General features: G+C 42.6%; 4 protein-coding genes, 2 long non-coding RNA genes and 1 pseudogene across 16 annotated transcripts; 2 read left to right on the forward strand and 5 right to left on the reverse strand.

The window, feature by feature from the left end:
- Window positions 1-1,564: 1,564 nt before the first annotated feature.
- On the forward strand, window positions 1,565-28,602 carry SLC26A4 (solute carrier family 26 member 4; the record flags this gene model as incomplete). Its single annotated transcript, XM_079993427.1, has 20 exons — window positions 1,565-1,716; window positions 1,882-2,021; window positions 2,651-2,761; window positions 4,355-4,539; window positions 5,826-5,990; window positions 7,369-7,521; window positions 8,048-8,130; window positions 9,390-9,537; window positions 12,821-12,934; window positions 14,041-14,118; window positions 14,321-14,416; window positions 16,304-16,410; window positions 18,928-18,997; window positions 20,142-20,234; window positions 21,208-21,303; window positions 23,945-24,175; window positions 24,884-24,938; window positions 26,623-26,768; window positions 27,825-27,905; window positions 28,473-28,602. The coding sequence occupies 20 exons, from the start codon at window positions 1,565-1,567 to the stop codon at window positions 28,494-28,496; spliced, it is 2,328 nt and encodes a 775-aa protein (XP_079849553.1). The 3' UTR covers window positions 28,497-28,602.
- Window positions 28,603-39,292: 10,690 nt separating this feature from the next.
- COG5 (component of oligomeric golgi complex 5) lies at window positions 39,293-216,666 on the forward strand. Of its 3 annotated transcripts, none has more exons than XM_079993619.1 (23): window positions 39,293-39,419; window positions 40,713-40,852; window positions 43,354-43,411; window positions 50,156-50,210; window positions 50,297-50,366; window positions 56,764-56,884; window positions 122,733-122,863; window positions 150,045-150,210; window positions 152,291-152,403; window positions 152,506-152,583; window positions 162,022-162,103; window positions 167,704-167,908; window positions 169,981-170,142; window positions 171,619-171,718; window positions 190,934-191,044; window positions 192,574-192,636; window positions 193,647-193,750; window positions 196,944-197,181; window positions 200,427-200,503; window positions 201,323-201,449; window positions 202,039-202,118; window positions 206,509-206,638; window positions 216,528-216,666. In XM_079993619.1, exons 1-22 carry the CDS (start codon window positions 39,341-39,343, stop codon window positions 206,621-206,623), a joined length of 2,475 nt encoding a protein of 824 aa, XP_079849745.1. In that variant the 5' UTR covers window positions 39,293-39,340; the 3' UTR covers window positions 206,624-206,638; window positions 216,528-216,666. The 3 variants fall into 3 exon arrangements, with proteins under 3 accessions (XP_079849745.1, XP_079849746.1, XP_079849747.1); XM_079993620.1 differs by lacking the exon at window positions 216,528-216,666 and adding an exon at window positions 212,222-212,394; XM_079993621.1 differs by lacking the exon at window positions 216,528-216,666 and adding an exon at window positions 206,851-207,972.
- On the reverse strand, window positions 64,410-69,916 carry LOC307225538. The gene is made up of 2 exons (XR_013843058.1): window positions 69,566-69,916; window positions 64,410-64,882 (listed from the first exon to the last, which is right to left on the reverse strand). It is a non-coding gene; the product is annotated as an uncharacterized lncRNA (long non-coding RNA).
- Window positions 76,029-82,119, reverse strand: GPR22 (G protein-coupled receptor 22). Of its 6 annotated transcripts, XM_079993700.1 has the most exons (4): window positions 81,498-82,118; window positions 80,251-80,507; window positions 79,470-79,624; window positions 76,029-77,715 (listed from the first exon to the last, which is right to left on the reverse strand). In XM_079993700.1, exon 4 carries the CDS (start codon window positions 77,688-77,690, stop codon window positions 76,389-76,391), a length of 1,302 nt encoding a protein of 433 aa, XP_079849826.1. In that variant the 5' UTR covers window positions 77,691-77,715; window positions 79,470-79,624; window positions 80,251-80,507; window positions 81,498-82,118; the 3' UTR covers window positions 76,029-76,388. The 6 variants fall into 6 exon arrangements, with proteins under 6 accessions (XP_079849826.1, XP_079849829.1, XP_079849827.1 ...); XM_079993703.1 differs by lacking the exon at window positions 79,470-79,624 and having other exon boundaries at window positions 76,029-77,668; window positions 81,498-82,119; XM_079993701.1 differs by lacking the exon at window positions 79,470-79,624 and having other exon boundaries at window positions 81,498-82,119.
- Window positions 139,833-140,638, reverse strand: LOC307225529 (myosin light polypeptide 6 pseudogene; annotated as a pseudogene). Its single transcript has one exon. The product of its transcript is annotated as a myosin light polypeptide 6 pseudogene (transcript).
- Window positions 158,727-194,236, reverse strand: LOC307225698. Its single transcript, XR_013843141.1, has 3 exons — window positions 194,211-194,236; window positions 192,900-193,012; window positions 158,727-158,931 (listed from the first exon to the last, which is right to left on the reverse strand). It is a non-coding gene; the product is annotated as an uncharacterized lncRNA (long non-coding RNA).
- HBP1 (HMG-box transcription factor 1) lies at window positions 206,824-227,939 on the reverse strand. 3 transcript variants are annotated; one of them, XR_013843108.1, is made up of 12 exons: window positions 227,820-227,904; window positions 221,218-221,406; window positions 219,854-220,088; window positions 218,609-218,741; window positions 217,410-217,521; window positions 217,211-217,323; window positions 216,511-216,667; window positions 214,466-214,610; window positions 212,452-212,778; window positions 210,380-210,521; window positions 207,100-208,279; window positions 206,824-207,064 (listed from the first exon to the last, which is right to left on the reverse strand). XR_013843108.1 is itself a non-coding variant. In XM_079993673.1 (11 exons), exons 2-11 carry the CDS (start codon window positions 221,384-221,386, stop codon window positions 208,268-208,270), a joined length of 1,545 nt encoding a protein of 514 aa, XP_079849799.1. In that variant the 5' UTR covers window positions 221,387-221,406; window positions 227,824-227,939; the 3' UTR covers window positions 206,824-208,267. The 3 variants fall into 3 exon arrangements, 2 of the variants coding, with proteins under 2 accessions (XP_079849799.1, XP_079849798.1); XM_079993673.1 differs by having other exon boundaries at window positions 206,824-208,279; window positions 227,824-227,939; XM_079993672.1 differs by having other exon boundaries at window positions 206,824-208,279.
- Between the last annotated feature and the right edge of the window lie 3,670 nt (window positions 227,940-231,609).

Genomic DNA, 231,609 nt, shown 5'->3' on the forward strand with positions numbered 1-231,609 from the left:
TGATTTTACGCTGTTTGCTGCCTTGGTTTTTTTTAAAACTTGGTGGCACAGCTTTTTTATTTTTGCAAATGAATGAAGGAAGGAATGAATGAATGATAGGGGCCAGCCCAGAGCTTAACTTTGGAACGCATCAGGGGCAGAAAAACTCCTTCAGCTCCGCTTCAAAGGTTCATGGGGTTGAGAATGGGAAACAGGTAACGGGAGGCAGGGAGGCGGCAACCTGTCACATCGGCTCTGTTTGCCTGTAAATAAAGGCTAAAGCGGCTGAGGCTGGGCTGGCTGTATAAATGCTGCGGGCGGGTCAAAGCTGGGGCTCTGGGGGCGAGCGCAGGTGAGGAGAAGGAGGTGCGCTCGAAGAAGAAGAAGAAGAAGAAGAAGAAGAAGAAGAAGAAGAAGAAGAAGAAGTTGTTGTTTTGAGGTTCTTCGGCGCTTCAGGACCCGGACAGCGGCGCTGCCTTGGCGCGCAAGAGCGGGCTGAGGCGAAGAGGCAGCGACCTGTGGCGAGCGGTGGGAACGGAGCGCGCGGGAGCAGCTGACACGCTTAGCGCGGATTTGGCGGGACGCGAAGGGGAGCGAGTGGGAGCGCGCGGGGCGGAGGCCGAGGTGGTCTGCGGTTGGACTACAACTCCCGTCATACCCAGCTAGCGAAAGCAGCGCTCAGGGATGATGGGAACTGTAGTCCCAAAGCAGCTGGAGACTCCAGTTAGGGGGAGACGGGTCTCGGCTAGAGCCAGTGTTTCCCAACCTTGGGTCCCCAGTTGTTTTTCAAACTACAACTCCCATCATCCCTACCTAGCAAGACCAGTGGCCAGGGATGATGGGAATTGTAGTCCAAAAAACAGCTAGGGAATCATGATTGGGAAACACTGGGCTAGACTGTGGCGCAAGGAGGGGGGGGGGGAGAGGCTAGCGCAGGTTGACACGCAAGAAAGGGACTGCGGAGATGAAAGAGAGAAAGTGAGATAGATAGATAAAAAGAAAGAAAGAAAGAAAGAAAGAAAGAAAGAAAGAAAGGGGTCGGGGAGCTTATATCCTAAGTAGACAAAACAGAATTTGCTTTCCCCCCCCCCGGCCCTTTCCTTAAAGGAAGAGGCGCCAGAATATCGTCAGAATGGCACACCCGTGTCTCTCCATGTGGGGAAGTTGCTCAGGCTGTTCTCCCCCCCCCCCAATGTGCAGAATGTTCTGGCTTTTTAGGAAAGAAAATAAAAAGAAGCGGAGGCCTTAGTGATCAGATTGAGGAGGGGTTTTTTTGGGGGGGTGTCTTTTTGGGGGAGTGGGTATCAGAAGGCATTCAGAGCAAAATAATGGGGCTCCCTTGGCCAGAAGGGGGGAGAAGCTGGCTGGAGGGTCCCTGAAGAGGAGCAGGAGCCGGCCGTCTGGGAAGCTCCATCCCCTGGGAAGATGCTTGTGTTGCCAGAGGCCGGCTTCACCTGGCTCTGCCAGGTGTGGGCGAAGTTCGCAGGGCATGCTGTCCTTGATGGCTGGCTGCCTCTGGAGACCGTGTGCTTAGGGGACGCTGTCCTTCTCCTTCATTGTTTCCACCTGTAGACAGGGCAGGGACATGGCCGCAGGTGGAGGCGATGGAGCCCTCCCGGATCTCAGTCGCTATGTGGTGTCCCGGCCGGTGTACAATGAGCCTACATTTCAAGAGGAGAACGAGAGGAAATTGTTGGTGCCCAAAACACTCCGGGAACGAGTCCAGAAAACTTGCAGGTGACTGACCGGCTGCCATACATCACGGTTTGGTGGCGGGGGGGCAGGGGCAGGTGACACCTAAGAAATTAAAAAATCCTGGATCGAAGGAGGGTGGGCCATGGCAGGGGAGCGGAGTGCATTTCACAGTGCGACTCGAGCAATTTAACATTTTGTCCTTGGCAGCTGTTCAAGAAGAAAAGCCATTCAGGTAACCAAGACCTTGTTCCCTATTTTGGAATGGCTGCCTAAGTACAGAGTGAAGGAATGGCTCATCAGCGATATAATTTCCGGTGTCAGTACTGGACTTGTGGCTACTTTACAAGGTAAGAGAGATCCAATCTTTCTCCTACTATTATTATGGGGTGGGGTGGTGGGGATTAGAATGTAATGAAGTTGCCTAAACTCTGTCTTGCAGTTGTGGGTCACTGCCCTGATTTACTTAACCATTTTTTAAAAGACTCGTCAGCAATCTGGAAAAGTTCAGGGCTGCATCTTCATTTGGAGCAAAATAAGTTAGGATCCAGCTGAAAATCTGGCTAACTTGCAAATTTCAAACATGAATAGCTCCTATTTGTACATGGAACTTTGTTTAAGATGTGGAATACAGACGTCAATAATACCTGTGTAGAAAGGTACTACTTGGTGTAGATATCAAAAGAGTCTATTGTAAGATTAGTCAATACAGTGGTACCTCGGGTTAAGTACTTAATTCGTTCCGGAGGTCCGTTCTTAACCTGAAACTGTTCTTAACTTGAAGCACCACTTTAGCTAATGGGGCCTCCTCCTGCTGCTGCGCTGCCGGAGCACGATTTCTGTTCTCATCCCGAAGCAAAGTTCTTAACCTGAAGCACTATTTCTGGGTTAGCAGAGTCTGTAACCTGAAGCGTATGTAACCTGAAGCGTATGTAACCCGAGGTACCACTGTACAATACTTTATTTTCTATCATTTCAGGCTTGGCATATGCACTACTGGTTGCAGTTCCCGTTGGATATGGTCTCTACTCTGCTTTTTTCCCCATCCTGACATACTTCTTCTTGGGAACATCAAGACACATCTCAGTTGGTAATTATATATTTCTCATGTTACTATCGGCCAACTATTAATTACAGAATGTCAAACTTATTCAAAGGTATTGGAATATCTCAGACAGTAGTTTTAGTGGAACCAGTTTACTAATATACTTTTATGGTGGCATCTTCCTATTGTGTTTGAGTAGACCTTTATACTTATCCATATTTTTCCACAAAGTGTAGAATTGTAGAATTGCAAGGGACCACACGGGTCATCTAGTCCAACCCGCAAAATGCAGAAATATTTTTGCCCAATGTGGGGCTCGAACCTACCAACCTGAGATTAAGAGCCTCATGCCCTACCAACTGAGCTAACTTTCTGCCATGACTACTGGAAATAGCTTTGATGCCTACATTATATGTATGTAATCTTTTATTTTGCTAGTACTGCTCCTTAGCAGAGCTCTTTACAAGACATCAGGTTCAATGCCAGTTTTGATTCACTTAGGCTCACACAGGTCCAAATGTAATAGTTAAGCACTTTAAACTCAGCATGATGACTTCAGTGTATTAACTGCTAATTCTATATGACAGACAGCTGTGACAATAATGCAGAAAATATACACTCTCGAGGGCTCTAGTTTATGATGTGTATGACAATCTGGATCTTAAATCGTTTTTTTTTTCTGTGGTAGCTTTGGGTGATAGACAATGTTAGCCATTCTCTGAGTAATAATAATAATAATAATAATAATAATAATTTATTATTTGTACCCCACCCATCTGGCTGGGTTTCCCCAGCCACTCTGGGCGGCTTCCAACAAAGATTAGAAATACATTAAAATGTCACACATTAAAAACTTCCCTGAACAGGACTGCCTTCAGATGTCTTCTGAATGTCAGGTAGTTGTTTATCTCTTTGACATCTGATGGGAGGGCATTCAACAGGGTGGGCACCACTACCGAGAAGGCCCTCTGCCTGGTTCCCTGTAGCTTTGCTTCTCGCAGTGAGGGAACTGCCAGAAGGGCCTCGGCGCTGGACCTCAGCGTCCAGGCAGAACGAAGGGGATGGAGACACTCCTTCAGGTATACTGAGTAGACCCATTGAAATCAATTGACAACTCGAGTCCATTAATTTCAAGGGGTCTGCACTGTGTATGGCTAACACTGAGCAGCACCCTGATTGTTTAAACTGACAAAACATCATCATCATCATTTATTTCTACCCTGCCCATCTGGCTGGGTTTCCGCAGCCATTCTGCACGGCTCCCAATCGAACATTAAAAACGCATACAGCATTAAACATTTAAACACTTCCCTAAACAGGGCTGCCTTCAGATGTCTTTTAAAAGTAGGATAGTTGCTTATTTCCTTGGCATCTGATGGGAGGGCGTTCCACAGGGCAGGTGCCACTACTGAGAAGGCCCTCTGCCTGGCTCCCTGCAACTTAACATCTCACAGTGAGGGAACTGCCAGAAGGCGCTCGTATCTGCATATCATGAAACATTGGTTTTATTATTCCTTTGGATGTTTAGTATAATTTAGTGCTTCTACATTTTAAGCTAATTTTGTTGTTTTATTGTTAGCCGTTTGAAGCACACTGTTAAGAAATGCCATGTAAAATATATAAAATTATTCCCAACAGGACCTTTCCCAGTCGTCAGTTTGATGGTGGGCTCAGTAGTACTGAGCATGGCGCCTGATGAAAAATTCCACATGGTCAGCAGCAACATGACAGGGCTGAACCAAACAGTTATAGACATCGCATCAAGAGATGCCGAGAGAGTGATTATTGCCAGCACCATCACTTTTTTGGTTGGCATTCTCCAGGTAAGGGGATTGGATAAAACTGTCTCAAATGCTTTTATACTTTATGAAAGAACTGATGAATAGAAGAAACAGCTTCATGCTAAACACTCACTATTTTCCTCAACTAGAGCCAAAATGTACTCAAATAATAAAGTAGAATGCAAGTTTGCTTGCCTCACATTTATTGTTCTGCACAGTTTGGGAATACCAAGCATTTTTATCCTTTTATGTCATGGGATTCGCGGTTGGCGCTATGGGTTAAACCACAGAGCCTAGGACTTGCCAATCAGAAGGTTGGCGGTTCGAATCCCCGCGACGGGGTGAGCTTCCATTGCTCGGTCCCTGCTCCTGCCAACCTAGCAGTTTGAAAGCACGTCAAAGTGCAAGGAGATAAATAGGTACCGCTCCGGCGGGAAGGTAAACGGCGTTTCCGTGCGCTGCTCTGGTTCGCCAGTCATGCTGGCCACATGACTCGGAAGCTGTACGCCGGCTCCCTCAGCCAATAAATCGAGATGAGCGCCGCAAACCCAGAGTCGGTCACAACTGGACCTAATGGTCAGGGGTCCCTTTACCTTAACCTATGTCATGGGATTAAAGCCTTTCATTTTGTATCTTGTTTCCTGCAGCCAGTAAAAAATGGCTTTTTAGTCTTCTTGCATTTCAGTACAATCATTTTAAAGGTGGGAAAGCCAGACCATTAAAAGAGAAAAGAACTATTGAAAATCTATCTAAAAACAACAAGCAAGGCCTTCATGTAAATCCATACAGCCGGCCATCCTGGTACTTACTCTTAAGTCCTACACAAGTTGAGACTAGGATACATGGAGGAATCTTTTCACCAGCTTGCCCATGTACTGAGATGATAATTGGAGGCTCTCCTCTGGGTGAACCAATGGGCAGAGGTGAGGTGGGTTAAAACTGGGAGCAGGGCCTTCTCAGTTGTGGCACCCCATTTTGGGGAGTCTTTCTGCCTGGCACCCACTTGATTGTCTTGGGTGCCACGTGAAAACCTTTATATTTTCCTAGACTTTCAATTTTTAAATGGTGAGAACATTCCATGCTGCTAGTTTTATTTAATGTTTTAATTTTTTTGCTGTTTATTTAGTGCTCGTTCTTACTTTTTTATACAACAGAATTCAAATAAATAAATGAATTGCATAAATTGGAGCTAAGAGATTAAAACAGACAAAAGGAGTCTTGATCACTCTGTGTTAGGTGGCTAAATCCTGAATTTTGTTAAAATCATGGGCTATTCTAATGCTTTCTAACTGTTCATAAAACTATTCCGTGCTTCTTCTTTTTTCCAGCTAGTGTTTGGATTTCTTCAGATTGGTTTTATCGTGAGATATCTTGCTGATCCACTGGTCGGGGGTTTTACAACAGCTGCAGCATTTCAAGTGTTCGTGTCACAGCTGAAGATAGTCTTAAACGTCCCAACCCAAAACTACAATGGGGTCCTTTCCATAATCTATGTAAGTGTGTCTTGCTGAGCTGGGGGTTGTGCTTGGCCTGATGGAATGGCTGCTATAGATGACAGTTGAGGGAGGAGACTGTTGGAGCTAGTGTTTCAGCCAAGTGGATGTTAATTTAGCTATTAGATCACTGTATGCATTTATATACAAGTGGGGCCGGCAACAAAATGCTGCAGCGTGGAGTTATTCAGCCAGCCATATCTTCTTTCAGGGTGCTCCACTACATTCCCCCTCCCTCCCGTTTTCAGTGCCTCCTGCAACAGTTAGTCATCATTCTGTGGCCAGTGAACATACTCATTCCCCATTGGCTGTTTTGGGTTTAGTTTTGGTTTTGCTCCCTTGAGCTTTCCCTTGAATATTTTTTCTTCTACTTCAGACTTTAGGATTTCCCAAACATGTTGATATGTTTTCGGCTAAACAGCCATTTGTTTTTTTGGACCTCAGTTTGCTGCTCCCTGATACAAGTGGGACCTGCAGCACAATGTTGCATTTTGGAGTGCTTATCTTTGGGATTCTGGTCAACCTGCCATGCCCACTTTGCCCCCTGCCAGCTGAGCATGCTCAGTTCTCATTGAACAGTTTTATGGGGTTCTCTGTCTTACATTCCCCCCCCTCCCAATTTTCTTTTGTACTTCTGCAAGCCTTGGTCAGCTGAAGCACCACTTTAGCTAATGGGGCCTCCTGTTGCCGCCGCGCCGCCGGAGCCCAATTTCTGTTCTTATCCTGAAGCAAAGTTCTTAACCTGAAGCACTATTTCTGGCTTAGTGGAGTGTGTAACCTGAAGCGTATGTAACCTGAAGCATATGTAACCCGAGATACCACTGTACTGTGATACCACTTGTTTGTGCTTTGGTCTCACCCATACACAAAGAATGAGTTTGCTACTCCTATATAAGGTGATAAACACACCCATACAAAGACAAGAGATTCACAGCACAATCACATACTTTTCTTCTAAGAAGTACGTCTAACTGAGTTCAAGGAGTCTTACTCCCAGGTATAGGGTTGCAGCCTTGACTCTTGTTTTCTGTTAGTATTTGCAGCTGTAGATATTAGTAGCTGGCACATATTAGTTTCTGAGCTTTCCTGAACTTGTAATTGTTATTGTGTCTTGGGTCCCATCTGCACTATTTCATTTAGGGTGGTATAATACCACAGTCATGGTTTCCCTTAAAAAAATATTGGGGGCCCTAGTTTGTTCAGGATACTGAGAATTGTTAGGAGGTCACAGAGTGGTTTGACAACCAATCACTCTTCCCAGTGAAGTCATAATTGGTAATATACAGCTTTAAGTGAATAGTGCAGATGGGACCTTAGATGAGAATGTGGTTTATTCAAACTGAATGGTAGCATTTCACATTGTCTTTTTTATTTTTAGACCCTCATTGATATATTTAAAAATATTGGACAAACCAACATTGCCGATCTCATTGCTGGCCTGCTGACCATCGTTATTTGTATGGTAGTCAAGGAAATAAACGATCGATTCAGACACAAGATCCCTGTTCCTATTCCTATAGAAGTGATTGTGGTAAGACAACTACTTTAAGCTCAAGGGATTCGATTGACAGGAGAACAATATCTGTTTTCTCTGTTCGTAGTGTCGCAAGCAGTGCAAGATTCCAAGGGTTCCAAGTGCTTACCCAGGGTTTGTGTTTCCTTCGGGAATGAGGCACAGTGGAGACTGTGGTGTCTTTATGATATATGGTTTATTTGCACATTAACACCCCAAAAGGGTCTTGGTTCTCCCATAGCTGCAGTCTTGGATTCAAAGAGAAATCAGACATTGTTCTCAAACGTTTCTCTGACTCTCTCTCCAGCTCACGGAGGGGGCCCCACCCATTTGCCATCTCGCACCGAGCACCGTAATCCCCTTAATCCACTGTAATGGCTCATCACCCAGGCTATTGCCTTGTCAGGAAGCTAGCTAGGCTATTCCAGGAATTAGAAGCTTTGATTAACACTTGCTGGATCCAGGGATGAGAGGGGTCTGGCAGTCAGTGTAACACCCTGAACTCATAACAGCAACAACATGATGTTATTTCTTTTTATTCTAGACAATAGTCGCCGCTGGCATTTCGTATGGTGTTGATCTGGAGAAAAAGTACAATGCAGGCATTGTTAAATCTATTCCTAGTGGGTGAGTGCAAATTGTTCATTCAGTGGGCAGCTACATTTCAAGGACACACTAATGGCTAAGCTTTTAATAGAAACTGTTTAGCCACTTCATACATAATTTTTTATCTACATAGAATCATGGAATTGTAGAGTTGGAAGGGACTCTGAGGATCATCTAGCCCAGGTACCCCCAAACTCAACCCTCCAGATGTTTTGGGACTACAATTCCCACCATCCCTGACCACAGGTCCTGTTAGCTAGGGATGATGGGTGTTGTAGTCCCAAAATATCTGGAGGGCCGAGTTGGGGGGTGCCTGATCTAGCCCTTGCAACTCAGGAACATGCAGCTGTCCCAGACAGGGATCAAACCTGCAACCTTGGCATTATTAGCACCACACTCAAACCAGCTGACATAGATGTACTCGAATGTAGGGGGGGGGGAACAGCTCAGTCATGTATCACAGTGTTCCCCAACCTTGGGCCTCCAGCTGTTTTTGGACTACAACTCCCATCATCCTTGACCACTGGTCTTGCTAGCGAGGGATGATGGGAGTTGTAGTCCAAAAACAGCTGGAGGCCCAAGGTTGGGGAACACTGATGTATCAAGTGAAAGTGGAGTCAATTTGACTACATCATGTACATGTGCTAAACTCCAGCTGGTAGAATTGCACAATGAATATATACATATGGTGAAACAAAACCAGGTCCAATCTTCACATCCCCTCCCCTGCTCTGTGTATGGTTAAATATTAGAAGTAGCTGTAACAGAAAACACAGAGACTGGGGTGTTGGGGCGGGAAAAAGGAGCAGCTTGGCAAATAAATTGTTAAGGTTCCAACCAACGTGAATCCAAGACGGAGTGAATAACATTATTAGGTATACACTATACACAGGTGCATACAATTCAGTCAGGAGGGTAAACACATGGAGGCATGGCTGTGGGACAGACGAGTCCCATGGCTGCAAGCACATTTCCTATGAACAGTTGGTAATGCATTTTATCCGAAGGACTTTCATGTTACAAGTGGCTTTTGTCTTTTGGGGCTCTCCAACTAAATGACGAATATACAACGTATTTTGCAACAAATAATTTTGCAAGTGAATCTTGTCTGTTTACTCCAGGGAGAAGCACCAGTGGGTTACACACCCGCATCCCCAAATTGTTTCATTATAGAGTCGAAAAATGCCATCATAATAATTTGTTAGTCATAGTTGTCATAGTATTTGTAGAAAAAACACAAATGCGCACACATATATATTTTCCTCCTTTTTTATATATAGGTTTTTGCCTCCCGAAGCTCCAGCGGTCAGCATGTTTGGAGACATGATAGCATCTGCCTTTTCCATTGCCATTGTTGCTTATGCAATTGCTGTGTCCGTGGGCAAAGTCTATGCAACCAAATATGATTATGCTATTGATGGAAATCAGGTATGTGAAACCAAAGCACTTTTTATAAACTGTGAAGCGAAAGCTGAATCTTATTTATGGAGAGGAGCACGCTTATTTTTCAGCCATTGTGGGGGTGATTATAGGTGAAGTTACTTAGTGGTTATATTAGGAAAATAAGTAATTCAGTTGTCAGATTTAAATGAGTAATAGACTATTTCTCATAAGGCGTGCCGGATTCTGCCTCACTTTGTGGGTGCCCGGCGCACACCTATGACATCACGTGCATGGCATGTGTGTGATGTCATGCAGCAGGAAGAGGCCTAATGGGACCCAAAGCAGCCTCTGGAAGGTCCAGTGGGACCCATTGCAGCTTCAGGAAGGTCCCAACAAAATTTTGTGTATGCCCAGGCACCCAGGACTCCCACACAGATGGCACCAGTGTTTCTCATCTTTTTTTTTTTATTATAATATTTATTAAATTTTAGTTTAACAATAAAATACATAGATAATAACACAGTCTTTTTCAATATCCACATTTCATATTCATCTTTGGACTTCCTCACACCCCTTGATCCTGCTTTCTAAACTCATAAATTTTACCAGCAAATTATTAACTTGGTTTAATTCATATAATATAATTTTCCAATATTTAATATCTCAAATTTTGGGATTTAACATACTCTTATTGAAGCTTGATCATAAAATATTACTTATCCACAATTTATCTTTTCATCTTCCAATTAAATTTAAATTTATATTCTTTATACCTAGTTTGTTGAAGCCATGTTTTTGCTAATCTTACATCTTTCTTAACATTCATACAATTTACAATGTTTTTGTAGATAGTCCTTGAATTTCTTCCAGTCTTCCTCCACCAGTTCTTCTCCCAGGTCTTGGATTCTGCCAGTCATCTCCGCCAATTCCATATAGTCTATCAGTTGCATCTGCCATTCTTCCAGTGTGGGTAATTCTTGAGTTTTCCAGCTTTTAGCGATGAGTATCCTTGCTGCTGTTGTAGCGTACATGAAAAAGGTTCGATCCTTCTTTTGCACACTCTGACCAACAATGCCCAAGAGAATGGCCTCTGGTTTCTTAGGGAAGGTATACTTAAATACCTTTTTCAGTTCATTATAAATCATTTCCCAGAAAACCTTCACTCTAGGGCAAGTCCACCAGAGGTGAAAGAATGTTCCTTCAGCTTCTTTACACTTCCAACATTTATTATCAGACACATGGTATATCTTTGCAAGCTTGACTGGAGTCATGTACCACCTGTATATCATTTTCATAATGTTTTCTTTCAAGGCATTACATGCCGTAAATCTCAGACCTGTGGTCCATAACTTTTCCCAGTCAGCAAACATGATGTTGTACCCTATGTCCTGTGCCCATTTTATCATGGCTGATTTGACCGTTTCATCCTGTGTATTCCATTTTAACAGCAAGTTATACATTCTTGAAAGTATCTTAGAGCTGGGTTCTAACAGTTCTGTCTCTAACTTTGATTTTTCCACCTGGAATCCTATCTTTTTATCTAACTTAAAAACTTCTTTAATCTGAGCATAATGTAGCCAATCTTGCACTTTATCTTTTATTTTCTCCATACTCTGCAACCTCCAGTTATCTCCATCTTTTTCTATTATTTCCCAATATTTCGGCCAGGCACCAGTGTTTCTCATCAAGGGTGGAACTAGATCTGACGGCAACATGGAATTGGTACCAATAACAGACTCACGTTGAGCCCTCCCTCAACTCTGTATTATTTGTCTAATCTTCTTTAGAAGTTAGCCAAGTCCGTGACCATCTCTGCCTCTTGTGGGAGAGAGTTCCACAGTATAACTATTTGCTGCATGATGAAGTACATTATTTTGCCTGCCCCCAAATCTTCCAACATTCAGCTTTATTCAATATCCATGAATTCTAGTGCCATGAAGGAGGGACAACCTTTTCTTCTATCCACTTTCCCATGCCATGTGTAACTTCATAAACTTCAGTTATGTCACCTTTTAGTCTTATTTTCTCTAAACTAAAAACAAAAACAAAAAACACTGCATCGTTTCCTCACAGGGGAATTGCTCCACCCATTGATTATTTTGGTTGCCCTGTCATTTTATGCAATTCACTTTCACATTAGCTGCTAGGAAGAAGTATTTCCTTCTCCATTTTTTTTTTTTAGATGAGTCTGTTTGAACCAGATTTCTAATGGAGCATTTATCTTTGCTATCATTTTTTTAAGTAGTACGTAAGAATGCATATCTGAGATGGTATGAAGGCTATTTCTATGGCAATATTCAATATATTGTATCTGGAACTAGGGCAAGAACAAATTAAACAATTGGAATTGCCAAGCATTTTTTTTTCTTAAGGCAATTAGGGTTGTTTGTTTTATTCTTCTTCCCATTGTTTCTTCTTTAACAGCTGTGTCTTTACATTTATATGTCTGTTTCCAGGAACAGCTATGCATAAGCCTACAGAGCTCTGCCGTTGGTCAAGTCCTAAAAAGGAACTTGTTCCATAATTCCACACTATTTTATTTTACAGTGGTGCCTCGCAAGACGAAAAGAATCCGTTCCGCGATTCTCTTTGTCTAGCGGTTTTTTCGTCTTGCGAAGCAAGCCCATTGACGGCTTAGCGGATTAGCGCTATTAGCGGCTTAGCGGCTTTTAGCGGCTTTTAGAGGCTTATCGGCTTAGCGGATCAGCTGATAAGCGGCTTAGCCGCTTAGAAAAAGGGGGGGGAGAGAATAAAACCCTCAGGAACTCGCAAGACAAAGGGGTGGGGGAGATGGGGGGGTGGGGTCGGGTGGCAATGTTTCTATTTTACTTACTATATGTACGTTTTGGTGTCAGCATTGCTTGTGCAGGTTTTCTGTTGTTCACTTGTGTTCCTTTGGTGGTGAGAGAGGTTGGGGTTGGCCTAGGGTGTGGTTGTTCATTTGTGGTTGGCTGTGGTGGTCTTAGTTTTCATGTGTGAGTGGGGTGGGTCGGTGTTTTGGATCAGGTTAGCCATATTGATTTATATGCTGTTGGATAATTCCACACTATTAAGAAAAAATACTGCACCTCGAATGTACAGCTACAACCTCATTTGATTCAGTTTTGAAATTGGATCTAGTCCTTCCCAATTTACAGTTCAAAATAATATTTATGTGCAGGAGCACTGGCAGAGGAAGAGGAGTGCAGGGGGAGCACACCACCCCGCCTGTTCTCTGCCCCCCCCCCGGTGCCAAACCATGAAGCTCTGCCACTGTGTAGGAGAAAGCTCTTTTTTTTTTTTTAATGAAGAAAAATTGCCTTAACACCAAGCTCTTCTAACCTTCTAGGAATTTATTGCCTTTGGGATCAGCAATATTTTTTCAGGGGCCTTCTCTTGCTTCGTTGCCACCACTGCTCTTTCCCGCACAGCAGTCCAAGAAAGCACTGGTGGGAAAACCCAGGTAATTCCGCTTGATCAGAATAAACAATAAAGACAATTCTAATCCGTGTATTGCTTAGCGCACAGTGATTCTTCGAAATCTCACTGTTACCGATTTTGTGGGTGGCGTTTCTGAACGGAAAGCCAAACGTTTCATTGATTTCCTGGACACCAGGTTCCCTGACATAAAACAAAGGGAGCACATTAAGAGAAGACTATAGCACCTGAATGGTATTACCTTAACTCGCATGCAATAGGAAAGATAAATAAATAAATATCCCTGAGCCCAGATTAAATACAGTGATGTCGCGGTGGGGCGGGGTGGGCAGTCATCTGAATGCTTCATTGATCACTCAGGTGTGAGTATGTAGCTTAAGGGGGTTTCAAATGGAAGTTTGCAGGGCCCATCCCAAGTAGGAACCTGGTTTTTTTGGAGGCGTAATCAGATGACCGCAAGTTCACATTCACAGTCAGTCAGTAGTACTTTAAAAAGAAAGTAGCTGCAGCTAGGAAGGACATTGAGATGAATACAAGACTCTGCTGTGTGCATTTGGCATATCCCTATTGAAATATACTCAGAGTTGAGAGTGGATTTCATGCTCTTTATTCAGCTCATAGTGGTGAGGAAGAATGAAAGTTCCCTCAAAGTATCTGCTTTATATACATTATTTACACAGTGGGCTGCACATGATTGGCTAATTCCGGAATTCTCCTGTAGGCCAATCAGGTTGTGGATTCACTTCCGTCTGGAGCCGGATTGGGTGGCTCCTGCAGACCAATCATACTGCTGCATTGTTCTAGGACCAATCAGACTTCTGCATTCTGAATCCTATTGTTCTAGGACCAATCAGACTGCTGCATTTTGGATCCTATTCAACTCAGTACATAACACCTATGAAAGAAAATTTTAAAACATCCAATTTTTTTTTTTTAAATTACCACTGTACTACTTAGGCAAAAACTTGTTTATGGTAACTGAATTGCTTTTGAACTTGTCCCTGTGCTCCCCCACCAAACAACAACAATCCACAATCCATAATAAGAATAAATAGCCTACAAAAGTCTGTTATACAAAAAGCATACATTATAGAAACTCTATTTCCTTATTATCTAAAACATCTTTTTCAGATTGCTGGAATAATCTCAGCTGGAATCGTACTGATTGCCATTGTAGCCTTGGGGAAACTGCTTGAACCTTTGCAGAAGGTATGTTATTATTGCACTTGTCATCGCACCGTTTTTGGGTGCATAAACTTAAGTAATGTTTTAGTCTGCTTCCTGATAAACAGAAAGCATTCCCCTGTTATCTTCCTGTTCCTGCTCACACACAAAGACTAACATGTAAATACACATACTGCCTGTGTTTTCCTTGAACAATACAGGTTAATATGTCTTTCTTTCGTTGCAGTCTGTGTTGGCAGCTGTGGTCATTGCCAACTTGAAAGGGATGTTCATGCAAATATTTGATGTACCCCGTCTGTGGAGGCAGAGCAAGGCAGATGCTGTGAGTTCTTTAACGTGTGAACCGTCAACTCATATTTTGAATTAAATGCTTACCCTTTGCTTTTCATTTTAATTCACAATAAATAAATAATTGAGAATCTCAAGTCATTGTGGGGTGGGGGTGGGAATAATGTTCTGCATAGAACAAATGCACCAATGTACAGTGCTGGATTCCCTGGTTACTATGTCAGGTTTCCAAATCATTGAGGGTTCAGGAGACAAACAATTTCCTGTGGCTTCTTCTTCTGATGTTTGTACATAGACCTAGTTCTCACTGGTGTGGTACAGCAGTACTTGAGCTGCATCCACCTCAGGAAGCAGCAGTGGGGCGTTCTGCCTCAGGTGTCAAAATACCTTGGACCATCTGCAGTGTGTAGGCCCCAATCCACTGAAGCAAAGGCCTCCCCTATGAGATTGCCAAGACAATGGTAGGATAAGCCAAGGACACAGTGCCAAATGGCTGTACACATGCCATGCATTTAAAGCACTTCCCTCTCCTGCAAAGAATGATGGGAACTGTAGTTCATCTCTCAAAGAGCTACAATTCCCAATTATCCTTAACAAAATACAGTTCACAGGATTATTTGGTGGGGGAAGTGCTGTGCTTTAAATGTATGGTGTGTAAACAGCTAAAGACAAAACCAGCGTTAGGGACAAGCAATCGGTTTGAGTAAAACAAAACTCATCCAGTGTAGACAAGGTAAGTTTCAGCAACTGGTGTTGCTCTAGCAACTGGGAAGCTCAATGTACAGGCTGATATAGCCTGGTCTCCCACTGCTGCTGGGGCTTAAGGGTGTTCTGAAATCTGTTCCTCTTAGAGAGCACCCTTCTTCATAAGGAGACCTTAGCTGCACAGTGACTTTTGACAGTGGCTTGAATGCTTGGATTTCTGTGCTCTAAAGCAGTGTTTCCCAACCTTGTGCCTCCAGCTGTTTTTTGGACTACAATTCCCATCATCCCTTGCCACTGGTCTTGCTAGTCAGGGATGATGGGAGTTGTAGTTCAAAAACAGCTGGAGGCACAAGGTTGGGAAACACTGCTCTAAAGGGTTGTGAGGGGTGGCTTGACCTCTCCCTCAGACCCCACCGGGGACATTTTTGCACTTGGGTAGGACTGCCATAAGTCCAGAATTTCCTGGACATAGCTGGGGTTCATCTGCCCAAAACAGTGCCCTGGAGGAATTTTAAAAAAAAACAACTAAAATGTCCAGGAAACCCCGGGTGTATGGCAGTCCATATTGGAAGTGTTAATTTTTTGGCGATTTTCCTAAAAAAATAGGGGGGAGGTTTTGCAAAAAAAAAAAAATCTGACAAAGTGAGGGTGCATTACCGGATTGTCACTATTTGAAATATGGCAACCCTACACTTGGGTTGGAATCCATCCTGAGGGTCTGTCAAGAAGATCCTTTAAAGGAAGTTCTGGACAGATTCCTTCAGGACTGGTGATGGCAGACTGTTAGATCCCTCAAGTATTCAGTCAATTGAAGGTCAAATTTATCCTCCAATGAGTCACTGTCTGGCTACAAGTCAAGGCTGGGCATGGCACTGGGAGATTCACATGACTCACATAAAACAAAATTCACTATACACAGAAAAACAACCAATTAGTAAGAAGGCTAGAATCCTTTCTGCTAACATGGTTGATTTCTGTATGGAGGAGTATATTATTATTATAATTATATGAAGAAGCATGGTTTGCATGTTTCCTCTGAAATAACACTCACTGCCATGCCTGTGGGATTTCCTCCCATGTCAGTTAGGCAGCCCCAGCTGCTTCCTTGCATCTTCTCATTTCTCTGCTCTACAAAAGTCTGCTTTCGGTGGTTGGCTGGAATCACCCTGTCTACAAATGGGATATGGTCTGACTTTTCTTGTGTTTTCTTTTCCAGATGATCTGGGTTTTCACATGTATAGCGTCCATCATTCTGGGACTAGATTTGGGGTTACTTGCTGGTCTGGTGTTTGCACTGCTGACGGTTGTCCTGAGAGTTCAATTGTAAGTAACTATTGTATAGGCAGGGGCAGTTTCTGCCACTGCACTCCCAAGAAGACAAGTAAATAAATGAATACAAAAGAAGAAGAGTGACACAAGTTACTATTGTTCTGCTATTGCAAACAAACAGTGTCACTAGTTTTAAAATTGGAAAAGGAAAATGAAATACAAATCACGCTGCACACAGCTGAAATTACTTCCCCATAGCCCGTTACGAATGAGAAAATAGAAAATGCATAAATAGATATGATAATTTGGAATAGTGCAGACAGAACTAGGCCAACAGGCTGTAAATAGTTTGAGTCAAAACCACAGTAAGCTCCTGAAAGAAAGCATAGACAGTTCTGTTCTGTTCTGGTACTGCTGTTGACATTTGGTCTTCTTTGAAGTGCTCCTAGAGGCTACAATGATAATCGTAGAGAAAAACGCTCAAGAAGAACTTTTACATTCTGAAGAGATGGCCCACTGTGATGCAATAACAGATTCATTTTAGTATCAGAAATCTTTGTATCAGGGCAAGGCAGTGTGGTTGGGGCAGCACAGCTGCATTGGCAAAGCCAGTTCAGAACTCCAGTGGTGCTGCACAGCTCTGTCCTTGCGGCCACCCTGCCTCATCTTGGTAGTTGGTGATGCTACTGCTGTTGAGAGGGCTGCAGCCCTGCAGTGTTCCATCGCATTGGCTTGTTTTAAGAATTCCTGTTGTGGTATCCTTCGTTTTCCTGAACCTTGTCAGACGCTTGATGTGTAAACAGCCTCCCTTTTCTTACATTTCTAGCTAAGTATTATTTTTATCAGTGTCATAACTTTTTCTCACATGCATCTGTTGCACACTGATACATGGAGGAAAAGATAGCATATGGTGCAGATAAGGAATCTGGGGGGGGGGGGGAAGGAAACCTAGCTGATTAGCTAAGAAGGAAATCATTGTTAACATATTCTGCTTATGACGTAGAGCAGGTGTTGTGGCTCAAACTCCTATCACCCCTCATTGTTGACTATGTGGCCTGGAAACTCGAGTCCAGCAACACCTGTTAGGACCACATGTTCCCCATCTCCAATGTAAATGAATGAAGATTAGGTGGAGTATTTGGGGGAGTGAACTGAATTTAAATCAGTTTGTGCGTAGGCTAGCTCAAAGAAAGTTCAGGGGGTGTCAAAGGAATGGAAGTCAACAAATAGTTCAATTGCTTTGACACACACTTTAGAAACTTGAAGTGGCTCTATTGTTGTGGAGGGTGCCGGGGAAAGTATTATTCGAGATAAAAACTGAGAATTATGGTAAAATTAATAGTTAATTGTTAAAGGATGCTGAACTTGTCTGAGTTGTCAGTGTGGATTGTGTTGGATCCCACCACAGAGCTCAGGAAGGCACACTTCCTTCATGGCAAAAATTATACTGCCCGGTTAATTGATAACTTCTTCTTATGTAAATACCAGTGGTTTAATATTCTCCTAAGGAGCACAGAAACATGACACTACTTCTCATTTTAGAATTACAAGTTGTATATTCTTCAGCCAGGCAGATGGCTGTAATGGATGCTTTAAATCAAGCTTCTCAATGTAGAGTCTTCCAGGTACTGTTGGACTACAACTCCCATCATCCCAGACCATTGGCTTGCACTGGTTTGGACTGGGCAGGTTGGAGTTCAAGCTGGAGGGTACCAGGTTGTGGGGAATTGTTTTGAAGAAACTCTGAGCTGTGTAAATAAAGCAAAGTATTAGGGCACAGTTTATGCATTTTGCAGAATCAAAGTCACCTTTCTGTATCTTTGGGAAGATTTTTCTCAGTTTTTCTACTTTTAGATGATGGTGAGGAGTTTTTTTTTTTAAAAAAAAAAAATACTTCTCTACTGCAACAAATTGCATTTTAAGCTGTTTCAAACTGTTTTAATATTGACTTTTATTTGTTGCAACCTGACCTGGGATCTTGGGGTGAATAATTTGTAAAAATAATAACAACAAAGAAAAGGGTATAAATCCTGTTTTTTATGGGTTAGCATTCAAACACCTATCCAAAGTGGAAGAATCTAGGGAAAGTGTTACCACTTGATTTCACTGGAGGTGTAAACTGGGGCAAAAAAAAAAAGACTCAAGAAACATGGGTGCTGCTCTATGTGTTTTGTGCAAACAAATTGGATCACAGAAGATCACAGAAGATCAATGATTACAGAAGATCAATGTCCTGGTTGAGCTTTAATTCTAAAGTGTTTCATGATCCTCCCTCATAGCTGGCTGTAAAGTAAGACAACATGGTAGTCCACAAACAACAAGGAAGCCAGAATAGTTGTCCTTATAAAATCAGGTTTAAGAACCATTCCACTACTAAAATAAGTAAGTCCTTGTCAATTCACATGTAAGGAGTTTTTTAAAGATACTTTCCATGTCTTGCTATCTAGCTTACAGATTAAGTAATTAATATCAGTTCAGCCAATGTTTACTTGCAACAAACTGTTCTGTATAATACATTAATTTAACATTAGATTATGTACTTTGATCAATGTTTTGTTTTGTTTTTGTCAGTCCTTCCTGGGGTAGCCTTGGCAGCATTCCTGGCACAGACCTATATAAGAACATCAAAGAATACAAAAACGTAAGACTTTCTAACAAGTTAATATTTCATCAGATTATTTTTTTTTTTTTAGAGTTGCTTGGGGGTTTACTAGTCTTTATCCTGCAGTGATAGGATGGCAATTGTTCAATTGTTCAAGTATTATAGTGAGGAAGGGAAGTCTTGCTGGGTGGGGTAGGAATTCAGTCATCCATCTAGCGAGCTGAAGTAAGGGCATTGTTGGAAAAGATGAAGTGGTATTGCTTGCATCAACTTTTTTTTTGCACCATGATTTGTGATTTGAGTGGAGAAACGTCTAGATTCCCTGCATAAAGAGTTGCGGGATGTAGGGATATCGCGGAGTGGACAGTGAGGTCCGGAGGGAGCACACTTCCCCACGAGCAGGCAGCCACAGTCTGCCTGCACGTGTGACCCTGGGGTGCAGGAAACGCCCCCCTCAGACAAGCCACAGCTGTCGGAACATCGTTCCCTCTGTCTGACCTTTTGCGGTCTCAGCAGTCTGCGGTGCCCTGTCTGTAACCTTTGTCCCTGAGACCTTTTGTCTCCTTCGTCATACACTGTGCAAGGGGAAAATGACGCTGTGGAAACAGGTGCCAAAATAACTTTGTACCACCCCACGATCTCGGGACGGAAGATGTGTAAAGGTCACAGCCCAAAAATGTATCTGCCTAGCTTGCACATTTGTCTCAATAAAAGGAGGCTCCACAGGAATGGTGGTAGCTCGCTTCAGCGCACCTGTGCGCAGCTCACCTGATGATCAACACCTGTCTTGGGCCTTCACTTCAGCGGGGGGTGCCCTCATTCTTTAAATATTTAGAATCCTTCTTCTGCAATAAAGTACACTTTTTTGTACGAGCAACTGTGATGGAATGGCCAACCCATTCCCTAAATGGACCCATCCCCTAAGTTTCTGGTAACCTTTCAGTGGTTAAAACTGCACCTGATGACTTTGCAACAGACCTCGGAGAAGAGATCTGTGGTATTCCAGGAGCCCACGTAGACAGAAGTGAAAGGTAGGCTGTCAGGGAAGTAATAATGTTAACAGAGTGGTTAAAAGGGATCAAAAGGGGAAAGGAGTCAATTTAGCAGCCCGGCACTAGCAGAGTGGCAGAAAAACCCACACAAATCCATGCTCATTTCAACTGAAAAATGGTTTCTGTAACAGGTTGTTGAACCAGAAGGAGTGAAGATTCTCAAATTTTCAAGTCCAATCTTTTATGCTAACATTGATGGCTTGAGAAGCAGCATCAAATCCACTGTGAGTAGCCTGTGATATTTCTGAACACTTCCTATGTGCAGCAGCCACAATCCAAGTATGGATGGAGGAGAATTTCATTTGGCCTGCATCTTAAGCAAAATGACCTAATTCACACATCTCAGACTAATGTAGCGATTAACACTTAATTATCCTTCAGACTTTCACACATCTGTGAATTTATATGATATAGTTCTCAGCTCAAAGATGTACCAAAATGCATATTTTAGAACAAAGTCATACATACATAGAGATAAAATACACATTTTTTGTGTATTTTGTTATAAAATATATATTTACCGTATTTTTCTGTGTATAAGACGTCCCCATGTATAATACAACCCTTATTTTTTATTGAGCTTTTTTGGGGGGGCAATTGCCCCATGTATAAGATGACTCCTTGTATTTATTATTTATTGTTGGTTTTTTGTATCTTTACCATAGATCTCATTGTGACTATCTTTGTTAATGTATGTATGTATGTATGTATAAGACAACCCCCATTTTTTATCCAAAAAATATAATTTCTTACTCATTTTTTACATGGAAAAATATGGTGTGTATTATTTAAATATGAACATCCATACAGATTTCTTTAAAAACATATCCACAGATTAATGTGGAAGTGGAACTGAATTGACTTTTGAAAAACTACTTGCAAAACTGACACAGACCAGAAATAGTGATTTGTCCATCTCTAAAAACAAGACAGGGCAGAATCGCCAGGGACAGTCTGAAGAAACAGGATGTGTTAAATTTGCTAAAGCTAAGCAGGTCTGATCTAGTCAGTGTCTCAATTATGCATACTGCTTTGAATTCCATAATGGAAGAAATGTGGGATAGCAGTGGAATTTTTTTAAGGACAATGCACTTAAGCCCATTGATTTCAATGGATTGTGGCCAGTGTTTTTCCCCCCTCTCAGCTTACCATTAACACAAATAATAGAATATATTTGTTCAATTCTGCTTTCTGCAGGTGGGATTTGATGCCATGCGGGTATATAACAAGAGGCTAAAGGCTCTGAGGAAGATACAGAAGCTAATCAAGAAGGGAAAATTGAAAGCGACCAAAGTAAAGTATCATTATTCCCTCTTTACTCCATGGTTCAAACATAAACAACGGGCCTGAAATATAAGCGCTGGTTTTGTATCTGCCTCCCTATTTTGTTTATGCAGCAAGAATGCAGCAAGAAATTACTATTTGTAACAGGAAGCAGGAAATCTAAATGGGAGATGAGGGATCAGAAATTTGATCTTGCCAGGAAAATGCTCTGTGACTAGCATAACCTATGCTAGTGTTTTCTGTTGGTACAAAAATGGAGTGTCGTCTGAGAGAGACCAACTCTGTTACCAAATACATTTTCTGGACAACATCTACTGCATCTATCACTGCGCTTTTCTTGAGCAGAAAAACAGGGAGTTCTGGCGGAATGAACAGAGACAGAGGGGCAGACAGACAGACAGAGAGCATTGCTACAGTGCTACACGAGCTGGAGCAAGCAAGTCAGGCAACCAGGTTAAATTAGAGATCCTAGGATCAGAGCTAGAAGGTAACTCGGCCTATGCATGTCTGCTCCCAGATATGTGAGCATAGGATAACAGTGTTTTGTTTTGTTTTAATAATATTTATTCAAATTTTAAAGGTTACAAAGAGTAAAAAGAAAAAAAGAAAAATACAAACAGTTAAAAAAAAAACAAATCAAACCTTTACATAACTTTCTTTCCTTTGCTTATTTCCTTGACTTCCTCACACCTCCCTTTTTTGTATTCTAGTTCAATTAGATATTTCAGCAAATCCTTTCCCGCTTTGTTTTTATCCTAATAATTTATCTTAATATACTGTAATTTTACATTCTCATCTTTCACCAATTAACAATCCATTTTTTCTTAATCCTTTATATCATTTCTGCTAAAGCCACATTACTTCATTCCAACATCCTTCTAACATTCCTTAATTTTACAATGTTTCTGTAGATAAACTTTAAATTTCTTCCAATCTTCTTTCACCAACTCTTCACCTTGGTCTCGGATTCTGCCAGTCATTTCCGCCAGTTCCATATAGTCCATCACCTTCATCTGCCATTCTTCCCGGGTGGGTAGCTCTTGTGTCTTCCAGTACTTTGCAATAAGTATTCTTGCTGCTGTTGTACATAGGATAACAGTGTTAGACACATATGTAGGTAGCCTGGATCCTCAAGACCCAACTAACTGAGCTGTGGATAAAGTTCAAATAGAAGAGCAGGTCCCTTTTCTAACCTGGCAAGTGAGAGGATCAGCAACCTCAACTTTACTGGCTGGTTCAAGAGTGGAATCTGGTCAATAAATAAAAATAAACAAATAAACCTTTATTGTCACTACACCACCTGTGTACAGTGAAATTAAACGAGCCCCCCCCCCATACAATGCAATGGGTCTGTAGTCATTTAGGCAGTTAATTACTGTTTTCTTTGGAACTGGGACAATGGAGGCTGCTTTCAAACATGATGGTACACAAGCAGTCTGCAGGGAGATGTTAAAAATCTTGTCAGGAGCCCTGTTAATTGATCATTGCAGTTTTTTATCACTATCCCCAGCACCCCACCTGCACCAGTAGCTTTACTGGGATTCAGCGCCCGCAATGCAGCTTTCACTTGATGGTCATATAGAATAAATGGCTGAGAGTTTATCGGCTGGCAGGCAGGAGCCGTGATACTTGATCTTTCTACCTCATAGTGGGCGAAGATGTTCAGCTCCTCCGCTAACACATCATCAGCCTTAACCGTGTTCCCTGTATTGCCCTCGTAGTTGGTTAGGTGCTGCATTCCCTGCCACACTTGTTTTGTGTTGTAATCGGCTAGGCAATTCTCCACTTTAAGCTTATATTGTTGTTTTGCCGCCTTAATGCCTTTCCTAGCTTTGTTCTTGCCTCTCTGTACTGTACATGTTCAATGACAATTCGTTAACTGATGAAATAGAGTCAGGATTGTGCCAGTGTGGTGTAGTGGTTAAGAGCGGTAGTCTCCTAATCTGGGGAACCGGGTTCGATTCTCCACTCCTCCACATGCAGCTGCTGGGTGACCTTGGGCCAGTCACACTTCTGTGAAGTCTCTCAGCTCCACTCACCTCACAGAGTGTTTGTTGTGGGGGAGGAAGGGAAAGGAGAATGTTAGCCGCTTTGAGACTCCTTAAAGGGAGTGAAAGGCGGGATATCAAATCCAAACTCCTCCTCTTCTTCTTCTTCTTCTTCATCTACCTGTGCATAGTGGAGACTGGAATACAGTGAAGGATCTCCGTTCCTGAGAATTTCAACGTTTATATCTCCATATTTTTTTTCTGGGCGCAGAATTTGATGTTTGCTTGTTTGTGTAAATAACAGGTTGTTTCTGACTATGTCATGCTTAGAGGGGGCTCACTGGAATCAATGAATTTAAGTCAATGAAGACTAACTTATGTTGGAAACAGCCCAATGATTTGTTTTCCTTTTTTTCTGGCATGCAGTATAGCAAATGTAATTCTTTTATGCAATTGTGTGTATGATGTGTGCCTATACGCATAAACACAATATGACAGTTAAATAATTGTGGCTTCAATATTGAGTCCCAATGCCCATTCGGGTCATATATAAAGAAAACCTGAAAGATGGTTTAAAATATTTTATTAGGGTGGGGGGAGTCTACAGTTTTGTTTGTTAATCAGAATTTTGCTGAATATACTATGATTTTATTTTTTATCAGAATGGTATCATCAGCGATTCTGGTAGGACTAATGAAGCATTTGAATTTGATGAGGACCCAGAAGATCCTGAAGACCTTGATGTTCCAACTAGAGAAGTAGAAATCCAGGTGGACTGGAATGCAGAACTCCCCGTCAAAGTCAATGTTCCCAAAGTGTCTCTTCACAGTTTGATTTTCGACTTTGGAGCTGTATCTTTCATGGATGTAGTAGCAGTGAGAGTTATGAAAACAGTAAGAATATTTTATCACCTTACTAAAAAAAAAAAAAAAAGTTTTAAAGAACATAATAATTTGAATTTATGGGATTGCTAGACCATTCTGTGATTCATGTGCAATATGTGGGTTTTTCTGGCTGAAATGGTTAGTGCTCCTGTTGACCTGTGGAATGGTGAGATGCGCTAATAGCGCAATTGCTCCTGAGTGCCCTTTCTGCTGCTGTGGAGTATTTAGTTGCCTTAATCCCTGCATGAGATGAAACTGATAGTGGTGGTGATGGTGTCAAAGAAAGCAATCATACATTTTATAAAAATTGTAAATAGCAGGTGTGTGGGGACTGAACCTCAATTTGTAACTATGAGAAGGAGTGAGGGGCTTAAACTCTTTGTTCCCCACTCTAAAGTTGATCCACAGTAACAGTCTCCTTCCACCTGCAATTTGCAATGGAGAAAAAGCTCTCCTTTCCAGTTGAGGTATGGTCCCCACACCTGCTGTTTACTTTTTAAAAGACCATCCATACAGTTGTCGATTGGGCACACAATTGAACAAGTCCTAATTGCCTGCATGGCCCTAATAGACACCACTGTGTATTAAGGAGAGCCATATTTTGTTCTACGCTAACTGTGGGCTGAAATGTGGTGTCAATCAGTTCCAGAAACAGGCTACTTACAGAAAATGTCCTTGAGAATACATTTAAGATAACCCCGACCTTTTTCTTTTCAGATTGTCAAAGAATTTGAAAGGATTGATGTGAGAGTGTACATCGCATCACATTTAGGTAAACAGATATCAATCCATTTGCTAATAATAGACTGCCTTCATTCAGAGTAGCGAGCAAAGTGCAGAGGCTGCATAGCAGAGTGCATGCTTTGCAGGCACCATCATTGGCCTAGCAACTCCTGGTAGAAAGGACTGGTTTAGACAGGACTCATATGGCAAGGCTGGGAAGGTTCTCTGCCTGAGACCACTGAGTACTTCTGACAGTTGGAGTAAGTAGGGAACCAGTTGGACCAACAGCTTGACATGGTATAAGGCAGATTCAGATTCATATAATAGGGAGGTGTGGGTATCCTCATGATTCTGCATACCATATTTTTCTGTTTATAAGACACCCCCATGTATAATATGCCCTATTTTTACCGCAACAACCAACCGCCAGTCCACCCTCGGCACTATCTGTGTATAAGACGGACCCTAATTTTTGACATTATTTTTTAGGGAAAAACCCTAGTCTTACACACGAAAAAATACGGCAATTACTGAGTATCTTGCAGACCTATTTGGAGTGCACAGCATTTTAATGATAAACCAACAGAAGGGAAACAAAGAGACAGCCTCTACTTGGGACTGGTGCAATGCTAGCTTGGAAAGGGATATTTTTGCTCTCAGAACCAAATTAGACATGAAGTCTGGACATCTGTGACTGGACCTCCTGTTGTTTTGAAAAGATTGCTAGCAGCCACCAGTTTGTGGGGAGAGGCAGAATCCAACCAGGACCATGACAGTGAGAAATGACCAGGGATACTTCTTTCCCATCTGATGTTTTCCTGATTAAAATAATATTCAAGCTACTATTTACCAAAGGGTACCCACCATGGGACAAATAGCAGATACACTGACTGTCGCACAAGGGGATCTGCAGCCCCATGCAGATCTTGCACACAATGTCTGCAGCCTATCGTGACTGTTGGAAAGGGATCGGTGTCAGAGGCACATACATGCACCTTTGGTGGAAATGCCTGATATTAACTGAATTTTGGAACTTAATAACTAAGCTCATTGGGGAAATAACCACTAAGGAGATAGACCCTGCAATACAGATTAGGGTTTTCACCATACAGTAAGCTCTCAACTTGCATGGGAATTATGTTCCAGGGATAGCGCCTAAAGCCAAAATCACACATTGCATAGTCAAAACACATTATGTGCAATGGCAAGTGGGATTGCCAAAGTTTCCCCCCTGGGCGCCCACCCTTTAAAAAAAATTTTTTTTATTGCCAGTTGTGTAAAACTGAATGTGAACAACTTAAATGCATTTAAGTTGTGAGTGCCTGTTATTTTTCTATGGAAATATTTGTATAAGGGTCCTGTAAAGACCGACTTATTTATTAATCCGTATGTATGCTGTAGAAGAACATTTCTTTTTGGTCTTTGATTGTGGCTTTTGTGTGAGTTTAATAAAATACAGTAAAAACAGCTTGATGCATATAGGATGAGGAGACACTGAAAATACTATGAGAGCTATTATTTATAATTTTGACCGTACAGGGCTATGCTTATTTATTTATTGTTTGTTTGGTTATTTATTTATTTATTTTTGTGGGAGGAGGTTGGGTGTGAACTTATAATTTTGCTAAAAAGGGGGAAAAATTGAATAGGTTCTGCACACAGTGATGTTGGGGTAGATCTGAGTATGCGATTTGCTTTTTATTTGGTTGTTGTTGCTGTTTTCAACTCTTCAGAGCACATTATCAAAACACTGGACCACTGTGCATTTTTTGATGATGCCATTCAAAAGGATATGTTTTTCATGACTGTCCATGATGCCGTACTCCACATACAGAATCTGAGCATGCAGAGAGACATCCAGGATCCTATATTTGAAAAGGTAACATAACTTTGTTTTCATTAATTCATGTGTACTGGCTTGTAGCCTAACTTTTGTGAGTAGAGAGCTCCATTCATAGAACAAAACTTTCTTATCTCCTCCTTGTATTGGAGCCCCACCCCACCCCAATGCCCCTCTAAACCTTGTCCTTTGAATCGGAGGACACTTCAGGGCAGCAAAGGGTCTGGCCAGGACTCCCACCTTGCATGAGTACAAATGTCTTTTTATTCATACCTTTGAATCCAAGCCACTTTAAATAAACCTTGTTTTATAGGAAAGGCCAAAATTCACAAGGAACTAGGCTTGTTCAACAAAGAAAACATTAGTTATTATTTATTTTTAAAACCTATACCTGGCTTACCTAAAAATGTGCAAAGTGTTTGTATGATAAATGTGTGCTTTGTATAAGAATGTCATAAAACTTATCTATCTACTCCAGATGGTACGTTGCAAACATTTATGAGGAATCCTTCCTCATTCTGTAATATTTTCTTCTAGTTGGCCTCTAAGGACCAGTTCAATTACAATCTTGATAGTATTGTCATCGCAAGCTACATCAATATTGTTTGTTATTGCTGTCTCCAAAACCTTGGATTCAATATGGGGTTTTTTTTTTTTAAATAAATGAATTCCTTAGACTTCACCCATAGCTCACCGATATTTTTAGAAATCATGAAAATGGATCCAGCATTTGGCATTATTGATTTTGTGCAAACTTAACCAGGTCAGCAAAGCCATATTTAGGGAATAAAAAGATATGACGTCAGAGCTCCTAATAGCTTCATCTGAAGGCTTCAGTGATTGCTTTTTATTCTTTTTCTTTGGATGAACCCTTTCACTATTTTATATTTGTATTGTTTTACTGAAATTCTTCTGTATTTTGTGTTTTTCTTGCAAATCATTCAGGATGCCTCTGGATTTGTGATGCAATATATTCATATGATTAAATAACTAACGAAAAGTATATCAGAGATTTATATTTAGTCCCTTAATCAACTGCATTGTAGTACATTTCCTGTCTACACATTCATAACAACTCTTAACATTTTGGTCCAGATTTCACTAATGCAGGAGTCAAAGGAACCGATAGAATTTACAGAAACAAACCAGAATGAAGAGCTTGATGTTCAGGAAGAGGTATGTTTTACTTTAGTACAAAGCATTATGTATCCCCCCCCCTTTTTTTTTTTTTACATAAAATGATGATAAAACATACAGGGCCTGTTTAGTAAACACACCAGATACCTGTGTACCAAGGGAATGCTAGCTGGTTGCAATATTGCCTTGGTCATACATGATGACCTTGAGGTTTAATTTTGTCAACTGGGCAGGAAAAATGGCTCTGGCTTTATAGCTTGTCTAAAATAGCTCATTCATCTCAGAGGCCATGATCTTCCAGGAGCTTCTACATATCTTCTGTTCACTTCTATGGAGCTGCTCACAGGGATGTTTCTGGAGATTGTTATTACATTCATAGAATAATTAAAGGCTAATGTACACCACAAACTTAAGCAGGTTTAATAGGAATATCTAACAGAGACCTTTTACGGGATTCTTTGGGGGAAATCATATATTTGTATGTTTGTAATATAGTACAAGTATACAATATAGTATGAGTATGTAATATTGTAAGAGTTTTGAAAATCAGAAGGTCATTTTGGAAATAATGTTTCTCTCATTCTTTTTTAAAACAATTCTCACCAGGCTATGCGCAGGCTTGCTTCATGAAGGAAGGATATCGAATTTATCGTATCTGTGAACTCTGGCAAATGGGAAGCAATTTTAAAAGCATATTTATCATTGAAACAATTAACTTTGCACTAGAAGAAAATATTTATCTTATGCTACAGGTGTCTCGGACTCTAATTTGTCTTTTTACATAGTATTCTTGATTAACATTATTTGGTAAATTTGTATCCAAATTACTTGGGAAATGGAAAGATTATAGATAAAGCAAAACTGGCTCCCAGCTTCTAAGTGAGGAGGACACACACAGAACTGTATTTGTGTCCTAATTTTATTCCAATGTACGTAACCGAAAACAAGAAGCAAAGAAAGAAAGAAAGAAGAAAGAAAGAAAGAAGAAAGAAAACAACTTGATATGAATTTGGAAGACATCATCATCATAGACTTTTATTGTGCTAGCCATAGGCCATGGCATTATTCAGAAAAATAACAGAAGGAAAAACAGCAATAACCATAAAAATCATCAGGCACCACACATACAAAATAAACCTCGGTCACAACTATTAAGATTGTTTGCTGCATAAAATAGAATAGCAGAAGATTCTCTAGTAAAATGTGCCAAATTAAATATCTGAATCCCCTTTGCAGTTGACCACTATTTTATCTAGTTCTTTCCTCCTGATCTTCTTAGCTGCCAATGCATAGAGTGCTACTTTATAAGTTACAAAGTCATCAGTATCGCTCAGCAGCCATTTCACCCTTTCTACCCTATTCAGGTGAGTTCCATTTGGAAAGAGGGGTTTTATGAATTGGTCTCTTGGGTCTATATATAACGGGCACTGCAATAAATATTGGCACAGGTCCTCCACACAGGGTTGCCCACACAGACAAAGTCTCTCTTCATTATGTACTTTGCTGTAGAATCAATCCAACACCGCAGAGGGCATCGATTGGAATCGCAAGTGGGAACTTTGGCAGGTAACTGGCCCTGGTATGCTCCGTTTTAATAAGTGGGAACCATGGCAAACTCTTGGTAGAAGCCATCATAGTTAGATCCCTTTCTCTTGACCTAAAGAGACAATCTCTTAAGTGCCTCTTGTCCATCTTCATAGGATTTGGAAGACAATTATGGCTGCAATCCTAAACTTATTTACATGAGAGTAAGCATCACTGAGTGCAATGGGACTCCTTCTGAGCACACATTTGTTTAGGATTACGTTCTAAGGTTCTGTTTGTAGAATACAATGCAGACTGTGATGTCTCTCTTTCTCAGGGCTACCTTTAGGTGCTACTGCCATAAAGGCAACACTATTTATGACAAATAAATAATGCAATAATAAGCACTAGGGACCTTTTTCCTGGAGAGCAACAGTGGGCTCTAAGTTGCTAACACAAAAGTATGCATAAAAATGCTTGGGATACACCAATCATTTATTTCCGAGCTGGTGATCTGATGCCTTTAACTCATTAGTTCAGGATATGCCTTGCAGTCTGAAATCATTGATTTTCTTGGATGGTTTAAACCAGCAGTGGCGAATCTTTTTGGAAAGTGTGTTCTAAGTCAAATCTAAATTATAAGGCAGTTCCATTTCTAGTTTGTACTGTTATGGTACACACCTAGTGTTCCCATTGTGCTGCTCCATGCGTTGGTGTATTTTTGCCCCTTGTGTACCGAATCATGGAGGGCAATTGCACAGATTTGGAAGGACAGGCTTGGAAGCCCAGGTTTTGCTCTGTGCCATACTAGACTCAATGCCTTTATTTACTTGCTCAGGTGTGCCACAAACTCTTGGTTCCTGTGGCACCTGTGGCACATATGCTGCAGTGTGGCTACCCGTAACTTCAGTCTTGTAATCAGCCCTGCCTCTTTTAACCATTAATCAATACAATATTCCAGCAAATAACAAATATTTGTTCTGCTATTTAAAAAAAAAACCATTTATCATATATCTGGAATGAAATACTACTTTCCTGCATGTCCCTAAATGTAGCTGCATGAGCAAATAAGCATTTAGGGTGAAGTCTGTTGTAAAGGGCATATAATGACGGTGTTATATTAGTTCTCGGTACAATTATGTCAACATAAAATGTCAGATTAAAATCTTGATTTTTTATTTAAAAAATGTACAGCTAGTACTATAATAATAACTGGAGATAAACAAAAGAGCAACGAATCACCAAAGCATTCTAACAGCATGTACTTTGTGTTAGTGAATAGTGTTGGTTTCTTTTAATGTGGTTTGAGGATCAAAATCCAAGATTTCCCAGGCCACCTATCACATGTGTATCTAAAAAAAGCGCCACTCTTACAAGTGCCTTATTATGTGAAAACAAATTCCAATTAACGGTTCTGCTGAATTCATTTAACAGCATGAAGGAAGAAAGCTTTTGTCAGTATATTTCTCAACAGCTATACAAGACCACCATTTCATTCATAAATATGCATAATGTATATGTCTATATTAAAAATAATAAAAGTTTTACACAATATATTTCTGAGTTCCTCTTTTTTACTCTTCCCACTCCCAAGCAATGAAACATGAAACATAGCAGGGAATTGGAAAAAATTATAGAATGAAAAAATACACTTATAGATGTTCCATTTATAAATAAATAAATATAAATGTTTCAACATGATATGCTCAAGCAAGTAAAAGCTATAGTAAAGTGCAAAAACATATTTAAGCCTCAGCGCCTAGGGCTTGCCGATCGAAAGGTCGGCGGTTCGAATCCCTGCGGCTGGGTGCGCTCCCGCTGCTCGGTCCCAGCGCCTGCCAACCTAGCAGTTCGAAAGCACCTCCGGGTGCAAGTAGATAAATAGGGACCGCTTACCAGTGGGAAGGTAAACGGCGTTTCCGTGTGCGGCTCTGGCTCTGGCTCTGGCCAGAGCAGCAATGTCACGCTGGCCACGTGACCCGGAAGTGTCTCCGGACAGCGCTGGCCCCTGGCCTCTTAAGTGAGATGGGCGCACAACCCCAGAGTCTGTCAAGACTGGCCCGTACGGGCAGGGGTACCTTTACCTTTACCTTTTTACTATCGTGTTTTCATTTTATTGGAAACTGTTTATTAGGAAAGTGGGATCTGCCTACGTGTCACTAAAATGGAGTTAACTTGGAAATAACTTATTTGGCTAGACGAGGTTGTCCTTTTTCACCTTTGCTATTTGCTTTATCCATATAGCCCTTAGCTAAGCTGTAAGAACTACCAGAATACTAGAAGTTGTTAAAGTAGGAAGGTGTCTAAATTCAATTTATATGTAGATGATGCAGCCTGGGTTATACATAATAGCACTAATTCTTATGAAACTTTGACCAACGATTACTAGTAAGGCTTCAGGTTATAAAATCAATTTTATAAAATATGGATGGTTTAGCATTAATAAGAATAATTCTATGCAAACAAAGATAACCAAACATTATAAATTCCATGGATAAACACACAATCAGATATTGGGTATATGGGTAATGCAAAATTTATAAACATTATCAGAATATAATCATAATGAATGAATGACTTAAAATTATATAAGATCTCAGTTGATGAAACAAACTGAAAATATTATGGATGGGAAGGATGTCAGTGTTAAAAATTAGAATACTCCCCAAAATCCTATTTTTGTTTTTAAAAATACCATTACAGGTCCTACCAAAGGCACTGAACAATGAGCAAAAAATGTTTAAAATTTTTGCCTGGGACAAAAAAAGCCAAGGGTTACTAAGAAAATGTTGATTAAACCTATGTATAAAATTCCATTCATAAAAGATTTTTATGAAGTAGCCATGATATTACAATTACAGCATTTCAACAGGAGCAATGTATTTCCACAAACTTGAAAAACATCCTTTAGCATTCTAGCAGATTTGATAAAGATATAATTAAGGCAAAGTCCAATATTATCTCCACTCACTTCAATTTTTTATAATGAGGAACTAGAAGATGAAGCCTGATTAAGGAATCTCTCTGTGAAAACTGTGGGCTAATTGAACTGGGCAAACTTATTAGAGATAAGAATCTCAAAATGGTTGATGAGGTAAGAAATGTAATACAACAGCTCAACCCTTGAGATATTTGAAGATGGCTATCCTATCTCCTCTCAGTCTCCTCTTTTCCAGGCTAAACATACCCAGCTCCTTCAACCGTTCCTCATAAGGATAATCTTGATCAGCCCCTTGATCATCTTGGTTGCCCTCATCTGCAAACATTCCAGATTGTCAACATCCTTCTTAAGTTGCGTTGCCCAGAATTGGACACAGTCTTCAAAACATCAAAATACAGAACACATCAGTAAATTCCAAAAAGGACAAAAACCAACAATTTGGCAAACACGGAATAAATTCAATATTGCAAAAACAAACCACAATCTAGGCTTAAGTACATAAATATTTAGGAAAACAAGAGTTGGCTGACAAAGAAGTATCTGGTACTGCTCTTGCTGCACTCCGAGCAGTCTGGTTCAGTTCAGAGAAGAGGTGCAGATGGACATACAGCTGGTGCCCATATCCTTACACCAGAAGAGGCTGACAGCAGCAAAATCAAATGTCAGAGAAGGCAATGGTGGCAAGTCTCTCCCCCAGCCTCCTGGATGTACCAACTGCCGATGCAGCTCTGATTGCATTTACTGGAAAAATATCGATGGACCTCAGGCACCAGGCAGGCTCACGAACATCCCTGCCTGTTATTTCCCCTCTGCTTCATAAAGCGATACTGGAAGCCCAGATGCCGAGAGAGGAATGTTTCCACAGTGTTATAGAAAAAAGGGGGGGTTGGCTTTTGCTGCCCAACTTCCCAAGAGACTGTCTCCCCTAAGTCCATGATCGGTCAGAGATGAATGGATGGAGGCAAGATCCATCGAAAGCAAGGGAGATCTTTATTTTTCTGTTGCAACAGAGTTCCCTCCCCCTCCTTGCAAGGAGGTTGGAGATACCCAGAACAAGGGTGCAAGCCCCTACAAAGACTTTTGAAATTGCCCACCCTTTAACCAAGCAGAAATTTTAAGGGACGTTGGGATTGTCTCCCTTTTAGAAATGGGGCTGAATGAAGAATGATCTGATATAAAAACATGAACTCCTAAAAAGAAGATCAGCAGGTGCTTCAAAGTTCTGAAGAAACATTGGGGGGGGGGCAAGTTTGGCCCAGGGTCCAGGTGGGGGGTTGCCATGGGAACAATGACCTGCCCTCCTTTGTGACATCTCCTGCTTCTCTCTTAAAAGCCACCAACTACAGGTGTCCATTGTGGGTTTGTGAGGAGAGATAGAGAGAGAGGTGGGAGTGCAGAAGGAGATTTCGGAGAGGTTTTGGTTTTTGAGGGAGGCAGGAACTGTTTTAATAGAAGGCGGAGGTAGCAGCAACATTGCGGTCAATTCTAGAGACTCAGGAGGAAGGCAGGATCAGCGGACTTGTCCTTCGCGGGACAGAATGGTAAGTTTGTGGGGCCCCATTCTATTCTTTGCCCCTTCTCCCGAGAACGATTCCCATAGGTTCATTATCACGTGGTGCTGATAATGCCAAGGTTGCAGGCTCAGTCCCTGCATGGGACAGCTGCACTGCCCGCAGAATCCTTGAGTCTATCTTCCCTAAATGGGGGGGGGGGCTGAAGTGGTGACACCCCCGTGGTGGTGATTCCAGGGTCCCCTCTTAAAGGGGTTTGTATATGGGAGTTACTGGCCATACACTGAAAGGTTGTCAGTGAAGCTTTTTACAAGGTAAAACAATGTATGTTGACAAGGCCTCGCTCCTGTCAGCACTCACGCTGCAGCATCCTGCACTAACTGCAACTTCCAAGCACAAGGGAAGCCCCACGTACAGTGCATGGCAGTAATCCAGTCTTGAAGCAATCAGGGCCTGAACTATGGTAGGCAGGCTCTCTCGGTCCTGGAATGGCAGGAGCTGGTACCTCTTTTCTCTCCAAGCCCTGAATGCTCTTGGCTGCCTCTCTGAAGCTGTCATGAAGTCCTACAGCTCCTTCAACTGCAGAAAGAGGGAAGGAATTGGGAGGGATGTGCTGGCAACTCTCTATTAGGCTAAACGTATTTCTGTTCTGCGTCACCTCTTCTAGGCTCAGGCGAATGAGAAGCTTCATGCAGCTCAAAAAGAGCAATAAAGTGGCCCCACTGCAGAACAAGGAGCCTCCTGTGACACCAGGTGAGGAAGTACCCCCCCCCCCACAGACACCATTTTGGGAAGGGCAGGGCAGGAATAGGCTAGGGGGCAACTCAGGGTATAGGATAGGATTTGGGGGGGTAGGGGAAGCTGGTAAGAAAAAAACCAAAAGAGCCAGACTGCTGGCTCTGACTCACGGCTAGAGGGCCACATTCTCTTGTGAGCCGCATTCGGGGAGCTGCAGGCCAAGACTGGCCCCCAAGGCCTGGGGTTTGCCACCCCTGTAGTAGGAGTGTAGAAGCAGGGAAATCAAGGAGAAGATTATTGCAACAATCTTGGAAGCTGCAAAGGGACGAACTAACCTGTCCCCATGTCCTTCTCTTGTTGCAGTTGTGCCCAAACTCTTTGAAACTCTTCCGAAGCCTGAGGTTAGTACTGGGGGAAACAAAAGAGGAGGGACTGGATCCCCCAGACCCTCTGCCCGCTGACTGTGGTCTTTGCCCCCAATTCTGCAGTGGCATGGGTTCTTGGGGTGTCAGGATGATGCCAGAGGCATGACCTGCCCTCTTCCCTGGTGCTGTCCGTCCACCTCTGCCCAGGAGGCTGCAGGGCCCATGGAGGTCCTCTGGGGCAAGGGATTGGGCCCAAGCCTGAGGGAGGCCAGTCTTTCCTGTCTTGGACCTCCTTGTGGGCTCCCTTGCACCCGTCAATGGTGGGTTTTGTAGTGTCACAAAATGCATGTGATCCAGCTTTTTCTTTCCTCTGCAGAAGACAATAGCCCAACGACACCGGTCCCGTATTCAGCCAGCACCTGAGGAAGGTAAACGAATCTCCACACCTTGGGGACTTTTCACTTATGGTGTTATGGTTCATGCCTGAGAAAGACCTCCCAGGCCTTCTTGCTGTATTTGCTGTGCCTTGCAGGCCTTTTTCACTTCGCCTCAGTAGGCAGGGCCCTGACTGACTCCAGCTACAAAAGTTGAGGTGGCTGAACCCTTGGATTTGGGCAATGTTTAGAGGGCTTTCTTGAGAGAGGCTGTTAATTCAGTTTCTCATTTGCGTTCTCTTCCAGAGGACATCATTATTGAAGATCTGTAGGGCTTCCGGTTCTGGTCTCTGCCATGGCAACGTCTCTCCCTTCTGGGACCAGACTCAGACGGAGGGCAGGGGGTTACCTGAGGTTGTAAAACCCTCTAAAAACCCCTGGAGGCAGTCGGAGGACAAGGCACCTGTGGACGTCTTTGTGCCTGCTCCTGCTGGTCTCAAGCCCTGCGCCGCTGAGGCAGGCTCCACGGCTGCCATTGCAAGAGGCAAAGCTCCTTCACCTCTTGAGATATTGGATCAAAATTAAAGGCGCCTCCAGAGGAAATGTGGACAGTCAGCTGCAATCTGAATGAGACTATCGAGATGGAGGGATGAAATTTGAATGTCCTGCCGTGATTAAAAATGGAGAGAAGAGGGGAGGGGAACTTCTTCTTATTATTATTAATTTTATTTTTATTATTTAAAGTCTGCAAGGACTTAACACTTACCCCATCTGGTTTAAAGAAATAAAAGGATCACAAATGGACGTGTGTGGCAGCTATCAGCTTTCCTGTGCGCCAGCTACACCGCGATTGAGGCGAACAGAAGCGCGCCCCCTTCGTCGCCTTGACTGGGCTGTGGGCAGGGAGCGATGGCTGACGCCCATTTTACGCCCCCCCCCCCGCCTGTGCCCCTGGCAGGGGCCCACCTCACCACCCCTTAGCTACAGCCCCGGTTGTTGATATTTTCTTTTTCTTTTTATTTCATTAATTTTTTATTAGAAATTTAAATAAAAAATATTATCCAAAAGCATGTCATCCTTAGTTTTGACAGGTGCATCCCTTGCAACTGTCAATTGTGGGTTTTGTAGTCTCACAAAAGGCATCTCATCCAGCTTTCTCTTTCCTCTGCAGAAGGCAATATCCCAACGACACCAGTCCCGTGTTCGTCCAGCACCTGAGGAAGGTAAACGAATCTCCACACCTTGGGGACTTTTCACTTAGTAGCCTTATGGTTCATTCCCGAGAAAGACCTCCCAGGCCTTCTTGCTGTATTTGCTGTGCCTTGCTGGCCCCTTTCACTTCGCCTCAGTAGGCAGAGCCCTGACTGACTCCAGCTACAAAAGCTGAAGTGGTTGGACCCTTGGGTTTGGGTATTGTTTGGCAGGCGTTGTTGAGAGAGGCTGTGAATTCAATCTCTCTTTTTCATTCTCTTCCAGAGGACATAATTATAGAAGACCTTGAATGAGGGTGGAAAAAAATCTGTTGAAGAAAGACAGCACCCAGATTTTGGGAGGCATGTAAGTGGAGCAAGCAGGAGAACTCTCTCAGTATTTTGAGGGGGAAATCCCCAAAGCAGAAGAGATTATTGGACAGCTTCAGAACCAGCCTCAGTGCCACCAGCTTACCTGCCTAGAAAGACTTAAGGACTGGAACTCCAGCATATTTGGGACTTAACTTTCAAACCATTTGGATTACAAAAACTAAGAAGCCGAAATAGGGACTTTGGAACTATTCTCAATTACCACTGTATGGAGAAGACAAGTATAATTTTGTTTTACAGAAATAAAGTTTCATCTGCATTTTTATTTCTCTCTGTGTGTTTTTCCCCTCTCTCTTCTTTTTGCTGTGGTTGTAACAAAATTTAATTCTGAATTTTACTTGAGTTATTTTTGAAGTTTCTTATTTGTTTATTTGTTTTCTTTTTCCTTTTAATTTTTTGTTAGTGTACTTTGATTTGCTATATGGGGGAAGGGGAAGGTTGATGAAAGGGAAAGGGAAATTGGATGCTCATTCTGGGAGAAAGGAAATAGTCCCACTCGGGCTGAGCTGAGAATTGCAGGTGTGACCTTGAACAATTTTAAAATAGTTCTGGGAAGCCGCTAAAGTAGAGATGGCGAGTAAACAGGAAGGAGCAATTACCAGGAAAGCAGGTAATTACCAGGTTTTAAGCAGAGGTTGGGTGGCCATCTCTCATGAATGATCTAGTTGAGATTCCTGCATTGGAGGAGGCTGCACTAGATGGCCCTTGGGGGTCTCTTACAACTCTATAAACCTCAGAATATATCCTAAGTTGGTATCATAGTGGCTTTGTGATGTGAAGAGGGTCTTAATACCTCACTGCCTAATTTCACCCACCATATAAACAAGCAGGGAAGGAATCTGCAGTCCAGAGATAGCACGACACCTCTTCTTCTTTGGCGATCACTCGTAGCCGAGTAATATTGTCTTCCATAAACACGGTTTTAACAATGAGTCCGTAAGTGATGGTGGGGGCCAATTCTGGACCCACATGTCCTTCCACAGTGGGGACATTGGTTCCCAGGCAGGAGCTGATCACGGTGTGGATTTGCCAAGCGTGCCTTCCTCTTAGCACGTTTCTCCCTTGTGTCCTGAGTTTGAGTGTCTTCAAAGCCCATGACACCTTCGGTAAAGGCTGTTCTCCAGTTGGAGCGCTCGCAGGCCAGTGTTTCCAAATTGTCGGTGTTTATACTACGGAGCCTATAGGGACGCAGGTGGCGCTGTGGGTTAAAGCCTCAGCGCCTAGGACTTGCCGATCGAAAGGTCGGCGGTTCGAATCCCTGCGGCGGGGTGCGCTCCCGCTGCTCGGTCCCAGCGCCTGCCAACCTAGCAGTTCGAAAGCACCTCCGGGTGCAAGTAGATAAATAGGGACCGCTTACCAGCGGGAAGGTAAACGGCGTTTCCGTGTGCGGCTCTGGCTCGCCAGAGCAGCGATGTCACGCTGGCCACGTGACCCGGAAGTGTCTCCGGACAGCGCTGGCCCCTGGCCTCTTAAGTGAGATGGGCGCACAACCCCAGAGTCTGTCAAGACTGGCCCGTACGGGCAGGGGTACCTTTACCTTTACCTTTTATACTACGGAGCCTAGGACTTGCCGATCAGAAGGTTGGTGGTTCGAATCCCTGCCACAGGGTGAGCTCCTGTTGCTCGGTCCCTGCTCCTGCCAACCTAGCAGTTCGAAAGCACGTCAAAGTTCAAGTAGATAAATAGGTACGCTCTGGCGGGAAGGTAAACGGCGTTTCCGTGCGCTGCTCTGGTTTGCCAGAAGCGGCTTAGTCATGCCGGCCACATGACCTGGAAGCTGTACGCCGGCTCCCTCGGCCAGTAAAGCAAGATGAGCGTCGCAACCCCAGAGTCGGCCACGACTGGACCTAATGGTCAGGGGTCCCTTTACCTTTATACTACATTTTTAAAGATTTGCCTTGAGACAGTCTTTAAACCTCTTTTGTTGACCACCAGGCTTTCCCTTTTTGAGTTTGGAATAGAGTAGTTGCTTTGGAAGACGATCATCAGGCATCCGCTCAGCATGACCAGTCCAACGAAGCTGATGTTGAAGAATCATTGCTTCAACACTGGTGATCTTTAGGGATGACCCATAACGGCGATAACTGAAATCAGGCCGGCGTGAGCCCTCAAACTCCGCGCGCTTGAGGGTGGCATCGCTCTATACTTTAGCACCTCTATGTTGACAATCCCATACAGTTCGCATTGGAGACTGAGGCGTTCGATTACAGGCCGGAGAAGCCCGATGCAGAGACTCCCCCGCTGCTCCCGGCGCCTCTTTGCTCTTCCCACTCGCCCACCTGCGGCGGAAGGGGGAAAGAGGCCGCGTGAGAGATGCCGGGAGAGAGGGCTTGGTTCCGCCTCTAGCCCTTTCCTATCTCTAGGGTTGCCCCGTCAGGGCGGCCGAAGGCCGTCGCGGCTTGAGTGCGTCACGGCGGAGACGCTCACCCACCTGTGCCAGCATGGAAGGGAAGAGAGGCGCCGCTGAGGCGACGGCGGCTGAAGCCCCGCAACCGGCGGCCGGGGAGTTGCTAGGAGACGGTGAGGGGGCAAGTTGGGCGAGAGGAGGGAGGAGGCGGCGGCGGCGGCGGCGGCCGGGGCGGAGGGAGACCCCCGTTGGCCTCGCGCGGGGTTCGGGGGGGAGAACTTCCTGCTGCGCCTTGCGCTTTAGGATGGCGACCAGCGCGCGTTGCGCGGCTCTGCGCCCAGTCCCTGGCGCTGCTCTCTGCGAGCTTTGCCTCCTTTCCTGCCCTGAAGGGATGCCGTCGAGAAAAGCAGCCCTTGACTCTGGACAAATAAGGGGTCAGGGTCTTCAGGGTGTTTTTCTAGGGCTCCTTTTTAGGTGGGGACCTGAGTTCCTGGCAACTTTGCAAAAAGTTAACAGAGTGCAGCTGATGGACTGGGCAGAAAGGACGCGCCCCCCCCCCCCCCCAACTACTTGATTATTATTGTCGGTCTGCCATAGTCAAAACAAAATAAAAAAATTCCTTCCAGTAGCACCTTAAAGACTAACTAAGTTAGTTCTTGGTTCCAGTTACAGATAGGTAGCCGTGTTGGTCTGCCATAGTCAAAACAAAATAAAAAAATTCCTTCCAGTAGCACCTTAAAGACCAACTAAGTTAGTTCTAGGTATGAGCTTTCGTGTGCATGCACACTTCTTCAGATACACTGAAACAGAAGTCACCAGACCCTTCTATATAGTGAGAAGGTGGGGAGGGGTATTACTCAGAAGGGTGGTGGGATTGGGTGATTGGCAGATAGCTGTGATGAGCCTGTTGACGACTCTTAACGACTGCAATAGGCCTTACAGGAAAAGTTTCGAGAAGCTGCTGAATTGCAACTTATTACCAAACTTAAAACCATGGAGAGACCTGGTCTGAACAAAGACATTGGATTCTTATCTCATTATACATGACAAAGCTATTTTTCACCTTCTCACCCCTTGCTTTTTCCTGTAAGACCTATTGCAGTCGTTAAGAGTCGTCAACAGGCTCATCACAGCTATCTGCCAATCACCCATTCCCACCACCCTTGTGAGTAATACCCCTCCCCACCTTCTCACTATATAGAAGGGTCTGGTGACTTCTGTTTCAGTGTATCTGAAGAAGTGTGCATGCACACGAAAGCTCATACCTAGAACTAACTTAGTTGGTCTTTAAGGTGCTACTGGAAGGAATTTTTTTATTTTGTTTTGATTATTACTGTGTTTTTCTTTTTCGGTGGAGGTTTCTGCCTGCTCAAGAGCGAAATGATAATAAAAAAGAGCGTGGACAATTTGTGAGGAAAAGAAGATGCCAAGCCTCCCCCCCCTCTCTCCTCTTGCGTCTCTTTCAGAATGCTATGCGGACTTCTTGAAGGAAGATTTTGATGTGAAGGCGTACACCTCGCAATCGATTCATCAAGCTGTGATAGCCGAACAGTTAGCGAAACTTGCTCAAGGGATTAGTCAGCTGGATAAAGAGCTGCACTTGCAAGTAAGTGCCACGCGTATCACCCAAATCTATACATAAAGGCAGCTGAGATTCTGAAATGGCATTGAATTGTTTGTTCGACTCTACAGCTTTTAGACCTGCCCAACAAGGAATGTCATACTTAACTAATTGAAGAGGCTTTCTGTCAATGAATGTATATATGGGAAAGTGATGGTTAAATTTTGCCTCCTACAGAAAGTAGTCAAATAAACATTAATATGGTTGTCTCATAGCCAGTGTTATTATGATAATTGTCAGTGTGTAAGCTCTCCAAAATGGCTGTAACTATTCTAAGTGTATAGTAATGTATATCTATACATTTTTGTGTGTTGGTAATGGAGAAATAAATGCAAAGTTAAGCTGTGAATGTAAGAAGCCCAACCACACAATGTGAATAGTGATAATTGGTTTGCCTTATATACATTGGGATGATCCAAGTGATTCATTCAGCCTTAAAGAGAGGCTTCAGAGCTCACTTAACTTTATTGGGCACACAAAACATTTCCAAGATATGCAGTTATATTTGTACTTGCTACATAAACTCCTGAGCCTTTCTGGGATCTTCCTTGAGCACAGAGCGGGGAGCCTGTGCCAGTGCTGGAAAACAGAATTTCTTCTTATGACCCAGTATGCAACCCACAAGACCAACTGTATTTGCTTATTAGTATTCTTTTTATAAGAATGTGGTTTGTCCTCTTACATGTAAATTAATTCTTGGAATGTTGTTAACAAAATCCCCAAGTCCGGATGTAAGAGTTGTGCAATGCAATTTGGAATAGGAGAAATACGCTTTGTGATGGTAGAACATGTGATTTAATTGTGGCTATTATTTGAACTGAGAAGAGAGGAGAGTTCAGGATTAGTTAGAATTACCTTTATAGGCAAAATATGGTTATCCTTGTTACAATATTTGCCAGCATTTTAACAAGTAAACATGAGTAGATTCTGTTGAGGAAATTCTGTATTGAATGGGAGAATTGAACTTCACTTTGGTATTCACACTTAATTAATCAACCAGTCAATCAATAGATTTTTATTGTTTATAGCCAATAGCCATCACAATACAATATAAGCACAAATCACACAACTAACAGAAATTGAATCGCATAGGTTAAATTTTTGGGTTAACAGTTTATTGCTGGTGACTAGAAACTTATAGTAGGCAATAATCACTCTTTGATTTTGATATAAAATCAGTTTATAACAACTGCCAGAGGTTATCCTTTAACCAATGTGCAGGTACATTTCTCATAACTGAATATATTTATTCTGAGTCTAGCCAAGGCAGAGTGCTTCTGGTTTAGAATGGAAGCTGTCAGTAAGCAGTGCGTTGCAATATTGATTTCCTGCCAGCTCTAACATGTGTCCTTTAAATAGTTATTACGGAAAAGGCAGGCAGTGATCCTTTGTGTGCCGCAAACCAAGTTTGTTTGCCTTTCTGTGGAGTTTGTAAGGTGGGGCTTCATTGAAAGCCACTTACTCTTATGATGCTTTTCACATGCAATATCAAACCGTACACTAGTAGTACATGCACTAGTAGCAGCCGGCCATGAATTTGGGCGCTTTCCTCCTCTTGCCCCTTGGTCATGGCAAGGAGATTCGGTGCATTTGCTTCTGTTTTACATTTTTAATCAGAATTTCTGGCTATATCTAAATTGGTGTGAGGGAACTCTGCTTATATTATTTATTCATTCCACAAAACTAAAAGGCAAACCTCAAAGCATTTTACAGAAAAGAATAAAACATGACAACCAGTTACATTATTAGTTTAAAAACCAGTTACAGACTATCTTCAGAAATAATTGAAATCAACAATAAGCTAAAAGCCAGATTAAAACATATGTTTAAACAGGCTTGCCTAAACAGAAATGTTTTTAGCAGGCACCCAAAGGCACAGTGAAGGCCTGATGTTCATAGGCAGAAAGTTTCAGAGTGTGGGTGCTGCCACCCTAAAAGCTCAATTTCTTACAAATTTGGAACAAATGATATGTGACACCTGTAATAGATTAGAGCTGCCGAGTGGCCTTATATGGGGTAAGGCAATTTTGCAGGTAAACTGTGTATTATATGATGATTTGTTCAAACAAGCCAGGGTCAAACCATGGTTTATAAGCCTCACTTGTTTAAAAAGAAATCTCTTGGTTTGTATGTAACAATAAACTCTGGTTAGTATAAAACTGGAAATGGAAGTTTCAGATTTTCTTTGCGATTGTGTTCAAGTCTGAGGCTCACTGCTGCTTGTATGTTTAATACTAGTGGTTTAGTGCTCTGCTGTTATATAATGAGTGAAATATTACCAGGGCTGCCCAAAAATTTTATGTCATGCTACTTGCATTAGAAATGCAAATTAGAAAGGCCAAGATCCAGACAACCATGCAACAAATTCAGCAAACTGAACGGCAGTTTGAACTTGCATTTCTGAGACAGCATGCTCAATGCCGCATGGCAAACCAGTGTTTTTTTGTATTATTCTTCTGCTAATAGTTGATAGTCTTATTTTATAGGTAGTTGCAAGGCATGAGGACTTGCTGGCACAAGCAACTGGCATTGAATCTCTGGAAGGTAAGCATGGTTTATTAACTTTATAATATTTACAAAGAATCTCTTATCCTAGGAGTGGGTTTCTTTTCCATTTGCGTAGGGGTGGGGCCTTGGAAGAGGAACCAAAATTATGTGGTTTGCTTCTGTTCTAATGAATCTCAAAGCTATGCCAATTTTCCAGAAACGATGGTCAGGTTTCATAACTTCTCAAAGTCCCTTATAATATATGAGCTTATTTATTAACATGCTATACCAAAACTTCCTTTGCCACTCTTCCAATGAGTTTATGTTGTTTCCAGTACTTTCTGATTACTATCTGAGTGTTTATTTAATATTTTTCTAGTTAGCTCTTGCTAGTTTTTCCTAATTGTGTTCTTAATGTAGCTTAGAAGTACAAATAAATCAGCCTACGATATCGTTTAAATTAATAATAATTTATATAGTTTACATATCTGTCAAATGCACTTAAAACTCAATTTAAGTTGATTATATCATTAATCATTGGAATTAACAGCTCTACATTTTTAGGATCTTAATGTGGATATAATACCAAAGATAAAACATTTTTGAAAAGGTTTTTTTCTTCCATTTATCCTTAATGTTTTAATCCAGGGTCTGAAATTATATAATACTAAAAGGCTGGGAATGTTTAAACACTGAACTCTGACACAGAACATAGCTAATGAGCAGAACTTAGTTGAACAATAGTTGAGGTAAATCAATATCCCTTTGTTATAATGCTGTACAACTACATTTTTAAAAAGCACAAAACTGGAAAACCTTGAAAGGCCTGAAATCATAGTATAGTGGACTTATGGAAAAAGTTTATCAAACTGTTGGAGTTTTAATTGCGTTGTTTTGTTACTAGTTGTTGTTACTGTCAGTTTCCTTTTGTCAGGTTAAAGTATACGTCCTTAATTCGTCAGCAGGTGGAGCTGTTCATATAATGCTTTCTACATTCACTTCTGGCTAAATAGAAGTGTTGTTTACATCAAAAACCATTGAGAACCTGAATGAACTGCAGATTTGGGTAATTAAGCAGCTTTTCAATTGAAAGAATTAATGGAGTAAAGAAATAGAATAAATGGAGTAAATAATAACATACACTACAAGCACACGCACACATACAGATTTTAAAAAAAATTCTATTAAAAAACTTTCTTTAAAAAATCTTTTTTTTATAAAAAAATTCAAATTTCTTAAACATCCCTTAAATAACTCTGAAGTATCTGAAATATCTGCATGCACACAAAAGCATATACCTAGAACAAACTTAGTTGGTCTCTAAGGTGCTACTGGACAACTTTTTAATTTTTTTAGAAGTATATTTTTAAGGGATATTTAAAAGAAATTTGATTTTTATAAATATTTTTTTTAAAGAAAGTTTTTTAAAAATTTTTTTAAAAAAAATATTTGTATTTATTTCGACTACGTTAGACTAACACGGCTACCCACCTGAATCTACACACACACACACACACACACACACGTTGATATTTTACCTTTTGGGAAAAAAAATATTGTACTACATCTCCTTTTATTTCAGTTACTCACATTTGCAGTTCATTTGAGTCACTGAATTCACTGAAGCTGCAAACCTAGATTCACCTTTCTGGGAGTTAGGCCCATTGAACTCAGTGAGACGTATTTGGTGTAGGATTTCACTGTGCCATCACTTGCATGTAAACAGCACTTCCATTTCCTGGGCCTTATTATGTGAATGCTTTAATGTTGATTTCCCTATGCACTGTTTTTAAAAGTGCGCTTTAGCAGGCGCTGATATTTATGGTAGTACACCGGATTGCAGATCTGTGAAAAAGATTTGCTTCTTTATGAAGAAACAGAAACGGACAGGGATAGCTTAGAAAAAGCGACTGATTAAATGTCATGTAGCATTCACTGAGTTTTGTTCTCCCTCCTCTTTTTTTTCCTCAGCTATTTATGGAAACGAGTTCTTTATGTTTGCTTGACGATGTGGAGGAATAAATGATAATATGTTTTACTATAATGTTGATTGCTTCTGTTTTTATTCTTTTTTGCCTGCTCCCCTCCCATTAACTGGAAAAACCCAAGAGATGCCAGGTTATTTATAGTTGAGCAGCTTATAGCACCATTTACAGTGGTGCCCCGCAAGACGAACGCCTCGCAAGACGGAAAAACCGCTAGACGAAAGGGTTTTCCGTTTTGGAGGCGCTTCGCAAAACGAATTTCCCTATGGGCTTGCTTCGCAAGACGAAAATGTCTTGCGAGTTCCTGCGGGTTTCCCCCCCTTTCCCCCCCTTTTCCTAACCTGCTAAGCTGCTTAACAGCTGATCGCTAAAAGCCGCTAAACCGCTAATAGCGCTAATCCGCTAAGCTGTCAATGGGCTTGCTTCACAAGACGAAAAAACCGCTATACGAAGAGCCTCACGGAACGGATTAATTTCGTCTTGCGAGGCACCACTGTATAACAAAAACTAAATTTTCAGTTTGCTGTTATAGTCTGAATAAAGGTAAAGGGACCCCTGACCGTTAGGTCCAGTCGTGGCCAACTCTGGGGTTTTGGTGCTCATCTCGCTCTATAGGCCGAGGGAGCCGGTGTACAGCTTCCAGGTCGTGGCCAGCATGACTAAGCCGCTTCTGGCGAACCAGAGCAGCGCACGGAAACGCCGTTTACCTTCCCACCGGAGCGGTACCTATTTATCTACTTGTACTTTGACGTGCTTTCGAACTGCTAGGTTGGCAGGAGCAGGGACCGAGCAATGGGAGCTCACCCCATCGCTGGGATTCGAACCGCGACCTTCTGATCGGCAAGCCCTAAGCTCTGTGGTTTAACCCACAGCGCTACCCGCGTCCCTATAGTCTGAATAAGCTACTTTTAATATACCAGATGTGATAATTTTGTAGCAAACCCAAGTTTTACAGGGAACCGGCTCACCTATGAAGAGGGTGAAGTACCTGCCTCAGGCGGTGGAATACAAGAGGTGGCTCTGCAGCTGCCTCGCTGCTTCTGCTGCCACTAGAACACCTACTTCTCCCCGGGCAGAAAAGCCAAGCGGTGTTGCTTTGCAGAACTCCCTGACTCCTGCTGAGTTTGCCGAAAGCCAGGGCATTTGGATGGTGAAAGGGGAGGGCAGCATTGGGGAGTTGGGGGTGGCCGCCTTTGGTTATGCATGATGCCTTTTATGTTCCTAAGATACAGTGGTGCCTCGCAAGACGAAATTAATTCGTTCTGCGAGTTTTTTCGTCTTGCGATTTTTTCGTCTTGCGAAGCACGGACTTTGGAAAAGCTTCAAAAACCTCAAAAAAGGCTACCACACCGCGTGCTATGAGTTGCTCCTCGAAGTGAATGCACAGTTTTAAGAAAAAGGAAACAAACTTGCAAGACAAAGGAAACAAACTTGCAAGACGTTTCCGTCTTGCGAAGCAAGCCCATAGGGAAATCCGTCTTGCGAAGCAACTCAAAAAACAAAAAACTCTTTCGTTTCGCGAGTTTTTCGTCTTTCAAGGCATTCGTTTTGCGAGGTACCACTGTAAGAAAGTGATTTTCAGTCTGTAAAAAGTGAAAAAAAATTACAGTATTGCATCCCTCCCCCTTTTTTTTTAAAATAACCCCTTTCCTTGAAAAAAACCCACAGCTTCAATATTTCTGGAAATGATTCCTCAACCACGCAAGAAAATATAGGCAAATTGTGTGGTTTTGGGCATAGAGGAGGGAGATCTGTGGTCAAATGCCAGTTTGCTGAGGGACCTTGTACCAGGTCCTTGCTTCCATCACCAGAAGAGGTTTTCTTGGAGGGAACTTGGGATAAGACCGCCTTTGTGTTCTTTCCTGAAAGAAACTAGCTCCATCCCTGATGGTTTTTAAATGGAATTTCATTTCAGGTTGCAAAATGAAAATGAAAAAGACAAGCCAAAAAAAGAAACCAGCTGTTTCAATGCCTCCAATCTGCTTTTTAATCTTCTGGATTATACAGTGGTACCTCGGGTTACATACGCTTCAGGTTACATACGCTTCAGGTTACAGACTCCGCTAACCCAGAAATAGTACCTCAGGTTAAGAACTTTGCTTCAGGATGAGAACAGGCAGCAGCAGGAGACCCCATTAGCTAAAGTGGTGCTTCAGGTTAAGAACAGTTTCAGGTTAAGAACGGACCTCCGGAACGAATTAAGTACTTAACCCTAGGTACCACTGTATCTAGTTCCTTGTTTTCAGTGCTTTTCAATGAGTATGGCTTATGCTGGATGTAAGATGTTTATTACAGCATTTTAAATGGCTCAGTGGGGCCCTAGGCAGTGTTAAATGAAGAATCTGCCATACAGTGTAGATACTGTCCGGTGTTTGACCACAAGAAAGATTGATGTGTGGATAGAAGGATGTTGGGTCATGTGTTGTTCCTCATGCTCCTTGGGGGAGAAGGTCGCTTAAAAAAATTAAATTAAAACTTTCATACTTTTTATGGACACAGCTCTTGAAGAGCTGAAGACTCCTTGAAGATTCTGAGATTCTGAGCAGAGAGCAACCCTAATTTGATTATGCCCCCTGTCTAATGAAATAATGCATAATATTTTATCTGAATCCTAACTCCTTGATGTATAGATGACTAAGCCTTGACAAATGTGTGGGATGACAAATTCTTGTTGAGACACCCTGGCATGCTGAGCCTACAGAGATACATATATAGAACTGGACTCCTACATGAGATTGAACAGATAATGTAACGTTCTGAGTTGCAGCATGTACTTTTACAACAAAAGATCAGCACTGCTTCAGATATGCCAAAATTTGGCTGTTCTGCTTGGGAGAAAATTGTGATGCCCCCTTTGATAACATAACTCCATAGGTACATAAGTGCCCTAAATATGAAAAGGATTGGTCTGCTAGGCTAAGGCTAATCCTAAGACTACTTATACTGAATTCAGTAGAACTTCCCAAGTTAAAAAAAAGGGGGGGAAAGAATCAGCTGGTAAGGTTAAAAAAACAGTTGATTTTTTGGCATATTAGCAATGTCGTCTTCTCAAAAATTCTGGGATTTCTGGAATGAGAAAATATTCTTAGTGATGTTGAATACAAATATATTGAGTCGTGGTGGTAGGGAGTTCAGTATATACTCTGTACGTCTTTAATCAGTGTTCTCAGATTTTCTCTTAGTACTTATTGTGTAATAGCCTTGATTGATTTTTCTAGGAAGTAATGAATTCTAGGCAATAATGGATTCTAAACAGATTCTAAATGTAGCACAATACTATTAGTAGCTATAGAGATGTCAAGAGAACTTGGCACTTTCGAGTAACCGGCCTCAGATTTCAGCCTGCCAAGTTTCAGCTTGGATTACTAGAGTAATTGCTAGGCTTGTTTTATAGATGATATATGAGAGTCCTGGGTTCAAATTCAGTCTTGGCCATAAAGCTCACTGGGTAGTGTTTGGTGTCTTGTCATTTGTTTACTTGACCTTCTTCACAATAGTAGTTTGAGTGATTAAGGGTGAGAGACCTTCTGTCGGTCATCAGGCAATGGCTTTTTCCACCTGCCTTGCTCCACCCTCCAGCCCTGGCAGCCTTTCCCAGACCATGACTTTAGAAACAGCAGAAGCAGCTGGAGTTCAGGGATATATATATTTTTTAAAATTGTAAGTTGTGTGTCCTTATTTCTCAATTTGATCCTTTTTCATGGTTTTGTGGTGTTTTGTGCATTGTGATTTGCTGTTATTTTTATTGATTATAGATTAGTAATTCTTTATTGTAACTGACAATAAAATTGTAACTGCTGATGTTTAATTTTACTGTTTACTATTGGATTCTAATGGATTATTGAATATTGCTTCATTTGATATGTTTATTTTAAAGTGATTGTGACTTTTATATTGGATCAGATAGTTGCTATTAATATTTGATGTTTTATTATTATTTTTATATGTGTTGGAAGCCACCCAGAGTGGCTGGGGCAACCCAGCCAGATGGGTGGGGGTATAAGTAAGAAATATTGTTGTTGCTGCCAATGCTGTTATTAAGGCTACAATCCTTAATGTACTTGGCAGAAAGTCCGTCCCATTGAGTGGTACTTGCACTTGTGTATAAATGGTAAGGATGAGGCTGTAAATGTGTTAAGAACAATACGTTTTATTTTATTTATTGTCTTCATTCGTTGCTCCCCCCCCGAAGACGAACCTCAGAGAGACTTACAAAAATGAACATTAAAAGCAAGGGTAAAAAGAAGGATAAAACAACTTAAAAATATACAAGTAATAGAAATAGAAAACAGATCCAGCTCTACCTCACCCCACTAAATTATAAATAGAAAATTGAAATCCAAAGGTCTGGGTGATTAGTATTGTTTTTACCTGGTGCCCAAGAACAGGTAGTGGACCTCCCTCAGAGATGAATAACACAGGGTCTGGGTTGGTTCATATGGAGAGAGGTGGTCCTTGAAGTATTAGGGTCAAAGTCAACTCTTTGAATTATACGCAGAAACGAATTGGTAACCAGTTTAGTTGGGCCAGAATTGGTGCTGTGTACTCAGATTACCTTGCCTCAGTGAGCAATATGTCTGCTGAATTCTGCCCTTAGTAACGCCGTTTCTAAGCCATCTTCAAAAGCGCTCCTACTCATTGCAATAATAAAGCACTTTGTACGCTGAAAACGGTATAGGAAGGATTAAAGATCAAAGTTGCCGCTACCATTTTGAGTTCCTCACTTGGTTTTAAAATGTGGTGTTTTACTGGGAAAAGGTGCATTCTCTCTGTCAGCTGTCTGCTTTTGAAATACTGCTTTTGCTCTCTTATTCAGGTGTTCTTCAAATGATGCAGACCAGAATCAGTGCATTGCAAAGTACTGTTGACAGGTATGCCATCCCTATAACAATGATTTAGTAGTTTTAAGTCCTTCTGCACTCCCGTGGTTTCTAAAACATATTTCGTTTTTCATCAGAATCAGAGCCAAAATAATCGATCCTTACAACAAAATTGTGTCCCGTACGGCACAATTAGCAAGGCTTCAGGTAAGTTTACAATCATCTTTAATCCCTTACTCTCCAGGAATAACATTTCTTTTGATTGGAGAGGGGGAAAGCAGTTCAAAGAACTATCTACTGATTCTGTCAAAAGGACGGTTTTCTTCTTGTAGACAGGAATGCAACACTGCTGAGAATAGTAGATGCGTTGTTCAGAAGCATTTGAGGCAGTGTTTCTTTGCAACTTTGCAACAATTGAGCCGATATATGAACAAGATTTAATGGTGGCCAGAGAGAACTCTGTAGTTTTTCTTCTGACTGAGTGTTGCTATGGTTACTGGTTGGAAGTGGTGGGGACGGGACTCCAAAGACAACACTCCCAGAATAAATAATTGAAACCACTGAATACGTGCACTTTATAAATCCTTGTGGAAAGGAAAAATAAGTTCTCTCAAAGCAGATTTGTGCTTGGCACCAACTTTCTTCCATATCTGTAATTGCTCATTTCAGCTGAGGTAATTTATATGGGGTTATCTCTTCTTGTGTCTCCCTGGTAGCATTCTTTGTCGAGGGTTATGTAGCTGCCTTCTCATGCCGGGAGCAGTCCTTATTTTTTTCTTTACTTGGCAACATGTTTTAAAAATTGATTGGCAAATCAGCAATGAACTTGGACGGATTCCTCAGTTGCTGCTGTTTTTCAAGTCTTGGATAGCTCAAAACAAATTTTCAAGCTTTCCCCAGCTTCATATGCTTTTCACCAAATTGTTTTTTTTTTTACCGCAACTTGTGGACATAGTTCTGACTATTTCAACCAAAGCTCTAGTTGGTGCTTTTCTGTCCCTCATGCACAAAACCATAGTTACCTTCATAGAGCAGAATGTTTCCTGTTCGCTTTAAAAAAAAAATAAAATATTACAGGCCTCTTGAACATTGAACCCAATAGATCTTGTGCTGAGTTGACATTGATAGATGCCCATTGGTGGTGCAGAGGTAGCAAAGCTTGACTATATGCTTATTTGGATTTAACAGAATAATTTGCGGCTTGTATAACAAGCATAACACACTCTCTGTTTTAATTTAGCCACTCAGCTGCAGCAGCCCCCAAATCTCTTCTCTAGACAATTGCCCTAACATTTAGGTTTTGCTTGATCTACTCTTTGACATGTTTTGGCACTTCTAGAACTCCTGAAAATTGTAATACGTATTTTCCCCTGAAATTGCAGGCGTTTTACTGTGCTCGAACTGTGTAGTGATTAAGAGCTTATGTCAGTTAACCATATTCCAGGCTGTGTCTGTAATGAGTTAAAATAACATTTTGAGTTGTGTGAAAATATATTAAAAAATCTGCACATGCCTCTTTTTTCCCCATCTTCCAGCAGCATAGATAGTGCTCTCAACAGATTACATTAACAGTCAAAATGTCGGAAGTGCATGTTATATAATATAGAACTGTTATGAAATTGAAGGGAATATTTGTCACTAGGCAACTTTAGATGAAGCACAGAGCTCAGATGTAATTTCAGGGGTGTTTTTTTTTAAAACATATGAGACTTGTGCTTTACCGAAGGTTGCCTCGTCTAGACCACAAATCCTACCAAGGCATCAGATTTCTAATCACTTGTTCTAATAGGTTGTTCACCTTTGAATGTTTTAGGACCATGATTGTACAGTGGTACCTCAGGTTATGAACTTAATTTGTTCCAGAGGTCCATTCGTAACCTGAAACCGTTCTTAACCTGAGGTACCACTTTAGCTAATGGGGTCTCCTGCTGCCGCTGCGCCACTGGTGCACGATTTCTGTTCTCATCCTGAGGTAAAGTTCTTAACCCGAGGTACTACTTCCGGGTTAGTGGAGTCTGTAACCCGAGGTATTTGTAACCCGAGGTACCACTATAGTTCGTTAAAGACTGCTGGTGTTCTTTAATTCAATGCACAAAAATACTGCATATTGTGGAATATCTAATGTAGGATCTGAAACCAGCAGAGTTTTGCTGTCATCAACACTCTGTAGGTCCAGTTGCAGACGTATCTTTCAGTATACAGTCATACCTTGGGTTGCAGCCGATTCAGGTTGCGTTTTTTTGGGTTACGGACCGTGAAACCTGGAAGTACCAGAATGGGTTACTTCCGGGTTTCGGCGGTTGCGCATGCGCAGAAGTGATAAATCGCGTGCGCAGACGTGGGTTGCAAATGCTAAGGGTTGCGAACGTGGAACCCAAGCGTCCACTGTATCAGATAGCTGAAAATACACATTAAACATCGGTAGAACATTTAAGCACTTGTGGACACTCCCACACCAAGCTTTCTGGGTGCGTCTTCTCCATAGTTCTGTCTCAAACAACTGAAGAGTGTGTGCATCCTTCCGTCATGAGGGTGGGGCAATTGCGCCAGAAGTAAGCATAGTGATTTTATAGGAAACACTCACGTAATCAACCTGGCCCACATGATTGCAGTATTCATTCATCTTCTGTGGCAGTTTGGGACAGTGTTACAGAGATGCAGTTTGTTTGTTTGTTTGTTTATTATTTATTAAATTTGCATACCACCTTTCATCCGCAGATCTCAGGGCAGTTCCCAAATGGCTCAGTGTGCTTATAAGGAGGGGGTGTTATTGGGTTGCTGTTTTTATTTTGATTATATATTTTGTGGTTTTATATTTTGATTTTGTTCTGTGAACCACCCTGAGACCTCTGGGATAGGGCGGTATATAAATTCAATAAATAAAAAATGATATAAAGGGGCCTTGGAGGAGAGAAGGGCTCTTTCCTTGTGGCTTCACACTTTTTCTCCATATATCTCTGCTGCATAGAGGCTATACATGTTTGTAGCGTGCAGAAACTCAGCTGCCAAATTAAATGTTCCCCAATTTGCAATGTGACGCAGAGTGGATTGATATAAAATAATTGGTTTAAATCGTGACTTAAATCGCCCACAAAAAAGGGTTACTTTAAATAGCTTTCCGCCGATTAGTTCATTTACCAAACAAGCATGCATAGTATTAATTGGATGCAGTAACCATTGGAATAGATGCTCTTTGAAACTAGATCTAGTCTTTATGATACTCCATTAACCAGTAGTCATGTCACTCACATATCATAGAATAGATATTGGTAGAATAGCAGTTGTGGATTTATGTTTGGTTCTCTTTCTACACATTTTAGGTCACCAAGCAACTTGCATTAATTCAGGTTTGGGGAACCTAAACCAAAAAAAATGTTGTTGCTCTCATCAGCCGCAGCCAGCTGGCTAAGGGATGATGGCTATTGTATTCTATTTTTTTTTAAAGTAATATTTATTCAGATTTTCAAAAATACAAAAAAACAACAACATATAAAGACCAAAAAAGTACATAACAGAAAAAAAAGAAAAATACAGATTCAAATTATAACCTCTCATTAACTTGTTTCTTGGACCTCCTCACACCTCCCTTTTTGTATTCTAATTTATTCATTATTTCAGCAAATTCTTCCCATACTTCTCAATTTTTATTTAAATAATTTATCTTAACAACCTGTCTCTATTTAACATTAATTTCATTAACCTTGCCTTCAAAACCATAGAATTTCAAAATTTAAACCATATTTATATTTAACTCCTTCAAACCTTTCTACTAAAGCCAATTAATTCCTTTCCAGCACATTCTGATATTTCATTAGTATTACACTAATTCCAAACATAAAAAGATATATAAAAAGAAGTTCTCTTCTAATTTTATCCAACGTCCCTTCTTCCTGGTTTCGGGTTATGTCAGTCCTTTCTACCCATTACATCATGTCCATCAATCTGGTGTTCTGATGTCCGAGGCTCTCAAGGCTCTTCTATGCCCCCTCTGCAGGTTTTCTTGTTCTTGTTTATGGTTACACACCTCCTTGTCCCTTATTGGATTCTTTCGTAGTTTCTTCCCTTTCTCCTTGGGGAGTGGGTCTCCGGGGAATTCCATGCAGTAATAAACTCCATCTTCTTTCATCAGGTTATTCCATTCCCCACAATCCCACTTCCCTATGTTAATTTTATAATCCAAAAGGTAGTTGTTCCAAAAGTAATTAACTTGTTTCGCAGTCCCACCAGAGCTAAGAACTTCCTTAACTCCAGAGACTTGCAGACACTCTCCAGATTCAATCTTCCAATGTTGCAGCTTTTGGTCATGTAAGACTTTGGATCTCTCCCTTTGTATCTTTTGAGGTACAATCACGGCCTCTCCCATCTTCATCTGCCCTTGGACTTGCCTTATTGTGTCAAATTCCTGAGTTAGTTGTTGTGGGATTTCTTTGTCTTCGTTTCCTGTCAGTTCATATTTACTGGCTACAGCAGTCATAAAATCCAACTTTCCATTCATCAAGTTCATTTTCTCGTGCAACTGCTGCAGCATAGCATTTACTTTGCCAAGGGCAGAGGGTAAAACTTCCTCCCTGCTCATTTCTGTTCAAGGTCAAGTATCCGGTCCCACGCTGATTTTCACAGCTGTTATGTCTCCCTGTGGACTGCAGCAAAGAAACTGACAAGCTCCCTCTAGGGGACACAGTTTCTATTTAACGTCCATCTTTAAAGTGTATCCAACAAAAGGAAATTCACTTTCGATTTTCAAATACTTTGTTTCCTTACGATACAAAAAAGCAGAAAGCAGCATTGAAGTTAATTTGTTTCTCTTTTATTTCTATTTGTCAAAAGTGTTCTGTTTTCAATTGATGGACATCTCCAAGAATTTCTGTCCTGACGTCCCGTCCCCAGGTTTGGGACGATGGAAACTTATATTCCTTTGCTCTCTCTCTGCAGGATTAGGCGGTCAAAGTCCCCCCCCCCTTTTCTCCTGCTATCAAGAGGGTTTTGATAGTTATAAGTGCAGGAAATTTCAATCTTAAAATCAATTTTCCAGGCTATTTAGCTTGTACGATCTTTGCTTCAGTCTATTTACAAAAAGCGGAAGGCGGACTTCCTGTTTAGACCTTCCCGCTTCGTTGCCTAATTCACAAATTTTCTTACTCAAATCTTCCGTTTTTACTCACGGGTACTTGTTTAGAGTCCAGTTGTCATCAGGAAAACGTCAGCGCTCTCCGGCGATGGCTGTGCGGCTTCCCTCCGTGGAAGTAGCAATCGGTTCGAAAAAAATGCACCGCGCTGCTCACCCCACTCCACTCTGGAGCCCCAAAAAGGGGTTTCCCCGCGAGTAGGGGAGGTGCTCTTGGTGCTCTGCCGAACCCCATGTTCCCAGGCTTCTCCGAATGGGATTTCTAGCGGGCCCCCGTCTTCGCCGCGACGGGAAGACCCAGTTTCCACAGAGCCCATTTCTCCGGTCGGAGGAACTCCGCCATTTGCCGATGGCGCTAACCCGGAAGTCCGATGGCTCTTGTATTCTAATGGCATCTGGAGAGTCATGGGTTCCCCGTCCCTGAATTAGTTCTAATTTCATTTGAACTGTGAGAAACATGTGGCCTTCTAGATATTGTTGGACTCCATTTCCCATCAGACCCAACCAGCATTAGGAACGATGGGAGTTATAATCTAATAACGTCTGGAAGCTGCCATGTTGGCTGTCCCTGGAATAAACCTAGCTGAAACTTAACATGGTTTCTGGTTTGGGGTGCAGTTGGATGTGCTGGGGAGGAGATGGGAAGCAAAAGTAAAACTAAACTATGGTTTAGCATTCCATCCAAACCAGATATAAATGTCCATGCCATTGAGTTCCCAGTTTAGGTAAAATTTATGATCTATTTTGTCATATTTATGAACTTGGATGTCAAAAGCCACATATTTATACCCCTGGTTTATTCTTATAAACCTGCGGAAAGTTGGCTATAACTCAGTATGTTTGATGGAGAAATAAGTAAATTTTGTTTTGAGAGATTTTGAGTAGGGACTTTATTAGCACTGCATTCAGATATGATTTTAAACCAGGCACTTACAATAATTGGTTTCAGGAAATAAACCAAGATTGAATTTAAATTTGATTGCTGTCATTTTAAAGTTTGTATATATGTATACTTCAGGCTCCTGCCTGAAGGATGGATAATGTGTTTGTTGTGCTGATTTGTGAAAATTTGCATGCAGAATTAGATCCCGCTCGCCAGAATTGGTTTGGGTTGGTTTTTTTTGAAGAGACACTTCCACATTTTAAGCCTTCGCCTGCTTCTTTTTGAAGTCTGTAGCAAGACTCTCCATGGCTTTAACACAACAGAATTGCAGTCTTTATCTGTAGAATTCCCTCACTGTGCATTTGTGACTAAATGCCCTTCCATCCCTGCAGAGCAGCTTGTAGTTACAGCCCTCTGTGGCGTGTTTTTATAATAGTGTATTCCAGATGATATCAAACCATGAACGGAACCATAATGTGATCATACACGCCTATTGTCAGGCCAGAAATGTGCGCTGTGTTTCCACAGCTGGTACTTAACAACTGTATAATAATGTAACATATTGAATATATTCCTAAACTTCGTTTCCTATCAAGGCTTCCTGTGACTTGCTGCGGAGAATAATGCGCATCTTGTATGTCAGCAAGAGACTTCAAGGCCAGCTACAAGGAGGAAGCAGAGAGATAACAAAAGCTGCTCAGAGCCTCAATGAGCTTGGTGAGTTGACTTGGTCATTTTTAGTGGTGTTCTATTTGCTAATGTGAAATGCTTTTTCCTTTAAAAAAAATGGTATGGGAAATGTACCATATTTTTCCGTCTATAAGATCCCTCCATGTATAAGACGTCCCCTATTTTGGGGGACTCAGATTTAAGAAAATGGGGGGAGATGTATCCATGTATAAGACGTCCCCTAATTTTTGACATTATTTTTAAGGTAAAAAATCCTAGTCTTATACACGAAGAAATACGGTAGTTTCCTTATTTCTTACAGGGGTAATGGACTATGTGGAAAACACAATTCTTAAGTTGGGTTTATTCAGCAATAATGAAAACACCTATGGTGGTGACATTCTCAGTTTTCTAGAGGTGGGAATTTGATTGATGCAGACCGGTTTCAGATATTTTGGAGCTGCCTTTATATGTTTTAAGTTCTGTTTTTATATGTTACATTCAGAGACCGTTGTCCGTAGTCAGCATGATGAGTTTTTCAATGACTGTTGCCTCAGCACGGACTAGATCATGGCTGAGGTCTGGAAAACTTCGTGTGCATGTACCTAAAGCACTTCTGTCTGCACACACAGGACTTTGCCCCCCCCCCGGCTGCAGACCAGGGGCGGAGGAAGGTGGGTGCGGTGAGAGTGGGCTGCCCCGGGTCTCACCATTGAGGGCGGTGACAAAATGGCGGGCGGCACTCACCACGGGGCCTGCAGCGTGCCCGAGCCTGGGAGTGACGCGGTAACTTGGGCACCCACAGCCTCTGCACTGCCCCAAACGGTCCGCCCGCCACCTCCCCCTCAGTTGTAGGGCAGCTGAGTAGGAGGGGCAGGCAGACTCCTTGGGGGCCCCATGGAGTGTCCTGCCCCAGCTCGCCCCGTCCTGCAGGTGGCTGGCTCCACCCCTGGGGGCAGGGAATGTGTGCCGCCCCAGGCGCCTGATCTGCTTGCTGCAGACTCCTGTATTGTGTTGGGTGCTGCCCAGTATGGGTGCTTGGGATATGGGGTGGGGGACCTACTGTGAGGAGCAGGCGCACACGGCTTTCTCGGTAACTGCTCCAAAACCATCCTTTCACTAAGATACCGTATTTTTTGCTCCATAAGACGCACCTGACCATAAGACGTACCTAGTTTTTAGAGGAGGAATGCAAGGGGGAAAAATTATTTAAAGGGAGTGCTGAGCAGAGCCTGTATGCATCCCAGGCTCTGCTCAGCGCTCCCTTTCACGAGCCGCATGGAGCATATGTGCGGTGCTTCCCCCACCTCCCGCAAAAGCCCCCAAGAGCCGCACACACGTTCTGCGAGGCTCTTTAAAGAGAGCGTGGCTCTTGGGGGCTTTTGCGGGAGGTGAGGGAAGGGACTGAGGGGCTAAGCCAGAAGCTAGAAGAGCTAGAGGGAGTGCTGCGCAGTGATCCCTCTTCCTGTTCTGGCTTCTGGGATAGCTGCGCAGCCTGCATTCGCCCCATAAGATGCACACACATCTCCCCTTACTTTTTAGGAGGGAAAAAGTGCGTCTCATAGAGCAAAAAATACGGTACATCTTGCCTCAGCGCTATACTTTTTTGAGAGGCAGTTGAAGACATACCTCTTCAGTCAGGCCTTCAGAGGTTAGGACATGGAATGGGTTGAGGTTAGTGTATGGTACCCATTTATCTTACAAAATTAAATTCAGCATAAACTTAAATAACAGAAGATAGTGTATCCGTGCTTTAGTTGGTTTTATATATATGTACTGCTGTCTTTTTAATGAGTTGCACACTGCCGTTAGGGTATGACTGCTGAACTAATCTTGGAGTTCTTTAAACCTTACCCTCTGTTTTGGATGTTTTAATTCCACAAAGTTGATCAGCGGGGGGGGGGGGGGGGGGAATAGAAGATGCTGACTTGCTTGCTTGCCTAACATAGCATCCCTCTCTGGTGTTATATCTGCTCAAATTGTGGTTTGTGCCACCTTGGTAAAGTTGTTTAGATTGCAGTGAACTGATCAACATGAAGAAGCATCTGTGGGCAATTTGTTTTTTGTCTTTAATCACCTTTATCTATTATACTCACAATGCAATAATGTGTGCTGTGTGAGTTGGATCTAAGTGAGCCTTCTGTAAAACAGAAATATACTTCTGCATGTGTAAGGTAGCCCTCTCTCCGAGTTTTTCCAGTTCTCCCAGTCCTGCTGCACCGCTTTATCACATCCCAGGTGGTACTGGAGGGTCTCTCAGTTCCGAAGAGTCGATTTTGAGGAACCACAGGGGGTTGAAATGAAGAGGAAGGCATGGTAAAGTACTTGAGTAGAACTCACTTTAATATATTTCTATCACCAAACAACCCTTTATCTCTCCAGAGCGATCATATAACTTGCCTGTATCAAGTGATGCACAAGGGTGCACTCTTGACGTAATAATCGCCTTGCTTTATTAGATGAAGGTTCAGGATTTTGTTGTTTACCACGGTCAAACCCAATGCTTTCAGAAAGTCCACACAGAAGGCATAATGCGGCTGACCACTTCTCATGGTTTTGTTTCCTGTCTTTGACAATCACAAGGTGCATTACCTCTAAACAAGCAAGTTCAATGTCTTCCTTGAAATTGGCCAATATTTGGTTCTTTTTCAGCTGTCCAATGCTGGAAAGCTCCTTCCATTCAATCTGAAAGCCCCAGGTTCACGTGATTAAAGGGATGGCGCCCCTAGTTTCTCATGGCCTCTCCAACCCTTATGTGTGGATGTGTGTAGTGGGGAAGACTATGAATGTAAACTCTTCATTATCAGGCTTCCGGGATGCCTGGAAAGCCTACATAGAAAGGCTTTGCTGAAGTCATTGTGTAGATGTTGAGTGGTGGTGGAAGTAAGTTGTGTAGCATCAGAGGCAGCAGTACAGCCCAGCTGCTCCTTAATTGCAGCAAACTCCCTTCAAGCGATTATAAAGTGTGAAGGGGGCGAATGCTTCTACTGTTCCTATGCCTCATAGGACCAATGGTTCTGACCTGCTGCACAAGTATCCTACTTAAGTTGAGCAAAAAATTAGCAGGTACGGAGTTTCTGGTGTAGCACACAGCAGGGCCAGGATCAAACCCCTTATGCATTGCTGTGCAAGAATCACAGCAGGTAGGTAAAGGGTAAAGGGACCCCTGGCCATTAGGTCCAGTCGTGACCGACTCTGAGTTTGCGGCGCTCATCTCTTTATTGGCCAAGGGAGCCGGCGTACAGCTTCCGGGTCATGTGGCCAGCATGACTAAGCCGCTTCTGGTGAACCAGAGCAGCGCACGGAAATGCCATTTACCTTCCTGCCGGAGCAGTACCTGTTTCTCTACTTGCACTTCGTGCTTTTGAACTGCTAGGTTGGCAGGAGCAGGGACCGAGCAACGGGAGCTCTCCCCGTCACAGGGATTTGAACCGCTGACCTTCTGATCGGCAAGTCCTAGGCTCTGTGGTTTAACCCACAACGCCACCCGCGTCCCTTTATCGCAGCAGGTACTAGGCAGCAAAACGGAAATCGGCTACTGGTTCTCAAGGTGCTTAACTGATTGAATTCCTTTTCCATTGGGTCAAGGTTGTACAATAACTAACATTACAATCCTAACCACGTCTACTCAGAAGTAGGCCCCAATGATTCAGTGGGGTTTATTTCATTGTAAGCGGGGATAGGATTGCAACCTCCAAGGCACTGTTTTTAAACTGTGATGTTCTGTATAAGCTGGAGATCTTTTCCATAGCACTCCATAACTTTATTTCTTTTCTTTCCTTCCCTTCTGCTCAAAATACCACATCCTTCTCGCCATTCAGATGTTTCACATTCACAAAACTCCTTAGGATGGATTGTAAACAAAAACAAGAGGGTTACTCATCTAGCTGTACAGTAAAATGTTCATTATAGTTTTGTTAGATTGTAGGAAATAACAGCAAGCATACCATGTAATTATCGCAGCGTTGTGCAAAAATTAAGCTTATGCTACTAGCTGTTCAATGAACCGAAACTACGGCGATGCCTGTAATGTGCAATGATTATCACATGAATAATATTTGCTGGCTTAGCTAGTGTATTCTTTGTGCAGCTGAATTTTGGATATGATTGGTATAATGACCCAAAGGGATTTATTGCCAATTAATGCATTTGGTGGAATGTGAGTGTTCCGTTCAGCCTAACTATAGAAAGATGTTTAACCAGAGGATGAGGGTGGGAGAACCAAGCCTGAGTTACTAAATGAATCATATTGGTGTTCTATTTCATTATCAAGCAGAATTTTGGCTTTCCTTGCAGAATTCTTATTTATTACTAATAAAATCCAGGGTTCCTGAATATTTTTGTGTGGGGGTGGGGGAGAAGGTGAGCATCTTAGTAAAAAAATAATAATCCAGCCTCTGCTTTAATCATTCAAAATCAGTATCCCTTTTCTGGATCCCAAATCAGTGATTGCATTACGTGTGTGTGCATCCGTACTTTTGCTGTTTCTCTTTGAGAGAAGGCTTTGTGGGGGGCGAACTTCAAGAAGTTAAGAACGGGCGTTCTTGGGTCTGCATTCCCACCAGTTTCCAAATGATATACATGTACCTATAAATGTTTGTGCGTTTTTAAAATTTGCCAAGGTCATTGTGTGCCGTGTTTTCCCTTTTAATTGAGAGTAATGGCGGAATGCCAATCACGTCCACTAAGAAGTAAGTTCTATTGGATTCAGTGGGGCTTACTGCCAGGTAAGAGGGGAAGTTAGGGTTGCAGTCTAAAACAGCTTATGTTCAAGAGGAAACATAAATCCTTTGTGTGATCCGTGGAGTAGTTGCTGAGCTGTCCTTAGTGTTCAGGTTAGTTGTAGCATACTTAAGGAAAGTTTTGGAACAGTGCCAAGCTTCAGGTTAACCATCTTTGGCCTCTGTGATGAGAAACTACACTGACGAGAATTGAAAGTGCATTGAGGATAAACAGTGGTCTGAGAAAATTAACAGGACAGTGCAAGCCTATGCATATCTACTCAGAAGTAAGTCCCATTGAATTTAATGAGGCTTAAAGGTAAAGGTAAAGGTACCCCTGCCCGTACGGGCCAGTCTTGCCAGACTCTAGGGTTGTGCGCTCATCTCACTCTATAGGCCGGGAGCCAGCGCTGTCCGCAGACACTTCCGGGTCACGTGGCTAGCGTGACAAGCTGCATCTGGCGAGCCAGTGCAGCACACGGAACGCCGTTTACCTTCCCACTGGTAGGCGGTCCCTAGTTATCTACTTGCACCCGGAGGTGCTTTCGAACTGCTAGGTTGGCAGGCCCTGGGACCGAACGACGGGAGCGCACCCCGCCGCGGGGATTCGAACCGCCGACCACGCGATCGGCAAGTCCTAGGCACTGAGGTTTTACCCACAGCGCCACCCACGTCCTTAATGAGGCTTACTCCTGGGTAAGTTAAATGCATTTGTAGGAGTGGGGTTATTGCCTTGTTTTTGTTTGTATTACGTATTTTGTGTTCTCATTTTGTATTTTCGTGTTGTGAACTACCCTGTGATCTTCGGATGAATTGTGGTATGCAGATTTAATAATTAACAATAAATATAATAATAAGTTGGCTGAAAATCCTATGCATGTTTTTATAAGGGTATACAGTGATACCTTGGTTCTCAAACTTAATCCGTTCCGGAGGTCCATTCCAAAACCAAAGTGTTCCAAAACCAAGGTGCACTTTTCCATAGAAAGTAACGCAAAATGGATTAATCTGTTCCAGACTTTTAAAAACAGCTCCTAAAACAGCAATTTAACATGAATTTTGCTATCTAACAAGACCATTGATCCATAGAATGAAAGCAATAAACAATGTACTGCAGTCACACAATCAATCAATCAATCAGTAGCTGAACTGGGTTCCACACAGTCACAAAAACAAAACAAAAAAACCACAAAAACAAAAATGCAGAAGAAAGAGCAAAAACAGACAAATCTCAGCGTAACACTCAAATCGGAAGTGAAACACTCAAAACGGAGCATGTTTGGCTTCCGAAAAAAGTTCGCAAACTGGAACACTTAACTTCCGGGTTTGCAGCATTCTGGTTCCAAGTTGTTCAAGTACCAAGGTGTTTGAGAACCATGGTACCACTGTATCTCATTAGACTTACTTCAGAGCAGAAATGCTTAGGATTGCCCTGTAAGACCTTCCCCCCAAAAACATAATAGTGCCCCCACATTGGGAATCTAAAAGGAAGCTAAAACTGTGTGAACTGGAGTCCAAAGTGCTTATTGACATCAGATACACTTTATAGCATGGAACGCGGGTGGCACTGTGGGTTAAATCACAGAGCCTAGGACTTGCCGATCAGAAGGTCAGCGGTTCGAATCCCCGCGACGGGGTGAGCTCCTGTTGCTCGGTCCCAGCTCCTGCCAACCTAGCAGTTCGAAAGCATGTCAAAGTGCAAGTAGATAAATAGGTACCGCTCTGGCGGGAAGGTAAATGGCATTTCTGTGCGCTGCTCTGGTTCGCCACATGACCCAGAAGCTGTACCACATGCTGGCCACATGACCCAGAAGCTGTACGCTGTCTCCCTCAGCCAATAAAGCGAGATGAGCGCCGCAACCCCAGAGTCGGCCACAACTGGACCTAATGGTCAGGGGTCCCTTTACCTTTTTACACTTTATAGCAGGGGTAGTCAACGTTCCAAATGTTGAACTACGGTTCCCCTCATCTCTGACCATTGGCTATGTTGATTGAGGCTGCAGGCAATTGGGAGTCCCAACAACATCTGGAAGGTCCCATGTTGGTTATCCCTGCTCTATTGCCTGTGCGCAACAAGGAAAGACAGATGTGGTTTCGGAGAATCTTATGTTCCAAGATTACACGTCCTTCCCCATTTGTGTATGGCCATTGCTGACCTGGGATAAAATGAATGCAAGTATGCGCCTAAGCTGTGGATTTGAGAACCATGGTAATGTCCAGGTTCCTGCAGTGAAATTGAAATTTGAAATGGAAACGGCTTCCAGCATAATGCAGTGTTAGTATTTATTAGCTAAGTGCATGTACTTGGCACTACTGTATAAGATATAAAATAAAAGGCCCACTGAGTCTAAAAATAACCCCTATAATTTAATTAAGAGAACACAAAGAAAGGAAAGGGAAAAGGGGGGGAAATCATGGAGAAGGATTTGAATAAAGTAATCAAGAGAATGCAAATTGGAGCAATTATGTGTTTGAGAAATTTCTTTAAAAATGAGGGATATATCAATTACTAGCAGGTAATGTGTTTTCAATATGTATGGCTAAAGAGGATTTTTCAACATCAATTCAAAACTTAAAAATTGTGGCTTAAAAAGAAGAGGGGAATAGGGAGGAGAGTAACAACAACAACAATTATTATTTATTATTTATTACTGTTGTTAGCACTTCTTAGTTGCTTTTCTTTTACAAAAAGTAATCCAAAGCAAGTTACAGAATAATATAAAGATTAAAACCAAAATGATTAAAAGCTAAAAACAGAACCTTACATAAAAGGCAGGTCTGATGCATGCCGCTCAAAGGATGAGGCCGCAGATATCTAAGAACTTCCAAATGAAGGGCTCAAAACACTATGGTGTGTTGTAGGATCTTCAACAATAAGTGGAGCCAAATGCATTTGGTGTATTCCTTGAATAAAATCTGGTGGCTTGCTAGTATTTGACAGGCCTGGGCATAACTTGTTTCATTCATGGTCGTCTTATTGACAGGAAGCTCTGTACCATGTGCACAGTAGCACATTGGCAGCATTGTTTAGGCATGGGCGTCTCCCCAGTTGCATGCAACCAGCACACTCCTGCTGACGCATGCGCCATTTTCCTTGCCGAAAGGGGGCAGAATGGAATGGGGGAATCCCCACTTGCTCTTGTCCCGGGAACAGAACCCCTGCGTAAGAGGGGATTCCCCTGTGTCACGGTCCGGTTCATGGGCGAATGAAGTCCTGGCTGGGGACATCGGGACCGGGGCCAAGATGGCAAGGTGGGAGCAGGAATGGGAGTCCGGAAGCTAAGAGTCCGAGAGTCAGAGAGCCGGGAGTCAAGTTGCCAAGGGTCTGAGGATTAAGAAGCAAGGAGTCGCAAAGTCAAGGGTCCGAGGATCAAGAAGCAAGGAGTCGCAAAGTCAAGGGTCCGAGGATCAAGAAGCAAGGAGTCGCAAAGTCAAGGGTCCGAGGATCAAGAAGCAAGGAGTCGCAAAGTCAAGGGTCCGAGGATCAAGAAGCAAGGAGTCGCAAAGTCAAGGGTCCGAGGATCAAGAAGCAAGGAGTCCCAAAGTCAAGGGTCCGAGGATCAAGAAGCAAGGAGTCGCAAAGACAAGGGTCCAAGGTTCAAGAAGCAAGGAGTCGCAAAGTCAAGGGTCTGAGGATCAAGAAGCAAGGAGTCACAAAGTCAAGGGTCTGAGGATCAAGAAGCAAGGGATCAAGGAGCCAAACGCAGCAAGGCAGGAAACGTGTTGCTGTGGCAAAGAGCCGAAGGGAAATACTGACCTTATATCCCTTCCCGGCTCTTGCCACCAGGTGCAGTGAGTTACCAAGTGGCCTCACCTGTGTGGCCACACCTTGCCTCTCCAGAACAAACTTAGGAAGGCCCTGCTAGTCACAGGGCCTGGCTCCTGCATGCACTCCTGACACCCTGTCTTGATGCCATGAATATAGCGCATCCCCTGAGATTCCCCCTGAGACCATTACAATGCCAGTTAACTTTGATCTTTGACTAGCCTTGATAAATCTTCTGGCGCCCTTTCAACAAGCAAGAGCAGTGTCCTCAGACCTCATCAAACTTACCTGTTTGAATACAGGACTGTGTCCTGGCACCAGACTTGCAAAGAAGCCCACAATATGTACTAGATCACAAGTGTTATGGCTAGCTCCCCTCACACTTGCCCATATCAGTCTAGTGTGCGTAGCTGTAGTGGGGGAGAAGAATGTCCAGCTATTATTACAATTCCCTGCCGGTTCATCTTAAGGTGAATTTGATTTGTTGCAAGGGGTAGGAGGTGTGATTACTAGTGAACCATACATCTTAAAGACACCACAGTCTCCACTGACCTTCATTGTAAGAAAACCGAATCCTGGGTAAGTCCTGGGACTTCTGAAGTCTCTTGCTGCTTCGACATTGGGGTATAAATGCTATATATCACCCTATGCACTAAGCAGTCAAATGTTATGGTACCATTGATTACAGATGGTGGTTTGTCTGTTTAATTATTGTACTTTTAATATGTTCTGTATTGTTTTCAAAGGGCCACCATGTTGAGGTGTTGTTGTTTTTTTAACCATCTCAAAATTCCACACATCCAGAAAACCTTTGGGATTCTATTTCTCAAAGACATGCTCAAAATAATAATAATAATAATAATAATAATTATTATTATTATTATTATTATTATTATTATTATTTATTATTTATTTCTTCACAAGTTCCAGGCAGGTTTTATTTACACCTATGTACAACCTGAGCGTAAGATGGAAGGGCTCACAGGCATTAACACTCCAATAGATCTTGGTTCCCCATCATGTTTATGGCACGTTTCCCAAAGCCATCATTTTTGGTTTCAGCACAGAGAAATCCCCAGCTCCCAGGTTGCCTCATACACAGACTAACCCAGGCTGTTGTTCTATTTGCCAGATGATGGCACCTTCAACCAGGCAAGGGACTGGGGTAATGTCTACCCACTCCTGGAGAGCATCATTGCCCTGTTGTTCCTATGGCAACATTCAAACTCTTCCCTCAGGCAGGTGGAGGTGCTTAACAGGGCCCGCCCAAAGTGAGCCCAAAGTATGATTTTCCTTAATTGGATTACCCGGATCCCTGGAAACTAAGAAGCAAATAGAAGTACCCTAAATAGTTTTCCCTGTCCCACTGACACTTTCTATCAATGATGTTATGGAAAGCTGCAGTTGTCAGATCAAAATACCTGTGCACTTATCAGTGTAGTAAAGCACCAGAAATTCATAGATCCTTTTTAGCCCTTTAAATTTTAGGTAATGGGAGAGAAAGTAGCTTCTGCGTTTTTCAGTTAGTGAATTTGGTTTAATCCAGGACTGTGCCAGTGTAGCATGTTAGTTCATTTCGAGTAAAGTAGAATAGTATTTAAGACCAAAGTCATATCACTCCAGTGTTTGTCCTTCACACAAGCTATTTATGTACATGAAATCACTCAGAATATAATCCATGGTAGAATTTTGAGGGAAGTGCCTCCTGGTGTAATTTTGTATGATATGAACTATCTAATTTTCCCTTTAATGCACAAAAAACCAAGCATTTATAACCATCACTTAAAAAAAAAAGTTGTTGAATAATGGTTCTGTGCTGGAGAGCAACTGGGGCCTGGTGTTGTGTGTGTTTACTAGATTATTTTTTTAGCTTTCATGATTGCTTCAAAATGTGTTTATTAGAATAGGGTTTATTCACTCCTCTGAAGAGCCTGTTTGAAATGGTGGAATGGAATCTTACAGGCTATTGCTCATATGCTGGAATGTCACAACTGAAGATTTTAAATTGCTCTGTGTAAGCAAACATTTTGTCTTTTTAGTGGCTTAACAATATTTAATCATTTGAAATTGCCTTGAATCCAAATGAGATGTATTACCCAAGTGTGTGTGTGTGTTGTCTCAAGCGATAGGTGCTAAAGCATATTGTATGAGACATATCTTTGCTAAGATAATTGCAAGAATAGTATTCTTTCAAATCCCTTATTCTCTCTGGGGGAACATATACTCAGCTGACTAACATGAAAGGAAACCTGTTTTTTAATTCTTCTGTCATTGCAACCCAGATGGCATACAAGATTGGTTTTGGGTTTAGTTTCATCCTTAAACCATTCCAAAACAGTTTCTGATCTGATAGTGCTTCTGTGCTTGACCGCTGGAAAGTCCATTTTCACATCAGAGAGTGTCAAAGGATTTGAAAGAAGCATCATTATAAATGTTCCCTAAGGTATGGATGCCTGTGTTTAACGACACATAGCAGCTGAATAGCTCTGTAGGGAATAGTCAAGGTGGTGTTTGAGTCAGAATGCTTTTGTTATATTTGAAGATCTGTGCAGGGTGATTTTAGCTTGTTGGCAAAATATATTGATCCTGGATAGTCACATCTTTTAAAAATTGATCTGCCCCACTTCTGTAAGGCAATCTTTGCGTGAGTCTCGAGGAGATAATCAATAGCTACCCTGAGCACTACTTTTTAATGTGCTTAAACTCAGAGGTATAGACCTAAATGGACAGGGAGCATCTTTCTGTAAGCCAGCCTTGCAGATGAACCCAACAAGATTTACTAGCTTGCACAAGAAACAACAGCTTGCACAAGCTGCCCTTCTAACATGGTGAACCTGGCTATTTAGACTGTTTGGCTTCTTAGAAAGAAGACTTTAAAAAAATGACTCCAGGGGGGCCACTAGGTGGCGCATCGGAAGATGGCTGACAATAACATCTCTCCAACCCACACGAGGTAATTTGGAGGCTATGATGGGGGTAATTAGCCTCCTTAACCCCCCCAGGATTATGGGGGGGGACGGCCCTTGCCTGCTGTGCCCTATACCACCCCCGAATTTGTGGGGGTGGGGGCACTAGGCACAAAGCCCTCCTGTGGGATTTTCGGCACTCCTCGACGCCGTCCCCGATTCGCGCCGCTGGTTGCAATGATCTTTAAAAGAAATAATTTGGACATGATTAATTGCACATACATCAAGGAAAAGGGGGAGTAAATACTGCTGACAGAAGAGATCTCTGATAACAAGACAACAATAAAATACGAGAAGAACGTCAAGATACGGTAATGACTGAGGGGGGAGGGGGGGAAAACCTGCCTCTACCTTTTTATGTGATTTAACAAGAATCCCCCTCCCCTAATGAGTCAGAAATCAAGGACTTAAGCTGTGGATTTAAGGCTGTGTGGAGATAAACTTTCGATCCAAAGCAATGTTTCAAGATGAAGCTGGAAAGCTAAGAGTTTTGGAGTGACGCAGTCAGGAAAAAATGCCGTTCGCCATTTTGTGAGGCATTGTGGGAGCTCTTGGGTCTGGGAGGAGAAAGAGAGAAATAGAGTTGTTTACATATCGTGAATCAACTCCTCGGTGGGACTTAAGAGCGACAAATGCCAAAATTTACGATGGATAAAGTGATGTTATCTACGAAGGAGATATATGGAAACCATCTGGACTTAGTGGAGGAACGGGAAATCCACACAGGATTATTACACTTGCTATCGGCTTAAGGAGACTAACAGAAGAGATTGTAAAGGAAAAAGAGAAATTATACGAACAAGATATGATGTGGCAACACCAAGATAAGACTGGATAGAATTATGAACTTTGTTTGGACTGATTGGGACTGATTTGGACATTAACGCAGTAATAAGAAGATGATCTGAATTCCCCTTTGGATCTTGAAGTATGGGTTCCCCCAACAAAATTTAAAAATTTGGCTTTGTAATTCGGAATTTATATGATGTGATTTAATTTGATGTGATTGGCCAGTTAATAAAAATTATTAAAAAAATAAAAATAAAAAAATGACTCCATTTCCCCCACCCCCCCTGCCCAGTGCAATTCCATGGTTGTTGTGGAGGAAGTTTCCTCTGTGGCTGGCATGGAAACTAAGCAAGCTGGCAGAAGAGGGGTAGAGCAGGTTGTGTCTCCTCTGCCAGCCTGCTTACATGCCTGCATGGAAGTTGCAGTTGGTTCTGGCTACCAGGCAAGTTGTTAAATGCAAGACAAACTCTCGATGTAAGAAACCCACCTTGTGTTTGGAGGATGACAGATTTGCGATCTCCATAGATTCTGCTGTGAAGGCTGATGAATCTATAGTGGACAGATCTTCTGAAGGGCATTCTTCTGAAGTTGGTGGCTCTCTGCACAGTTCGTAACCTTGACTGTGAAGGGTACAAAATGGTACAGGGATGCTCCAGAAGTTGGTGAGGCTTGTTCAGGTGGCAAACTATGGTTTTCCAAAACCCAGGAATTTGCTAGTCAAGTGAATTTGGTGGTGGGGAGTGTGCAAGCGCTGAGCTCATTCCAGAAATGCCGAACTGGTTTGGCGTTGCAGCTGAAGCAACCTGCCCTTTGGGACACTGTGTTTGGACGATCCTAATTCTGTTAAATAAGCTGAGACATGAACAAGTCTTTTGGTTACTCATGTAGCTCTTGGGGCGAACAAAGAACAAACTGAGAAATTAAGAAGTCTTCAGTTAAGTACAGTTTCCTATTTTGTTCGGATAGGGAAACTACTTCCTGATCTTCTACTTATTACAGTGGTACCTCTGGTTGCGAACGGGATCCGTTCCGGAGGCCTGTTCGCAACATGAGCAGAACGCAACCTGCGTCTGTGCACGCACGGGTTGCGATTCGCCACTTCTGCGCATGCGCGTGACGTCATTTTGCGTGTCTGCGCATGCGCAAGTGGCGAAACCCGGAAGTAATCCTTTCTGGTACTTCTGGGTCGCCGCAGGACTTACCCTGAAAGAACGTAATATGAAGCGGACGTAACATGAGGTATGACTCTATTTTGCTCCCATTGTGAAGAAAGGAGCTACCTACAAGAGCAAGATACTTGTTCATATATTTAGCTGATTAGATAAAATATGATCAGCTGAACAGTCTTATGCAACTCACAATTTGCCTTGTGCAACACACTACCTTGGAGTAAATCCTACTGAACTCAATGCAATTTACTTATTAGTAGGCATGCTGTACCCAGGCTAACATTGTTACAGCAGGCGCTTGGAACAACCCAATGCAACTCTAGAACACTTTAAAAAAATGTTGTTTGGTAGTAAAATATGGCACTATTATTGGCTGTACACTTATCGAGTTAAAACCATCTGTCAGAGGAGGACAGGAAATTTGAATTAAAGATGGTAGTCAGATAACTAAAGAGCAATCAACTATTTTCCTTCATCTGACTGATAAGAGGAACAAGGACGTGCTATCTGATATGACCATTGTTCCCTTTAACCATGAGCGATTGCAGAGTTGTTGAGGCAAAAGCAGTGCTGGCGAAAAATGATATTGCAAACACAACACATTTATCAAACATTTAAGGAGGCTGTCTGCCTAAAAATCTAGTGTTTTAGTACATACAATCTAATGTCAGATCCGGTAGCTGCCTCTTTTTAGGTGTCTGTTTCAGATTATAACCCTTGTACAGTCATACCTTGGTTTGCGAACGCCTTGCAAGTTGAACGTTTTGGCTCCTGAATGCCGCAAACCTGGAAGTGAGTGTTCCGGTTTGCTAACGTTCTTTGGAACCTGAACATCTGACACGGCTTCTGCAGGAGCTTCCTGCAGGCAATCGGAAGTCACGCTTTGGTTTCCAAATGTTTTGGAAGTTGAACGGACTTCTGGAATGGATACTGTTTGACTTCAAGGTACGACTGTACAACATTTAATTTCCTTCCACCGTAGAAATGGGAAGGGCTGTTTCAGAAAGACGTTGCTTTGCCACTGGATACATGATGATAGAATCACATGCATGATCCAAACAGTTGTTTACAGGAAGCCTAGTCTTGTTGAATTGGTATCGTTGGCTTAGACCATAAGAGGAATTAATGCAGGCGAGTTGTTGAAAGTATATATCCTGTCTCCCTTTGCACTTCCCTGTTCACCCTCAGAAGCCTCTCTGGAAGGTCCGGGATCTCCCTGAACATTGTAGGCTGGGACAGAACTGACTTTTCCTAGCCCCTCCAAGCCCAGCCCCACATTTTCACGGGGACCCATGAGAGGATTTGCCGGGGGAGGGGTTGTAGGTGGCTGTGGGGGAAGAGAAGATAGTTCCGTTTCTTTGTTGTAAAATAAAAAAAAATACAACATACAGTATACAATGGCAGTGAATGAACCCGTCACCAGAAAGGTATATTCACCAGGAAGACCTGTTTAGTTATCTGATACATGGTATGTACAGTACTGGCTAATTGTGATATAGTCCTTACCAAAACCTGCTCCGGTTCCCTATTGTCAGTATATCTAATTACACATATTGCTTCTTGACTAAATTATTGGAAAGGGGTACTAGCGAATTCTGTGAATTCTGTCCGTCGCTTTTAAAAGCTAACTTACACTTGCTTGTGTTTACAAATCTGTGTCTGTCATTGTAAGGTGGGTATTATATCTTGTGTGAGAAGCCATAGAATCGTAAGTTGGCAGTAGCTGTACCTCAGTCTCCCTTAAAGACAAGACAGGGATTACCGTGTTTTTTGCTCTCTAAGACTCACTTTTCCCCTCCTAAAAAGTAAGGGGAAATGTGTGTGCGTCTTATGGAGCGAATGCCGGCTGCACAGCTATCCCAGAAGCCAGAACAGCAAGAGGGACTGCCGCTTTCACTGCGCAGCGATCCCTCTTGCTCTTCTGGCTTCTGAGATTTAGAATATTTTTTTCCTTGTTTTCCTCCTCCAAAAACTAGGTGCGTCTTGTGTGTCTTATAGAGTGAAAAATACGGTAGATTTAAAGTGATTGAGAATATTTTGCATTGATGTGGAGCCTTGCTTTCTAGATAACTGAGAACTGGTGCTGTCTTCCTTCTGTCAGATGAAAGATTTAGAGTTGCTCCAAAGAAGGTTATGACGAATGTTTGATGAATGCTGAGCCATTGTTATTAATTTAATCTGTTTTGTTTGCCATGAGAAGAACCAGTTCTCCCTAATCTTCCTGGGGTTATAGGAGCTACCATTATGGTTGATACGTTTTAGTTAGCATTAGCATTTACCATATTTTTTGCTCTATAAGACTCACTTTTTCCTTCCTAAAAAGTAAGGGGAAATGTGTGTGCGTCTTATGGAGTGAATGCAGGCTGCTATCCCAGAAGCCAGAACAGCAAGAGGGATTGCTGCTTTCACTGCGCAGCGATCCCTCTTGCTGTTCTGGCTTCTGAGATTCAGAATATTTTTTTTCTTGTTTTCCTCCTCCAAAAACTAGGTGCATCTTGTGGTCTGGTGCGTCTTATAGAGCTTATTTAATAGTTAGTTTAGTTTAGGTTTTTGTAACACTTGAGACTCTGATACATTGATTCCTCCCACTTCTACCATCACGTCGTCTTTAATGCTAGCTTGCCTGCCAAATATTCTTAATAATAATTTCTGCTGCAATTGCTCAGTAACTGTATTGTCTTTTAAAAGACCTGCCTTTTGCTGCATAAGTAATTTTTATGCAGGGCTTTTAAAGGCCGTCTTGCGCGACTAACTTGTGGCCAAAGTGAATGCATCTTGCCAGCCATGCATGATGGCCCATCGCTGATTGACAGTTTGTAGGTAGGCAGCGAAAACAGATAGTTAAATCACTTGCTAAGCCGCAGGATGTGGCCAGTGGGTTGTGTTAGGCTTGGCAAGCAGCAGCTTGTGTGTGTGTGTGCTTTGCGTCGTGCCACCTGTTGTTCAGAACTCTTGGAACTTAGGCTTAATATTTATTCAATACACTTATGCAGTGTTTGTGTTTTGCGGGTCTCCAGACACACCACAACAGCAAAGAGTAGCAACATCTTACAAACAGATAGCTTGGTCATCTTTCCGTGTTGAAAACCTTGGGTGGATTCAGAGCAGATCCGCAGCATACATTGGAAGCACACCCAAAACACATTTAAAGCCCATAACTTAGAATCATAGAACCGTAGAGTTGGAAGGGACCATGAGGGTCATCTAGTCCAACCCGCCTGCAGTGTGGGAATTCGTCCAACATGGGGCTCGAACCCACAACCCTGAGATCAAGAGTCTCATACTCTACCTACTGAGCCGTGAATGAAATTGCTTCTGCCAAAGAATCCAGGGAAATGTCGTTGGTTAAGGCTGCTGGGAATTGTAGCTATGAAGGGGAAACTACAGTTCCCAAGATTCTTTGGGGCACGTTGTGTGCTTTAAATGTGCATTGGCTGTGCTTTATATGGATGGGGTAGATTTTCCCTCGGGTGACTTCTTAAAAACTGGCATTTGTGAAGGCTGTAATTCCATGTACGTATTGACCACCTTGTTAAATCCAGTATCCCCAACTTTCTGAAGCTGCTCGGGCAGCCAGAGAAGCAGAGCATAGCTGAAGCTGGGCTTAAGCATGGGGTTAGAGGCTACATTATACTCCTTCCCTTGTTTACAGGGGCCAAGCAAGGAACCTTTAAGAAGACTCTGCCTCTAAATGTGCCAGTACGGTGGTGAAACCATTCCATAGCATCCCCATTAAATTGAAAGTGACTGTGTGGGGGTGTTTGCAGTATGCATCTCAGTATCTTGGTTTTGCCATATACTGTATTTTTCTGTGTATAAGACTAGCCCCCCCCCAAAAAATAATGTCAAAAATTAGGGGGCGTCTTATACACGGATAGTGCCAAGGGTGGACTGGCGATTGGTTGTTGCCCCCAAAAAAGGGGGCATCTTATACATGGGGGCGTCTTATACACGAAAAAATACGGTATGTCACATCTACTACCCTGCCTTTGATAAGTCTTTTAAGACCTCTTGACTGGTCTGTACCTTTTGGGTGTCCTTTGAAAACCCGTGGCAAAGGGGGGGTAGCTTAATTTAAGGTGCTCATTGAAATTCCATCTCTTCCCCTGTTTCACAAAGCATTACGTAGGCTGGTGCTAGGCTTTAAAGTCCCTTGGTGAGATCAGAGCAGTGGCAGCTCAGGACAGATTGGTTGACAACTCGGGTCTATATCAGGACTTCTGATGCTACAGACCTAACACCAGGTAGCTGATTCACTTGCAAGATTATCTTAAGTCCACTCTAGAATCAGTGCACAAAGATCATTGGAATGAAATGGGCAGTGGGTTGGATTTTTTCCTTCCAATGTCCACATGAAGGCTGCCCTTGGCCCATGCCCAAGTTATATTTCAAATTGGTTAAGCAGAGAAAACTGTCTTATCTGGAAATGCCTGGATTCCTTACACCATCACTTGTTCAGTTTCACTCCTGCTGCCCAGGGGAAAGTATCCTAGATTGGTCACCCAATCATCTTGAGGAAGAAATATAAGAAACCCCTCTTTAAAAAAAGGCTGTGTTCACCTCTCTCCCAAAAGCATTGCTGAGCCTGATCAGAAGTTGGTCTTTATTAGCTCTGAAGGGACAAGGATCCAAATTACTGTACCCCAAGTACAGTGTCGGGTTCTATACCTCACAGTTGGTCTAAGCCATGGTTTTTCCGAAGTCACATCTCTAGCTGTTTTGGGACTGCAGTACCCCTCACCCCTGACCACTGGTCCTGCTAGCTAGGGATGGTGGGAGACCCAACAGCTGGAGACCCAAGTTTGGGAAACCCTGGCCTAAGCAGCGATGACAGCTGGATGCGCCCAGTGTTGATCAGTGAGTTAACTGGCAGAAATGTAGCAATATCACATCTGGTTTAAGATTAAGGGATCACTGCAAGTTTACCATTTCAAATGTCTGTTCTGCACAGTACTTTAAGAGTTAGAGTTAACTAGCGGTAGTAAGAACAGAATGATAAAGGATCAATGGGGGTTCCTATGCAATTCCTTTCTTTTCAGGCTGAGAGGGGGAGAGTTGGAATCATGCAGCTAGCTATGATTCTGATAGCCTTCCAAATTGCAATTACCCTGTTAGTTATTGGACAAGGTGCAGTGCTAGTTTGAGAGGTAGGAAAACGCAACATCCTGCCTTCCTTGAGGGCAGATATCTGGATCCTACAAATCAAATGAAGTAATGCTGTACTACAAATTTAATGTCTGGATGGGCTCATAATAACACTTGCGTTGCTGCCCTGTGATGCATTTGTGGAAAGTAACTGTTGGAGATTTGGCATTTTGATTGCAATGCTACACTTAGTAGAAAGTGCTGGAAGGAAGAAAATACTGTTTTAAAATCAGAATAGCATAATTAGGGCTGGTTTATGTGGCTCGTAAACATGGGAAGAACATTCCTTATTTCATCCATTTTACTTCACACTTAAGTGCATTATCATATAACCATTTCTGTAACAGATTAACATTATGTTATGAGAGAGGTTGTCTATTTTTGCTGTGAAAACTAGTTGTAAGGGCAGGTTGTTTCGGCTTTAAAGAAACTTAAAATTTAATTCCTTAGATTAGGTCAGAGATGTGGTGTGTGATGAACATGTGTGGGATGCACACAATTATAATTTCTGGCTCTGATAAAAAAAAGTTTGGTGTTCATTAATATAGTTTGATATATCAGAAGAGAGCCATCTGGAAAGATTTAAAAACCTTAATGTCACGCAAGTTATGTCAAGCCAATAAACTCTTGGTGGCAGAAAGCTTAAAAACAAAGCTTTATATATTTACAGCAACTCAAATATATATATATATGTTTAAAAGTGTACACCTTTTAAGGCTATTTTTATATAAAATATTTACGTAGATGTATATTGGAGGACAGCATATTGACAAAATATTTCCATGGTATTACTCTTAACAAACTGCCATGCAACACACACCTTGACTAATGAAGAAATAGAATATACAGGCCTTATCTATTTAGCACATGTCAAACATTTACAGTCTACCCAATTCTATCGTCCATTTTTTTTTAAAAAAAGATCCTTATTTTGGCAGTATTTACTTCAGCTTCTTCTTAACATTTCCTATTAAATTATTCAGTGAATATTGAAATCTAATCTGTGACAACCTGAGGTACTAAGCATTTTTGTCTTACTTCATGGTCTTCAAAAGTAATTGTCTTGTTCCTCTTAGGCTCTATCCACGAGTTGTGTATAACAGCATTATTTGGAATGGGGTCAGCTTCCACTATTGAAACAACGCGCTTTTTCATTTTGCTTTTCAGAACTTTCTGAAATTTCTGCCTAGTGAATGCGTATAGTAGAGGGTGGAAAATGGTAGTTCCGTATGCCATGACTAGAAAACATAACCTCAGTTTTACCAAAAGGTCACTTGGGCCCAAACATAAAATGGTCGTGTTTAAAACTGTAATTGGCGTCCAGCAGAGAAGAAAAGTTGAAATGATCAACAGTGACATCCTGAAGACTCTCTTCTGTCTTTCCCGCCTTTCGCGATGTCTCTTTACAGCCCTCCGTAGGGCAATTATAACAGAAACGGAAGTCCTCACGCCAAAGACGACGTTTCTCCCTCCGCTGCTTTGGGATACTTCAGTAGTTTCGTGTTGTGTGGACAAAGAGATGGTTTTTTTCTTCCTTGCTTTTTTCTTTTGTGCCGTGGAGAATCTTGTGCCTATTCGGATATTGAGTGCCTGGAGGATTTTGCTGTACGTAATTAACATTACTATAACGGTGAAAAAAAATATAGGAATCTGCACTAGAAGGTGGTAGTACATTCCCAGCTCTGTGTAGTATTCATTTGTGCTGACGCACAAGAGCGTCTTATTTTCCCAAGTATTGGCACTTTGAAGACTGAAGAAATTCACTTCGATGAATGGAATTAAGAAGGCGAAGAAAGAGACAATCCATATCGATGTCATGAGCGTCACAGCCCTTCCCATGGTCAAAATCCGATTTGCAGGCTTCACAGAGATATCGTATCGGTCCAAAGTGATAGCAAAGACGTTGATTGCGGTGGAAACACTTGCGAAGGAGACACAAGCCTCGTGGAAGCAGCAGATCAGTGCTGTGTTGCTCTCCAGAGAAAGCAGAAGAATAACTATAGTTAGAGGAATACATCCCACACAAATTATTACATCAAGGACGTGCAGGTTCATTGTAATAATGTTACTGACCGAGTTGATTAAGTTGGATTTCATGCAGTAAAGTACCAGTACGGTGAGGTTGCTGCCAAGTCCCAATACAATTTCTAGCATCAGAAATCCAGTAAGAGAAACTTGAAAGCTTAATGGATAAGACAGTGGTTGGTACATATTTGTGTTGATGTCGTCAATGGCATCTCGAACTGTAATGTTGGATTCAGACTGCATGTTGACTTCTAGAATGGAAGAGAAACACATTCTTTTGTTGGAAGTTTGTTTTCCCCTATAAGATGAGAGAGAACATATAAAGCTGTTTGGTTTTTGGATGCTTGTCATAATTTACACGTCTACAGAAAAGCAGGTTTTGGTTTTTATTAGCTTTTAATTAACACACGGTGACTTTGGAATTGTACTTAGCTTGCAGGAATTGAAGGCAGTAAAAAAAAGAATTTTTTTTTAAACAAGGCTGTAACATTTGCAATGCAAACTGCACGCATAGCTTTGACCTTTGTACTTGTTGGAAACTAAGCCGTATTATTTTATATGAAGCTTTTGTGGGGAAAGGGAGGTGGCTATATTTCAGAGAAACATGCATTTTGCATTTCTTCCTCTGGATGATATCTCTACCCTGAAACATTTCTTTAGATTACAGTCATGTTATTGGAATGGTGTACTGCTATCTCCTTGGAAGTGTCTTGTATCGAGTGATTGTTTTTGATGTATCAATACGTGTAAAATGTTGTGGGTGCATATAAATTGATTATGCAGTTATAAGTGAATGTTTGTACATATGCGCAAAGATTTGCAAATGTATGTAGTCTCTTGCACTGGTTTCATAAACTATTGATACATATTTTTTATGTACCCAGCATGTTCTATGCAAGGAAATTCAAGCTGCTAGCAGCGAGAGTGGCTTCATAGTGTTGAGTTGTTGAGCTGCATGAAGCAGGAGAATTTAATCACAACATCTTTGTCATCTTGTTAGACAAGAATACATATTTTGTCATGGTGGGGTTACGTAGGCAGGCTTAAGTGGGTGGTGCATTTGTGTGTGTTTTCTGCACAAAATACTGTAAAAGTCGTCTTCCATCCCATGTTGAAGATTTACGGTTTACTGAAATAGCATTAATTGTAGCAATATGACTTCTGCTATGACCACACCCTGGGTAGTTTATGATTCCAGTGTCACATATTTAATAATAATACTTTTAGATGCTTGCTAATTGACTGCTTCTGAAAGGTGAACCACTTTCTGTGCTTTAGGCCTTCTGACAGTGCTATTTACTCAAATGTAAGTCCCATTGTGGTCACTGGGGCTTACTCCTAGGTAAACCTGCATAGAGTTGCTGCGCAAGATATTTCGGCAAAAACCTATTTGTCTTGGTTGTTTCATATCCGTATTTACACCCTTGTAAAATAAACATTTTAGAAATAAAATGACAGTTATTAATCCTTTCACTCGGAAATTTCAATAATAGGTTGGGGTTTTGGTTAATTATTAGCTGGCATATTTATTGAAGAAGGGCAATGATTTTTATACTATAAGAGTTTTGGTTAGGAAATAAAGCAGAAAACCCTTTAAAAAATACTAGCTGTTACTCTATCACCAGATGCAAGTTTTGAATGACTTAGATGGCAATTTCTTCTGTTTATGAGGTCTTAGCCATAGGGACATGTTTACAGCTATTCTAAATGTATTGTAAATTATATACCCTTTGCAGTGGTTAACAAAAAACTCAGAAAGATTAGAGGTAGTTAAGCACACTGTATAACCTAGCCTGTTTTACTAGGCTAAGCTGCAGGAACATGCAAACTGAAATCTTACAAAAATGGAAAAATTCCCCATGTGCCAACTTTTAGACAGACAGATTAAACATTAGGTCTTTGTTGCACCAGTCAGTTAGATAGATGTTCATTTAAATAAAAGCAGAGATGTCAAGATGGGAAGGTAATTAAAATGAAACGCATACCCAGAGCTGTGCTCTTTTCTTCTGCAAATGTTAAACAGAGGTTGGGTGCATGCAACATCTGACCTACCTGTTTTCTGTTGCCTCAGGGGCCTTTCAGCTCACTATAGCAGCTTCTCATAAATTCATACATGGTGTCACTGACAGATTTTGACATGCGTTTTCACCTGGCAACAGAAAGATGGCTGCGATCTGTTTCCAGCCTTGCAGAATATTTTAGTTTTTCTTTTTGTTTTCAGCACATCAGCAGCAGATGAAAAAAGAAAGCACAATTGAACAAAAAGGCTTAATTATAGGTTCCTAGAGACCAGAGCCTGGTGTATATGAGTTGTCTCTCCCTTTTAAAAGCCACTGGTGGACAGCAACTCTTTTGTGAGTGATTCATAATTTCTAGCCTCTTCTCCATTGTTTGGCACCACTTTTTAATTTCATTTCTAAAAATGTAAGCTGCAGAATAGAAATTAACACTGGACTTAAAAAATGCCCTTTTGTTAGAGTTGTACAATGGCTTGTGTGGTACTTTTGTTCGTTAGTGTGGAGTCCTGGGTTTCCCACAAAAATTGCTGTGTGTTGCATTAATCCAGTTCCTGTGTGCTCATTTGCAGCTACTATAACTCGGGTCATAAACTACATCAGCTGGTTAGGATAGTTCCCTTAAACTTTAGTCACTGTACTAAGTGCTACAAATGGCGTTTTATTGTTGTATATGACATACTTGGAGCCAAATTTTAGCATGCTGGTATTTATATAGATATTCCTTCAGGGAAAATTTGTGTTACTGTTTCTTCATTCATCAGCCAAATCCACAATTCTGGTTTTATGTTATAAATCCATTTGCAAGAGATGCTCACCATTTTGCTTCAGCAATAAGCCACTGAATTAATCTTCTCTCCTTGAGTATTTGAGCAGGTGCCTTTGTTACTCCTCTGTGTCCATATATGCATCACACGCCATTTGAGGGGGAATGTAGATCCATAACTTTCTTGTAAATCCTTGGGTTTAAAAACATATATTATAATAAGCAAATCCCGATAGCTATTGTGAAGATCTGCGGGCGACTGTGTTTTTCTTGTTGTCGGTAATAAAACCGAATCAGATTATATGCTCCCTTGAAAAGGAAGATGAAACATGATAAAAGCAGAGATTCTATAATAATTTAAATACAATTATGATTGACTACATGCTTCTAGTATCATCTGATTGCACACCATGAAAGATGGCTTCTGTCAGACAGTGTGAAATTGTTTTCTGTAGGAGTATATAACATTAACAAAATTATTTAAGTACTTCCGAATATGATAGTTCTCTTCTGTTCTTCCCTATCCTGAAATACCTTTCCATTTGGATCCATTTAGACTGGATATATTTTAAGATTACATTAAAGCCAAGGATACAGTAGTAGGGGAAGAATGTTTCTACAATTAAAAAAAACAGTAATTCATAAGTACTGTGGAATGCAGCTTTAACAATAGACTAGTTTACATACTAATGTATTGGCTTCATGTGACCATGTAAAAGTCTCCACTGCTTCTTAGGAATTATAAGTAGCATTTTTATTTCCTTACTTTGTGTAAGATTATTTGCATTACGCTTCTTCAGACATACCTTCAGTAGCAAAGCATTTAACAGAAACACACACACATGCACACACACACACAATTTCCCCATAGGCAACCTGGGATTAGTCATAAAACCCATCCCCCACAAAAAAAGCATTTATGATCCTTTATGGGATATTTGAATTTGTTAGTGACATATGTGGCTGCCTAATATATTTTTTTTAAATGGCCTTGACGGAAGAAAGCATTTTAACTGCATTAAGAACTATTTAGCAGCCGAAACCTAAGCTGTGCCATCCCTTAAAGAGGTACAGACACTGTAATCTTCCAGATCGCATGAATTTACAGGCAAAACACTGTTTAAGGATTTCATCCTTTTAAATGGAAGAAAGCATATTTGAATGCTGTGCGTCCTCAAAAATAAAAGCAGGAAGCCAAATCAGAATTTTAAGCTGAACCTGTCATCTCTTTCCCCTTCACAAACATTGTTTCTTAGCTACTGCTGAGGCTCTGTATTGTAAAAAGGAATGTGCCCTTACCTCTATTGAGGATGCAATAAATTCCCGAAGCTGGTGGAACAGTTCCAGTTTGGAGGGATTCATAGTTTGCTTGTTTTTGGGTTGTTGTTGTTTTTCACTTGTTAGCAGAGTACAGGGGGAAGAGGGTGAAAAGCATCTCTCCGAAAAAGGACCTTAATGAAAATTTGCGCTTGTGCTGTGCCATTGTTTCCGCGCTGTTTGTTCACATGCACACAGCATGCAGTGCTGCTTTCAGAGCCTGCTGCAGTCTCCCGCTTCCCACCGTAGAATCAATAAGCATCTGAAAATGCATAATGAAAGTAATTTAACATACTGAAGGCTTCTTGTCTCCAGAGGCAGCGCAGGCTCAGCCGTTCGGAAGAGGAGCAGCTTTGGCTGCTTAGGAAAGCTTGTTCCGGGCAGAATGACAGCCTACCTTGTCGCTTTTCTTCACTGCAGAGAGATGCAGTGCATTCACTAATTTTGATTGGTCAGTGATGTTCGGCTTAAACTGTGCTTCATGCATATGGGAGTGAATTTTCTTTTTCTCTTTTTAGAGGAAGCTTCTGTTTAAAGGGCTATTTTTTAAAGTGATGCATTGAATATATTAAAGAATAATAGTTTTAGTATCCCCATTTTGCACAGTGTGTGTGTGTGTGTGTGTGGTGCAGAATAGTGGATGTGCTACATGAGACCACACAAGTAGGGGAAAGCAGGTATATATCATATTGCATATATTATATTTAGACGAATGTGTTGTTTGCACATGCTGTTCCTTTAGGGTCTGCTTTACATCTACCTCTCTGGTGCAAATCCATTCTCTTCAGTTAATGGCACTAAATCTTAGCCAATATTGTATATTTATGGGAAGTAGGAACTGAAAAAGTAGAGTTTGGCATGGAATCACTTGGGGTATTTAGGATATTACTAGGAAAAATGAATTTCATTTAGTTTTGATTTTATATAGTCTGTCAACTGTGGTTTCCAGAAGTTCTGGCATATTGCAGTTTGATAGATTTCACTGAGAAATGTATTGAATGTGAAAGCTGTGAATATTGTTCTTATGCATGATTCTGTTAAACTCTATTTTCTTTCGTACATCTTTCTTTTCTATAGTCTTACAGCTTCATGTTCGTTTAACTTAATATTTAATCTTTGCTCAATTATGAGTAGGAACTTGAGTAGTGGTAGCTATATGATGAGCAATTAAATCAGAGTCAGAATGTTCTGTTAGGACCATCTTGAATGAGTCAGGATGTGCTATTAAATCTAGAATGTGGATAAGACACACCTGGAAAATGCCTTTTATTAGGTTTAAGAATAGATTAGTCTAAAATTATGTTCTGTTAGTGGGTATGTAGATGTGGGTTGCAATTCATTGCAGGCATTAAAAAAACCCAGGGACCTGTTATCTGTTAATGGTTGGCTTGGTTCCTTAGGTGTAGGTACTGCAACTGGAAGAACTGCAGAGGCACAGGAATGCTTTCTTTGGATCACAGCTGTAAACTGCTGGAAAAACTGAAAAATGCACAATAGACAGCACATTTGTAAGGAGGCTAGTTTTTAAATTTTTTAAAATAAATACACTGTAAAGAGAAAAGGAGTTGCTAATGGAAGATGTCTATACATACTACAATGTATGTATAATGGAAGATGTCTTTACATACTACAGTGGTAGTTTTCTTTCAAATGGCCATCAAATTGGTGGGGCCAGGTTTTCTTGAACATCCATTTTTTCATGAAGTTGGAAAACTAGTAGTCAGCCAAAACATGTCACTGCCACATCTCTTGTCCCACCCCCAGCTACGATTGGGACATACGGCACAAATAGAGTAGGATAAGTGGCCATCCCAGATTTTGGCTTCCTGTCCAAGCTTTTGCCAGTATGTTGTTGTACTTGGCCGCCGGAGCAGACCTCTTGCTGCTTCTGAGAACCTCCAAAGCCCTAGTATGATCGCAAGGGTGAGTCCCTTCCCCTTATAAATAGGAAGCCTCCTAGGAGTCTTGTGAATTAAGATCTTTAGACATTGGCAATAGTGCATCTTGGCAGGTTTACCCAGTAAGTTACACTTGCAGAGGTCTTGAAAGTGGGGGTGTTATTCATTGTACATGCACTATCAACATAAACACAATTAACATTTCAGTGGGGACTGGCTCAGCAACAATGCATATCTATTAACACCAATGGGGATAACCTAGTAACAATGTACGTACATTTCTAATGTTTGAAGGGATTAGCTAAATAATTCTCACCACAATTAAATCACACACACAAAACATACACACATTCACTAACACCGGATAGGGCCTTTTCCATGATGGCACTCCACTTGTGGAACGTCCTTCTCATGAAGGTGCAGTTGTCTTCCATATTCAGAAGTTTCCAGCTTTCACTCAAAATACATCTTTTGCCCAAGCATTTGGGAAGTGAGTTTGTCGGTTGTGTTTCTGCCGCTTCTGAATCTCTGGTGATGTTTTCGTTTGCTGTACTGTAAGTTGCGGTAATAAATTTTAATTCCGATGTAGGTTGGGCTTTTGTATTGTGCTTTGGGATGAAGGACAATCTAAAAGTCTAATTAAATTAAGAAATTTATTTAAACTAACTAAAAGATGTAAATTCTGTTGTTTATTGCATAAGATCCTTGAATATATACTGAAGTTAGAGAGAACTTTTACATTGCCTTGTTACAATATTTGTGCTTGTTTAGTTTTCCACCTGTGGCCCTTGACTTCACCTGCCAGATTTGCCTCAAATGTTACCTATGAAGGTGTTCTAATTATACTCGTACCTCATATTTATATCAGCAAGCAAAATACTTGAGATAATACAATAAATAATTTCAGTCTTCCTCTACCTAGCCTGTGTCTCTTGTGATTTATCCACCTGATAGTTCAAAGACGGGAAAACGAATTGTCTTATGAGTTTGCTATTCCCTTCATTTTCTTTCTGATCCTCATCAGCATGTATTTCACTGTATTTGCCAGGAGATTTTTCTTTTTTGCTGGAAGTATTTTGTCTAGATTTCTACATTTGACAGGGGTAGTTCTATGGCTTAAAACAATTAAGAAATGTCCATAATCTCATACCTTTTCCCTTTATCGCTTTTAATTTAACAGATATCACTTTGTTTTAATTGTTGGATATAGTGGGATATGTGGTTATATGGACTAGAAACTTAAGTTCATTATATTATTTTCATAATATTCTTGTTACTGTTTACAGAGATCATCATTTGTATTAAGATAAATCTCTCCAACATTAGATGGGTGATGGGAGATCATTTTTGGTTATTGTCTCTTAACCAGCTTGTTCATGAAAGGTGATCGGAAACCTCCCCACAAATTTTGTTTCATCTCTGGCTAAAATGGAGCTAGTCACAGCAGTGGTGTATTTTGGGCTTTAAAATTTCAGCAGCATTCTGTGCGAAGCCAAAATTCAGTGCCTCCCCTGCACCTCTATACTCCCCTTGTTCCATCTTTGTTGTGGTGCCCCCTTGAGGCACCCTCTTGGCTCAGCACTCTGTGCAGTTGAACCTGTCACGTTCCCCTAAATCTGCCTCTGGGCACGGCTAGTCATCTTTCAAGTGCAGTCGCCCATTGAGTGAGGGTCTTGTATTTGGTCAGTGTAGGCCATGGGTAGGCAAACTAAGGCCCGGGGGCCAGATCCGGCCCAATCGCCTTCTAAATCCGGCCTGCGGATGGTCGGGGAATCAGCATGTTTTTACATGAGTAGAATGTGTCCTTTTATTTAAAATCCACCTCTGGGTTATTTGTGGGCCATAGGAATTCGTTCATTATTATTTTTTCAAAATATAGGCAGGCCCCCCCACAAGGTCTGAGGGACAGTGGACCGGCTCCCTGCTGAAAAAGTTTGCTGACCCCTGGTGTAGGCATTACATTGAACTATGGTAGTGTAGTGGACGCTCGGGTTGCGAACGTGATGCGTGCGGGAAGCACGTTCGCAACCCACAGCGCCGCGTCTGCACATGTGCGGGTTGCGATTTGGCGCTTGTGCAAAGTGCACTTTAGTGCTTCTGCGCATGCGCAAGTGCCAGAACCCAGAAATAACCCGTTCCAGTACTTCTGGGTTCGGTACGGTGCGCAGCCCGAAATCGCACAACTTGAAATGTCTGTAACCCAAGGTGTGACTGTAAATAGGTATATCACTACAGTGGTATCTTGGTTTAACGGTTAAGAATGATTTGGATTACAAACTCCACAAAACCAGAAATAGTGTCTTGGTTTGAGAACTTTACCTTGGTCTGAGAATGGAATCCGAACGGTGGAAGGTCACCGGCGGCGGGAGGCCTCATTAGCGAAAGCGCGCCTTGGTTTAAGAACGGTTTTGGTTTAAGAACGGACTTCCAGAATGGATTACGTTCGTAATATGAGGTACCACTGTATATGAACATAAAAATAATCCAACAGGCAAAGCATGAGAACAGCAGTCATCCCCAACAGCTGGAATTCATGGCAATCTGCCCCTGTACTGGGAGGCTCCAGGTAGCCATCCTTACTAATAGCCATTGATTTTCCTCTATGGTTTTGTCTAATCCTCTTTTAAAGTGCCCTTTTCAAAGAAATCTAAGATAAGACCACCACATCATACAGGGGTAAATTGCATAAAGTATATTCTTGGTGAAGTAGTACCTCATTTTGTGTGTCCTAACTCTACTACCAAAACATTTCAGAAGATTACAGTGAGTTCTACTGTTATAACAGAGACATTTCTGTCTTTTTACTTCCATAAATTTCCATGCTATTCATAATTTTTAAAACCTGTGTCATGTCCCACTTCCACTACCTTTTCTAAGCTGAACAGCCCCCCAAATTTTAGTATCGAAGGTGTTCCAGACCCTTGATCGTTTTGTTTCCTTTTCTAGCCCTGCAGTATCCTTTTTGAGATAAGTGACCAGAATTTTACAATATTCCAAGTATAGCTACACCACAGGTTTGTTTTTTTAAGAGCAGGAGGTCACTAGCAGTAATGTTTTCAACCCCAATTTCTCCCTAGTGTAGAATTTGTGTTCTTAAAACTGCTCCTGCACATTGAATTGCAGTTTCACCATGATTCCTAGGGTTGCTTGGCATCTGAATTGGTAGCAACTAACTGTCTGTGTAGATATGTAATATATGAGAAGTTGATTTTTAGAGTCTGGGTTGGCACATAGGCTAGGATAAAAACCCTTTACAGTGGTGCCTTGCAAGACGAAAAGAATCCGTTCCGCGATTCTCTTCGTCTAGCGGTTTTTTCATCTTGCGAAGCAAGCCCATTGACGGCTTAGCGGATTAGCGTTATTAGCGGCTTTTAGCGGCTTAGCGGATAAGCAGATAAGCGGCTTAGCGGCTTAGAAAAAGGGGGGGAAAGGGGAAAAAACCCGCAGGAACTCGCAAGACATTTTTGTCTTGCGAAGCAAGCCCATAGGAAATTCGTTTTGCGAAGCACCTCCAAAACGGAAAACCCTTTCGTCTAGCGAGTTTTCCGTCTTGCGAGGCATTCGTCTTGCGGGGCACCACTGTATGTGATTTTACGCTGTGAACCACCCTGAGATCTACAGGTATAAGGTGGTGTACAAATTTAATTGATAATAATAATAATTTCTATACCCATATACAAACACACACATATTAGTGCTTCTCCTCTTGACTCTGTAATCATTTTCTGGTTCAAAGTAGAGATTTTGTGGTAGGAGGGCAACTTAGCCAGGAAATTTTATGTTATTGAGTAAATCATTCAATAAAGATGAGCTCAATTGTTATGCTGGAAAAGCTGGTGGGGGTGGGGTGGGAAACCACAAGAATCACATGCATTTCAGCAAGTTTCTTCCTCTTGTCAAATTGTCACAGTTCTCCTGTTTTGCTGGTGCTTGACATACTTTATGAATTATACTGATTTTTTCAGTGTAAATTGTAGATGGATTATATGACGATGAGGTGATGTAAAGTGTTATTGAGCATTGTTCTTGAAAGAATACTCCCCCCTGAGTAAATTTGTGACCTCTCATGCAACACATAAACATTTTAGATGCATGCTATTTTACATATAATAGCCACTAGGCTATTAGTATGCATATATTTGTAGAGAGGAAGGGTGTAGTCCATGTTCCCTGTACAGTCTTATATTGAATGTTGTTCTGCTATTATTAATCACTACTGTTCTAGAAAACAGGACTCATGCAACATTGTGCTTGGGCCTTCTAGTAAACAATGTTCTCTGTGCAGAGTGCTTTTGACCTTGTGTTAAGGGCTCTACAGACTCTCCCAACAACTGTAATCTAATTAGTGTGGGTTTTCTATTAATGGTTATGAAACCAATTGGAGTGTTGGGTGGGTGCTTCAGAAATCTAAATAAAAATAAAAACAGAGCTGAAATAGTCTATTACCATGTGGTTACATGAATAGGATCCTTCACCTTACATATCAGGAAGCTTGGTGGCTGTAGTTTTGCATATTAACCACAGTCTTAAACCTCTCGAACTTTAGGTGGATTGGGGACACGGTGGTACGAAACATTTGTGTTTAGTACATGTTAAGCATGGCTATTCGTGCTGTATAAAACTGGTGCTGGCTCTAACATTATTACCCACGTGTCAGTTTTCAGAGCTCAAAAAAGTAATGATCACTTTCATTACAATATTCCCAAGTAATGTGCATTTGGGAATATGGTGCATTTGCAACACACACACATTTTATTGGTGAAAATTCAATGATAGGTGCTTGCAACGGATTTCCCAGAGGCAGTGGCAGAAGAGGTTGTTGTTGTTTAGTCGTTTAGTCATGTCCAACTCTTCGTGACCCCATGGACCAGAGCACGCCAGGTGCACCTGTCTTCCACTGCCTCCCGCAGTTTGATCAAACTCATGCTGGTAGCTTCAAGAACACTGTCCAGCCATCTCGTCCTCTGTCATCCCCTTCTCCTTGTGCCCTCCATCTTTCCCAACACCAGAGTCTTTTCCAGGGAGTCTTCTCTTCTCATGAGGTGGCCAAAGTATCAGAGCCTCAGCTTCGGGATTTGTCCTTCCAGTGCGCACTCAGGGCTGATTTCCTTAAGAATGGATAGGTTTGATCTTCTTGCAGCCCATGGGACTCTCAAGAGTCTCCTCCAGCACCATAATTCAAAAGCATCAATTCTTTGGTGACCAGCCTTCTTTATGGTCCAGCTCTCACTTCCATACATCACTACTGGGAAAAGCATAGCTTTAACTGTATGGACCTTTGTTTGCAAGGTGATGTCTCTGCATTTTAAGATGCTGTCTAGGTTTGTCATTGTGTCATTGTTTTTCTCCCAGGAAGCAATGACAAACCTAGACAGCGTCTTAAAAAGCATCTTAAGAATTGGGCTCATTATACTATTTCGGAAAAAAAATAACTCCCGCACCCACCACCCACCCCTTCCTACGCCACTGGTAGCTAGGTGAAGCAGGGGACACTGGGTGCCACACCGTGGGGACTGCAGTGTGCCTGAGCCGCACATCTCTCCTGAGGGGGAGGCGGCGGGCGGGCTGCCTACAAGCAGTGCGGGGCTTGCTTCTGCCCACTGCCTCAGCCACCCTACATCTGAGGGGGAGGCTGCAGAGATGCTCCAAGCAGCATGCCCTGCCTTGGCTCGCCCTGTCCCCCGCTGCAGGACGCGTGGGCCGCACTGGGCACCCAAGCAGCTAGCTACGCCGCTGGAAGCAGCTAAGGAAGAAGAAAGTGGAAAGAGCCTGACAGAGAGAGCTGCAGGCAAAGAAAAAGCTGGAATGAATATGGAATTGAGCCTCCGCTTGTCACCCTGTCTGCCTTCCTCCTTCTTTCCTCCTCCTTTCCACAGCGGAGAGAACCTTCCTCTTTCTGGCCCCACCACTTCCCACTCGTCTTGCAACATAGGGAGTTCCTCTGCGTGGGGCTTCCCCTGCTTTTAGCAGGCAGCTTTGGGCTATGCATGGTTTTGCATATGCGCACTGCCTCTGGAATGTGGCCCTCATATGAGATGCCATCGCACTGCATGTCATTTGGTTTCTTCTAGGAATGAAAGTATTTTGATAGAAACCTAGAGTTTCTCCACTGAAAAACGTCACACCACTCCTTCAAGTCAACACAAAGCATGCAAAACATTCTGCGAATGTTTCTTTTTTGAGAAGTACTGATCACATGTGATGGCTGCTTTCAAGCATGATAAGAAAATCTTCATATTTGAACCTTTTGTGCCAAGGGGTCATGTTTGGTGGACCCTTGTATTGGCTACTGTCATACTAAAATAATATAGAGCCACAAGCCAGCATGGGGACGCACTGTTTGTGTTTGCCTTATCCTGTCTCTTGGTCACATACTAGTGTGACCCATATAGACCACCCAGTAACTGGGGGATAACTGAGAAATTGAGAGCTCATCCTACTCAAGTGTGACATGGGGATGTTACGGAGATCTTGGGCAACAACCTTAACTGTCCACGTGGCGTTTAGGCAACAGCGTTCGCTAACATGCATGTAAAGGCCTTTAATTTGACCCAGTTTGCAAATAGTGAACCACAATCTCCAACTTCCCATCACAGTGTGTTGAAGTATAGATGGCAGAACTCATGTCTATACATCTTTCCATTTCCCCCTGGAGTATATGAGGAAAAATAAATGAAATTTAAAAGTAACTCTTAAAATGGGATTCACTGACTAACCCATGTGTCTGTCTGTGACAAATGTGTGCTTTGTTTTCCTTTAGGCAACCAAATAAAATGTATCGGTGGCAATAATTTTCTCTTGTTAACTGATGAGTAAAAGTAATTAAAACCATCCATCAGATCTTGTGTTCAGTTTCAATCTATGAGCTCGTCCATCCATATTTATTACTAGTATTCTCACACTTTGTTCCTGGAATGGCAGTAACAGAACATTTATACTGAGTGCTCTGTGTCTACTGCCTAGTTTACTTTGTTTTAATATAAAGTCAATTGTCTTCAATATACATTCTGTACAAGAAACATTATCTATGTCCATAAGGCTTTTAAGAAAAATAGATGACACTACATTTGCTGGGTGCTAGAGTCAAAACAGACGGATTTGAGGAATTAAGCAGTAATTAATCTAGTTTTGACAAATGTAACCAAGGGAAGCTGAATCTGGGGCTGCTGTTGGATCTCTCTTTGCATTTATTCACATGGTTGCATACAGGAAGAAAACATCCATTTAGTTCTAATTCTGGGTTTTTAGAAGAGCAGCAGGTCTCTGATCGTACCTGATAATTCTCCCATCAGATTCAGTGAGCATCTTACCCTTGTTGCTGTGAAACACTTGGGCTTTTATGTCAGAAACATAGCCATAACTTGAATCTCTTTGCCTTTTGGAAATACGTTCAGATGCTGTACATTAAAGGTCTTCTTTAAATCAGAATCTTGACAAATGCATTTGTTGCCTGAGTAAAGTGAAATTGCTGACAGTTTAATTGTGTGGCCATCTTGTTTGCTTTACTTGTTTATAAAGTTGGTGGTTTCCCCTTTCTTCAGCAGGCTGTTGACAAAGCAAGATAATCAATATGGCTTCTTTGGACCATGTGGCTTCATAAGTTGGTTTATGTTCTGAACTTCAGGTGCTTTCAGAAAACCAAAACCATAGAGGGCAGTCCAAAGCTGTCCTTTTATGGATCCCATGCTTTGGATGGGATATAGATTGAAGCATACACCTTGTGATCAGATAACGCTGCCCCTACAAAGGTTGCCTCTAACCAGTGGCGTAGCGTGGGTTGTCAGCACCCGGGGCAAGGCAAGTAATTTGCGCCCCCTAACCCTGGATTTGCGCCCCCTAACCCTAACCCTATCCCTAACCCTAACCCCCAGATGTTGCGCCCGGTGCGGCCAGCACCTCCTGCACCCCCCACGCTACGCCACTGCCTCTAACCGCTTGGTTTATTTGGGGCACCAAGCCTCCATGTTGCTGTGTCAGTTTGCTTCCTCTTCTGTTTCACTTTAACCCAATTTGGCAATAGGCAATAGGTGGATGGATTCAGGCATTAGCGAAGGAAAAAGGGGAGGGTGTCATCACAGTATACTCTACTTTCAGTTGCTGGTTTAAACCATACACTTCCTAGATTGCAAGTCCTTTGAGGCAGCGACTTGCCTGCTCATTCTTTGTAAAGTACCATGTACATGGCTAGAACTATGCAAACTTGGGCAGATAAACTTTTGTGCTACAATTGACAATTGTGACCCAGTCTTGGAACAATACAATGAACAAATACAAAGCTATCATGTAAGAGTTGCCACAACTGGTACTGTTACCGGTGCCACACAGTACAGTGGTGCCTCACAAGACGAAATTAATCCGTTCCGTGAGGCTCTTCGTCTAGCGGTTTTTTTGTTTTGCGAAGCAAGCCATTGACAGCTTAGCGGATTAGTGCTATTAGCGGTTTAGCGGCTTTTAGCGGATCAGCTGATAAGCGGCTTAGGGCTTAGGAAAAGGGGGGGGGAGGGAAAAACTCCCGCAGGAACTTGCAAGACATTTTCGTCTTGCGAAGCAAGCCCATAGGGAAATTCGTTTTGCGAAGCGCCTACAAAACGGAAAACCCTTTCGTCTAGCGGGTTTTCCGTCTTGCAAGGCATTCGTCTTGCGGGGCACCACTGTATCATGAAGTATTATTATTTTTTATACCTCTGCCATGCCTCCCTTTCTCACTTTTTTCTTATCTAAAAAGCCCAGACACTGTAACTTTTACCTATAAAGGTAAAGGTAAAGGTACCCCTGCCCGTACGGGCCAGTCTTGACAGACTCTGGGGTTGTGCGCCCATCTCACTTAAGAGGCCAGGGGCCAGCGCTGTCCGGAGACACTTCCGGGTCACGTGGCCAGCGTGACATCGCTGCTCTGGCGAGCCAGAGCCGCACACGGAAACGCCGTTTACCTTCCCGCTGGTAAGCGGTCCCTATTTATCTACTTGCACCTGGAGGTGCTTTCGAACTGCTAGGTTGGCAGGCGCTGGGACCGAGCAGCGGGAGCGCACCCCGCCGCAGGGATTCGAACCGCCGACCTTTCGATCGGCAAGTCCTAGGCGCTGAGGCTTTAACCCACAGCGCCACCTGCGTCCTTAACTTTTACCTATAGGGAACTTTAAAATATATATATAAATTTATTGGTTTTCATGTAAATGCAAGAACAACATATAACTGCAGTTTCATATGCAGCACACAGTACACAAACAATACATTTATTTGTGCATTTTCAAGAGCTGCAAACGACACAGACTATAGGGTAGATTCATGCCTGAGATTCTCTCTTATCTGTTGATATAAGCCAGCTATGAAATAGTGATGGTAAGCACCAGATCATCCGATCTTGTCTTTAGGATATTGTAGAACGGAGGCAAGTCCACTGGCAGGTTCTCAGCGGCAGCGCATTGATTATTTGCTCAGGAGCTTTTTGCCAATAGCTCAGCAAGCAGGAACATCAAATTTTCCTCTTAAGCCTCTGAGTCTAGAGATGGGCAGGTATATAAGGTGGCAGATATCATCTTCAGGCCAGTTTATTGATTTCTAGACACCATTCACATGTATAAAAGTAAACTGTGCTAGGGACTCCAACAGGTGTTAGGAAAACATACCTTGAATCTCTGTTGTTTGCTCATGCTTTATTGAGTACATTTTCCGCCTTTCCCCCCATGAAGATGCTCATACTCAGTGAAGTCATTTTGAGGAAGGAGGTTTCCCCTCTGTTCTGCTTTCCCTGCATCGGGAATTTTTTTATGTCTAATGTTTTGCAATTGTTTATGTGCTGTAAGCCACCCAGACCCAATCAGATGGGTGGGGAATAAATACAGTGGTGCCTCGCAAGACGAAAAGAATCCGTTCCGCGAGTCTCTTCGCCTAGCGGTTTTTTCATCTTGCGAAGCAAGCCCATTAGCGGATTAGCGCTATTAGCGGCTTTTAGCGGCTAAGTGGCTTAGCGGCTTAGAAAAAGGGGGGGAAGGGGGGGAACTCGAAAAAACTCGCAAGACATTTTCGTCTTGCGAAGCAAGCCCATAGGGAAATTCGTCTTGCGAAGCACCTCCAAAACGGAAAACCCTTTCGTCTAGCGGGTTTTTCGTCTTGCGAGGCATTCGTCTTGCGGGGCACCACTGTAATAAAATTACATTTAAAAAAAATTAATTATCCTAGAAAGTTAGTATTTCTTATTTTCTGGAGGAGCTGTAGTACCTGGGCTGTCTAGCTGTCGTTGGATTCTCTCTCCAGCATGGTCAGCCACCTGGAGGGTGTGAATTAAATATTCATCAATATTCATTTTAATTTAATTTATTTATTTAAGCAATGTATAGGTTGCTTAACTGCAATTCAGAGGTGCCCCACTTCTGCTTTGTGGTGCCAAAAGATAGTGGCCGGGGGAAGCAGGCCCTTTCCAATCCCATTCACGTGATCAAACATTTGGGAAGGAAGGAATAGCACTGGGCGATGTCTGGTTTTCAACATAACGATATATCACCAGCTAAACATCGCGATATACCGATATATCTCAATGTCTGAAATAAGAATGGAGCTATTTAGAGGCATTGGCCGGCTTCATGGTTTTTCCCAAAGTGTGGTTTTTGCATAGCGTGCGCACACATACAATGATTTGTGAACTATTGCCAGGTCAGAAATTATGAAACAAATATCACTGTATGGACTTAAAGCCGGTTTGGGGCAATATATCTCCCAGCCCTAACAGACATCATGATTCATAGTATATCGCCAGGTCAAAAATTATGAAACTGATACAACAATATGAACGTCAAACCCATTTTGGATGATACATCAATATATCACCCAGCCCTAATAGGGAATGTATATGCCCTCTTTGAATAACATGCACATTTGGCCACTTCTGGTTTGAATTGTGCATTTATAGCCAGTTCAGATACATGGATACCAGTGTGAGTGCTCCAGAAAACCCCCATCACATATAAAGAATTTTTCTTTGATTTTCTTCTTCCTGTTTCAAAGGGAAATGGTTACACTATTCCACATTCAGGAGCCAAAGTTAGATTTATAGAACAGCTAGCGGCATTTACCTATTGTTGCATAGGAATGATAAGGAGAGAAAAAAGGTGAACTTTTATAATCAATGGTTAAAATCTCTGTAGTTTTCAAAGGCCATCTTAATTCAAAGTGGCAACAGCTGAAAACCTGTTCCTTGATCTCAGGAACTGTCATGCAAAATTTTGTTTTGAAATGTCCAAATGCTTGGTGAACAACCAACTTTGCAAAATATATAATAGGTTAGTATTGTCTACTTAAAATGACAACCCAAAACATTATAATTTGTATAGGTAATGTTCTTTGTAAATTATCTCCCCCAATAACATTTCACATGAATCTAGCCAAGGAGATGAAATCTTTTCTGAAGAAGAAAAGGCTACACAGATGGAAGATGAGTACTAGTGGGTATATCACCATTGCAGCCTTCACAATATTTTATTACAAATCTGTTGGTGGAGGAGTAAGTGGGTTAGAGATAGAAAAGAATGGTGCAACTGTTTAAAGCACATCCAGTTTTCTCTTTAAATTCTCCCTTCACAATTTTCTTTTCCTCTATTTCCCCCCAGAGTTTTAAGTTTATCTTCACACTATTTCGAAATGGCGCTTAGCAGGACACAGCAGATTCATTAAACTCGGCGTGACTAATAAAAGACTGCGTATCTGGAAACATACAGAAAAATAGAGACGGACCAGCCTCTATCAGTAGAGATTGGGCAGAAGCAATGGCAGGAATAGCGGCTCAGATTGAATTCTTGCTGGCAGAACTTTGAACTGAATTTAGCAACAGGTACGCTAGGAACATAAGAAGAGTCTGCTGCTACAAGTCTGTAGCCCATCTAGTCTAGCACCCTGAACTCACAGTGGCCGACCAAATGCCTGTGGGAAGCCCGAAAGCAAGACATGATGATGATGATGATGATGATGATACAGTGGTGCCTCGCAAGACGAAATTAATCCGTTCCGTGAGTCTCTTTGTCTAGCGGTTTTTTCGTCTTTCGAAGCAAGCTCATTGACAGCTTAGCGGATTAGCGCTATTAGTGGTTTAGCGGCTTTTAGCGGATCAGCTGATAAGCGGCTTAGGGCTTAGGAAAAGGGGGAAAAACCCCCGCAGGAACTTGCAAGACATTTTCGTCTTGCGAAGCAAGCCCATAGGGAAATTCGTTTTGCGAAGCGCCTCCAAAACGGAAAACCCTTTCGTCTAGCGGGTTTTTCGTCTTGCGAGGCGTTCGTCTTGCCGGGCACCACTGTAATAATAATTTATTCATACCCCACCCATCTGGCTGGGTTTCCCAAGCCCCTCTGGGCAGCTTCCAACACAATATTAAAATACAGTAATGCATCTAACATTAAAAGCTTCCCTAAAGTGGGCTGCCTTCAGATGTCTTCTAAAAGTTTGGTAGTTGTTGTTCTCTTTGACATCTGGTGGGAGGGCATTCCACAGGGCGGGTGCCACTACCGAGAAGGCCCTCTGCCTGGTTCCCTGTAACTTGGCTTCTCGCAGTGAAGGAACCGCCAGAAGGCCCTCGGCGCTGGACCTCAGTGTCCGGGTAGAACAATGGGGGTGGAGACTCTCCTTCAGATATACTGGACTGAGGCTGTTTAGGGCTTTAAAGGTCAGCACCAACACTTTGAATTGTGCTCGGAAACGTACAACAGTATTCTGTCCATTTGTGACTGGTTTTTGGAGGCATACTGCCTCTTGACAGTAGATCCAATAATAGCCTCATTATAACAGTACCAATTTATAATACAATTATTAATATTAATCATTCAAATACTGAATTATATAATTTAGATAAATCCCACCCCGCGTGATAGAATTGATGATTTGATTTTTTGCTTTGTTTCTGTTTTCCAAAATCTTACTAATTTCCATTACACTCCGGTCATAATAATAATCCCTTATACAACAACTGCAGTATTAATAACTTCTACACATTAAATGATGTATAAACCACCAGTGGGGAACTCAAACTATATCCTTGTTCTTCCTGTGTGTGGCAATTATTCTGTCCGTGGTGTTTCTTCCTGTCCTTGTAAGATGTTATGTCTTTCTTCCACCCAGTTGTTGCTGTTATCCATCATGCCTTGGGTGGAGCGGATATCCCATTGTTGTCCCGGAAATATCTCCATCGCTCCTTCATGTGCTTCGTTGTTTTGCCACTTTAACAACAGCTGCAAAAGTCACTCTGTCTCAATAAATAACCTGTTTTCACCATTTTCCCTCAAGACATTCCTGCTAATGTCTTGAGAGAAAAAAGAAAAAAATTCCTCCACTTTCTCCATTCCATGCATATTTTTTAAAACTTCTATTATGTCACCTCTTGCTCGCCTTATTTTTCTAAACTAAAAAGGCCTAAATGCTGCAATTGTTCCTGATCATTTTGCTTTCGCTTTTCTGAACTTTTCCCAATTCCGATGGATATTGTATCCATTATGTGTTCCATTTTGTGGATTTCTTTTATTTTTTGCAGTCATCTTTCATATTCTATCCCACCCTTTCTTGGAAGAGTTTAGCAAGGTACATGTGGCTTTTCCTAAAAAACAACAACCCCAAAACAAACAAAAAACCATTCAGGCAGATTGGGCTGTGAGACAGTGACTGCCCATCCAGTGAGATTTATGCCTGAGCATGTTGAACCCTTGTTTTCCCCTTCAAAGTCTACTGTATCCTGTATTTCTTTATTTTTATTTGAGCCCCTCTAATACTCTGGAATGCAAATATTGAGTATGCTGACTTCATGATATTTCTTTCTAACATGAGCAAACTTATCTCATAAATGTTTGCTTCACATTGAAGGTTTTCAATAAATAAGTTTTTGAGTCTGCTTTATCTCCTGGAAATCTTAACCCTTAAAAATCTCTTACCATTTTACTCCACAAAACTTTGGCTGTCAGTAGGCAATAGTCAGCATCATACAGCCATTTCCCTTCCCCGGGGAAATGGAGTTGCGGGCTGGTCATGAGCCCGCCCCGTGTGTGGGGGTGGGATTGGCCCCCACATCGTAGGGAGTCCCTGGCTGCGTCACTCCTTGGGCTGACCAATCCGGCCGGCCGGGGGGTGTTGCTTACACCATGTAAGCTGCTTGTGGCAGGAACTCGCCCCTTTTGGTTCCCGCTGGCACAGTTCTCCCTCCCTCCCTCCCTCCCTCCCTCCCTCCCTCCCTATAGTTAGGCTCTTAATCCTTTGACCTTGCTATGGACCTCGGTTGGTCACCTGTTGAAGGGGCCTGATAGGAATTTTTTCCACATGGCAAATTGGCTCTCAAGAGTCTCCTCCAGCACCATAATTCAAAAGCATCAATTCTTTGGCGACCAGCCTTCTTTATGGTCCAGCTCTCACTTCCATACATCACTACTGGGAAAACCATAGCTTTAACTATACGGACCTTTGTTGCAAATCGTCACAGCTTTGTAAGGTTTGGCGGTTAGGCATTGGAGTATTCGGTTGGAGGTGAGGAGAGGTAGTGGCCATCACCTACCCCTCCGAATTCAAGGGTATTCTGTTAAAGCAGGGGCCAGCAACCTAAGGCCCATGGTCCACAAGCAGCCCATGGGGGTTGTTTAACCAGCCCATGGACCCCTGCCGCCCACCCGCTCGGTTCCCATGCGCCGCACTAAACAGGCGCGGAACAGAGCGGGGACCGCCTTCCACGACGCTGGCTGGCTTCCCATTGGCTGCAGGAAGCTCCTGCAGCCAATGGGAAGCTGTGCATGCCTCCTCTGTGCCGGAAGGAGCGCCGGAAACGGCATTTGCGCATGCATGCGTGTGCACTCCAGTCCACTGGAGGACCAGTGAACTGGCCCAAGCCACAAAAACTTTGCCGCCCCCTGTGTTAAAGGAATCCAGGGGCGTGGCCCTGCCCGAAGCCCAGGCAGGGGCTAGGGCCATGGCACGACCCCTATCGGTGACCCCGGGGGAGATCCTAGATGATGTGCATCAACAGGGCTCCCCCTACTGGTGGTTAACCCTTCAGAGACTTCCTGCACGCAGACAGGAGTCCGATATAGTCAGTTTGGTTCCAGTGGCTAAGCCAATACCACTCACATTCTGTAACCAATAAAGTTGTGGCCATTTTTAGCCCATTAACCTAAAATACTGGTGTCTAGTATGTTTATTCCAACAGTGGGGCAGGGGCGGGGCCTTGCCGCGCAACTTGCCATACCCAGACAATATGGCGAATTATATTGCTCTAGTAATTAATCAAAACTTTGCCTGCTAGTCATTCACTCAGGAGAATATGGGGGGAATCCTCTTTTAATATATGACCACAGCAAAGAGACTTCCGTGGGAATAAAGATCAATGATTTATTGTTTATTAGTATTGGAGGTCAATTTGTTATGTCTGGAAGACTACTGTTGAGCTTTATTGATAATAGGTGATTTGACCTTCATTATTTAAACAACTGGAAAAGTTTGTTTTTCTTGCCAAAAATGGGAACATAATTCATGTTTCTGAATTGGATTGTGCCAGATAAAGGAGTCTCCAACCTTCTGAGCAGCTCTGTTTGTCCTACTTTTTTTTTTTTTTTTTTTTACTTTTCTTGAAATGAAATCAAGCTGAATGGGAAAATGCCCAGAGTTGGAGAAGTAGAGGAATCTTTCTTTTTGATGGATGGGTCTCATTCTTAATCACAGATAATTATGTTTTCAGTGTACTCCATTTTAGGAGGAGGGATGTTGAATTAAATAAATTTGAACGGCCTGTGTCCCCCCCCCCCCATCATTATTTGTCCTAACAAAAATAAAATTTGTAATGTGTTCTTTTTTAAAAAAACAAACAGGAGTGTACTTCTAGAGAAGGGTGGAAACAGCAAGGGAAAAAACCCAAACTTTTCCAATCTTTTAAATAATGAAGGTCAAATCACCTAGTGGAATAACCTCTGGACCTATTTGTCTGAACTTTAGTAGGTTCCTTCCCCAGTGGAACTCTGTTTTCAAACTGATTGTCTAATACAAACCTAGAAGAGGGAACAGGTTTTCTATTTTCCTAACCAAAAATGGTGAAGTCTGCCCTTGTTAGAGACCTACAGCCTCTACCTTTCTGGAATCTAGCAGGCTTCGTTTCTTCAGACCATGCTTACAATTCACATCCAATTCTCGAAGAATTTTTCCTTCCTTTCTTTTAATTTTGTTAAGGTCCCCTGCATGAAAGCCCCATATGCCTTATTTCCTGTGGAATTCAGTTTAAAAAGCTAATTATATCTGATGTTCTCCCCTTATCAAGAACTCAGGAAAATCTGCCCCTCCTTTACCTATTTCTCTGTCTATAGCATATATACTTTGTGCCGTGCCCATGCAACATTTTGTACTGCAGGGTTTGAAACAATTTGGTAATGCAAACCGTGGCAGCATTTTATCTCTTGTTTCTGTTTACATGTCTTTATACAAGCTTCTGGTATTCCCAGCAAAAATCAAATCAAATCATTATTTGTCCCTCAATACTCTTTTTCGCCACCTGCTTTCTGAAGCATCCATTGAATGAATAAGCTCGTCCCCCACAATCAGTCATCAAAACAGCAGAATAGCTTTCATTGCCCGTGTCATACTAAAATTAGACCACAGCACTTGGAGTTGCTTATGATTTGCTCTTAAGTCTCAGTAGTACTAGTTTGATTTTGTTATTTGTACCAGATCCTTTGATATACCGTATTTTTCTGTCTATAAGACGCCCCCATGTATAAGACACCCCCTATTTTTGGAGACTCAGATTTAAGAAAATTGGGGGAGATGTATTCGTGTATAAGACACCCCCTAATTTTTGACATTATTTTTTAGGGGGGAAGCCTAGTCTTATACATGGAAAAATACAGTAATTGGAATCTTACGGCACAAAATACTGAATATTGTCCCACAAGACTTCATGGTAGTTTCCCATATAAATAGGTTTTCCAATGTTGCATTTTAAATAAATGGTCACTATTATTTATTTATTTCGCATGAATGATTCAAAACATTCCGTATTTGAGGGTATCTGAGATTGATTATGACAGTTTTCAAATCTTCTTTCCGTCAGGGAATCATTTCACGTTGATGTTCCTGTCATGGGGCCCTTCTGTGTTGCGGAGAACTGTGGGATACACTTAGATTCCACACAAAATTCGGGTCATAATGTTTATTACATCTCAGTCACCCCTACAATGGGGATGGCAGTGAAGGGTAACGAATGCTCTCCTAAAATGTTTCCTGCTTACCCCATTCACTCCCTCACCTAACTGTGTGAAATATATTTTTGAAACCTAGTCCACTTCTTTTCAATCTCATCATCTTGTTTTCCAGTGTTATCTACAAGATGTATCCCCAAATCCCTCCAACAGATTGTGCATTGTTAATTGACAATATTGCTTTTAATACCAGGAACCAGTGCTATTTTTCTAGTTGACGGGAGCAGGATAGGTTGGTAGCTTCCGGGCCTGTTGGCCGGATGACCCATAGTTTTGTGAGAGGTAGGGCTGGGTGATGTTAGGTTTTCAACATCACGATGTATCACCAGCCAAATATTGCGACCCGGCGATACATCACGATGGTGAAAGAGAGCAACAATCCCTGGCATCTTGCAGAAAGGGCTGGGAAAGATTCCTGGCTGAAACCCTGGAGAGCTATTTCCTGTCAGTCGGTCGAGGCAATGCTAAGCTTGATGGACAGGTGGGCTGACTCTGAGGCAGTTTCTGTTGCTGCAAATTCTATGCAGAATATGTTGTCCTCTTGGCGATTTTTCACTTCCATCAAGCAGATGTGAATAACACATTGGTTTCCCATTGCTGCACTTTCTTTTGCTTTTTGGAAAGCAAAAGGTTGTCCAGTTACGTCCTAAAATTTAAGTTCTTAAGAGAGATTGTCCTGTTACGTTCTAAAATTTAAGTTCTTAAGAGAGATTGTCCTGTTACGTTCTAAAATTTAAGTTCTGTTATTTAAGTCCGATTGCAGGTTATTCGTGGCTTTTATATAGTTAGAAACAATGTGACTGCATGTAAGAATATGATTTATTAGGGGAGTGATTTGATACTCTCTGTCCTCCTTTCTTCTTATCCTATCTGTACTTGGAATATATTTTATCTAACATTCAGTGGTACATAGCTACAGATGCTTTGGCTGTCAACTAGCAATCACTCCAGAGAATTATGTCTGGATGCAGTTCGTACTTTCTGTTTTTAAATTGTCGTGGCTGTACGCGGCTCAGTTTTAGGTACTGCCAAGCAGTGACTGAATAATCTTTGTGGCTCTGTATTATTTTATCATGCATTAGCAAAATGGTCATGGCTAGTTATAGTGCAGTCCTATATATGATTGGCCAGAAGTATGCACCACTCAATTAAATGAGACTTATTGCCAGGAAAATGTGTGTAGCAAGCTTAACTAGCTTCTCTTGAAGATCCTACTGACAGCTAATGATGATGGTAGAAATATACTGTGATCAACACATCTGGTACACTCATAATGAGAGATTCTGGAGGTAGAAAATGAATCCATTGTCGTCTTCTACTACTTGATTGCCTTCCGTCAGTTGTACATGTTTCTAGTAAAGCCTGTTAAAATATTAAATACTGCTTACTTTGTTTAAAAAAACATTTTAATGGGTTCTTTAGAGCAATTCTGTTTTAATTACTGTTTTAATTAAACAGTACTGAACTGGGGGAAGATGGGAGGCTTTAAATAGAAATTAAATTAGAGTAACCAAAACAAATGTGTAAATTATTACTCTCTCCACTCATTGCGTCTAAGGAAATCCTAACTGGGAGGTTTTCCTGATTTTACACAAGTGCTGTATAGTACAAATCGCAAATAATGTCCCCAAAGTTGCATTCTGTAAAACTTGCAGAGTTTTGGATCCAGCCATATGTATCTTTTGTAGAAGATTGCCTGATCAGTTTATAAATCTTGGCATGTGCATGCATCCATTCCCAATCTTTGTCTAGTTCCTGGAAAAATTGGTATTAGCCTTAAGCCAAACTGAAGCATTGGATTACACAGATTTTCATATTTTCTGTTTATAGTTTTATGGATAGATGGTACATAGCAATCTGTCTTACAGGTGTAGATAAGCCCTCTGTCTTCACTTTAATGTTTATATGAATCATTTTAGGAAGAATGCCTCTGTAGTGGAGTTGAACAAATATTTCTGCTCCATAAGGACCTTTGTTAAGTCCCGAGTAATATCTATTTGCAACCTGTAGTTTTATATAAAAGCTTTGTTGAGATGCTTAAAGCATTCTTTAGATGTTCTTCAGAAGTTTGAGTGGGAACTTAGTGGGCATGGGATATTAACAAGTAATAGAGACTGCTAGAATATCTGGAGGAGGGAATGTTTGAAGTGGAAAATGACATGTTATGTATGACTCTTGTTTGATGAGTCCAGGCTGTGCATACTCATTTTAGTTTTGTGTTATTTGATTATCTCAGCCTGTTGTTCTCTTCCTTGTTCCATTGCCCTGTCTTCCTTTTCCTTCCCATGTTTCCAAAAAGCATGTATATCTACTTTCTCAACTACCAGCTTCTCAGCTCCATTTCTTCCCTTATTATTTCCAGAATTTAATATCTGTTAGCCATCAAACAAGCATTACTTATAGCAGTGATTTATAGGGGAGCGGGTGGCGCTGAGGTCTAAACCTCTGAGCCTCTTGGGCTTGCTGATCAGAGGGTCAGCAGTTCGAATCCCTGTAACGGGGTGAGCTCCTGTTGCTCCGTCCCAGCTCCTGCCAATGTAGCATTTCGAAAGCACGCCAGTGCAAGTAGATAAATAGGTACCGCTGTGGCAGGTAGGTACATGGCGTTTCTGTGTGCTCTGACTTCCGTCATGGTGTTCTGTTGTGCCAGAAGCAGTTTAGTCATGCTGGCCACATGACCCAGAAAGCTGTCTGTAGACAAACGCTGGCTCCCTCGGCCTGAAAAGCGAGATGAGTGCCGCACCCCCATAGTTGTCTTTGACTGGACATAACCTTCCAGGGGTCCTTTACCTTTACCTTTTTACCTTATAGTCTCAAAGGATTTTCAGTTATGAGGCAGGGTGGTGGAGAGCACTCAGCGACTGATAATGTCTGGTGACAAAAGTGACTACAAGGGAGAAGGTCTTCTGGGCTGCTTGTATGTGAAACACTGTCCGCAGAGAAGCTTATCTGCCATCTACATCAATGTCTTGCTAGCAGCCAGGCAAGGATTTTAGTATTGTCTCAGTCCTTTTCACTTGCGAGGTGCTTTTGCCTCTTGTATGTATTAAATGATATGTTGCGGGTGGCATTCTTTTTATGTTGGGTTTGGATCCTGTTTTTTCAGCTGCTTTTGTGTTTTTAATCTTGTTTTATATTCAGTGTACAGTGGTGCCTCGCAAGACGAAAAGAATCCGTTCCGCGAGTCTCTTCATCTAGCGGTTTTTTCGTCTTGCGAAGCAAGCCCATTGACGGCTTAGCGGCTTAGCGCTATTAGCGGCTTAGCGGCTTTTAGCGGATAAGCGGATAAGCGGCTTAGTGCCTTAGAAAAAGGGGGGAGGGGAGGGAAAAAAAGTTGGAAAAACTCGCAAGACATTTTGTCTTGCGAAGCAAGCCCATAGGGAAATTCGTTTTGCGAAGCGCCTCCAAAACGGAAAACCCTTTCGTCTAGCGGGTTTTTCGTCTTGCGAGGCATTCGTCTTGCGGGGCACCACTGTACCTTATTTTTTAAAAAAGATACTTGTATTTTTTAGTATCAGAACTGCTCTGTAATCATAAGGAATATGCACTTTATATGGAGCATGTCACAGTAAGACTGATTGGGCTCTTGTTGGTCCATCGTGCCAAAGATCCCACACAAATCAAGTAGCTTTTGAGGTGGGGAGAGAGAGAGAGAGAAACATACTATGTCTGGCACTGTGAGAAATGATAGCTCCATGAACTTTGAAGCCCCAGCTGGCCAGAAGCGGCAATGTTTATTTTTCCTTTACCCAAACTGTAACCCGCACCCAGAAGGAAGGAAGGAATTGGGGAGTTGCAAGTAAGAGCTACTTCCCCAGGGCTCTGTCAAGCCACCTTATTGATTTAACCCATGATTCAATGTGTCATCACCTGAGAGCAGAAGTAAATTGTGATGCACCAGTTCAAACACAGGCTTCAAAAACCTGAATCTTCTAAGTACGCTAAGCTGTAAAGTGTGAAGCTATTACAGTTCCAATCAGCCCATTGTTTTTGGAAAATTCCACAGTGGATAACAGATTGGAATAAGTTCAGTAATTAGCGACTTTTATCTTATTTTAAGCCACTTTCATAATAATGGAATCGTAGCATTAGTGGTTTAGTTTGATTTTCCTTTCAGGCTAGTGGTAGCCTTGACTAGGTGGCAATTTAGACAGTCTCCATAGCCATCCTAGGGGAAATAATATGCACCCTTTTTCCTGTCACGAAAGCTCCTGCAGGGGCAGTTTGCAAGGTAGAGAGATTTCTCAAAAGCACACTAGCGGGATGAAGCCCACGGCATTGTTTAAGTAAATAAAAAAGACCAAAAACTGGGCAATATTTGGGATGTTGGTTTTGTAGCCCATTATTAGTGGGCATCAGCCAAAAGGTGTCATCATCAACAACAACAACATAAAATCACAATATAAAAACACATTATAGAAGAGCATTGGATGTCCTTCCTCTCTCATGTCTTCAACACACACTATACACTTTCTGAAGCAAAGGTGTTATTAAGGTAGGGAAGGGCATAGTACTGCATTTTGTGTACAGATCCAAAACTGCCAGGAACCCATAGCAACAATAGCTGCCCCCAAGTGAATGAACACTCTTATCCGGAAATACCCAGAATTTTGGCAACCTGTCGCTAGTAAGATCTCAGAATAATGCAGTTATCTGTTAGAAGGGGTACTGCTCATGGAAATGTAAGCTTGTGCACAATGGATTGTATCCAATGGTCCTTTTTGCGTGGTAAGATCCTGACCCCCCCCTCCAAGGTAGAAATAATGACACATGACACAACTATTAAGGTTAATGGGCTAAAAAATGCCACAACTTTATTGGTTACAGGTGATGAACAGTATTGGCTTAGGCATTGGTCCTAGCCAACTATATCTGACTCCAGCCCGTCTGCTTGAAGTCCGGGAAGGGTTAACCTCCAGTAGGGGGAGTCCTGCTGATGCAAATCAACTCCACCGGGGTCACTGATAGGGGGCGTGCCTTAGGCCCTAACCTCCCTAGGCTTCGGACAGGGCCACGCCCCCTGGAATCCTTTAGCGCAGTGTTCCCCAACCTTGGGCCTCCATCTGTTTTTGGACTACAACTCCCATCATCCCTCGCTAGCAAGACCAGTGGTCAAGGATGATGGGAATTGTAGTCCAAAAACAGCTGGAGGCCCAAGGTTGGGGGACACTGCTTTAGCGGACTACCCTTCAATATGTGGGGCAGGTGATGGCGCTACCTCCCCTCTTTCCATCTACAGAACTATTCCAATGCCTAACCGCCAATACCCAGAAAGCTGTGACGATTTGCTACGAGGTAGGTGAAAACCAAGTAGCTGGTGCCAATTTGCCAAGTGGACAAATTCCTACCAGGCCCCTCCTACCAACCAAGGTCCATAGCAAGGTCAGAGAAAGCAAACCAAAGAGGGTGGGAGGGTGGGAAAACAGGAGCAGTTGGCGGGCGGACAAAGAGGGAGATCCTCGGCTGTGTCCTGCCTTTAAGGGACAGGCCACACACCCCGAGCAATCCGGAAATCCCCAGTAGTGCAGGGGCTGGCCTCCCACCCCCTGGGCACATGGAGGGGCCATGAAGCCCGCAACCCCACCTCCTCCTTAAGGTGGAAGTGGCTTAGCAGAAAGCTTTTCCACTCAGGGGGCCCTCAGCCCACATGTGGTCCTCCAGGCCAGAGAGCCAGTGTGGTGTAGTGGTTAAGAGCAGTGGACTCGTAATCTGGGGAACCGGGTTCGTTTCCCTGCTCCTCCACATGCAGCTGCTGGGTGACCTTGGGCCAGTCACACTTCTCTGAAGTCTCTCAGCCCCACTCACCCCACAGAGTGTTTGTTGTGGGGGAGGAAGGGAAAGGAGAAGGTTAGCCGCTTTGAGACTCCTTAAAGGGAGTGAAAGGCGGGATATCAAATCCAAACTCCTCTTCTCTTGCATCCACTGATCACTCCTGCCACTTTTGCCCTTGGCGCTGCTCTCCCCTGGCCAGAAGGGAATGCCACCCTTAGACTTTAAACAGATCCCCACTTGTGTCATATCCCATTCTGTTCTGGAATAGCTTTACGGGGTGCACGGATGGCTGCAGTTGGGGGAATTGTAGAAAATTGGATGCCCTCGCCTCACACAGGCAGAAGTATTTCCTACCACTAGTTCAAAACTGAAATTTAATACAGTTTGTTGCTTGGAGATTATTTTTCAGTGTCATCTTTTTGTTTTTCACTTAACCTCCCCACCCCTTCCACTGCAGTCTTCAAAAGTGTCATTGTGCAGAATTTGAGGCTATGACTGTGATAAGTGGAAGGACAAAGTGGCAAGTTTTTTGGGGGGGTGGGGAGGGATAGTTGCCAACTCAGAAAACTGTTTTTTGCTGCACAACCTGCTGTGTGGATGTTGGTTTTAACTCCTCTGGCTAAGCCTGTTATGTAACTACCTTTTTGAAATGTTGCTTTAAAATGTGTATAGATCATTAAGCAGCAACTCCGCTGTTGGGTTTAAAAAGCTGTTTAGCGTTAGCACATCAAGAAATTTGTAATTTTAATTACCAAAATACCTTTCCCCTAAGAGACCTAAAGTCTTGTCCCTTTCCCAGACTGTAGATTATGAATGCTGCTAACTCTAGAGTTTGCTACATCTTGCTTATTTAAGCCCAGGCTTCCTCAACCTCAGCCCTCCAGATGGCCTACGACTCCCATGATCCCTAGCTAGCAGGACCAGTGCTCAGGGATGATGGGAATTGTAGTCTCAAAACATCTGGAGGGCCGAGGTTGAGGAAGCCTGCTTTAGCCTATAATAGTCATGCATGTAAAAAAGGAATGTAATGTAAATGTGAAAATGCTGTTTTCAGCAATGTAAGACATTACTTGCAGATTAGTATGATAGCATGTGAGTGTTCCTTCTGACTTTTCTCTTTCAGTCTAAGGGTTAGATCTGGTACAGTGGTGCCTCGCAAGATGAAAAGAATCCATTCCGCGAGTCTCTTCGTCTTGCGGTTTTTTCGTCTTGCGAAGCAAGCCCATTATCGGATTTGCGGATTAGCGCTATTAGCGGCTTAGGGGCTTAGCGGATCAGCTGTTAAGCGGCTTAGCGGATCAGCTGATAAGCGGCTTAGCGGCTTAGAAAAAAGGGGGGGGGAGGAAAAAAACCCCGCAGGAACTCGCAAGACATTTTCGTCTTGCGAAGCAAGCCCATAGGAAATTCGTTTTGCAAAGTACCTCCAAAATGGAAAACCCTTTCGTCTAGTGGGTTTTCCGTCTTGTGAGGCATTCGTCTTGCGGGGCACCACTGTATCTGATACAGATGCTTGACAGAAGGGTCGGAGAGTGAGGTCGGGTAGCTATCCATCTTTGCTTCTCCCTCCCCATTTCCCTTATCTTGTTGAGAGCATTATGATACTAATAGGTTGCAATGCATTGATTCTTTGGTGCCCGCTGGAACCTTCTGTGTAGAAGTAAGCAATGCTATAATAGGGGAGGATCTCAGGTGAGACTTTTCCATGAGGCCAACCTGTGTCATAGGAGAGTGAATGGGACCCTCACTTCTGGGGGTGTTTCTAGTCTGAGTTTTGTTTTAATTTTTGTTTTGTTTTTCAATCTTTGGTTTTGTACTTTCATATAAATTTAGATTTCAGGTTTCTTTTGCAGAGAATCGGAAGAGTCACTGCGTAATAAAGAATTGCACTTGGATGCATGCTACAGAATAAAATTGGATGAGTAAACCCAATATACATCCTGGGCCCATAATGTTCTGATACAGCATTTATTTTTTTAAAAAAAATAATTTTTATTCATTTTTCAAACACATAATAAAAACAAAGCACACAACAGAAAGTCAAAACACAAAACAAAAACATACAAAACATTTAAACAAATATAACTTCAAAATTGTATTTTCATACCCTTCTTTCTTTCGACTTCCCCATACCTCCCCATCCCTGCATCCTTGTTTTATGGTTCTTTAGCAACCCTTTGGTCAATTTATCCTGATTCCCTTTCATTAAATTTCCTTTAGTTTTTTAGTTACAGCTGTAATTCTCTGTTTCTTACCCCTTGACATCTTAGCATTCCTCAATTTTGCAACAGTTTTTAAGGTATATTTTAAATTTCTTCCAGTCCTCTTCCACTGTCTCCTTCCCCTGGTCACGGATTCTGCCCGTCATCTCAGCCAGTCCCATAAAGTCCATCACCTTTGTTTGCCATTCTTCCAGAGTAGGTAGTTCTTGCATCTTCCAATACTTCGCCAGTAGAATTCTTGCTGCTGTGGTAGCATACATAAAGAAAATCCTATCCTTCTTTAACACCAATTGGCCAACCATGCCCAAGAGAAAAGCCTCTGGTTTCTTAGGAAAAGTCCACTTAATGACTTTCTTAATTTCATTGTAGATCATTTCCCAGAAAGCTTTAATCTTCGGGCAGGTCCACCAAAGGTGATAAAAAGTACCTTCAGTCTCATTACATTTCCAACATTTATTATTTGGCAAATGATAGATTTTTGCAAGCTTGACTGGGGTCATGTACCACCGATAGATCATTTTCATTATGTTTTCTTTTAAAGCATTACATGCAGTAAATTTAATACCGGTAGTCCATAACTGTTCCCAGTCAGCCAACATAATATCATGACCGATGTCTTGTGCCCATTTAATCATAGCTGATTTCACCGTCTCATCCTGTGTGTTCCATTTCAACAGCAAATTATACATTCTTGATAAGTTCTTCGTATTGGGTTCTAACAATTCTGTTTCTAGTTTTGACCTCTCTTTCTGAAATCCTATTTTCCTGTCCTGTTTAAATGTCTCATTTATCTGATGATAGTGCAACCAATCTCGAACTTTGGGCTTTAATTTCTCGTAACTCTGAAGTTTAACCCTTTCACCCTCATATTCTAAAATTTCACAATATTTTGGCCATTTAGAGTCCATATTAAGCTTTTTCACTTCCTTAGCTTCCATTGGTGACACCCACCTGGGAGTTTTACTTTCCAACAAATCTTTATATCGAATCCAAACATTATACAATGCTTTCCTTACAATATGGTTTTTGAAGCCTTTATACACCTTTGCCTTGTCATACCATAAGTATGCATGCCAGCCAAAGCTATTATCATACCCTTCTAGATCCAAAATGTCTGTGTTCTCAAGAAGTAGCCAGTGTTTCAACCAGCAAAAAGCTGCCGATTCATAATAAAGTCTTAAGTCCGGCAGGGCAAACCCCCCTCTATCTTTTGCATCAGTTAAAATCTTAAATTTTATTCTGGGCTTTTTGCCCTGCCAGACAAATTTTGATATGTCTTTCTGCCACTTCTTGAAACAGTCCATCTTGTCCAAAATCTGCAACGTCTGAAATAAAAATAGCATTCTAGGCAATACGTTCATCTTAATAGTAGCAATTCGGCCTAACAAGGAAAGTTTCAACCTTGACCATATTTCTAGATCTTTCTTTACTTCTAACCAACATTTTTCATAATTATCCTTAAATAAATTCACATTCTTAGATGTTAAGTTTATCCCCAGGTATTTCACTTTTTTCATTATTTCCAAACCTGTTTCATTCTGAAATCTCTCTCTTTCCTCCATTGTTAAATTTTTTTCCAACACTTTCGTTTTTTGTTTGTTCAGTTTAAAACCTGCTACTCGACCAAATATTTCAATTAATTCTAATACTCTTTTAGTACTAGTGTCTGGCTGTTGCAGGGTCAATACTAGATCATCTGCAAATGCTCTTAGTTTGTAGTGTCTAACTCCGACCTGAATTCCTTTAACCAACTGGTCCTTTCTAATCATGTTTAACAAAACCTCCAGGACTGATATAAAAAGCAAAGGGGATATTGGGCATCCCTGCCGTGTACCTTTTTCTATGAATATTTCTTCCGTTACCACATTGTTTACAATTAACTTAGCTTTTTGTTTAGAATATATTGCACCTATGCCGTTTTCAAAACCTTGGCCTACCCCCATCCCTTGGAGATTCTTCTTCATAAAGCTCCAACAAATATTGTCAAAGGCTTTCTCCGCATCCACGAAAATCAGAACAGCCTTCCTGTTAATGTCAACTTCTAACAACTCCAAAATGTCTATAATGTTCCTCACGTTGTCTGACATATATCTCCCTGTGTTCTGATACAGCATTTAACCCTCTTGCAACATAAGAAGGCTCCCCCTTAAAAAATTAACAAGGAACGTGAAAGCTTTTTCCAGCCTACAAGCAACTACTAAGATATCCATAAAAAGAGAGTTGACATTGATTCCTTACACAAAACAAGTGCCAAAACCAAATGTAAATTGGTTGCAAAAGATTTAGGCCAAGTTTTTGGTGCCGATGTCTAGCCAAGTAAGAGAGGGTACCATACTTTCCTATAAGTATCAAAATATTACGGTCTCAAAAGAGAGATGATTAAGTTATGGATATACTCCTAAACAAAGATGTGCTGGGTAGAACCTGATCCATTATGTGGGCTATCGTGCACTTGTCCATGTGACATCTGGGCCCTTGGGTTGTCTGAGTTGCATCTTTTTGTCACAGTGCCTGGAAAACTGTCTCCAGATTCCCACTGGCAGGCAGACTCTGCAAGCATCTGTAAGGCCCATTCTAATTTCTGCCTGTGTTCTGATGCTTCTATCTGTTGACCTGGGAAGCAGTGCTGTGGAGCAAAAAAAAACCTCTGTGGCACTTCAATACATCATTGCTGCATGTCTTCATACTGTGATGTTGTGCGTTCAGGAATTTCCAGTGCTGAATGACTGATTCCCTGGCTATTACCATTGATGGCGATACATAATTTACTTTCCTTTTTCCTAGGACAAAACTAGGGCTAAAGAGCTTTTTGTATCAGAATGGAAAAATCAAAGGTGGCCTAGGTCAGGGGTAGGCAACCTAAGGCCTGTGGGCCAAATGCGGCCCAATTGTCTTCTCAACCTGGCCTGCAGACCGCGTAGAATGTGTACTTTTATTTAAACTGCATCTCTGGGTTATTTGTGGGGCATAAGAACTCGTTCATTCCCCCCCCCAATATAGTCCGGTCCACAACATGGTCTGAGGGACGGTGGACTGGCCCATGGCTGAAAAAGGTTGCTGACCCCTGGCCTAGGTGAATACCATTGACCCAAAAATGAACTGTTTCCAAGTAATTTTGCCGTAAACAAACTGACTGCAGGGCAAGCTAACGTCCTCATCATTATTATCAGCGGCTTTTATATTAGAAATTGCCTTGATAACTTTCAAGTGGCTTCCATATACAATTTTGTTAAACAAATTACAATGAAATAAAATAATGCTACAGTGGTGCCTCGCAAAACGAAAAGAATCCGTTCCGCGATTCTCTTCGTCTAGTGGTTTTTCGTCTTGCGAAGCAAGCCCATTGACGGCTTAGCGGATTAGCGCTATTAGCGGATCAGCGGCTTTTAGTGGCTTTTAGCGGCTTATCAGCTTAGCGGATAAGCAGATAAGCGGCTTAGCAGCTTAGAAAAGGGGGGGAGGGGAAAAAAGTCGGAAAAACTCGCAAGACATTTCGTCTTGCGAAGCAAGCCTATAGGGAAATTCGTTTTGCGAAGCGCCTCCAAAACGGAAAACCCTTTCGTCTAGCGGGTTTTTCGTCTTGCGAGGCATTCGTCTTGCGGGGCACCACTGTATTTTAAAAAGTATCGCAATACAACAAAATCCCTAAAAGTTCTATTATCAGTTTAAGAAGCTTCCCCCTAGGCATCCTGATCTTGCCCTTTTTCCCCACCCAGTGTTTCCTTGCAGCTAAAGCAGGCAGACCTGTTCTATGGGTCACAAAAAGGTGAAGATCTTCTGATAAAAAACTAATGATGGTCTTGGTCAGAATAGGTTGTTAATTTAGTCCGAATATTTCCCAATACTTTTTTTTTCTTGGCCCGTCGTATAAGGGACATTTCAATACATATTGAATTGAATTGCAGAATTAGACAAACTAACAGGAAGGATCCGAAACCGGCAGGACCAGAAATTTACCGAAGACTGGAGTAAATTTATGAGCTATGTGAAAAGTATTTGTGATGATCAGACGACGTTTGTAGGTTTGCAAGAAGTTCTGTGAGGAGTATTGTTGGAAAGATTGTAAAAATGGAAAAGGGGAGATGATACGTTAAGAGAGGTAAAGACAATATAAAATTAAGTAATGCATAAAAAGAGGTTAAGACGGAAGATCATCGGAGGTGCTGATGGAAGTCCAAAAAGAGTGTATTTGTAATAATGTGTGTGGTACGTTTTATAATTTGTATGCTAAAATTAATAAAAATGTATTTTTTAAAAAAGAATTGAACCTACCAAATTACAAATACAGATCTGTTGGGAAACAGGAACTCATTTTTATCCGCCGTCCAACACAGAGGAAGATGTAATCTCTAAGTATAGTTAAGGTTCTGCAGGGGAACCTTCCTAATTAAACATACCTGGCAATTGTTGTGGGAGTCTGTCAGGCACTTAGCTTATAGGTTAAAAAAACCCCCAAAACCCTGAAAATATAAATGGACTGTTTAAGCAGTTTTATTCAGACCCATACAAAGGGGACAATATCTTAAAAGAAGGGACAACAATGGATTTTCTTCCAAGGAAATTCTCCTTGTCAGTCTGAACTTTCTCATCTGTCTGAAGCGCAACGCAATTTCTTTTGAGATCTTCCTTAACACATCTAAAAATAGAACAGAGCATAAAGCTAATAGGGCTGGGAAAAACCTTGGTCCTGGTGGCTATTGTACAGAATGTAAAAAAAAAAGAAAAAGAAAAAAAAAGAAGTAATCAGAAGTCTTGCCCCTACTGCTGGGAGATTTGACAATTTCTGAGAGCCCAAGAGAATAAATGAGGCATGTATCTCTCTGCTCTGGAAACTATATGGAGGTGCAAGTTAGAGTTGAATTATCTCCTCAGTTTAGGTGTTAAGCAATTCCATGTAGCAATTTTTTTTTTTTAAGTATATGAACCACTATCATGCTGCACCCTGCTTGGGTAGGACATAGGTGTGGAGTGTCAAAGGGCAAACAGTCATAGGCTGCTTCTGAATATGACATCAGCTGCAGAGCTGTGGTTTCTCCACAGGTACCATTGCTGGGTTCGTAAAGGTAAAGGGACCCCTGACCATTAGGTCCAGTCGTGCCCAACTCTGGGGTTGCGGTGCTCATCTCGCTTTATTGGCCGAGGGAGCCGGCGTACAGCTTCCGGGTCATGTGGCCAGCATGAGTAAGCCACTTCTGGTGAACCAGAGCAGCGCATGGAAACGCCATTTACCTTCCCGCAGGAGAAGGTATTTATCTACTTGTACTTGTACCTATTTATCTACTTGTACTTTGACGTGCTTTCGAACTGCTAGGTGGGCAGGAGCAGGGACCGAGCAACGGGAGGTCACCCCGTCGTGGGGATTCGAACTGCTGACCTTCTGATCGGCAAGTCCTAGGCTCTGTAGTTTAACCCACAGCACCACCCGCGTTCCCGCTGGGTTCATAGAAGGCTTTTAATAGATTCTGTTGCGAATTCCTTCACAGATAACATCTACAGTTTTGGCTTACCAGCAGAGTGAATCCTCCCAGGTAGACCCTCCAGTCATGGCTAGAGTCTCCACACCTTCCCCAGTCAAATACATGACCAGAAAAAATTGGCAACCCATTTTTTAAAATTGCCCTTATATGCTGCTGATGCCCTCTTTTTTTCAGGAAACTTCCCCTAAATTACTGCTAGATAACTTGGAGCTTTCAGGCCGCAAAGGCCATTGGAATCAATCTCAGGCAGTGTCTTATTGGATGTGTTCCTTTAGGAATGAATTTAGATTAGATGTCCCTTTCATTAGAAAGCTGGTTGTTTTAAACATTCCTGAAAATGTTTCAAGGTCAGTTAAACTGAAGCTGGATACTTTTATTTGAGCATACCAAAATAGAATTAAACAAAAGGGGGGGGGGGCGGATCTTATTACTCAGCTTGCAGAACAAAGTGAATGTTCTACAACAAATGTAATGCCATGCCTTATTTATGTATTCAGAGAACTGCTTTTTTTCAACCGCCAGTACTACTTCTCCAGGATTGGCGAGGTGTTTTGGAAATTTTGAGGGGCACCTGAAGAGAGGCCACACACAACCTTTAGAAGTTACCTGTTGAACAGGGTATTTTTCCTTGATTCTTTTTCTGGCCTAAATGGACACATACATGATGGTCCAGGTTGGGCTTTAGAAGATGAGTAGTCTAAGATGGCTCCTGGTCTAGGCAAACCTGGAGATGCAACCGCTGATGCTCTTAAAAGGTGGCTGCCGCTAGGACCAGCACACTTACAGCATCCTGAAAGCTGTACCTTCACAGGTAGCGTCCACTAGGCAATACTGGAAATCCCTAATTCTGCAATACATATTTCTCCTGAATTCCCACCTGATTTGAACCTCAAGGAGTGTGGGATTCCAAAGTTGGGAAGAAACCATCAAGGCTGAGGCTCTATGAGTTTGTCCTTATTTTTCATACTTTGCTTTAATCTCTAGCCCTGAATATCCTTCTTATTTGTTTGCTGTAGTGCACCATAGGCCCTTCCTGTTTTAAAGACAGAACACCTTCAACAACCAAGGAGGAGAGGAGTGACATGCCAAGGCCACAGGATGAGTTGGTGGGAGGGGAGAGCTGGTATTAGAATACCCTTGTTTCCAGTGAAATGTTCAATCATGGAAACCAGAACAACTATTTCAAAAGCATTAGCTGCTTTTATTGATAATGCTTTCCTGTTCTGTGAGTATCATAAAAAGTATTTTATGATGAAGCGGCATTTGATGACCTAATGCATAAATAATAAATCATTAACTTGCTAGCTATAATTCAAATTCTCCATGTAATTAGATGCCTGTATAAACGAAAACGAGCAGGGACGCAGGTGGCGCTGTGGGTTAAAGCCTCAGCGCCTAGGGCTTGCCGATCGAAAGGTCGGCGGTTCGAATCCCTGCAGCGGGGTGCGCTCCCACTGCTCGGTCCCAGCGCCTGCCAACCTAGCAGTTCGAAAGCACCTCCGGGTGCAAGTAGATAAATAGGGACCGCTTACCAGCGGGAAGGTAAACGGCGTTTCCGTGTGCGGCTCTGGCTCGCCAGAGCAGCGATGTCACGCTGGCCACGTGACCCGGAAGTGTCTCCGGACAGCGCTGGCCCCTGGCCTCTTAAGTGAGATGGGCGCACAACCCCAGAGTCTGTCAAGACTGGCCCGTACGGGCAGGGGTACCTTTACCTTTATAAACGAAAGCTATTATGCATTCCAATCTGGTCTTCATAATACTGCTCGCATGTGCATTTGACTTTCAACATGCAGTACAGTGGTACCTCTGGTTACAAACGCTTTAGGTTACAAGCTCCGCTAACCCGGAAGTAGCTGCTCCTGGTTGCGAACTTTGCCCCAGGATGCGAATGGAAATCACACGCAGCGGGAAGCCCCATTAGCAAAGGATAAGAACGGTTTCAGCTTAAGAACGGACCTCCGGAATGAATTAAGTTCGTAACCAGAGGGACACAGGGTAGAGCAGAGCCCAGTCATAGACCCCCCTGGATCTGAAGCTGGTCCATCTCCCTGAGATGGGCCTCTTTCTTGTGCCATCCTGGAGTTCAAACATCAAAAGAACGTCTCCTCACCTAGCTAGTGCGAGCATCAGGATGGTGGCAGCTCAGTGGCTCTGTTCTGCCACTCTTAACCCTGGCCCCATTTAAACAAGTTGGTCTGTTCGTCACCTCAAACTATAAGAATATGAGACGTGTGACAATTTGTTTTTGTCAGTGAGAGATGAGAAGTTGGTTTCCTTGTACTTATGAAACAAGGAATTTGTGCCAGCAAGTTTTGTCGGAGACCAACTTCCGTCCCCGAAGTGCAAAAGAAATGTCAGTTGTCATAGTTTTAAGCTCGCACCCGTGATTTCAGTGAAAGCCAGCATTCACAAAGCAAGCCCGGCAGAATGCAAGATGGGCAGTGTGGAATCTAGTATGGGATACTTCAGTTCATTGTTTTTAGTCATTTATTTTACTTTTCTCATCTTCAGTTCATCGGAAGATTTAGCAGTGAAACCCTAAATAAACTGCAAAAAATTAAACAGACCAGGAAGTTGTTAATGTTTGGTGTTGTATTCTGTTTTTATATGTGTTTGAAACTGCCCAGAGTGGCTGGGGCAACCCAGACAGATGGGTGGGAGATAAATAATAAAACAATCATAGAATCATAGAGTTGGAAGAGACCACAAGGGCCATCGAGTCCAACCCCCTGCCAAGCAGGAAACACCATCAGAGCACTCCTGACATATGGTTGTCAAGCCTCTGCTTAAAGACCTCCAAAGAAGGAGACTCCACCACACTCCTTGGCATCAAATTCCACTGTCGAACAGCTCTTACTGTCAGGAAGTTCTTCCTAATGTTTAGGTGGAATCTTTTTTATTGTAGTTTGGAACCATTGCTCCGTGTCCGCTTCTCTGGAGCAGCAGAAAACAACCTTTCTCCCTCCTCTATGTGACATCCTTTTATGGCTATCATATCACCCCTTAACCTCCTCTTCTCCAGGCTAAACATGCCCAGCTCCCTTAGCCGTTCCTCATAAGGCATCGTTTCCAGGCCTTTGACCATTTTGGTTGCCCTCCTCTGGACACGTTCCAGTTTGTCAGTGTCCTTCTTGAACTGTGGTGCCCAGAACTGGACACAGAACGATGATGATGTCCAACATGCAGGCTTCCCACAGGCATCTGGGTGGCTGCTTTGAGACCAGAATGCTGGACTAAATGGGCCCTTGGCCTGATCCAGCAAGCTTTTCTTATGTTCCTATTAGGTCTTCAGAAAGGAGGACAGAAATCTTAAATCTTTGCTTTCTCTCTTTGCTGAGGAGTGTCTGGCAGAGGTTGCATGGCCAGGTGCTGGCCCAGGTGATGGGGCAGTGATTTATGGGGTTTTGTGCCTCTCGTGAGGCAGAAGCCAGGGCTGGAGGAAGGGGAGTAGTGTGGGCAGGAGGAGATGGGATGGGGGGCAGGACGTGGGGCAGGAGCTGAAACTGGAGGAAGGGCAAGACTTGTCAGAAGTGGAGGAGGAGGAGGCAGTGCCCAAGAAGAGTTGGGGCAGAATCCTCTCTGCCCCCCCCCATTGTCCCCCAGAATCAGGAGGGGCTTGAAGAGACAGGCACAGTGCCAACTTCTGTCATAGCTGTCAACTTTTCCCTTTTCTTGCAAGGAATCCTATTCAGAATAAGGGAATTTCCCTTAAAGGGAAACATTGACAGCTATGACTTCTGTGTAGGAGAAGTTGTACGTTGCTTGTGCAGGCCATCATCAGAGGAGGGTACTTAAGTTTGGATGGAAGCTTGGTTATACTGTTGCGTCAACAATCCAGCTTGGATCACAAGCCTGGCAAGGGGCTCCCGGCTACTTAGTCGCCAAAAGTGTCGCGCGTATTCTGTGCACCTTAGGAGCTCCCGTAAGTGTGTGCTTTGTCAATAAACCACCTTCGCCGCATCAAGCAGTTGGTCCCTTACCTTTCCCGCCCCGACTTGACCACAGTGATCCATGCGACGGTCACCTCCAGGCTTGACTACTGTAATTCGCTCTATGCGGGGCTGCCCTTGAAGCTGTCCCAGAAACTCCAGAGGGTGCAGAATGCTGCAGCGAGGCTCCTCACAGGGTCTCTGCCATGGGAGCATATTCACCCAGTGCTTTTCCAGCTGCACTGGCTCCCAGTGGAGTACAGGGTCAGATTTAAGGTCCTGGTTTTGACCTTTAAAGCCCTTCACGGCCTAGGACCCTCGTACCTACGGGACCGCCTCTCCCGGTATGCCCCACGGAGAGCCTCAAGGTCCATAAATAGCAACACCCTCGTGGTCCTGGGCCCTAAGGAAGTTAGATTAGCCTCAGCCAGAGCCAGGGCCTTTTCAACTCTGGCTCCAGCCTGGTGGAACACTCTGTCTCATGAGACCAGGGCCCTGCAGGATCTGATTTCTTTCCGCAGGGCCTGTAAGACAGAGTTGTTCCGCCTGGCCTTTGGCTTGGAATCAATTTGATTCCCTCCCCCTCTTTCTTTTTTCCTTTCTCCTCCTGTGATGAGGCTGCATTTTAATGTTTTAATGTTGTATTTTAATCTTGTTTTTTAAGTTGTATTTCAATCAACTTGTTTTTATTATTAGTTGTTAGCCGCCCTGAGCCCGGTCTTAGCCGGGGAGGGTGGGGTATAAATAAAATTTATTATTATTAATAAAGAATTAAATTATCAGCCATTTCTCCTCTTGGGGCAGGATGTACTCAGGACAAATACGCACTCACATTATACTTCCTTTAATACTGAAAATATATGGTGATTGGTGTCTAACCCACCCCCAGCAGAAGGCATTGATTGGGAGGCAGATTATGGTTTTGTTGTGGTTGTAGAGGCACACTATCTATTTGCAGAAGGTGACACAAATTTTGAAGTTTATTCCGTCTGGTGAAGTATACAGTTTTAATATTCGGGGAAGGCACAGATGGAGTGACTAATATATTTTTAATGGCATATTATGGTGTGAAGAATATTATCCGCAGTATGAAGAAATGTAGCTGTAACATGTTTCTGCAGAGAGGTGCTACTCACTGTCTTCAGTGTAAAGGCTATTTACTCATATCTTCTATGATGCACTTCAGTGCCTTCAGAGCAACAGGCAATATTCAGTTATCGTCCATTTAAGCAGTGTTGAGCAAGAGGAAATTATTTTCACGCTCCAAATGCTGGATCATAATATTTCCATCTAGAATCAAAGTGGAGAATTGGGTATGGAATTTCTCACGGTGCGTTATATTAAACTGTGGAAAGAGGTTAAGAAGGAGTTGGAGATACGGGGGAGAATGAATCTCTCCGTGTTAGGTAGAATTTCAGCCATTAAAATGAATATATTCCCCAGGATGCTGTTTTTCTTCCAATCAATCCTAGTTGTAAATAATTTAAGCTGCATCAGAGGATGGGAAAAAATATCTCTAAGTTCATTTGGCAGGTGAAAAAGCCAATAATTAAACATAAAATTATGATAGATACAAAAGAAAGAGGCTTTGCCTTGCCACATTTGCAATTATATTATGAGGCAACTTGTTTTTGTTGGTTAAAAGAATGGATTGTATTGGGCAATGCAGACATTTTAAAATTTGGATGACATGCATGTCTTTGGTAAAAGGTAAAGGTAAAGGTACCCCTGCCCGTACGGGCCAGTCTTGACAGACTCTGGGGTTGTGCGCCCATCTCACTTAAGAGGCCAGGGGCCAGCGCTGTCCGGAGACACTTCCGGGTCACGTGGCCAGCGTGACATCGCTGCTCTGGCCAGAGCCAGAGCCAGAGCCGCACACGGAAACGCCGTTTACCTTCCCGCCGGTAAGCGGTCCCTATTTATCTACTTGCACCCGGAGGTGCTTTCGAACTGCTAGGTTGGCAGGCGCTGGGACCGAGCAGCGGGAGCGCACCCCGCCGCAGGGATTCGAACCGCCGACCTTTTGATCGGCAAGCCCTAGGCGCTGAGGCTTTAACCCACAGCGCCACCTGCGTCCCTATGTCTTTGGTACTGGAAGGCTAAAACCCATAAGAGTTTTATGAACCATGTTCTTAGGAATAATCTGTATAGAGTCTGGGAGAAATATAAAAATCTGCTGGAAAGAAAAACACCAATTACAATTAAGAGAGTTCATATGGATAGACTTTGGGGACTGCTGGATTTTATGGAGTGGGGGGGGGCAGACTGAAATCAATAGAAAACTTTAGGAGTCAAGTTACAGATTGGTTGCAATATCACTAGATACACAACATGTTTAAATTAGATAGAAAGAATGGATTTCTGTACTAAAACTCACAATTTGAAAAAACTCTTACAAAATAAGGATAAACCTCTTTCTAAAATGTATTATTTTTTATTAGAATGGGAAACAAAAGACGAGCTTGTTAAAGCTTCAGTAACACATTGGGCAATAGATATAGGACACAATATGGATCTTAACCTCTGGGAGAAACTTTGGAAACGCGACCTGAAATTTACTTCATGTTATTCACTTAAAAAGAATTATTTGAAAATGATTTATAGATGGTATTTAATTCTGAGTAGGTTGGCTAAGATTTATAAAACAGAATCAGATATGTGCTGGAAGTGTAAAGAAGTAGATGGAGCCTTTTTTCACCTGTGGTGGACATGTAAAAAGGTAAAGGTATATTGAGAAATGATTTATTTATGAATTGAAAAAAATATTTAAAACTACTTTAAACAAAACACCAGGGTCTTTTTTGTTGGGAATAACCCAGACTGAAATTCCTAGGTGTCAGAAAAGGTTATTTGTGTATGCAACAACCAAGGCCCGTGTTCTGTTATCCCCCAAAGGGAAAGTGAGTGAAGTCCCAACTAAAGAGGTTTGGCAACTTAAATTGACAGAATATGCAGAACTTGCAGATTTAACACCCAGAATAAGAGAGCAAGAAGAACATATATTTAAAGAGTGGAAAACATTTATTGAATATATGGAAAATAACTGTATACAGCTGAAAACACCGGCAGCACTAAGATAAATTCAACAGATTAAATAATTTTTGATGGATGTAAAAGTGGAAAACTGATTTGAATGGTTACAGTAAAATATGCAGGAAAGTATGATATGTAAAATGAACCATGAAGGAGAAGAAGTGAGGTCACTGGATATCTTAAAGTTTGCAAAATGTTTATTTTGAAATGTAAAATTGGAAACTTGATAAAAATTATTATTATTTTTTAAAAAGAGTTTTCTCAAGGTACCACTCTGAATCTTTTTGCATTTATGGCCATTTATTTTTCTGGACAAAAGCAAGCCCTGATGCATCAAAACAAATAAAATCTTGTGGGAGCTTAGTGGACGAGGCTGTGCTGTTTTTACGAGAGACCTTTTAAAACGTGAATATGGAATTGTTTATTGAAGGAAACTTTTTTTTAAAATGGCTCTAACAAAGAAACTTGGCATGTACAAGGTGCTAGTAACATTTGCTGCATGGACATTTAAATTAAAATTGTTTTCATTTCCCATATACTGGGGCGAGGAACCTTTTCCATCCACTTTGAATTTGTGTAGGGTTTACTGCTTAGCCTTTTCTTCTCTCGAAGATGTCCCGCAAGGCCAGGCATAGGCAAACTCGGCCCTCCAGATGTTTTGGGATTACAATTCCCATCATCCCTGACCACTGGTCCTGTTAAAAATAAAGGGACGCCTGACCACTAGGTCCAGTCATGACCGACTCTGGGGTTGCGGCGCTCATCTCGCTTTATTGGCCGAGGGTACAGCTTCTGGGTCATGTGGCCAGCATGACTAAGCCGCTTCTGGCGAACCAGAGCAGCGCATGGAAACGCCATTTACCTTCCCGCCAGAGCGGTACCTATTTATCTACTTGCACTTTGACATGCTTTCGAACTGCTAGGTGGGCAGGAGCAGGGACCGAGCAACGGGAGCTCACCCCGTCGCGGGGATTCGAACTGCCGACCTTCTGATCGGCAAGTCCTAGGCTCTGTGATTTAACCCACAGTGCCACCCGTGTCCCACTGGTCCTGTTAGCTAGGGATAAAATAGCGGTCAATTGCAAAGGTGATTCGGACATTTAAGCTGGCGCATTCTACCTGAGAAGCCCTTGCTATTCTAGCGTATGCAACAAATAATTTTTAGGAGTGATCGTGGTTTATTGTATCTGCAGTGCCTGGTGTTTGTATGGTTATTGTTGCTTTCCTTTTTGCTCCCTTTGTGAATGATGCCATGGCCTTTGGCTAGTGCAATAAAGTTTATGATGATGATGTTAGCTAGGGATCATGGGACTTGTAGTCCCAAAACATCTGGAGGGCCGAGTTTGCCTATGCCTGTACAAGGCAATGGATAAAGTAGTGCGGCTGGTTAAAATATCCCTTCTGTGAATGGATCCAGCCCACTTTTACTGTACTACCATTACTTACAGTTCCTTTTCTTAGTGAAAAGCTAATAAATAAGTGCGCAATTTTTGCTGTTGGGATATTCACATACTGATGAGCGGCTTTTCTTCCATTCCATTCAGAATAAACCCTGGCAATGCATACTGATGTCAGGTTCTATGCAGGAAAATGCAACAGGAAACAATACATAGCAGATTTAATGTTTCTCATTATCGCTGCTGTTTGAATTTTCTAATAACATGTAAAAATGCTGTTGCTTTTATAGATTACCTTTCCCAAGGAGTGGATCTCTCTGGAATAGAAGTAATTGAAAACGAACTGCTTTTTATGGCAAGAGCTCGACTGGAGGTAGAAAACCAGGCTAAGCGGTTGCTGGAGCAAGGAATAGAGACTCAGGTAAAAATACATTTTGTTTTCTTTCAGAGGCAGATGAATAAAAGTTTGCTCTTTGAGTATGGTGAAATGGAACTCATTGAACAAGGGTTCACCAGTTCAGTTTGCTTGCATTAGGTTGACTATATTGAATCATAACATGGGAACTGATTATTATGCTTTCAGACTGGAAACTGTGTGCCTATTGCTGCCCCTTTGCTTCTAAGAGAATGACTGACAAGGGCTGGAGCACAGAAGCTTTTCTTAGCGCTGGTCTGATGTTTGGCATGTTGAGAGCTAGGAATTTTCTGTCTTTCCTCCACACTAGTCTTAAATCCACAGCAACATTGGTTACTTGTTGAATGGGAAAGATTGGGGCATACATGCTTGAGTCCAACCACCCTCCTGGTCTCCCTCCTAGTAGATAATTAATGTTTTAGAAAGAACCCTTTTAGAAAGACCATCTGTTGCCTATTCAGAGTGCTGTTTTTGACCTACGAAGCCTTAAACAGCTCAGGACCGCAATATTTCAAGGCCCGCCTCTTTCCATATGAACCAATCTGGACCATGCAACCAACACCAGTGTGCCTTCTTCATGAGAGGTCCGGAGGGTGGCAACACAAGAATAGGCCTTTTTTAAAATATATTTTTTTGCAGTGGCTCTCTGCTTGTGGAATACTCTCTTCCCAAGAGGGCTTGCTTGGGACCTTCATTGCATATCTTTAGGCGGCAGGCAAAAACATATCTCTTCTCCCAGGCCCTAGGCTAATTAAAACATCTTGTGGCCTTCTAAACTTTGTGTGGCGTTGTTGTTTTTGTTTATTACTATGGCGTTTTTGTTTGTTTTGGTTTGTTACTATGGCATTTTTGTATTTTTATATTGTAAACCACCCTATGGTACGAGGATGAACGGTGGTATAGAAATTAACAACAACAACAACAACAACAACAACAACAACAACAACAACAACAACAACAACAGAATCTTCCCTGTTGATTGCCTTGCCATGTGCTGCTGCTTTTATCATGGTGCCCATATAAATTCACAAGAGAACAGATTTCAACAGAAAACTTTTTCTGAGATTTATATTTTACTGCTTACTTAATTATGCTTACGTGTCAGAAAATGTCCTCTCACCCCTTGCTTTGCCTAACTTCTTCCTCAGTGAAGAGTTGTGGAGCGCTCAAAGGTTTTTCACATTTTTTGTAACGTTGGTCGGACTTGGCTTTGTTTTTGAATTAAAGCTTGAAATGCAAGCTATTGAGTACAATACTTGCAAACGGCTTTTAAAGATCCCAGATAAGGCCTTCAGATATTCTTCTATCAAATTTGTTTAATCTGCGAATGATTTCTTTATTTTTCAATAATTTTCTCTTAGCATGTGATGTTTGCTGCTTATAAGGAATAATGATATTTGTATTTTAAAAAAAATAAAAAAAATTTAATTGAACTTTCTAGCTATATAAGACATGCACTGACTGTGGCTGATGGGACTTCTAGTTCAAAACATCTGAAGCGTACCAGTCTGGCAAGGGTTTATATAAAAACAGGGTAGGACAGAAAGGAGATTGATAAAATACACCAGTAACATTTGCATTTAAGGCTTAGGTTCTGGCTAATCAAATTGATGCTATATTTTTATACTACCTTTTATTAACCTTGCAGACGTGAAATATTTTCACCTTAAAACTTCTGAAACGTGCTGTGTTTCATGGCCCGCTCATTATTCTACAATCCCGGCAAGGGGTTGTACCACAAAATGTGTGTTAAACTTGCCCTCACATCATTAGCGATCAATATAATTGGACTCAAGCTCAGTTCAGACATATAAGGGCTGAGGTGAGCCAGAATAGCACTTGGCCTATTATCAATAAAGCACTTTTCTGTCCTTACAACATTATGGCTATTATACTCCATTCCCTTTGCTGTACAATAGAAGACTCTTAATTTGGGCCCACTGCTAAGCAGCTTATTGTCCTTCTAGAGAGAATGGGACACTTAATAAAGTCTAAAAAGACTTGGACTAAAATAGGTAGCAGTGCTGAATAGAGACTCAACGTGACACTCATTAACATCCATCATTGCCACTTTCTTTATTTAAAAGATGGAGGGCTCAGAGCATTACACCTTTTAAACACCTGGTTAAGTGCCACTTAACTCCGTGACACCATCAGAAAGTTTGGTGATGGTTTGCTTGTTAAGCAGCGCTGTCTGAAACTTACTGTTATTTGCCTAACAATTCTCAATGGGATCGTTTTAATCAAATAGCTGTCTCAGTTTAGCACCAGTAGCTAGACAAATTATTTAGATAGGGCCTATCTGGCAAGAATTTATGAAGCCAGTTGTTTGAACCTGCTGGATAGGGTGCTTGTTGCAGTTTAGTCTTGCAAGCAAAGGACCGCGTTCCCTGTGATATTTTCCTTCCAGAGACTCTTCTGCGCAAGAACAAGTACCGAAAAAGCCCCATGTGAAAAAACACTGTGCTGTAAATTTTCATATCATAGGGAGCCACTTATGTGTAATTGTAGCTAACGAAATCTTCATGTATACCTTGTACTGTACATTATTATTTGTTCACTAAATGAAATGGCAGAGAAAGAGAGAAGAAAATGTGCTGCATTTGGGCTTTATTCGATTCTGAAATGGCAAAGTTCAGCTACATGTCTAACTAAGCATAGGGAGAAAAGTTTAAGTTTTAAGATTATTACTTTTAAAGTAATTTGCCTTCCTCAAATGTTTTCAGGGTGAAATAGGCAGAGCAACCCATTTTGTCCTCTGAACCCAATGAAAGAGGTGAAGCTGAGACTGCAAGTTTTATGGCTCAGCCGGCATTTGAACCCCAGTCTCCCTGATGAATATTGAGTTCTGCCCACTGCACTAAACTAATTTTACTTAGAAATGGTATTCCCACATTCCAGAAGAATGTTTAAGTTCAGTCTCTTAGTACATTGCTTCCTTTTTCAAAAAAACAACCACCAGCCACTGTGGGATAATTATTCGTGCCTTGCAATTATTCTAAATGGCATTTTGGACCTTCCTATGTCAAGGGGGGAAAGAACTGTGCAAACTTTCATTCATGAAACAGTGCTGCAGTTGTAGACAAGCTCCACTCGCTGTTTCCTTGCTTCTGGTGTCAAAAAAGAGAATAATCTGAGGAGCAGGCCTGCTCATTCCTTTCCATCAAATCAGAATCTGTATCCCTGTGGGGGGTACTGTGTATACGGCAGCAAGCATTGCACATTACAGTGCAAATGAGCTGGACTGCACACACAAACACGGATGAGCAGCTTTTGGGGAGTGTATGAACCATATCCAGAGAGTTAAGCATTCTACACATAGCTTAACTTGTATCCCAAAACATATGTGTGACCTGATCCTAGCCATATCTATTTGTAAAGCAATCTCATTGGTTTCAATTAGAATTCCTAGCAAGAAAGTATACTTTGGCCTCTGTCCGTACTCTTTGACAGAGGGATTTAATTGTGTTATTCATAGGACCTGATTAGATGTAAAATTTTGTCTGTTACTAGTTATAATCTGAAAATTGTAAAGCTCATTTTGAGGTTCCATCCTAATGAATCTGAGATGCTAAGTATGGGAGTTAAAAACCAGACTAACATTATGTACTGAAAATACATCTCTTTCCAAACCAGGGCTTAAAATAAACCACAGATTTCTCTGCAGTATAATCAGCTGATAGTGATATAACCTAGAATATCTTTTTAGTTTCCATAGGAACAGATGATAGAATGTTTGAGTCTAGGTTGAATAAATTGGGGGGGGGGGGAATCCTTGCTTATCCATGTTTCTATATTGTTGAAATCTAAAAAAAAAGTGCCCTGTTTGCAGACCAGACAGAGGTCATGAATTTTAGCTTGGGGAGAACAGAGCTTCAAAAACTACAAATCATTTTCCTTTAGAAATTGCTTTTTAGTATTAACTTAGCACACATTACTTGTAGATCATCTGTGAAGGCTGGTGTAGATTTGGCTATACTGTCACATCAGACTGCATTTGAAACTCAATAAAACGCATGGTTCTGTGATACTTTATCGGAGGAATTTAATTAATTGAACGGTCATTATTTAGGTATTTTTAGGGAGAATCAAATAGATAAGGGGTGTTTAGGAAGGCCTTTATGATTGCCCTTTCTCAGTCTCTCCACATGCCTTTTCACTATCTGTAGCTCCATGAAGATTCTAGACTAAAATCAGAGCCCATGGTCTTTTAAATAGTTTCCAGTTATTTCTGAGGGAAGGGGAGAAAATGCTCCACATGTAAACCAACCAAAGGCATGCGTTGAATGCATATGATGCAGCAAACTTGTGAAAGCCAAGCAAGTTTGGATGTGGACATTGCTTAGATGAGAATCCTCATGTGTTGCCTTGCAATTCCTGGAGGAAGGGCAGGTAACAAATTCAAGTAATACATAAAAAGTCCCCTGTTTTAACAGACCAAGAGTCTATTAAGTCCAGCATTCTACCTCCACCCCTGCCCTGCGGTAAAATTCACTCCCAAGATCCAATGGATTTCTGCAGGACTTTGGAATAATTCTTAATTTTGTTTTGGTGTGTGCAGTAATGTAACTTAAAAACACAGCAACGGGGAAAATCTACTCCAGTACTATTGAAGTAATATAACTATGAAACAGAGAATATATGATACAGGCAAAATAATAAGTTTTTTATTTTTGAGAATTTTCTGGGAATCCCAGTTCTTTTAAGTTTTTGGTACTTTCCATTTCCCATTCATTTGAATTGGATAAATTTAACCCTTGACGGCTTAGGAAGTTTAAAAAATAAAAATTGAAATGGGGGTGAGGAATGTGATGAAACAATATAGGACAACTAACTCATAATGGTTGAGAAACATATAACGTGTGAAGTGGTTTAGGTTGGCTAAGAAGTTTTATGAATATTTCAAGCAGCTGCTACAGTTGATAGCGACCACAGCTCATGAGAGTTAAAAACCTTTTAAGTATGATCAGCATTATTTTATCGTAATTAGCTATACGTTCCTGTGTGGATAATCCGTATTACAAAAAATATATATTTAACTTTTAAAACTCAGAATACCACATTTTAATATATTTATACCACTGACATTTACTGCTAGTTCTTTCTAGTACTAGCATTTAAGAAGAGCAGTGATTTCTTATGTTTCTCTATAGCCACGTGTATTAAACTGCATCATTCAGCTCTAACAACCAAATATTATCAGTGATTAAAAGACAAAATGTGTTTGGTTCCATGAGTCACAGCAGGCTTCCTTAATGTCCACCTCTGCATAATCACCAGACAAGGCTTAAAACCTTGTCTGGTTAAAATAAAATATGATCCCCTGTTAATAGCAATTGCATTACAATGAACCAGTTAAAAACCTTGTTAAATATCTGAATTATATATTCCCTAGAAGCAAATGGTGACAGGACGTTTCGGGCAGAAAAAGAGTAAGCTACCTGCAAGCATTAATAACCATGCCTTTTATTGGAAGATGCCAACCTTAACAAACATTAACCTTTGTACTCTTGAAAAATCTTTACTCACTTAAAAATTGGTTATACTTAAGGGGAAAGTAAATTGCCTACAGTAGTTATTAAATGAGACATGAGACAAGCGGGTGTTTATGGCTCTCCTTTAAGTATTGGGACTGTACTTCTTGGAAAATACGTTGTAAAAAAGCTGTGCCATAGAAGAAGAACCAAAGATAAAAATAGTTCCAGATATATATATATATATATATATATATATATATATATATATATATATTAGATTCTTTTCATTATTGCGTAGTTTAAAGACACTTTAGCCTTAGCCACACTGACTGACTCATTTGTGGGTGCCTCAACATTGTGAGGGTAACTCTGCATCACTTAGCAAACCCAACTTGTAGAAAATGGATTTTCCAAGAAATCACCACCCTGAGAATTTGTTAGCTGCCTCTGGGCTAGAAAACATACCAACTCTGAATGTGTTCTCTCAGCCATGGGGCCAGCCATTGAGCCAGGTACAGGCGGAAGGCTTTGGTGCTTATAGCGTCAGATGTGTGTGGCATGCCTGTGAAAAGACCCTTTTAAATAAATTTCCATGCAGTTGTGTCTCGAGGCTTCCTGAAGACAAATTAGGAATTATCATCATCATCATATTTATTTATTCCCCGCCTTTTCCCCTGATGGCACTCAAGGCTAAACCACTAATGATTTTAAAAATCCACCATGAAAATACAATTAAATATTGATAAGGTTATTATTATTCATTAAATTTATATACCGCCCTTCATATATAGATTTCAGGGCATAAAAGTACAAGATTAAAACACAAAATACATAATAAAAACAAAAACAAACCAATAACCCCCCCTTCCCCATACCATATACATATATGAAAATCTGTTCAAAACATACCAAAATTACAATACAGTATGGCAGCACCCTTTCATTAAAAGCTGTCAGTTTCCAAAAGCCTGTTGGAACAAGAAGGTTTTCATCTGCCTAAGGAAGGACAACAAGGAGGGAGCCAATCTAGCTTCTCCAGGAAGGGAGTTCCAGAGTTTGGGAGCAGCCACTGAGAAGGCCCTCTCCTGCGTCTCTACCAAGCATGCCTATGAGGGTGGCGTGACTAAGAGAAGATATCAAAACCCGAGCAGATTCGTTTGAGCCACTACAGTCTTTCATATAGCTTGGACCCTAAGCAGAGGATATTTTCCATTAGATGAGCTGTATTTATTTCTTGTAATGCAAAACTCTGAAAGTGTGTAGACTTTCATATCAGCTTACAGCATTGTCTAGTTCGTGGGTAGGCAAACTAAGGCCCGGGGGCTGGATCCGGCCCAATCGCCTTCTAAATCTGGCCTGTGGGTGGTCCGGGAGTCAGCATGTTTTTACATGAGTAGAATGTGTGCTTTTATTTAAAATGCATCTCTGGGTTATTTGTGAGGCATAGGAATGTGTTTTATTTTTTATTTTTTCAAAAGATAGTCCGGCCCCCCACAAGATCTGAGGGACGGACAGTGGAAAAGATTGTGACCCCTGGTCTAGCTCAACATTTTGGCATGAAAATAGGGACTTTTAGTCTAAAGTAATTCCCCCAAGACCCCCTGGGGTTGCACCCCTCGCTTTCTTCCTAGTGACAGTGATATCGTCATGCGGCAATGCAACCATTAAGTTGCCAGAACTGGTTATGTGACGGTGCCCCTGTTGCTAGGAAGAAAAGATTGATTTGAAGAGAGCAAGTGCCACTGGAACTGTGAAGAGCAGGCTGTCTGAATGACAGGTGGAGGGGCATGGGCTGTTCAGGGAGCTTCTCTCTGCAGTTGCAATGTCCACCATGGAAAAAAAAACTCAGCCTCCCTCCAGGTTGCCGAAGAGGGGAGAAAATCAATTTGAAACCTACCCTTCCCTATTTTGGCTCAGCTCTAGAGAAAACATAGTTTGAAGCACTCTTATTTCAGGAGTAACTTGTCCATACTCATTGCTAAAATTCCTGGTGAGTCAGACTCTGCCTCTGGCTATGCTGTCTGCTAAGCTTCATAGCCTTTGGTGCAAAAGATCTTTTGAGTTTCAACTGTGAACCATCTGAAAGGGAAATCCTTAAGGTGATCATCTTTGAAGATGTGAGGCTGACTTCACTTTAATTACTGAAGCTGTGAAGCATGCCAGGTGTTACTTACCAGTACCAGGCTTCTCCAGCTCAGCAGCTTAAATAAAGGTAAAGGGACCCCTGACCATTAGATAGATAGATAGATAGATAGATAGATAGATTCTTTATTGTCATTACACAAGTGCAACATTGCACAGTGCAACGAAATTGGATGTCATCCCTTAAAAAAACAACAAAAGCAAAACAGCAACAACAACCAAACAAACCACATTCCAGCCACACCCACACCCACACCCATCAAACTCCCAGGTCACACTATCGAGTTACAGCATTCAAAAAGGCCACAGCTCTTGGATAGAAACTATTTTTCAGTCTATTTGTCCTTGACTTGATGTTTCTATATCTCCTGCCAGAAGGCAGTAGTGCAAACAGACTGTATCCCGGGTGAGATGCATCCTGCAGGATGTTGTTTGCTTTCCTAAGACAACGGAAACCGTACAGTTCTTCCAAAGATGGGAGAGGATGACCAATAATCCTTTGGGCTGTGGTTATGACCTTCTGGAGCACCTTCTTCTCCCTAGCTGTACAACTGGAGAACCAAGCACAAATACAGTATGTGAGAATGCTCTCTATGGAGCCTCGGTAGAAGGACACCAGCAGTTTCTCACTCAGATTGTTCTTCTTTAAAAGTCTGAGGAAATAAATTCTCTGCTGAGCCTTCTTCACCAGAGCAGTGGTATTTGCGCTCCAAGTCATGCCCTGATCGATAGTCACTCCCAAAAACCTGAATTCCGCCACCCTCTCCACCCGTTCCCCGTTGATATACAAGGGCTGAATGACCGCCTTTTTTGTCCTGTAATCCATCACCAATTCCTTGGTCTTAGCTGTATTAAGAGCCAGATTGTTCTCTCCACACCAAACACAGAGCCGCTCCACCTCGTCCCGATAGGCGGACTCATCCCCTCCTGAAATGAGCCCCACCACCGTAGTGTCATCAGCAAACTTGATGATTTTGTTGCTGGAATAGATGGCTGTACAGTCATACGTATAGAGAGTAAAGAGCAGGGGACTCAACACACAACCCTGTGGTGAGCCGGTGTTAAGGCTAAGGGCTTTGGACATATGTGACCCTACTCTAACCCTCTGAGAACGTTCTGACAAAAAATCCAAAACCCAGAGACAGGTGGAGTTGGAGAGTCCAATCGCCTCTAGCTTGGACACCAGTCTATGGGGGAGGATAGTGTTAAAAGCAGAGCTAAAATCCACAAACAGCAGCCTCACATAACTCCCCGGCTGCTCCAGATGGGACAGAGCAGCATGGAGAGTGGTGGTGATAGCGTCTTCTGTGGATCTATTTGCCCTGTATGCAAACTGGTAGTTGTCAAAAATTGGTGGAAGACAGGAAATAATGTGACGGCGCACCAGTTTCTCAAAGCACTTCATGATGATTGGAGTCAGTGCAACTGGTCTGTAGTCATTCAAACTACTGATTGTGGGTTTTTTAGGCAGAGGAACAATAGTTGACGACTTCAGGCAGGGTGGGACAATAGACTGGTGTAAGGACTTGTTGAAGATCTTAGTAAAGACCCTCGCCAGCTGATCCGCACAGCCCTTCAACACCTTTCCAGTGATGCCATCAGGTCCAGCAGCCTTCCTCGGATTCACCATCCTCAATACCTGTCTCACCTCGTGCTCCTCTACAGTGAATGAGGGGCCCCTATGGGCTGGTGGCTGTAATACCGACGTCTCAGGTGGCTCCCTCTCGAAGCGAGCAAAGAAGAGGTTAAGCTCCTCCGCCAGCAAAGGGTCACCGTCGACAGCACCAAGGTTAGGTTTATAGTTGGTAATATGCTGAATCCCCTGCCACATCTGTCTTGTGTTGTTGCTCCTTAAATTATCCTCAATCCTCTGTCTATAATCCAGTTTCGCCCGTCGAATACCCCTCTTCAAGTTTGCTCTTGCCACACTGTAAAGCTGCACCTCGCCCGACCTGAAAGCCCTGTTTCTTTCCCGCAACAGGCATTGGACCTCTCTATTCATCCAGGGTTTCTGATTGGGGTAAAACCGGATGGATTTATTTACTGTGACAGTGTCTGTGCAGTGATTGATATAGCACAGAACTGCCGCCGTGTGCTCCTCCAGGTCTGAACGATCGAAAATATCCCAATTGGTTCTCTCAAAACAGTCCTGCAGCTGGTGAATAGCACCTTCAGGCCAGATTTTAACAGTCCTTGATATTGTGGGAGCCCGTTTCCTGAGTGGGATATATGCTGGTACCAGGAACAGAGACATATGGTCGGACTGGCCCAAATGTGGCAACTGTAAAGCCCTATAGCCGTGATTTACATTCGAATAAACTTTATCCAGTGTCTTGTCCCCTCTTGTGGGACATTTCACATGCTGATAGAGCGTTGGGAGCACTGTTTTAAGTTCAACATGGTTGAAGTCTCCCGCAATGATGTGCACAGCTTCAGGATACTTGTCTTGCTGGCTGCTGATAAGGCTCTGCAGGCATCCCAAAGCCAAGTTGGCATTAGCATCTGGTGGCACGTACACACCAGTTAGCATAACAGCTGTGAACTCCCTAGGGAGATAGGCTGGTCTACATTTAACAGCTACAAATTCCAAATCTGGTGAACAGTGACTGCCCACAGTCTTAGAATTTTGTACCAGGCTTCTCCAGCTCAGCAGCTTAAATAAAGGTAAAGGGACCCCTGACCATTAGGTCCAGTCGTGGCCGACTCTGGGGTTGCGGTGCTTATCTCACTTTATTGGCCGAGGGAGCCGGCGTACAGCTTCCAGGTCATGTGGCCAGCATGACTAAGCCGCTTCTGGCGAACCAGAGCAGCGCACAGAAACGCCGTTTACCTTCTTGCCGGAGCAGTACCTATTTATCTACTTGGACTTTGACGTGCTTTTGAACTGCTAGGTTGGCAGGAGCAGGGACTGAGCAATGGGAGCTCACCCCGTCGTGGGGATTCGAACCGCCAACCTTCTGATCGGCAAGTCCTAGAATCTGTGGTTTAACCCACAGCGCCACCCGCGTCCCTCTCAACAGCTTACCTTCTAAATAATCTTGGGTGTGAGAAATGGGTGCCCCATATATTTGGTTTTTCACAAGAGCGCCTCAGCTTCAGCTTCTTGGCACTCTGATTCTTCAGTTGCTTTTCTCTCAGCTGCTGCTGCTGCTGCTGTCCAAGTTTTGCCTTGGGCCTCTTTGAAAAATGGTAGCAAATCTTTTTGATGTTTGGGTTATAACTGGCAGCTTCCTAGCAAGATGAGGATGGTGGGAAGTCTTATTGGGCCCTGGGGGGCCATAAATGAGAAAGAGCTTTCTCCCCCTCCTTGGTTTTATTGTTTCTGTTACTTTGGAGGTATTGAGCCATGCAGGTAATGAACATGATGGGGTGGAAATGTCCCTGCCATATTGGTCATGGGGTGGGAGAGATGGAATTGGGGGGTGTAACAACCTGGGTAAGAGAAAGATTGATTATGCCTTTTGGGCCTTCATTGAGTTTCCTGCCGGTGCTAATCTTGAGTGCTTTGTTGTTGTTTAGTCATTTAGTTGTGTCTGACTCTTTGTGACCCCCTGGACCAGAGCACGCCAGGCACTCCTGTCTTCCACTGCCTCCCGCAGTTTGGTCAGACTCATGTTCATAGCTTCGAGAACACTGTCCAACCATCTCGTCCTCTGTCGTCCCCTTCTCCTTGTGCCCTTCATCTTTCCCAGCATCAGGGTCTTTTCCAGGGAGTCTTCTCTTCTCATGAGGTGGCCAAAGTCTTGGAGCCTCAGCTTCAGGATCTGTCCTTCCAGTGAGCACTCAGGGCTGTTCTTGAGTGCTAGTTCAGTTTGGATGGGTGGTATCAGGCTTTTCCAACTATGCTGTCCTGGATACCAGTCAATAATAGCATAGACTTGAGGGTCAGGGAGGAAGGGGCTGCTATGGACTACAGGAAGTCCCTCTTCAGGCTTCCTGTCCATTTGAGTCCCGGTGCTGTGCGCTAGCAGGAGTGCTGGGAAGCAAAGTTCACTCCATCGGCTCTGCTGTGAAAGGCCAGCCCCCCCCCAACTGTCATCTGGGGGCAGCTATTCCATCAGATGTAGCCCTGAGCCACCAACTGCTGATTCCTAATCCAAGATTCCAACAGTTTTCGCATTGCTGGGGGATTTTTTTAATTGATTCATGTAGCCAGAGGGGTCTGTTAATCCTAAGAGTTTTGTGAAAGGTGGCAAATGTTTCAAGATATGGTATGGAATTTACTTTACCGGGTACAGATTGCAGTGCCCGTGGCAGAACTGGCATTGGTTAACCACAGCTGCCCATATGAGGGGATTCACATTGAGCTGGTAGGCTTTTTGTGTTCCCTTACATTGGGGGAGAGAAATCACTGTTTCAGACATCGGATGCAGTAGATTGACAGCATCCTGGCACTGACTTGTCATTGCATACTGTTCTCTGCTTCCCCCCGATCTGTTCTGACTTTGCGCTTAAAAACATCTGTCAGAAGAAAAACATTATTTGGCATGGGCCCATCAACTGTTTGTCCACGTATTCCCTGGACATGAAAAATGTATTACCACTTCAGATCCCTCATTGCTATATATTCCAAGCATGTCTCCAAATCAGATAAATGCTGCCACAACTGAAATCTTAAAAATTGTGGGATTGGAGAAACTGGGCTTTCTTACAGAGGGGCTCAGAAATTATAACTCTGTGCTCTGATCAGTGGGGGGCTGGGGATTCTTTCAATTGCTGTAGGTCTGTTGTTGTTTAGTCATGTCCGACTCTTCGTGACCCCATGGACCAGAGCATGCCAGGCACTCCTGTCTTCCACTACCTCCTGCAGTTTGGTCAAACTCATGTTCGTTCCTTCGAGAACACTGTCCAACCATCTCATCCTCTGTCGTCCCCTTCTCCTTGTGCCCTCAGACTTTCCCAACATCAGGGTCTTTTCAAGGGAGTCTTCTCTTCTCATGAGGTGGCCAAAGTATTGGAGCCTCATCTTCAGGATCTGTCCTTCCAGTGAGCACTCAGGGATGATTTCCTGAAGAATGGATAGGTTTGATCTTCTTGCAGTCCATGGGACTCTCAAGAGTCTCCTCCAGCACCAAAATTCAAAAGCATCAATTCTTCGGCGATCAGCCTTCTTTATGGTCCAGCTTTGACTTCCATACATCACTACTGGGAAAACCATAGCTTATATGGACCTTTGTCAGCAAGGTGATGTCTCTGCTTTTTAAGATGCTGTCTAGGTTAGAGTCAGGTAATGGGAGGAGGGCAGATCTCATCTCCCTACTTGCTTGTTTTGTTTGTTTCATCATTTCATATACCTAACATTGTGGTTTCTAAATAAAGTACAACGATGTTGCAAAAAAATGAAAACATTAAATTAAATTAACGTAACATCATAAAAGCTTGCTCTAAATGCCTGCTAAAATAAGTGTCTTCGCTAAACACCTGAAACTCAACAGGAAGTGGGCATCTTCTGGAACAGGCCCATTAACAACCATGATGCGCCAGACAATTTTAATCAAGCCTTGGGTTCATTTCCCAGTGACTTCAGAAATTATAACCATAAGCATATTATATGATGGATGTCAGGGTATTCCATGAAATGGTCCACTATGTCGGGGTGGCCAACTCCCAAGAGACTGCGATCTACTCACAGAGTTAAAAACCAGCAGTTTTTAACCTCCCCTTTTTGGAGGTTCAGGCCAAAGTTGTTGAGTTTTTTTTTTAGGAAGGAGGAAGGCCCGTTTCTTAGGGATCCGAGCCAAAGTTGTTAGGCTTTTGTTAGGGAGGAGGAAGGTCCATTTTTTAGGGGTTCAGGTCATACTCATCGAGCTTTTTTTACGGAAGAAGGAAAGTGCTATTTTTTGTGGGGTGCAGGGCTAAAATATTGAGCTTTTTTAGGGGAGCCAAAGTTGTTGAGCTTCTTTGGGGGGAGCCAGTGATCTACCACAGACGTCCAGTGATCTACCAGTAGATCTACCTGTTGGACATGCCTACACTATGTGATACCAATTTTATTCTATGCGTCACAAAGAGAATCTTCTAAGCCGAAATCAGGTATGATGGTCTGGGAGTAGTTTCTGGTACAGAGGACGCAAACAAACCATTATTTTTCATTTGGATATAGCAGCGAATTTTGCCAAGTGCTAAACAAGAAACTAAGAAGGAGGCCACATGCACATACAAGGACAATAAAGGGATGACTGTAGCTTATTTCCAAATGATGGTTCAGAAGATTGTCTGACGTGAACATATTTACCTTAGAATTTGCACCCTTCTGTGTTCCATTACGTAAATCTCTCACTGAGTTATCAAAAGCAACAGTTTCTTGTAGCACCCTATACAGAGTAAAAATTCATAAAGTTATAAGCTGATCGATCGGTCATCCTTTTCCTATTCTCCACCATGTACACTGAAGAACATCCCAGGTAATAACCTCTAAAAACATTAAACAAAGACCTAAAACCATGGGGGGGGGAAGTGTGTGTGTGTGTGTGTGAGAGAGAGAGAGAGAGAGAGAGAGAGATATTATACAGTTAAAAACCAGTTTGTATTCTATTTAATACAACAAATACCACAGGTACTGATATAAATAAAATAAAATTGTAAGTAAGCAAAATTGAAGACTTGGTGATTTAAAAGAGAGATAAAAAGTCTATGTAGATCCAGTAGTTAAGAACAACAGCCATGTTTTGTAACTAGTGCTGTAATCTCTGGTTTTCAATCTTCTAGAACTTTGGACATTCTTCTAAGCCATGGGTAGGCAAACTAAGGCCCGGGGGCCGGATCCGGCCCAATCGCCTTCTAAATCCAGCCCGCAGACAGTCTGGGAATCAGCGTGTTTTTACATGAGTAGAATGTGCCCTTTTATTTAAAATGCTTCTCTGGGTTATTTGTGGGGCATAGGAATTATTTTTTGGTTTTTTTCCCTTTCAAAATAGAATCCGGCCCCCCAGAAGGTCTGAGGTACAGTGGACCGCCCCCTGCTGAAAAAGTTTGCTGACCCCTGTTCAAATCAATGGGGCAAATTATTAATAGAAACCGCATCTCTTTTCCTCTTTTAATCTAGTAGCCATCTAATAAAGCGAAACAAATATATCTGAGTTCCTCTACAAAGATGCACATGTTTGACGGCCAAATATTTCTGTGAGTGTTAGACTTAAATGTCCAGTTCGCACTGATTGGATTCTGAACATTGTCTTAAGTAGTGTTCTGATCATTCGCAAATGTATGAACTATTCCATATCTAGAAAGGTGAAGCCCTGGGGGGGGGGGAGGCTGGGGAATTTTCAGGTCCCACTCCGCTGCCCTTACAACCCTTCTCTATCCTCATCTATGTTAGATAGATGTCTGTCCTTATCTATCTTTAAATTACTCCAAATTCCTTTAAAGTCACAGGCTTCAGTGAATGCTTTCCTGGGTTTGCGATGTTCTACTAGAGTCTTAGGGATGCAGGTGGCGCCGTGGGTTAAACCACAGAGCCTAGGACTTGCTGATCGAAAGGTCGGCGGTTTGAATCCCCGCGACGGGGTGAGCTCCCGTCGTTCGGTCCCATCTCCAGCCCACCTAGCAGTTCGAAAGCACCTTAAAGTGTGAGTCGATAAATAGGGACCGCTCTCCAGCGGGAAGGTAAACGGGGTTTCCGTGTGCTGCGCTGGTGCTGGCTCACCAGCCGCGGCTTAGTCACGCTGGCCACGTGACCCGGAAGCTGTCTTCGGACAAGCGCCGGCTCCCAGCCTCTTGAGCGAGATGAGCGCGCAACCCCAGAGTCGGTCACGACTGGACCTGTTGGTCAGGGGTACCTTTACCTTTACCTTTACCTTTACCTTTACCTTTACCTTTACCTTTACCTTTACCTTTGCTAGAGTCTTAAAACCCATGGGGGAAATCTGGGACTTGGAAATTACTCGAGTTCTTCATAAGTTGCAATAGGAGAGGAGTGGACTGCATGTGAACAGCTCGCCCTGGCATTTTTGGAAATAATTTCCCCCTGTTTCCCTGCTGATCTTTCGGTGCTTCTGTAGCCACACGCCCCAATTAGGTTTTTCTGTTGTCGTTGCTACAAGTTACATTTTTAAAATAGAAATGGAGAAGGCGAAAGTAGCGACTGTTGCAAGCAAGTACCACAGAAACCTGTCACGACAACAGCATTTCAAAAGAAAGAGAATCATGAGCTGTTTAAAAAGTAATGTTGCATGCCAGATTTTCAGCATCTACTCTGACAGTGGAGCTAGGGGAGGAGGACTGGGATAGCAGATACTCAGTGAGTACAGTACTGGATCTCACCCCTCCCTCTTTTTCAGCATAATTAAACAAAGAATTTGGGATTCTGTTTTAAGTATGTTAAATTGTCCATATGGCATGTTACAAGTTGGACTTAAATAACTCACTCGGGGGAAACAAGTCAATGACAGCACCATAACTTGTGCCCCCGAGGGCTAGAGAGCCATGAGTTCAGTACTGGAATTAATCTTCAGTGCATTTCTGTGATCTTTCCAGTGTGTTTTACTGGCTCATATACAAAGCATAGAAAATCCAACACGTAGAAAAATTGTGTTCACAAATGTCTGAAAATGCTTTCACGCTCAGCTTCTCTCAAAGCCATAATCTCCCATATAGTCTTAAGAGCCCAGGTTGTACTATCATAATGCACAAAAGGGTTCGTGATCTAGGCATCTTACAAAAGTTATGGCATTTCCCAAACTACCAGTCTTATGAGAACTGTTGGGGTTCTTAAGGGGTGGCAGGCCACCAAAATTCCTTTCTGGAGCTAGATATTACCTCTTGGCAGTGATGGCCAAACTTGGCCTTCCAGCTGTTTTGGGATTACAATTCCCATCATCCCTGACCACTGGTCCTGTTAGCTAGGGATGATGTAGGGAGTTGTAGTCCCAAAACAGCTGGAGGGCCAAGTTTGGCCATCCTATCATAAGGTATATGAATGAAACAAAAATATCTATTGGAGCTTAGGGTGCATAATTTCCAACTACCCAATCTGGCTGACTTTGTGGGGCCTAAAACCTTTTCTGACCATCCCAGAAAAAGTGTTTAAAATGGGTCACTTAAATACATCATAAGGCATGTGGTTAAAACTGTTTCTACTTAACAGGGGCCATCTTCCTACATTTTGAGTTGTTCAATCTGACTGCTTTATGTGCGAGCAAATCCAGGGATGAGGAACCTTTGGCCTACAGACTCGTCTTGGCCAACTGGGGGGTCCGGTTTTCCCCATATCATGCTCGCCTGCCCATCAGCTCATGCAACCACACTTGGATCATGTAGCCAATGTAGCAGGATTGTAAGAGAGCTTTCTGCAGAGAACTTTGTCTCACAACAATACCCAATGCTGAGCAGGACCCCTGATTATTATTTTTTTAGTAAGACATTTTTGGGAACAGTTTATTAAAGCAACCGAGATGAAATAAGCTGAACACTACTGGAAATAAAGTGATGCAAGACCAGCCAGCAGTTTGCTACCCTTCCCTTCAGGAACACCCCCCTTCAGACAAATGCTTTTTTCTTCCTTTCCTTAGCCCTCGCCTCAAGGACTAAACCAAGAGGTTGGAGAAAGTGGGAACCAAAAGTAGTTTCAGACACAGATAAAAAGGCACAAACATTTTAAGGATAAACTGGAAGAGGTTCTTGGGAGAAGCTAGAGGTGTTCTTCAGCCACTCAGAACCATCCTCACCAACTCTTCATAGTTAATGCAGCCATTGCTGTCTTCATGGCCGGCCACAAGCATCTCTACTTCTTCCTCGGTCATCTTCTCCCCATGGGTGACAAGCACATGGCGTATCTCTGCTCCCATGACCGTCCCGTTGCCCTCCTCAAAGCAGCCTTGATCCTTGTTCTTGGCAGTGGTCTGCATCATGGACAGGAACTGCTCAAAGCTCAGTGTCTTTGCATTCATTTCATCACTCTTGGGGTTCCCCAGAACTTTCATGACTTCAGCATTGGTAGGATTCTGGCCCAGGGCTCTCATGACATCGCTACACTGTACAGGATCTTCCCATCTCCAGTTCTGTCAAAGAGCTGGAAAGCCTCCTTGAACTCAGCGGTCTGGTCTTCCGAGAAGTCACACATGATTCCGGCTGCTCTCAGTTCCTCTCGCCTGGCGTGAGCAGGACCCCTGATACGATGTGAGGGTGCTGCTGCGCAGCCTAGGTACATGTGAGAGCACTCTTGCACCTAAACCTGCTCCGTTTGGCCGCACATGTAGCAGTCAGCAGTGCACTGCTAACTAGAAGGGTATTTTTTCCTTCAGAAGGAAGAAGGAGCAGAAATGTTCTCTTTAGCAGCACCTTCCTATCTTCTACTTGCTTTGAGGTCCCAAGTAAAGGACTTCAAAGCACCAAATCTCCAAAGTCCCTGGTGGGAGATCCCATGCACCCCGGAAGGTTCCCCATCTTTGATTTATCCTCACCATTTAAGCAATCAGAAGTTTTGAAATATGTAAATACTTCAGCAAACTATTAAAATACAGCTCCTAGAATTCCTGCCAAAATAGATAAATGTAAATTTCCCACCAGAAGGCAAGCCAGGGAGCCCTCCACATGAAAGAAGGCCTAGTCCAGTTGTGGGGAACCTATGGCCCTGCAGATGTTGATGGACTCCGGCTCCTATCTTCCCCAGCCAACGGACAAGGATGAATAGCCAATGGCCAAGGATGAAGAGAATTGAAGTTTAGCAACATCTGCAGGGCTACATGTTCCCCATTCTTGCCTTAGTCCTTCATGGTGGTCAACAGAGCAGAGGTCGCCAACCTAAGGCCCATGGCCAGTTCTGTGGATTGGCGCGGGGATTCTGGGTTTTTTTTTCCGGGCGCGGGACCATTCCCCCCCCCCGTGACATTTCCCCCCCTCTCCCTCACCTCAGTGGAACCTCCTCCCTCCTCCTGGTGCAGCAAATCACCGGCCAATCGCCCTGGCCAATGGGCGAGCAGCGACTGCGCGCGGCCGAGAGGAGGAAGGGGGCTGGGCTGAGCTGGCCAAACACAGTCCAGCAACCCCTAATTGGACCAAGCTGTTTGCTGCCACTGCTCGTGCCGCCACAGTTCCTGTGCCTGCCCTTGTGGGCAGCAAAGGCTGTCATCAGCGGCAGAGGAACGAGCAGCCCGAAAGTAGCCCTTTTGGGCTGCTGTTTCTCCGCCACCACCTCTGCCACTGTCGTCGGTGGAGGAGGAGGAGGAACGAGTAGCCCCAAAGCAGCCCTTTCGGCCCACCAGGAGGTTTGTGGTGTGGTGAACCAGCCCAACCCCCAAAAAGCTTGGCAACCCCTGTGGTAGAGGGACAGGGTCCCAGGAGCTAACCTCCATGTTTACATGGACTTGTATAGGAGGAGACAGCTCTTAGGATACAGTGGTGCCCCGCAAGACGAATGCCTTGCAAGACGGAAAACCCGCTAGACGAAAGGGTTTTCCGTTTTGGAGGTGCTTCACAAAACGGAATTTCCTATGGGCTTGCTTCGCAAGACGAAAATGTCTTGCGAGTTCCTGCGGTTTTTTCCCCCTTCCCCCCTTTTTCTAAGCTGCTAAGCCGCTTATCAGCTGATCCGCTAAGCCGCTTAACAGCTGACCCGCTAAGCCGCTTATCAGCTGATCCGCTAAGCCCCTTAGCCGCTAATAGCGCTAATCCGCTAAGCCGCTAATGGGCTTGCTTCGCAAGACGAAAAAACCGCTAGACGAAGAGACTCGCGGAACGGATTCTTTTGGTCTTGCGAGGCACCACTATACTTTACAAAACCTGTAGTTCAAGCTGTATACCGTTTGTTCTATGTTTTCATCCCACCCAAATAAATAAAACAGAAATAAATAAGACCAGTTCCTACACCCCAGTTTGAGTGGGAATGTCAGCTTGTGTGGCACAGTGAATTGAGAACAATCACGCAGTCAAGTGTCGGCCTTCAGCTAAACTGTAAAAGGGCATTTTCATTTACTTTCATGACTTGATAAGGCCATTTTGCCCTATGTATGTTGGTTAGTGTAATCTAAATGAACAATGAGGATTTCATTTGTTTTCCAGTGTTTTTCATTTCTTCTCAGGCTAGTGAGATTCTCCATCCTATTACTCCCAAGCCTTTATGTCACTTTTTCAACAAAAATGGAGAGGCATGGTTTGTATGTCTGTGTAGTAGGTGTCTGTGACTCATAAATTCAAATTTAGAACTAAAGGTTTAGGGAGTGGATAATGGGGCATTTGCAAATACTGGTCTGTTCTTTTCCATGCTACTTAGCAAATACCTCTTCGTGCTTCAGTATTCATGTGTAAGAATTCATTGTTCCCAAAACTCCTTCCATTCCCCCCCACTCTACTTTTGTGATACCTTCCTTTTCTCCCCCACCTGCAAAATAGGTAAGTCTCTCTAGTTTAAGCATAACAACATTCATATGTGTTTGTGATTAAAAATAACAGACAAATCACTGGTTTTTAAAAATATTGGTTTTAACTATTTATAGTAACTTTTAAAAAACTTTTTATTCAATTTAGCAGTTGATTTTCTTGGAGAACTTGTTGGGAAATGTTTGCATATATATTCCATGTCCTAGTCTTGCCCAGATTTGCTTTCCTTTTCGCCCACCGGTTAATCTGCACTGCCCCGGGCACACTGCCTAAAAAATGTTAAGAATGAGAGAGCTTCCCTAAGAAATATTGGCTTACAGTCTGCTTTAGAGATATTGCTTTAGAGAGTATTAAAAGTAGGATCCCTTTCTGATCTAAAAGCTACACAAAGCCTTTCCTGACATGAGCAGTGTCTATTTATAGATAGATGAACAAACATATTTTTTCAGCTTATTCATGAAGGCAAGTTTGTGTAATCATCTTAGCATTACATGAAATACAAATATGCAGCTGGATGTTCAATGAAATGAGATTTTTATTAACACTCCTCACCCCAATTCCAAAGAGAAATATAATTAGTAACTCTCTTAGCATCCCACATGAGGCAAGCAGGCAGGTCTGTCTGCTGTGCTTCATGTTGATTTATCATCCTAACTAATTAATTTATACCTTGTCTCATCTCTGCAGTCAAGGTGGTATAAATATAGCAAAAACACATCGCCAAATATTATGTGCTTGGGTCTGCATGGGCATAGCTGGTTCTTTAGTGGCTGCTTTTAAGATGTGTTTCATCTCCAATCATTTAGTTACCAGCAGTGGCGTAGCGTGGGTTGTCAGCACCCAGGGCAAGGCAAGTAATTTGCTCCCCCTAACCCATGGATTTTAGCAGGGGGCAGAGAGCTGCAAGTGCAAGCACGCCCCCCCAGATGTTGCGCCCGGTGCGGATGGCCCCCCCTGCACCCCCCACGCTATGCCACTGGTTACCAGTCATAGCTTGGAATGACATTGTAGTTATGTGTTTTGGCAATGGTGTCCCTTTCTTGTATAATTGCACTAGACACTGAAACTGCTTTCAAAAGCAGCTCAGTGCTATGAGTTGTGATGTTATGCTGTAGCTACTGCTACCTAAGTTCTGACCAATGCTTCCTGACCTTGAAGCTCACCAAGATGAAGCACATCCTCAAATTCTCCCCGCATTTACATGAAATATACGCACTCCTACCAGGCATAGAGAGTAGAGCTTTGTTTGCCTCGTCCATTGATTTATATTCCTGTGTAGTTTACTCCAGTAATTTAATCTGGCAACCTCTGTATTTCTCTGGCTCATTTCAAAAATAAGGTTTATAATTGTTAAAGCTCATCCCTTCCTGATAAGATGTATTGTGTTAAATTATTTTCTCCCCCAGTCTATGTAATTCCATTTGTGTCTTGGGCCGTTGACTGTTTGATTGTTAACAGGTTCTGAAGTAATTGAATTAGGTGAGCTATGATTACATGGGCAGCATTAATAGACCACATCTGTGTACAGCAGAGTCAAAACTCTGTCAGATGACCCTTGAGGTCCCGCAAAGGGAAAATAATATAATTCTTCTTCCTTTTTCTCCTTGGGTTGATAATCTGATTTCACTTATTTATTCTACTGCATGATCCCCTTTAGACCTATACATTCTCCATCTTGTTTTCTCTCCAGGCTGCTCATTAAATTCTGAATAATTGCATATTGAGGCAGAAGTGCTCTTGGTGAAATTTATGCCACATGCACAAGATTACATCTTTGTACTCCATATTAATCTTTGCTCAAATCATTAATGTAAATGAGAACCCTAAGTTTGTCTTTCTCCCTATAAGTGTGAATAGAATTGGTTGGGAGGGGGGTGGGAATGCACCTGTATTGTTTCTTTGACTTTTTGACAAAGTAGGTAAAGAGCTTGAATGCTACTAATCAGCTGTTAGTAAACTTTTGGTTACCCATAGGGATCAATATATTAAAATTGCATATAGTGTAGATTGTAGGTGTATTGCAATCTACAAACATTTGTAAGGTTAATAACCTTTACCTATCACACTTTTAAAATGTCCTTTCATCGATAACCTGCCTTGCTGTGGAGACGTAATTGTTTTCTTGCTAGAAGTCATCAAATGATGAGAGTGGTACGTGATTAGGCCATCATGTAATAACTGCAGTTTTCTTTTTAATGGAATGTGGGATTCAAGCTTTCAAGTCACACAGGACTTTTTCCAAGGCTGGAATTTCAGGGGGAAAGGAAAGATTTTGCCAGAACAACGGTTACTCAATTTAACAAATTTAACAAATTCAATAGGATTTCAAAAGGAAGCCTGCTTGTTAGATATCATTTTTTTTAAGAAATACTTGCGATTCCGTATCAAGGGGACAGTTGCTTTTCATAGAGTGTGCCCACAGCTTGCACTTTAGTTCAGCTTAATTAGCACATAGGGGACGCAGGTGGCGCTGTGGGTTAAAGCCTCAGCGCCTAGGACTTGCCGATCGAAAGGTCGGCGGTTCGAATCCCTGCGGCGGGGTGCGCTCCCGCTGCTCGGTCCCAGCGCCTGCCAACCTAGCAGTTCGAAAGCACCTCCGGGTGCAAATAGATAAATAGGGACCGCTTACCAGCGGGAAGGTAAACGGCGTTTCCGTGTGCGGCTCTGGCTCGCCAGATGCAGCTTTGTCACGCTGGTCACGTGACCCGGAAGTGTCTCCGGACAGCGCTGGCCCCTGGCCTCTTGAGTGAGATGGGTGCACAACCCCAGAGTCTGTCAAGACTGGCCCGTACGGGCAGGGGTACCTTTACCTTTACCTAATTAGCACATGATTTAGTTCAGGTGGAGGCAACCTAAGGGGGCCGGATCCGGCCTAATCGCCTTCTCAATCTGGCCTGCAGATGGACCGGAAATCAGCTTGTTTTTACATGAGTAGAATGTGTCCTTTTATTTAAAATGCATCTCTGAGTTATTTGTGGGGCATAGGAATTTGTTCATTATTTTTTTTCAAAATATAGTCCAGCACACCACATGGTCTGAGGGACGGTGGACCAGCCCCCGGCTGAAAAAAGTTGCTGACCCCTGATTTAGTTATTGCATGTTGTGGGCCTTCTTTCGTTTCCTTGAGAACCAGGGAAATGTTTCATTTCTCTGTTTCTCAGGTGTTGGTGGTACATGTTAAACTAGCTGCGGGGAACCTTCTGTCCATGGGCCAGACCCAACCTGCCAGGCCTTTCCATCCAGCCCACCACATCTCTCCCAGTATCCCAAACCCACTTCCAGTCGCTGTCTAACATCTCACTGCTGCCCTCCTCTTTCTCCAAATTACTGCTGCCTCCTCTCATTTCTTTCCTCTTTCTCGGTGCTGCATGTGAAAGTGCTGGACTGAGGGTAACGGCCGTGGAATGCTGTTCTGGCGGTTTCAGGGCCTCGTGGCTGTTTTTGGTGATCCAAAAACTCCTGGAGGTGGCTGGAGCCACCACAGCTGCCGGTAAAGTGCTCTGCTTTTTAACGTTGATATGAAGAACCCCCTGCTCACATTTGAAGTGTGTGCGTGTTTAGTCCCTGAAAAGGTTTCTAAAATAAATAACCGAGCTCCTAGGGAAAGGAGGGCCTCTGCACAGATCATCTGAGGAGTGCATGGCAGAAGTTTGGACTATATGATCCGTTGTTGTTGTTCTTGTTTAGTCGTTTAGTCGTGTCCGACTCTTCATGACCCCATGGACCAGAGCACGCCAGGCACTCCTGTCTTCCACTGCCTCCCGCAGTTTGGTCAAACTCATGCAGGTAGCTTCGAGAACACTGTCCAACCATCTTGTCCTCTGTCGTCCCCTTCTCCTTGTGCCCTCCATCTTTCCCCACATCAGGGTCTTTCCCAGGGAGTCTTCTCATGAGGTGGCCAAAGTATTGGAGCCTCAGCTTCAGGATCTGTCCTTCCAGTGCGCATTCAGGGCTGATTTCCTTCAGAATGGATAGGTTTGATCTTCTTGCATTCCATGGGACTCTCAAGAGTCTCCTCCAGCACCATAATTCAAAAGCATCAATTCTTCAGCGATTAGCCTTCTTTATGGTCCAGCTTTGACTTCCATACATCACTACTGGGAAAACCATAGCTTTTACTATACGGATCTTTGTTGGCAAGGTGATGTCTCTACTTTTTAAGATGCTGTCTAGGTTTGTCATTGCTTTTCTCCCAATATGATCCTTTGGGTCCCTTCAAACTCTGCAGTTCTGTTATTCTAACGGGGGATGAGGAAGTCTGTATGTGATTCTTTTTCCATGCGCAAGTATGTGTGCATGTGAAATCGACTGTAGCTCTGCTCCGTTTGTGCTTTGACCCTGCTTGAGGCACTTGATGTGTGTTATTTCAGTGATCTCTTGAAAGAGGATTTTCCCCCCCTGAAACCGCTGCTGCTGCTTTTACTAAGCGACACAGGGGGCATTTTGGTTTTAGTCACAGCAGCATGATCATTAAAGCTTTTTGTCCCCAGCAAGAGATTCCAAAAAAAAGTGAGACCTGTGAAGAATTCCTGGAGAGGGTTTTGTCAGATAGAGTCAACCTTTTTGTCAGGGTGGCTGCAAATACAATGGCACCTCGGGTTAAGAACTTAATTCGTTCCGGAGGTCTGTTCTTAACCTGAAACTGTTCTTAACCTGAAGCACCACTTTAGCTAACGGGGCCTCCCGCTGCTGCCGGAGCACAATTTCTGTTCTCATCCTGAAGCAAAGTTCTTAACCCGAGGTACTATTTCTGGGTTAGCGGAATCTGTAACGTGAAGCGTATGTAACCAAAGATACCACTGTACCATATTGGCCTGAATATAAGCCTCACTTTTCCTCCCAAATTCCGACCATGAAAAGTTAAAGCGCGGCTTATATTTGCAACCTTACAGTATGCAGCCAGGAGCGCGGGGCAAACAGTGCCAGGAGCGTAGCAAAGTGGTGCCTGCCCCATGTGTAGTCCCCATCCTCTCCCCCAAGGCCAGGAACGGAGAGAGCGAGAAAGGGGAAAGTTCACTGGCAATGAATCATAGAATCATAGAATCATAGAGTTGGAAGAGACCACAAGGGCCATCGAGTCCAACCCCCTGCCAAGCAGGAAACACCATCAGAGCACTCCTGACATATGGTTGTCAAGCCTCTGCTTAAAGACCTCCAAAGAAGGAGGAGACTCCACCACACTCCTGGGCAGCAAATTCCACTGTCGAACAGCTCTTACTGTCAGGAAGTTCTTCCTAATGTTTAGGTGGAATCTTTTTTCTTGTAGTTTGGAACCATTGCTCCGTGTCCGCTTCTCTGGAGCAGCAGAAAACAACCTTTCTCCCTCCTCTATGTGACATCCTTTTATATATTTGAACATGGCTATCATATCACCCCTTAACCTCCTCTTCTCCAGGCTAAACATGCCCAGCTCCCTTAGCCGTTCCTCATAAGGCATCGTTTCCAGGCCTTTGACCATTTTGGTTGCCCTCCTCTGGACACGTTCCAGTTTGTCAGTGTCCTTCTTGAACTGTGGTGCCCAGAACTGGACACAGTACTCCAGGTGAGGTCTGACCAGAGCAGAATACAGTGGCACTATTACTTCCCTTGATCTAGATGCTATACTCCTATTGATGCAGCCCAGAATTGCATTGGCTTTTTTAGCTGCCGCGTCACACTGTTGGCTCATGTCAAGTTTGCGGTCAACTAATGCAGTGGAGCTCCCCCGCCCCCAGTATGCAGCCAGGAGCAGCGAGGAGTGGAGCGGCTTATATTTGGGTATATTCTCCTTTTTTGTCCTCCCCACCCTCCAATTTTAAAGATGCGGCTTATATTCAGGTGCAGCTTGTATTCGGGTCAATACAGTAAAAAGATTAGCTGTATTGCTCTGAGTTTTTCAGGAATGAAGACTGCCAAGGAACCCTGAGTTGTGCTGCCATGAATGCAGTACCTGTGGCGTTGTTGTGTTGACTTGTAAAGGTAAAGGTAAAGGTACCCCTGCCCGTACGGGCCAGTCTTGACAGACTCTGGGGTTGTGCGCCCATCTCACTTAAGAGGCCAGGGGCCAGCGCTGTCCGGAGACACTTCCGGGTCACGTGGCCAGCGTGACATCGCTGCTCTGGCGAGCCAGAGCCGCACACGGAAACGCCATTTACCTTCCCGCTGGTAAGCGGTCCCTATTTATCTACTTGCACCCGGAGGTGCTTTCGAACTGCTAGGTTGGCAGGCGCTGGGACCGAGCAGCGGGAGCGCACCCCGCCGCAGGGATTCGAACCGCCGACCTTTCGATCGGCAAGCCCTAGGCGCTGAGGCTTTAACCCACAGCGCCACCTGCGTCCCAGTCAACCTGCGTTGACTTGTGAAGGACTGCAAAGCATCAATTCAAGGATCTTTTCATTCAATAAGTTGCACTGAAATAAATAAGCATTTGCTGTGACACGCAAAACAGCTCAGTTCAAATGTATGGCAGTGATCTCACTTACCAGCATGAGAGAGAATGAACGCGAACTCCATTTTAAAAATAGCCTGTAAGTCTGAGGATTACGGGAACCAGTCTTTATTTGGCGGCAGATGTGTTTAGGATCAGGATGCCAGTTATTAAGTTACTGAGATAACAGTCTAACTGCTTTATTTGCCATTGAGAAAAGAGTCCACATGGTCAGAAACATCATTATAGAATGAAATGGCTGTAGGAGAGTTCTGAATCATCTCTTTCTTAGTAGAAACCAATGGGTCCATTGGAGCTCACCAATATCAGGGTTGTGTTGTGATGAACACTGTCTTGTGAATTGGTCACTGTAATTCCTTTACTTTTAGGTGGTTGGGGCTATTGATACTGCCTATTCCGTTTGCATTTCCCCAAGGCCTTGGGACCGGTTTACTTGGGAGTATTGGCTTACGCTATTTATCCCATCTCAACAGCCTTTTTTTTTTTTTACAGAAATACAACTTTTTAAAGTGCCTTATAGTGTTCATTCCCCATACACAAGGAATCAATCTTTTGACCGTAAAGTTGGTGTCTTTTTTAATCTGCAATTTTAGTTTATAATGTACATTTTACAGGTTTATTTTGTTTATATTTGGGGGGTTTAAAACTTGCTTTAAACTTTGGTTTTTTTATTGACAGTTTGAATGTATATTTTATATCCTTTGTAAACCACTTCAAGGTTTTATTTTACATTTAAGTGGTATGCAAATTCTGTACGTACGAATGAATGAATGGTTAACATACTGACACTTTCTGCTTTCTGTGTCTCTTTCCATCCCCTGTCTAGAATCCTACCCAAGTAGGAACGGCTCTTCAGGTTTTCTATAACCTTGGCACTTTGAAAGTCACCGTCACGAATGTTGTGGATGGTTACTGCACGTCCTTGGAGGAGAACATCAACAATGCCTTGGATATTAAGGTTTTGACTCAGCCCTCTCAGACAGTGGCTAGAGGTACTATGCCTTCTCCCTTCTGTATTAATACAGTGCCTGGTAATTGGACATTATACCGTATTTTTCGCACCATAGGGCGCACCGGACCATAGGGCGCACCCAGTTCTTAGGGGGGGAAATCAAGAAAAAAAATATTCCCCTCCCCCCAGCCCCAAAGAGCAATGTACAGGCTGCACACAACCTCTCCCTGCCGGAGGGGTTGCGCGCAGCTATGGAAGAAGGCAAGGCAGCGAGCGGGATGGATGGATCCCGCTCGCTGTTTTGGCTTCCCCTTTAGCCCCGTGCAGCCTCTCCTTGCCGGGAGACGCTGCGCAGGGCTAAAGAAGCCATAGCCCCGTGCAGCCTCTCCCTGCCGGAGGGGTTGCGTGCAGCTACGGCACAAGCCTGCATTCACTCCATAGGACGCACACACATTTCCCCTCAATTTTTGGAGGGGAAAAACTGCATCCAATAGAGCGAAAAATACGGTATTCCCGTAAGCAGGATCTAATACAGTTCTTCATGTTCATATTAGTCTTTATCACACTTTACTGTTTGGTAAGCTGTTTCTTTTCTTTGGGTGTGATAATACTGCAAGCTGCGAAGTGGAAAAGTCACATTGAGGTAAATGAATTGGCCCATTTCCAAGTCATTCTCACTTCAAACGTGTTGTACTTAATATTGCAGCACGGTATTCTCCTTCCCTCCAGATTTCAAGTAATGTCAACAGCTGGTGCAGCATAGTAACTACAGCAGCACAATGTTTACTCAGAAGTACGTCCCCCAATTGAGAAACACACACACACACATATATATATAGCGCAACATCACTTTCAGCTGGCATTTTTAGTGCTTATACTTGTGACCCTCATCATAGCTAATATGACATTTGCTTTAGGTCTTGGATTTTCTCTTGGCATGTGCCAAAAAGGCTTATAATTCTTCCCCATTAAAAATAAAATACAATGGAAGGAGGCAATAGCTCCTCTACCATTCTGCACTACGGAGTTTGGAGCTCCTCTTGTGAAAGTGCTTAAATAACAGTGTAATATTGACTTTCTGTTCTACTTCTGAACATATCAAATATATAACTTTATTTATTCATGACACTTCTATATTGCGTATCAGCCAGATCCTCTGGGTGGTTTATGAACTTCGAAATTAAATAAAATCCAAAATAATAAAAAACGCACCGATATATGGACACACTTCAGAAATGGTTACCTTTAGTTAACACACATTGGAAAAACGTGGCGATTTAGCTGTTCACTGTGTGCTGGCAGAGATTTATTGAGGCCTCTATGTCTGAAGAAGGAGCTGTTACTTACATTGGCCACATTTATATTCCGCTGTTGCCCCAAGTACCTCAGGGTAGTATATATGGGAGTTACCCTGTTTTGTCCTTGCAACATCCTCACAAGGTCCAGAGACTGTTAACTTACCCAGGGCCATCCAGTGAGTTCATGGCTCACTGTTATGCAGTCATAGAGTTGGGAGTTTAGCCCAGAACTTGTGGCCCTCCAGATGTCATTGAACTCCAACTCTCAACAGCCCCTGCCAGCATGGCTAGTCATCAGGGAATGATGGGAGCTGGTGTTCAGCAAGGTTGGAGGCCCAAAGGCTGCCCATTTCTGCTCTAGCACCATGCTGAACCAAGACCTCTTTCTTTCCATTTCTCTAACAGTTCCAGTACAGTGGTGCCTCGCAAGACGAAAGGAATCCATTCCGCGAGTCTCTTTGTCTAGTGGTTTTTTCGTCTTGCGAAGCAAGCCCATTGACAGCTTAGCGGATTAGCGCTATTAGCGGTTTAGCGGCTTTTAGCGATCAGTTGTTAAGCGGCTTATCAGCAGATCAGCTGATAAGCGGCTTAGCGGCTTAGGAAAAGGGGCGGGAAAGGGGGGGTAACCCGCAGGAACTCGCAAGACATTTTCGTCTTGCGAAGCAAGCCCATAGGAAATTTGTTTTGCGAAGCGCCTCCAAAACAGAAAACCCACTGTACATCCCTTCTTGTGCTTCCAGATATTTTAAATCTTAATTGTAGCAATTCCTCAAGTTGAGTTGTTGTCGTTTAAGTTTTTGAGACAGGTTGTTCTTAAAACAGGTGGTCCTGGAAGAGCATCCATGCCAACACCAGGAAACACGGCAGCCTTTAGAGCAGCTCTATGGACCAATATGGAAAAGCTGATGGATCAAATCTGTGCAGCTTGTGGGCAGGTACTTGGCTATTTAAACATCCTCTTCTGGCTTGGCATGGTTTGGAGGGCACTGTGAAATGCAGAAGCGAGTTGGGCTGAAAATGACATCTTTCCTTTTCAGGTGCAGCATCTGCGGAAAGTACTGTCCATGAAAAGAGATCCAGTTACACAGGTGTGCTTCATTGAAGAATTAGCAAAGGTAACGCTTCTCTCCTGGCCTCTTCCCCTGCACCACATCTCTCCCTTCTAACTAAGTGCATTATTGCAAAGGTACAGTGCTGCCCCGCAAGACGAACGCCTCGCAAGACGGAAAACCCGCTAGACGAAAGGGTTTTCCGTTTTGGAGGTGCTTCGCAAAACGAATTTCCTATGGGCTTGCTTCGCAAGACGAAAATGTCTTGCGAGTTCCTGCGGGGTTTTTTCCCTTTCCCCCCCCTTTTCGTAAGCCCTAAGCCACTTATCAGCTGATCCGCTGATAAGCCGCTTATCAGCTGATCCGCTAAAAGCCGCTAAACCGCTAATAGCGCTAATCCGCTAAGCTGTCAATGGGCTTGCTTCGCAAGACGAAAAAACCGCTATACGAAGAGCCTCACGGAACGGATTAATTTCGTCTTGCGAGGCACCACTGTAACGCCTTTTTTAATTATGTCAGCAGAAAGGGAGTGTTCGCTTTTTGATATTTCAGTGTGTAATGAAATAGTGGTGACACACAGACTAGCCCGAACAGTGTGCATTGATGGATGATTCAAGATCTATAGCAGGCATAGGCAAACTCGGCCCTCCAGATGTTTTGGGACTACAATTCCCACCATCCCTGACCACTGGTCCTGTTAGCTAGGGATGATGGGAGTTGTAGTCCCAAAACATCTGGAGGGTCGAGTTTGCCTATGCCTGATCTATAGTCTCTTGGGCACAGACACAAGGCTAGCTTGTATGTGTACCTTTCAGGCAAGTAGAACTTAACCATTTGATGTTTCGTGGGACTGGCGTCTGGTTTAAACCAGGACCTCTGTTGCTTTGTGTACAGTGTTAGCCTGCCAGCACAGGGATGGCCTGGTCTATGAATCCCTTGTGTGCACCTGCAAAGCACCAGGAATATCTCGCTTGCTTGTTCTCCTTGCTTTGGATGCAAACTAGTGTAACTTGCTCTGAACTTTCGGGGGCGGGGGGAACCACCTCTTGAAGATGGGGAACTCTGTGGAATGGCTTTTTAGGGAATGCAAGAGACTGAAGTATGGGAGGAATTGATAACCCCAAAAGAGATGTGCATAAACACTGCCCCATCTCCACATGGCAGCATTTGGGCCCAATCCCTTGGGATGACTGCTTTTTTGTCATATTTGAAAGAATAATAAAATATCATTACGTGCCTTTATTAATGATCAGTGTTATCTTTCGCCATAATACTGTGTGCATTGGCTAATTAATCTTATGTATTAGTAAGATAATGTGTCTTTGTATGGTTTGTCACATGATCCAGCCATCTGCTTCTCTCCTTTTTGGCAATTCCCTCTTTGATAAACAATCCACGGCTGTCCTTTGCCTACAGTAGCTCCCCTCTGAATACCTATTCTTATCCATTCACTTGTATTGTGCTGTATTCTTATTTAGACAAATTTGATGAATGGTCTTCCCAAGGGGCAATAACAGTGCTAGCCAATCAGTTCATCTATCATAATTTGTGAAGGAGAGCCCCTTCCTCATTTCATGTTCAAGTTCAAATTTTATGCAAAGGGAAAGAGAAAATGTTTCAATTCCATGTGCTGGATAAAGTCCAGCAGATTCAATTTTTTTAATGGAGAGGAGAGACCATTTATGCAAATAGTTTGCAGTATAAATATTAAATGGAGAAACAAAAACTTGTTTCTTGCGGCGGCATGCTCTTTGCAGTTTCTCTTATGAATCGACTTAAAAGAAAAACCCTAGGAAACATACCCTCTTCATATGAGAAGCTTCTCACAGCTACATGGTCTTTGTTAGGAGTTACAGCCTGCCCCTTGCAAGGCATTGGCCTGAGTAATAGTAATTTATCTTACACACTGATGCCAGGAAATTATAGGCCAGGGACCTGCCTTGGGTAAACTAGTGGGAAGCATGGTCAAGGGTAGAACTGCAAGGCATAGGGAAGCATAAGCCTTGCCCTGCAAGAATTAGCATTGCTTCTGTAAAGGGCTCCTCTTGTGCCCTACTCATTACAGGTGGTGAGGTCAATTCTGAAAGATGCACCCCCAAAATGTTTCTGTGTTTGACATTGTAAGTTTCTTTTTGGCACATAGAGGAAGACGTTTCATAGCTCAGTGACACGTGCTCATTCTCCCTCTGCAAAATGGTGTCAGCCTAGATCTCTCTGGCTGCTCAGTATACTCAAATCATTTATGTGTGAAAATCTAAGTGATGAGGAATAGGGTTGGCTTTTTTTCATGGCTGGTCACTATGAACACTGCATTTCTAAAAATATTATTTGCTCGGTTTGGTTGTATGTCCAAAGATGTGTCTTTGGGATGGGACCAGAAGATGGCTGGGTGATTTAATAGACTGATACACCCCCTTTTTTAAAGCTTCCCTAACCCCACTTTTGATGGCTTGAAGGGAGATGCCCTTAAAAATTCCTGCACTTCCCTAGCAAACATTGTGCTAGAGAGGACCACTGTAGATCCTAGTTTAAGTAATTCAACAATATTTTGTTTTATTGTAAATTCATGCTCATGTGGAACGTAGAGTGTGTAATACTAGTCAAGAGAAATCAATAGAAGAAAAAGTGTTGATCATTCAAATGGACATGTTTGCATTTGCATGTCTATTTTGATACAGTACCATTATTTGGCATTTATTTGGCTGAGGGGCGGGTCTTTAGTCCATTGTATTCTGCCCCAGTGCTTATTTCTCTGAACTTCTGATGGAATGCAGTTTTATTTGAACCCCAAACAAAATGTGCACTGGCCTTAACGTTCATAGATGGCATTGGTATTGTGTGCTGAAAACCTGCCTTTTGCTGCTGCTACTGAAATAAGGCTATCATGTATTTTTTAAGTCCCCTAGTTATCTAACATACAGTGGTACCTCAGGTTACAGACGCTTCAGGTTACGGACTCCGCTAACCCAGAAATAGTACTTCAGGTTAAGAACTTTGCTTCAGGATGAGAACAGAAATCACGCGGCAGCGGTGCGGTGGCAATGGGAGGCCCCATTAGCTAAAGTGGTACCTCAGGTTAAGAACTGTGTCAGGTTAAGAACGGACCTCCGGAATGAATTAAGTTCTTAACCCGAGGTACCACTGTATTGTCACAAGCTGCTAGGTAGGACTTTTGGAACTGCCTAACAAGCAGCTAAAATCTAGAAATGCAAGCATACCCTCAGTGTCTGTTGAACAATAGGGACAGCCAGATGGGAGTTCAGGATCTGTTGAGTCTGCTGCCAGTAGTTAAAAATAAGCTGATAAATCATGGAAATTCTAATACTCATTTAAAAAGCCAAAGCAATTTCACGTATGATACTATCCGTTTCCACTCTACATAAAGTGTCTGGGAGAGGAGAGAAGGTTGGGTTTTTGTGTGTCCACATTAGAAAGTTGATCTAACAACAAAACACATTGGAACTTGTCCATTTTTAAAGGGCCGTATGCCCATTCTCACAGGAGATGATAACATAAACCCTGCATTTTACATTCTGTTTGCTAATTACTGGTGGTGAGGTCAACTCTAGCATTACATCTATCTTCCTCAACAGCTGTGATTCCACTTTAGATGCCCATCTGTCTCCTTGGAGACTGCAATGCAAGTAAGTGGCCATAGCTCCACCTACATTGGTCACTGGCCACCCTCACTTCTGCCTCTGATCCTTCCCATCACTGTCATGTGCTCACCAGAACGTTGCCAAGGAGCAGGTGGGAAAGTGTTCCCCATCCCTGATTTAGACATTATTGCCATATAAAAATACTATCCCCCTGGAATCATCTGTACACAGATTAAAAAGCAAAGACACACACCTGACTTTTTCGTTTTAGTTTGAAAAGCAATATTCAAAAATATATAAACCATGTTCTCCCTGGCACCTACATAAAGAGATTACCATTTAAAATGTTATTTTGCCACTGGAAAGCACTGAATATAATGAAATGTAGCCTGCAGTGAAACAAAACACAAGACCCTCTTCAAAACTGTGGTGGTGTTTATTGATTGTGTGACCACCACACTATATATCATATACACAATAGCATAAATATATAGGCATTATACATATGTATATAAAATCTGATTCAAAACACCACAAACAGAAATAAAGGGTGGATTGAGGTGATTGGGAGCTTGACAGTTCCTCTAATGACATTTTTTTTTTTTTTACTACTGCAAATGATATCTTTTGCTCGGAGTCTCACATTTGGAAGTCACGTTGCTATAGAAATAGCGTGTACGGATCTTCCTTCGCTCAGTCCCACGAGGCCTGCAATACAGAATTGTTAAATCTTTTGCAGTCCTCTGTTATGGCTTACAAATATTTATGGGGTAACTTCCAAGGTCTTTTGTCTTCAAGATGCTTTTTCCAAACCTGCCTTTGGGGCCTCGATGATTAGAAAAACCCTGTCCACATTAGTATTAAGAGCTTTGTTTTGGGACCCTGTAGCAGATGAACTGCACAGTAATATTCTCTGTATAGCTTTACATTTCAAAGGGCCTTGAGAATAAATGTTTTTCATTGTTTTAATCAAACTGCTCCTGGAGGCTGTGTTATGTGCTGTATAAAAAGGAGGACTGAAATCAGTGTGCCATAGTAAGAGGTGGTATTTTTCCTATATAAATAACACTGTTGAGCACTTGCAAGTAGTCATCTAATATTGCACAGGTGGAATGTCATTTTGATTTTACATTTTAAACCTTGCCCAGGATGTAATGGTAGCTGTTGGTTATCTGTATTTTTAACTATTGATCTGTCATAATGCTCACCAGAGGGTCTATTTATCAAGCATGTTCTCCACGACAATCACAACCCAAGTAGTCACGTGGCACAAAAAGGAAGTACTTATCCCCAGGATTTTTTTTCCTACCCAGTGCTAAGTAATCTGAGCTTTGCTGCTTCTGTTTATGGAGAGGACGGCGACCAAGATGATCAAGGAGGACAGGAAGCCAAGCCTTAGGAGGAACGGTTGAAAGAATTGGATATGTTTAGCCTGAAAAACAGAAAACTAGGAGGAAGATAAGATGGCCATCTACAAATATCTAAAGCTGAGCTTTCCAAACTTTTCGTGTTGGTGACACACTTTTTAGATAGCAAACCGGAGGTCAAACTAACCCCTTTCCAGCTCTGGGAAGAGCGCAGGGAGCGTTTGTGTGACACACCTACACACTGCAGCCGACACACTGCACGTGTCGCGACACACAGTTAGGAAAGCTCTGATCTAAAGAGCTACCACATGGAAGATACAGTGGTACCTCGGGTTAAGTACTTAATTCGTTCCGGAGGTCCGTTCTTAACCTGAAACTGTTCTTAACCTGAAGCACCACTTTAGCTAATGGGGCCTCCTGCTGCTGCCGCACCGCTGGAGCACGATTTCTCTTCTCATCCTGAAGCAAAGTTCTTAACCCGAGGTAATATTTCTGGGTTAGCGGAGTCTGTAACCTGAAGTGTCTGTAACCTGAAGCATATGTAACCCGAGGTAGTACTGTAGATCGAGCTTGTTCTCTCCTGCTCCAGAGGACAGAACCTGAAGCAATGGATTGAAGTTACAAGAAAGGAAATTCCGGCATAACACCAGGAACATTTTTCTGACAGCAAGGGCTGTTCGACAGTAGAACAGACTCCCATGAGACGTTGTGAGCTCTCCTTCCTTGGAGGTTTTTAAGCAGAGGTTGGATGGCCATCTGGCATTCATGGTCTAGTTGAGATTTCTGCATTTGCAGGGGTTGGACTTGATAACGTTTGAAGTCCCTCCCAACTCTACAACCCTCCCAACTCTATGATTCTATTTCAGTTCCCAGTAGTAAATTTCCACCATTGGCTGGAGGGAGTTAAAAAAGCTGGAAGGCTTTTGATTTTTCTCCTGTTTGGGAGCTACTTGTAGTGTTCAAGTCTCCTTACTTTGCAGCTGGTTCTCTTCCTTCCCCATCCCCTCGGGGGGGGGGGGTGCAGTCATATCTCGCTTCTGCAATTAAATCTCTTCCTGCTCTTACTGAGAAAGCTCTATGGACTCAACAAGTAATGAGATTGTCTGGTGAGCCCTGTTCACACCGCTGATGTAATTTCCCCCAGAAAGGGTATCCATCTTTGTCATTTGCAGCAGAAGCAGCAGCAGAGTATTGTGACACCTTAATAGAATTAACACATCTATTGTGGCCTAAGCTTTGGTGGGTCACAATCTGCTTCATCAGGTGGTTTGCCTCTTTTCTACCCTACCTGAGAAAGGGGGGGTGGCATTTCACACTTAACCTGATCATCTGGACTATCCCACCTGCTTAAGGGACGGATCCCAAAAGGTGATGCGTTGGACAAATAGTCCTGTAGGATTCCTGCTTTGTTGCAGATTTGTTGTTGTACAAGAAGCATCTTTCCATAACTAAGGAAGAAGGGGAGACCACTGTGAATATTTGCGTTGTCAATCCACGTTGCTTAGCGTTCCAGTAGACTAGCAATAGGCACCGCCCGCCTGTTTGAAGAGGACTGATAGATAGAAATTCACTAGTAATACTAGGTTTCCTTTCAAATATAGATTAATTGCAAAAGACAGACAGCAAGCTTGTGATTTTTCTAAATGAGCAGATAAATATGTTTTGTCTAAAAATAGGATACTTGTTCTGTCTTAACGTTGAAGAAATAATTTGAAATGAGACTTTTAGATTGCAGCTGTAATGTCATTGCTTGTTATCACAGATGACACAGTATGCCAGGTTTTTGGCTGGTTCTGAGGAATTCATTGATTCTTTGGTAGTAATTGACTGGAACATTCAGTTATACTTTAGAGCAATGGCATCAGGATAGATTAATGTGAACAAGTAGGTTCACATTTCTGTCACTACCAGCCGTTTTTGCCTTCAGGAATAATCTTATAATCCTGTGACTAGGCAGCAGTATGCTAAATTTGGAGCCTGTTCTGTTGATGTGAGCATCTGCATGTGATACAATGCTTGCAGCAGATGTAGTACTTCTGGTTTGCTTGGAACCTCCAGCTGGAAATTTATTGGGCAAAACCGTCAACATTGCATAATGTTGCATAATGCAGAAATGTGTAACTTTGAACCTTTGTTCCTATGGCTTCCCTTTGTTCTGTGATTTATCAGAATAGAGTGAGAGAATTTTAGTTTCACAAGTGAACATGCGCCAGTGGATTAGGAACCTCTCTATCATTGCCACACATTGCATATCTGTAGTTATTTAAGAGCACATTTGGATTATAGTTGGGACTTGCAATGAGTCAGTGAGCTAAAGGAGACTTGTAGTCCACTCTTGGGGGTCATCTGCTGGTTGCAAGCCATCAAAGTGTTGTCATACCTGATCACCTCACCCCCTACATCAGGGGTAGGCAACCTAAGGCCCATGGGCCACAAGCGGCCCATGGGGGTTGTTTAACTGGCCCACGAGCCGCCCCCGAACTGAGCCCCCACGCGCTGTGCTGAACCAGCGTGGCACAGCGCGGGGACTCACTTCCGCAGCACTGGAAACTGCGAGCGCATGAGCAATCCAGCCCACGGAAGGATCTCTACTGGAGTGAACCGGCCCAGGTGAGGTAAAGCTTGCCAGCCCCTGCCCTACATACCTAAACTATATCTATGTTTTATGGGAGATGGCACCCTGCAGATACCATCCCAAGAAACATCTGCAGTGTGGCAGCACCTACACTTTGGAACTGCCACTCCTTGCATAGCAAAGAAACGCCTTCACCATTGGCTTTTGGGCACATGCTAAAGACGTTCCTATTTCCATAAGGCTTCTAAATTCTTTATCCCAACTGATATCTTCCCTGGATCTAAATTGATTTTATGTACAGGTTGTTGTGTTGAACCGTTCTTATATTTATAGTTATTGCTTTTTGAAAAGGTTGGGCATCTGATCCAGTCAATCAATGTGCATTATGTAGCATTATGCAGACATAAGCTTCTGTGTAAGCATTTTCTGCTGTGGGAAACAAGATACTGGACCAGAAAGGCTGTGATCCACCAGTCTCTTCTTGCATTCTTACAGTGAAATACAGGAAAAATATGGACTCATTCAACTACAGTGGTGCCTCGCAAGACGAAAAGAATCCATTCCACGATTCTCTTCGTCTAGCGGTTTTTTCGTCTTGCGAAGCAAGCCCATTGACGGCTTAGCGGATTAGCGCTATTAGCGGCTTAGCGGCTTTTAACGGCTTAGCGGATAAGCGGATAAGCGGCTTAACGACTTAGAAAAAGGGGGGAAGGGGAAAAAACCCGCAGGAACTCGCAAGACATTTTTGTCTTGCAAAGCAAGCCCAAAGGAAATTCGTTTTGCGAAGCACCTCCAAAACGGAAAACCCTTTTGTCTAGCGGGTTTTCCGTCTTGCGAGGCATTCGTCTTGCGGGGCACCACTGTATAAAATAGGATAGCGGTCCAGTCCGTAAAAACAGAAGGATAAAAATGTACAAAGTGGAATAATATTGGGTGGTCATAAGCATAAATCAAAAGATAAATATAGATTCAATTGAGGTGTGAATACTAACCTTAACCTCTAAGTGCACATAAGTGTCTCAAGACAACTTAATTGGGAGCAATAAAGGGGAGCATGGCCATAGAAAGGAGCAAAACATCACCGGCAGAGCAGAAGACTCAAGGAATAATAATAATAATAATAATAATAATAATAATAATAATAATAATAATTTATTATTTATACCCCGCCCATCTGGCTGGGCCTCCCAGGAAGAGGACATCTAAAAGTGCACAAATAAGATCGCACCTGTGTGTGTGTATGTTGAAACTACATTTATATACGCACCTGTGTGTGCTGCTGGTGGAAGGGAGAACTCATTGTGTTGCTCTGAGGGAAATGGGTTACCAGGCTCGGCAAAAAGCCTCCCGTGCTCTTGAAATACACTTACAGGTCACAAGAGGCTGATGCCCTTCATCCTGTATCGCTCTTTAAAAGAGTAGGAGTTTGATTGAAACAATTTCCACTGAGCTGAAAAGTTAATCGGATGCAGTCCATTACTCATCTTGTCAGCGGCTTCCACTATAGCGGATTGTATTACAAGATGATAATCTGTCTGTTACTTGAGTTCACAGACAGCATTACAAATGTTTTTCCCTCGCCCGCCCGCCCAATCGCTGTTTGTGTGACTTAACGTTCTTTGTGTGTGTGTAATTTTCACCTGGCTTCCAAGCTTAATGAAACAATTCCCCCCTGGAAATAAGGCCTGTGCTGGCGATGGTGTGTTTTCGGTGCATGCTAAAAACCTTTCTACCCATCTATTCTCTCGCTGATGAGTGCTGTTGGTCAAGTGCACTGCTGGTTACAGTCAATATGCCAAATCCTTAGATTGTGTTTTTATACTGCTTGGATGGTCCAATGGCCTGAACTCGGTTTAAGGCAGCTTCTGGTGGTCCTTTCATGGGAGACATGAAGAGTGCAGTATCCCTAGTTGTAAATTTGGGGCATTTCTGACTTATCTCTCTTGTCCTCTTTTTCTCCCAGGATGGCCTTTCAGACATTTTGTGCACATTTTGGATGGCAGTGACTCAGACTCTTGCCTCCCAGTTTCAGAAGGCAACCGACTGTAAGTATTGAGTCCGGCCTGTGCGATTCTTTTGTTTTCTACATGTATCCTGAAAATATGTTAATTCTGTAGAATTCGCCACTGCCGCCGCCCCCGCTACCCAGCCAAATAGTGCTCAATAAACTACCAGTGTGGGTTGGTAGGAATCAACCCTCCCCACCAAAAAAATATGTAACTGTCTCCTGCAATATATCCAGTCCTTCGGTCCAGCATGGGGGAGGAATGCATGTCTTCAGGGCTTCTGACAACCTCCCAGCAAAAGCAGGAAGTGGCTTTTTCACTGGCATGCAGGGAAGATGTCCCCTACTCTGCTGAAGTAGCAGAGGATGTAGCTTTCACAAACTGAGTTATAAATAAATAAATAAATAAATAGTCCAGTAGCACCTTAAAGGTAAAGGTGCCCCTGCCCGTACGGGCCAGTCTTGCCAGACTCTGGGGTTGGTGCGCCCATCTCACTCAAGAGGCCGGGGGCCAGCGCTGTCCGGAGACACTTCCGGGTCACGTGGCCAGCGTGACATCGCTGCTCTGGCCAGAGCCAGAGCCAGAGCCAGAGCCGCACACGGAAACGCCGTTTACCTTCCCGCTGGTAAGCGGTCCCTATTTATCTACTTGCACCCGGGGGTGCTTTCGAACTGCTAGGTTGGCAGGCACTGGGACCGAACGACGGGAGCGCACCCCGCCGCAGGGATTCGAACCGCTGACCTTTTGATCGGCAAGCCCTAGGCACTGAGGCTTTTACCCACAGCGCCACCTGCGTCCCCTCCCAGTAGCACCTTAGAGACCAACTAAGTTTGCTTTTGGTATAAGCTTTTGTGTGCACGCACACTTCTTCAGATACACTGAAAGAGAAGTATATCTGAAGAAGTGTGCATGCACACGAAAGCTTATACAGTGGTGCCCCGCAAGACGAATGCCTCGCAAGACGAATGCCTCGCAAGACGAAAAACTCGCTAGACGAAAGGGTTTTCCGTCTTTTGAGGTGCTTCGCAAGACGAATTTCCCTATGGGCTTGCTTCGCAAGACGAAAACGTCTTGCGAGTTTTCCCTCCCCCCCCCTTTTTCTAAGCCGCTAATAGCCGCTAAGCCGCTAATAGCGCTAAGCCGCTAAGCCGCTAATAGGGGTGCTTCGCAAGACGAAAAAACCGCAAGACGAAGAGACTCGCGGAACGAATTAATTTCGTCTTGCGAGGCACCACTGTACCAAGAACAAACTTAGTTGGTCTCTAAGGTGCTACTGGACATTTTTAAAAATATATTTCGACTGCATCACAGCTACCTACCTGAGTTTAAAAAACAAATACCTGTGGAAATGTAATAAGGACGAGGTGGTTCTGTGGTGTTTTAGCTGTAAGCCACCTTGAGCTTCAGGAGAAAGGTGAGATATAAATTAATATAGTGATAATAATAACAGTAATACTAATAGGCTGCCTTTTTTGCTTGCTTGCTTGGAAATCTGCACAAAATAATGCAGGTAGGGAAGAGTTGCATTGCTGATCTACTAGGTGCCCATGATATCCACGCAGCAGTAACCCACACAGCATTTGTGATGGCACTAGGTGGAAAGAGAAAACGTATTTTTTCAACATTAAAATGCTGCAGTTTCAGTGCTCAGGAAATCACGTTTCCTACAACAGAAGCGCTGCCTTGAGGAAATTGGGTTTTGCACAGTCCTGAGTATCAGCTACAGTGGTACCTCGCAAGACGAATGCCTCGCAAGACGAAAAACGTGCAAGACGAAAGAGTTTTCCGTGTTTTGAGTCGTTCCGCAAGACGAATTTCCCTATGGGCTTGCTTCGCAAGAGGAAACGTCTTGCGAGTTCTTGCAAGTTTGTTTCCTTTTTCTTAAAGCCGCTAAGCCGCTAAGCCGTTAATAGCCGCTAAGCCGCTAAGCTGTTAATAGCTGCTAAGCCGCTAATAGCCGCTAAGCCGCTAATAGCCGCTAAGCCGCTAAGCTGTTAATAGCTGCTAAGCCGCTAATAGCCGCTAAGCCGCTAATAGCCGTGCTTCGCAAGACGAAAAAACCGCAAGACGAAGAGACTCGCGGGACGGATTAATTTCGTCTTGCGAGGCACCACTGTATGCTACTTTGAAGAAACGCGCAGAACACACTGCAGTAACTGAATAATGGCAATTTACTCCCCCCCCCTTTTTATACTAAAACATTTGTCTGGCCCCTGTGTGGTATGTGCAATTTTAAAAAAAATCTCTTGGAAAATTAGTGATAAATATTTGTCATTGAATATGTATCAATATTTCTGAGCACCCATTTAGAGAGCATTGATCACATGTCAAGAATCCAAGAACATTAGAAAAGTGTGAGAGCTGATGTGGTGTAACTAGGGGGATACGGGTTCAAAACACTACTTGCACATGCACGACTTTCCCCCCAGTTATTTCACCATTACCTTCTGCCACAGAGGTTTGCCAGCCTTTTGCCCATCGATGCCATGGTGCCGTGAAGGCTTTCATTGGCTAAGTTCCCCAGATTCTGAGCTTTCATTAAAATAAAGAAGTCTCTAGAAAGAAAGTTATGAGGCAAAATGTTCAGGTACCTTGAAATGAGAGTGTCATGTGTATTGGTGTTTATCGGCTTAAGGAGACTATTAGAAGAGATCATAAAGAAAAAAGAGAAAATATATGAACAAGATGTGAAGTGGAAACAGCAAGATAAGATGGGATAGAATTATGAACTCTGTCTGGACTGATTTGGACTGATTTGGACTTTAACGCAGCAGCAAGAAGATGATCAGAATTCCCCTTTGGATCTTGAAGTATGGGTCCCCCCAACAAAATTTAAAATTTGGCTTTGTAATTCGGAATTTATACGATGTGATTTAATTTGATGTGATTGGCCAGTTAATAAAAATTATTTTTTTAAAAAAAAAAAAGAGAGTGAGTGTCATATGGCCGCCATGTGTATTTTTCATGGCACTGAAGAACACTGTCTGTTGTTATTAGACAGCAGCACCATCAGCCTATGCAGTATTGTGTGAGCTCCACAATCGGGACATTCCTGTGGTAAGCACAAGGTTGTCATGGGTGGTTGTCTCAACCATGGGTGGTTGCTATGACACATTCCACGTGGCAGCCATTTTGTGACCGGCATCCCCTACACTCTCCCAAAATTTGAAACACGGCCCAAAAAAGGTTGGCAACCCCTGACCTACTGTGTAGGCTGTCCTGAAATCCTTTGGAGAAGAACAGGACAAAAAAGCAACCTGGAAAGGTTTTTTTTATTTTGTTTTGTATTGCTCCACATTAGTCAAAGAATATCAAAGACTGCGTATCTTTTCTTCAGGTGAAACAGATACTGAAGCCGCACAACAATAGTTTTGTGAATTTACTAGCATTTTTCCCTTTGTGCTTATGGATAAATCTTAACTTTCTGCAAGTGCACAGCATCTCTGTAACCATCTTTGAAGTTTTTAGCCCCTCTTTTAAAAACGGTGAAAGTTGCCTATTGCTCTGTTTGTACGCAGTTGTTTTGTATAGTTGCTAAGTAACCAAGTGATCTAATTTAATTTGAGTGACTGCCTAGTACTGTCAAATATACTTCGCCATTACTAAATAAAAAATACGCTGTCAGGCTGGAAAGAAATTGGAATCTCAGAGGACTCCTCATAGCTGCCGGGTCCTGGACTCAGGCTGCATCAGTTCCCTACGTAGGGTCAAGCTACATGTCATGAGGGAGATGTGTGAATTTTTCGATATCAGTAGCAGCCACAGGGCCTCCAATCTAAATTGGGGCCATGGGTGTGGGTGTTAACCTCCCCCCCCAAAAAAAAAATAAAACCCCACCACAGTTCTCACAAATTACTCCCCACTCCAGAAATTCTGCCTGTATGGTGTTCCTGCCAGCACAAATAGCAAATTCAGGGAGGGGGAGATTTTTATGATTGGGACAGTGAACTCATATCTTTCTGTGGTTCCAATTATTATTCCTTCTCCCCCCACCCCCCAATGTGGCTGCTGGATGAGACCGATGACCCATTTGGTCCAGCATCCTGTTGCTTGTGGGGGGAAAGCAAGCAGGATTCGAATGCAGGGCCACTCCTCTGCTTTCCAGCAACAGATATTCAGAAATATTACTGCCTCCAGCAGTAGAGGGAGAGCATAGCCATTTGTCTAATCCTCCTTTAAAGGGTTGTAAGGTAAATTATAAAGAAACGTAAAAACTTTCCATCCTTACTTGGCCCACAAATGTTTCAGGCCTAAGCTGTGTCTGTACATCCTATGTCTTTTGCAATAATATTTCGTTTCCTTGTTACTCTCTCACTCATTGGGTATTTTAACTTGTTTATTATACATGTATCCAGTGAAGCTTCTGGGCTCTTTTTAGGAATTTTAAGAGCATTTAGTCACCAACAAACACAATAGGCGTGCCTACAGACAAGCCCTCTTTCAGACACTCCTAACTTTAGTGTGGGCTTGGCAAAATCCAACTCTAAAAAGTATGAAATCTAAACCTTGGAAATAAATCTGTAGGGTTTAGCAAAATAAGTAGCTCTATTCAAAATCAGAAAAATACAACAAATTGTAAATCAGCATCTCTTGTTAAGAGAGGTACATGTCTATATATTCTGATTAATGATATTTTAAATAATATGTGGAAATTCTGCTGGTGACTGAGAAGGGACACAGTGTTTAATTTGCAGGAAAAAACCTATCTAGAAATCCTTCCATCTTATTTCAGAGACTTTACCTCTTAGCTGTATGTGTTGGGTCTCTATAGTTACTCAGTAGTGGGAGGGACATTTGCTCAGGGACACTTTAATCTTTTCTTGTGTTTCAGAGTTGAGTCATTATATTGAAAATGGATCCTTAGTCAAATTATGCCCTGAGAGAAGGTAGTGATACTGGCCTAGTTACCACAAAATGCTAAACAATGGTTTATTCAACTATAGTTTATTGAACCATGACTTAGTTGTATGTGGGAACTCTGTCCATTGACTTCACTATGTTTTGTTTACTGGCAACAAACTCTGATCTGGAGTCATGGCATGTTGTTGGCTTTCAGACTTTGGTTTGTTTAACACGTGTGTCAAGCACTCTTACTTGACCATGGTTTGTTTGATTACCACCCCCTCCCCAGGACACACACCAAGTTAAAGCCATTTTTTAATCATCTGTGAGATGATCTTTGTTAACACATGGTTTGTTAAACAAACTATGGCTTAGCATTATACGCAAACCATCCAATAGTTAGAAGACAAGAAGTTTTATTTACCTTTGCTAATGTTAATGAAAATTATTTCTCATTGAGAGATTGGTAACTATTTTATAAAGAAGCAGATTTAACACTAAAGAAGGAATGAAGATCAGGATGGAACATTGTATTAGGACTGCAAAAAAAAAACAACCTCTGAATAGTGTTTTGCAAGGCAATCCTGTAAGGTTGTGAGGGACACCCAATTTCCTCTTGAAAATAATTCTGGGATGAAATTTAGCCCATACAGGCCTTGTAATAAGGACTGCATTTATTTAAATATTATGTGTCCGTATTATGTTGAATTTAAATGACAAGAATTGTTGGTATTACAGAAACTGATATGGTGTTCCAAGTAATATTTATGGGTTTGTTTGGTTTTTTTGTGTTGTAGCTTCCATGTTTTTGAAACAAGCTTTTGAAGGCGAATACCCTAAATTACTGAGGCTCTATAATGATTTCTGGAAGCGTATTCAACAATATAGCAAAAATATTCAAAGAAATTTCATTACAAATGGCACTGCCGAGCACTTTGCAGAACTTCAACAGATAGAAGATGATACACAGGACATTTTCATGCAAAAGAAACAGGATTATGAGTATGTATATATTAAAAAATAGAAAATTCTAGACTCTGAAGCTTTGTATTCCCCACAACATACAGCATTTTGTTTTAACATTTTAATTAACAACAGTGTGCTATTTCATTCTACCAGTTTGGGCATTATTTTTTTACAGTGTACATGATTTTTAACCACAGTTAAAATCAACCACAGTTAATGATTTGCCGCAAACGAGTAAATCATTTACCTTGAATGCTCAACACCACAATGCACTGAGGAAACAAACCATGAGCCTGGTTTAGCATTATGTCAGAACTGGGGATTGTTTCACTTCCAATGAATCTCAGTCTATAGCCAAAGTTTGTTGTTGGCTCACTGATCGTGGCTTGTGGGAGCAAAACAAGCCATGATACGTGGCTCAGACATAACACTAAGCTAGGGGGTTTTGTTTGTTTCCGTTTGTGTGGTAGCAGTAGGAGCACAACAGCCCTGCTCAGCACATCCATGGTAAACCATTAACTGAGATATATTGTGATGTGCAGACTAGGCCACTGAATCTGCTGCTGATGGCATGTACTGTACAGTGCTGATTGGCTTGGACAGAAGTAAAAAGGTAAAGGTAAAGGTACCCCTGCCCGTACGGGCCAGTCTTGACAGACTCTGGGGTTGTGCGCCCATCTCACTTAAGAGGCCAGGGGCCAGCGCTGTCCAGAGACACTTCCGGGTCATGTGGCCAGCGTGACATCGCTGCTCTGGCGAGCCAGAGCCGCACACGGAAACGCCGTTTACCTTCCCGCTGGTAAGCGGTCCCTATTTATCTACTTGCACCCGGAGGTGCTTTCGAACTGCTAGGTTGGCAGGCGCTGGGACCGAGCAGCGGGAGCGCACCCCGCCGCAGGGATTCGAACCGCCGACCTTTCAATCGGCAAGTCCTAGGCGCTGAGGCTTTAACCCACAGCGCCACCTGCGTCCCTTTGGACAGAAGTAGACAAACATTAAATAGGTTTCTGATCTCCCACCTGTCTAGTTTGTGAGATATTTTGTATGTGAGGCTCTGAATCATTGGGCTGTCTCTGACACACTCTATTCCTGGAGTTCTCAAACTGTGTCATACTAAGGCTCCCCAAAGCAACATCTCTTTGGGACTGAATGTGTCCACTGGCCTGACTGTGTCAAACGTCGATCTCATTCCAGAGGGGGGACCATTTGACCATTGTAGATATTGGAGTAGAGTTGGGGAACCTGTGGCCTTTCAGATGTTGCTGAACATCAACTCCCATGATCCCTGATCATTGATCATACCGACTGAGACTAATGGGAGATCCAGAACACCTGGAGGGCTGCAGGTTCTCTGCATTGGTGTCCCCAGAGAATGAAAAAAAACTTTATAAAAAATCTGATAGAGATTGCAATTCTGTATTGTTTTCTGTCTCATGGTGTGTGCAAGACAGCTGCTGGAGTGTCTTGGGAAATCTCTAAAATTCCTGACAACAGTATGCTGTTAAACAGCGCTTCCTGAAAGTACAGGTTGAGGGGGTCCTTATGGGTGGGTCAGTAATAAAAGAAAGGGGGTAATGTATTCAATGGGTTTTCACTTCTGGGTTAGAAGCTGGTATGAGTTCCTCAGTATCATTTGGGGTCAGGGACTCAAATTTGACTCTTATACTAAAAACAGAACAATATAATGTGTATGGAATATGTAACTACAGCAAACTTTATTTTAAGTTAGGAAATGTTCCGTTTTTAACATTGAATGTCTCAAATTTGATTTAGAAAAATTGCTTGCCAATTGAACATTTCATGCATTTTGAAGGAGAAGATTAATTCCTAGAGCTACACACATCTCTGCCAATTAACGCTTTAGTATGTGTAGCTGCTCCTAAAGTCGGGATACTTGCTTTATAGGCTTTTGCATGCTTTCCCACTAGAAATTACTCTAAAGGATCTGCATGCCTTCAGGATAATTTGAGTAAGAGCTGAGAAAATAGGGATGGTGTTCCTTTAAGGAAGACTATAATCGAAACCCAAATTGGTTGCTTTTTGTTGTCGTTGTTTTGTTTGAAAAAAGGAAATATATTTTATCTTAACCCGTTTTCCCCACTACTCAGTCCAGAAATAGCCCTGAAAGACTCTTTGCAACCTTATGAAGCTGCCTACTTGTCAAAGTCATTATCGCGGCTCTTTGACCCCATCAACCTCGTCTTTCCCCCTGGAGGTCGCAACCCTCCTTCAGCTGATGAGCTTGACAGCATCATCAAAACCATTGCAAGGTAAAGTGTTCGTAATAAATTTTGGGACGTAACATGCAGCGTGATTTTCCTCTCTCCCTAAATTATAGTTTAGGAAATGGAAGCTTGTTACTGCTAAATGATTGATTCCTCATTAATTATCCAAGCAATTAGCAGTGAAATTAAATCAGAGCTTATCTCATGCATTTTTATTGTGCAAACTGGAGAAACCCAGATAGTTCTGTTGGACCTCTTTCTGTTTTTGCACATGTTAGATTCTACTTCCTGGAGATGTTGTTCTGGCCATTTCTGCTGCTGTTCTGAATTTGAAGGTAGTTTAAAAAGAAAAGGTGTCTTAAGACCTAGCTGGCCTGGGAGTGGACATAAACGTTCCAGCCACATTGTTAGAGCCCAGCCCTACATTGTATGTTTCACCATGTCTTACTGTGTGATTGTAATTGTGAAGTAATGGTTGAGGAAGAGGTCTGGAGAAAAATGTCTTTGGAAGAATTAAAACTTTTCATAATATGAACATTATCCCTCCCTTCAGGATATGCCACATTGTTCTAAGGGAGATGAAAGTATAGACGTAATCATGATCTAAGAAGAGTCTAGAATATCCTTACTCAATCTGATGCCCTCCAGATGTTTTGGACTGTGAGACTCATCAGCCCCGGACAGCATGTCCAGTGGTCAAGGATAATGGGAATTGTAGTTCAATAACACCTGGATAGGGCACTAGGTTGGGAAAGGCTGGTCTAGAGTGACACAGAGCTTTGAACTTATCGCATTAAATTTTAAAAAGCTATGTGGATGGGAAAACCAAGAAGCAGAACAGAAAAATTATTTGACCCCTGAGTCTCTATATCATAACCTCTCTTTGGTCACACGGGTGGCTGTGCTGCAATTTTGAACACGAAGTGCTGGTCAAACTGTTTTGAAAGCATGAAGCTGTTCTTTAACAAAAAAAGAATATTTCCTTTCATAGATTGAGTTTAGACCTGATGAAGAAGGCTATCCATATTTGCTCTTGCGACCTAGAGAATGCTAACATAGATGCATTGGTGGTATTGCATTATGATCTGTGGAGAGCGTTGTATGAAAGATACCTTAGAGTTCTCTTGCACACGAGAAACAAATCTCTGATCAAATTTTACTGCCCATTTACCAAGTTTGGAAAGATCCTTCCGGAACTCTTCACAATTCATTTTGTGTTTTAGCCACCCTCAACATTTTGGTGTCATCAGCAAATCTGGCTGCCTGGCTGCTCACCCCTAACTCTAGATCATTTATGAGCAAGTTTTAAAAGACAGTTTATTTGTGAATAAGTAAAGAAGCACAGAAGAAAGTCACTATGTGAATGGTACATAACCTCATTCAGAATTAGATGAATTAAATTCATTATCCTAACAGTGTATGTAGAAGATGTTATTCCCCCTTGTTTGGTGTCTAAAATAGCAAAAAAACAATTGAAGAATTGTGATTAAACAGTCATTTTTTTTTGCCTTTTGTTTCTAGCGAGCTGAATGTGGCTGCTGTAGATCCAAATCTCACCTTGGCGGTATCAAAAAATGTGGCAAAGACCATACAGCTCTTTAGTGTGAAGTCTGAACAGCTTGTAAGTAATTCTCAGTTGTGAAATCGTTTTAGGTTTAAAAATGTGTTTCTTTCTATCATCAGTGCTCCTCAAAAACAGCAGTGCAGTTGGAACAGCTGAAATGTTTAAATACTTCCAGTTATACGTTTTCAAATTTTGTGAATCAGAATTACTCGGGGCACAATCTAATTCCCAGGATTGAGTAGTGGATTTCCTTCACCACATACAGAAAGGGAGGTTTGTGGACAGAGAAGGTCTCTCACAAGCTTCTCTGTTGCAGGCACGGAAAACTCTCCCCACCCAAAGTGGTGGATCATGAAAGATTGTGCTAGAAAGGGTGGGGTGGTGTTAAGTAAACTTGCGATGCCTCTCACCAATCCTACAGATGTAGTGATAATGGAGGCTGTGACAGAACAGAGACCTACAACTGCATTTTGTAGGAGAGCTGGGGAAGCTGTGCTCCTCCCGATGTTGTTGGACTCCAACTTGCATCACCCCCAGTCAGCATGGTCAGGGATGATGGGACTTGTAATCCAAATAGTATTATGAGCCTGGCTAGATCAGTTGGTTAGAGCATGGTGCTGGAAACACTGAGGTTGCAGGTTCGACCCCCATATGGGACAGTTGCATATCCCTGCATTGGACTAAATCAGGGGTCGGCAACCTAAGGGCCATGGGGTCGTTTAACTGGCCCCCGAGCCACCCCCAAACTAAGCCGGCCACTTGGCAATTCCCCGCGCGCTGTACTAAACCAGCCTAGCATGGGGACTTGCTTCTGTGGTGCTGGAAATAGTGTCTGCGCAGGCGCCGGAAATTTCGGGCATGCACGATCCAGCCCACTGAGGGATCTTTGATGGAGTAAACCGGCCCAGGTGAGGTAAACCTTGCTGACCCCTGGACTAGATGATCCACAGGGTCCCTTCCAACTCTACAATTTGATGATTCTATTATTTGGAGGGTGCCATGTTGGCGAACAGTGTTTTAAAGTTGAAAAATTAGAATAGCACAAAACTAGTTTCCTGCAAATAAATAAATGGCCTTCAGTTTCTGTAATACAAAATATTTCTAAGGACAAGCCAAGACGATTTTGTCAGTGAATTGTAAAAGCAGACATAGCAGCCATAAATGCCAAGAAGGCCTCAGGGCCCGTGGAGTTTTGTATTGCATGTCATTCAGTCTTCAGAGCCATGTTGAGGGTGATTCAGAAAGAAGCGTGCTTTCAAAAGAGGCAAGTGGTTTCAGAATAAAAACAAATTTAAAAAAAACACTGACAGGAATGTGGGGCTGCTGCTGCTGCTGCTTTTGTTTCACATCAGTTGTTCTGAAGACCCTGTTCTTCAGGGCTAGCTTTGATGAAGTATGAAGTCTTTAAAGCTGTTGTGACTCTAAGCTGCCAAACACCCATCACTGAAAGATGACTTTGAGGGATTTGGGGTGGGAAATCCTGATAACTTTGGTAGGGAAAACACCATACACTTTAAACTCATCTTCAGACTAGGAACACTAACACATCTATCCCAGGGGTCAGCAAACTTTTATAGCAGGGGACCGGTCCACTGTCCCTCAGACCTTGTGGGGGGCCCGGACTATATATATTTTTTGTGGGGGGGGTGAACGAATTCCTATGCCCCACAAATAACCCAGAGATGCGTTTTAAATAAAAGGATGCATTCTACTCATGTAAAAACACACTGATTCCCGGACTGTCTGTGGGCCGAATTTAAAAGGCGATTGGGCCGGATCCGGCCCCTGAGCCTTAGCTTGCCTACCCATGATCTATCCCGTGTTCCCACAATGTTCCAATGTGCCACTGGGAGGGAATTAACGCCTATAACAATCAGTGCTAGTGTAACATGACTCCCCCAACCATCAGTTCTCTCCCAATATGCACCCTGTACCCCCTCCCCATCTGCTCTAGACGTTGGACAAAAACCTGGAATATGCAGTCGTACCTTGGTTGTCAAACGGAATCCGTTCCAGAAGCCCATTCGACTTCCAAAAACGTTCAACAACCAAGGCTTCCTGCACTCAGTCGGAAACCGCATCGGACGTTCAGCTTCCAAAGAACGTTTGCAAACTGGAACACTCACTTTGCGGTGTTCAGGAGCTAAAATGTTCAAGTCGCAAGGCGTTCGGGATCCAAGGTACGACTGCGTGGTGGAGGGATGGTGCAAAGAGGGAGAGAACATTCTGTTGTGTGTGGAGAAATCCTTGAGCTGATGGGACGTTTCTTAGTGCTGCATTGAATACAACCTTCCGTTTTGCTTTGTATTAGTGATATTTTTAAGCGGGATGTGACAGTAGCAGCCTTCAAAATCCAGGAAACTGGACTTGTACAGGGGACACATATGTAGAAGCGCCTCTGGTTGCGTGAAAAAAATGCTTGTGCATGCCCTCATCCTTCCTGATTGTACTACACAGTCACTGATAAGCCAGTTCCTCTAAATCCTATGCTTTTATTTTTAAAATGTATTAGCTGCCTTTCTGTTGCGAGAGTCTCGTGGTCATGTGCCAGTAGCCATTCAGACACAGAGACACGAAGCAGATGAAAAACCTGACCCGGTCAGAACAGAGCAGGTTCTAGCAGAGTTTTCATAGCGGCTCGAGCATTACCTGCTAAAATATGAATCCTACCCCTGAAGTTGAACGGGTTCTGTTGTGGTAGAAGGGTTTGCAGTTTTGCACGATCGCCTGTGCGTATTTTGACACTCAGAGCGTTAAGGGACCGCAGCATCAAATCCCCACTGTGCCGCAAAGCTTAGGCCACTTGTTACGATATGATACGATAATCTTTATTGTCATTGTCCCATACAGAACAACGAAATTGAAAAAAATCTACATCAGACATTCAAAAACCAACAAGTCTGCTATCCCAGCCTGGTTAGCCCCCTAAAAACTCTGATACCCCATAAATAAACTCTGATACCCCATAAATAAATACAATATACTCCCTAACCTAACCTAACCTAACCTAGTGATTTAGAAGCATGCCATGTAAACCACACTGAGTCCTTTAGAGGAAAAGTAGGATAAAACGCAATCAAATTAATCAACCGCTAGTGATTGGTTTTTGAAGAAGTTTCTCGCTGGAACACCCTGAACACTGTGACTTTGTCAGCTGGCAGAGAGTGGCAGAGACAGAGGGAGCGAGATGAGAGAAATAGATATGGGAAAGAGTTAAGGATAAAAGGTCAGTTATGTTAAGATAGGATAGGAGCGTTCTGCATTAAATGGCTCCTTGTTCTGGCTGCTTCCCCCCCTTAAGTCTGTATATGTTTGCATTTTGCTTCTCAGTGTTCTGGTCTGAGCGTATTCTCAAGTTTATGTATCTAACCCCGCATGTCTGGTGGGTAGATGTACCTGCGTAAGAATATACAGGCAGAATCCGTAAATGGTGTCAGGAGATATTTTAATAGAAGTCTGGATTCAGTGGAGCAGCTGAGGAACTGACCCTAGTGAACACTTGGGGACCTAGGACCTCTTGTATGCGGTCTCTTAACCATTTCAATGTGATAACCTATAGAAAAAGGCAACATGGATTTTTCGTCCCTGTAGAAATTCATAGCAGCTCATTCTCAAAAATGGAGGGATGCATTTTCTTAACCTTTCCCTCTCCTCAACCCATTTTATTGGGGCTGTGATCTCAGTGGAGGCTTAAGGAAATAATGTGGCTTAAGGAAATAATAGTGGCTGTAAAAGCTGTAAGAGTTTGCGTTCAACAGGTAGATGTGCTTCATTATGTAGCCTCCAGTAGGTTTCTTCTTACAGGTCTGTAGAAAACCGTGTTGCCTTTTGCCAAGGGTGTGGAAAGCAAGGAAATGCTTATTTAAAGCACAGTCAGTGAGAACACAAATAATGCGAAGAAAATGTCTAGGAAGCGAGGTGCTAATATGTCACCATCATCAATCAAGTTGGTGTGCCTAATCTGATTTTCAAGATTAGCCTGAGCTAATTGCTTCAAAGTCAAGTTGCAGCCTGGAGGAAATTATGTTTGTTGTAAATTACCATATATTATTTTTTGCCTTCCAGCCTGCTTTAATAACACACACACACACACACACACACACACACACATTGTCACAAATGAAATCTGTGATAGATTTACACGAGAATTTATAGGTAACACCAATCCATCCAGGCCTCTTTTCCCCATGAGCAGTCAGCAAAGTGCCTCAGAGATCATAGAATCATAGAGTTGGAAGAGACCACAAGGGCCATCGAGTCCAACCCCCTGCCAAGCAGGAAACACCATCAGAGCACTCCTGACATATGGTTGTCAAGCCTCTGCTTAAAGACCTCCAAAGAAGGAGGAGACTCCACCACACTCCTGGGCAGCAAATTCCACTGTCAAACAGCTCTTACTGTCAGGAAGTTCTTCCTAATGTTTAGATGGAATCTTCTTTCTTGTAGTTTGGAACCATTTCTCTGTGTCCACTTCTCTGGAGCAGCAGAAAACAACCTTTCTCCCTCCTCTATGTGACATCCTTTTATATATTTGAACATGGCTATCATGTCACCCCTTAACCTCCTCTTCTCCAGGCTAAACATGCCCAGCTCCCTTAGCCGTTCCTCATAAGGCATTGTTTCCTTATAAGCAAGGCATGGTGTTGACAACCTTCAAAATTTCCCAACAGCTAGTAGTCAGTTTTACAGTCCTTGTACATGTAAGCTCTGTTTGGCAATCACAGCAATTGATGGAATCATCTTCCATAAATATAGCCAATTCTTTGCAAAACAAAAAACAAAACCCTCCCACCATTCTTGATTGTGTATATTGAAATAAACTACCATTTTGAAACACATTCTTTTTTTAAAAAAAAAAATTACACTTAGGCAAAATTATCAGAGTTCAATTTCTAGCATTTCCAAGTAGGTCTTGGAAATCCTGTGTAGCTGCTGCCTGTCAGTGTTGACAGAACAAAACTAGATGGGCCAATGGCCTGACTCAGCATATGGCAGCTTTCTATGTTCCTAAACAATGTGCCTCTTTGTGTTATCAGAATGCACACAAAAGTGCCATTTTTTTGTCTGGGCTATTCATTAGTTGTGTGTACAGAGTGTGCCGGCAACGTAGTAACGAGCATGCAATTTTTCAAATTAAAATATTAATGCTTGCTCTACTTGTTATTTGTGCATCCTAATATATTATTTTCTTTGAGCACAGTCGCTCATTGATCTTCTTTTAATTAAGCCTGTTGCTTACATTCTGAGTGTGCACACTTAATTAAGAACCCAGCCTTTTTTGTCACTGCTTTTACTTAGGATTAATTTCTGACAAACGTATACTATCAACACCATGCGGTCTGCTTGTTGAGCTGTGCTGTCATTCAGTACGGGGAAAGAAATCGGCAGGTTAAGACGCCTCTGCACCCCCTAGCCATGGGTTGAAAGCGACTGGGAAATTCTGTATGTGTAGGTCGTGGTTGCCATGACAGAAGGGAGACGATAAAAAGTGTTACCACCCAACTATTAGATGCCTCCTGATTTGTAAATTGGCGGCTGTCAGGTAGCCTTATTGGGAGGTGCTGTCAATAGATACATGGCTGATGGTGTCCTTTCCAAAGCCCCTACTGATTTGGCTCATTTCCTACTTACATCATGGAGTCGCTGAGTTGGGCTCTGGCTCCACCCTGATGACAAAGCAGGAAAAAAAACAATTCAGGAAATGGGCGGCTCTCAATCAGTTTTCTTGCTCTTGGCTCTCGCTTTCTTTCTCTTTCGGCCTTTAAATTTGTTTTTCCTCTTCTCATTTCTGGCCTTATTCTCCTCCTTCTGTCATCTTGCTCTGTTTCCCCCTTCATCTGAAGCCTCGCCCTTGGAGTGGCAGCCTTCAATCACCCTTCCTACTTTCCCACCTACCTACCTACCTTTCTTCTAAAACTTAAACAAAAAACTCCCCTCATTCTTCTTTGTTGCCCGACCTTCAGTGGAAGGTATTGCATTTGATGCACCTGCGGCCTCCCCCTGCTCACACTCTGCCAGAGACTACAATCTCACATATGTTTCCGAGCACAATTCAAAGTGCTGGTGTTGACCTTTAAAGCCCTAAACGGCCTCGGCCCAGTATACCTGAAGGAGCGTCTCCACCCCCATTGTTCTGCTCGGACGCTGAGGTCCAGCGCCAAGGGCCTTCTGGCGGTTCCCTCATTGCGAGAAGCAAAGCTACAGGGAACCAGGCAGAGGGCCTTCTCGGTAGTGGCGCCCGCCCTGTGGAACGCCCTCCCATCAGATGTCAAAGAGATAAACAACTACCTAACATTTAGAAGACATCTGAAGGCAGCCCTGTTCAGGGAAGTTTTTAATGTGTGACATTTTAATGTATTTTTCATCTTTGTTGGAAGCTGCCCAGAGTGGCTGGGGAAACCCAGCCAGATGGGCGGGGTACAAATAATAAATTATTATTATTATTATTAGCCAATACTTGGGTCCTCACACGCAGACAGAGCTTGTAGGCCACACCCAGATGGCCTCGCCAAAACATGTCCCTCTTTGTCCACCGTGTCCTTCCCTGGTACATGGATGTTCACCCTCCATCCACCACCGCATCTAGCTGCTCATGAATTTGATGGTGTCTTTGGGCCAGTAGGCGCCTGAAGCCTCTGGTAGCCGACAAGGCCAAACAAAAGGCAAGATGGCAGGATGGCTGCTGGACTTTGCCCCAAGATGGTCTCATGTTGCCAATGCACTGCCATCCCCTGTGGTGAGTGCCTGAGGGCCCTGCTCTTGCCACTTACCATCTGGCCCAGGGCGGGGCCTGACGGGCCTCACCAGGACAGTTGCTGTTACTGCTGGAGGGGCACAGAGTGTTTTTAAAATGTTTTTTAAAATTTCTTTTGAATTTTTTGTATGTGGGGGGTGGGGGTGGGGTGGATGTTTGGTTGGGCTTGGGGAATTTTTTTGATTTTGTTGTTTTTACAGTTTTTTGTTTGTATTGTTTTATTGGTTTTGTTTGTTGGTTTGTTTAAGGTGTTATTCTGTTCTTAAGGGGAGGGGTCAGGGCTGCCAGGGAGTGGGCCCCAGCCCACAAGATGGCTGGGGCATGTTCCACAGGGGGGGGGATGCACTTGGACAACCGATCTTAGTGATCACGGGTAGGAGGAGGAGTTATGCTAAGACTAGACCATGTCATTACAGAGGGGGCAGGTTTAGTCGTTGTCTGAGGACTATCCCTGCCTCCGGGTCTGGTCCTGACCGGATGGATACTAGAATCAGCAAGGGATACCCACATGACCCGAAGGTGTTGCTGTGCAATGCCAGGTCAATGATTCATAAGACCACTGCCATCCATGACTTGATCATGGATGGAGGATTTGACTTGGCATGTGTAACAGAGACTTGGTTGGATGAAGCAGATGGGCCTGTCCTTGCCGCTGCTTGTCCACCAGGTTTCTCGTACGCACAGCAACCCAGGTCATGTGGGCGGGGAGGGGGGGTTGCAGTGATTTTCAGGAAGTCATTAGTTTGCACCAGGTGTCCTATTGAGAAGACCCAGTTTTCCGAGTGCATGTTCTGGAAGTTGGGCAATAGGGGCAGTACAGGATTCCTTTTGGTGTACCGACCTCCCCGCTGCACCAAGGATTCCCTGCCCGAGCTGCTTCAGGTCGTGGCGGATGTTCTCCTGGAGACACCTAGCTTGGTCGTCCTAGGGGATTTCAACATCCATGCCGACACGACCTTACAAGGGGCCGCTCGGGAAAAGCATGGCCTCCATGGGGCTGTCCCTGAATAAGTCTGGCCCAACCCATAGTCGCGGACATGCCTTGGACCTGGTGTTTACCTCTATGGATGTTGGTGATCTGACACTAAGTAAAAGCGAAACGAAAGAAGTGCCATGGTCAGATCACTTCCTGGTGCAACTGGACTTCTCTGCGACCCATCCCCTCTGCAGGGAGGTGCGACCAATTCAGATGCTCCGCCCCCACCACTTAAGGGATCCAAATGGTTTCCAGAGAGTGGTAGGGGATGCTTTATCCCATGTTGATGGCCTTTCAGCTGATTCCCTGGTGGCCCGCTGGAATCTGGAGTTAACCAGGGCTATTGACTGTTTGGCTCCGAAGCGCCCTCTCCGATTGCATGGTTTTCCATGGATCTGAGGGCAATGAAACAATCGTTGAGATGGCTAGAGCCCCAGTGGCGGATAACTCATTCCGAATCTGACCGGACACAGGTTAGAGCTCAACGTCGAGCCTACCAAGTGGCGATAGCGACGGCGAAGAAGAATTTCTTCACCGCCTCTATTGCATCTGCAGAAAACAGCAGCAGGAGACTTTTTCAGGTGGTTCACAATTTAGCGGAACCACCTGCGACATCGGGGCCCAGTACGGGCCACATGTTCTCCTGCAATGATTTTGCAAAGTTTTTTGCAGATAAAATCGCTCAGATTCGGGAAAAAGTAGACTCCACCGTGGGAGCAGGGCCGGGGCGGGAGAGTGCTAGAGTCCTGTCTAGTCAAGTTGCGTGGGATCAGTTCCAATCTGTTACCTCCGAGGATGTGGACAGGCTGCTTGGACGAGTGAAGCCAACCACCTGTCTCCTGGATTCTTGCCCATCCTGGCTTATAAAATCTAGCCGAGAAGGACTGGGCGATGGGCTTCGTGGGGTGGTGAATGCTTCCCTCCGTGAGGGAGCCTTCCCAGAACTGCTGAAAGAGGCGGTTATTAAACCGCTTCTTAAAAAACCATCTTTAGATGCGGCCACGATGGCCAATTATCGCCCAGTCTCAAATCTTCCACTCTTGGGCAAGGTGATTGAGCGAGTGGTTGCTGAACAACTCTAGGCACGCCTGGAAGAAGCGGACCATTTGGATCCCTTCCAATCGGGATTCAGGCCTCATCATGGGACTGAAACTGCCTTGGTCGCACTGGTTGATGATCTCCGGCGGGCTAGGGACAAAGATGAGAGCTGTTTCCTAGTTCTGCTGAATCTCTCAGCGGCGTTTGATACCATCGACCATAACATCCTTCTGGACCGTCTTGAGGGGCTGGGAGCTGGGGGCACTGTCATACAGTGGTTCCGCTCCTTCCTCCTGGGCCGTGTTCAGAAAGTGGTGGTGGGGGATGAGTGTTCAGACCCCTGGGCTCTCACTTGTGGGGTGCCTCAGGGTTCTGTCCTCTCCCCCATGCTTTTCAACATTTACATGCAGCCACTGGGAGAGATCATCAGGAGGTTTGGGCTGGGTGTTCATCAGTATGCAGATGATACCCAGCTCTACCTCTCTTTTAAATCAGAACCAGTGAACGCGGTGAAGGTCCTGTGTGAGTGTCTGGAGGCGGTTGGAGGATGGATGGAAGCTAACAGATTGAGGTTGAATCCTGACAAGACAGAAGTACTGTTTTGGGGGGACGGGAGGCGGGCAGGTGTGGAGAATTCCCTGGTCCTGAATGGGGTAACTGTGCCCCTGAAGGACCAGGTGTGCAGCCTGGGAGTCATTTTGGACTCACAGCTGTCCATGGAGGCACAGGTCAAATCTGTGTCCAGGGCAGCTGTTTACCAGCTCCATCTGGTACGTAGGCTGAGACCCTATCTGCCTGCAGACTGTCTCGCCAGAGTGGTGCATGCTCTAGTTATCTCCCGCTTGGACTACTGCAATGCGCTCTACGTGGGGCTACCTTTGAAGGTGACTTGGAAACTACAACTAATCCAGAATGTGGCAGCTAGACTGGTGACTGGGGGCGGCCGCCGAGACCATATAACACCGGTCTTGAAAGACCTACATTGGCTCCCAGTATGTTTCTGAGCACAATTCAAAGTGTTGGTGCTGACCTTTAAAGCCCTAAACGACCTCGGCCCAGTATACCTGAAGGAGCGTCTCCACCCCCGTCGTTCTGCCCGGACGCTGAGGTCCAGCGCCGAGGGCCTCCTGGCGGTTCCCTCCCTGTGAGAAGCCAAGTTACAGGGAACCAGGCAGAGGGCCTTCTCGGTAGTGGTGCCCGCCCTGTGGAACACCCTTCCAGCAGATGTCAAAGCGATAAACAACTACCTGACATTCAGAAGACATCTTCTGACATCAGGGAAGTTTTTAACGTGTGATATTTTAGTGTATTTTTGGTTTCTATGGAAGCTGCCCAGAGTGGCTGGGGAGGCCCAGCCAGATGGGCGGGGTATAAATAATAAATTATTATTATTATCTTGCCATCTGTGTGGGCTCACACTGCTTCTGGATTTTCAAGAGTCAAGGATCTCCTGAGCACACCCCACAGCAGGGCCCAAATCAGGCCCGCAAAGCACTTCTTAAACTTTCCAGAGCAGCAGCGTTTGTAGCAGATGCCACCCAGATTGCACTGGGCTCCTTGGCAGTGGGAGTGCCTCCGTGGCAAAATCTCCCACCTGATGGAAAGCATTAATCAGGAAAATGGTTACATAATATGGCAAAAATGGCAAGCAAGCTTACAGTGTCAGAATGGACAAAGTAAGTAATCCAATTTCTCTTTGTCAATGACTACCCTTAAAAAAAAAAAAGAAATCATTTCTCCTTCATTTTGAGTTATGTCTGCAGTTAGCTTGCAGTATGTGAGTGGTATTATAAGTACTGTATGTTCTTTTACTTTGATGCTATTTCTGTTAAGCTTCCCATGTGGGTGGATTGAAATACACTAACATGCCCACCTGCTGCACATAGATAAAAAATGTGTTGTGCTGGGAACAGGAAAATTCAGATGTCTAGAAATGAGGAACGCTTTCCTTAGAGTCTAAGAAACCCTTCCCAATTTTCCCTAAGGATACAAAAATAAACAAAAATAATTATCGCCACGTTGCTTTTTAGGTACTCGTTACTCGTGTATTTTTTTTTTAGCTTCTTTCTATCCTTCTGTAAGAGATAAATATCTGCCCAACATCACAAGTGAGCAAAAAAATAAAAAACAGAATATTTTGAAGAATATATGAATGTATTTTTTTCCTGTAAGCATATGTGAACATTTTCCAAGAAAGCAGGGAGAACATGGCTATTGAATTACTGTCGTGTCTGCAGTAAAAGGGAAATTCCTTCTGTCAATTAAGTTATTTCTCTCTCTTAAGCTCATTGATGTTTAGCCTCCACAGAGAGTGCTCCACAAAGCTGTCTTTTTGCCTTGTCTGCATGCTGTTCTAGTTGCCCTTTTTAGAAAAACAGTCAGTACTATTTTTCTTACATATATATAACTCTGCTGTGTTCACTTTATATAAGGGGAACATTGCAAAGAGAGGCCAAAAGCAGCTTTGGAATTAGTGAATCGTGCAGAGGCCATTAAATGTGAAAAGAACAGATAACTCACTTGTTCCTTCTCAGATTCACTTTTCCTTCATCTGCATCAGTTGGTGGTGATTTTGCATGCAACCAGGCCAGATTAGATTTCCTACTCAAAACGATTTGTCGGGTAAAGGCATAACATTGCTTTGACATGAAACCATGTCCCACTCAATTAAGGCCTTCCTAAATAATGAGCTATAGGGACGCGGGTGGCGCTGTGGGTTAAACCACAGAGCCTAGGACTTGCCGATCAGAAGGTTGGCGGTTCGAATCCCCGTGATGGGGTGAGCTCCCGTCGCTCGGTCCCTGCTCCTGCCAACCTAGCAGTTTGAAAGCACGTCAAAGTGCAAGTAGATAAATAGGTACCGCTCCGGCGGGAAGGTAAACGGCGTTTCCGTATGCTGCTCTGGTTCGCCAGAAGCAGCTTAGTCATGCTGGCCACATGACCCGGAAGCTGTACGCCGGCCAATAAAGCGAGATGAGGGCCGCAACCCCAGAGTCGGTCACGACTGGACCTAATGGTCAGGGGCCCCTTTACCTTTACCTTTAAATAATGAGCTATGAGGTGCAGGGAGCTAATGGAGGAGGGCAGAAATTGCCCGATTTGAGGCAATCCCCCACATTTTCCTGCAGCCTCCTATGCCCCATCCCGCATTGTTCAAATTGGAATCCCCAACTCTTTTCAGATTTTCACATTCGCAATTTGCTGGGGCCGGTGGTTTTCTTACTGTGTGGTAGTATCGACAGAAAAACTTTTAGGGAGTACCTGATCTCAGAGGAGCCCATCACAAGAAATATGCATCCCAGTTGCTAGGAAGGAAGGTCAAACTGCAGAGATTCCAAGAACAGAGAAATTACCGTAAATTGAAGCAGTCAAAGTACAGTAAACAGGAGGTGGAAAGTGCAGCTCTTTAGGACATGAGGGATTCCTATTACCTGGTGTCCAGCAACTCACTTGTCAGCCATAGCTCTGATTGGCAAAAAGCACTGAAAGGTAGAAGCAGGCGGGCTGGTTAATCTCACAGAAATGGCTTAGAATGATACCTGCACATTTTGTTTCATAACTTTATTTCTAGGAGAACTAGAGACTTGCTCTTTTTTTTCTTTCAATGAAAGTTCAGATTTAGGGGCCCTTCCTGACTACGGGCTGGGTATATTGGTATCTCTTGTACCCACTTGTCTGAAACCACGTCTAGAGCTGCCCTGAGTGTGTGTGCATTAGGAAAACTGTTCTCTTGGTTCAGTGTTTCCCTTAGTCCTACACCTGGATTAATTTCAAGAGTACTTGTCTCAAGTGCCATCCATGACTTATTTGGGATGGAACTCTATCTGGTATAATTTTGTTGCAATTATGGAATGTTTTTTATGGCGCAGGAAAGAACGCTGGAAGAATTGCTTTTGTCTGCCAAGTTTCAGCTTTTTATTTTATAAGGAAATTACAGCCTGGATTTTTAGTGGTGAATTAGACAGAAATAATGTCTAAATTAGGAAGCATCACATATAGGATACATTACTAAGAGTTACCTTTATTATTTGGTGTTGGTTTTTTTTTAATTAAAGTGCTACATTAAGCTATATGCAGATCAAAGACGAATCATTATGCAGGTTGTATTTTAGCCGTGGGATTTGTCTGACAGCTTGAGGAAAATGAATCTAATCCTCTTGTCTAATTGCTCAATGTTGCAAGTTGCTAGAAAGAATAAAATTGAGCAAGCTTGCAAACAGCAAAAAAATAGAAATACAGTGGTGCCTCGCAAGACGAAATTAATCCGTTCCGTGAGGCTCTTCGTCTAGCGGTTTTTTCGTCTTGCGAAGCAAGTCCATTGACAGCTTAGCAGATTAGCGCTATTAGCGGTTTAGCGGCTTTTAGCAATCAGCTGTTAAGCGGCTTATCAGCGGATCAGCTGATAAGCGGCTTAGCGGCTTAGGAAAAGGGGGGGGGAACCCGCGAAGCAAGTCTTGCGAAGCAAGCCCATAGGGAAATTCATTTTGCGAAGCGCCTCCAAAACAGAAAACCCTTTCGTCTAGCGGGTTTTCCGTCTTGCGAGGCGTTCGTCTTGCGGGGCACCACTGTAAATTAAAAATCCCTGAAGTGACATTTTCAGAAAATATTTAGATAAGCAGCAGGGCAGCAACTGAGCCACAAGTCAATGCCACCATTAGTCCTTTTCTTTGGGTGACACATCTGTTATTGTCCATATCATATACTGTATTTAATTTGAAGACCGGCGTGCTTAAGGTGGCAAAATATGCCATTATGCAGACTGAGAGGTATCCCTTATCAAAATAGGATCTGTGTATGCTCTCAGGACATCGACTGCATGAGGCATATTTTATTGCATTGCGGACAATATGACCAAGCTAGGGAACTATTGATTAAACCACTATTGGCAAATCAACTGGGTCAGTCTACTACACCAAATATCTTCTGGATGACAAGTCCAATGATATCACAGTGGCCATGGCAAAAGTTTCTTTCAGTAGTCATACAAATTAAAGATCAACATACCCATGACTAAACAAATAACGCTTCGGTCTCCCTTCCCTGGGGGGTTGTCTGTATGAATCTGTATTTTATTCTGAATCCATGTTATGGGTCGTTGGACCACAATAAAGATTATTATTAATTTGCCATTATGAGTGGTAAACAATTGTAGTGTGAATTGGAGTTCCATATTTTACACCTTAAAATGAATCCATAATCCTATTTTTATGTCATATGAAGGCACATCATTGTGATTTAATCATAGACATAGGAGTGTATGAACTTGGAAAACTGTAAACATAGTGGATTGCCAAAGGCTGATTTTATGTGTGATCAAAATATTTTTCACACAGTCAAGGGCTGTATTTTTTTTAACTCCAGAAGGGTCACAAGGAAGAACTTTCAGGGAAGCACCATCAGGAGATATATTGGTCAATTGTTTATTTAAACATAAATTTAATATAATATAATATAATATAATATAATATAATATAATATAATATAATATAATATAATATTCCCTAATATTGTGGTGAGGCAACAGAATAATAATAATTTAACAATTTATTACTTGCACCCCGCCCATCTGGCCGGGCCTCCCCTGCCACTCTGGGCAGCTACAAGGCTTGTTCTGGAAGACCTAAAGGCAGAGTGGGTCACATCTTAAAGGTAGGAACTTCCACTTTCTGCATGGTCTGTTCTGTTTGGAACATCCAAGTCCTTTTAAATACCCCATAAACATCAATGCTGGGTCTCTTGCAGAACAATCTTAATCAGAAGCACAGCTCTTAATTTGGCCGTTGTACCATTTTCAGTTTAAATAAACCTCCAAATTTCAAAGTGATCTGTTGCTTCTTAAATTCTACAGCAGTGTTTTATGACAGATATTCTTAAGACCATAAAGTCATGTTTATTTATGTACCTTGTTTTCTGAAATCCTGCACTCAAAGTGGTTTGCAGCCGATACAACTATTTCAGCAATATCATCACTCTCAACAAGTCCATTACAAAACTTGATTAATTGATCCAGACTTATAGGAAACAGTCAGTATGTTCCAGTAATCAGTACAAACTCAAGTTTGTTTTACTAGAAATAGTGCAAAAGCAACATTTCCATAAAATCTATTTTATTTAAATTCACTGTGACTCATTGGAGTTCAGCTCACATGAAAGAAGCCTTTGTTGATCTGCTCTAAGCACTGAGCTAGTGTAATATCATTGAAAGGAATGACCTGTGAGATTGAATGCCGCAGGTTAAAATATCACCTCAGCCACTTTCTCCCTATCTCAGGCAGCCTGTCTCAACCTCTCATCTGTAATGTTGAATAATTGCATTAGCCCACTGTATGGGTTTCTTGGAGGACGCAGGTGGCGCTGTGGGTTAAAGCCTCAGCGCCTAGGGCTTGCCAATCGAAAGGTCGGCGGTTCGAATCCCTGCGGCGGGGTGCGCTCCCGCTGCTCGGTCCCAGCGCCTGCCAACCTAGCAGTTCGAAAGCACCTCCGGGTGCAAGTAGATAAATAGGGACCGCTTACCAGCGGGAAGGTAAACGGCGTTTCCGTGTGCGGCTCTGGCTCGCCAGAGCAGCGATGTCACGCTGGCCACGTGACCCGGAAGTGTCTCCGGACAGCGCTGGCCCCTGGCCTCTTAAGTGAGATGGGCGCACAACCCCAGAGTCTGTCAAGACTGGCCCGTACGGGCAGGGGTACCTTTACCTTTACCTTTATGGGTTTCTTGAACTGTTAATGTGCATGAAATACCCTGAACACTTCAGAAATATGGCATGCACTACTATTATTATGAATAATACGTGTAAATCTTGCTCTTTCCACTTAGAAATGTAAGTCACTGGTGTGTTTTTTTAAAACTGTTCCTACTCCTTTAAATGAAAAAGGGAAATTTGAATTGATTCATGCCAGTGTAAACCATTCTCTTTAGAACCTTAGAACCAGAACCATGAAACCTTGAAAGGTTCACGATCAAGATTTACAGTTCCCCGAAATGTGATAATACGGTTGGGTAGACACAAAACTCTCTGAGGGTGCCTATGAAATTGAGTCTCTATTTGAAGATTTCGCTTGGCTTAATCAACGACATGGGGCTCTTACTCTGCTGCGCACGTCTCAGACATTTAGCATCTGACACATTCAGGGATGTGTTTCTCTCCTATATCTATTGATCTAGCCAGGGCCGGCCCATCAATGAATGGAGCGAGTTAGCTGCTTCGGGCAGCACCCAGGAAACGCAGCATCAAGGAGGAAGAGGAAGGAAGCTGCTGCCTCACTGCTGCTTTACACTGTGGGCAAATAGACTTGCTGTTCTCCTAGCCTGTGTGTGAGAGCAGCAAGCCTATTGGAGAGCAGCAAGCTATTGCTCCTCTGCTGCCACCGCTTTGCCCAAGGGCCACATTGACCCTGCCTTGTAAAACAGCACCGCCTTTCCCCTTGATTTTTGCTCCTCCTCCGCTTGGCTTTGTATTTCAAACGTTCCTGGATTGCAGTTTATTTATTGCGCAGATGCTCCACCTTTTAACCCCAGAAACTCAAGTTGATGCACACGGGTTCAACCATTCATCATTTAATTCCCCACAACAATCCTGTGAGGTGGATCTAAGCAGAGAGAAATACTGGCCAAGGTCTTCCAGTTAGCTTCTGACTGGAGATTTTAACTCGGGTCTTTCAGGCCCTAGCCCAGGGCAAGAGTTAACCCTCCCTGTGGAGGCCTTTAAGGCAGTCAAAATCTTGCAGGGCCAGGAGTCTAGCAGATTATCTCCTAATACGTTTTTTTATTTTACCAACCAACAAGATCAAGATGAAATCAATATTATTTTGATGTTTTGTCGCGGGGCCCGTAAAAGGCGTGGGGCCCATAGATCGGTACTCTGCCTATTTGGCAATCCAGCACTGCCCTAACCCACCATAATTTAAGACCAAACTTACATTTACCAACATTTTCATGAAACCATTTATAAAATATTGAAATTTTGCCTATATCCTGGTGGCCTAAGCAGCCTGCAAGCGGAGTTCATTTTAATAATAATAATAATAATAATAATAATAATAATAATAATAATTTATTATTTATACCCCGCCCATCTGGCTGGGTTTCCTATATAGTTCCCTATCTCCCCTGCAAGCTGTTTCACCTCCCTCCCAAAAGCTGCTCCAGCATTTCTTTCTTCAACATTTGAGCAACTACTGGTGTTTTACTCAAAATAGGCGGAGCTGGAAACATATGAAAAGAAAGCCTTTGTCTGAAATCAGCTTGACTGCTACTGCAAACGATTTTGCTCGTCCACTAGCCAAGGACTCTACAGCGCCTGGACCTCCTAACGCTTGCATTCCCCACAAAGTCTGTCTCTCCTTCTCAGGCTCTTGTCATGAAGAGATTTAACGGTAGAAGATTACTGGAAGAGACGTTAATGAATTTCAGGGTACTGAAATTAGTATCTAGTCTAAGGAATGGTTCTGTTTTGATGCATTGTCTGAGGTGCTTAATGGCATTAAATGACTGGCAAATTTAGTGAACTTCCTTTTTTCTTCCTCCCTTTTAAAAACTTGAGCCCCACCTAATTTTCATTGCAAAACTCGTTGCAGCGTTCAATTCAGACCGCAAAACAACATCAAAGTCTGCCTAAATCAGATTGAGGTTAGCGATGGTCCCTGAAAGGATAATGCTACTGGAAACTATAGAGCCCTATTTATGGATGAGTGGATTTTCTTCTTTTTTATCTGACAGAGATCCCGAGGCTTCTAGCTCTTAACTGTGCTACGTGCCATCTGCATCACAGTATGCTCTGCTAAAATGTGTTTTCTGCTGAAGCAGTGTGGAGAATAGAATGAATCAACATTCCTGAAGGTGAAATACCTCCGAGGGAGATTTGTGCATGTCTATTTAGATACTTTCTGTCAGAATTTAATTCCCACCTGAAGGAACGGGTTGGTGTTAGTAAGCCCCTGACAACCATTTTGGAAATGAGACATGGGGGTTGCAGTATTGAGAGAGCAATATTTTTATTCACTACAGGTACATTTTTTGTTTTGGAACATTATTTGACAACTGAAAAATTGCTGTGAAATAATATTAAATAGTGCTTTTATTTGCTAAAGCTTAATTCAGGATTTTCCCTGATGTTTTAATGTTGCTAGGTTTTTTTACTGGTGACCTATTAGGAGGTTGGGACAATGAGTGTATCTGTCGCCCATGGTGGGGAATGCTTGAGTCTCTTTTTTAATTGTACCAGCCTGGCTGTTTCTCAACTTAACGTTTCCTGGTTGACTGGGTAAGTTCCCTGTGGCATATATAATTGGGTGCCCTCACGCCCTTGATAGATTGTAGATGCTATTTTTCTTCCTGCTGGCAATATGCAGAGATGGTTCAGCCTGAAGTGTGGCATCGTTCTGCATTCTTTCTGTTCCTGTGTAACATCAGAAAAATAAAGTCCTCCGGCTCTTGGGTCTGTCCCTGTGAGGCTTTCAAAGTGCTGCAGGTCCTAAATCTGCTGGGAGAATCTGTCACTTGCTTTCATTGTTTAGATAATAATTTCATGCGCCTTTACAGCTCGTGAGAATAATCCCATGTTAAGAAAATGTGCGGCAGGAAGCAACCCTAAAGGTTGACATTCAGGAAGTTATTTTCCATAGAAGTAAAAAAACCAAACAGTTTCAGGACACTTTTGTTGGGTTTGTGTTGAGATTGTACTGACACACTGCCCAGTGATGTTCACAGAAAGGGGGAGGATGTTGGTTTCTGTGTGTTGCCACTGTGCAGTCCTTGGAGTCACAAGACTCTGTTTTGCATTCCAGAGATTCCATACTGTTGGAAGTCTCACAGAAGAGAGGAGACGGATGTTATGTTACTGGTTTCTGGTTCCTTTGCTTTCCAGTTGCTCTCTGCTTTCACAGAGAGAGCATGTATATTTCTTTTCTGTCTGCGTAGTTAGCAATAAAAGTCTTAGCATGTAGCTCAAACTTCTCGTCTCTTCCCTGTGCGTAATGGGAACGTGCTTGGAGCCTTATCAAAGGCTCAGGTCGTTAATCACGTCAGAAGAGCTCGGTCGAGCGGAGATTCCGACAACTTTTTCTGTGCTGAGAATTAAGGTGGTGCCTCAGTGCCTAGGACTTGCCGATCGTATGGTCGGCGGTTCGAATCCCCGCGGCGGGGTGAGCTGCCCACCAAGCAGTTCGAAAGCACCCCTAAGTGCAAGTAGATAAATAGGTACTGCTTTATAGCGGGAAGGTAAACGGTGTTTCCATGCACTGCGCTGGTGCTGGCTCGCCAGAGCAGCTTCGTCACGCTGGCCACGTGACCCAGAAGTGTCTCCGGACAGCGCTGGCCCCTGGCCTCTTAAGTGAGATGGGCGCACAACCCTAGAGTCGGACACGACTGGCCCGTACTGGCAGGGGTACCTTTACCTTTAAATGCAACCTGATTTTCCCATTCCATTTTAAGAGGAAGAATTGTATTTATTGGGATTAGTGTACTTAAAAGGAAATAGTTTGCATGACTTGTATGCTTGACTTTCAGCTGTCGACGCAAGGAGAAGCCAGCCAGGTGATTGGGCCGTTAACAGAAGGTCAAAGAAGAAACGTGGCTGTAGTGAATTCATTGTACAGGTTACACCAGTCGGTTCTTAAAGTAAGTGGCAGGGATACTTTAAACATAATCATTGTTAAGTTGTGGTTTTAATTATTCACCACAAATCCTGAATTGAATTGGAGAGAACGTGTAAACACTTCTGAAATGGTCTCCGTGAATAATGGGCTAGAACCCAGTTTCCCACCCACCGATCTCTCTCTCATAGATTTGATATGTCTGCCTTCTTCAGTGTTTCTTTGCTTATTAGTGCTTTACTCCTAAAGATGCTATCTTTTGAGTTTTCTGTTAATTTAGGAGACTGTAATGGAGTTCAGGATAATACTGTATATGTCCTTGAATTCACTTGCCTAAATTATGAACCGTTGCAGAACATTACAAAAGAACCCCTTAGGGCTTTGTATGAGAAGTGATACGAGCTCGGATCCAAGCCGTGGTATTTTGGATTCCAAAGCCCCTTTAAACAATAGTCCCCCATGCCATGTCACAAATTTCATTGGAAAGTCCCCTCCGTTTTGATTCTGCTTTGGCTGCCCTATGGCACTTTTGCCCAACCTGATGTGTTCCAGCTGTTGTGGTCCTAGGCAGTCTGGCCACGATCAAGGATGATGGGAGATGTAGTCTACAACATCTGGATGGCACTGGGTTGGGAAAAGTTGTCATATGGAATTGCTGCACGGTTTTGAAAAGTACGAACTCAAAGCCCCCCTCGAACGCACAGAACTAGCTGGATTTCTTTTCAAATGTCAGCCATAGCATTTAGATTAGTGTTTACATTAGAAGCAATATCTTAAAACCATAAGAAACAAAAACAAGTATTTTAAAATCACTGATTTCTACATCCTATATTCACATTGCAGAGTGTAAATCATTCTCATGAGTTTCGTGTTACCCACTTTGGAATGTGTGTGTGTGTGTGTTTGTGTGTGTGTGTGTACGTACACACACACACACACACACACACACAAATAAATCTTGGAGTGAAATTTGGAAAAGAAAAGAAATTGCTAGGACCTTACTTGAATGTAAACGCTGAACAAGTTAGAAATAGTTATGGAGGAACAGATGGGTTTTTGTGTCACAAGATGTTGGCTCCATAGCTTTTTTAAAAAATGCTGTCAGGCGGGGGGAAAGATATGGAAGCATTTGGGAGGTGAATTTTTTCAGTTCTGTATTTAAAAATCATGGAGGTCCAAGAGGAACGGTGTGATTAGTGACATTTTGTGGCATTTTATGTATATCATGCAGTTAGTTATCCATGCACAAGTCAGTGTAGAAACCGTATGTGTGGCTTTCATGGTTGCCAGAGACGATAGAGATTGCAGGGTCCCATTGTGATGGGAGATTCCTGCTTGCTGGCGTAGCCTCTGGAGATCCATAATCAAACAAGCGGGATATTTATTTCACACGCTCTGACGCTTGATCCCTGATCTAGAGGGAGGAGCCCTGAGACCAACATTTGCTGGTACCCAGAGCCTGGCCAAGGAGGGACCCAGCGATGAGCAGCAAAGAGAGTGTTGGCTTCACCAGGGTCTCAGTATATGATTGAGCATCTCTGCATCTCTTTTTAGGTAATATCCTGCCAAAGTGCATTTCCAGCCTCTTCAGAGGAAACTATTAGCACAGCCTTGAAGGTAGGTGAATATTAAAAAGTCACAAATATTACATAGATTTGAAACCTGCTCCCCCCCCCCCCGCCACCACTTTAAACTAAGCCACATTCATTTGATTGCAACATTTGTGGTGTTGTCCTGCAGGAAAACCTATCTATTCATGTTTGTTCTTGAGATAATTTGCTGTCTGTGTTAGGTGAGGATGAATTAGCTAAGTGCTCAACGTTTAGCAGAGGCTCTTAGGCAGCGCTTGAATGATAGCAAGGCAGAGGAAAACTGCCTACCTTTTCACCATTAAAAGTGATGATTCTTCTTTCCTGGTGCTTTCATTTTTCACGTTTAACTTCTCCCTGGAGACAGCTTTTCATTCGTTTTCATCCATGGTCTTCCCAATCCACTGCTTTTCAATGTGTGAATGATGTAGGTTGAAAGAAAACATTCACCGCCTCTTTTGAAGGATGGAGCAGAGACCTCATTACGTTCATCTTTAATTACATATTAAGATAATAGTGGAATATATTGGCCTGCCCTTCTTTCCAGGAAAAGCCCCTAGTTTCAATCGATATTGTCAGCATAATTTAAAAACTACCACAAGAGGAAGCGTACATATTTGAATGGTGGAACTGGTCAGATACTGGTCAGAAACTTCAGTTTGTAGAAAGCTCTGGAAACGGTTGTCACATCATGTTATACTTCCCTGAAGAATTTGTCCTCTTATAAGTGCCTCTTTTATTGTTGGCCCTTGTTCAGCCACTGCTCCACATAAGGAGTTGGGAAGATTTCGAGTTAAGTTGCACAATACGTTTAACTTTTCATGTATATATAGGTTCAAAATATATCGCACAACACATCTATATAGATATATCTGTATAAATACACAAACTATGTCATGGCACAAAACAGCACTGTTCAGAATTAACTTGACAAAGTTTTTGTAATTTATTTATCTCTTGATACTCATGGACAGCATATTGATGTCTTGTATGGTTTTTTTACTCATTCTTTTTCCTCCTTGGTTATCCTTCTTGTAGACAGTCTATGATTTGATGGGAAATGCTGTGCAACCTTTGCTGAACTCAGTTGGAGACTCGATAGAGGCTATTATCATCACTATGCATCAGGAGGACTTTTCTGGGTAATGGAGTCACTACCTCAGTGTTGTTTTAGACATGTGGACAATACGTGCAAAATATCGAAAACCCCAGAGATTTATTAAAGGTAAAGGTAAAGGTACCCCTGCCCATACGGGCCAGTCTTGACAGACTCTGGGGTTGTGTGCCCATCTCACTTAAGAGGCCAGGGGCCAGCGCTGTCCGAAGACACTTCCGGGTCACGTGGCCAGCGTGACATCGCTGCTCTGGCGAGCCAGAGCCGCATACGGAAACGCCGTTTACCTTCCCGCTGGTAAGCGGTCCCTATTTATCTACTTGCACCCGGAGGTGCTTTCGAACTGCTAGGTTGGCAGGCGCTGGGACCGAGCAGCGGGAGCGCACCCCGCCGCAGGGATTCGAACCGCCGACCTTTCGATCGGCAAGTCCTAGGCGCTGAGGCTTTAACCCACAGCGCCACCTGCGTCCCTTTCAGAGATTTATTACCTTGCGGCAAAAGTGCTTGCCTTAGCAGCCAGCCTGTGCTGTTGGGGGAAGGAGCAGAACTTCTGGCTGCTGAAATTATTTGTCTGCCTGGAAAGTAAATATGGACAACACTTTTTAAAATGAAATGTGAGAAGAGGATTTTCCAGTGAGGATTTTTTTTTAAAAAAAAAAGCCACTTGTTTTTATTATTTAGTTTTTAACATTTAAAGTTACAGTAGAATGTGAGAATTGACTGGATGCAAAAAAATTATTCCCAAGAAATAAATTCTGGTTGATCTCTCTTTACATAGAAGCAGGTTTTCAGTTGTCTCTCCCTTCACTGGGTCTTTCAAGCCTGAAAGGTTTTCTTCTATAAAGTTCCCAAGTGTTGATAGGGAGCAGGGATTCGACTTACATTTCTTTTCGTATCACATATATTTGGACATGCTGGGGGAACCTGGGTCTTCTCTGAAGGTCTGCTGGACTGGATTAACCATTAAGTAAAATCAGGACGTGCTTAGGGCATCAAGGGAAGGGGGGCTGCACAGATAATGTCCATATCCAGACTTTTAGAACTAATTTTAGCATTAATGGTTTTAGCATTTTATCATTAATGGTCACAAATTGCTTAACTGAGCGTTCATTTTCTGACTGGAGGTATATTTAAAAATCCCAGCAGAACAACTATGCAACTAGCCAGGCTGCATGCCCTATCTCTACTAATTATAGAAGCAGATATGCTGCTTAAGATTTGTTTTGAGGATCTGATCAAAGACTTTTTAGTTAGGGAAAATAGGAGAACATTTTTCAAATATAAATGAAGTAGAAGTATACAGAAATCAACATTTTCCATCTTACTGTAGGTTTCATTTCATTTCGAGAAATAAAATTTCATTTTACAGTTTATTATTGTTTACATTTTGAACTAGATATATATTGGGCACCAAAATTTTTTCAATGCTAAGGACCTCTAAAGGTCTTAATCCATCTCTGAAGGTGTGGCAAGAGGCAAACATCACTTTGCTCAGGTTAATAGTTGAGTTGGCATAAGAGAACTCCACTGCAGGCATTTAAGTCTTCTGTTGAATGAGCCAAGCAGTCTTACTCAGGCTTCCATCCTTGAGTTCGTAGCCCATTCCCCCACCCTCCAAAAAAAGTTAGCAGCACCTTGCCTTGGTAGGATTGTGTGGAGAAGTACTGTGTTTTTTGCTCTATAAGACACACATTTTCCCCTCCAAAAATTAAGGGGAAATGTGTGTGCGTCTTATGGAGCGAATGCAGGCTGCTTGGCTTCAGCGATAGCAACGCGAAGCCTCCGAAGCGCAGTGGGAGCGCTCCCGCTGTGCTCTGGAGGCTTCAGGGTGCCTTCACTGAAGCCTGGAGAGCGAGCGGGGTCGGTGCGCACCAACCCCTCTCGCTCTCCAGGCTTCAAAGATAGCCGCCTGAAGCCTCCAGAGCACTGCGGGAGCTCCCGCTGCACTCCAGAGGCTTTGGGTTGCTTTCGCTGAAGGGTAGGTGCCCCTTCAGCTAAGGCGCCGTGCCCCTTCAGCTAAGCAGGAGGAGAAATGGAAGGGGCTCCATTTCTCCTGCCGCTTTGCTGAAGGGGCGCTGCGCAGAGAAGGGGAGAATTTCTTCTTCTTCTCCCCCTCTAAAACAAGTTGCGTCCTATGGTCGGGTGCGTCCTATAGAGCGAAAAATACGGTACTCAGAAGTACAATGAATCCTACTTTTGAGAGAAGTTTGTGATGTTTTCTGTCCCAGCTCCATTCTGCTTCATCTGTGCAGTCGTACCTTGGATCCTGAATGCTTTGGTATTCGGACGTTTTGGCTCCCAAACGCCACAAACTTGGAAGTGAGTGTTCCAGTTTGTGAATGTTATTTGGAACCCGATGGGGCTTTCGCAGCTTCCAATTGGCTGCAGGAGCTTCCTGCAGCCAATCAGAAGCCACACTTTGGTTTCTGAACGTTCTGGAAGTCGAACGGAGTTCTGGAAAGAATTCCGTTTGACTTCCAAGGTACGACTGTAATTGCTTATCCTCCTCTATGAAGGAATCCAGTGGAGAGAACATGGACTTCTGAAAAACGTTTTTGGTTTATTATACATGACTGGAACTTACGTAGGCCCTCAGCCCTTTCTAAAGTGGGGCCACTTTGAATAGAATTGGGGGGAAGGTCAATTGCTTGAAATAGAAGACTTCTAATGTGACCTGTTGACTCACTTTACTGACTAAATCCTCTGAGATATGGATTCTTGAAGTCTGGTCCTTGCTGTTGCCTTGTTACTGCTACACCTTGTATCCTGGACTGGTTCTGCCCAGATTGGAGGCATCTGTGCATATAATCTCTGAGCAATTTAAGTCAAGAGCAGACTTAGTGAGGGTTTTGAGGCAGGCTGGACTTTTAACACCACAATATGTATGATGTGGTCTATTATTAGAGAATTATACCAACAGCTGTGCCATTTAAATTTAGAGCTTTTCAGCTTCCGGCTGATGAAAATGCTCCAGACTTGGAGGGGGGGAAGAGGAGGAGAAAACACCACTAGAACGGTTCACATTTTCCTTGCAAAACTGCAGTTAACGTGAGGAAAAGGTGTTTCAGACACAGCTTATTCCTGTACAAATATGATGGTGTGATGCATGCAGCCATTGTAGTTGTCCTTCACAGGACAAAGGTGAAGCAGCGCACTGACGTGGTTAAAGTTGATGCAAACATGAAATTAACATTCGTTATCCTCTTTGTTTCTTTTGATAGGTCGCTACCCACTTCAGAAAAGCCCGATGTCCCTTGTTCTCTGTACATGAAAGAACTACAGGGCTTCATCGCGAGAGTCATGAATGACTACTTCAGACACTTTGAATGCTACGACTTTGTCTATGAGAGCACAGAGGCCATTGCCCAGAGAGCAATTGAGCTTTTTATTCGCAATGCCAGCCTACTAAGGCCTCTCGGCGAAGGCGGAAAAATGCGGCTTGCTGCTGATTTTGCACAGGTAGATAGATGAAAGGGAGACAGTGTTGATTTTATTTCCTCATATGCACTGAACTACACATTGAATTAAAAATGCTATGCCCCGAGACATACAAACACATGCTGCTTCAGTGTTCCACAAGCTCTTCTCCACCTAAAAATATTTATATTCTGCATACATGATAAGCAAAGTCCGATTATAATGACTGTGATAAATTAGGATTAGTTAGATTTGGCTGGATGTTTTTCAGCTGCCAGAATTGGAGTTTGAGAGCAGAAACCTTGAGGCTGTGACAGTGTACTGCTGAAAAGAAACCTTAGTCTGCATTGTGGCAGTTACATAGTTTAGAGGGACTGTGGAGTACAACTGAGAGCCAGATTCTAAAATAAAAATAAAAAATGGTGGCAAGTTTCTTCCATAGAAGGATTAAAAATGGCATTTGTAGGTGCTGGAACTGAGTTCCGGTTGAAAAAAAAGCCCAGGTTGTAACCATAAAATGAGCTTTTCCATTATCTTTCCAAAAACATATTTATTATGTTAGCTCGCTAGCAATCTCTGTGCTCTTGTTCTTTGGGAGGAAAGTTTTAAGTAAACCTGTGAATCTCTAGTTTCTGATTCTCCCCCTGCCCATCTCCTACTTGCAATTTTTCTTACTTTGTTTTGGTTTATTCCTTCTATTTCTCAATAGCCCTCCCATTTCATGGCAGTTTCAAGAAAGGTAGCTGGGACTTAGTATTTGGGCATCCTTAAAATAACCAAAAACATGATTAAAGCCATGTCTTCTTTGACCCTGGGCGACTCATTCGTGAGAGATACAGTGGTGCCTCGCAAGACGAAAAGAATCCGTTCCACGATTCTCTTCGCCTAGCGGTTTTTTCGTCTTGCGAAGCAAGCCCATTGACGGCTTAGCGGATTAGCGCTATTAGCGGTTTAGCGGCTTTTAGCGGCTTAGCGGCTTAGAAAAAAGAGGGGGGGAGGGGAAAAAACCCGCAGGAACTCGCAAGACATTTTCGTCTTGCGAAGCAAGCCCATAGGAAATTCGTTTTGCGAAGCACCTCCAAAATGGAAAACTCTTTCGTCTAGCGAGTTTTCCGTCTTGCGAGGCATTCGTCTTGCGGGGCACCACTGTACTGAAATTCCTAAAGTAAGCTAGAGCCCTGATTTTGATACACAACATAGTCCAGGGCACACCAGTTATTGGAATATATATATATATATATATAAATGTACATTCTGTTTTACATTTGTCCTTGACACAGGAGACTTAAAATGTAGGGCCAGATAACAATGTTACTTCCAGTACTTTTTAAAATTTTATGTATACATACATTTGTATTCCACTTGGGATTCTCAGAGAGATTAATACTTAAGAGCATTCAGTCAGTCATACTGACAATAATAAACCACCAAAACATTAGTGACCAAGATAACAAACCACGGAAAACCATTAGTTAATAAGAAAATACACACACGCACACAGAGGTGTCATATTGAAACGCCTGAACAAATTAATAGGTATTTTGGTGTTAAAAAAGATAATGTTGTGTCTGTTCTGAGAACACATAATACAGCTACTTCTCTGAAGCTAAGGAGGTCTAGTCAGTGCATCGATGGGAGCCTCATGTTCACTAATTCAAGTTCCATCATGGAAGAAAGGCAGGGTATATATGTACTAAATCACTTTGGTACCAGGCATCCCTTGCTGGGATGACGTAAAGGAAACAGGGCGCCCACACTGAAAAATGCACAAAACATGCTAAGTGTGGGTTGTAAGATCAGCTTGTTGTGAACTTCCTTCTGTTTTTAAGTTTCTTTTTCCAAATATTTGCTTTTGGAATTTGAAGGTCTACAGACTATAAGTAACACTGAACTTAAATAAGAAAAGTGTGAAAGGGAGATATTTGTAAGTCTCACCTTAGAAATGGTGGATATTTTGGTATATCCAAAAATGTTTAAAGTTATATCCAAGGCACCCTAATCACTGGGGAATTTGACCGTTTTTATATCTAGCAGTCAAAACATTGATGTCTGTAAAGATACGAACTTAAAAGATATGGGTAAAAGGGGGGGGGGTGGCTTTTGCTGAATGCCTGGCTCAATTTTCACAATTCCGTCTGGCCTGGAAAGAATTTGCTGGGGTCAGTAAGGTACTCTGAAATGACATTTCCCTGACATTTATACATATCATGAGACATCATCTGGGAATTGTTGTACATTCTGACCTCCTCATTATGAAGAGCTTTGTTGCTGTATAAGAAAGCCAAGTGCGCTAAGGTTACAGTAATTTGGAGTATTTTAGATTGCTAGTCATATTTTGCACTTTAAAAGCTGTGCAGCTCTGTATGATTAAGAGACTGAAATGGGAACATGATGAAGTCAGAACCGAGGAAGGAAACTCCACAATATTTTTTCAGTTTCTGGCACACACAAAAATACTCTTTTAAGACAAGAGTTGTGAGCTTAGTGTAGAGGGGGAAATGGACACGTGATAACAAGCAAAAATAGTAATCGCATCTCCATTAGTTAGAATAAAAAGATCCACTCTTCATTTGCCAAAGCACAAAACCTAGGGGCTGTAAGAAATTATATTGTTCTTTTGGATAGAGTAAATTACAGATAAACCAAAGGGGATGGTTGTACAGATATACTCTTCTTTCCAAAAGCCAGTGAAAAAACTCTTGTGTATGCAGAGGAGATGCTGGTTGTTTATATTACTGTTATTATTTCATCTGGCATAAATGAATAAGCTGTGGGCTTTTCTTTCTTGGTACCGTATTTTTCGCTCTATAACATGCACCCGACCATAACACGCACGTAGTTTTTAGAGGAGGAAAATCCGTAGGCATGCCACCCGTAGGCATTCCCTTCATAACACGCACAGACATTTCCCCTTACTTTTTAGGAGGGAAAAAGTGAGTGTTATGGTGCAAAAAATACGGGTATATTCTTAATTTGGCAGTAAAACGAGATTCATTCCTGGTGGTCCTAAAATAGCTAACGGTGGTTCTGTTTACATGGTAGCAGCAGTGACATTGGTTTTCTAATTCCATGGCTTCATCCCATGGTTGGAATGGGCCCATTCCACCTGACTGCATGCCCATGGCTGCAGGTTGTTGCTCGATTGTTGCCAGAAATTCTGCTGGTAAAAACTGGTTCTATTTCATGAAATTTGCTGGCTGAAAACCTGCCTTCCCCAATTCCTAACTGGCTGGTTTGGCCCAGGGCTTTGAATATCTGACTGAAGTGCAATTCGTTTTCTCTGACAGATGGAGTTAGCAGCCGCTCCCCTCTGCAGACGGCTCTCTGATCTGGGAATATCCTACAGACTCCTAAGATCATTCAGGTATATTGCCTTCAAAATATTTTTCGCAGCTGGCACCAGGTAATGAAGAATTTAAATCATTGCCAATTTATTTGGGTTTTTAATTAAAACCTTCTGGCGGCACCATGTGAAAATTACCAACAAATTAGTGCTTTTTCCTTGAACATTTTATTCAGAGTCTAAACTATAACTTGGGAGAATTTTGTCATGCAAATGTCAGCTAAATTGCACCTTTTTGCTTTTTGTTGTGGATCTCAGTTCTTATGCTGATGAGCTGCAGTTACACTCAGCCCCCTACCCTGATATTAGAGGATTTGAGATGCAGTGTTTTTGTTTAATTAAATAATAAGCTGCTGTTACTACAAACAATCGCTTACCAAATTCCACAATGACAATGAAGCAAAGCGGAAAACAACTGCTGCATGGGAAGGAACAGACTTTTGTTTTTAAGGTGCTGTGTGTGTTATTAGAGTGGCATGGATTAAAATGAAGCCTTCCTTGGATTCTGTCCCTTTGTGGTCAGATACTTGTGGGCCCTTTTTTGTGGGGCAAAATCAGCTGCAATAGGCAACACTGATATGGGTGGAGGCGAAACATTTGCCAAGAAATGGGAGACTCAAAGAGGCAACCGCAGGTTCAACTCTCATTTGTGTCTCTGCATTTTCCCATGCAAATCAACGGCCATCATTCAATCCTATGAGAAAAGGTGAAGTACTTGTTGGAAGAGCCTGTTGCAATGTGGAATTGAATCCACCACAAGAGGCATTTTCCTAGTAAATTATAGGGAAGCATAATCTTCTTTTAACTGTATCATCTTAACTTTTGCTTTATCCCCCGCAGACCAATGCTGTTCCAGACTAGTGAGCATATCGTCAATAACCCGACCGTGGGAGATATCATTCCATTCAGTACCGTTATTCAGTTCTTATTTACAAGAGCACCACCTGAATTAAAATCCCCGTTCCAGGTAATTACTTTACGCAGCCTTTTCTCACCATATACTCCACCAGTGGCGGAAAACCATTTCTCTCAAATTGCTGTCACCAATGCTGTTTCGTAGCTATGCTCAAGTTGCAGCTTGTGGGCTTGGTTTTAGGAGATCACGGCAGGCCACAGGAGTTTTCCATCCTGGTTAACTTCTGGCAATAGAATGCTTTCGCAATTCAACAGAGGAAATCATCAGAGATGATACTGTGATCCTTCGGCCCCAGCCAGCCTGGCCAATGTCAGAGATGATGAGGACTCTAGTCTATCAACATATGGAGCCACAGCTTCCTCCCCTCTTGTTTAATCCATAGTTGAAACTAATTTAGTGGCCATTTAATTTGTTCTGAGCTATTTTTTTACACGTTTCCAGAATAGTTGCCCAAGCCAAAGTGCTGTGGAGAAGCAACTGTTTTTTTTACAGTCCTAAGTGGTTGAGTGCTAAACAATCTATGAATTGCTACTGATTACTGTATACCAACCCGTGAAAGGTTGTTGCCATTATCTTTTATCCAGTATGTGAAAATGTCTGGAAATAATATATATTTCTATTTATTTATTTCCTGTGAAAGAGAGCAGAGTGGACCATTGCACGTTATTCCCGGTGGCTTGATGACCATCCATCTGAGAAGGACAGACTCATTTTGATACGGTAAAACACTTTTTTTTCCAATTGAGTTTAGAAATATTGCAGTATTGCAACTTGGAAACTTTCCTCTTTCTTCCCCGCTGTTGACCGTTTGGGCATCCTTGCCGTCCCTGTCTAACCATGTGTGGAAGTGCTTTGGTGTATTCTAAGCAACAACTTCTATTAGGGCTTCTTCAAGACATTTATAGCTGCATTGGTTTCAGGGATTAACTCCAGACCAGTAAGGTACAGTTGGTGCCTTGCAAGACGAAAATAATTCGTTCCGCGAGTTGCTTCGTCTTGCGATTTTTTCGTCTTGCGGAGCACAGATTCCCCGGGTATTAACGGTTTTACAAAAAAGGAAGCAAACCCGCAAGACGTTTTCGTCTTGCGAAGCAAGCCCATAGGGAAATTCGTCTTGCGAAGCACCTCGAAAAACGGAAAACCCTTTCGTCTAGCGGGTTTTTCGTCTTGCGAGGCATTCGTCTTGCGGGGCACCACTGTAGTCTTTTATTAGAACGTCTTTGGTGCAGAAGCCAGCCAGATTCCAAATTACACAGAATTCTCTTTTGGGAGCCATTCTTATTTCCTACTGCAGGAGAAATTCATCTAATAAAGATATCATCTTACTTATTTTATAGCTGTTTGGGGATTCAACTACTTGTATCCCTGTGCAGTACTGGCTCTATGATATGTTTTGAATGATACAGTGCCTCCTGGGCTGTAATCCTAAGAATTGCAGCAGAAACTCTACTTAAATCAGCAGGACTGCTTTCCAAGTTAAGTATGTTTGGGATCAAGTTGTTTGTTTCGCTAGGGTGTTTAGAAAACCAAAAAGGGGAGAGAAGAAGCTTGGTGAGCAAGGTAAACGGAACAAAATTAAAGCACTATTGAAATGGCTTTATATATTAATTTAAAGACTGCAACACACACATCTCTCTGAATAGGTATAGATGCACATGCACGCACAATTAAACAAATGAAAGACACCATATAGGCAGCGCTGTGATTACAAGCAGTAGTTTTTGCTGGAGCTTGTTTTACTAAGGTAGCAGCTAAAATTAAGAATAAGGGCAGTGATAACTCCTCCTGAATCATACTTGAATGCTTATTTCACAGGATGCAAACACTTAGGAAAAAGAGGAGTACAGTGATACCTCGTTACAAATGCCTCAGGTTACAAACTCCGCTAACCTGGAAGAGTTACCTCGCAGGATGAGAACGGAAATCATGTGCCGGCAGCGTAGCAGCAGCAAGAGGCCCCATTAGAGAAAGCACGCCTCTAGTTAAGAACAGTTTCAGGTCAAGAACGGACCTCTGGAACAAATTACCAAAATTTTCGCTCCATAAGACTTAACTGACCATAAGACGCACCTAGTTTTTAGAGGAGGAAAACAAGAAAAAAAATATTCTGCACAGAGCGTGTAAGTGGCTCTCGCTTTGCTTGCCCATCCCTCCTCCCGCCTCGTTGTAAAAGAGGAGACACTGGGACAGGTGCTCTGCTGGATTTACAGCGAGGTGGGAGGGACGGACGGACAGGAGCGTCGCTATAAAGCCAGCAAAGCAAGAGCTGCTGACACGCTCTCTGCGGCTCTTGCTTTAAAGCAAGAAAAGTGAGAGCTGCGCAGAGCATGTCAGCGGCTCTTGCTCTGCTTGCTTCACAGCGAGCGACGGACGGGAGCCATGGCTCTGGCTGCAGAGGCATCCCTCAGTTCACGACTGCAGCAGCAGCCGAGGGATCCCTCTGCCGTTCAGTGCATTTGCTCCACAAGACGCACAGACATTTCCCCTTACTTTTTAGGAGGAAAAAAGTGTGTCTTATTAAGCAAAAAATACAGTAAGTTCGTAACTAGAGGTACCACTGTATATGTAGGAAATATTAATATTCTTATTCAAGTCTCTGGCAGAGGCTCATAATCATTTCCAAGTACCTATCCAGGGCAAGGATTACAACAGTCTTTGTCTGACACATTTTGTTACATTTCCAAGTGTCCAAGAAGCTTTGCTGTTATTCCTGCATGCCCAAGTAGGATATGCATTTTTCGTTTCCTTGCGGCAATTGTGCCATCTAGTTAGCTGTGTCCTACTAAACAGGACCACCAGCTAGCAAACTCTTCAGATGAGCTAAACAGTTACTTGGTAGAAACAGAGAGAAACAAGTAGTGGAATGCTGACCATTTTTGAATGTGTGTGGTTCTCCATTTAGAAAGGGAGCGTGGAGAGCAGTGTGGAACAAGCTGCCCCTTGAGACTATGCTAAACTTTACAAGCTGCCCCTTGAGACTATGCTAAACTTTACATACAGGTGGCATCTCACTCCAGTGAGCTCTGCCACCCCTTTGTTGGAGGGGATGTTGGGAAGGAAACTCTGGTGAGAATGTTCAGGGTGAGGGAGTTTTGGCATGCCAGCTTTGTGGTTATAGTGATTGTGGTTGCAGAAGTAAATATAGATTCAGACCTCACCTTGTTCGTGTGTCAGAATAAGCCTTTACACCATTCCTTCTCGTAGCTGCCTACATGGTAAAAACATGCTATTTGAAATGTGAGGAGGAGCTTGTCCTAAAGAGATGTTATGTCAGTCTGGCACCCTTGACTGCGTTACACAGCAGTGCAGACTAGCTAAGGGAGACATTGAATTCCAATCTAAGGAAACCTAGATTGGCCATACCTGAGATACCATTTTGGAGGTATTGGTTGGTCTAACTCATGAGTCAGCAAATTAAGGCCCGTGGGCTGGATCAGGCCCAATTGCCCTCTGGGTCCGGCACATGGACGGTCCTGGAATCACCGCTTGGGTCAGCGTGATTGTTCGGGCTGCGCCATTTTTTTTCAGGCACCATTCCTCCCACACCCCACCACCACCACCACCACACACACACATCATGGCGGTGCCTCCTCCCTCCTCCTGGCTTCTCCCCGCCCTGCAGAGGGAGCTGGGCTTTGATTGGTGCCAGCCAATCCGAAGCCTTGCCACCTGCGCGCTGAGGTGCGGCTCAGACTTGCCACCCGCCTGCCAGCCTCTCTGTCCATGGCCTCGCTGTGGGCATCGTGATGGGCGCTTCGCAGGGCTTCGGCTAGAGCTTGACGCGCCTGCTGGCCCCACGCCTGGTGCCCAGTAAAGCTGCCCAGAATGTTGCCACCACTGCTGGCTCCCAACCGCAGAGTGGTGGTGGAGGTAGGAAAGCAGGGGGAGGGGAGGGGCTGGGGGAGAGAAGCCCCCCCCCCACTGCGTGCGCGCATTCCAGCCTGTCATAAGGTCTGAGGGGCGGTGAACCCGCCCCCTTCTAAAATAGTTTGCTGACCCCTGGTCTAACTAAACATGCTTTAATGATGACTTTTCCTAGACTCTTTGCCTGTACATGAACCTACTTAGTATATTGTGCATTACAGGATTGGCAGATAGCAAAAGCAAACTAAAATATATTTAGCTCATAAAATGATTATTTTCTTGCTAGTTTGCTATTATGATTTGTCTGAGTAGGCCCCAATGCTGTTTGAAATGACTTCTCTTAAGTACTGCACTTTCTGACTTCAGCCAGGGGCCTCGGCTCTGCTCAGTTTGGTTTTGTGCGCAATAGTTTTTGTAATCATCTGGATTAAAAGAACAGGGGCTCATACTGGTGTGTTATATACAGAATAACTTGCTTAAACAGTTGCCACAACTGCCTCCTATCTCCTTTGGATTTCTTGCTTTTCTTTTCATTATCTTTTTTAGTTCCACGTCCACAAAATTGGTTGATTGCTTCTTCACTATAGCAGCAAAGATCAGAATGTTAGAGTCATCTATGGACAATTTTGTATTGGGAGCATAAGTGCCTCTACTTGTGCTGTGTAATATCTGAAACAGTACAGTATGTTGTCAGTGTAGGGAAGGCACAGCATTACCCACTTCAGACAACCCTTACGCAGCCCTTCCTCACAAGCCCATAGTTCTCATAACATAGCTGTAATCCTTTTCAGTTGCAAAACCTACGGTAGTCATAGGTTCAGTCCCCTCATTAGTGGCATCGTGGTGTTTACAGACCAATTGTGTTCAAGCTGCATTTTTAAGTGAGCTGATTCAGTTCAAACTTTCTGCCATAATAATATGGTTGAGAATATAATTATCTTTTAGGTTTTGCATCTTTCTGAATTTTTCTATACAGTTTTGCATGATAAAAGAAGTTTATATATCCATGTACGGAGAAAAAATACTGTATTTAAATGTGTTTTGTAATCAAGTAAGTTTTTTAAATACAAATTTTCCTAGAGAGTCATTTCTTTCAGAAATCACAGCTTAATGTGGAAATGGGCTGGAATGGACTTACAAAATAACATGTGCAAAATTGAAAGTGTGATCCGTATAGCTTGTTGTTAGAGGCTCACATAACAAACACTTCCGATTCTAATGAGTATGTTTTTTTTCCTTTTAACAGAGGTGCACTGGAAGCTTATGTTCAGTCAGTAAGAAGTAGAGAAGGAAAGGAATTTGCTCCAGTCTATCCCATAATGGTACAACTGCTACAGAAGGCACTGTCTGCTCTTCAGTAAAATGTTCTTTGGAAGGTATGGAAACTCCTCTGACATATTTAATTTGTACTGGTAGGGTAATACTTAGAATTAATATAAACAGCATCTGACTTTTGCAAAACCTACCAAGAACTATAAGACATCAATACTTAAATGTCTGAAAATCAAATGCACTCTGCAGTCTTCAGCTTTCCATATATAATAAAAAAAACCTTTAAATACTGTTCTAATGTCACTTTTTAATTTAGAAATCAAAGCATTTTGTATCACAAAAAGGCTCTTTTCCCTGGAGACACTGAAACAAGATTTTCATGTAAAGAGCTTCTAAGCTGACCACAAGAAAAACCTTTTGTGTATACAATACACATTTACTTCTTGGCAACAATCCTTGAGGTTTAAAGTCGCATTTTTCATATTACATAATTCTTTATTCCATGTACATTGAAGTAACAATGTTTTTATCTTAAACTCATGCTATATTCTGAGTGGAAATCTACTTTAATTAAAAATCCTATGCAGACTTGCTTTAAGTGCTCCTCCTATGTAGCAATCATATAGATGGGTAATGGCATTTAGTCACAATTCATTTGATGTACATAATACTAGACAATATATTTTACAAATTTATTTGAAATACATGAATATAGTGTGCAAAATCATAGGAGCAACATGTCAGGTGCTGAAATTTATTGTTGTGATTCTTAAACAGAAACACACTCTTTATTTAGTAACATTAAAAGCTATGTTGTAATGTTCACAGCAAAAGTAGCCATAAATCTAACATATTTCCTCTACTTTTAGATAGATGGAGGGGAAACAGTAAAGTGCAAATGTTGCACCTACAGTAAGTGCAAAGTTTGTCCCCACCATAAAAGATGTCTTATGGCAAAATAAAATCTTTAAAATATGCAGCATAGGAACACCCGTCCCCACCCCACCCCCCGGCAAAAAAAACCCCTTTAAGAATAAAATGGTGACACCACAAGAAGCACCGTTCTTTTGGGATAATGCAAGTAATGAATTTAACCCTGGGCCTTTATCAACAGCCCTGGCAATTCTGCTTTTTATTCTTGCTGGGAAGAGATCACACCTCAAATAATTTATAAATGTGTTATCTTCCCAAAAAGATAACAATTTTGCTACATATAGTATACATATAGTATATACATTTCCTATCCACTTTGCCACACATTCTGGTAACTTGTTGGCACTGGGCAAACGAGAAGTTCATATATTATGTCAGAAAATCCCAGCTCCCAGATTTGTAGTTAATTACATAGTTTGTGCAATACATATTAATCAGCAATAAGAATCAATGTATAAACAGGTTACATATTTAAAATTCCCCTTTTTTGCATTTTTCTTAAAAATAAACATTTATACAAAGCTCCTCTTCCTACTATTCTTTAGCACCACAGGATATCCATTTTCAAGCCTATTACACCTGATAGACATATATGTAGTTTGGAAGAAAAATAAGGCAATTTGGTTTTAAAATGCTGATAGTTTTTAGCTTTCTTAATGCTCTACTGTAATAAGCAAATTCTCATTCCTAACAACTCAATGCTGCCAGTATTTTATGGTCGCACCTTCACAACAAATCATGAATTCTTGATCATCAAGTCTTCTTCCACTATGTATTTGTAGAAGAATTCCGATCTAATGTTATTGTGAACCCTGTAAAAATGAGAACCAGAAACGAAGATGAATGCACAAAGCGTGAGACTCAATTTGCACATGGAAGTATATTACCTGCTTCAGCACAACCACACACAACCCCCCCCCCCAATGGCAACCCTGTTGGAAGAACTTTCAGGTCATCTTCTGCCAATATATTTAACCCAAAAGCATTGCAATGGACCAGGTTCTTTTCCTACAACAGAAAAATTTGGTCTAAAAGGGAACCTAAGGATCCAACCCATAATAAATGCTTTCTACAACTGGTTTTCCTTAAAGCACCTACCGTATGCCCCATAGGACGCACCGGCCCATAGGACGCAGCAAGTTTTTTGGGGGGGAAATAAAGAAAAAAAAATATTTCCCCCCCAGGCGCTTGCGAGGCAGGCAGCGGGGAGAAGCGCTCTTCTCCCCGCCGCCCGCCTGCAGACCAGGTCCGGGGACAGCGGGAAGACGTGCTGCGCCTCCCAGCTGTCCCAGGAGCTTCTTGTGGGGCAGGCGGCGGGGAGAAGCACGCGTCTCCCCGCCGTCAGTCTCCAAACCACATCGGGAGACAGCGGGATGGCGGCGTTCCGCCTCCCCGCTGTCCCCCAACTTTGTGGGGCTGGCGCTGCGGCTCTCCTGAAGCCTGGAGAGCGAGAGGGGTCGGTGCGCACCGACCCCTCTCGCTCTCCAGGCTTCAGCGAAAGCCTGCATTCGCCCCATAGGACGCACACACATTTCCCCTTCATTTTTGGAGGGGAAAAAGTGCGTCCTATAGGGCGAAAAATACGGTATCTCAAAATGTGCGTTCCTTTATTCCTTTCCCCCTTTGTTAAGGTGGTTTCAAAACCTGCCCAGAATGTAAAAGGCAGAACCTTTCTATGGTCTTGTGTAGACTTCAGCTACAGTGGTGCCTCGCAAGACGAAAAGAATCCGTTCCGCGAGTCTCTTCGTCTTGCGGTTTTTTCGTCTTGCGAAGCAACCCGATTAGCGCTATTAGCGGCTTAGAAAAAGGGGGGGAGCGGAAAAAATTGCAAGACTCGCAAGACGTTTTTGTCTTGCGAAGCAAGCCCATAGGGAAATTCGTCTTGCGAAGCGCCTCGAAAAACGGAAAACCCTTTCGTCTAGCGGGTTTTTCGTCTTGCGAGGCATTTGTCTTGCGGGGCACCACTGTAGTTTGTGCCTTCACCTATTGTTTAGAAATAATTTTCTCTTTGTTAGCTCTGGCTTCTATGGCTTAAGGAGGCAATGCTGGCATCAATATAATAAATTGATGGGGGGAGTGGGGATGACGGATGCGCTGTTATAAGGCTGAGTACTTAAAGGTAAAGGTAAAGGTACCCCTGCCCGTACGGGCCAGTCTTGACAGACTCTGGGGTTGTGCGCCCATCTCACTTAAGAGGCCAGGGGCCAGCGCTGTCCGGAGACACTTCCGGGTCACGTGGCCAGCGTGACATCGCTGCTCTGGCGAGCCAGAGCCGCACACGGAAACGCCGTTTACCTTCCCGCTGGTAAGCGGTCCCTATTTATCTACTTGCACCCGGAGGTGCTTTCGAACTGCTAGGTTGGCAGGCGCTGGGACCGAGCAGCGGGAGCGCACTCCGCCGCAGGGATTCGAACCGCCGACCTTTCGATCGGCAAGTCCTAGGCGCTGAGGCTTTAACCCACAGCGCCACCTGCGTCCCTGAGTACTTGGTCAGTGCCAAAACATTGCTCTTTCAACAGAGCAATATATGGTATATGGCCAGGGAAAGCAGGACTTTTTGAATGATGATGATACACAGATTAGTTTTCTTAGACATTTGCTATAAGCAACTCTATGAGATTCTTGCCCCTACCTTTAGATGTTAACATCTACACAGGGAAATGCAAAAAGAGAGAGACTTTTTTACACACACACCCCTTTTGTGCATTATCATACAGTATCATGAAAAGGGTAACTTTGAACATGGACAAATGAATTCCCTATGAAAGGAAAAGCCTGATGGTAAACATGGGGTTACATTTCACATTTCACAGAGAATGTAGGGACGGGTGCCCTGCAGTTCTGAAGTATTCTACGTGAATCCCAAAGCACCAAGATGTGCACTAAAATGTCAAAGTAGAGGAAAAACATACTGAATTTGTTCGTTTCCGTTTCCAGCAGTCGGGATTTAAACGTTTTTGTTCTTCAGCCAAGGCCTTGGCTTCTAATGTGTACATCCGCCTTTCTTCATTTTTCATTTTTTTCCACCTGTCACCAAGTATCACACTTATGGCTCTGCAGGAGAAATATTTAGGAAATAGTCAATGCAAGAATCCAGCAGCACATGTAACATTTTCTAGTATTCATTTCCTTTCTGAGGATAGCACAGGATAAAAATTATATACAAGAAAACACTCAAGTGTTCACAGATAATGTCCTTGTTCAAGCTAGGTGCAATTGTTTATTATCCTGTGACACTGAATTGACTGAAAGGCAGGAAGTCCTACATGATTTTGAAGATATTTGTAAGTAATTTGTCAAATTTGGAGAACTATTGTTCTGTAAGCATGGATGATGGTAGAGCAAAGCATTCACCTCATTACAGGGCCTTAATATTCAAGACTTCGACATATGTAATTAATACCCATTATGCTTGCATCTCCTTATTGCTGAATACAAATACATTTCAACTAGACATCTATTACCATAATTCACACAACAAAGTGCTTTTTATTTATCCCACTTATCCTGACAACTAATCTTAAAAAAAATGGATGAAGTCAGTATGTGTCTGCAAGTTCACATTGGGCCAGTCCGAAGTTGCAGAGTTTGGAAGAGTATGTACAGTGGTGCCCCGCAAGACGAACGCCTCGCAAGACGGAAAACCCGCTAGACGAAAGGGTTTCCGTTTTGGAGGCGCTTCGCAAAACGAATTTCCCTATGGGCTTGCTTCGCAAGACGAAAATGTCTTGCGAGTTCCTGCGGGTTTCCCCCCCCTTTTTCCCCCCTTTTCCTAAGCCCTAAGCCGCTTATCAGCTGATCCGCTAAACCGCTAATAGCGCTAAGCCGCTAAGCCGTCAATGGGCTTGCTTCGCAAGACGAAAAAACCGCTATACGAAGAGCCTCACGGAACGGATTAATTTCGTCTTGCGAGGCACCACTGTATGTACTTTGTTTTAGGCATATAAAGATGTGTCCAAAACATACTGCTTATGGCTACTTTGATAACAGCATATAAGAAACCACTGATAAAGAAATTCAACATTAATACAACCACCAGTTTGTTGTGTGTCTTGCTACAGTTTTCCTTTGCTGCTATTCAGCAGTGCATACTCCCAAATAAGTGTCTGTAGGGTTGCAGCCTAAAATACATAACATTTCTGCCATGCATGACAATACCACCACCTAGCATTTATATCACATAGGCAAACTCGGCCCTCCAGCTGTTTTGGGACTACAACTCCCATCATCCCTGACCACTGGTCCTGTTAGCTAGGGATAGTGGGAGTTGTAGTCCCAAAACAGCTGGAGGGCCGAGTTTGCCTATGCCTGATATAGATCATGTGTTCCTCAATTTAAAACGGGGATGGCTAACCTACGGCCCTCCAGTACTGCTGGTCCACAACTCCCACTTTCCTCAACTGTTGGCCATGCTGACTGGCTGATGGGAGTTAGAGTCCCAACAACAGCTGGATGACCAGAGGTTAGCCATCCATTCATTGAATAAAATAAAGGGAAGATGAGGTTTAGCAACCGCATCTTTAAACACGCCCCATAATCATGGAAGTATGTAGTTAGCCAGGAATAGACACTAATAAGCCAAGCAATCTTGTAGTTTTTGGTAATTATGCCACATGTCATAATTTTGTTCCCGCCTGCTTCCCATTCCATCCATCAAAAATGTCGGTAGTACTGTAATCGTGAATTATGTCAATGGCAGCATGCCATTACTCTCTGCTTTTTTAGACGAAACTTGTTTGTTTGTTAATCCACAGTTTCCAATGAGATGCAAACCGGGAAACTGTGTTTTAAGCTCGTCTACAAACCCACTGCTTGACCCTTGGTTGTACAAAGAACATTACATCAAACCACATCAATATGCAAGTTTCCATTTTGGAATCATTTTCAAAAGCAATATAGAAGGACCCCATCAGGCCAGCAACCCACATCTGAACTCTCTGCACTTAAAATGTAAATCACAATCAGAAGCATACATATTCCTTACCTGTTATCTTTCCCTGGATACATCTGAGTATATTCTACTCTGTACTTTTTGGCAAAAAGCATGAAGGCATTCATTGGTCTTTTGCATTTGTTGGGAGAAGTGGCATTCACAGTACTTGCAGTCCCTGAGCTGTGGCTTTTGCTGGCTTTACTATACAAAGAATTGGGTGAAATTTGTGATGACTGAGCAGGTCCACAGTTTGTACTGCATTCTGATCTTTCAAAGTCTTGGCTTCCTGATCCTCCACAAGATAAAGAAGCACGGCGCTGGCGAGCCATACTACTTAGCACATAAACCGCAGAGGAATCCATCGGTGTAAAATCATAACTGAAATGGAGAAACCAGTTTAAAAAATAAGTTGCAGGTTTTATTTTTCAAGTCTAGATTTACTCTCAAATAGTGATGTGAGGTGAGAATATTCTCCAGATAATAATCTCGAGAATGAGAATATTCTCCACAAACTGTAAATTCTAATGTAAGAACCAGTTTTACAACCCACATTTTAAAAATCTAGTAAATAACTTAAAACTCTCAGAAGAAGAAAACACAGCTTCTAACAAACTCAGTGAATTTTACACAACCATCAACTTTGTTTTATGATCAGATGATCAGTGTGGAACTGAAAGCTCTGTTACCAGTGGAGACGAAAATGGTGACTTATCCTCTTAAGATGTTTGAGGAGTCAATATAAATTTATAAGCATTTGACACTTGTTACTTAAAGCCTATTTTTTAAATAAATTTATTTCTTGTGACAATTTATCAGTTATAATTTAAATACGTTGTATGTTGCCTTACTTGTCTAAGCAGATAGCAATTTGCATTTCTGATGTTATGTCACTTGTCATTACTGATTATCTGTGTTTTATTTTCTGGAAATAATAGCATTTATTTTAAACTTTATATTGATTGTATTAGTGTTGCACTGAAAATACTGTACCACGTAGATATGCTTATTAAATAACATTCTCATGTAGCGGACCTGAGATTTTTTATGGTCCCTTTACTTTAAAAGCTACATTTCATACATATACAACATAATTAGAATTCAAAGTTGATGGTAAATATACAGTTAGTGGCAGGCTTAGTGATTAACATGAGTTATTCACATTGAATTTTCAATTTCAAGTTTGGTGCAAAATAAATCAAAGAATATGAATACACTGCCCCATTGAATAAAAGTATCAGTACAGTTTTTGGTTGCCATCTGAACAAGTTTACCCATGAATAAACATGTATATTAACGAATTATAACATTTTCAATACTGTACATTAAAATTATATCATTTTCAATGTATTAAAATGAATATTCTCCTATTTTAAACGAAAATTCTCTAATATTCACATTAATCCAAAAAATTATTCTCAAGAATTTAACATCACAACTCTCAAATAACACGTAACAATGCTCCCATTTGCTGGATCTAGTTCTCCATCTAATTTAGTATATCAATTGGAGGTAAATTCATCTCTTATTCATGCCACACATTCTAACTGAAGGCTTGAAACTGGTCGTTTTCTACCCCCTAGTGGAAGAAAACTGATAAATCTATAGATTTTTTTATTGATACTACAGGTAAAGCTGATATATAGTCAACCATGAATAAAGAAAACAAATTGCTGAAATATAGTTCATGTGTCCCACATTTCCAAAAATAACATCCAATATTGTATTTAAACTGCATTCTAAAAGTTTTTTAAAAAAAACAAAACAAAACCCTGCACCGTCAGTTTTAAGATTACCATCATCTGCTACTTGTTCAAGATACTGTGAAAAAAATAAATTCATAAAGTCTGAGAAACATCAATTGACTGCTTTTTGTGTGTGTTTAAAATTTAAACTGGAATAGAAGGAACCAAAAAATTGTTAGTAACACCTAAGAAAAGCAAGTAACTTGATACTTACACTATTTATCTATTAGTTATATTTATGTGTCTTTCTTCCACCAATCAGTGCTCAAGGTAGCAAAAAACAATTGAAATAAAATAAAATACTGTCCATTCTTAAGAGTTACCTTTTGAATGTATCAAACACACCCGAATCATCGAAATTAATGGCATCAGGGTGTCCTGGAGGTAGACAGGTATCTCCAATGTGCATTTCACAACATGGAATTCCATGCTGAACCACAGTCAGGCTCGGATAAAAAGATGACCAGCCTGAATGGAAAAAACCTTGAATCAGATAAATAGTCCAGCAACTCAGATTCTCTTTATTTAGAGTCCCAATAGCACGAAAGTCAATTCTATATACATCTGCTCAGAAATAAGCCCCTCTGTGTTAAATGTGGCTTCCTCCTTAGCAAATGTATTTAGAATCCAAATGTCAAGAATATGAAGGCGCTTTAAGCAATCAGACAAAGATCTGCCAGGCTCTCATTAAGAGTGGAAAAGTGAGTTGGAGGAATGCTCTTGCACACGTTCATCTGTTTTGCAGTCTCTCTTCCCTTCCACAGTTTCCCTCCCATTGTGAACATTGGGGTAACAATTACTGAGAGAGATTTAGATCAATTAATGACCGGGTCTCTCCAGAGTTGTTCCCCAACCCTCCCTGACACACCTTTGAACCAGTTTCAACGTGCCCAATTCTGGGCTGGGCTAGGGCATCAAGAGGTTTCTGCACCAGGGTGGGGGCAAAATCTGACATGAAATTTCTTTCTCTAGTGTGGCATCGAATCTCTTGTCTCTAATGTCAGAGAGGGAGACCCAATATATCCTATGATCCCTGGGCATTGCACCCTTGGTGTTTCTCTAGGTGTTTTACAATTAGAAATAAAATACATAAAGGAACCTGCCCAAAGTGTCATGGAGTCACCACATATGTAGAGAAAGGGAAGAAAGAGGCTTTAGAATCTCAGTATTTTTTTCAGAACAGGAAAAAAATTGTTCACATCATTTTTTTAATTGCTTATTTTAAACATATCCTACCACCAAAGCAATGAATCTAATAGGACTTCACCACTTTCAGCAAGGAAAATATTGCACAATTAAGAGCTTAAGGCTTTCCCTCTGCTCCATATCAATGTCCAAAAAGTCATGGGTATGGTGTTATCTGAAGTTAGTCATGCTTAACTCCTACTGAAATCAGTGAGGCAACTGAATAATGTCTGCAAGAAAATGCAAACAGCACTGTTTTCCAGGGAACTTGAGCACAATTAAGTTTAGTAGGATCAGGGGTTATTTGGTAAATAAAGCTCTTCCCAGAAGTTGAATGGTTTCGGTTGTTCAAATTCTATACAAGGGCAACAGTTGATTTTCAGTATCATGGAAGACATCAAACTTTTCCAGTACCCTAGGACCTGCTGTGCCTGCACATAAAGGAGTTCAGATGGCACAAACCAAACGAAGGTTACAGCATAACATCATGGCAATAAAAATATTCACCATTGGGATGCTACATGAGTTTCATTGCAAGAGATAGAAAACACTTTAATTTACATATAGGTATCTATCATGCTGGAACCTGCCAGAAGAGTTCCATACCTCCTTCTCCAGCAGCATTTGCATTTAACATAAGCCTGCTGTTATATATTTATTTATTTATAGCGCACCTTTTTTCCTGACAGGGACTCAAGGGAGCTAACATAAAAAAAAAGATGTGCTAGAAACTTAGAAAAAGCAGTAATTAAAAAACATTTACATATAGATAGCTTTAATTTTAAAATCTGGTAAAACCATACAAATAATTAGGTATAATGAAAACAGTATGACACTGGCCCTTTCATTAAAATTTGACAGTTCCCAAATGCCTGCTGGAACAAGGTTTTATTTTCAGAAAAAAAGGCTCTAGTATTAGAGGTGTTCGCTAAATGTACTAACGCTGGGAGGTTGAAAAAAATTGAGGAGGATGTACATGGAAGTTTTAGAAGTTTTCTGCACAGAGACAGAAGAGACTGCAGAGATGAAGAAGAAAGTTTTTGTCATGGTAATAGATTGTTTTTTTTAAAGCAGAGGTAGAAAGACTATGACAGTTTATGGCAATAAGATGATGACTGGATTACCAGAATATACTTTACAGTGATGTTCTACATGCATTAAAATAGTTATAATAATTTCTTACCTTTGTTTTTAACATAGAAAGGATGATCTAGTCTACACTCTACAGTAAGCAAGCCATCGGTCACTGTGCCAGGATCAAAAGTCAATTTTAGAACTGACTCGCCAAATGAAACACTTTCTTCATGGGATATCAACTTCAAACCATCAGAACCATATCCCTGTAGAACAGGCGAACTTTGGTTATTCAAGGAACACGTGAGTCTACGGACATTGAAACTACTCCCATCCTAAAAGAACTAAGAGTGTGTAATTTATTTGGCAAGAACAGTCACTTTCTCCTTCCCACAATATTTCTGGCTCAGCCACTAACATTTATTTCACTTTAGTCACTAGATTTGTTTACTACATATATGATCAGCCACCATGGGCAAGACATGCCAGGCAGGATTTCTTTAATATGTAATCAGCCTAGTTTGCAGCAGCACTTCAAAAGAGGAAACTTTCCCTTTGACACTATCACCAAATAATTTAGCATCAGCTTTTCTTGAGCAATCTGCCATTGCTCCTGGATATGCAGCCAAGTAGCCAACAATACCTTTCTACTCCTTCCTCACAGGCTAGCCTATTAAGATGGCTGCATGTAAATGCTTTCCTTTGCTGTCTGTCTCTTTTTAAAGCATGCAACATTTAGAAATTAACTCAGGCAAACAGCTGATAAATTGCTGTGGTCATTACAAAAGAATATGAAAAGAAAAACTTACTTTGTAAGTACTCACTGAATCATCCATTTCATTTTTACAGGCTGTGGACCTAGCAAAATCTTCAGCATCCTCCCATTCCTTGTTGCGTCCTTTATGAAAGCATAAACGTGTTCCTAAAGTTTTATTAAAAAGAAAATTAGTGTCATCAAAATAACAAACCCAATTATTAAATCCTGCCCTGTAATATGTGGCATTTTACCTTTAAGGAAACAATGCCAAACAGTTGGAGGCCAGGAGTGGCACCATCCTAGATCATCGTCGTCTGACAGGGATGACATACAGAAAATTCCAGACTCTGATTCACTATTTGTCTGTTGAGAAAACAAAGCCACATAAAGGTTTTTAAATAAATATTTCTAGGTGGACAGTATATGAATACTTTTCAGTTTCTTGCAAAACCAAGCTCCATGGGGTTTCTAATATTTCACTTAATTGCTGCCATGTCTTTTCCCAAGTATTCTTAAATTTTACATCTTTTATATGACTCTTTGTAGCCGCTACATTATGGAACAAATCTTTTACAAACCAAAGACCCAGTTCCATATTTAAGCATTCCTATGCTACTTTCCTCATTTCTGCCTGTCTGTCTCTCTCCCTCTCACACACAAAGCTCACCCCAACTTAGTGTGCCCCCCTCACAAAAATGACACGTGCAACATGATTAAGGCAAATAGAAAACTGCCAAGACAACTGTTCTCAAAAGTAAGTGATGCTAAAAATGTATGTTTTAAATTGGCCTAAGAATCAGAATACAGTGGTGCCCTGCAAGACGAATGCCTCGCAAGACGGAAAACCTGCTAGACGAAAGGGTTTTCCGTTTTGGAGGCGCTTCACAAAACAAATTTCCCTATGGGCTTGCTTCGCAAGACAAAATGTCTTGCGAGTTTTTCCGACTTTTTTTCCCTCCCCCCCCCCTTTTTCTAAGCCGCTTATCTGCTTATCTGCTAAGCTGATAAGCTGCTAAAAGCCGCTAAGCCGCTAATAGCGCTAAGCCGTCAATGGGCTTGCTTCGCAAGACGAGAAAACCGCTAGACGAAGAGAATCACGGAACGGATTCTTTTCGTCTTGCGAGGCACCACTGTACAGTGTTCTGTATTGACAGTAGTAGAAATGAATAAGACAATGTTCCATGTGTTTTGATGTTTTGTTTCACAGCTTCTCTCATACTTAATCTACTTGCCAATCATAAAATAGTGAACATCATAAAGCTTGGTCTTTTGTAGTTCATTCTGTACCTCCCTTGGATTGTGAGCTCTTCAAGCTATGTACGCTACCACAAAGATTGCCCCCAACACTAAACAAGTAAAAAATCTAAATGAGCAGCTGGCAAAGTAAAGCTATTTCAATTTCTAAAAAGTTTAAATCTGGTCTTTAGCTAGTTCAATAAACAAAGCTTACCCTTTCATGTCTGACAGGTGTTTCATCAATGCGATGCTTAGGAAAACCAGAGTCACTCTGAGAGGATTCTGGTGGAGGACGTGCATAGGAATGTAAACTTTTGCTTGTAGCTATCAGATGAACAGGAGATGATCTAGGAAATAATTGTTAAATATATATATATAAGCAGATATTGCTCAAGGAAGGAAAGAAGGAAAAGCATCACAGGGACACCAAGAGTAATTTATTGACAATTCTGAGATAGTAATGTCTTTGTTGCTTCTTTGAACAGACCAAAATCAGTGGTTCCTGAAAAAATAAAAATCTTTAAATGTGTTTGGCCAATAAATTATACTCTGTAACTTCGAGGTCTTTTCTCCCTTTGCGTATTTGGCAATAGAACATAATGCTGCTAACATTTCTATGATGTGCTTGGTTTCATCAACAAATACTGTGCTCAATTTTTTTACTATTTTTTACTATTATCACACCGCAGCAGTCTGCCCCAGTGTTACCAAAACACATAGATGAAAAAGAGGTTAACACAGCAAGTAGTCCACCAATGCTCATTGCTACAAAGAAAGGAGGGCTGGGGAATAAACTTAGTAAGTTCCTTGAAGACCTCCTTATTCCAGGCTATAGCTGGGGGACACAAGGGAGAATCAGTCCTTTAGCTACAGTGTTCTAACATGGCAGGGCAGCCTAGAAGCTCCAAACTCCTGCCACCCTTTCAGCTACAGAACTGTGACTGAGGGGCCCAAAGCAATAGCAAGCAACATTTTGGTTTATTTAGATTGTAAGCAAGTAGACTGGGTGGCACACAAATAGAAGGAGCAAAAAATAAATTTAAACAATAAACTGCTAAAGCAAGTAAACGTGATAATTGTCAACAGCCTACTTTAAAAACAGGGACTCTGCAACTACCATTAAATTTTTTGTTTCATGTTATTACATGTTTAAAACAGTTGCTATGCCTTTAGACCAGTGTTTCCCAACCTTGGGCCTCCAGCTGTTTTTGGACTACAACTCCCATCATCCCTAGCTAGCAAGACCAGTGGTCAGGGATGATGGGAATTGTAGTTCAAAAACAGCTGGAGGCCCAAGGTGGGGAAACACTGCTTCAGACAACCACCCATGCAAGGAGGTTCCAGTTGTAAAAGGGTAGTATCCCAAGTTTAATGCAAAATAAAACTCTTTAAACAATATGAATGCTGCTGCAAGCTACAAAATGGATAGAAACGTAAGAAATGTGAATCTACACCACACCTGTTATAAAAAGAGCACTGCATTAGAGGACTCTGTGGACTAGTAGCTATGTTTGCCAATTCTGTCAACCAGTTCACTCCATTCTCACAAGTATAAGCATTTTCTGAGCTGCTGCTTGAGGTATGCTGGTTCCATGAAGGCCTTGAATATTCCTGATGCGAGACATCAGCACTCAGCTGGAAAAGTGCAGGTGGGGTAGAATCAGTGTGAACAGCCTGCAGTTCAGGAAGATCATCTGCAAAGAAGAGCACATGGTCTGATTGATTCCTACAGATTAGACCAGCACAACCTAAGGTCTACAGGTCAATTAAGGTCAATCTCCCTGACTATTATGTTGTTGTTGTTGTTTTTTTTGGGGGGGTCGACAAATTACCTATTGTCCATAGCCATTTCCTACCTTCAAGGCCCATCATAGCACCATCACACCAAAATGGGAACATGCAAAGTCCTGAGCTGGGTGGAAGGAGCCCACACTTCTAACTACACCAGTATTGTCTCAGTTTCTGGAAAGGCTTTTGCTGACGCAGTTTGGGATTTTGACACTCCTTATCCCGTAGGCCAGGGATTATCAAATTATGCCAACAGCATTGAAAATGGAGGGTCATATATTTATGTTCTGAACTGTCCCATCTGAGTTTATGTTTAAACACAGGAGTCTCCAAGAGCAAGCAACTTGGTATGTTTCTGGAGGGTCCCTTCATAAAAAGTACACTGAACACACAATATCAAGCAATGAAGAACTCAACCCAACATTTGTGCACCACCTCATATTTGCATGACTGGAGCAGATATTGACAGAGGTGGAGCTTCATGTGCAAGTTCCTCAAATTGGACAGATATTATATTATTTAGAATATTTGGAATTAGCAATGCCCAGATTCTTTGCAACCAACCTTATCTTGGTGTTTTCATCTAGTGAAAGGTATATTGTTGCCTTTTGGGAATAGTCTTCTCAAAAATGAGGATATCATATGGCATCAGCAAAGAAGCAGAAGACATCCACCAATTGTGGCCAACTTCCAGCACATTCATGTTGCTATTATTACAGCATTCTCTGCAATTTCAAGCTGACAATGCTCCTTCCCTCCCTCCATGGCAAACTGAAGGGAGTTTCCAAACACATTTGTTTTTTGGCATAGAATCAAGTCAATCAAGGGAATGCAATAATAAGAATTCAGCAAGTTTGCCTAATTCCCTTGCATAGACCCAATATGCACTCTAGATCTTGGCCAAAGTATCTGTGCTGAATAAGTCCCACTCTCAACTCTACATATGATTGGATGGTACCCAGTGAATGTTATATGAATCTCATTGTGTAACACAAATGCATCCTCAGTTTATTTTAAGAAAGCCAGAGTATTTACCAAGCTCCATGTGCTCATCACAAGATGCATATCCAGGAGAAGATGGGATGTTCTCATTACACTTCAGTAATTCCAATGATTCGTTCATCCTTGAAGTTCTCTTGTCCACCACTAACAGGAGTTTCTGCACTGCATTAGGCATCTGGTTAGTCTTAACTTCCCAAACCATGGTAGGATGCTTCAAATTATCTGAGGGAGATGTGGGGAAGTCCAGTTAGTAACTTAAAAATGTATTTTGAAAGTTGGATTGTTTTTCTTTCTTTCTTTTTTCTGTTTGTCCTTCTTTTTCTTTTCTGTAAACTGAAAATGTAATAAAAATTTTAATAAAAAAACAACAACAAATTATCTGACTTAAGCAGAATGAGAAAATTACACGCATTAAGTCACTTAGCTACAGTTACAACTGCATGAAGATGGATTACCAAGATCTATCACCCCAACTCTCTATAAAAAATTTTTGCCAATTAAAATGTCTCCAAGACTCATAGCTAACTCTTGCCTGACCTTATTGTTATACATAGACTACACAATTCATCAAATGTAACATCTCAGCATGATTCTTTATACAACCATACTAACAATATATTGCATTCATCGGTTGAAATGATGGAATGGTATATTTTATAGTAAGAGCTATTCTAACTAAATTCAATTTCTCCGAATTTGAGGCAGAAAAAGGAATATTTTGCTTCTTTCACAGGTTGAAGAATCTTCATCAGTGTGTTAAAAACATCAGTGCTGGCTCAGTGCTGATAACACCAAGGTTGCTTCCCATAAGGTTTGATCCCCATAAGGGACAGCTGCATATTCCTATATTGCAGGGGGTTGGACTAGATGATCCTCAGGGTCCCTTCAAACTCTGTAATTCTACTACTACAACCATCCTACCCATAGGGAATTGACCTACAATGGCTTCTAAACAGAGAACAAGGCTGGGATATACAGACATATGAGCAACCTAATTGGAACTCTGAACTCCCAACTTTGTGATGGGCTACTGCAAAGAGAACAAAGTGGTGAGGATGTCAGAAACTACCCAACAGCCAGTCTTGCAACTGACATTTACCCTAAAATGCTTGACAAGTGGGACTGAGCAAACAGTACTTTTGTCACCCTCATTGATGCCAAAGATGGAAATGATGGAAGTTATTATTTGACATTCGGAAAACCAAGTACACCTTCCACTTCTAATAAGAAAGAAGATTGGAACACATTAGAAATACATAATGTTGCTACGCAAAGCTTCAGCTATGGTGTTGGCCTGTGGCCACAGCTGCCATAACCGCTGCTGCCTTTATGGATGCTAGCTTGATCACTGAAAAAGACCAGAGTTTCAGCTGTGGTGTGTTAGGCTGCAAAAGAAGGCTGTAGTGGACGCTGCTTGGCCAACCATCCAGCATGCAGGATATTCAGCAAAATGATAATCCAGACACTTTTGTGCTCAGATGTTGACTTGAGGGGCAGAGATTATTACACACTGGGAGATCTTCCTGTATGTCCGAGGAAGACACCTTCCATAAACCCCAGTGCTTCATCCCTGTTGGGAGTTGGCAAGACTGGTCTGGCGAGGTGTATGAACCTCCTTTGAGATGTAAACTTACTACAGCAGAAGTAAAAAAGTTTACTGAGAAGCCAATGCAAGTTCCACAGTGGCCCTGTCATTCTCAGTCTTATAGAGAGGTGTGAGAAACAAGTCACAGAGGCAGCAGGCAGGGTATATACACATGAGAAAAGTGAGGGCTAGTTTCCCCGAGATTTAGTTCTCAATATTAAGGACTATCAAAAAGACTGGCAGAGAGGAAGTGTTATCTGTATGAAAATTGGGAAATTTGTGGAAGGGAATTGTGGTCGACCTTAGAGGAAGGTATTAAGAATAAGTATCGATGTATAAGTTTGGATGAGAGTTAAGATTGGATAAAGTAAAAGTGGTTTTTAAAATGAACTAAATTAAATGAAAATAAGGTTGGAAGGATATATAAGAAAAATGATTAGATATAGAAGATTAAGCAAAAATGAACTAAGGAAATGGACGAAAGAGAGAAAGTAAAAGAATAACATATTAAAATAAATTATTCAGTTAAAAAATAAGGTTGAAAGGACTTGCTGAAATAAAAATTTGAATCTGAATACAGAAATGGGAGGTGTGGGGAGGTCAAGAAAATAAGTAAAGGGAAGTTGTCATGTAAAGGATTTAAATTGTTTTTTTTTCCCTTCTTTTTTAATGATTGCATTTTTTCTATGCATTTTTCTGTTTTTTTTTATTTTATTTTATTTTTTCTCCTGCCTTTTGTGTTGTATTGTGTATTTTTTGTATTTTTTCCCATGTTTTCTCTGTAATCTTTAAAAAATTTGAATAAATATTATTTTAAAAAAAGAGAGAAAAGTGAGGGCTATATTAGAGGCCAAGAAGCAAGTCAATGGCTGATATCCAAGAATGAATAAAAGCAAGACTTGATGAAACCTGTTGTTTAAATTTCTTGTTAACTGATGTCATTACTTTCTAATGTTGTTTTATGATTTCAAGGTAATGTATACTTAGTAGGATGTTTTATGCAGATAAAACTAAAATTTTATAGCAGTATTTAACATTCTCAGAAGGTAAAATTAAAATTATTTGGTTTTCCAATTTATGTGTTTTTTAATTGAATGTAGCTTTACCAAGCTAAATGTTGTCCAATAACAAACATAATGGCAGATTTGAATTCCTCACACCCAAAAAAATTTTTTTTAAAGACTGCTCGCTGAAGAAATTTGCAAAAATTAAGTTTCACTCCCTAAAATGACACACCCTTCTAAAGCAATAACTTGTTACTCTGAGTAATAACAAAAGCCAGCCATAAGGTCTTTGCATATGTAAGATAACAATGGATAATTTACAAATTAAAACCAAGGCAGAACAGCAACAATCAAACATCATGCATAAACACTTTCCTTTATGCATCTTGAAATACAGAATCAGTCTGTAAACAGCAAGAGTCAGCCATAATTTATACAAAAAACCTCTGGAAGACAAAATTTGCAAACTTCAAGCTACTGAATAAAGACACAACTTAAAACTCATATCCCAACATCACTCCTAACAACAAAGTCAGCTGGTGAGTGCCAACCACAGTGTAGCCAAAATGGGGCTTCTAAGAAATAAGAGGGAACATGTGCAGGGGAATTCCAGAACTAGTTAAAAAGAAAGATAGGAAAAAACCCTAAAGGGGGGGGGGACTTAGACACAGACCAATGAGACGAGTGAGCATACTAACCCCGTGTTTTTTCAGGGAGGAGGAATAAAAAACTGAGGGAGAAAGAATGGTGTGTCCTAGAAGAGGACATGGCTGGCTAGAACCTGAGCAGGAGCACTCCATACTGCAACATTTTGTTTCAGGTCTCACTAGCATATTGTTTTGCCGTTCAGAGAAAGAAAGCCAAAGAGCCAAACTGTCCCCCTCCACTTTGTGATTCAAAATTTGCCCACAGAAATTATCCACAAGGAAAAGATTTTTTAAAGTAAAAATAGAGCTATTCCACTCATTCTTACAGAATTCCATAGTGCAGTCATTTGCTGCCTAAAATGAGGATTGTGGGGTCGCTTAATGTCAGCTGACTGATAAGTGGGCAACCCCACCCATCTATCAAAATGGTCCCTGGAAGGGGCTCAAGAGCCAAGTACTGGCTGGATACAGAGCCAAGCTCTCCACTAGTCAGTAATCAGAGTAGGCTGCTCGGAAAGCAATATACAGGTGTGCGCAGATCTACAGAGGAAACCGAACTCATCCACTAGAGAAAAACAATGCCAGCTTTCACACATAGGAATCAATTTTGAGACAAAAAATGCAAATAAGGCATACAAGTAGGATTTCCCCCCCCCCAATGCTGTTTTCATCCTTAATAACTTGTAAGTCATTATATAAACACCCAGATGGCTTTTCCACCATTGTCCTAAGAATCTTTTAAAAAAGAATTAACTATTGATTGAATATTGTTTCTTTAATTTGAAGAAAATGATATTCACATGCCAGTACACAATATGAAAATGGGCAAGATTACAGTGTAGAAAGATGTTGCTGACCACACGCTCTAAGAAAGCCTTCCCAAAGAAGATTTGCATGGCTACTTCCCTGATGGCATTCTGCCAACAAATAAAAACTTTTAATATTTTAAAACCTTTAACCTGCAGATGAGTTCACAACCTCTGTCGTGCAGTTAGCTAGCAGATGAGATTACCATCTGATGCAATATTACTTGCTGTTGCAGTTCTTATCATAAACTTGTATTTTACATTTCTATTCACCACTGTATTTTTAAAACTGTTGCATTTCATTTCAGGTAGGTTTTGGCAGTGTTCAATTCATTCAACATTATAAACAAACAACAGATGCACTCTCAAGATTGCTTCGCATGTTCCTATTGGACACTTGCGTGAATGATGCATGCTTAAAATCGTAACAGGCAAGGAAACCAAGTGCATTTGAAAACTAGTATCCCACTGTCAAAGATACCTTTACATGTATCAGTGAGCAGCCACGGGACAGCGCTTCCTGTAACACGCACACATCTTTATTTTAAAGAAGAAAAAGCCACCACCACAAAGCTTTCTCCTGTCTCACTTTATTCACCAGCAACCATCAAAGCAGCACAAGGCAAGTCACAGAAAGATTCTTCTCAGTTGGTGGATTCAGTGTTCCCTCCCCACCCCCAAAAAAGGTCAAAGGGGGGAAGAAAGGGGGGGGCAGTGCAGAAACAATGGTATCTTCACAGAGACAACAGTAGCCACCAGTGACCCTCTGGTCCTCCCTACAGCCATGCTTGCCCTAGTTCACCCCCTCTGGTTCCTATTTGGCTTGCCATCTTCAGGCAGCTCAAAGTTAAAGAAGGGTCAGGAACATTATCAAGGGTCTAGAAACCAAGCCTTATGAGGAACAGTTGAGGGGGTTGGGTATGTCTAGTCTAGTGATAAGGACTTGGGAGAGGAGATATGACAGCAACCTTCAAATATCTAAGGGGCTGTCACATGGAAGATGGAGCAACCTTAATTTCTCTTGCTCCAGAGGGTAGGACCCAAAACAATGGCTTCAAGTTACAGGAAAGGAAATCCTGACTAAACATCAGGAGGGACTTTCTGACAGTGGAACCGTCTCCCTCGTGAGGTTTTGGACTCTCCTTCCTTGAATAGTGTTGTTATTATTATTATTAAATTTGAATACCACTCTTCATCCACAGATCTCAGGATGCTTCACGACACAAACACACAAATTTTTTTAATTAAAAAAAAAACAACAGGTTCTAAAATACAGGATGGATGGCCCTCTGTCTGCTTTAGTCGAGATTCCTGCATTGGCAGGAGGCTGGACAAGATGACGGGGGTCCCTTCCAACCCTACAGTCTGTTCTAGGACTCTACGAAACATGCACCGTTTGCACAAGGGAGAAAAGAGAGAGAAGCTGGATACAGCTGTGCGGTTACTTAATTCAGTGTTCCCCAACCTTGGGCCTCCAGCTGTTTTTGGACTACAACTCCCATCATCCCTCGCTAGCAAGACCATTGGTCAAGGATGATGGGAATTGTAGTCCAAAAAAAAAAAAGCTGGAGGCCCAAGGTTGGGGAACACTGAGTCTTAATTGACACTACTTCCCACTGTTATACAAGCCGAGAAAGTGGAAGGGCGGCCAGCCCCTGATCCAGCTAACTCCTCCTGCTGCGCTTCTGTCACTGTCAGCTCCGCCCCTCCCCCCCCCCCCCCCCGCGCGCAGCGTCTCGGGGATCTGCGCAAAACAAGAAACAGGGGGTGGGGGGTGGGGAGGACTCTCGCGCGCGCCGCCCGTTCGCCAAGTATCTGTCACGCGCCTCGCGAGAGGGGAGAAAAAAGGGAGGCAGGCGGTTGGGAGTCACGCGCCAGAGCACGAGCCGCGGGGCTCCGATTGGTCCCTTTAACAGAGCGCCGAAAAGGGGGCGGAGCCTCGCGAGCGGCTCTCCCTCCGCCCCTCTCTGGTCACGTGGACCATTGCCTGGAAGAGGAGCGCGCCCCCCCTCCCTCCCGCTTGCTCGCTCGCTCCTTGTTTATAAACTTTTTCCTCGCAGGACAACGGCGCATGCGCCCAAAGGCCCCATTCATTCAGAAGTGCGTAACAACAGGACGAGGCTTCGGGTGGGGGCGGGGAAAGGGGCCCGCGCCCCACAGCTGAGGGGGGAAACGCTCTCGGGCGTCGAGATAAGGGCCCGTTCCCCTCAGCTGGCCAAATCAACAAGCGGGTCTCTTCACGCGGGGCGAGGCGGAGGGGACAAAAAAGGAGAAACACAAGTGGGGGGGGCCTCTCCTCAGGTCTAACGCCCGCCTCGCCTGTGGCAGCTTGCCCGTTGCCGTATTGGCGGGGGTCTGCCCCCTCCCCCCACGGGAAGTCGCGCCCGTCTTCTTTCTTCCTCCCCTCCTTTTCTCCTCAGCCGTTTTTCGGTACCTCACAAAGTGGCCGCCGACAAAAAGCTTCCCCTCTGCCCGCCACACCACGACGGCCCTCAGGCGGGAAAGAAAAGCCTTCAAAACAACTCGTTCCCTGACTGTCCGTCCCCGTCCCTTCCTGACCGCCCCTCACGCTCGCTCCAAAACTTCTCGCTACTTACCAAACCCGTCGCCATTACAGGACTCCCTTCAGCTTTCTCTTTCCCCGCCCTCTCTCTCTCTCTCGGGAAAGCCCCGCCCGCCTTTTTATGGACTTTGGGCTCCCAATGGCTCCGGCGGACGCCCATCAAATGCTTCTTTCTGCTCATTGGATCTCGCGAATGCCTGTCAGGTTTCCTCCGTGGAAAACAGACTTGTTTTGATGTCCTTCCGCGCCTTCGGTTGGACGGGAGGCCCTGCCAGTCATCCCGAACGCAGAGTCGTAAATAAGTGTTGGCCAGCCTCCCGAGCCGCAGAGGACAGTGGGATTTGTTGTTTCTCTTCGTCTTATAAGCTAGCTAAGCGCAGGGCTGATGAACACCATTTCCCAGAAGGCTCTCGGTCGTTGGTAAACAAGACTCTTAGGGACACGTGTATTTGTTCAACCAGCATATTGTGGCCCTGTAGGGACCCTTTAAGTCAAACACAGCAGCGAGGAGGAGCGCTCCTGTTCTCCGTATCGTAGATACGTCTCTTACCTTTTCGGAGAAGGGAAGCGGATGGGAAAAGAGATGGTTCAAAGCAGATTAATACCACTCAAAAAAAAGCCCAATCACGTTCGAGTTTCCCCTGACCTCCACGCAATTGAGAACAAGTCATTCCTCTATATGTGCATGCTTATGAAGTCTTATTGAATGAAATAATCATCATATTATGTAATTTATAACTATGCAAATAAACTTTTTTTAAAAAGAGAGATTGACCCAGAATGAGGAGCTGGTATTTTAGATGGGGTTTGGGCCCACCCTAAACCATATAACCAAACCGCTAGAAGACTGTTTTCCAATCTGTTTCGATTATTTAAGGCCAAAGTGTTTTATGCAGAATGCTCCATTTCTCTCAACAGAGTAGCATTTGAAGCAGCATATGTTTGGGTGGTCATACTGCTTTTTTTCATAATAGGGATATGACCCATAGTTTCACACTAAAATCTTGTAACTTTTCTAAGTTCTGGGGTCTATTTTTGTCCTGCTTATTTTGTGCTATAGTACAGATGGCAATAATAAGGTACAGGAATATTGGGGGACACCTATTAAACCAGAACAATGTATCCAGTATGAACCCATCTTTAATGCACCATCAGTGCATGTTGCAGAATACACATACTGAAAACCACCAGTCCAATTTCAAGAGGGTAGTTGAAAAGGAAAGTCAGGAGAATTAAATCACTCCAGCATGTTTGAAGGTTATTTTAAAGCACATAATAGAAATTAAACTGTAAACAGCAGCTTAGGGAAGTTACAAACAAGCCCAAACATATGCCAGCATCATTGATGAGCACTAAAGGAAAGCTATAAAAAGGAGAGTATGTTTTGGCTGTGAATCCTGGAAGATCTGTTCCCTGCCTTGCAGGGCTTTTTTCAACCTGGCTTGGGAGCCTGGCTGAGAACTACCATTGGCAGAACTGGCAGCAACAGCAGGAGATACGTTCTATGCTTACGATAATATTTTATTCTCTTACTAATTGTGCTGTTTTAAATGGACATTTTATATTATACTTCCTTTTGTAATGTTTTCTTTTGAAATGTTTAAGATACTTTTTTTAAAACTTTACTAGTTAAATGTGCATTCTGTAGTTGATATACAAATGACATGAGAAGACCTAATCTATTCATTTGTATCATTATCCCTAGGATCTTTGTTTATAAAAGTTATATAAAAAGAAATTATATTTTTATATTTTATTGTTTATAAAATAAAAAGTTACTATACACACATATATAAACAGGGTGCATTTAACTGTCAACAGGAACCACCAACACAGATTCAATCTTGTGGGCCTTTCCCATATTACTTGGCTGGGAATGAGGACAATGATCAGATGCAAATGATCCACATGACTGGCCCCTGCTCACTTGGCTCCAATACACAGAGAGCTACTTCAGCAACATGGCATGTTGTCACAAAAATTGTCATCCATGTCCCTGAGGCAACGTGAGAAGGTGCCCTGACTGACATACTAATTTGGGAGTTAAGAAGAACTGTCATTAGGCTCTCTTACCAGCTGGTTGAACTGGAACAGATGTTAGTATTTGGTTTCTACAGCTAACTAGTTGCAAGGTATCTAAAACACAAGAAATATTTCAAACACAGCTGTGGTTGATGTTCCTTATCACCTTATTTCACTGGCATTAGTAAGGCTCATTCCATATGGGCTCTCAGGAAGTTTCAGAATGGAAGACACCAATTCAAACATTCTTACTCAAATCATGCCCAGCAGAGGGAGTGCAAGTGTCTTGTTCATATATAAATTCAACAACAATGTGAACAAACGTCATACGAACCATGCTCTTTGAATCACAAAAGATCCAGGGCTGCTGCTAAGCAGATATATGAAATGTTTGAACTGATCTGATAATGCAATCCACAGACTCATGACAAATATTCTATATTCAAAATTATTTATTAATTTTGTACATTGTAAATCTCCACAATTCGTAGGTACCATAAAAAAGAGGCATCAATAAAAAGACAGAATACTAACATTCAGGAAAGGGGAGTGGCACACAAACGTCTTTAAGGGAAATTAAGAATATTTCCTTGTTGTTGTTTTTAAAACTCTGCTCTATCGAAAAGGTGCAGGGCAGATCGTTATTTTCCATATTCTAAAAGTATTCCAAACACACACATGTATCAAAAGCAATAACTCCTAAAACCAATTAAGTTCAAAATACAGCTGTTACTTCCTCTATATGCTCCTGGATGGCTAATTTAACACAGGCCTCTAAACATCATCCCTTATAGGAAGGTGTTGTGATGCTGTTGGAATATATTCTTGTTTTAGGCTTTAGCTAGTTTCTCTAGGAAGAAGTGGCACAATTTTACAGCAGTGACATTTGTACACAGGAATATACCTACTGTATATTGGTCCCCCTAGTTCAGTATGAGATACAGTAGCAGCGGCTTTCTAAAGCTTCAGGCAGAGATAGCTGAGCGGCTGTTCTACACCAAATCCTTTTTTCAGATTGGGGATGCCAGCAACTGAACTGTCTTCATGCAATGCTTGTGCTCAAGCCATTTTACTTAAAGCTTCATCATTTGGAATATTTAAACCCTTAGCCCTACGCATGTGTGCGACCATCTCACATTTCAATGAATCTCATAACTTTTCAATGAAGTCAACTCCAACCCACGTGATCTTTAACCCCAGATTTTGAGGTGTAACAACTGTGCAGTTTTTGGCCTATGCGTGCAGATTCTATACCAACATTACTTTAAACAGAAGTCTTTGGAGCCAACTCCTAGGGGCTGAGATCCCTTCGCCCCTTCAATAAAATATTTGAGGGGGTGCCCCCCAAAAAAGTTGATGGGTATTGCCATTCAAATGGTGTGCATGTGCTGTGTCTTGTGATTGATTATGCAGAGTGGGGCTTAACTGCCCTCCCCAAATATTTTATTCAAGTTGGCACCCCTGGCTGGGGTAATGTACAATCCAAGCACGCTGGGTGTACACACTTCCAGGTTTGTGTGCATGGGAATCTTACTTTTAAAAAGACAAACAAGTGTTCTTTTTTTTACATATAGAAGTCCATTTGAGATACAAAACTATGAACATACCCTGATGTGACGTTCCCTTTCCACATAAATTTAAGATGTCCCTGTTCAAAGGACAATTGTGTGGCTCCCCCCGCCCCTTCTCACATTTCCCAAGGTGCATTTATGTATTCATTTATCACAACAACATCTTGTGATAATTTCTTCATGGCTTATCTAGAAATGTAACTCTTTTCCTGGATGAAGACTCAACT

This window comes from Podarcis cretensis (genome assembly GCF_951804945.1).
Source record: "Podarcis cretensis genome assembly, chromosome: 10".
Lineage (NCBI taxonomy): Eukaryota > Metazoa > Chordata > Lepidosauria > Squamata > Lacertidae > Podarcis > Podarcis cretensis.

What these genes read in the sequence shown, in the direction of transcription:
- COG5 (XM_079993619.1), top strand. Translation starts at nt 39,341, where the DNA reads ATGGAAGGGAAGAGAGGCGCCGCTGAGGCGACGGCGGCTGAAGCCCCG. An exon ending in TACACCAGTCGGTTCTTAAA is followed by an intron (nt 191,045 to 192,573) that starts GTAAGTGGCAGG and finishes ATCTCTTTTTAG; the next exon opens with GTAATATCCTGCCAAAGTGC. An exon ending in AATTAAAATCCCCGTTCCAG is followed by an intron (nt 201,450 to 202,038) that starts GTAATTACTTTA and finishes TTCCTGTGAAAG; the next exon opens with AGAGCAGAGTGGACCATTGC.
- GPR22 (XM_079993701.1), bottom strand. Translation starts at nt 77,690, where the DNA reads ATGTGTTTCTCTTCCATTCTAGAAGTCAACATGCAGTCTGAATCCAAC.
- HBP1 (XM_079993672.1), bottom strand. An exon ending in CAGTGCTCTTTTTATAACAG is followed by an intron (nt 218,742 to 219,853) that starts GTGTGGTGTAGA and finishes ATTATTTCCTAG; the next exon opens with ATCATCTCCTGTTCATCTGA. An exon ending in TATCCAGGGAAAGATAACAG is followed by an intron (nt 210,522 to 212,451) that starts GTAAGGAATATG and finishes TTTCTCCTGCAG; the next exon opens with AGCCATAAGTGTGATACTTG.